Below are 284,580 nucleotides of genomic sequence, written 5' to 3'. Positions count from 1 at the left end.
GCCAGATGCAGAATGCAGGCACAGGGGAAGAGCACTGCCCCCCAGAGAGGTAATTCAGACCAAGCAGCAGTGGAACGATGCTTTCTTTGCATCAGCACAATGCTATGGTTTGCAGGGCTTGCAGCTAGCCTGAAGCTAGAAGGTTTTCGTGGGCCCCTGCTGAACATCCATCTGCTTGTTGGAAAACCAGCTCAGCTCAAGCTGCTGGCTCTCTCTTCTGCCAAAGCAGGGGGTCCACCCTCCTACAAGCTTCTCTTCCTTGACCAGAGTGCTGTAGCAAGAGCAGGGAGAGATTCCTTTCATCTTCTGCCTACTCCCCTGAGCCCACCTGGCTCTACACGTGTCAGCACAGCAAGGATGGGGAAGTGGCTCATGTAGCAGACTGCAGGAAACTCAACAAGCAGAGAGGGGTTGGGCAAACTTAGTGGGACCAATAAGGCAGGCTGTCACCTCCTGTGGACAGCTATGTGACTCCACAGAGTTACAGTGAGGTTAAGATGTGCACTTGGGTGCTATGACATCTTACCTGGGCTCTCACTCAACTCAGCCAGAAATTTCCATTTAAAACCACATTTTTAAGCAGGAATGTACAGTTGGACAGATATCTTCCTCTACCTCAACCTCCACTCTCTCCAAAACCACTTGGTACCAGCAAGCAAAGGAAACATCAGGTTCAGGTTGAATATCAAGAACAGGTTCTGTGCCAGGGGGCAGTGGAGCATGGAAAAGGCTGACCAGGGCAGCAGGCACTGCACCGAGCTGCTGGAGTTCATGAAACATCTTGATAACAACTCTCAGACACAAGGTCTGAGTTTTGGGTGGTTCTATGTTGAGTCAGAAGTTGGTCTTGATGATCCTTATGGATCCCTTCCAACTTGGGATTTTCCACGGTTCTGTGATTCTAAGTGTCCTTGGGCTCAAGCCTACCTACTGTCTTGCTCTGCACCCGTGGGTGAGATGCAAGAAGAGAGGGGAAGGGTTGGTGGGGAAGGCAGAGTGGAACGCTTCCCTTTCCCCAGCACTCCCATCAGCAGCTGAGATGCAGGAGTGAGGCGAGGCCTCATCTGATGATGGATGGCAGAGAACCCAACCTTGGCAAGGCAGAACAGGAGCAGAAGGAAGCATTGCTCCCAGAGGCGAATCTCACACCTCCGTTGGATAGGAAAAAAAAATAAATAAATAAATAAAAATCAACAAGCAGAGGCACCAGCAGCAGAGAAGGGAATGCGTTCACTCTCCTGCACATTGGTATTCAGCTCCCGCCTGTCAGTGGGGCCCACAGTCCAACCACACGTTTGTAGACTCACTGAGCCGTGGGCTCGGCTGCACAGACTCCTGACAGATGCGGATGGCAAAGCCATTTTTCATAAGGTGAGGGAGAAAGGGAAACAGAACAAAAACGGGCTCAGGCATCAGCTGGAAAAGATGCAAGAGGGGATTGAGGCTAATAGAGAACAAGCACCAGATGAAGATCTTGGATCTTGAAGCACACATATAGGTGTCCCCTGCTCGCATTTTCCAGCACAGTCTGGCAGCAGCAGCCACATTCATGCCTTCTTCCATACCCAGCTGGAAGATGAGAGCTGGACGCAGAGCAGCACAAGGGCTTTGCTGAAGTCGCCCCTGAGGACAGCAGGTTGGCACTGGGGCTGCTGAGCATGCCAGACAGTCTCTTCCTGACAGCTCCTGCTTAGAGGAGGCAAGACAGTCCATGGAGAACTTTAACCATCGTCACACATCTGTCCATCTCTCAGATTTAGCTCAGGTTGGGGCCTGATGGCTCACAGGGCTAGCATGATGCTGCTGTAGGACGTTGCCAGTATGGTAAGGGTTTGTTCCCCTTGATGGCAAACACAGCAGCTCTCAACTGCCCTGATTTGTCTCAGTGACACATGTCACCCTCTGGTCACACCCATGCAATCCTTTGTGTTGGAGAGTCAGTGGTGACACAAAGCTGCTCACTGACACAGCACAAAGCAGTGCCCAGTGCTGTGTGTTGGCCCTTGGGCAACACAGATGTTGGCACTTGGAGTCTGAAGTTTGTCATGTAAGCCAGAGGGAAGGCAAAGGAAGAAGTACCCCTATGGAGGGAAAAACATCACCTCTCCCAGTGACATTCAGTTACAGTCACGCCAGCCATAGCATCACCACCACCGCATCAAATCCAAGTTGACAGCAATATTGGAAAGGAGCAAGGAGTGCAGTGCAACCTGAAATCTCCCCTGGCTCCCACCCTTGCACGGAGCACGGCCATCAGCGCCTCAACATGCTAATGAGCATGCAGAACTGCCCTCCTAGAGCTGGGGATAACCTTTCCTTGAGGCCGTCCACTCTCCTAGGCAACTTCGAAGAGGATCTCTGTTGTGCCGTCTGCATTTCCAAAACAAGACACACACCCAAGCCAACAGCTTCATTGTGTCCAAAACGATGCCTGTGTCCATTGCCTGAAGTCATCAAAGGCTTCTTCTGGTGGCAAAACCAGACTCATCTGAAACATCCCAACAATTCAGCCTTCATTCAGAGCACTGAAAGTCTGAAATACCCAGAAAGGGAACAATGGCCAAAGCCAAGGACCCACCCAGTGGCTCTACAGCCCAGTGCATTCCTAGCCGCAGAAGAAGAGCACAGGGCTGGGCAGGAAGGCTTGGGGAAGGCTACTGCCATCCCTGGAGCAACATCATCCCATAGCATACGCCGCAAGGAAGATTCACTCCCAAGCAGCCTCGCTCCACAATAAAAGTGTCAGAGCAGACGACTTGCCTCCCTCCAACCTCATTGCCTCCAGATTTATTCTCTCTCAGGTCTCCTTCCCTCCATAAGCAATAGGCTGGCAATGACACTCAGCCAACCAAAATGGTCAGAGAATAAAAGGGAAAACAAGCCAGGTGAAGGGTTCAGGCTCAGGAGCTGAGTTTTACTTTAATTTCGCTGCTCTCGGCTCATAAAAGGAAGGGGAGGGGGGGGATGCCTCAATGTAGAAACTCTATGTCTGAGCTTCTCACCCCTTCTCTGAGAGCTGTGCCTGGTGGGCATCCCGAGAGCAAGGATGGGGATGAGGCTCTCCAGAACCGCAGCTCCAGGGGCTGGCTTACCTTCACGCAGGGTGTGCTGGCATCAGCACAGCACCGCAGGCAACTGCAGAGCCAGAGCAGTCTTCAGGGAGCTGAGAGAGATGTTAACAGTCCTTCGCAAAGAACTAAAAATACTCCGAATGGCCGGAGTTTCTATTGGCTTTCCTTCTTCTCTTTCTTTTTGCCCACAAAGGGACATGTCACGCTAATTAAAATGATTTCCCTACAACCTGCGAGACAGGAGTAGGCAAGGCATCCTTCAAACCTACACCACCCCAAAGGCAGCCTTGTTACACTGGTAAAACACAACGCAGGGGGCAGAGTTACAGTGCCTCCTGCATCCTGGGACCTTCATGGCCAGGGACATCACAGATCCACAGAATTGTAGGGGTTGGAAAGGACCTCTGGGGATCATGCAGTCCAACCCCATGCTAAGCATGTTCCCTACAGTAGGTCCTTTCCTGACCCATCCCAGGGTGCACATCCAGGCATGTGTCTCCCATCCCAGCACCCATCAGAAGTATGGAGAAAGGTTTTTTGATCCCAATGGCAAGTGCTTTTGATAGGCAGCAAAAAGACCAAAGCCACCCCCACCAGTCTGTAAAAGCCTTGCCGTCCCAGCTGTTTCTCACATCTGGATGCAGACAGTGCTTTGAGCACTGCAGCTGGCATAGCTCCTCAGTTAGCACTTCCCCGTCCTGTTAGCAACAAGCAGGGCAGAGGTCTGGCAGCCGAGGTGAAGGAGCGCTCCATCTCTGTCAGCTCTTCCTCAGATAATGACAGTATTTCTCCACTGTGTGCTCCAGGAGGTCTCTTTCCACCCCAGCCCCCCGTGATGGAAGGCCAATCTCCACTTCTCTTGGCAGAGTGGCAGCCCACAAGGAGGGTGATGCATTGTATTTCCTTTCAATTCAACACTCAACGGTGCTGGTCAAAGGAGGAAAAGTGCCAGATGTTTTCAGGCTGTAAACGAACCCTCCCATGGGGAAACTGAGGCATGAAACACAACCAGCCCTACCCAGCGACCTCAGTCAAAACTGCTACTGAGTATCTGAGAGCTCCTGAGCCTCAGCTGGCTGCTCTCTGCTGTTTCTGTCCTTCCTGGAACAACCTAATTGCCCATCACTGTGCTCTCTGCACCTTCCTGAATGGCTCTGCAGCTTTTTTCAAGCCTTTTGCCCTTCCCCCACCACCTACATTGCTGAAGACACCCAACTCTGTTTGCTTTCCCTTCTCCTCCTCCAGCACTGGATGTGAAGTTCTTGCAGGAACCATGCTAAATGCATCTTCCTACAGATAAACCTAGAGGAGAAGACAAAATAATGCTGGAAAGATGAGACAAAAAAAGCCTTCCAATTACTGGCAATTAGCTCTGCTGAGTGCCTACACACTGCATGCTGTGTCCCAGACACACTCAGGCAGGTGGGCACACTGAGTACCAGCACGCTTGGGTTGCTGCACATAAGCATCTCAATGGAGGCATTCAGCACTGGGGCTTTTTGGAGTCCAGTCAGGCAATGAGTGTGCTTCTCCCACCTTAAGTCCTGAGCAGAGGCAGAAGAACTTGCTCAGAAATGGAATTTTGTGCCACGTGCTCCCACTTGCCTCCCATGTCCAGCTGCGCAGCTATGTGCCTGGTTTGCTCTCCCAGAAGGGACGCCTGAGCTTTTGCTGAGATGCCTTTCCCTCCGCAGGAGGACAAGCACCCAGCACGCTGCACAGTGTGGGAGGCACTCAGCCAGCCACTAATGCTTCCCACTGGCTCGGAGCTATGGGAGAAATCAGCTTTTATTAGCTCTTCGGAAGAGCACATCACTCCTGCCCTCTCTGCCCTGCATCGGGCTCATGCACAGACTCAGCTGTGCTGCAAGTGAAGCAGAACCAACTCACCTCCTGGCCAGCAGCACTAAACTGCTCCTAGGCCTTGTACAGATCTTGGAAATCTTAGCCAGGCTGGGAGCTGGGTAGAGCAGTGCTCCAAAGTGTGCTGCAGGGCCCAAAAGTACTTTGGAAAAAAAAAAAGAATGCCTGGCTTTTCTGCCCCTTCTTGGCACTACATGGACCCCTAGGCGGCACTGGCAGTTGCTCTGTGGGATAGCACTGTGGTTTCCTGCAGAGCCCCCAGCACCCAGCCGCCAGCATGGTGAGGGATTGAGCCGCTCTGCAGAAGCCTCTCTGAAGTCGCTCAGGGGCTTGTTAGTGGGGTGATAAAGGGGATGGATGGCCTCGGAGCAACGCTCTGTCTCCTGCTGCGGTATTCATTATCCTTTAGCCAGGCAATTCTTCACAGCAGCCGGGAGCTCAGGGCTGGCTCGTTTATTGTCCTCAGGGGCCGTTCCCACAGGGGCTGTGCCGCTTGTGATGGTCACCGCAGGAGATGGGAACACCAAGTGCAGCCCATGAGTGTCCCTCAGCATGGCATCTTGTGCAGGATGGCTGCAGGCACAGTGCTTCTCCTGGATGCTCACCTTCGTGAACCCACAAGTTGGAAATCAGAGCTCCTATTGCCCTCAGCTCTGTGCCTGAGTTCTGAAACACATGCATCAGTCCATCCCCTGCCCGCTTGGCAGCAGCTTCTGACACTGAGAACAGATTTCAGCCTGATCTGACAGAGAGGCAGAGGTCTCAGGGACAGTCAGAGTCTATAAATCTCATGGGAACAGACTGTCAAACAGAGGAGAGAGATTATTAGCACCTTGCAAACCGTAGTGCATCATCCACTATTAGACACCAGACAATCTGCGTGGGAGAGCAGGATGCTATAAATATCCCACGAGAGGAGGTGTTCCATTCAGCACGAGCAGCTTACCAGACATTAGAGAACCCTGATCCAAGCCACGTATCCATAGAAGATAAGATGTCATGGATCCCACTGCACACGTTACAAATGGGAGGCATGGCTGGCTGAAGTCAGAGACCCTAATTAAGTCATTCCAGGGTGGAAGCTGGAGTTGTTCCTGACACCAATAAGACCAAATGCAAGGTGTTGCACTTGGCTCACAGCAATCCCAGATGAGTGTCTCAACGCTGGAGGTGCTAAAGAGAGGCTGGATGTGGCCCTGGGCAGCCTAAGCTAGTGGTGGGGGGCAGCCAGCCCACAATAGGGTTGGGGCTGGGTGGGCTTTAAGGTTCCTTCTAATCCAGGTATTCCGTGATTGCTCAGTATTAACTCGCATCATTGGCACTGATCTTCAGTACAGGAAAAACTATTGGAAAGCACACCATGGAGCAAGGCAGCAAAGGTCACTGGAGCCCCCATGCAGGACCAAAGCCCAGTGCTGTTTGGAGACAGGGAGCGCAATCCAAGTGCTCATGTAGGGACTGCTCGGACCTGGGCATTACTACAGTGCCATCTTTGGCCTGAGGCATCCAAGAACAATGGCAAAGTGGGAAACAGCCTTTTTGTGTGTGTCTTTGGCCTAGGTGGCCAGAAGCATTTTTGGGGAATTCTCTTATTTACCTGGTAAAGGTCAAGTCCCAGGAGGTGTTTCCTGTCCTGTAAATCACATACTGCCTGTACCTGCAGGGCTTCATCTCTACTAAGACAGGAGGTGAGTATGTGCTACAGCACATCCTTTATTCCAGAAAAGTATTTACTTCAGGGACGCTGGAATCCCTGCTCTGCCAAACAAAAAGAGTGATGGGGATTGAATCTAAGCTTGAGTTCTTTAAAAAAAAAATAAAAAAATCCAGAAATCCAGTCACTGTATCCTAATTGTTCTGATCCAACCTTTCACAGCACTGCATTGAGCTAAAGGGCTGCACCTGAAAATATGCCAAGAGCGGCATGAAATGTTAATGTTGCAATTTAAACAATATGAATATTGCAGCACCGCTCTGCTGCTCCCCATCCACTGAACAATTCTCATTCAATGGAAGTCAAGTTACATTTCAGGAAATAATGAGGTCTGCTAATTAAGTCTGGCCTAGGAAGACAGCAGTGTTAAAAGGAAAAAAAAAAAATTCAGATCTCCCCAAAATGTGTACATTTGCTGCTTATTACCTGCAAAGGGAAATCATTAATGCTGTGCAATGCCAGGATCACAGGTCAGCACCATTGTCTTATTGCACACATCTAGAGGAAATTATCTTTTTAATGATAATACACGTAAGTCATGACCTGCTTTGTCCCTGGGAGGCAAGCGGGAAATGCCAGGCTGACGCTTTCCATATTCTGCAGGCAGAAATCAGCCACCTGACAGCGAATGCCAAATTCAGGCTGGGCTACAGCGAGACAACGCGGAAGGGCTGAAGGCAGCTGACACAAGATGGATCCCAGCTCGCACATGGGGTGGGCATTCAGTGCCTAGTGCAGCTCCCCAGCCACCAGTGACAGTGACACAGTGACAGAAGACTGAGCTGGTGGGAGCCACGCTGAGACAGTTTGTCCTTGGGAAAGATGGACAGGACAGGGTCTTCACATTTAAAGTCTGATGAGAAGACTCCCTTCCACTCCCTTGGCTACTACCCCACTACACAAGCACATGCTGCAAAGCCACAAGGGCTCTGCCATAGCCTGGAAATGGACATGTCAGCTCCAAGGCTCCCCAAGGAACGACAGCATTGTTTTGAGCTGGAAGGAACTCTTAAAGGCCATGTGGTCCAACCTCCCCACACTGAGCAGGGATACCCACAGCTCCATCAGTGCTCAGAGCCCACCCATCCTAACCATGGCTGTCTGCAGGGACGGGGCTATCCAATATCAAACCAACAGCAAACACACAAAACTCATAGCTTTCTCACCTTCTTCTCTTTCACCATTTTCCCAATTTTATTCTCCATGGCAGTGTCTGGGGCTGTTACTCCATTTCCCCTGTCTCTCCCGTGTTGTCCCCAACCCAAAGAACTGGACAGCAAAGGTCTGGCACTATGCAACTCATGAGAAAAGCAGAAGGTTGGGACAGGCCCATCACACTCTCCTGCTGCCTTTTTTCTCTGTCACAGCAGCACACGGACCCACCCATCCTCCTGCTCTGAACTCTGCCTTCAGCCCCCATCTGATCAGCACAGCGCTGACAGGTCGCTGAGCAGCTTGCTGTGTGAAGAGCAGGCTGCAGAGGGCTGATCCGCTCCTGCTGCCACAGCAACAGCCTTCCTTAACCCACCTCCCAGCTCTCCATAAGAAAATTCATCTGATCAAGAGCCAAGCGAGGCCACTGGGGTCCTGGTTCATTCCTTGACCACTGCCGACATGCTGAACTTTAGCTTGTCTCCAACAGACAGCCATCCTCCTCAGATCCAGACAGAATGAGCCATGCTGACTTGGATTTGCAAAAACAAAGATCCAAATGAGGGCAGGCTCAAACCATTCAAGAGGAAACACTTTGTTTGAAAGAAGAGAGAAATCCAGCTGAAACCATCCATAACAATAAACCTTCCAGCTCCCAGGCGGTCCCAAAATGAGGGAGAATGCGGCACTGAGGAACACGGTTTAGTGGGCATGGTGAGGATGGGCTGATGATCTCAGTGCTTTATTCCAACCTTCATAATCCTATGACTCTAAGAGATTCAAACGCCACTTCCATCCCGAGGTGGCTTGCTGGAGGTTCAGGAGCTGTTTCTGGTCCCCAAGATCCGTTCCCAAGCAGCAGCTCAGTGTCTACGGGGGAGCAGAGGTCTCCTCTGGCCAGCCCACCTCACACTGCACCTCCAGGCACACCAGCAACTCTTCCACCAAGTGTCAGCTCTGCAATAAAGAGCAATAAACATGCCAGAGTAATTAATGTCTTAACAACTTATTACAATCCTCAGATAATTAATCACAAAAGCTAAACATGCTGTCTCACCCTCCTAATGTGTTAATGCTCTAATTATCATGCCTCAATTAAGGGGAAGTCAGCGCTCCTCGCTTAGAAGTGCACGTTTAATAAGGGTGCTCGAATGTAGGCACGTTGAAGTGGGGAGGGAGGGGGCGAAGGGGGTTAAGGAAGACGACACCATTCTTAATGAGGTTGCATGGGTGGCTGTAGGCAAAGAATTGACAGCCCCTCTCTGGGATCTCACACATGAGTGCGCGTGGAACTGGGGGCCATCTGCGGCAGCTCTGCGCTCCGCTTCCCATCCAGCTATTTATAGGAGAGGCAGCATGTGGGGCACAGGGATGGCAGGGCTGGGGATGAGCAGCTCTACTGCAGATCCGGGCAGAGCTACACGGCAGAGCTGGAAGCTTGTGGAGATGGCAGCAACAGGCAGGGGTGGTCTTCTCTACCCACAGCCCACTGCTTGCCCTGCTTCCAGGCACGCAGGCAGTTGCCACCACTCTCATCCCATGTGTGCCTCCATGCCTCTCCAGTGCAGTCTCCCTCTGTGGTTCACCTCCAACAAGCCACCTATGGGACATCCCATGGAGACGTCCTCAAAAGCCAAGATAGCCCTTTAATCTCCCAGTTTCAGCCATTATCTGGATGTTTTCCACAACTCCAGAAAGCTGAGAGTCATACTTCAACAGTAGCAGGTCCCTGCTGCAACCAAGACACAGCTCTGCACTCCTATGCCCCTCACCCTTGGAAAAGGTGTTGGGCACCAAGTATGGCCCAGGCAAAGATGGCATCACCTCCTCCCCAACCTGCACAGCAAAGAGCTCCTGCAGCTACTCCCATCCAAGTGGGTCTCCAAAACCTACAAGGTTCCCCCTGAACCATTCAGGCCTCTGTTCCATCCAAGCTTTTTTTTCAAATTTCTCAGGCAAATGAAACACCAGAAGATTTTTCAGCCTCGGTTAAACTGGAAAAAGATCACACTGCATTTCCTCAAGAAATAACACGCCGTGTAGGTTTGGATGGCTCCCTCTGAGGAATAAGGGAGAAGGAATAAGAAACAAAACAAAACAAAGCAACCCGGAGGGGACATGAATTTTAAAACCCATGAACAGTTTTTGTTTTTCAAATAATCGAAATGAAAAGATATTTCACATAGTCACTTCCATCAAAATATTTTTGGCACCCTGATTCTTCGACGATTTTTACACACACACACACACAAAAAAAAAAAAAAAAAAAAAAGAATGCTCTCCAGCTCTGTCTGCTCCATCTATCTGCTGTTCTTTGCAGTGACTGAGGGACTCAGGACCTCTCTGTGCCTGGCAGGGTGTATGCTACAGAAGGTGGATGTGCTTAGAGATGAGGTGCCTTCCTCAGCTCGTTTCAGACACCGTATCCAAGCTTCTCAGAGACTACTTTCATAGAATCACTAAGATTGGAAAAGACCTCTAATTGGAGGACCTCCAATCGGATCCATCTAGTCTAACTATCCACCCATCACCATTATTGCCCACTAAACCACGTCCCTCAGTGCCACATCTCGACAATCCTTGAACACCTCCAGAGACAGTGACCCTACCACCACCCTGGGCAGCCCATTTCACAGCCTCACCACTCTTTCTTAGAAGTTTTTCCTGATATCTGACCCATTCATGCCTTTCCCTTTCACTACTGCTGTCAAACCAGTGGTCACTTGAAAGCATGGGGTATTACTTCACTTCTGGAGCACAGAAATTCTGCCTTGGTTATACCAGATTCAGCCTACTTTGAAGCATCAAGTCAGCTGAATATCTTGTGCCAAGAGTTGTGGTGAAGGTGACTGGCCTGTGTTAGCATGCTGTGAAGCTGGAGAAAGCTGTCTATTCAGAAGAGAGTCCAGTTCCTGCACTAGGATATAGTCCTTGGGATACTCTGGGCCCTGGTTAGGCTGTACCCACCACCAGATAATGGACAAATCATCAAACCTGAGCCTTCCTCTCTATACCAGTACAGACCTGGTTACACTCTACCAGCACTCTCCCATTCTCAGAGGCAGATAATACAGAGAGGGGAACGGCTCTGCTTCTTTGTGTCTTTTCCAACTAATCGTTGAGTATGGGCTGCTTAGAGATAATCTCTGACCTGACAGCATGAGATGCAGTCCTATACATGCTCATATGATGCTGTCAATCACATGCAGGCAAGTTCCCAGAGTCCCGGAGAAGGACCTGAACTCTGAGGGCAGATTCCAGAAGAAAGCAGGTAAACATGATATGAATAAAATACAAGTCATAAGGAACATCAGACCAAACAGAGACATTGCTTTTCAAAAAAAGGCAGGGCTGGACCAAGGAGCCAATGCTACGAGAATCCAAATGCCCCCAAACTCACACCCTTGACAAGAGCTTTCCAAGCTTGCCTTACACTACACCCTCCCTCTGCCTGCTGCCTTTAAGAAAGCATGCAGCATGACAGCTGGGAAACTCAATCTGGTCCAAATTTTGTTACAGCCCTGCTGGTTTTTATCCTTGATTACCAGCATTAATTTTAATGGCTTTCCTACATTAACTTTGTCCTGAACCAGTTGGAGGAAAATTTTTGCTCACTTGCCTTCTGGAGAACAGTCTGGGTAATTTTCCCCTGTCACGTAACGGCCTGCCACACGGCGTACTTTGTTGGGGGCAATAAACTTCCCAAAGCTGGGGGAAGGAAAGGTGTATATCACAGAATATGTAAATCCATGAACCATCCAACCATGCTTTGCTCAATTTGGGTCTTGGCTTGTGCTGGTCCAGCAGGTGGAAATTCTTTCCTCCTGTTCACCATGGAAGGGAACTACTGAGCGTGCACCTCAAAGATGTGACGCTTCCAGCTGAAATGACACCCTCCCTCAAGTCTGGGCAGCTTTGGACTGGGTTCATCATTGGCCATCTGTCTCTCATTTTCCCCTAGAATCATTAAAAATGTCTGTAAAACAGGTCCCAAAAGAGAAAATAGTGCTAGAACATGCCTAGAAAATGCTTCAGAGAGGCAAGGCAGAAGGGATGCCTTCTCCATACCTACTCTGCCCATGCTAAAAGTGGGCTGCACCCCTCTTGGTGCTATCTCCACACGCTTCTATTCACAGCAGGGAGCAGAGGTGAAGATGATGCAGTGCCTGAGCCGCTTTCTCTCCTTATTCTCACTTGCAGCCACCATCCTGGCTTCCAAAAGGCAACTTCACAGCAGCAGACAGGTTGGGCTCTGTGGCAGAGAGAGAGAGAGACCATCCTTCCCTTTGCTTACCAGTCCCTTTCCTTCCTCCAGCTCTCAGAAAGGTATGACAGCTCAGCCCACGGAAAGGAAAGACTCAACACCTTCCTCTCTTTGTCAAAAAAAACAGGTCAACAGCGTTTGCACTGAAGAAATGTAAGGGTTCAGATCACGTTTTCAACATTTTCTATCTCTGACAGCATAAGGAACATGATTACAAAAAGAGATGTCTTTGATGCATCATGTGATGCCATACTTTAGCGGTACAGATGTTCCCTCCATGCTCCAAGGGGTGATTTGGAAGACAGAAGGCTCAGAAATCCCAACATGCCCAACCACGAGCACCTGGGCTGCTGTAGAGAGACTGTTGCCATGGAAAGATGAGAGAAGCAACAGTCAGCAGAGATGGCTGGATTGTTCCCACCAATTAATGCGAAGAATTTTGACTGTTCTTCTGTGTTTTCTGCAACAGCCTAGCAACCACCTCAAAAGTGTTATTCACACATCTCTAAAGTGTTTGGCAGGGTCACATGCCTACTAAGCCATGCAAGGAGGAAGGGACAGCTCTCCAGTGTAAGCCTCTTGAGCACAGGTCCACCACTAGTGTGTAGTTTGGCCATCACAGACCTTTGCAACAGCTCCACTACACACTAAGTGTGTAAGTGACCTAGGGAGATAGAGATCACAGTATCCTAACTTCTTCCATCCCTTGAAGTAAGGCAAACAACTGCATTCCACGTGCACACCGGTCTAGCTGCTTCCACGAAAGGGGCACTACAGTCTGACAAAGCACATCGTCATCTCATTCATTAAGTTCGTGGCATTAATTGATTTCTTTCCAACCAAGCCATAAAAGCCAAAGCTGCATGCAAACAGCATCCTAAAATATCCTTGTAAATCTCAGCCACCACGTTCATTAATTACAACCCAGTGATAGTTCAGGCCATTAGTTCTGGATGGTAACTTCATTTATTCCCACGTTAATGCTCGATGTCAGTGGTTATCTCATTACCACTCTATTACTTACCTACTTAATCCATCATTACAGGCCAGGCCAGAAGGGAGGAGCAGAGTTTGCCCTGCGTTGTAGGCAGACAATGCATCAAGCACAGAGAATTTCAACCAAAACACGTCTATAATCTGTAGCAGGGTTATATCTATTAAGAGGAAGAAACACAGATGAATGCTGTTAAAAACACAAACACGTTTCAATAGAAAAATTGTGGATACTGAGGTTTCCTCTTAAATCAGAAGTAAAAGCTTTGGCAGGAACGGAAGTGCTTATTAGCAGCTGCACAAAAACAGCCTTACCTCTGTGCCCTGCTCCTCTTTGGACTTTCCTTTCCCCAGGCCCTGGGTCAGGTTCAAACTCTTTCTCTGTCTTCTGCATGCTAAACACTTTGACAAGGCAGGTCAGAGTCTGTGCTCTGGGAGCTGCCACTTGCTGAATGCACCAGAAAACATTCAGGTAGAGCTGCAGATGCTGCCAGGCCTGAGCACTACTGAAAACACACCTAAAAGCCATATGAAGATGCAATAGTTACCCTCATTTCATACACGCTTGGTTGGAGCTGCTCTCTGTTGGCGAGCAGACATTTCCAAGCAGGTGCTTTACCTTACCTGCAGTGCTCCTGCCTGTCCCTCCATGCAATTCAGCTTATTCCATGCACCAATCCAGCCCCCAAGGGTCCAATTTGGGTGTTTCAGCACAGCAAGGCCAGCATCTTTCTTATTTCACTCCCTCTTGCCTCCCTCAAATAGTCTTTGAGACAGCTCTTTCCCTTACACTAAGAGAGCACTACTGCTTGACAGAAAAGAGAAGACCCCTGAGAATGACCAGCCTTGAAACCAATACAGGAGCTGGGGAAAAGTCTCACAGGGATGTGTCTGGAGCAATAAAGCAGGTTCTTTTTAGAGCAAGTACTCCTGCTCTGCCCATGCAATAGGGCAGGGTAAATTTCGTTCTACTGCTTCTAAGTGACATGATATGGAAGAACTACAGTCCTCTAATAGGGAAGAATCTATTGCCATGAAGTCAGAGTAGAGAGAAAAGATACAGCCCCAATGACATCTGGAGTGAAGTACTGCTGTTTTCCTCTGTGATCAGCCCACACAGCCAAAGTGCCTGTGCTGGACCAAGTGGGCTCTACACAGTGCTGTGGTAGAACAACTGACAGAGCAAGGCTGCAGAATGCAGCAATCAGATGTAATTAAAATACCTTAGCAGCCCTGCTTCCAGCCCTTGGCAATTAAGTCTATCCCATGCTGTGGACATAAAATAGTTAAAAAAAAAAAAAAAAAAAAATGGGAAGCTGGGCCATTGACACCAGCGTACATAGACATAGGTTTTGATTAAAGAGCCTTAAACAGATTTAACACAGAGGCCTGGGGGAGACAAGTGCTGCTACGGGGGAAAGCTGCCCCCAGCCAACTGCCAGAGGCTGGATGGGAGCCCCGCATCACGGCTGGGTTCTCCAGGACGCAGTAGGATACCAGCTTCAAGTGCAGCTTTCCCCATAGGCATTCATAACATCTCTTTCTTGTTTCACCTCACACAGATGCTCTTGGACTGATAAGGAATGAACTCTCCCGACAGAGAGGGGCAAAGATAAAGTCTTCCCCTCGCCATCTATTTATATCAAGCCAGTAGGAACTCATTATCTTTCAGATCGCTGGCACGCACAGCTGGAATCAGTCATCAGGCTGGAAAGTTATTAGGGGTGGGCAAGAGAGAGCCAGACACATTAACCCTGTTTTCTCAGGAAAGCAAGCTAAAGATAAGAGGGAAGGGTGGTACAGCTGGGGCTGAGACCTCAGAAAGAGAAGACCCACATAGGAATAGTTGATCAAGGGTAGCCCAGGAGCTCAGAGCACAGCGCGAAGAGACGTACTGCACCCAGAGCTGAGGCTACACACCTGCAGTGGGTACACAGAGGTGCTGCAGGTGTGGGTGCAGGCCATGGAGCTATGCAAACTAACGAGCACTGCTTAACATTACCATGTGGTTCTGGTGAAGAGCTCTGCTGCTGCTGTTACAAATATAGTACAAAACACTCACATGTGTGTACCACACAAAGAGGGACTTTCCCACCATATATTCCTCAGGTTTTGTATATGAGGATAATTGGTAAAACACACCAGATCTGGAAGAAATTATAAATCAGAAAGTATGAGATATTTAGCATTGCCAGCTCTCACAGCAGTGAAGCACCTGCTCCTGGAGTTAGGGCATTTGCACCACATTCATCTCATTCTCGTTCTACTCCAAAGGCTTCAACAAGAAGCTTGAAATATTTAACCTCCACCTTAGCCTGAAAGAAGCCAAGACAAACAGCAAGAACCCCTCTCAAGCACTCACCTTACTGTTTTGCTGTGAGTTGGTGAGTGCCCCATACAAACCCAACACGTGAAAAGCCAACACGTGGAAACCAGCTCTCTGCTTTTAAACACTGAGACTGAGGCAGCTTTTGGTCTCAGCTCTGCACAACGTTCAGAGGCCTGGTTCACAACCACAGTGTAACAGATCTTTAGATCTGCAAATAGCTGAGAGGAAGCCGAGCTCCCTTCTGAGTCATCAGAAATCCAAACCCATGCTAACAAATGAATGGCCCAAGCAGCCGCAGTGAGCACTGCGTCTCTGCCTTCCCTGCAGCAGTTTAGTCTGTGTAGGTATAATCATGTCTGCAACAAGAAGGCAGGTGACTTAAAGATGTGCTCATCAATGCATCTCAATGTTTTAGGCACTGTTTTGCATCCAGTCCAAGTGAAAATACAACTGTGTTTTGGAAAGAGAAAGGAGTGCCCTTGGCTGGGGTACCACTGCCACTTGCAGCCCCCATTTTGGCAGCTGGTAATTTGGGGCAGGTGGGTATGCGGAGAAGCACTTTTATCCTAAGGCTGCCTTAAGCAAAGTCTCTTTTTGAAACAGCACAAGAGGGTCACATTTACTGCTTAGCAGTATCATTTCTCAGCAAGACATCACCCACCACTTTCCAAGGCTATGAGCATGCAGGCACCTCTGAGAGGTGGAAAAGAGTTGGTGCTCCCCTTGCTTCCTTCGTGATTCCTTCAGACGCTGACATTTCAGTACTTTCCCCCCCCCTGCAAACAACATGCATCCACTGAGTGCTCCCGGGGAAGCAGCACGACCAGAGCAAATTCCCAGAAAAAGCCTTGGCAGCGTTCCCCCTGCTCTGCGGCTGTGAGCAAGGCACAGTAACAGAGCACGACACATGGAACAGCAGAAGCTGAGCAACACACGTGTTACTGCAAGGAAAATAAACAGTTTTATGCGGGTGGGAGGCGGGGGGGAAGCGCTCCCTAACAAACACTTATTAAAATACAATCTTATCCTCATCCGACCTGAACTGAAATGAAAGAAAACTGGAAGACTGGCATAGCTGCCGGGGCACTCAGGCGATGCCGCTGACCAGCCATGTATGTAATCACCCAGGAGGGTCCCCAAACAGCCCTGTCGTCTTTCCTCCAGTGCATTTAGATGCGTCAGTTTAAGTCAGCAACGTTTTTAAGGCTGCTCAGCCTCACTCTCCAGGCTCCCAGAGCCTTCTGACACCATTAAAGCATCTTCCAGCCACCCTAGACAGACTCCAGACCAGCCAACGCACCGTGCACTCTGTTCCCCTTGGTCTAAGTAAAGAAGGATGCTCAAATCACAAGTCCTGCAACTCTACTTGAAAACCTTCCACGTTTTTAACAGGGGTCAGCAAGGAAGGTGCTTCCCATGCAAGCAAGCCATCGAGCAAGGCAGCAAGCTCCATCAAAAGAAGAGACAAATGGGTTTCAGGGATTCAAAAGGCAGTCAGATGAAGATCCAAGTGCATCTGCCCTATCAATAGCTACACTGCAGAGGCAAGACTAGATTTTATTGATTTTAAGGGACTGGATACGAAAACTTGGGAAAGCTGGACATGTGCTGAAAGGTTTGACCGATTCATTTAAAAGGCCCAAAAAAGGGCTCAGAGCAGCCTTTCTATCAGTCACTGCCCATGGAGCACAATTGCGTGGCGTAATAACAGTCCCTAAATCCTTTAAAAGGAACAAAGAACTAGGAAAATGAACACTGCAATGGAAGGGAGCGGTAAAGTTCAACTGCTGTAAGAAACCCTAAAGACGATGCACATTTCACATTTTCAGATCTGCAAGAGCTGACTTTCTGTTCCTCAGCTCTAATCACCTCTTTGTAGTGAGATTTGGCACTAGCCTGGGTCCCCGAGCAAGCAGAGGCAGAGGATTTGTCACCCACTTCTCCTGCAAGACTCCCCTGGGGATTTTCTAAGGAGTGAGGCTCTCTTTCTGAACATTCTGCCTTTAAAAGACAAGACCACAGCTGTGAGAAACCCAAGAGCAATTGTCTTTCTGACTCAAACATAGCTTTGAGCCTTGTGTGCACCCACCAGCCCTGCAGCCCTACACCTGTTTCAATAGGGTGTTTGCATCGCTGTTCAATTTGCCATGCGTTTAGCTTCACATCCTTCATTGGATTATTTTTATATTTAATGTCCTCTGCACTCCTGCCCTTCTTTTTATAGAATGGTAATCCAAGTCCCTTGGTAAGGCTGAGTAATCTTCATCAGATTTTAATCAAAGCAAGCCAGATCCTGGGCTGCCAGGACTGATGCATCTGCCTTTAAATATCTGAACTATGGTGATTTACCCCAGCAAGGAGCTAGCCCCACCCTGTATGTGAATTTAAATTCCTTCCTATGCATCAAGCTAAAACAACAATACAGAACAAGCAACCTGCTGCGAAGGGGGTTTAGTTTATAAAACCAATACCCAGGATTTCAGAACTAAATGAAAATCGGAGATAATCCTTCCCTAAATCCAGCCTGGGAAAAACACTCTGGACAGATCAGTATTGAGTAACTTTTTAAACACACTTTTTCCTCTTGTGAAATCTACCATCAAGCTTGAGTCAAAGGGAAGTCACCCACAATGCCTCATTTTTACAAGGCCCAGAGAATTCACTGTTTCCACCTGTATAGAAAATGCATATTGTACCACGCAGACTTCTCCAGGTGGACCTGCTTCTGTGCTTAAAGATACTGCCAAACCCCGGCATTCAAGGTCAGCGCATTAGTTGAAAATAATGAGATTTCTGGGATACAAAACATTGGTTCCACTTTCCTTACCTTTAAAGATGACTTGTGCTGGCTTCCCTCCACAGATAAGAAAGATAAAAAAGTACTTACATGAAAGGGAATCATCTAACTACCTGACTCTGGAGTCTGAAGCAAAAATGGTGGCAGGTCATTGCACATGAGTCTTTGGACTGCAGAGTCTGAGCAAAGCCTGAAGTAGATGACAGCCTAGAAGGCTCTGGTAAAGACAAACCAGGAGGGTTACAATCATTTACTTCCACATTTGGAGCTAAACTCCTGAATAACGTTAGGGTTTTCGTAAGTTCTCTTAGTTCATTTCCAGTGAGACAGAAGGTAAAGCAGGTATCTCCATCTTGCTCTCAAAAACTCCTAAGTCAAGGTGTGCCAAAAGCTGGAGGAACTATAACTGTATCCTTGGAAGAGTTGGACTGCACTTGGATCTTTACAACGTCCTTTGTGCAAGTCCAGTAAAACCAGTGACCCATTCAGCTGAGCCAATAATACATGATTAGATGCTGTCATGCTAGTGACAAAGCCCTGGGAAAGTGCCATTAAGAGGTTATTATTCATTAAGGGGACAAAAGAGGGACTTGGCATTTAAAATAAAAAAAGAAAAAGTCAACTGGTAGTTGTAAGTAGAAAGTACAGAAAAGCAGAGAGCTTAGGATGAGGAAAGAGTGAGAGCTTTGCTTCCTTCCCCACAGCTCTGCAGGTGGAAGAGTTCTCCAGTGGCCATAACCCCACCAATTTCTCCCCATACAGAAGGAACAATAAAAAAGCAGCATAGCCTTGGTGCCATGTGCAGGGCCTGACCTCAAAGCTTGTATGTTGAAACGAATGCCCAGGCACAACCTGTGACACTTCTTCCCACTTGCAGCCAAACCAGAATTGATTTTTAGGAAAACATGAAGTTACTACTGGCCTCTTGTCTGGGAGGAGTCAAAGGGCATCGGTAAGCACAGAGCTAGCAGCACACAGATGGCAGGAGGGAAGCAAGGATAAGGATCCCTTGCCAATTCCCTTAGTCCTAGCCACAGGGAGGTGGGAGATATCAATGTGTTTTCTGCAAGGAGGGTTAAACCCAAGTCATTGGATGCTCTCCCAGGCTCTAGATTTGCCAGACAAGCAGCCCACACTTCATTGATCTGGCTGCAAACAGACAGTTAGAAAAGCTAAGGTAAAGCAGCTAAGATGTGACTCAACACAGGTTTCTTATTAGCAGGCACCACACACATATTAAAGTGCGTCGTAAATAATCTCGTGAAGGAGCTTATATGACAGCATCCACAGAAGGGTTAATGAGCTTTGGTCTCTGCAAGCAGACTACATCTTTTGTCCATTCACATTAACTCATCCAAGCATCCCCCATTCAAGACACTGGTTCCTATGACAGATGGTCATATTAGTGTCCACATGTGGCAACAAGGAGACAACAACGGGTGGCCCAGACAGCAATTGAAACTCTTCACCTTACTTGCCCCAAAAATGGGTTCAAGATCATGCCAAGGGTAACCAGGATGGAAGCAGACAAAGATGTCGGGTACGAGCATCCAAATCATCTCCTCTCATCTTCTGTGCTGTTCAGATCTCAACGGGGTCCAGTTTGGGATGCTGATCTGCAAGCCAGAGTGAATAACTGGAGATGGTCCAAAGCAGACAGACAGCAGTGAGTGGAAATCTATAGGAGATGGCTGGCAAGGAAAGGTGGAAAACATTTGTGATGCTTGGTCTAGAGGAGACGGAGACATGGTTACATTCTGCAGATCAACAAAAAGCAAGTAGGAAAGAAATCCTAGGCTTAATATACAACTAGAGACCTTTCAGTCAAATATCAGGAAAAACTTTGAGAATGTACAGAGTGCAAAAGCACCAGGCAGGTGTCAGATCACTGCTTTCTTCAAGATACCCATTCTTAAATTAAACCCTTTGGGCTGAGCTGCAGAGGACCCCATAACTCAGCCACAAGGCAGTCAAGAGAGTTACGAGCTCAGTCTGCACTGCGACTTGGGAACAGATAGTCCGACACCACCGCAAAAGAAATTAATTTCCAGCTTGTCATAAAAGAAACAAAAAACAAAAAGCCACACAGCAGCTGCTGCTTAGAAAGACCTTTACAAATCCCTCCAGTGTGAAAAGGACAGCAAGGGAGGGATGGGTATGTGCCATTTAAAGGTTGGACCCACTTCCATGGGGAACGCAGCAGCCCCAAACCAACCCAAGTGCTGCAGGAGTGCCAGGGCAAGGCAGGAGCACAGGGATGGGCGATCTCAGCTGCCAGAGCAGAGGGAGCTTTGGGATGTCCATAGTTCTGATGAAAATGGGAGCCTCCAAACTTTCCTGAGCTTTCCTCTGGAACCTTGGCAGGAGACCAGGATTTGCACCATCCTCTTTGAATTTTTCTCTTACCTGCCTGCTGGCCTCTTATGCATGAAAAATAGAGATGTTCTGTTGGCAGCTTCATCTCAGGTCTGTCATATACCATATACATTTGCTGGAGCTAATTTCTGCATCATACCTTCCTATTTGTCCGAGCCAAAATTCCTTATGCTCTGTAAACCAAACCTCCATGGATGTCAGCTCTTCATATATTTTTGGCTGAATCTGGAGCCTGGGGAGCTGAGAGATGCTTGGAGAAACCAACAAGCTGCCTGTTTGCCTCCCTGCCCACGTGAAAACAGTTCAATATATCCATGGTGAAGCCCAGCCACAGGATGGAAAGTCTCCTAGTGACGCAGATACGGCTTGCAGCAAGTTTCACTCCTCAGTTTCAAGCCCAGAAGCATCCCCCTTGAGCTTCTCCTCCCACATGGAATCACGTTTGTATGAAGCTTGGCTCAGACCATCACACTCACTGTCTTTTCAAGGGTGAGTGCAGTCAAAGACATCTCACCCGAGAATGTCTTTGAAGGTCACTTCTCAACCTCTTCCACCACTCCTTTCCCCATCTGCATTAGTGAGACTGTAAGCCATGCCTGCACTGCAGATAACTATTAGATTCTGCCTCTTGCTTTGTTTATAGAGAGTTTGGGGAGATTTGTGGGCCTGCTGATGAATTAGAGGAAGGAACACAAACATATTTTACCATTCTGGGCAAAGAGCGCTGGAATCCCGCGGACATCTAGAGGAATTATTTGCAGAAAATTAACATTGTTTGTCATTTGCATGATGAACTTCTGGATCTCAAGTGAGTGATGGGGAGAAACCGGTGGGAGATGTTCATTATCCCTGATGGAGTGAAGCCCCTTGACACGATGCTAAGGTCGCTGTGATCTATGGCCCCGCTATGACAACGCCGAGTGCTCTGGAATTGAACGCACACCATAACCGGGGGCGTAAGCGATCTGCCACATTAAATGCCGAGGCGTTAATAATTGTTGCTTGCCTCTGATTGCCAAGGTTTGGGATGCACTTGTTTCATATGGCACAAGCATTAACTCCTTCTTGACTGCCCCGTCTCATTGCAAAGGACGCAAAATCCAGCAAGAGACATATGCAGATATCAGGCAACAGCATGAATTAAAAGTTTTCCAGGCTTGCTTGTTTATCTCTTGATGCACCTTTTGGGAACACGTTCTCAGAAGCTCCCTGACACAGCTTCCCACCTCTGGCTCCACAGCAGCTCAAACCCCTGCAAGGGACACAGATTCCCAGCACGGCAGAGAAGCCCTCTAAGCATCCCCAGAACCAATAGCAGAGCAAATCTTGTTCCTGTGTCTGCCAATATTTGCCATTGGGAGCTAGCTTCAGATCCCTTCCCTGCAGCCCTAGCCTGCTCTGATGGCAGGGAGCAGCTCTGCTTGGGAGCTGAGTATACCAACAGCTGCAGGCAGGGTGGCTGGCTGGCACTGGGAAGAATCACACATCTCACTTAGGACGTGGCTTATGGCCTCTCAGCATCTCAGTTTCTCCCTTTAACAATCTGAAATATCCTTAAACCCACTTCTGAATCATCACTCCCAGGTCCCCTGGGTCAGGGTCTGCCAACGTGGGAGGTGAGGTCCCCTCTCCCTGCCAAGAAAAGGGGCATGGAGAGGGAGGTGTGAGCCCTCCCCGCAGAGCAGCACTGCAGCTGTGCCAGCCTTGTTAGAAAGGGAGACCAGAAAAGCAGAGGGCACTTGGGCCCGGATCGAATTCACTCACAAAAGCACTGCCTCAAGTGCTTTTGTAAGCTCCTCTAAATTCATTTTGCCAGTGCTTTCGCTCCCTACCTCTAAGCACGGAGAGCAGCACAGAGGTGCTGGGAAGACATTCACAAGCATTTCTGAGACAACAAAGGAAGAGGGTGGATGGATGCCATCCTCAGTATGCCTGCTGAAAGACAGAAATCACAAACCCAGGTGTTGGCTGCAAACAGCACCAAGGCCATAGACGAAAGAGAAATCCTCTGCTGTGGACCACAGCCTCCCGAGGAGCAAAGATCTGAGGAGAGAGAATTACTCTGAAAGTGTTCTCTGTGCAAAGGTGTAGCAAAAATATGCTGATACCTTTCCTCATACCAAACGAGACTGATTAAAGCAGGCAGAAATCTCAGCCCTTTCCTTCCTGAAACAGTGAGCAAGTGGTTGGGCAATGCCATTGGATTTGGGGAAGTGGAGGACGGGAGCTCCATGCAGATTTAGGGCAGGTGTGAGTGAGCCAGCCCGTACCCACAGCGTGCTGTAAGCCAGTGCAGCCCGGGGAATGGCTCCGGTCCAAGCTCTGTCCCTGCTTATGGGATCGCAGCTGAGACAGTGAAGAAAAATGAGCAACTGGAAGTCGGTAGGAATAAGCTAATGTCGCAGGGCTGTCAGTCATGTGCTAATACCCTTAGCTAAAGAAACATATTGATCCTGATTGCCTGGAATTGCACTTGAAAAGGGCTGGGTGACATTTCCAAGGAGACATGAGCTACTTTCAAGTCAATTAGCGGCATCGGAGGCTTCATGCCGAGGGGACGCACTCACCTCCGAGGAATGCCAGAAGAGAATGAGAATTGAATTAAGCCTTTTCATACGCCGGGAAACAAATCCTTTAATGGCCTGTAACAGCTGACGGGACAGCCAGGGTCGCCAAAAGCATGCTGGCAGTAGCTAGGTGAAGGAGTTTCCTGTGCTGAAGCTGGGAACTGCAGAGGAGCTGAATGCCAAGAACTGAATGCATGGGATAATCCTCCAGATAAGGGTGCAGGGGGAAGCAAAGTTTAAAGCCCAGGTCAGTAACACACATAGCACTATCTGACCTCACCTGAGGCTCAGCAGGAGCACCAGATCCAGCAACAGCTCCCTGTAGACTGAGCAGCTTGTGATCCTCGTGGAATCCTCTGTGGAAGCCCAAGGACCAAGGCACGCACAGGAATTTAAAGCAAGCCTTCTGTCTGCTGCTTTCCCCAGAAATTCCTTCTTTGTATAGATCCCCAAGGCTCCTATGGAGCCTAGGACCCCAAGGAGGTTTGAAACCAGCAGAGCATATCCAAAGACAGAGAAATCAGGGTAGGTTTGCAATCCCTCTACTTTTTATCCACTTGCAGGTGCTCTGACCCATATTCAGTTTCCATGGTTCCTTTTATGTTCCTATAAACACGAGGCTCGTACCTGAATTCAAGGCTTTCTGGACAGCTTTACAAAGGTGATTTCCTGCTCTCTCTCAGCACCCGCGGTGATTCTGTCTCACAAGCTAAGGAGCAGAGCTCTTCAATCCCCCTGCAGAAGGGCAAAGAGTTCCAGGGAAAAGCATTTCAATCCAAGGTGAAAACAATCCCAACAGCTACAGAACAACCGAGAAGCCTCAGTCCTAAAAAAGTCCCAGCAGTGTGCTCCCCTGGCTTTTCCCCTCCCCTCTTCTCCCCACTGCTATGGCTCTGAGCCGAGGAACAGAGACAGCCAGCTCCAGTCCCAAAGGAAATCAAACACAAGTTGTTCCTTTTGACTCTAACGAAGAAGAGAGGCTGCTTTCATAAACCTGCAGACTCTGAGGATAAGTGAATGCCCTAATAGCCTCTGCAGACAGGAGGAGGCTTGGGAATCTGCTTCTCCCCTGGGTGAGCCATAGAGTCCTTCTGTGTATTTGGCCAGCATTTCATGCTGAAGATCCTGCACTGCTGGTGGATATTCTAGAGCCAAAAGTGCTGCAAGCAGATGCACACAGGTGACTTTCCCACAGCTATATAGTAAATCCAAAGCACAGCAGACAAACCCCAGGTCTTCCACACTCTCCCTTTTCTCCCAAACCACAGCACTTTTCTTTCTGCCTGCCGTTGAAAGCCAACTTCAGGATAAGTGTAGCAGCATGGACACACTCAGCATCCAGTCCTCTAGAAAGGAGCCTAAGAGAGAGAATTCACTCTTTGTGCAATAGGAAAAAAGTGGAGGGGAGCAGCAGGGTGCTCCCAGCAAGATGGGAAGGAAAGCAAAGGGGTTTTATTTTTTTGCCTTTGCTGTGAAGGCATGTCTGCATTTCCCTTATTAACAGCAAGGCTCAGCCCTAGCTTGAGAACAGCAGGAGAGGCTAAAATATGGGATCTGTTCAAAGCACCATTTCTCTATAAATACCAAGCATGAGCTGTTGCCCATGGGGGCAACCTATTAAGTTTCTGGGGCGCTCTCATCCATGCAGGAAGTCAACCAAATTGGTTGACTTAATGATCCTTCCAGGGTTTCAAGTCAAGCAACACCACCCTGCTAGCCACCAGCAGCACCCACAGTATCTGAAGGATGCCTGTAGGGCCAGTGGTGGGCCGATGGTGGGCTCCATGCTTGGTCAGTGCGGAGGGAGTGAGTCAGAGTCAGAGGGAGTGAGGAAGGGAATGAGCAAGAGGAGAACCTGCACTCACCTTGCTTGTCATTGTGAATGTCATCTACCCTTGGCACAGATGGCACCAAACCCAACCTTGGGTCTAGCCGGAGCTGGGTTCGGATTATCTTCCTCAGAGCCAGCTTCAATCCTTTTCAAATCCCAGTTCACCCCAGCAATCCCCATTGCAGCAGTAGAGAACATAGTACCAACAAGGCCAGGAATTCACATCCCCACAGAGGAAAATTGCTTAAACACTCAACCCAGGAGGAGATCTTCCCTCTCCCATCTCATATGCAGCCCCAAGGGCTCAGCTGTCTTCTTACATGCATATTTTGACAGAGGTAAGGAAATTAAGTTTTATTGCAATCAGGGCTACGATTCTCTTTGTCACATGATCCCACAACACGGGATTTCAACATGACATGTATCACCAGGAGGGCTGCCAGGAACTTCCAAGAGAGCGTTCTCAGTTCAGGCCAGAGGCACAGCAATGCTGCAAGATGACAAGTGATGGAACATCATGCATTGCTCTCACGTGTGTCCCAGGGTCAGGTGTGGAGCAGGCAGTAATCCAGGGCAGCAGTGAAACAATGCTGAGCATGTTTTCCTTGCCCTGTGCTATTCATACTCGAAAGCTGTTACAGCTGCAGCCAACTACAACCAGAGAGAGTTTAATTCTGCCTAAACCTCTAATCTAAAACCCGCAAATAAAAAGCAGGCTTGGGAAAGGGAACCGGGTCCAACTTTCACCATCCAAGAACTGACTGAGCAATGCTGTGTGTGTGAACAGGAGAGGGATAACAGTACCAGACTGGATACAGTCAATTGTTCTGTAAGTGCTTTCTGAGACCATTAGTTAATTAAGCTGCCAGTGGATGAGTCTGTGCAACTGGTTCTGATCATCTACAGCTTGAAGAGATTAAAGAAGAGAATGGGGTTTTGATGCCTGCCTATCTTAAAAAAAAAAAAAAAAGAAAAAGAAAAAGAAAATCTATTCTTTCCCTGCATACTCTCTACTTGTACAGAGCAGCAAGTGTTAAAAACAAATGCAGGCTCTTCAGCAAAAGCGCAGACACTGTCAAGCTCATGAACATGAGGGAGAAGGTGGGTGCAAAGCCACGGCTTGAAAGCTGCCCAGCTATATTATTCCCTGAAACAGACACCTCAGAGTGCAAAAGTTTGTCAGGAAACACAAGGCACCCAAGATACCTGGGAAGAGCCCCTTACAGGCTCATCTTCCTCTTGGGAGCACCATTTGGAGCAAGGAGCCTGCTTTGGTGGGGGGTTGGACTAGATGATCTAGAGATCCCCTCCAACCCTTACAGTTCTATGATTTTATGACTCCCCCAGCATCACTCATATGCAAGAAACCATGGACCTACCCCATCCATGCTGCACTCACTGGCCTCAGCAGAGCTAAACCCAGGCAGGATCCTTCTGGCTTGTGCCCATCAGAAAGCATTCATCTCCACAAAGCAAACTGGAAAGAAAAAAGGGATTTGGAAGTGCAGGCATGAACAGGAGCAATAAGGTGCTGTATTCAAAAGGCCTTCAGTAATAGGGCATTCTCATGAACACCACGGAGCATCATAATGCTATAACCACGGCACACAGGAAAGCCAAGGACTGCAATTACCCTTACGAATACCCTTAGAGACAGCAGTAATAAGTGCCGTCCCCTAACACAGCCCTTCCAAAAGTGGCGGTTTCCCAGTGTACCTTTAGCTCACAGGTGACCCACAGAGTCCTTGTAACCACATTCCCGTCCTCACATTTAAAGCCTCACTCAGGAGCTGGAGCCAGGAGTTAAGTGGTTGATACACTTGTGCGGAGATGACTAGCATCATTTTCTCCCAGCTCCCCGCATGAATTACAGCCCCCTCTGGGCAGTGCAGGATTGCTTTTGAAGAGCAGAGAGCACTTTCTGAGCAGATAAAAGGAGAGCTGTTGAATCCAGCACATTCTAGGGAAGAGCGAGATCTTGCTTCCCAATGGCTGCTTACAACACAGGCTGGCTGGGATAATATTACCAATCCTCGTGCTCCAGCAAAGCTCCCATCACCCCACACCCATATTTGCCATTGCTCAGAGCAGAACCTGACTCCCCCAGCACCCCTGCAACCATCCTGCTAATCCAAGGCTCCCCTGGAGAGAAGGCAGAGTCAGCCCTGCTTCCCCGGCTGCTACAAGGAAAGGAGAGGAAGGCACTGGCACATCCCAGCCTCCTCTGAAGCACAGAAGCATGATGGGCTCCTGGTGGATGACAGCAGCATGGTAGGGATGCAGAGCAGTGGTCCAGTGGCATCAGGACCCCAGTACATGTCCTCACAGCCCAGAAATCCAACTGTGTCCTGCACTGCATCAAAAGAAATGTGGCCAGCAGGGTGAGGGAGGTGATTCTGCCCCTCTGCTCTGTGCTGATGGGACCTACCTGGAGTACTGTGTGCAGAATTAGAGTCCACACTACAGGAGAGATGTGGAACTGCTGGAATGCAAGCAGAGGAGGGCCACAAAAATGACCTTAGAGATGGAACACCTCCCTACGAGGACAAGCTAAGATCTAGGACTGTTCAGCATGGAAAGAAGGCTCTGTTAACCTGAGAGCAGCCTTCCAGTATGTAAAGAGGTGCTGTAAGAAAGAAGGGGACAGACTCTTTATCGGGATCTGCTGTGACAGAACAAAGGGTTTCAAACCAAGAGAAGAGAGATTTAGTCTTTAGGAAGAAGTTTTTTATGATAAGGGCAGTGAGGCAGTGCCACAGGCTGCCCAGAGAGGTGGTGCCCCATCACTGCAGACATCAACGTCTGGCTGGATGGGCTGTGAACACCGATGCAGCTGTGGGTGTCCCTGCTCAGTGCAGGGAGTGGGAGCAGATGGCTGGTAAGGGTCCCATCCAACTCACATTCTGTGACAGCTGCACCCATAGGCCAGGCATACAACCAGGCATGCATGTTTCATTAGTTTGTTTAAACACTCTTCCATTTAACTTTTTAGCAATGAGTTCCGCAGTTTGCCAGCACGCCGCTGCAAGTGATTTCTCCTTCTAAGGCTTTCATAAAGTAATTTCGCTGCAGATGCAGTGCGAGACCAAAAAATTAGGAGGCAGTCCCGAGGAAAAGAAATAAAAGCAGCACAGCTTTAGGAAAAAGAGCTGGAAAGGAGAGGTTAAATTAACTAGACTCGTTCAGACTGAAAAAAATGAAGAAGAGAAATAAAAAGAGAGAAGACTCTGGCACAGAGGCATAACAATCTTCCAATAGCGAGCAGGTTATTAAGACAGCAGTCGATTGTTCTCTGTGTTCACAGTGGCAGAAGAAGAAGAAATAATTTAACTCGGAGCAAAGAAAGCTTAAGTTTGGACGCACAAAAAAAAAAAAAAAAAAAATCCAACAATGTTCTCACTGCAACAGATATCAGAGAAGTTGCCGATTTTTTTCACTGGAGACATCCACAGAAAGGTTAAGCAAACAGTTGAGAGAAGGGGAAAGGTGTAATTGATCTTGCTTCAACACAACGTAGGAGGAGGTTATCTGCAGATGCTCATTCCAGCCCTCTGCTCTGCAAGATGAACAACAAACTTCCTAAATGCTTCCTTCATACATTTTTAATTGCATTTTAATTTTTATCCTCGTGCAGCCTGAGACAAATATTTTTTAAAAAAATCCAGGTCTAATAAATCAGAAATTATACGTTTCCCATCTCACTCATGTAATAAAAAGATGTGAAAGTTCCAAAGGAGAGCAGATATATGTTAAGCTATACAGTCGTGCCAATAAATATGCATGGGTGTCGCGTCCCATTCTGCTTTGCCAGAAATAGTACCAAATTATGCCAGCCAATGCAAAGCTGCGTTTCATTAGGAAATGAACTTTAAAATACAAGATTAAAACACGTTTTTTTTAAATCAAGGTTTCCTGCTTGTTGATTTAAACCATGATTAAAATGGGTGATTCAAATCAGCCATCCTGAACAAAACATGAGTCTTTCTCAAGTCTTTAGGATGGTGAAGACAGAGGTATCCTGAAGATCAGACAGATTATTCTAGTTTCTACCATTCTGCTTTCTCTCCAACTAAGAAGTTTTACCACGTTCATCTTTTCTGGACAAAGGGAACTTCCATGCCTGAGCCTGGCACCCGCAGTCCTTTTCATCACCCTTCCATCACCCTCATGCCCCGATACTCCTGCCCAAAAAATAGCATTAAAGAATTTCAGATTGCCACCAAATCAATCTCAAACAAACTTCCCTACCACAATTATAATCAGATCCTCCCTTGATGCAAATAACAGCCCCCACCCTTCTGAGCGTGGGCTCCAATCACAGCTTGTGAATAATTATGCCAGCATTTCAAAAGCCACCTTCAAGAACAAGTGGATTGTGGCATCAACATGCCTTCCCTGAAAGCATACAGACGAGGCGGGAGCTGCCAGCCATTGCGAAGCAGAGAGCCCCAAAGGCTTCTTTAGGAGAGGATATTGAAGTTTTCATCCCCCAGTTAGAGCTGCAGCTCCTGTTATGACCATGGCATACCTCTGCCAGACACCAGCATGGGTACCCCATAATTGGATGTGTCCAAAGCCAGGTTGGATGGAGCCCTGGGCAGCCTGATCTGGTGGAGGACAGGCAGCCCACAGCAGAGGTGGGTTTAGGGGCCTTTGGGGTCCTTTCCAACCCAACCATATTGTGATTTTATGATAAGACAGGGAAAGATGTACCTTGAACTGAACAAAGATAACTTTCCAGCAATAACGCAGGAAATGAAGTCAGCTTGGTCAACCCAAGAAACGAGCTCTGGGAGCAACAAAGATCTCAACCCCAATTAGTCCGTCTGGGAAGGAAACACCTCAGAGCCATCTGAGCTGACTTGATGGTGGTAATTTCAGTGGAATGGGAGCAGGAGTGGAGAAAAAAAAAAAAAAAAAAGATGTCAGCAAGGACAGAAGGGAGAGATACAAATAGCACAGGAGATGGACAAGAAAAGCAAAGGCAAATACAAAGAAACAACCAGAGCTCTGTGAGGGAAAGGACAGCCCAGAAGCAGGTGGAAATTTTCTCAGTGCATGTGGAGATTTCATCAGAAACAATACAATTCACCAACTGGCATTTCAGTAGGAACTCAGGAAAATGAGAATTTAGATTTTCCCCCCATCCCATCAAAAATTGTTATTTTCTCTGTTTTGGCTTTTGAAAGTCAGAAATCAAAGGACCAACAAGGTTTTGAATGCTTTTCTTTTTTTTTCTTCTTCTTTCCTTCTTATCCTTGCCGTGAAATGAAACAGAATGAATGACACCTAGGAAGGATTAACCTTCTTCTCCCTTCCTACCTATTCTAACTTGCCAAGACTTTTCTTTTTTTAAACAAAATATAAAGAGTCTGTAAAAGGAAAAGCTAGCTTATGTTGCAAACTATGTTTGCGAAAAGTCAGGGAAGCTTTGAATGCAAGCACAGAATGGAGACAAAAGGCAGCAATATTACTAAAAATAAGTTTTAAGCTTCCCATTAAAAGAAGCCCTTCCCCTGCTCTATACAATGGAACCCCTGGCATTTTTTCTTTAAATCCTCTGCTGTGTTGTTTGTTATTTTTACTGATTTAATGTTGTTTCCTCTCCATGAAGTTGGGGATCATAACAGGGCACTGGGCAAGTCAGGCTTGGGATTTCCAGCTTTGGATCAAAAGCCAAAAGCTGCTCTCGAGCTCTTGGGTAGAACAGTAGAGAGAGAGGCCAGAGAGAGCATTAAAAAAAATAAACTGACACCTTTCACAGAACGAGAGGCATTTCTCTTTCCATCTGTCATCCCAATTCTCCCTACAGCACCAGAAGCAGGCCAGCACCTGAGCATATTCTGCAGATCCTCCTGTGATTTGCAAACTCTACCTGTGATGAGAGAAACCAGCAGCACGTTATTGTGCATCCCCTGCTCTCAGCGAGCAAACCGGCTGCCTGGCCCCGCTTTCTGTCATTAGAGACAGGACTAGTTAAGAATTCATGCCCACTGCCAACGCTGCATTTTTGGAGAGGTCCTGCACTCAGGCAGAACTAATGAGCAGGCAAAGCAAGAGAACGGCAGCTAAAGCAGAAAACACACGCACAAATATCTCCGAAATGAGAATGCAGGCTTATCTGAAGGTCTTCTCCCCTCCAAGGTTCTGCAGAAGCAGCGCATAATGAAGCGTTTGCCCAGGGGAAGGGATGGCTGTCATACCTGTTACATGGATGGGAGACTCAGGGAGGAGAGGCTGACTCCGGCCAGGCACCGGAGGGCTGAGTTAGAATGGGGACTGGAAGTGAAAAGACCGAGCTTGACATATTCATTCAGCTGAGGAGATCACCAGGTGAAGGCCTAGATGGGACTGAAGGCTGTGAATTCTCAGCTGTAAAAATAGGCCAGATAATGCTTGTCTGTTGAGGATTTATCCTTCTGTACTTGCAAAATACTTTGCAGCCATTGGACAAAGGATTCCATCAAAATGCAGCCAGAGGCTGGACAAGATAACTTCCCCCTCTTCCAGCTATTGTAAAAAAAATCCTGCCGGCTTCTGCAAGCAGAAGGCAGTGCTTCATCCTGTATTTCTGCGTGTGAGAGCATCCTGCAGAGTGTGCGCTTACCGCTAATAAGAGCCCTAAGTGCAGCGGGAGAGCAGGGAACTTAATCACATATACGAACAGGGCATGCAGAGAGAGGGCTCTCAGAGGGGCGGGCTCCCTGTGTGCCTGTGGAACAGTTTGCATAAGGAAGGATGCTGTTCTGTGTGTATGTTCTCATGTACAACTCCACCAAATTGTGGCTGCTGGTAGAATCGTAACGAAAGCATTTCTCACCCACATCTGTTTACATTGTAAGCCATAATGTTACAGCAGCATTTATTCCCTCTTCTTTTCCCTCTCTCCTCCCTGCCTGCTTTTTCCCCAAGCATCCCATTTTTCAAGCCTATCACCCTGAAAATGATGAAAATCTCCCATTGGTTTCAATTGGTATTTGTTTAAGGGCGCGATAGCCAAAAGAAAAACTGAATGATCCTTCATTGAAGGGGACAGATGGGGCCAACTGCTGCATATCAGCATGGGCTCGTGGGGCTCCTCAGGGGATGCCCATGCTCAGCCCTCCACAACCAAGTTGAAAAAGACCTATAAGATCATCAAATCCAACTCCAGCTCACCCCCACCATGCCCACATCCCTCAGTGCCACACCTCCATAGTTGCTGAACACCTCCGAGGATGGTGACCCCACCACCTCCCTGGGCAGCTGTGCCACTGCATCACCACTCTTCTGGGTAAGAAATTCTTCTAACAGCCAACCTGAACCTCCTGTAACACAGCTCGAGGCCATTCCCTCCCACCCTATCACTGTTATCTGGGAGCAGAGGCCAATCCCCATTTCACCACAGCCTGCTCTCAGGCCGTTGGAGAGAGTGATGAGGTCTCTCCTGAGTTCTGAGATGGGAAAAGAGGAACATCAGAGCCCAAATCAACCAGGATTTACAGTTGTAGGGTTCGGGGCCTGGATCAACCAAGCCTCTGGGCAGGAATGAGAAGACCAGGCATAAACATAGCCAAAACAGCTGAAGGGTCTTTTTTCCACGTTTTACCTGGTTAGGGACACACGGCAGGAGATAGGCTCGGGAAGCCACAACTATCAGCCTACAGCACTAATCAGTGGGATACACGTGCCCCACAGAGAAGGTCGGGTCTGTAGTTCAGGCCAACCCGCAAAAGGATCCAAACAAGAGGAAGATATCTGGTCAGCATATCTCTTGATTACATGAGGAGTATATAGATATAAATTCACAAATCTTGCTCCAGTTGGTGCGGGAAGATGTTACAGCCGTCAGGCCTGATTTACCCTGACACTGACTGACTGACGACAGCCATACATCCTCTCCACCAAGCACCACCTCCTCCGCTGCCACACAGCCATGGACGGTGGGGAGGGGGGAGCTGGGAGACACATCAAGCCCAATAACTTCTTCCTTCACCCGCCTCCGAGAGGAGACAGGCAGCTTTTGTTCAGGCTGCTCGCGCTGCTGTGTGAGCGCGTTTTAAACAAGGCCGAGCGCCATCTCTTTTGCTTTGCAGCTGTCTGTGTTCATTTTTAGTGATGTGAGAACCCGGAGCACACACGTTGGGCTCAATCTGAACGCTGTCAGCTGTCTTACAGCTCAATTTCATCGGGGTGATTAGCTCCAAAAGGAGAAAGGGAAAAATTAAACACCGAGTGATCCTTGTGCATAACTTCCCAGCACAAAAGGCCGTAAGTAGAGTGCGCTCTGGATGGAATAGCAATAGAAGGTCCCTCCAGGAGGGAAGGAGAAGGGGTGGATGAAAGGAGAGAGGGAAAGATCTAACGGTTGAAGCGGATGCAATCTGGGATACGGTTCTGGCAGATCTCCAGTGGCCGCAGCAGCTCCTGCAGGATGGAGGCTTCCTTTTAAAAATATTAATGGGCTGGGTTGCAGAGCTGCCTGGCTCCTGAGTCTCCCACAGAAACGACTCCTCAAATATCATTAGCAGTGTGCGTGTGTGCTGCTGCTGCTGAGAAAGCCTTCCAAACATGACCTGTGGCCGTGCAAACCGACTGCAGTGATACCTAAATGAGATGGAAAGGATCCACCTCCCCCTGCCCATTGGGTGCGTGCTGTGGCACCATTGCATCCTTCAGTTCTGCCCAGTGACCCTCTGGGATCTGCCTTCCCCACCAGCCTGCTCCCACTTCACATCCACATTGCCCTTCCGGACAGCACAGCAGCCCACGGTGATGAATTATACGTGTAATTATGCACTTCAGGAAAATGTGCTTCCCTTCGTTTGCTCTGAACCTTCTGCTTAATGAGTTCACCAGGTAACCCTCTTGATTCATGGCAAACAACCGTCCGTGCCACCTCTTCTGTTCCACTCTGGACTGCGTGATGCCTTGATCATATCCTCTCCTAGCTGCCTCTTTTCTAAATTGACACATCCCAATCTGCTTAATCTCTCCTCACTCAGAAGTACCCCCCTATACCTTTGATCACAATCTCTACCTTTTTTGATGTTTCCTATATCCTTCCAGAAAGGATAATCGCCACTCCGGCGGTGGCAATTTTAGAGAGAGAACTTCATTTTCTCTCTCCTGGGAGCACTTATTACCTCTGGCTTTGACTACTGCTGAACACGTGAGATATGAGGACCCCACACCAGTGCTAGCAGAGAACTGTCCCTGTGTGCATGGTCACTCCTTGCAACAGCCATCCCAGATACCGCAGGATCACCGACATTTTTCATCTTGTACTTCTAGGAGGTTGCTGCAAGGATACTTTGTCAAATTACTGGAGGGACCAACAAGACATATTCTGGAGCTTCCGGCTACTTGTATTTATTAGCAGAACCACTGCAGAGTTTATATCTTATCTACAAAAACAAACCTAGAAACCTCTCCGTCCCAAGGGGGGAAACGCCATTTGCGCAGTACAATACAGTACAATGCAGCAGCCACACTGGCACTCCAAGCTCCCTTGCAATCTCCCAGCGAAGAAAAAGTTCCAAAAATGTGTGTTGTGCGATAAACAAAAGCAGCCCTGCTGGAACGTTTGTGATATGGAAGCCTGTAGTTATTTATAAACTCTTTTTTCCAATAGTCGGTGGCTTCATAAACCAGAGCAGATCAATACAGCTGAAAAGTTAGAGGCAGATCAGAGGGAATTAGGTGACACTGGTGGATGCATCTTTAGAAATTTAAAGAGAGAAGCTGATCAAAATGTATAGGTCAAAAAAAAAAGCCCCTTTTTTTTTTTTTTTTTTTGGCAAACAAGTATTTTCTTCATTTCCAAATAATTTTCTTGGAAATTGGACATGGAAAAATGCCTATTTTACTCTTTATTCTCAGCCCCCTTAATTCAAGCAGTATTTGATCTTTCTCGCTGAAAAATCCCATGTAATAGAAATCAAACATTGCATGCTTTTGGCAGGGGGGTGAGGAGAAAAAGAGAAGTCTGACATGACTTATTGTATCCTGAGCCTTATTTCAGCTATTTTATTTCTTTTTCTACTCAAACCCAGCCACTGCTTGACTTCTAAGTTGCTCAAGAAAGAGAAGAAAAAACACTCTTCTCCCAGTGGAAGCGCTACAGCCTGTGGATGGACACGTGGTTATTGTTCATGTGTGAAAAACTTACGGGCTCCAGGCTCCTGCCACAGAACGAAGATCACCCCCAGCCATTGAAATGTGAGCACAGTCTCCGGATTTTCATTCTGCGAGGCCAGAAACCAGATCCAAGCCTTCAAGATGCCTCCAAGCCGCTTCCTCGGGCTGTCTGCAATCCAAATCAAATCACATCTGACTTGGAGCCAAGTCCAGAAAACCTGATTGTCTTTCTCCCCCTATCCAATGGGAGATGGCAGGTTGAGGAGAAAAAGAAAGGAGGAGTGAAAAATTAACACGAGCACTTAAGATGTTATGAAACTGCAATATGCATCTCTAGCATGCCCCCTGGCCCTGATGCCTATACATTATTTAACAGAAAAGAAAGCATAAATGAGCCAGAACAATAGCTTGAGGGAAGGAAAGGAATATCTATATATATTTTTTTAATTCTTTAGACCATGCCCATTCGTTTTGTTTCTTATTTAGGATACTGCATTAATCATGCTAATATTTTACAGCCGGGCTGTACACTTTAGCCATTACTTTAATCAAACCCATCAGCGTACCCAAGAACACGCTACCAGGTGGGAATAGCTGCTACCGCTTGCTGTTAATTACTTTGCATTTTACAGCAATCAGCAGCAGGGGCTGAGATCATAATAAATTCATGACTTATGGGTCCATAAAATCATTACCGTAGGAAAATATGTTTTATCAGGCATTCGTCGGGCTGCTGCTCAGAGAGAGATTTCTTGAAGGAAATGACACCCATGAAATTAAACCGATCCTTGCAGTCAGCAGAAATGCTAATGTGGGCACAAACAGAGCCACGGTGCGCACGGAGCTGCGGGAGCAGAGGGAGAGGAACGTGGAGAAACGCTTGGGGGGAGATGGGAGCAGCTGTCCCCTCCAGGGCAGGGGATGGGGCATGTGATGCAAGGATGCTGTAGAGGCTCAGGACAGGGAGGGAAGCAGCAGTGTGGCAGGAGGGAGTTTTGGAGGAGCAGGAGTTGGTAAAGGGAGGTGTTTGCAGCTTGCACCTTCCCACGTTCCCAGCTTCATGGTGCACTTTGCAGCATACAGCTGGGACAGGGCACACTGGCTAGTCCCTGCCTCTGAGAGCAAGAGAATGAAGCCAGGTCTCAGCAGGGACAGGCAGAGCACTGACAGCTCCCAGCCCTGAGAAGCATTGCTCTATGAGATGACCAACGCATATGGGCATATAGGGAAAAGTTCCTCACACCCTCTGCTGGGAGGAATCTTTCCAGCTAAAGATGCATTGATTAGTTAACATGTAGAAGCTTAAGCAGCCCAGGCTATGCTCACACTCCAGTGGCAATTTTCCAGAAGGAAACACACCACACTCATGACTAATCATAGCATCTCCTCGCTGGCACAACACTACACCTGTGTTTCCACACAGAGGTAACATCAGCTCAGCCTGAGCTTCCTACTCCCTAATAGGGCCATCTGAATGTAGCAGCTTTAATTCGATTGCCCAAATCCCCATGCAGATTACGTGAGACGTTGCAGATGGGACCAGTGTGGGACCGAACGCTGCAATGCCATCACAGTAAAATCAAGAGCAACGGTGAAATCAAGCAGTGTCAAATTGACATAAAGCAGCAATAAAGGAGCTTCAAGATTTGAGAAGCAAGAAAGGAGCCTAAATGAACTTGCTGCATATTTCCTAAGCCTTTTCTGCACTCACATACTGTCCCAAGGCACTTCCAGAGTCATTAGCTCTGCCAGCTCCTAAAAAACAAACCAGAAAAAAAAAAACACAGTAAGTTTCCTTTTCTTTTTTTCCCATTTTATTTCAAGTCTAAGACCAACAGAGTTTTCATTGGCAAGAAGCCACCAGCTCTTTAAAGCTCCTGTGTTTCTTGGCCTGTGAAAATGAAGAAGTGGAATTCCAGCTAGAAAATACCTCTGAAGTGCTAAATTGGCCAAGCCCTTGTTTTTTACTGTTTGTTTCAGTTTGAAAATACTAAGGAAGCACAGTCATCGCTGGTTTGTTTGGTTTATTCACCTCTTCCAATTACACTGTGCAAACAGGGAGTATTATTTAGTGCTATTTAAGCATGAAATTATAACAGATCATTTTAAATATCAAGGTCCTAAAAATAAATCTTTGTATCGAGGCACAGCGGGTCTAGACCTACTAGCTTGTTAGCATCCACTGGGGTGGGCAGATGGCAGGAACACTGCTTCAGAGGGCTCTCAGCGGATGGGATTTGTTACTTTCCATCGCAGGGATCATGAGAACTTGCACAGGGCCACCCCTGGGGTCAGCACCTCTAGTTAAAGCCCCCTCAAGTGGGAGAAGTGATCTCACTGCGTCATTTCCCCCCAGCACTCCCCAGATTTTAGAAGGGTAACATACCAACCATAGTGTTTTTCCCAAAAGTGCCATGCTTCAGCCCAGCCTCCTCCACCCTCCAGGACCTCAGCCAAATTACCTGGGCTGGGAACCCCCTTGTGCCCCAAACTCAGACCCCATCTTCTCTCCTCCTGTAGCACGTTCCACATGGGCTGTTACCATTGGGTCCATAAGTAACTTTATCTGACAGGTATAGCAGCCTGGAGACTTCCCCATTACAGCCTTACCCGGCTATAAATATCCTCCTCCTCTTCAGGGAAAGAGCATCTGACCCAAAGTGTATGAAGCTTCCTGACAGGCTAGGAAAAGAAGAGAAAAGGTTTAAATGTCAGCTAAAACAATCTTCATTTTCTTTCCTAAATTTGCAAAGCTCCCCAAGTCACTGGAGTGAGGCATTTGCCTGTTTGAAGTTCAGCCTGAAAATCCTATTGCAAAATATTTGCTGAAACACAATAATGTCGGAATTGGAGGGGATTAAAGCTGCTTCTGTCCTTGCCCCATCCCCCCAAAACCCTTCTTTAAGAGGGTTTTGGTATAGACTTATGTCCCCATGTCTCGAAGGCGCAACACAAAAGAGAGAGGGAAAGAAATAAAAACGTAAAGCTCCTAACATCACTATTATTGAAATGCCGCGCTTGACATTTTGACTGTTTCAATTAGCTAACAAGGAATGCTCCACTTAATCCATCCTCGGATGCCAAAGGAAGCTAAGCTGCTCCCTTCCCCCACCAGCATCCCTCACCCACATATAGCAGCCGGGTGCTCCGGCCCCATGCAGCCAAAGCTTAGGTCCTGGAATCATTAAGGGTGGAAAAGATCTCTCAGTATTATCCACATCCAGTCCAACCATCCACCTACTACTACCAATATTGCCCACTAAACCATGTCTCTAAGTACCATATCTATACATTTCTTGACGCCTACGGCTTGCCCAGTCTCACAGGCACTGAGGAGAACCACTCTCCCAACCCTCATGCCCTCAGGCACAGCAGCATGCCAAGAAGCTTGCCAACAGGCATCCTGAAAAGCCTGCAAACACAGCTTTCTTATACCACTTCAGAAAACACAGCAGCACCGTGGCACTTCCAGACCAGCAAAGAGCCAGTCCCTCATTAGCAGTAATCAACAAGGATCCTTTCTGGGTTGAACTGCAGCAAGCTGAAAAATTACCTGCAGTGATGTGGGAGCCACAAGGGAGGACTAAACACAGCACAAAGGTTCCCCATCTCCCGCACGCGGTCCTGGGTTAATTTCATCAGTTTCCTTTTATTTCTCCAGGATTTACCTGCCACTCTGATTTTACACCAAGGAACCTGAAGTGCTCAGAGCTCTCCTCCACAAAGCATTTCTCTGTGCCCCACGGGCAGCTGTTCTGTGCCACAGGGTGGAGGGAACTTTGTGGGCACCGCAGCACATAAGGGTCGTTCCAGGGAAACACTCCACACTCCATAAAATCTGGGTGATCACCTTCAGCCAAGGAGCTTGTGGTGGATTGATTACTGCACAGGGAGCACTTTGCTTACTGCGGGCACAAAAGCAATTTACTAGTTCTTCCACAGCCAGATTTCCACCAACAGCTCGCAGGGCAACATGATGAGCATTTTCTACCAAGCATGAGGTACAAGAAGGCAGAAGGAAGGAATGGTGCACATGAGGTCATGCAGAAGGGCCCTCACCTGAAGGACTGGGCCCTGGAGGCAGCAGGCTCCTACAGAGCTCACCTGAGAATATCATTCATCATTTGCACATATATGAAGGGCTGAGAACAAGAGGTTCAGGTGTGGAGAACCATCAGGGATTGTTTCTGCTCTAACTTGAAGGACTTGAAAGCCCAGAATTGAATACTTGAAGGTGGTCAGAGTGGAAGGAGCTGCCATCCATTTAACCAGAGCAGGTAACAATCTTAAGTTGTGCCAGGGGAGGATCAGGTTGGGTAGTAGGAAAAAGGATTTCCTCAGAAAGAGTGCTCAAGCATTGGAATGGGCTGCCCAGGCAGGTGGTGGAGTCACCATCTCTGGAGGCACTCAAGAACCGTGGAGATATGGCACTGTGGTGGTCAGTGGGCATGGTGAGGGTGGGCTGGGTTTGGACTTGGTGATTTTAGAGGGCTTTTCCAGCTTAATGACTATGATTCTAAGGTGGAAGCAAGGCATCACTCACACACTTGTGAAAGTTCTATTTTTTCTGTCAGAAGACCAACCTTTCTCCCTTCCTGCCCATATAGAAGTCCTTGCACAAGTGATACAATGGATCACATCCATTTTATACAGACAGCGACCTCAATCTGCTTAACCTGTTCCAGCCAAGATGAGTATGCTTCATAGGGATAGAGCATAACCATGCTCACGTGGAATAGCCTTTTTTTTTTTTGCTACTTCAAAAATTGCCTTATGGCAATAACCCCTGCTTGCCACAGATGTAACTTGCTCTGAGCATGAAAATAAAAACCTATGCAAGCACCTCCAGGATCCCCCTTCCCAGTACAGCCTTCCCCTAGCACAAAGCCAGCTGCTGCTGCAAGATCTGTGCCAGATGCCCCTGGCACCAGCGCTCTTCAACACAAAGTTAACTTCCATCACGTGGCTCCTCGCAGCAAAACACTTCTGCCGTAGTTCAGGAAAACATTCGCATGCCAGGCAGCACTTAACTGAGCATGAGCGTGTGCCAGGAGAACAAACAGCTTACCGAGGTGCAGGAAGGCTTTGCAGGAAACTGACCCTAATCCTCTTCTGAAATATCTTGGCTACCGCTGAGCTCTCAGCCCCATCAAAAGGCACACGGACTGTCATAAATAAGACCAGCAAGAAACCCCATGACCCTGCATCCAGCTTCTGAGCAGAGCTGGAGTCACATCACTAATCACTTCAGCTCAGCTTTGCCTTAAAGCAGGCACAGGGCTTCCTGGCTTCACGACCAGAGGTGGGATCAGAAGCTTTCTGCTCACAAAGGAGACTTCTGTTTGCTGCCAGTCTCCCAGGAAGGGCGTCCAGGCTGGATTTCACCAAGTTAGATAGTGACAGTGCTAACGTACCCCACCAGCCTGGCAGAAACACCTCACTGGGTCTTCCTACAATTCTATTTGCTCTAACATGGGCAGTATCTCATTGTTCTGGTGCCTCATGACCCCAAGATGGGTTATCCCTCCAGGACATTCTCACTCCCTCAGCACAGTGAGGCTGATACAGCCCCATCTGGGCACTGGGAAAACCCAGAACATCAGGGACATGAGCATCTCCCATCTCCTTCCAGAATAGACAGCACCAAGTCTGTGTAGACAGAGTTGACTCACTTCATTTGTGCTCCTTCCACATCCCCACAGAATGGCAGGAGGAAGTGTGGAAAACCTTAATGCCTCAGGCAGGCATCTGAAATCCCAGCAAACAGAGCTGTCCCTTCGTGAATAAAGAACCACTGCACGTGCAGAAGGGAGCACAGAGGTAAATGCCTCCCTCCCAGGCACTTACCAAGATGATCCACAAGCACAAATACCTGGCATGTCCCATCCAGAGGCACCTCTATTAATCACAGTCCTCTGCAGTTAAAGTTATTTAATTCAGAGGTAAGAGAAGCTGCTCTGCTTTTTATGTCCAAGGGTTAAACTTGCCCCAGCCGCACACTAAACACATTTTTTACAATCTGGCAGTGATCTTGCCTATTAAGCATCTCTGGCTTCAGAGAAGAGGTATTGATTTATTTCACTTTTATGGCTGGAGGTATTTATTCCTATTTGCTTTCTCACTTCTTCACCCCAGCCTGGGTGAGGGGGGATGAGGAGGAGAAAAAAAAATTACAACAGCGGTGCAGCCAAGAGGTGATGACTCACAGTCTTCTGATGGAGGGCACAAGGATGGGATGAGAGGTTGGGACCAGCTCCTGGGCTCTGCCAGGCTGTGTCACAGCTTTTATTTCCATGATAGAAAGAGGCACCTGTGTGGCTGGAAGAAAAGGAAATCACATCAAACTTCGGAGGGAAGGCTCCTATCAAAGCTGTGTCCCTATAGGGTGCTTTGTAAGTTAGAGCTTGATTGATTTGTACCAGCTAAGAACCTCAGCTAAATCTCTCCTGTGGGAGGAACATCAACATTTTCCTATATCAGAAAACCAATCTGGAAAGGAAGATAACACCATATTGCCACAAGGAATGCGCCTGGACAAATATCCCCCTCCCACCCCACCACACACCCATTTCCAGGCAAGACACATGGGCAGAGCCCCCGCTTCAGTTTCTAACACTGTATTCCAGTGCTGCTCTTCTGGGAAGGTGGTTGTTCTGCAATGCCAGCGCAAGTGCGGGGTTTGCTTTTGCTCTGTCTTTGCACACTGAAGCTCAATGCCTGAGAACGCTCCAGCTGTCAGGTATCTGCCTGGGGTTGGCCATGCTTCTCTTGGCCTTTCTTCCCATGGCATCTGCCTAGCTCCAAGCACAGGCACAAACACAAAGCAAGCTTCATTCTCTGTCTCATCCCAGCTTGTTTGGCCTCCTAGCCTTGGGCTGGCTTCTCAGAAATGCCCAAAAGTCAATAGAAGATACTAAACGTGCCCATTTGCAGCACCATCCAGTGTCAATGTGACCCCATAAGCTCTACTGGAGGAACATCTCACAATACAGAACGAGCCTTCTTCCCCCTCGCACACCCACCCTTGCAAGTCTACGTTGGCAGCAGGCGAGTTTACAGACAGGTTTCCCTCTGCTCCAGCACGCATATAGCATGTGTGCAACACACAAACCCAGCCTTCAGGGACCACCTTAGGATTCAGGGAAACATCTGGCATCCGGGTGTCTGAAATCCCACAGCACAGAGCATAGAGACAGAAAGCCAACAAGGACCTAGTGGAGGCATTCCGGTGTTGGGAGTGCTATGGGGGGGGGGGGGAAAGAATGGGGATCTGAGCAAGGAGAGACAGCATAGCTCTGATGCAAAAGGGTGAGCTGGAGAGGGTGTGAGGGAGGTGGGACATGCACTGGGAGCAGTGGGGTGAGAGGGGCTGGGGGCTGAGCATCACAATTCCAGCCCCCGCCCTGCCTGTTTGCTTCAAAGCAGAGCCTGCATTTCTGTTCTTCGAACAGCACACAGACAACATGCAAATACCACAAGAATGAAAGCAGTGGGCAGGCTGGTGGCAGATAGCACGGGAGCTGCCACTGCGCACAGCCGCTTCACGCTTCATTAGTATCCTCTCACCAAGCTGCGAGCACAGCCTTCAGCCTGCCTTCACACAGGCAGGGAAGGAGGGGAAGGATGCACATTTTCCATACAGAGCTGATCTCCTTCCTTCCCAAACTCTGCCACCCCCCTCCGAGCCTTTCTTGGGCTCAAAGGTGCACCATCCTGCTCCAACGTCTCCCGCACTTGTTAAATATACCTTCAGGCAAGCATCAGGAGCGAGCCCAGTTTGAAACTTATTGTGTTGTCAAGATGACAAGTGCTCTGCCAGGCTGTTAGTCTCTGCTGCCCTTCCCCTGTCTGCTCCCCCTCCCTTTCTGCTCATTAGAAGCTCCCTTGATAAGGCAAGGCTGTTCCTTTTTTTTTTTTTTTTTAATCATTTAAATGTTTTCTTAACTTCAAAACATCAACAGCTGCAGGACTGAAAGAAGAATAGCAATGACGCTTTCCATTCAATATGGACTCGGTGCACTGTGATGCAGGAAGGCAGGGAGCTGGAGTTCCAGCACATGGTGCTAACATGGCACTAAGCACCACTTCAGCTCCCAACAATCCACATAACAGCCCCAGGTGGGCGAGCTGCTGTCTGCTCACCCCAGCCAGCAAGCCTGGAAAGAGAACATAATTCTGCCAGGGCAGCTTGCCCTTTAGGTGTCATAGAATCATTAAGGTTGGAAGACAGCCCCCCAAGATCACCAAATGCAACCTCAACCCACCCTCACCATGCCCACATCTCTCAGTGCCACATCTCTATGATTCTGTAACACCTCCAGAGATGGTGACTCCACCACCTTCCTGGGCAGCCCATTCCAATAATCTCACCATTCTTTCAGAGAAAAAATGATTCCTAATATCCAACCCAAACCTCCCCTGGCACAACTTAACACCATCACCTCTCATCTTTGTCCCCACACAGCTCTCCCATGCTCACCTCCAACTGGGTTTCTGCTCTTGGTTACAGGTTCTTTTAAGGACATCAGCTAAGGATGGATTTAACTGGCTTTGAGGAGCACAGAGCCAACTCTTGCAAACAAGCCGGCGCACTGACCCTTCCTATGGGCCTTCCCCATTGCATCCTCCTGCGTAAGTTCCTCAAGGCAATAAAATAACAACTTCTTGCTTCATTACATGTGTTGGAAAGCATCTTGACTAGCAGCCCAAGCCCCTGAAAGAGTTGGCTTTAAGCCTTGGCCAAACTGCCGAATCAAAACAGCTTGTGAGAGATGAATTAAGCATTCTCCTCTTTGCCCGGAAACAAAAGCCTGGGGGGGAGCAATGGAAGCCATCTGAAACAGAAGGGACACACAGGACTGTCAGATATGCCTCTCGCCACCATTTAGCCTTCCTGTCAAGCTGTACTCCAGACTGAAAGCTTTCATTTTTTACTTCTACCCCTGCTTCCTTAGAAAAAGATGCCTACGCAGAGGCACAACAAGAAGGACAAGCTCTGAACAGCAGGAGAGAGGTGAAAAGGAAGGATGGATCCATGGATCCTTCCCCCATGTTCAATGCCCATGTCCCCAGACACAGCATGTGCCCCATTGGGAACAGGAAGGGACTGGAAGTGGGCAGCCTCCTGTCCTTCAGGCACACAGCAGCCAACCCAACTCACACCTGTCCACATCCACACTGGGTTCTTTCTGACCCATGCTTCACCCCCACAAGGTAAACCAACCATCAATTCTGATACCTAGGGGCTGGAATGGAAAACACCATGCAGCTCTCATTGCCACGGCAGCATCAGCAGCACCCGGAGCATCTCAGACAGACAGACAGACAGGCAGGCAGAGGTGTGCTGCTCTCTCTCTCTGTCCAGCAGATCTGGAGCAGTGCCTGCCTGCTGTACTCCAGCTCTCTCTGTCCCGATGCAGATAAATTTAGTTTTCTGCTCTCGCTGCCTGGGGAAGAGTAGGGAGGGGGAGCTGACATCTTTCAAACGAGACCTTAAAAATAAGCTGTCTGCACAGCTGGGCACTGAAGAATCTCAAGCAGAGCTTTGTCTGGCTAAAACAGCGCCCATACCAGGTTACACCCTGTAACCCACCCAGAAACAGCTGCACAACAAGCCTTGCTCACAGCCCGACCATCATCTCGCTGTGTCAGGGTGTTCAGGGGGTGCCATCACGCTGCGCACACACACACACTGACAGCTCCTGCTTTGTTTCTGCAGGTCTTCCCAGAGATCTGGAGGACGAGAGGCCAGCGGTGTGGAGCAGACCATTTCCAAAGCCGTGCCCCAGGCCAGAACCACAGCCCGGATCTGTTTTCCATAGCCGTGACCCATTCTAACCGATTCCCAACCAGCAAGACTCTACTTTCCCCGCGGCTGAAAGCTCCTCTGTGAGAGCATTAAGCATTTGATAAAGAAAATAACAGGATGAATAAAACCATGTGTTTGTACAAGAAAGCTTTTGCTCTGATCTTTGGTGCTGCGCTATGTTCTGACCTACTATTGCAAGACTCAGCTACATCTTCCCTCCCTCTGAATGTGACAGAAGGAAAAAGCAGCCGCGACGGATGCTGCAGAGCCCTGCGCTGGGATTCCAGCTGACAAACAGCATCAGCAGAGCTGCCCACACACTTGGATTAAAACCCACACCCTCCACTCTCCCATCACCTGCAGGAAGCACATGCACACATATACACACACATCCATCTGTATGGGGCTCGATTCCTGCTTGGACACGCAGTGTAACAGCAGCAGCCTCCAACAGGTTTGCACACGAGGAGAAGCACACCCACGAGACACACTCCCTAATGAGGGCTGACATTTGCCAGCTACCAGAGATCCGAAACTGCCGGGAATCAAACTTTGAGGCAGAACTGTCCCTGCTTGCTGGCAGGAGGGTGGAGGCTCCAAGGCTCCAGGCAGTCTCGGTGGCAAAGGCTCGGCGTCAATGAGGAGCCAAGCTGGTTTTGTGAGCACATCTGCTCCTGTGCAGCATCCAAGGGAAGTTTCAGTGACTCCAAGTGGCCTTCGTGCAGCCTCTCCAGGCTTTCTGGCCACCACACAGCCCTGCTGGCTTACCAGCTCCATGCTGATATATAGGGAAGAGGGCCACTTAGCACCTCTATCAGAGAGGTACAGAGCAGTGGAGGCCCCCCAAAAGCACCAACAAACTACTGGGAGCTCAAAGGTTTGCTCCAGACAGCTCCAGTGCCAGCTTCTCTTCAGCACAGCCCTGAGCCACACACAAACAGCACATTTTGCTCCTGCTGGACATGCCTCTGCTGATTTACTAGTGCTGCCAAGGAAGGTGGATTTATTCCCAAATTTAACAGCTGCCAAATCAATGGGAAGAGCATTCACATGGGGATTCACCACAAGCTTTTGTGAAGCCAGGGCAGGATTCTCACACTGAAGAGCCCTTCCCTGGAAATGCACTCAGCCCTAACCCATCCCATCACAGCTCGGCTTGCTAACCAGGTACCTGCCCAAACCCTACAGAGATCCTGCTCAGAGCTGGTCACCCACCTGTCCCAGCTGACTCAGTGACAGAAGATAAGCAGCGGATGAGGAAAAGAGGTCAGGATTCCAAATTCTTCTTTCAAGCTCCCACCCTGACTTGGCATGCATGGCACATTGCAGTGGGTTTCTTTTCCAGCGAACAAGTCTCCTTTCCCCCAATCAACTCAGAGGCAATAAGAGGTGGGTTTCAACAAGGCATAAATCTGCTAGCAGCACATCAAGGCTTCTGAATAGCAAGGGCACAGACAATTGTCCAGCGGAAAAGAAAAAAAGGTCAGAGCAGTAACTCTTGCAGTATTTGTTCCACAAACAGAGAAGGTTTACACAGCCTTTCTGGGCAATTATTGGGTAGGAAATAAATCTCAACAGAAACTCATCTCCTTCTCCCGCTTTGCAGCTGAATCTCTTTGCCTCCCGCCCCTAGCAATGTCCCCAAAATGCTTTGCAACAAGATGTCAGTTACACAACCCAAGGCTGTGCCCAAAGAGCCAGCGGAGAACTGTATTAAATTTAATAGCATTGCTCCAGGTAATCTACGACCAGTTATAATCAATTGTCCATGCCCACTGCAGCATGACTATAGCTGTCTTCAGTGCTGCAGGTGCAGGACTGGCAGAAAATGCTTTGCGTGAGCTGGAGGCGAGAGATAGCCTGAGAACAGCCTTGAATTCCTGGGGAGACACAGAGGAAGCCCAGCGCACTGCTGCTGCCCTCCCTCCAGGCCAGGGCTTAGCAGCTCTCAGCAGGTTGGAGAGCCCTGGCATGAGCACACCAAGACTGCTATCGAGGGAGAAAGGAGGAAGGCAGGTGGTCTCTCCCATTCAGTATTAGCTCAGGAAAGCAAGGAGAGGAGCATGGTGTTTTATGCAGAAGCCCCATGCCAGCTGTTAGCACCACACCAGATGACAGGCAGGATCCTGGCCTCTATTTCTGGTCCTCAAAACAGAGATGGCCCTCCCAGGATGAGGATGTAATTGGATTCATAAAACTATGAGGAGCTGTAATACGTGTGAACTGCTTGCCTGATCTCTTACTCAGAGCTCTCTCCAACACAGTGCTGCTGTCTACCCTGCTTTGCTGGGGACCTTGGAGAAGGCTGTGTTTTCTTACCAGCTGTTGTGAGGACAGCAGAGGGAAAAGGATCCCAGCTTACACATCCTTCATCTCACAGCACTCAGAGGCAGGGAGGCATCCTGAGCTCTGAGTCTTCCTCTCCTCCTTCTGAGTGCAAGTGTGTTGAGGGGCCATTGAGCTCCACATCCCTGGGAGCTGCAGCCCAACACCCAGCCCTACTTCTGCAGGACCCTGTAGAGGGCTTTGTGGTGTGAACACGACAGATTTTGCTCAATCTGATTACGTCTGTGGGGTAAGGGAGTGACAGCTGGCTTCTCTCCAGTTAGTTCCCACGCTGCCAGTTATGGACAAGGAAAGCACCTGCTGCTCCAACTTCCCAGAGAGGTAACAAATCCAGGTACAGCATCCAAGCATCCATCCAGTGTCCCTGCATCCCATCGCTCAGGCACTGAGCAGAGCTGTGCGCAGGGAAGACGCAGCACATGGCAGCTCTAAGTGTGAAGAAGTCATCCATCTTCAAGCATTTGATAACACTGACAATGCCAAGCACTCCACCATCAGCATCCAGCAAGGCACTCCCATCGCCTCCAAAAATCTGGGACCTCCCAGACCAACAGGCAGCTCTCAGCACCCTCAGGCCTGAGCCAACATCCTCACGTGGAAGGAAGGAAGGTGGGAAGCTGCCACCCAACCTGCTAAACCACAGTCCCCCGAGGTGACCAAATCCCAGCCATATTCACTGAGGAAGCAGTGAGAGGCAGCAGGGTGTTAAGCTTTCCACTTCAGCCCCGAATAAATCTCAGAGCTTCCCCAAAGCCAGCACAGAAGGGAATTACACAGCTTGCCTGAAAGCAGCTCCAGCCTCCTGAACAGAAACATTGCCATCTAGAGGCCCTCTGCATTGCCTATTGGATTGGCCTGGGAAAATCCTTGGTAGGGTAATACTCAGCCAGCTTTTCTCACTGGGAGAGCTTGATGAGGCCTAAAGGCAACAGTTTACCCTGCTCCAGTGAGCGGGAAGGCTTGCCTTGCTTTTAGAAATCTAACTGGAGAGAAGTGAGCTGGCAAAGCTTCCCCACGCCCATAGGAAGATACCTCCTCCTACAGTGGCTGTGATGTCCAGTGGGGAGGCACCAGCCAGGTCTGACCAAAGAGTCCACCAAAAAGAGGCGTGTATGAAAGCTCAGTTATGGCTCTGAGATGCTTTCCATACCCAAGAAAGTGCTAATGATACAGCAAAGCGCTCTGTAAGCACATGCTCAGATCCCAGCAGATCTCAAGTTGGGCAGAGCCCCTGTTCCAAAACAGAGATGCCCAGAGAGCAGACATTTACATTTGCTCGGGGACAGTCCAGAGACCTTAACAGTTCGCAGCTGAGCTCTGTCCCGGGTGATCTGTCCAGACCCCACTGCCCATAGAAAGAGCCCACAGACACACCAAGGCTCATCTGTGCATAGCGATAAAAATCTCAGAATCATTAAGGTTAGAAGACATCTGAGATCACCAAGTCCATCCCAACACCACTGTGCCCACTAACCATATCCCTCAGTGCCACATCTACCCTTGACCTTGCCCAGTAATTTAACTGGGAACAGCACAAACCTCAGCCCTGGCTATCCCCACAGCTCTCACAGCTGTGGATGGGAACCAGCAGAGGATGGGAACCAGCATCACCTCCAAAAGCAAAATGAAGGATAGCGCCTAACCTGCCAACGAAGTACAGTAAAGTAGATCAGCTTCCCAGCACACAGGAGCACAGCCCAGCTACAACAGGAAAGAATAGAGAAAAGCTCTACAGCTACCACCCTTTCCTATTTAACTCCTGTCACTCCTAGCATTTGTGATAGCTGCTCCAATGAGCACCCAAGAACTACTCTAAGTTGCTCCCTGAAGAGCATCAGCTGTAACTTGGATGTTAATTGCTCATTAGCATGAGTCACCTTTCACATCACCATCTGGGATACCCCTCCCCTCTAGCAAGGCAGGAGAGTTGCAGCTCCCTCATCCAGGGTAATGTGCTGGGGAAGCTCAGTGCTCTCCCAGGGAGGTGCTCTCAGCCTACAAGCTGTGTTTGGATTCTTGGGCTGTGGCACTCAGAGCAGTGGCTCTGGAGGGGCTCAGTGTTCTGGCTGAGGTGGCTCTGAGCCTTTTGCTGCCTTGTGATCACTTGGCTTTAGCAATTCTGCAGCCAAACACTGGTTTTGTGCCATGTGGGACTTTCAAGGACAGCCTTAAGAAGCTTGGCAATATCACTGAGCTGATAATCAATCACCACATTTACCAACTTCCCAGAAATAAAATAAGCAACCAAAATAAGACATTCCTCCCAGCCAGGCCTCCTGACTCCACTCCAAAGAGCCCCAGCTCCTGGCTGCTTCTGCAGGTTGCATATTAGAAAACATTTCTTCACTGAAAGAGCAGTAATGCAGTGGCACAGGCTGCCCGGGGATGTAGTGCAGTCACCATTCCTGGAGGTGCTCAAGAACCATGGAGATGTGGCACTGAGCAACATGGTCAGTGCTGGGGGTGGGTTGGAGTTGGACATGGTGATCTTAAATGCCTTTTCCAACCTTAATGATTCTATGATACGTTGCCATCTGCGGTGCAGCAGAGCCTGAAAGCAATGACAGTGGCTGGGGCCCCATACTGCTAAGCTGGAAGCAGCATCTCTTGCCACCTGAACATTCACAGTTAACTTTGCCCCATGGAGAGCACACTGCCTGTGGCCATCCAGCTGTAGGTGGTGGGGGCACGTCCTGGTGCACCCCACACCCTTTCAGTTGCAGAGCTCACACAGGCTCTGCAACTTCAGGCACATCCTCACATCCTGACCGGTGTTTGTAGGGAAGCTTTTGTCAGCAAAGATTAATTTCTGTCATTTGCAGTTTTCTACCTGAGCTACTTTGGAGCTTGAGCTGTCTGGGGAGAAGAAGAAAAGATGATAAAATTCTCAGTGTGTTGATCAGAAGAAAAGTCTCACTGGGTGTCCCACCATCACATCGCATTTTTTTACACTGGTGAATTCCAGAAGGAAGGTAAGAAACTGGGGGGGGAAAAGAAGAAGAAGAAAAAAAAAGCCACATTCAAATGAGGGTTTTAAAAATAAACCGCTATTTGGTCTTAATTAGTGCTGGTCCAGACCAGGCAGCCATTAGTGTGCTCGCACATGGAGCCGCGGTTAGTGCTTGCTAATGGACGAGACACCCCAGGACGGAGCTCCCGGCGCCTTGGAAGCCTCCAGATGGCTTCTGCTGCCTCTCTTTGTGGTTGGCCCACCGTGATGGATGTCTGAGCCCCAGCCCTGCTCTCCACCACACATCATTCGATTTGCTGCAGACGCGAGGCCGGAGGTCTTGGCGGAGCTCAGCGTGCCAGGAGAGGTCACCGCGTCTTTGAATCACGTCCTCTCGGAGCGCCAAGAAGTGACATCAAGCTTTGCCTCCTGCCACCCCTCAGTGTGGTGGGGACGCTGGGCAGAGAAGGGCTCCGCAGGGTGTATCTCTGGCTGCCATTGCCTGATTTATACCCGCTGTGTCAGACAGACGTTTACATAGGCTGGCATGGCTTTGTGCCTCTTCCCCGTTGGCAGCTGCATGCCAGCGTCCCCATGGAGCAGGGATGGGGGATGGTTGGAGACAGAGGGGAGGATGCTCAGCCCCCACACCACCTCACAGGCCCCTCGGAGCTCATCACCTGCTTGTACATGAGATGTGGGCGTTTCTTAGAACCGCACTGGGGAATAGACCTTATTCAATGAATGGCACGATAGACATGGTCAGGATGCAGACAACGGGACATTTGCCCCCCCAACATCACATACCCAACCCACCCCCCCACCTACAGCACTTTCTTCTGCTCCTGACCCTGCTCTGCTGGGCACAGCTGGTTCATGGATGAGGCAAACAAGCAGTGGCAGGCGGCTTGCAGAGCTCGGAGCAGCCAAAACACATGAGACAGACCTGGCTGCAGGGCAAGCAGCACCAAACAGGAGGCTGTGCACATCAAGGACCCCAGCCATCCTGTGAGGTGCCCTCCCCCCTTCCCAGCATTCTCTTAATGCAACTTAAAACAGTTGCTAACTGGTCATAATAACGCAACCCAGAGCATCTAACCATAGGGCAGGCCCCGTGCTGTGTTTCTCCCCACACCCACCTCTCATAGCCCAGACAGCAGTGCACGTGAACAGCCACCTGCCAAAACCTTTGGGGGCTCTGGAGCCAGCAGTTAATATTTATGGCAGCCTCCCTGCTGACACCTCTATTCAGCAGTGCTGGGTACTGTGGGGCTTGCAGGGCAGCACTGTGAGGCTCTCCATCCGAAATCACATGTTGTCCCATCACAGCTTCTTCACTCCATCACTGCTGCCCTTTGGGACCCTGGGTCAGCTCTGGGATGGGGCTGGCACTGCTCTTACTGTGAGGACTGGTGCATACAGCAATGTAGAAGGGAGGGGAAGGGGGCACGGGGAGAGATGCTCACTTGTCCTTGGCAGAGCAGCGCGCAGAACCAGCGAACACAGCAGCTCTGAGGGCAGAGGAAAGCACTGGCAGCTACAAATTACTAATCAATGTCGGGTAACAACAACAGCAGCTAATAATGAAGGGCTGATCAGCTTACTATGGCAGTAATTATTCCTGACACCAGCTCTCTGAAGGAGCATCCAGGCTTAGCATGCTGTCTACCATGATGATAAACCAAGATAACTAGAGAAATTTCATGCTGGAGAAAAGGAGGGGGAGAGAGAGAAGAGGGAGAAAAACTCAGCAATTAGCTAGACTAGTGGTGCTAATTACACTGTGAACAGTGTGCGGGCTTTGTCAGAGCTAACTTTGAGCCTTCCCCACGATGCTACTGAGGTACGTGAGTGCCAGCATGCCTCTCACACAGCAACGGTGACAAGCAGTTTTGGCAGCTGGTTTGTTTCTGAGAGCAGCAGAGCTGGCTGCTGCCTGCACCCAGCTCCACACCAGCCCTTTGCCACCACTGGTGCTTGGGGACAAGCTTCTCACTGCTGTATCATTTCTCTGGCGCTCCTCTGTATGCACTCCAACAGGTCCTGTCTCTCCTATACTGAGGACTCTACATCTGGATGCAGTGTTCCAGGTGAGGTCTCACCAGTGCAGAGCAGAGGAGCAGGATCACCTACCTCACCCTGCTGGCCATGCTGCTTTGGATACAACCTGGTATTTGGTTGGCTTTCTTAGCTGTGAAGGCACTCTGTTGCCTCATGTGCAGCTGCCATCCACCAGTACCTCCAAGTCCCTTTCATCACAGCTGTGCTCCATCCTTACATCCCCCAGCTTGTACTGATAATGGGGGCTGCCACAACCCAGGTGCAAGACCTTGTGCTTGGATTTATTGAACCTCATGAGGTTCACCTGTGCCCACTGCTCAGCCTGTCAAGGTCCCTCTGGATGGCATCCGGCCCCTCTCATGTGTCAACTGCACCCCACAGCTTGGTGTCATCAGCAAACTTGCTGTGGGTGTTCTCAATCCCACTGTCAGTGTCACTGATGAAGATGTTAAAGAGCACCCACCAGTCCTGGCACTGACTCCCAAGGGACACTGCTCATCACCAATCTCCATCTGAACATTGAGCCATTGACCACCTCTCCCCAGATATGGTCTCATAGCCAGTTTCTCTTCCATAGAACAGTCCACCCATCAAATCCATACCTTTCCCATTTGGATGTTATGGGGGACTTTACCCCTGCCCCTCCATTCCCCATCCCATTCCTCCATCTAGCATTCCCCATTCGATCTCCCTTCATCTCCACCATTTCCATTCCCCACCACTTTCCCCATTCAGAAACAAGAGATTGAAAGCCTTCATTTAATGATGTGACTGATGGGTGTGTGTTCAAAACACACCACCTCCATCCAGCAAGCTGTGGATACCATGTAAAACAGAGACCCCATCATTCCCACCCTCCAGATGAAAACAAGTGCCCACCAACACCCACAGCTTGGCAAAGGAAGACCTCCTAGAGGGACAGTGGTGTGAACATACATGCGCTACCCCCACACGCCGCTAGAACAGGTGAGAAAACCATGTAGCAGCCCCACAAGCGTGCTATCACACCTGCCTCCTTCACCCTCTTCTCACCCAAGCAGCCGTAAATAAAGCGCACAGCTTTCTCACACCCTTCATTCAGGAAGCTGCCAAATTGCTCTCTCAGCCCTATGCTCAGGGCATCCCAAATGTCCTAGCACGTCCCCACATCCACCTCCTACCCCTCTGCCCCCCCAGCACTGCCACGGCGCCCCAAATCCTATTACAGGGCAGTGCCAGGGGGCTGCAGCTCCAGCCCTTGCACAAACAAAATCCTATTACAACAGAGATCCTGATTCCAGCCTTTATTTACAGAAATTATTATTACAAGGGACCCTGAGGGAAATCATGGTTGTGGGCTTTATTCGCTGAATCCGTCATTGCGAGGGAAGAAGCCTCGTAAGACTTTGAGGCAGATAGCGAGATGTGAACTGCCTCTGAGTTACGTGTCAGGGAGCGGGGAGGGGAAGGAAAACACCAACCACAGCCTGAGCTGCTGCAGGAGGAGGCGAAGGGAAAGGCATGCATATTTCTTTTGTCCAGCCCAAGGCAATTTCCATCAGCAAGGTGCACTAAATCCTTTGTACCGCTTGATTAAATTACAGCTGACCTAAGCAGAGGCTCATTCTGCAAAAAGGAGCAGCCAAGCTTCAGCGCAGTCCGCAGGACAAAGGGCTGAACCCCGGCCGGGCAGCGGAGCAGCTCGGGGGGATGCTGGGAAGGGAAGGGTGCGGGGAGAAGCTGCGGAGCAGAGGCAGAGTTTTTGCTGTGGGCGTTGGGTGGATGGCAGAGCGCAAACGGCCGACAGCAGGGGGAATCGATCCCAGTTCTGATCTGGTGAGAGGTGTCGGCACCAGCACTGAATGCCAATGCCGGGCTGGAGCATCTGCCTTTGGGGGGAGAATACAGATGAGCAGGGGAGCAGAGTGCCGAGATGCCATATTTGAATGTGCAGAAATTCGTCGAGGTGTGAAATCCTAGGCACCATCCTGCTTGCAGCCCAGTGCTCAGAGCCCTCACGCACTGCTTTCACAGAATCATAGAATCACAGCATGGTTGGGCTGGAAAGGACACCAAAGCCCCCCCCAGTTCCCCTGCCATGGGCTGGCTGCCAACCAGCTCAGGCTGCCCGGGGCCCACCTGTGGCCTGGGGCACCTCCAGCTCTCTGTGCAACCTGGAACTTGGCTGGTACAGATCTAGGGTGGTTTAACCCAATGCAGGCTATGGATGCTCTGGAAGGTCCCACCAGCACAGCCTGGGGTTTGAAACCAGCAGGTCACCAGAATGTCTCTCCAGGAGATGCCTGGAGAAATGCATGGGGGTAACTTCAGCTGCTCAACTTCTGAAACTGGGGCCGCAGCCAAAACACTGCCTCCACCAGGAAGGCCATCAGCTTCTTCGCTTGGGCACAGTGCAGGGAAACAGGATGCTAGCCGCTGAGAGCTGTTTACCATCATGTCGAGGTGAATCTGGCCATGCAACCTCTTACCTGCATGCTCAGAACAGCTCTGTTCCAGCTTTCCATCTCCAGCCACACACAGTGGCGCAGACACACCAAAACAAATCACATGCAGGACGAAAAGCACCACCCCTGGGAAATCTGCATGCAAGGAAGGCTGAGAGCCTCCCCCCAAAACTTATACAGCACAAGGTTATTCAAATCCCTCTCCTGCCGAGACAGTCTCTTTCAATTTGCTCAGTGGAAGCATTTCACGCCTCACCTGCAGACTGCTTCCTGAAAGAGCAGGAACCATGGAAAAGTTTGAGCACAGCAGAAAGCCAGACCTGGAGCACGCCTCTTGTTTGCTGCTTCTCCCCCACTGAGCTGTGCAAGGAGCTTGCCATTAGCATACGAGCAGCAGAGAGCGGCCCCAAACTAAAGGAACAATGAGGGCTCTTTCTGCAAAGCAGTCGTGCTTTTTCTTCTTTTTACGGCACAATTGGAGGCTAAACTCACACTGAAATAACACTGCTGGGGATGAGTCAGTCTTTGCTTGTTGTCAGCTGGAATGAGGCTGAAATTGCGTCGCTTATCAGCTCTGAGCCAGCAGGGATGTGGCTGCGGGACCTGTGAGCCATGCTGGGGTTTGCTGAGCCCAAAACGGGGACATTCCCACTGCCCCAGTCATTGGCTTCATTCCTCCAGCATTGCTTCAGAACTTAAAACCAAGTTAAGCCACTGCTTGCAGAGACAGCGACTGCCTCTTGTAGCTGCCTATGGAGGAGAAAACTTGTTGGGGGTTCAAAGGCAATTTTAGCACCAAATTGTGACAAGTTCTTAATGTTTTCAAGCTGAGTCCTGCAGGTCAATGGATGTAGACTCACTGATCATAATCCTCTGAATAATCACGCCCAGCTCTTGGCTGGCTGCCTGCCTGACTCCAACCCTGCTTTAAAGTCAAGACCACATCTTACAGCTGCATTTTTTAGGTGGAAAATACTCCCTTACCCCAAAGCGGCAGAGCAGTGAGAGCAGGAGCAGGCACAAGAGCAGAGGGGGTGAATGTTCAAGGAGAGTCCTTTGGGTGAGAGATCATAGAATCATGGAATCGTTAAGGTTGGAGAAGACCTCTCAGATCACCGAGTCCAACTCCAACCCATCCCTACCATGCTCACATTCCTCAGTGCCACATCTCCATCGTTCCTCAGTACCTCCAGGGACAGTCACCCCACTACTTCCCTGGGCAGCCTGTGCCACTGCATTGCCACTTTTTTGGAGAACAAATGTTTCCTAATACTCAGCCTGAGCCTCCCCTGGCACAACTTGAGGCCATCACTTCTCGCCCCTCTCATCTCCCCGCAGCCCTTTGCCTGCAGGAGAGGTGCACGTGCCCCCGTGCCACATTCAGCCCCAACAGGCCATGACTCGACAGCACTTTCCTTCTGTAATTTGGAACGCATCAAGCTGTGTAATGCCAGCTCAGGCTCAGTGACTCACATCGGAGTGGGTATGTGAGAGATCACCTCTTCCCCAAATACATATAATTTCGGCTGACAGCTGTAATGGGCAGTGGAGGCCTGCTCTGTGTGCGAGATGTGGCCAGAGATCACTGCAGCCCCAGTGAGGAGCAGCTCTCTGCCTGGAATGCAAAGGGAACGGTTGGCATAGTGGTCTGTGCTTCAGGGAGCGTGAACCAGGCACAGTGAATCTGATAGAGGAGCTGCAGGTTTGTTTGATGATTTAATCGATACGATAATTATATTAATTCAGTGGTTTGATACAAAGCCACTTCCTTTCTATTTGATTTATTTGGGAGAACTTCATTTCAGAATTTTCATAGCTCTGATGGTCAAATACATTAGATAGAAAATGTGTTGATCCAGGGCTGGGCCACAGGACCAACACACCAAGAGAGAACATAGCAGAGATGCACCTACATCCTTTGGTTCCACCTGGTGATAGAAAGGAGCTGGCGTCAGGCATAGAGCTGTTTCCATTTACAGGGGAAGAAATATTGAAGTGCCTTCCTCCGGGAGGTACATTTTTGAGCTGAGTTGCTTTAACCTTGTTTCCTAAGGAAACCGCAGCCAGAGAAGCCAATTAGCAGCACCACCGCCCTTGCCCAAAGGCGCGATCACATGATGAGCACCATCCTCATTAGCGACAGCTCAGAGTGAGCCACTGCAAGAGGCTGATGTGGTGGTGGGAGCTGGGTTGTGCTGGACTGCAGGGTTCCCTGCCCAGGCAGTGCCAGAGGAGATGTGCTGTGGCAGCCCCATGCCATCCTCCTACCAGTAATCCCACAATGTCCCTGCGGGTCCCTCTGCAAGTAGCACCATCCCTCCTGCAAGGAAGAAAAGATTCCAGGTTAAAAAGATCTGGACAGCAGCTCCCGCTCCCACCCCGATCAATGAAGCTTGCTAATTAAAAGCAGTTGACCTGAGCAAAGAGAGGCTCAGAGGAGATTAGCCTGAGGGAGACGAGATTTAAGAATTAAATTACTTGACTGCTCTGTACCATATTATCCCATAACCCTGGCTCTCCCTCCTCCCACCTGCAGGTAACACACACACGTCTGACTTCCAGGTGACAGCCCAAACACAGCCAAGTGGCACCTCCTTTCTCCAGCATCAACGTAGAATCACAGAATCATTAACACTGGAAAAGACCACTGAGATCTCCAAGTCCAACTACCAAACCATTCCCACCATGCCCATGAACCATTTCTCTCAGTGCCACATCTCCACGTTCTCTGCCATGCCAACCAGCATGCACGCAACCCCATCCAGCACTCAGCAGATGGGCCCTCACTGATTTGTTTCCCCAGGCCTGGCACTACAGCACCCGATTAGCAAAAAGCAAACAGAGGGCTGTGCTCTTTGGAGACCTCTCACATCTTGTTTGCTGAGCAGCTCTGCTCACGTCAGCAGGAGCTGCAGAGCCTCTGGAAACGCTGCTAATAGGAGGGATGTAACGCTGCCTTGCTTCAGGAGAGCTGCCTGCGAACGTGGGGGTTTTTCCATACGAGAAGAAATTGTGGTGGGGATGTGAAACAGTGTCTCCTTCAAGCATAGAGATTTGAAGGCCTCCATCATCAAATGAGTGCACAGGAATTTGCCCAGGACATGTGCTATGTGCACAGAATGGTCCCAGGAGAAAAGAGCAGTTGCCTCACAGAACACTTGGGAGTTGGTGGCTGTTCCCTATATAGTCTTGGCACTCATTTTCTCCTAAAAATCACTGTGTTGGAGTTGAGGGGGCTAAGAGCAAGAAAAGAAGCCATGGCAATCTGCTTTGTGTAACTTATCTATCCGCCGCCCTATTCTCGCCGGCAACCCCTTTTCTCCAACCTTCAGAGCCAACTCAGCCTTCCTTCTATGGTTAGACTCTGCTTCTCACTGCCATGCAGCCTCCACCGACCTGCTGACTGTTTTCCATCCGGCAGGACTTGGACATGCCTGAAACTGCACTGAACATGAGAAAAAAGAAGTTTGTATTCCAACCCCCGAACCATAGTCACGTCCTGTTCCTGCCTCTTGTCCCCTGAAATAAACTGTTTGCAACAAACAGTTGCTCAGGATGCACCAGCAAGAGGTGCTGCTCAGGAATTAGGACTCTAAGACACGACTACCAGGAATAAAAAAGAAGGAAAAAAAAGACACCTACTTGCAAATGTCAACCAAAGAAAAAATAATTCAGGATGAGGAATGTAGGCGCAGCCGAGCTGCATCTCAGCAGGTCAGTAATCCATATCCCTCTTCAGAGGAGAGTGGTGTAGCAGTGCAGTAGCAGGGGTGCATTGCAGAGGTGTCCAAGATGCTGAGAGGCCATACAGCTTGCAAGGCACAGCTGTCCTATGGGGACATCATGTCTTACCCACTTACGTGGCTTAAGCTGCACGAGTAAAGGTGCCTGAGATGTTATCATGTACTGCCGTCAGAGTGTGAGCCCTAATTCCCCTGCTGCCACCCCCCTGTTGCCCCACCACTTTCATTACCGGGAGGGAGCCAATTGCAAAACCAACTACATTTTCTTCTGAAGGGAAGAAATTTCATCAGAAATGCAGAAAAACATCCTCATCTGACTTGTGAAGAAAGAGATTGCTTTAGAGGAAGCTCTTCTCATCAATGACCCCTCCCTCCTGCCCAAAGGCAAGAGAAACACGGGAAGACGTGAAGAGAAGCAGCACTGGGTAGTCCATCAGAGCAGGTTGCTGAGCCATCCCTTCCAGCTACCTGGCTGAAATTCAAATGTGGGATTAGCGTCTCTGGCACACTCTTAATAGGAGGCAAAGGAGAAAAAATGTAATGCTTCCTTCCGGCCTTTCAGATCTATGAACCTCTCCCAGGTAGCAGACGGTCTGGTCCATCAAAAGGAGACTAGAATCAGAAATTAGACCCATTTGTCAGATAAAACTTGCAGGTGGGAAGCACCAGGCTGAATTCCTATCAGGCAGGGATGCTGCAGAACGCCGTAGCAGCTGGGAGCCCCAGTTGGGTGAAGGTCAGGGCTGCTTGGCATTCAGCACAGTCACAGGCATCTCAGAAAACCAAAAAGAGCAAAGGACGAATGCTTGCCCTTGGCAGGCTCACTCCCCTCCAGCTGTGCATGATGGGCTTTGAAGGCTGGGAGCTCAGGGGGCTGGCTTTGGAGAAGCAGGGGGGGGAAATGGAGATAGGGCAGAAGAAAAAGCCAATCTTTAAAAAACAGAAAGTGTTTTCGTTCATCTTCTCTTTGGTCACCAAGGCAGCGCCAGCTGTGCCTCGCGTTCTGGGACTGAAAGAAAACTCTAGCTGGAGCTCCTGAGAATTGGAGGCACTTTCGTGCCTCCTTTACTCTGAATTACAGCTTACATAAAAATGAGGGTGGCAGGCCCTGAAGGTGCCCTTTAGCCATAAAATGGGAAAAGCATTGCAAAAGACAGACCTTGATGAAACACGTCCCCAAACAGGGACGCTCTGAGCATCCTGTGGGATTGGGGACAGCCATGCTGAAGTCATCCCAACAGCTCCGGACACTATGGGCACTGCTTTCAGCCCAGAGCCATCCAACTTGAGTGCGCTAAGGGGCTGGTGCCACTCTCAGATTTGGATACATCCCATCTCAACCATCAGATCCCTGCAAGAGAGGGTCTCTTCCACCTCCCGCATTGGACACGTACATGGACCAGCAGCTGGGAGCCTCTGACCAACCCCAGCACCCAACAAGCTGCCATCTGCACTGCAGCCTTTCTACAGATTTGTTAAGTTTGTGCCCTGATTGCGTGCCTCAGGCAGATGACAGTTGCTTTGTGTGGGACTTGGAGGGGGGAAATTTTACGGCTTGGCTGCTGCCAACGCACAGATGTTACTGGCTGGGTCACGGCAAGGTGCTAAAGGCCTTCAGAACAGTTGCAAAGCATTAATTACGTTCCCACAGCTGTTCTTTAACCCTCACACCCTCCTTTCTTCCAGGGGCTGCCAGAATAACAACTGTGAACGGGAAATCAAAGCAGGAGGTTGTGAAGGCAAGCAAAGCGGAGACGATAAAGGTTATGAGAAACGGCGCTCCGAAAATAGGCCTTTTTTTAAAGCTGTTTGTCCCTGCCATTTTCTCAAACGCCTCCTCCTCCTCTCCCACTTGGTGCAGTGCTCCATTCCAACAGCACCCAAGGAGCAAGGAAATGTGCATGCAAACCCAAAGCATCCCAAGGGAGGTTTCCTGTGGGCTTGGACGTGCTTGGGTTCCCAAGGCCAAAGGGAACGAACGAACGGTCATGGGTTGCTCACCCCTGCACCCACGACAAACTCAGGCACCCCTGGGCATGGCATAAGTGGGATGCAGTGGTGACGCAGCAATTAGCCGCATCCCCAATACCAGGCACCAAAAGAGCTTCTCCATCCCCCTTCTCCCTCCTCCTTCTCCTTGCTCTCAGTCAAATGGAGCAGAACTCCTTTCAAGACTTGCAGATGTTGTGCTTCTGAATCATCTGGTCGCATGGCTTGTGCTGGTGAGAGGAAACATGATTGCTTCTGGAACCCTTTGTGCTGCAGCTCCCTGCACAATGAGCTCCCGCGCATTTTCAGGCTAAATAACTTTTTATGTTAGAAATGAAGTCAGGGGAAGGAAAAAAAAACACAGCCACAACAACGGCAAGCAAACAAGCAGTGACTGAAACGACGTGAGAGCGTGCAGAAAAAGCAACCGTCGTGCCTGCTCATCCTCTCTACTGCAGCATCTTCCAGCACCTTCCAGGTTTACAGAAACAGAAAAGCAGAAGATGACAAGCTCTGCCTGACATCTCCTGGGCTTCGTCAGCAGGAGATGGCAACCACTCAGCACTGTCTCAACCCTGATCTTCTGTTTAATGGGCTCAGACAGCTGCCCATCCCCTCGTCTGCTGCTGGCACCCATTTCAGCTCCACCACAATCTTTGGAGCTATGGTAACTGTACAAGTCTAATGTACAGACCACAGAAAGGGATCTGTGATGGTATTACACACCCTGGGGCCATGGAACACCACCCCAGCCCACCCCTCTTCTCTGTCTGTGCCCTTCACACCGCATAGACACAGCATCCCACCAGGACAGACCCACAGCCAGACAACACCAGGAAGAAGGCTTTCCTGGACCAGACTGCATTAGGCACCTCTGGAAACTCCCATAGTGCTTCAATATCATGGAAAGAGACAACACTTCCATCTGCCTAATAGAATTCTTCAGCCACACGCAGTCACGTAGCCAAAGCCAGTGACTTCAGAGCAATGCTCAGCCAAGACTTTTGTTTTCAGCAGAATAATTTAATACCTCACTCTACAGAGCACTTTCGCCTCCAGATATCCGAACGGTTCAGAAAGACAGGGTCGGCTCTTCCAGCAAAACAAAAACCACAAAACAAATCAGCAGCACAACTCGCATCACCTCTGATCCAGGAGCAGCAGCTCCTACTTGCCCGCACCCACTGTCCCAGCACGGGCGGCTCCTGCAGCAGCTCTCCTCTGATCTCCCTGCTTCTTCTCCCTAGCGCTTTTTTATTTATTTTTTTTTTTTTTAAATCATTTTCTGCCTCCCAGTTGAAGTTTCTTAAATTTCACAGAGGGGCTGACATGTTCTGATGAAGACGATCCCATCAGTGTTATTGTCTGGCTGCCAGCTCCTGGGAAACAGGCGAGGCACGAGGGTGGTTGCTGTTTTTAACCAGAGGCCACGTCTGACTCGAGCATTCGGGAAGCTAATGCACACCGTGCAGTGGGAGGGAGGGATTGGAAAAGCAAACACAAAGCTTTATTTTTATATTTCATTCTTTCTATAAGAAAAATAAGCCAGGGACATGAAGGGGAGTGAGGGGAGTCAGGGGGTTGTTTAAATGCAGGATGAGAGCCTTGGGGCTGGAGCAGCTTGCTGGGCATCCTGGATTGCCCTGGGTCTCCAGGGTTGAGATGGCACGGACTTGCTATTAGAAAGGAGACAGACAGCTTAGCAGGGCCTGTTGTGATAAGACAAGGGGAAATGGGTTCAAAGTAAAGGAAGGAGATTTAGACTGGATAGAAGGAAGAAGCTGTCTAACAATAAGGGCAGTGTGGCACAGGCTGCCCAGAGAGGTGGTGGTGCCCCATCCCTGCAGACAGCCAAGGTCAGGCTGGATGGGCTCTGAGCGCTGATGGAGCTGTGGATGCCCCTGCTCAGTGCAGGCAGCGGGACCAGATGGCCTTTAAGAGTCCCTTTCTACTCAATTCTATGGTTCTACTCCTCTGCACATCCAGGGAGGGTCTATGCAATGGGGTTCCTGCTCCCCAGGCTGCCCACAGCCCTTGGGGTGCACTGCCAGTCACATCTAGAAAAAATGGACAGGATGAGCACATCTGATGCTAATCCCCTTGAAGCAGCAGAGAAAAGGTTAAAAAAGGAGATTTATAGGCATATATCTTTGCCAGAACTACCAGGTGATCATGTGTACACATTTCTCTACTCTAAGACCTAATTTTCCACCATTTCCCTTGATTTGCTGTTCCTTTTCTCCCATTTCCTTGATTTAGGGCCCAATTATTTCTTGTCCTCTTGCCAGTGAAACAAAATATTTCATAAGCACTCCTGCCGCCTCTTCGCACTCTGTTCCTCCTCTGGATGCAGGTCTCAATGCCTGACTCATGCCTCATGTTCTGCAAAATTTAGAGTATTTTAGTGAACACCTAACGATAATTTTACCATTTTTCACAGTGATGCAAATGGGCTTTGGCACCGACCAGCTCAGCGCTGAAATCCAAGCAAGCCCGTGTCTGCCTGCAGCTCTGGCAGGGCTCTGCAAAGCAGTCCTTGGGGATCATCACCTGGGAACAGTTACCTCCAGGTGAAGCCATTTGCATCCCTTGCTGCAGGCAGGCTTGTTGATGTAACTGCTGGTACAGGGAGAAGACAGACAGGTAAACTTTACAGCTCCCCCAGCAGCACTCCTGAGCAGTATGCAAGTCCAAGCGGGACTGCCACCCCAACACGAGTAGGCCCAGGGTATGGTCCTTGTATACAGAGAACAAATTCTACCCTCATTAAAAAGAGTCATAGGGAATAAGGAAAGGACAATGCCTGTCCCCAGCAGGCCCTCAGTCTGCTCTTCCAGGTACAGTCAGATCTGCCAAGTGGTCCATCACTGGCCACACTAGAAGACAGACTGATAGATGCCTGTGCACTGGGCATCAGCCCTTGGGAACAGCTCCAGGCAAACACTCTCTTCTCCCCTTGGAGCAATGGTTTTACAACAGCTTTCCATCCTTCCTCCTCCCCCTGCCTAGGCCCGCACAATCACGGTATATAGCATTTCTATAGCATCCTCCTACCAGTCCCCATAATCATTTCCAAACCTGTCACAATACAGCACAACCATGAAAAAGACAGTTAAAATGCTATTTCAACACCAGCAACCTTTCTCAGGAAGATATATTTGTGAAGTTTTGTGAGCTTGGGGAACGACTGCACAGATCAGAGGTTCCCCAGCCTGTGAGTGAGGAGAAAAAGCTGTTTTCCCTGAATCTAGCATAGCAGGGACTCAAAGCTGAATCTGCTCTATCCTGAACTCATGCCTCATGCCCCAGCTTCAGTCTCTCTCACAGCCAGTGTGTCTTTCATGCAAGCATATCCAGTGAGGGCATCTCCAGGGAATGAGCTGCCCAAGGAGGTGGTGGGATCACCGTCCCTGGAGGTGTTACAGAACTGTGGAGATGTGGCACTGAGGGACGTGAGCATGGTTGTTAGGTTGGACTTGGGGATCTTAGTGGCCTTTCCAACCTCAGTGATTCTGTGATCCTATGAAAGATGCTAAGCAGTTGGAGAAGAGGATATAGGGATGGAATGGGAAGAGTTTCTCCATGGCAAATGCTCCTAGTTATTTCATGCTATGTCTGCTTCTCATCCAAACAGAAAATTGTCACAGCATGGGATTGTTTCCAGAAGAGGTGTTGGAAACTTGGCTCCATGTTTCACCGCCACTGATGGGGTCAAGAGAGACGGACACGCTGAGAGACACACAGCCCTGGCAGTAACCAGACCTTAAAACATAATGGGAAGCCCTGGAAAGACTAAAACCAAATTCTCACCCTCCACAGCAGAGTCTAGCCTTAGCACCCAGCAAGCTGCTGACAGCTCATTCACACCTTGCACACAGCCTGGAAGAGGAGTTAAGCTGGACAATGCTGTTTAGCCACACTACATTTCTTGCTGCTCAGTTATGAGATTGGGTAACCTCTCCAAATAGCTTTGCAAAATATTTGATCACTAAATGCCATGAGAGAGAGATTGCTTGCTCTGTTAACACAAGAAAGGACTGATGTCCCTTTCCAAAACATGGTATGATCAGCTCTGCCAACTGTGTTGGCCTGGCATCCACTAGATTAATGTCAGTTTTAATTTCTCATGTGACTGGCTGGCTGGAAGCATCCCTTGCAGGTGGTGCTGGCTCACCCTAAGCACCCTGCTCTCTGCAGGGCCAGTCTTGTGCAGCAGACCAGCTTTCCTTCAAGGTGCTGTCAGCCTGGCGCAGACTGCATGGTCCCGTAGAGCCAGCATGTGACAGCTCATGTTCCCAGCAAGTACCAGCACAGGGCTCAGCAGCCCTGAGAAGTACTGGAAATGGCAAAAGCTGGCCATCAGGGTAGTTTTATACCAGATGCAGGTATTTGGGGTTGTAAAGTGTATGGAAAGGTAAACATACTTCTTCCCCAGAGGAAAGGAGATAAGTGTGTAGTCAGGTGTTCACAGCCCAAGGCGATGCAAGTGCAATGTCCTCAGTGACAGACAACAGAAGTAGGGACAGCAGAGTGCACGGCTCACAGACAGCACACCTGGCCTGCCAACATGCCATCCTACCCAAACCACCTCTGGCAAGCCCACCGCAGATCCTTTACAGCCTCTCCCAGCAGGCTGTGGGCTGAGATGCTCATTAGAGCCCTGACCCTGAGCAAATGACGACTCGTGGGATAACAAGACTACTACAGGGAAGCTGTGCAGGGGCTCTGCGTGGTTATTCTGCTACTGAAAGAAACCTCCCCCGTCTGATTTGATCATTACTTGAGCCCAGGAAGGAACTGTGTTTGGTCCTTGGAGAGCTCACTAAGTTAGTATTTCGGCAGGAAACGGGTGCCTGTGCACCAGAATCTAAATATAGCTTTGAAAAATAAAACCAAGCTCCACTCCATCTGATCAAGAGAAAAGTCTTCAGAGGGTAAACCAAGACAGGAGTCCTTGTGCAGATTTATGATGCTTCTGAATAACAACTTGGAGAGGTCTGAACCAAATCCATCCCTTGAGTGGTAGTGCAACTACATAACCCCAAAGTCCAGCTATAACTTCCTTTGCTGCCTGCCAAAATTCATGAAGAGGATAGGAAAGGTCCCTTAATGAACTTCACCAGTGACTCAGATGACCAGACACAGCATACTGTGTGTAAGTTCGCAGAAGATACAAGGCGGGGAGGAACGGCCAGCAGAGCAGATGGTTGTGCTGCCCTTTGCAGGGACCTCAGCAGGCTGGAGAGATGGGCAGATGGGAATCTCATGAAGAGAAAGCCCTGAATGTGGGCAAGTGCAACTGCATGCACAGGGAAGAGGGAGCAAAGACAAGGGAGCCAGACCTATCTCAGCAGTCCAAATTAAACACAAGAAATTTTGTTTAAATATATAAGAACTCCTTGAACACTTGATGCCAGAGCAGCACCCATCCTTGGAGGTACTCAAAGTCTCTCTCCCTGAAGACAACCCAATGCTTTTGTGGTCCCAGGCAGCCAGCTCCATCTGACCCAACTGTGAGCAAGAAGGTCAGAAAAGATGAGCTCCCTCCAACCCCAGCTGCTCTGCAATTGGACACAGAATTCATTGTACTCTTTTTATGAGGCAGGTAATGCATTGAGAGCCACAGCACATCTTCTGCCCCCTGTCCCCCCCTCACTGATTTCTAGCAAAGAGCTGGATTCCAAGAGCTCTGGCACTTTTCCAAAAGAAGCTGTTAAAAAGTACTTACAGGCTTCAAACCTTGGGAAAGAAGACGTTAGTCAGATCAGTTTTTCCATTCATCTACGGGATGGGACGAGATCATAAGAGCAGGGACAACAGAAATCCTACAACACGCAGCTCTTCAAATGCTAAAACATCTCTGCAAGACTGAGGAAAAAAAAAATAAAGAAACAACATGAGAGAGAGAGATGAAACTTGGTTTACTGGACCCTCCTAATGGAGCTCTAGTGCCTAGGATCAAAGATTACTTGATTAAAATCCAATTTCAAAGCTTATTAACTTTTGAATGAGAAATGCTGCTATGCGAGCTAACTCGGGCAGGCTATTTCTGGCTTGGTAGAAGTGAATGGTAGAGAAAAACAGCTCTTTGCTTATCAGCATCTAGCTTAGTCCCAGACACAGCAGGAGAACTCAAGATGGCCTTTAAGGTCTCTTCCAACTCCAATGATTCTATGATCCCATTCCCTCATGAGCTGACCCCAGTACTCCCAGCAGAGCCCCCCCAGCCCTTTTGCATCCAACCCCAAATAGCTGCAGGACCACCCACTGGCACAGCAAAGCCATCTGTCCCTAGTTCAACTAGGTGTTTTTTTTTTCTGTAGGTATGAAAAAACGGGGTTTTACCACTTGTAGGGTTGAAAGAGGCAGGAGCAGTACTGACTTCTGGAGGATGAACACTGAGGGGTTCTGTTGGCTGTTGCTGGTCCAGAGCATCCTCCCTGCTCACTGATGGGATCCATTCCATAGGATTCCCGCTGACGAGGCCAGTCCTCAGACTTCTTTACTGTGAGATGGGACAGCAGTGGAACAGGTTGCCCAGAAAGGTGATGGAGTCTTCTTCTCTGGTGACATTCAAGCCCCAACTGGGCGCTTTCCTATGTGACCTACTGTAGGGAACTGCTTTAGCAGCAGGATTGGACTGGAAGATCTCCAGAGGTCCCTTCCAACCCCGTGATTCTGTGGTTCAGAACAAGAAACGTATTATTCCTACATGCAGCACTGTAATGGCTGAGCAAGGACTCAAGGTCTGCATCCCATAGCGCATGGTGCCTCTGGGGAAGGGAGCACCTTGGGCAGCACAACCCAAAATCTATCTCCAGCTCCAGCAAATAGACAGGTGAGAGCAGCCGCCCTCTTCATATAACAACAGAGAGAAAAGGGTAGAGTACAAGCCAAGAGGAAGAAGGCCACAGCCCCATACATTAACACCAAACGCTCGAGTCCTTAATTTGTTTCATCCTGTAGTCACCAGAATGTAAACACCACTCCCAGTCCTACTTCTGCATTTATTTTTACAGCTGCAGGTACTGTAATCACTGTGCTAGCGATGCTTTAGTTGCTATTACAAATACACAAACTCACATCCATGTGCAGGCACGCATACACACACGCTCACTCCCCTCCCTCTTGAGAAATGGGCCCGTTCCGCTTTCTTCTGCTACTGATAAAATATTGATTAGGGAATTTGAAAATTTGAAATGATTTAGGAGTCCCTGGATGGGAAACGTAATGTACTGTGCCGGTCGCATTATGAGCCATCCATCACCTGTCAGCAAGCAGCAAGAAAGTGACAGAATCAATACAAACGTGTCTGAAGATGGGTTTAACTCATTTCCCTTCCCCCTTGGGTAATGACTGGAGCATCCCAGCCCGAGGACAAGGGAGGTTTGGGAAGCAGCACGAGGCCAACCTCCATCCACCTGGAGTGCAAAGAAGTCTGTCCCTAAAGCCTGCCGCTGCTGGTAAACATTGCCAGCTCCTGTTTCTCTCAGCACACGAATGCTGTGCCCTGTGACATCCTCCCAGAGACTCACACAGCACCATTCTGCTGCAGGAGGGAGCAGGCTGGGCAGTGCCAAGGTGTGAAGCCCTGCCTTGCTTCCCTAACCCGTTGCTGCCCATTGCCTCCCTACAGACATCTCAGCATCACCATCCTTCCTGCACAGCTCACCTGCAGGCAGCACTCAGTTCATTACATCATGCAGCTTGTGTCTGCTGTTCTTTCTAGGTTCAAGAACCCCTTAAAATAAAGAAGGGAGTGGGAAAAAAAAAAAAAATATATATATATATATATATATAATCCATCTGTAGGGTGATATATTGTGCTCCTATACTTTGCAGATGGATTCAATTGGCCTGTGATCCTATTTTGCAGATTCTCTCAGAGCACCATAATTCATCCTGCAGGATATTTCAAATAAGACTGGACAAAGAATGGGAGGAATGACAGAAGCAGAGCATCCTGCCATGCGGGCATGGTGACCAGGCAGGCCATTGCTCATGCATTATTAGAGCTAATTATTCAGAGGGCACACCGCAGGAGGTGATAAAGGCACAAGGGCAGCTCAAACGAGCCCAATGGAGCAGCCTGATCTCAGAGAGCCTGCTCTCGAAAGCACTTCTCAGCTCCTGCCTGCTCACCGTGGGCAAAAACAAGTGCTGGCCATGTAGCATGCATGGGCAGCCTGATCTGGTGCCTGAATAAGTGGTTCGTAACCAGCCTGGAGCAGGGAATTGGAGCTGGATGGTCTTTGAGGTCCCTTCCAAGACAGCCATTCTGTGATGCTACAATTCTTTCTGTGAGGGTGAAACTTCAGTCTTCAGCCAGTGCCAAAGCACCAAAATTGCATTAGGTTTAGTCCTCCTAATGTGAGCAGTGGGAGCCAGAATAGTGCAACAGCCTGGCCCTATCATTGCTGCTGGTGCTAAAGCTTCTTACAGAAAAAGAAATCTCATTTATTTTGCCTTTAGTTCCATTATTTAATAGACTGCAAAACCCTTAACATGAGAGTGAGTTACTGCATCTGTGCAATTTACTCCAGATACGTCCCTTCTACCTTACCATCCCTAATAGACTCTATAAATGGCTTCCAAATCCAGCAGAAGTGGTCTATTTGCTGCCTAGTATACCATGTAATCTTTTGCAGAGGTAGTATTGATCTTGTTAAACCTGCAGCCATTGAGTCCTCAAATGCATCTCATCTTTTGCTTTCTACAGCAGAGCTCCTCTTCTGGCCGCATAGCAAGGCTCATGTGAGAGCAGCAGCCTACCTTGACCTGCAGACACGATGGTCACCGGGTTTCTGAAAACAATTTAATCGTCAGTAGAGCCATGGCTGCAAGGGATGCAGTCAGAAGCAATACCCAGTCTTGGGAAGAAATGTCTGAGTCATTTTAACTGTCAGGGATAGAAATTAAGGACTAATTCAGCCCATAACAGGTGCTGAATGCTGAGCCCAGGAGCAGTTTTGCTCGTGGCTAATGGACTTTCATAGTAAGGCTGGCTCATAGCTCACAGCTCTAAGATGCTCACAAGATTCACCTTGCTGTGGCCTTGCCAAACTTTCCTCATTGACAAAAGGAGAAAGTTGTGCTGTTATTTGCACAGTCTCTCCAAACTGCTCTAGGTGAGGCATCTTAGAATCATTGGACTATTGGAAAAGACCTCTCAGATCACCAAGCCCAACCCCAGCCCATCTCCACTCCATGGTTCTTCAACACCTCCAGGAATGGTGACCCCTCCACCTTCCTGGGCAGCATGTGCCAAAACTTGTAACCATCCATCCCAGCATTACTTGCTCCTCAGCAGAACAGAAGATGAAGGGACAGCCCAGGATCCAGTCTAGGATCTTCCCTTCTGGAAAACAAGATAGAGGAGCAGAGTCAAGTCTAGACAGAAAGTTAGCACTGATGCGCTCAGATCCATTACCAGCATCCAGAGGACAGATGGCAGCTCTGCAGTGCAATGTTGGGACCATGACTAGTGTCTTTCTCATAGACAGGGCTCTCATGCTGCCAGCTTCCATCAATAACCAAGGGAGGCGGTGATAAGCAACAGCTGCCTGGCCCAGAGGCGCTGGGGTGCCAAGTGGAAAGAAGAGAGATGTGGTTCTCACCCTCTGACATCCACACTGCCCCAGTTGTGTCAGTGCTGCTCCTCAGCCCATCTGTCATGGGGCTGCTTCCTTCTGGGGTGAGGGACCGGCAAAGGTTGCTGCATACACTGGACAATTTATCTTCTTGGGTTGTTGGGACAACAGGCCTGACAGTCCCATCCGTTATCCCACAAAGCTGAACTCAAACACACACTCAAAGAGAGGGGCAGGGAACAACTGCAGGGACCAGGGAAGCACTATAAGCTGTGTGGTTCCCAGCTCCTGTAGCCTTGGGGAAAGGCAAAGTAGCAACATCACCTGAGCACTGAAATCCCTGCAGGAATTATGGAGGTGTAAGCCCCAGAAACAGAACATTTTGCTCATCACCTGCCATCCTATCTTACCATATCTAGATGGTGCCCACATGTCCTGGATGCAGTGCTTCAGGACCCACAACCCAGAGAAGAACAAGCTTGTACGATGGCTGCTCCAAAAGTGATGCCTTCTATTTTATTTTTCCAGCTCACAATGTCAGAGGCAGATCATAGTGCAACAGCAGTAGAGGTTGAAACATTCCACCAATATCCCACTACATGTTGTTGTGCTCTTCTTATCTACTGTAGTTTCCATGGAAATAAATAGAAGGCATGATCTGGCTACTCACTGTGACCCACAGCTGCCCAGAGCAGGAACTCAGGATGGTGAAGCACTGGAACAGAGACACGGTAGTGCCCCATCCCTACAGACATCAAAGTCAGGGTGGATGGGCTCTGAGCTCTGATGGAGCTGAGTTTCCCTGTTCAGTGCAGGGAGTGGGACCAGATGGCTATTAATGGTCACTTCCAACTCAAACAATGCTGTAACTATGATTCCAGGTACCACCATTCCCAGGAGCCATCTCAGGACACAGCCAGGAGACAGACACCTGTCTGATACAGCCTGTCATAGGTGGGGAGGAGGGGAGACAGCTCTTCAGGCAAATCATTTCATCTGCCTCGAGAAAACAGGCTGTTAAAATGATGGAAAGAGATGGGTTGTTTGAGCAGTCTCAGAGCTGCTTTCAGAGAAGGCTTCCACGTAGGAACATTGATTGCAAATACTTATTAACTGCTCCTTCATTTTCAAAGAGACTTGATGCATATGTTTACATATTTTGATACGTTTTTATTAATCCTACTTACTGTTTAATTCCCTGCCCTGCCCAGAAGAACTGTCACCAAGCAACCCACACGCAGCTGCAACTTCTGCAAGGCAGGCGTGGGTGCAAGAAGAAACGTAAGCGTCTGCACCAAGGAACACTTCTTCAGCTTGAGCTGAAAGGGCTGTTTGGATCACAGCCTCCCAAAAAGAGGGTCTTCCTGCAGAGCATTGGGTCACCCACCTCTTGGGGCTGTGTTCAGGTCCCCTGACAAGAGTTACCTGCCACGACATAATCAAATTCCCTTTTAAAGGCTCATTATATTTCTGGTCTCCTCACATCCTAGGACAACAAGTTGCAACAGCTGAGTTACTTCTCCCAAACACACACAGCTCTGTGATGCAGTTCAATTCAAACCCACATTGCTCCAAACCCGCATGGAGACTGAAGTTTTCAGCAGGCAGCCCCAGCTCCTTGCACTGCAGGAAACAACAAACCATTGCTTCCTAATCACCTCCTCAGCACTGCTTAGAACTGTGTAGGTCTCTCACCACTCCATCTTTTCCAGACTGCTGCATCCTAATCTGGTTCATCCTCATGAGGAAGCTGCAAGGCACCGCAGCAGGATGCAAGCTCTCCTCTTGGAGCCTCTCCTCCCACGACATACCTGAAGGTCTGTTTGTTTTAAGCAGGGCTTTAGGGCAGGGAAGTAAGAAGTAGAGACATGATGCTAAGGATGGAGGAGGATCCCAATCTCTCTTGCATGACTGTTAGGTGCAGTCCCAACCCAACACCCACAGTGCTCACCTTGCCCTACAGCAGATCATCCCAGTGACCAGCAGAGCTCACCCACCCACGCAAAGCTCTCAGTCAGAAGGGCTCTACCACAGAGAAAATAGCAGCAGGCCTTTCTGCATGCACAGAGCTCATCCCTCCCTCATTGCAACCATGCAATCCCAGGGGCCTTAATTAACGGGCATGCCTTCTCACTGGGAGCCACGTTGCCGGAACATTTACATGTTAAACTCCTTTGGACAAGTTCACAGGCGGGCAGCTAATCCTCTCCCTGGTCTCAATGTCACATCAATCTCCTGTTGGAAGCCGAGCTCTCACCATCAGGGGTTTTAAACTAATGAGATGCACTGAGGCCTTCCACTCTGGGAATAGCAGATGCAGTGGGATTCAATTTCACTTGATTTTCATGTGTTTTTCTCTTTGTAATTAACACCAGCCAGCACACAACTTCTCTTCATCTCACCACCAGATACGATCTCTGCTCATGACAGACACATCAAGAAAGGTGATGCTTTTACCCTATGCTGTCAGAGGCTTGTAACTTTTTTTTTGTTTTGCTTTTTTCAGCTCTCCAACAGTAATTCACAGCCTCGGGATGATGTATTCAGTATTTAGGATCTCAAAGAACAGCATAGGTCCCTCAGCATCACGGGTACAAGAGGCACAGCTATAGTTGGTGTGTTGTGCCTGTCCCCACACTGCTGCTCCCAGCCCAGGGCTCCAGGAGAGCCAAAATTGGACTCTGTGATCCTTGTGAGTCCCTTCCAAATTGGAATATTCCATGATTTCCAAGGTGCTTTTCCATAAACAACGTGTATCACCTGATCAACCAGCAGCATCACAAACATCCCCATGCTCCAAAGTCCTGAACGGTGCTTTGGAGCAGAGGTCACGAACACTTGATTACAGCTCCATCACAGAGTTCCCTGCAGAGCAAAGCAGCTCCAAACGAGCCCTCGGTGGCCCACAGTGACAGCCAGCACCACGGGATACCTGAGCTTTGTTAATATTCATGTCCTAGGGACACTCGAGCAAGCAATGAAAGCTTGCTTCATACAGCAGATCAGTAAGTGACCCCAGACAACCAGCTGCATGGCGGGTGGCACCGGGAGCTGAAGGAACAGAGACAAGGTCATCACCCAGCACTTCATCTAATAAATAACAGCTCCAAAAAATCACGGCCCTGCTGAGCCCAGTGGGACACACGCACTGAGTGCAGCTGGGAGGAGGATGCTGGAAGAACAAGCTGAGTGCAGTGGTATCCCCTTGTGCAGTGCCTCAAAGCATCTCATCAGGTATCTAACTCCTAAATACATCGCTGTTCGGGGCACGGTTGGCTCCAGATCCAAGTAATGCCCACAGGCTGCCCCACAAGCAGCCTGATTCTGTGTGACAGGGGAAGAAAGTACACACCCTCCCTAATTAGCAATGAGCTCTGTTAGCCAGTTACCCATCCTGGAGCTTCCACGCGCTGCTGCAAGCTGGGGGTGAGCTTCCAGCAGCTCCGACCCATTCATATTCCCTCCCTTTCCCCCCTCTGATACCCCCACCCCCCAGCTCAGGCTGCCCGGGGCCCCATTCTAACGCGGAGCACCCTTCTAACCGCTCCGTAAATAGTCGCTCCTAGCAGAAGGGGCGGGGCCACCTTCATTACCATATTCCGCAGAGCATGCCGGGTAACTCGCCACAGCCGGAAAGCTTTCGAGAGTTAGAGCTCTATATATATTCCGTTGGAAAGCACGACAGCGTCCGGAGGAAGCTCACCGTCGAGGCCACGCACTGGGTGCCCGTCACCCGCACTCCCCGCCTCGGGGAAGGTCTGAGGGAAGGGCCTGACGCGGCTCCAGCAGAGCCCCGCCCGCGTGGGTGGGTGAGCCACCAGCAAGGGGGGGCGCCGCGCGGGCCGGCCTGGGCAGGAGAAGCCCTAGCGGCTGCGGATTTGATCTGAGCCGGGGCGGATGCTCGTGGCCCCGCGGTGCTTTGAGACAGACTCACGGCCGGCGTACTGAGTCCAATGGGTGAGGTGGGGCAGTGCCGCACAACCTAATTCAGACTACTCTCCGCCGGACAACTTTTTCGTGCTTGAGGTGGGACCGTGAGAGCTGTCCCACCCCCTGCACTGAGCAGGGACAGCCGGAGATCCGCCAGCGCTCACAGCCCATCCAGCCGGAGCTCCACGTCTGCGGGGACGGAGCACCACCCCCTCTCGGGGCAGCCTGTGCCTTGCTGACCTTATGGCCTGTCTCCAATCTATCCAGCCTAATTCCCCCCTCTTCCACTTGGAAACCATTTCCCCTTGTCCTATCACATTTCGCTGCTTTTCACTACCACCCAGCCCAACCTGTGCCTCCTCCCCCTCTCCACCGTTTAAAAAAAAAAAAAAAAAGGCAAACACCATTTTGGATGAAAGCATTCCACAAAGTGCTGTTGTTTTCTCTGAGCATTACACACACACACACACACCGACCCCCACTCACAGTGGGTTGGGGTAGCGGCGCTGCGAGAGCAGTCTGGGTTGGGTGGGCCAGGCAGCAGCAAGCTGGGAAGCACAGAGAGTGGTTCAGAAGTGCTTATACACCAATCACCACCCCTTCTCCAATGTAATGGGCAGCCCCGAGGCACGGCGCTGCCCACCTCACCTGGGAAACCTGCTCAGGGTTGAAAAGCGGAACCATCCCTGGCTGCTGGGAGCTGGGCTGCAATGGGTGAAGGGAGAAGAACCTTAGAGGCGACTGCAGCTCCGCAGCCACCCCAAGCAGAGCATCCCCAGCACGGGCACAGCCACAGCTCTCCTCACCTCATGGCCGTCTGCATCCCACTGGCCCTTCATGTCGATCGACACTGCAGCAACAAAGATATTTCACCCTCCTGTCATTCCGCTCCAAAAAGAAAGGAGAAGCTTCCCAATAGGAGCACTTACCGGGGTTTCTGTAAGGAGATGGGGATGCTGAGGGCTGAGCAGAAGGGACAGCACCGGGTGGGGATGGGGACCTCCGATCCTGAAAATGTATTGACCTGGTTAGAGCATTCCTCGCACAGCAAAGGCACTCTATTTATTTACAGTTATTATCAGTAAAGGATTCACTTCCAGGGCAAAAGGATGGAGAGGAGGGATGAAGGGAGTAATGTGCCACCGTCCCCATGCTGCACCCTGGGTGTCCCCCCTACCTGCAGTCCTGGCATGGGGGAGCCTGAGGTCGTGGCTTTGGGAGAAGTTTCCTTCTGGGGCTTGGACCGAAACCAGCCAAACCATCGGAATCCAGAGCTCTGGCAAGGACAGGTTTCCGTGGTCAAAGCAGTGAGAGGGTGAGGTGAGACCACAGCTCCCCTCAAATCATCAACACCCACACAGACAGATGTCCCCATGTGGCTGTCAATGCCATCCTGCCCAAGGTATGGCTGGGAGAGGGCGGCCAGGCAAGAGACAGCCACATGTCATCTGCCTGCAACCCACTCACCTTGTCCTCTGATGCCCCCTCCAGCTCCTCAGCAGTGCTGTCTGAGGTTGTCTGGCTGCCTTCCTCCAGGGATGCCGTGGAGCTCTCTGAGGCCGAGCGAGCCCTTGTGCTTAATTCCTGCTGGCATTGGAGACGAAGGCTAGAACATGGCACTTGTGGATCAACAAGCATGACCTACCATGCAAATCCCACATCCCAACCCCAAGCACCATGGAGTGACTGCCCCAACTCACCAGCTCTGCCAGCACCGGCTGCTGCACCCTATGGGCATCCTGGGGCTCCTCAGCATCGCCTAGATGAGAGATGGAGAAGGCACGGCCAGGGCTGAGCCCAGTTCACTCCTGCCCCATTTCCACCAGAGGTGGTTTTAGTCCTTTACTGCTTTGGACAAGGTGATTGTGACCTTGAATCTGGGTGAAGCATGATCCAGGGAAGCAAGGTGCTGGTGTGGCAGCAGTAGCATTCACCACGCTTCCCAAGAGACACCACTCATGACTGCTACAGCATGGGGAGATGCACTTGGGCACTTACCTGCCGTTGGCACTGCCTGCAGAGAGGGCTCAGGGCAAAGTTCTTCCTGGGAAGTCAGCCCCATGCCCAACACTGCAACCTCCTGGGGCTGGATGGACACATCCTGGTGGGGATCAGGCACAGGAGGCTGATACCACTGCTCATGCTGGGGGCCATCGCTCTGAGGCTGTTCATGGTCCATCTCTCTGCCTAGAAAAGACACCTGAAGCTCACGGCACCATTTGCAAGTCCATCAGAGCTGGTGCAGAGGGTTTTTCCTTCTCCATTACACATCAGCATGAGCTGCCAGGGTGAACAGGGACCCCAGGGACAACATGGAATGTACTGTACTGCATCTTCTGTCCCACTGCCAAAGGTACCACCAGGCAGGACCCTGACCCAATGCAGGGAGGCCCCAGGTGCAAGGAAAGCAGGTGCACTGCTGAGACCATGGCTTGAAGGAGCCATCCCAAACCACCTGCAATGTTTTTTTTTTTTTTTTTTTTTTTTTTTTTTTTTCCCAGACAGGGATGATCGTAGCCTCAACCCCGATAGCAGCAGGAGGCAATCAGGATTGATGATCCTTTTTACTGCCAGGCAGAGCTCCTCAAAAGAGAATTTGGCAGCAGTGAGGAAAGCTGATCGGAAGAAACGGCTCAGAGAGATTTGTCATTTTTATCCTATCTGCATCAGTTCTCCACCCATCAGTGCTGGCATCTCCAGAAAACCAGACTCAACCAGGCAGCCAGGTGCGCATAAGCACTGCATGGATGGAGGCGGCTATAGCCTCTCTATGGGGCTCTGTGGATGGGCACACAACACCCATGGGGTAACCTGGAGCTCAAGGAATTAGCTGCTAGGCAGGGGCCCTCTGGGCTTTGTTTCCTTACCTGGGGTGGCTGCAGTATCCCAGGGCTCTGGCTGGGTTGGTGCCACCTCTGGAGTGAGGTCATCCTGTACCTGCAGGTAGCCAGAGAGCAAAGAAAGGGGACAGAAAAACGTGGCATGGGGCAAAGAGCAAAGGACACTGCAGCACAAGAAGCACACCACCACCACCACCACCACCACCACCACTTTCTACCCCAGGGCAGGAGGGGAAAGCAGAAGGCAAAGCACGCCCAAAGCTGCTCCTCACCTCGCAGTGTTGGCAGTGGGTGCGGAGCTGCAGCAGCCACTCAGGCTCCAGCGCCAGGTCCTGCTCAGGCATCTCCAGTAGCAGTGGGTCACAGAGCTTCAGTCGCTCAGCCAGCTGTGGTGCAGGGACACAGAGCTGTTCCTGATCTCACTGCAAATTAAGCCTCTCGATCCTTGCTACCTAAAACCAGCCTCCCGCACGCGTTTCCCACAGACCTTTATCACAGCCCCCTGCACCCTTTTCCTCTCCACCTTATCTGACTTGCAGAAAACAACCCTGCGGTCGTTTTTCCCTTCACCTCTTATCACTGAGCTCTTCTCTTCTGCACCAGTCTGGCACTGTCCCTGTGCTGCGCATCCCAAACAGGGCACAGTGCCCCAGCTGAGACCCTCAAGCATGGGGGATTATCACCTCCTTGTCTCACACATGCCATTTGTGCTTTCACAGCCCAGAACAACATGATAACATCACCTTCTTTCTTTTCCCCCCTCTTCCCCCACCACAGCATCCTGCTGTCATGCTGTGCTCTGTATTTTTTCCACGCTCCGCTGTCTCCCCCGTGTCCCTCACTGCAGTACTGCTGCACATTTCACTTCTCCAGCAAGAGACTGGTCTGTATCCACACCCTGGTGGAGCACTGGCATGGGTTGCCCAGAGAGGAGGTGGTGCCCTACCACTGCAGACAGCCAAGGTCAGGCTGGATGGGGCTCTGAGCACTGATGGAGCTGTGGGTGTCCCTGTTCAGTGCAGGGGGTTGGACCAGACGGCCTTTAAGGGACCCTTTCAGCTCAAACGATGCTATGATTCACTGGTGACAGCCAGATGAGACACATGCTGGGGACAGGGACCGGCCAGAGCTGCCCAGCACAGCCGGACCCCTGTGTGTCCCAGCTTTGTGCAAACATGCACTCATCCCAAATCAATGGCAGGAAAGAGGAAATTATAAGCATGATTACTCCTAAACGGGGGGAATGTTTAATCCAAAAGCTAATGTGCACTTTGATCCAATATTAATGAACCAGCACCTGGTTGTATATCGTCCCCGGCTTCAAAAGAGGGGAAGTCTTAATCAAACACTAATGTGTATCATAATTTGTAACACAGTCTAAAACATCAAAGACAAGAGTGTGTATGAATGCACTGGTTTTTCAGATGAAAGTGTTTTCTCCCAGGAGGAGCATTATCCCCAGCAGAACGGCAGATCTGAGAGGCTGTTAGGCAGTAAATAGGTTTCTGTGATGCAGCAGGGGGGCTGCAGTGTGCAGCACCAAGTTTTGGGGCTGGGGGCAGCTCCTGCAGCACAGCAGCATCCAGCTGCCCACACAAAGGTGTTGTCATGGGGGGAGGCATGCAGCCTGGGACATTTGGATGCACAAACATGGGGACAACAAGCACCTGGGGGAGGTGACTTGGGGATATCCAAACCCCAAAGTCCTTTGTCTCCAAACAGCTCCTACCCTTTATGGCACAAAACACACTGATAAGTATAGGCACCCGCGTGAAATCCCCAAACCAGCAGGCCCCCAGCAACATCCCCACGCAGGATCCATATGACAGAGGCACAAAACTCACCTTGGTCAGTTGCTGGGCCAGGACGGGGTGGCTGGTTGGGTCCTGCTGGAGGAGCACAGTAGCGATCTGCTCACAGTAGAGCAGCGCTTGGGCTGGCATCCCATGGTCAGCTAGGCGGGAGGCATAGAGGAGCTTGTACACCTAGGGAGAACAGTGGCCATGAGATGGGAGCAAGGAGATGTTCCTACTCAACACAGAGCCCCAAACCCAGTTCCCTGCCTTGGAGCAGCCCCTTGGCCAACACAGTCCTGCTAGTGTCCCCCAAACCCAACAAGGAGCCAAACTTTGGAGAGCAACCTCCGTCTCAGCTCTATCAGGGCAGAGGATGCTTTTGGGGCGCCTTCAGTTCATTTCGAGCAGCAGCTGTTCTTGCTTGAACCCTATACCTGGAATGGGAGTAGGAAGGATGTGGGGTGCCGCAGCTGCTGGCAGTACTCAAAGATTTCCATGCGCTGAATGGCCTCAGTGGTGGCAAAATGGGTGAATGCCTGGCTGCAGAGCAGAGGAGAGAGATGTTTAGGGCACAGTAGCAAGGCTTTGCATGCCCAAGCTATGCTACAGTGGCAGACCACAGCTGGAAGAGCACAGCTGCCATTATGGGCAGTAAAACACCTAAAGTTTTGTTTTGTTTTTGTTATTTTGCAGAAGAGATCACAGGAATGGAGAAGAGTTGGAGATGTAGCCTTGCAGGGCTGGGCTGACTCACCGGTGGCTGCTGCCCAGCAGAGCCATGCGATCTGCCTTCACCCCAAAGTAACCAAATGGAATATCTGCCATCAGGTAGCAGAAGTGAGCTGCCTCCACTGCTCCCTTGCCAGCTGGGTGGGAGAAAGACACAGAACTTAGCCCTGAGGCTAGAACAGCAACATGTGCTCAGCGTTGCTGTGAAGGCCTCCAAACTCATGGGCGAATTCCAACCCAACCACTCCATTCTCTTTCTCAAGTAGCCTCAGCTCACCCAAGGTGTCTCCCATGGTGACGATGGCCCGGTGGTTCAGCTCCAGGTCTCCCACCTTGTTGGACAGTAGCACAGCCAGGTGGGGCCTCCAGTCTCCCCACCTGGCATCCCCGCAGCTCTGGAGGAGAGGGAAGCGAAGGTGAGGCAGGGTGGTTGTCATGAGGTGGGTGAGGTGGGCAAGGGGGCCAGCCTGCTGCTCACAGACCTGCGCTGCCTGCGGGATCCTTCCTGACATGAGCTGGAAGAAGGTCTGCAGAGGGTCGTTGGTGGCCAACGTGCTGGTGAACCTGTGGAGGTAGGAAAGCGCATCCTAGGGAGCTGTACTTGCTGGGGAAAGGAAGGCAAAAAGGAGAGCAGGCCCCATCAGGCTGGGGATCTGTGCTGCCTCCAGCAGAGTCTCAAGGACAATGCTGGATAAAACCTCCTTAAATGGATTTGAGTTACGCAGGAGAAAATTTTTGCTTAACTCTCCCTGAAGGGATCAATTCAATCCAGACTAAGTACGTTAATTCTGCCAGAAAACACTCGTATGAGTGGAATGAATGACTCAGACTGAATTGGATCCTGGTAAAGACGGCTCTCACCACCCACCCTTTGCCAACCTGCAGCTAAGGGCAAAACCAAGGACTCAACAGAACCATCCCATGACTCTGAGAAACAGCTTTCCTTCTGCCTCCCAACCCCTAGTTTAATTCTTCCCATCCATCAGGAAGCCTGAAGAACTCAACAATGCTCTTCGTCCCCTCTGACTCCTCTAAAAATGTCCAGGTGAAACCAGGGCTCTTTCGGTAGGTGCTAAGAGCACCCAAGGTCATCTGTGCTCAGCAAAGTCACAGAGCACAGTGCTTTAACCTCCCCAGCTTACCCAGTAAGCACCCAACTGTAGGTCCGAGGGTCCATCTTGCTGGACAGGAAGAGAGCATGGCCCCACAGCTGGTTTCTCATGGCCCAAACCAGTGCATCCTGCAGTCAAGGCAGAGGGCTAAGGGGTCTGCACACACTTCAACTCCTTGCCCTGCTCCTCATTTTGGAGAAGAGCCCCAAATCCCGTTGGATTTATGCAGTATTATATACAGTCACAAAGTATATTCACTAAGGCCTCTTTAGCTTTCTACCTTCCACAGTGATAAATGTTGTACAAATGCAACTTGAAGGATGCCACAACCACAAGGCACTTCTAGACCACCCTTACCTTTAAGGATGCCAATGGAGCCAACACAAAAAAATAATCAGCACTATTTGCCAAACCATGCTTACTTTCTTTCTGCCATAGTAGAGGAGCTTGGTGAACTTCTCCACTATCTGTGCCTGTGTCTCCACCACAGGAGGGATTTCTCCTGTGATGAGGTCCAGCGTCCCCAGTTGCCGCCACTCCTCATCCACCAGGCTGACGGGGCCCAACGCCGGCTCCTGCCTCTTGTATCTCTCCTGTTGACTGCGGTCCTGCATCAGCAGCTCCGCCACGTCCGAGCCCACAGTGGACTGTGAAAAGGAAGGGGAGGAGAAAAGCCGATGGAGGCTGCCTCCTTGTGGCACTTCCAGCCCTCACACTGCTCCCAGCAAGACCAGCCTTGGCCACTAGCATGCATTTCTAGGGGGCAAAGTAGCCAGCTCAACTTGTTCTGATGATCTTGTTCACCTGCTCCCAAGGAGCAGCCATAGATTAGATTGGGTAGAATTCATTGGATTAAGGGATTAGTCTGCTTGTAAGTACAAGTGCTGTCTCCTCAATAAAGACAGCACAAGTCTCTCTCAGAGCTGTTGTTGCATTGCGATGTTGGCACTTCACAAGGACGAAAAGCAATCCAGGAGCAGAGGTTTGCTCCAAATACCCAGGCAGAACCAAAGTGATTGATGGTACTTTGGGAATGGGATGACTTCAAGGTACAGCACCCCACCAAACAGCAGCTGGATCAAGAAAGATGTGAGGAGCATATTAACATGCCTCAGCACAAAGATCAAAAGGGTCAGCCCCTCTTGGGGGCACCTACCCCATTCTGTCGGCAGAGGAGGACCAGGAATTTCCAGAGAAGAGCTGAATCTCTGCCTCTCTGTGTTGAGAGATCACAGCTTGAGGCTATCTTTTGCTGGCAAAATGTCATCACATCTACCTTGTGCAGATCTTCCCTACGGCAGCAAAGAAAGGCATCCAAAGGAACCTAAGGGAGAGCAATCTAGGACAAATTAAGAGCCAAAGCATCTCTGAGTTCACTGACAAGGATGACAAAGACTCAAAGAAGTAAAAGACAGAAGAGAGAAGATCCTAAGTAGTCAATGACTACACACTGCATCAGCCACACTAAGCTCAAAGATACTTAAGAAAATTGGTCATTATGAGGACTTTGTAGGTTTCAGAGATTCTGAGACCATCTCACACCCTCTTTCCTCCTACTAACTTGCTCATCAATTAACCTGCAGAGAACCTCCATTTTGCTTAAGTGCAGTGCCATTACAGCCACAAACATCCAAGGCTGTGAGAGGTACACACACAGGCAGTATCTTTTACTTGATTAATTGGAATGGCACAGGGAAAAAGACACTTGTGACCATATAAACCCTCTAGGTCTGAAAGAAAGGCAGAAAACTTCAAGCAATGTGCAAACCAAGCAGCACTATTCCATCTTACAATAAAAAAAAAAAACTGACAATTGGACAGCAAAAGAGGCTGAGAGACACAGGAATATCAGGCAGGAGAGGGATCTCCAGGTCTCCCCAGTCCTTTTGCTCAGTAAATGGCTTTCCTTCTGCACTCTGATGTAATGAAGATGACAGAGAGCCAGCCTGATTCAACATGCTACGATTGATCCCTGGGCTCACTCTGCACAAAGATGCTCAGCAGCCTCAGAGGGCAAAAACTTAGCGAAGCCTAAACCACAGCACATCTCACGATTTTAGAGGGCCAAGGAAATGTCCCATCAATTTGCCAGGGCATGAACACAAAATAAGGTCAGAGATAGAAACCACACAAAACCCACACCCTTTGGATATCCAAAAAAAGCCAATTCCCACAACACAAACTAATCAAAACCACAGAGATGGGATGGGTTCTCTATCTGAACCCAGACATGGCCCTTATACACATCACCTCCCAAAGCCACAGAGGCAGCGATGCCTGCCTCAGGCTCATCTCCTGCAGAAGGAGAGATGCCAGCTGTGCCAGCACAGGACACCGGTCTGCAACCCACCGTGTCCATACCTGGCCAGGGGCCCTGGGAAGGCCTGAAGCTCCTCCTGATCTTTCGTGCCTTGAAGGATTACCTGAAAATCAAGAGCAAATTCAGCAGCTGGACCCCAGCAATGAGGCTAGCACCCACTGGACTAGATGAAAGTTTAGTGTCTTGGCCAAGGGTTTAACTGTGTTGGTGAATTCAATCTCCATGCCATCCTAAGGTTAACCCCCCACAGCACAGACCCTAAACCATTACATAGAATCCAGTGCTAAGGACCAGACTGTTGAGATGGCATCTGCAAGGCAAGGAAGGGAGGCTGTGGTGGGCTCAGGGAATGGATGTGGCTGGCAGAATGAGGCCTAAGAGATCATAGGGCTGGAGGCAAGATGGCAGTGGGGACAGGAAGGTGGCTGAGGGCCCCACTTAGGCAAGGAATGGTATTTGACCCTACTGGGGTGGAAGAAGCAGCTGTAGGGAGGGAACTACAGGCTCTCTGAGGAACCAGGGTTTACCTCTAGGCTGTGCAGCTCAACCAGGGGGAGCTGCCCTTCAGTGGGACGGTGGGGACACACCAGCACCAGTTGCCCTCCAGCTCCCAAGCAGACTGGCACGTGTGGCTGCGGGTACTTGAGGGGTGCCACCACAGCTGACTCCAAGGACCCTCCTAAAGCAGAAGACACATAGATGACAGCTCCTTGCACCCACCATGGCAAAGCCACCAAACCATGCATACACCCCACAGCAGCCCTTGGCTGGACCTCCTCCAGCCAAGGTTCAAGCTATGAGACAGCTGATGCTGGGAGATCTGCTATTTATTTACTTGCTCCCCCCTTGCCAGAGCTTCACCAAGACCCCCACCTGCCCTCACCTCTTTGCACAGGGCTCCAGCTCCCCAAAAACGCAGTGTCCGGTTCAGCTCCATCATGGATGTATTGGCTGAGCTCATAGCCACTAGAGCTGAGTCCTGACTCACGGTACTTCTGGAGCAGGCTGGGCTGGCCCGTGGCATGGCAAGGAAAAAGAGAATAAATCCTTAAAACTCACTTACCTTTCCTCACTATCTCCCAGCTGGAGGGGGTACAGAAATGGCTCCCAAAATCCCTGTGAGAGCCCCAAGCCTTCCTCCATCCCTGCTTGCTTTGGGATTACCTCTTGAGGCTGGCCAGTGGCCTCCCCCAGATTGCTGACCCCAGCCCATGAATGCCTGAAGCCCTCCTTATATGCATCATAGGTCTGGGACCTGTGGAAAGGAGATGATGTGGAAGCTGGACATGAGGAGACTGGCACCAAACCCACTGGTTTTGCAGCAGGTGATGGGATCAGTTGGAAGCGCAGCCCAGGTACCTCCTTACCTATCCTGCCCTGAGGGGCTGGCAGCCAGGTTGGGGTGGTAGCCCTTGTAGTAGTGCTGGTCCCTATAAGCAGTACTCTTGCTGTGAGGCTTAACCCGTGTCACATCTGGAGAGTTAGAAAAGCAAAGCAATGAGTCAGGCACAGACCACAGCTCTATCAGCATCCCCACACTTAGCCTGTACCCTGGGTTGATGCTGATTTTTAGCCATGCAGATCAGGATGCCCTGAGAGAAGCCCTGGAGAACATCCCCCATCCTGGGGAGAGCATCACCACAGGTGGTCCATCCCTGGACCCAGAGGTACCTCTGTCACCCTGCCAGGCTGTGGGCTGCCACTGGCGGCTTTGGTAGGTATAGTTGTCCCTGTAGGCAGCTGCTGGGTATTGCCAGTAGGGGTCTTCATATCCTTGCCTGAAACAGCGTAACACATGGAGCTGAGAGAGGACATCCCACCAGAGCCTGGACTACACCAGGGACAGATCCACAGATGGGATCTCCAGGGCAGGAGGTGATGGAGACCAAAGCAGCCTCCCCACCGAGCTCTGGAGCTCACAGAACACTCATTCCTGAGGCAGGGGGCTCTGTGTTAGCAGCCCTTGGCTCCCACCTGGAGTAGGCCCGGAAGGCATGGCCGCTCTCATAGCTCTCAGCCCGGGACGCCGGCCGGTGCAGGTCCCTGCCAGGGTCCCAGGAGCCAGGACGAGGCAGAGGGCCAGGGAGGATGGGCCTCCAGGGCAGTGGGGTCCCATGGCGGCCTTCTGCCTGCTCACTCCCAGCAGCTCGGCTGTGCCGCATTGGAGGTGGCCGCGATGGGGCCCAGGGCTCCATGCAGCAGATCCAAGAGCTCCGATGGCCTGCAGGCAGCGAGACCCATCCCTGCAGGTTTCAGCTCTCCACTCACCCCAAAACCTCCTCTGAAGCCCATTGCCACCTTCCTCCCACCTCCCAACCCTGGTGCCGCCCTTTGTTCCCAAAACGCCTACAGCGGAAGCAGGGGTAAAACATGCATTTTCCCTTTTGGTTCCACCTGAAGCTTTCCTAAAACACCAGGATGCAACAAGCCATCACTGAACTGCACATCACCCCCTCGCACTCAGATTTTAATGCACTCAGGGGCCATTCTGGGTCTCGATGGACCCAGCAAGTCCTCCCACCCCGGTGCAGGTCCCCTGGATCCCCTATAGGACGGGGTCCCCACCACCCCCACCAGCCGCACACACACCTGCTGCCCCACTTCCTCTCCCCGGCGCCACTGCCAAAGTCCACTGCCACTGCAGAGGACAAAGGGCAGCAGCTCCCAGCCCAGCCCGGGGACCAGTCAAGGCTCTTCCACCTGAGATAGAGCCTGACATGAGCCTCCGAGATAAAAAAAAAAATAAGAAAAATAAGCCAAAGATGTTTTTCCCCTTTTGGGCTGTTGGGTTTTTTTTCTAAGACACAATCCACACTTCTTCTTCCCATCCTAACACTGCTCCCATTTGTCTGAAGAAATAACAAATAAAGCCCATTGAAGCTGTTCAGTTAACTCAAGAAAATATCATCTGCTCTATTGGGCTGAGCATGGGACACAGGGTGGGCAGGCTGCAGGCTCACCCCAGCGATGCCTTAATTCCTTACTCTGCAGCAACACCTTTACCCTATAGGCAACTGCAACTTCTTCCTCATGATCCCCCCCAGAACAGTGAAAATGGAGGGGACAAAGGTAAATTCATAGAATCATAGAATCACCAAGGTTGGAAAAGACCTAAAAGATCACCCAGTCCAACCGTTCACCTATTCCCAATAGCTCCTACTAAACCATGTCCCTCAACACAAAATCCAGCCTTTTGTTGGATGCAATTGCATCAGAATAAAATGGCCTTGGAGGAATTGAAAGCAAAATGGCCTTGGAGGAAGAGCAGAATGCACAGCAATCCCAGCCACACCACCAGGAAAACCCCATTTAAACTGCACATGATAGAGATTTCAGAAAATGACATTCCTACCCCCCTGGGACAGCAAGAAATTTTCCCCAGAGACCCCAAGAAATAAGCACTCACTCTCCACAGAATTTAAGGTTTCAACTGAAAAATAGCATCTCAGCCATGCTGCCAGCCCCAGAGGAACACCAAGCAGGGAAGCACAATCCTTGCACCAGCAAGATGCAAGATGGGATTAAGTCTCTCCTACTGGTTTCACAGCTGCATGGAGATGCTCAGCTCATCAGTGGTTTCTCAAGCTGCTGCCAGCAATGCTTTGTGTTCTGGGTTGCAGGGAAGATGCTCGACCTCCAGGAAAGCAGCAGTCACACTCAGGTGTGGTATGTGGGAAGCACTGTGTGAGAAGGAGATGCAAGAGCATGACCAACAAACAGCTGTGAGCCAAGCCAGCTTAAAACACACAGGTCAATCAATTTAAGAGAAAAAGAAAGCAGGAAAACACGTTAGAAGAGGAGAGCCAGGGAAAGGAGCTGGGATATGAGAAGTGAGGGTAGAAAAGCAGAGATAAAAGGAGAGAGAGGGTGGAAAGAGAGGGGCAGCATTTTGCACCTCCTCTAGCCAATGCATTTCTATTTTAGGAAGATTTCCAGGAAACACTCAGACTTGTGAACGCCATCAAGCATATATTGCAAAGCAGACAGTACACAGCATGGACAGTACTTGCTATATATAAAAAAAACCCTATTTATTTTTTCTTTAAAAGGCTTCCCTGCTATTGTCACCATGTCACAATTAGATGGAAAACATTTTTCTCCATGCCCTGGGGCATGCATAGCATTGCTCACAACCAGCCTGAACCTTGGGCACCAAACCTGATTGCAGAGGATGTATCAGCTTACATCCTTGCACCCCAAGAAGAAACTCAGGTAGCTGCAGTCCCTGGCCATATTTTTAGGTGGTTTATGTTGTTTCTAATCAGTTTTGAGATGAGATCGTTATTTTAAATGGCATCAATAGGAAGCTTTGCTCCTGGCTCCTGGCTGTGAATGCTATATCTTTGCTGCCAGTATTTCCCAGCCCAAATGAAGGCCACGCTGCTGCACATCTCTCTGGGAGATGCCCAAAGGATAACAGGGACTGAGTAGGGAGTTCAGTCGTAGAATCATAGAATTATTTGACTTGGATGGGACCCTTAGATGTCATCTGATCCAACTCCCCTGCACTGAACAGGGACACCTACAGCTCCATCAGGTGCTCGGAGCCACTGCCATCTCACCTTTCCCTGCAGCCCCCTCCTGCCAGTTTTCCCAGCCATAAAATTGCTGTTTATCTCACTTGCTAACTGCCTTGCAGTGATCACTACACATCACAAATTTGGCTGTCTGCTGATAAAAACAAACAGAAACAACCCAGTGCTGTCACACTGCCCGGGTCACGCTGCCACATTGCAACACAGAACAGCTGAAAATGGTCACAGAGAACCAAGAAGCCTGGAAATTGTCACAAGGCAAGCAGGAGGGCTATAAGAAAGAGGGGACAAACAACTTAGGAGGGTCTGCAGTGATGGGAAGGGAAATGGGTTCAAACTAAAGGAGAGGAGATTTAGACTGGGTAGAAGGAAGGAGTTTTGTAACAATAAGGGCAGTGAGGCCCAGGCTGCCCAGAGAGGTGGTAATGCCCCATCCCTGCATACAGGGTCAGGATGGATGGGCTCTGAGCACTGATGGAGCTGTGGGTGTTCCCGCTTAGGGCAGGGGGTTGGAGCAGATGGCCTTTATGGGTCCCTTCCAGCTCAAATGATTCTATGAAAATGCAGAGGAAATGCTCCCACTGCCCCCAGCAAGCATTGCTGTAGCAGCGACCCTTCCCTAGGCCCCCAGCAAGCCTAAGGAAAGCTTGCAATTCCTCAGCCCTGAGACAACCAAGTAAGCTCGTGAAGAGATTGCCATCTGGTGTCTCCTCCGGCACTCAGCATTGGTTACCTCTGCGTTAGAGACCACAGGGCTCATTCAGGAGCTTTACTGCACACAATCAGGGACCATAAAGACCCATGACAGTTACAGATGGCTTCAGTGTGTCCTGTTGTTAGTGCTACCTTGTAAAGTTGGACAGTAATGTTTCCCTCATTTTTTTTCATCTCAATTTACAACTCCTGGGCCATGAAAAGCCACTTACACCCTCCACGGTTACATATACCATATTCCTCAAGGCCAGTAAATCACAGTCTCAAGTCATGTCAAATTTTGGCAAATAAAACTAAATTGTAGTTACCCTCTGAGGCAAGAAGCTGCAGAATTGAGAGGGAACAAGCTGTGTGAAGGCAGATATCCGGCTGGCAACCTCCTCTAGTGAGGTTCTTAAAAATGCCTGATTAGCAGAGACCAGAGGACCCTTCGCTTCACCTCAGTGCACCTGCACAGCTATTTCACTGCTCTAGCATCAAGGGTTGAAATAATAGAATAATTAAGACTCAAAAAGATCTCTAGGATCATCAAGTCCAACCATCAGCCCACCCCCACCATGCTCACTGACCACATCCCTCAGTGCCACATCTCCATTTGTTCTGTAACATCTCCAGGGATGGTGACCCCACCACCTCTTATGGGCAGCCTGTGCCACTGCATCACTGTTTGCTTGGAGAAGAAATATTCCAGACTGGCGCATTTCTGGGCAGACTGAGGAGCCAGAGGGGCACCAGCACACGTAATATTAGATTCAAAACACTGAGCAGCACAAAGGGATGGAGCAGATGAGAATCCAGCACAAAAAAACATACACCGGCCCAAAAGACAGCCCCCACAAGGCCATAACCCTCAGGACAGGTGTTGGTTTGGGTAGCCCTATTTAAAAACTCCCTCCCTGATCAGCATATAGGAACAGCACTTCCATGGAAACAGCCAAATCTGACCCCCAAAAAGGAGGATTATGCTCAGCCACAGCAACAAGAAAACAAGAACAAATGCAAAACATCTTGTGCCAGATCTTTTGCTGATAAAAGCCACGGTGCAGAGCACACAGCCCAGGGCTGGGATGTGCTTACCCACCTCTGAATTTTTAATGTGCACGTACACATTGGTTAATCAGCAGTGCGAGAGACAAAGCGCTCCACACCTCCTCTCCACGTGCCTGGCAATTAGAAGCCTTCTCACTCAGGCACAGAGAGAAAAGGCAAGGGACTTGGGCTACAGAGCATCCATTATTCAAAAGTGTATCCATTATTCAAAGTTTTTCTTAAAATCTTATTGTCAGCTTGAAAGGAAAAAAGGAAAATGAGGTTTTGAAAGCTGTGCTTTACTGTTGCTCCACTCCAATTTTTGCAGATTGCGAGTAGCTAAACTGCAGCTGCTTTGAAGAGCTGGATAAATCCTTCTCAGCCTCAGAGAAGGCAGCACCCTGCAGGTAGTTGCAATTGTTTCCCTACTGCTTTATTACCAAACAGGGATGCAACACACCCTGGCATGCTGCATGCTCCTTTCCTCCATTGCCTTACTACCCCCTCACTCAGGGGTAGGCAATAGCAAGCACTCAGCAAGAGGCAGCAGGTACTCACCACTACGTGTAGGCAGTTCATTGGTACCTATGAGCTCATCTCAAGGCAGATGGATAGAGTTTGGGTGTAATGCAGTACATTCTCACAGCATCTAGGAGGTGCAGTTCAGGTTGGGGTGCCAGGACCAGGATGGAGAGCAAGCCTTCCTCAGTGTTCCATGGCTGCCACATAGAAACCACTAGGATAGTGGATGATCTTCAAGGCCAAGCAGACTTAGTATTAATACCACATATGAGCAGTAAAACTCAAGATATGAGCTAAAGGAGCATCAGAGTGCTGCTGGATTGAGCAAACAAAAGCCTGGTAGAATCCATCCCAGTATGGGAACAAGACAGCCAAGGGTCTTGAAACTTCCCTTATATCGTAGATCCATTCAGGTTGAAAAAGACCTTGAAGATCGTCAAACCCAACCTATCCATCATACCCACTTTCCACAGCCCTCGGCACTACACCTCTACAGTTCTTGAACACTTCCAGGAGTAGAGGCTCTAACACCTCTCTGGCAGTCTGTACCAATACCTCACTGCTCTTTCTAAGAAAGATGTTTTCCTAAGCACACCTGTAGAGGCAAGGCCTGAAATCCAGCAATGAAGTCAGTTCACAACTCAAAAAAACAAAATCAGGTAAACTAAAAAAAATAGTGCACCTACAACACAATTCAAAAAAACACCAAATGATTTCCTGAGCTGAGTTTGTATAGGATCCCAGTCCATGGGTGAGGGCACTCAGGTGAGGCCCATCATGGCCATTAAGGCTAATGAAGGCACTCGGAGGGAGCTGAGGGGTTTATGTATTGAATAGTACAGGATGAGTTTTATTCCAGTGCTGGTTGCTGGTAGTACTTGAGAAAAATAGCTGTAGGAATTGTGTGTTAGGCTGAGAAGTAGTTAGTAAAGCCTAAAAAGTACCACGAAGCTATGAGCTGAACAGCTTATTATTCCATTACCTGGAACTGTTGTTTGGGAACAACAAGTAAAAGGTTTTTCAAGTTGTCTTAATTACTGAAGAGGTAAGGTATGGTGCCCCTGAATGCCTGAAGGTCCTTCTCCCTCAACAGAGGAATATCAAGGTGTGATGGAGGTAAGCAATACTCAAATAATTATGAACGGGTTTTTTTCAGAGCCCCTCATCGTGGAACAATTTTAGCATGATTAAGCATTCTTAAAATCAGTTTATTTACATCTTCTGCATAATTAAGTTGAGGATCCCCTGTGGTGTGACCTGAAGAAACCAGAGTTATTATTTCAGTTAAGCAAATTGATAGAAGGGTGGTGATTAAAAACTAATGAGTGCTGAAGGCTAATGAGTGCACTGACCTTAAATGCTGTGGGAAGCTTAGTAGGTGAATAGGGCAAGGGTCCTCCTCTTCTGTTGTCAGGTACCACTAATTGTAAATGTTATCAGTAACTCCCAGGAGATGGCTCAAGCAGTGCAGGCTGAAGTCACTGTACCATAGCCTCTGCTAGAGCTTTTCCTTTAGGCAGCCCGTTTACCTAAAGTGTGGTGATAGCTCAAGCACTGAAGTGAGCTGGGCATTTCCTACAGCCCAGCTATGGCTCTCAGCTTATTTGGACGAATCCTTCACTGCAGCAGGCAGTTTCCTGCTATTACCAGTGGAATAAGCTTTAAAAAAAACTCTTCTGAAAGGAGAAGCTGCATGTACCATGATGAATTTGCAAGGCTTCTAGAGGATGGATGAGAGTTAAATAATTTCCTCCAGGGTGTGAGGCTCAGCAGCAAGCAGGGGAGTATGGCTGAGCTGGAGTTGCTGCAGTGGAGGCATGCTAGGAAAGCAGGAGGGCTATTGCAGTGCTTCATAATGAGGTGATGCTGTAGTAGTTTGTGGGGCCAGAGCCTACACAACACTGGGAGCTGGAACAGCAGGACACAGTGCAGACAAATTTAAGTATTGTCAGATCAAATGGCTCAACTATTGTGTCTCTGCAGTCCATTAAAGCTCAAGTCCCTCCTGTTAAGCCTCAAAGAGTATAGCCTGCTTGTTACTAGAGTTTCGGGTTGCTTTTGTTTGCCATAATGGGTATGGAGGTAATTGCAACTGTGATCACTCTCCTGGGACTGAGCCAGCTGATGTGGGGTCAGGAGCAGACGCAGGCACCTGGCAGGGCAGGCAGAGGGAGCCGTCACTGCTCTGTGCTTCACACCCAGGTCCTCCCCATTGCTCTTTCTTTCAAATCCAAGTGTTCCATCAAGGTGTTCGTCAGGTGCTTGGCAGGGCACTGTTCCACTGCCTACCCCAGTGGCTCAGAAATGAGCATCATCAGGACTCAAGTTAATTATCTTCTTCTTTGTCCAGCTCAAAATGTATTAAAAAGGGTAGGGAAAAGGCTGGAACTGAGCTGGTTTCCTCTCCTCCCGCAGCCAATGTAGGAAGTTCAGCTGTTCCCAGTGGGAGAAAAGTGGCTCACAGCCTACTGCTGGCCAGAATCCAGCTTACATCCACACCAGCCCCGTGACTCTTTGCCCCCAGAAATGCTGCTGGGTCAGATGTGGAGTGCCATATAAATTTATTGATGATTTTGGAAGGTCAGAGAGCCTTGTGAGAATTAGTGCTCTTATAGACATATGATGATGCAGGACATGCGCAAGGTCGGCTGAGGGTCCTCCAGTCTACCATATGCACAGCCATGCAAGAAATCCCTCACAGCCCTTTTACTTCATGGAGATGATGACCTTTCCAGTGGACTTGCGCTGAAGCACATGGTTGAAGGCTTCATTCACCTGCAAGCACAAAACTCTGAGTGCTTATGGGGATGATCATCAGGGTAGGAGGTGCAGAACATGTGGAAGTAGTCGCTGTACTGCAATGTTTGCAGTGTTATTCACTCAATAAGAGGTTAAGCTAAACCAAGGGTCTGGTTGTATTTATGTGGGCTGTACAATAGGCTGTAACGTTTTGTTTGGTGTGAACAAGGAGCTCGTGTTTTGTATCTGAGCCTGGGCTTTCTGTCCCTGGAATCCAATGCTGGGTTTGAAACAACTCAGAAGCCAACAAGCTCCTGGGTATTCCTCCACATTGCATCCCTGAGTTTGCTGGATGGGGGCTACGTGGGCATTTCTAAGGAGCTGTTATATAAGGCTTGAAAGACCATCATAACGGGGGGAAAAGAAGTGTTTTGAGCACTTTCAGAGGTGCTTGGGGGGAAATGCAAATGAAGGCACATCATAATCCACTAATCCACTTCTAAGATATTATCCCAGCACATTATTCTTTAAGACCACAAACTCTTTGGTGTAGCAGCATGTGTTTTTATGATTTCCCCATTGAACACATTGCAGTTCTGGCCTTGCAGTAACAAACCAGAAGTTAACAACTCTCTGGCTGAAACCCAATGGAAGAAGATTAAAAAGGGTGAGGGAAAATGGGATTTTTTGATTTAATATTTTTTTTAGGACTCCTGCATTTTCTGTGCCAGGGGTCTAACTGCACAGACAAACCTATTTCTGCCCCCATAAAAAGGCCTCGGCTAACAGTTCTGAGTCACGTGTACCTCTTCCAGCTTGAAGACCGCTCCAATGTGTGGATGGATCTTTCTCTCCTGGCAATACTGAAGAAGGGAGGACATGGCAGAGGAGAAAAGGGGGAAGTCCTCCTGCTGGTACCGACCCCAGTACACTCCCATGGCTGACACGTTCTTCAGGAGCAGCAGGTTGGCAGGAATTGAGGGGATTTTCCCTCCAGCAAAACCCATCACCACAATCCTGCCCTCCCAAGCCAGACTGCGAGAAGACAAGTGACAGGTATTTGAAACCTCATCCCAAGGCAATATATGCTACCCTGGCCATGAGAAGCCATGTGGGGTTGAGCAAATGCATCCTCCAGCTTGGATATTAGGAGAAGTTTCTTTTCAGAGTGGTGAGATTTTGACACAGGCTTCCCAGGGAGGTCCCTGGAGGTGTTCAAGAATTGTGGAGGTATAGCACCGAGGGGCATGGTCAGTGGGCATGGTGGGAATGGGCTGGGGTTTAACCAACCCCCCTTTTCCAACCTTAATGGTTCCATGGTCTCTCTTCTATTCTATGATTTCTGCCTCCACCACCAGTTGAGGCAGGTAGAGCTTCACCTTGCTCAAGGCATGCCAATAGCATCGCCTCTTATTTCCACTCACCTCTGCAGGGCAGCCTTGAAGATGTCCCCACCAACAGCATCGATGGCCACGTTGACCCCTCTGCCACCTGTGAGTGCTGTCACCTGCTCCCTGAGACTGTTCTGGCTGTAGTTCACTGCATGGCTTGCCCCATTTGCCAGGACCAGCTGGCACTTGGGGTCACTGCCAGCTGCTGCTATCACCTGAGAGCAGAGGGGAAGCCTGTGCTGCAGCCACTCAGCTTCTAGGTGTGCTTATTTTAATTAGAGAAAATGGAGTTGGAAACCTCACTTTTCTCCTTATGTATATTCAAATATTTTCTCGTGTGCATCAAAAGAAGCACACTGAGGCAACAATTTTCATGGGGCTGGAAACAGGAGTTCCAGAATTCTAACCCCCTTCTGAAATGACGACCCATGGGGCAGATGCAAAGGATCTTTGTGCTGCCCAAGGGGGCAGTGGGGATCTATAATGAAGGTAGAGTAAAGGAGGGAAATGAGACACCAGGGTTGTGGTTCTGGTGTGTGACCCAGCAAATGCCTGATCCTGGTTTTCTGCCACTGTATCACTGTGACTCCAGGCCACCTGCTTGCCAAGGCTGGAGCATATGAGGACAGGTGAAAAGGACAACACCTCCGTACCTTTGCCTGGAACACGCTGACAGCCAGATCAATGATGGCAAGGCCAGTGGCTCCAGCTCCTGCTGTCACTAGCACTGTTTCCCTGGCAGGAAGAGAAAGAATGAGAAAGCACAATAGAAACATGCCCATAATTCCCTCATAGAGCAATATTTCAGCAGTAGGGGGATTGTCCTGCTATCAGGGCATGCTGAGTCCCAGTCACCCTGGGGGCTGTGCTGAACTGAAGTGAAGCTGCTCACCGTGGCTGCAGATGTGCTCGGTGCTGCAGAGCAAGCCAGGCTGTGCCATAAGCAACGGGCAGCACTGCTGCATCCTCACTGGACACGCTGTCAGGGATCTGCCATAGTGCCTGTATGTGGGATTCAATGGGCTGACAGCATCACTGGGGCTCACCATGTGAAAGGACTTGTTTTTAAAGAGGTTTTGCATCTTGTAGATGCATGCTGTTTTGGAAAAGATGCCCCACGCATGCTGTATCCCACTGCAGCTGTGGCAAGGCTGAAGTGCTGATCTCAGAGGGAAACCCAAATGCTTGGTGTTCTCACCTTCTCATCGACAATGCACTCCTCTGCCATAGCGCTGATGCCAGACACACCGATCACCCTGTGACCCTGCAAAAACAGTCACTGTGTGGAGACTGGGAGAGAAATCACAGAATCCTTAAGGTTGAAAAACACCAATAAGATCATCTAGTCCAACCATCAACCCATGCCTGCTGACCATGTCCCTCAGTTCTACAGCTCTTGAGCGCCTCCAGGGATTGTGACTCCATCATGGGGCTCTGGGCTGCCTGTTTGTATGCATTACCAAATGGTGCAGCCCCCTCTTAATTGTGCATTTCATTTTCCTATGTTTTCAGAAGGAACTGTGAACGGCTCAAGCTGTGTCTACCAACAGTGACTGCATTAACTGTATGCTGAGTTTCCCTACATCCCCATGTTGTTCTCACCTCCTTCACAGCACTGACGTTTTCTCCTGTCTCCATTACAGTCCCTGAAAACTCCATTCCTGCAGGATAAGTACATGCACATGGGGCACACATTGACACAACCCGCCTTCACACCCATAATTAGCAGCAACCTCAGTTAACAGAGCCAGGTCATGAGCTCTTGCTTCCAGCACCTGGAATTTGGGAGAAAACCTTCCAGCAACAGGCACTGCTGTGCCCCCAAGCCCTCCAAGCATCAGCTGTAACAACACAATGTGAGGAAATTACCCTGGGCTCTGCTCCAGTGGCTGCTGAGCACCCACCCATGGAGCAGCCCCAGGCCCAGGCCACGCAGAAGCTGCACGTGATGATTTCAAAGGGCTTTTCCAACCTCAGAGATTCTACGATTTGAAGTTCCCAGTAGCAAAGCACCAACTGGGCAGAAGATGGCAGCATCAGCACAAGAGACAGCAAACACCTCTAGTTAAGAATTCCTTGTAATTCAGAATCCCAATGCATTTTTGCAGAAGACAGATGCTGCAGGGGGACAGGAGGTGCCACCAACACAGTGACTGACCCTGTGCAGATGTGGCACAGCTGCCACCTGTGCTTGTGGCAGTCACTGAGCTGCAAGAGCTCTGGGCTCCAGACAGGAAGACCCTGCCTACCCCAAAGCACTGCATGTCTCAGTTTTCTCAGCTTCCAGCAAAGGTGATATCTGCTGTTGCTCTCTCTATATTAGTCCTCTTTGAGAATGCAAAGTATTTCGCACTGGGTATTTTTCAGAGGATGCCAAATGTGATCCTACTGACCCCAGAAGTTGCCTCAAGTCAGCAGCGTCCTCGACCTCGAGGGCAGCTCATTCCCATAGGATGTGACACTTGGTCACCTATGACATCTGGTCACCCACTCACCAGGGGTGAACGGAGGAGTGTGTTTCTCCTGGTATAACCCCTGGCAGGCCAAGATATCAGCAAAATTTAACCCGCAGTAATGGACACGCACACGGACCTGCGAGAGAAGGGGACAAACATTAACTCCTACATTCAGCCAAGAGCAGAGATTTAAAAGAGACACTGCCCCAGCCTGGTGGAGACCACACAACGTGTGTACCACAGCTCAGAGACCCAGAGCCAATCTTCCCTTTGATGCCCAATGGTCCCCACGCACCTGGCATGGCTGCAGCTGAGGTGCCGGGAGATCTTGCACGAGCAGGGGCTGTGCCAGATGCATGCAGAGTGCTGCTCGGTATCCCCGGGCACCATGCTGGGCAGGTAGCCTCAGGGTGAAGAGCCTGGAAGGCAAGTGAAGGGGAACTGTGAAGGGGAGTGCCAACCCCTCACTGCTGCTGGGAGGACAGGTAGGGCAGAAAGGGATGGGGACTGGGAGTGATGAGGATATGGAGAGAGGGATGGGGGAAAGGGTAGAGGAATGGAGTGGGGTGGATAAGGAAAAGGGATGGGAAACAATGGGGTTGGAGGGAACAGTTGAGATGGGGGTAATGAGATTTGGAATGGGCGGAGGTGGAATAGGAAAGATGAGGAATGGGAGGGACAGGGAATGGAGAGGGAGTATAGGGGGTCATAGAGGAACGGACTGGGAATGGAAGGGGGGAAATGGGGACTAGGGGGATAGACGATGAAGAGAGTTTATGGGGAAAGGGAGGAGGCAAGGGGACTCTGAAATGGATGGGTAAGGGCAGGGAACGCGATGTGGACGCGCTCCCGTTCTGCTCCGCCCGGCCGCCCCGCACCGCCGCCCCACCGCCGCCGCCGCCATGCCGCTCCCGCTGCCTTCCGGACCCCGCGTACCGCCCGCCCGGGGAGGGGCCGGGCCGCGCTGGGCAGCGATTGGCACCAGCCACGAGGGAGGTGTCAGCGCCCAGCAGCGCCGTGCCGAGCCCGTGAGCAGCGTGGCCGTACGGGTGCCGGCCGAGGGGACGCGCGGCGCTGCGCTCCCCGCTCGGAGCGATGCAGCCTCCATCCAACGCTCGTGGAGCCCTCTCGGCTCGTGCTGATCTGTCGCACAGATGAGTCTGGCCCGTCGCACGCCGTTTAATTAGAATGGCGGCTCGATCTATTTGCTTTGCCTCATCTTTATTAGCCACCGCTTAGCTCGTAATTAAGGGCAGGATGGGGACTGCGGGAGCGGCCCACGCGCGTCTCCGCACAGCCTTTGTTCGCAGCTAGCCGCCTCCCCAGGGAGCCACAGCGCCGGGCCGGGCACTGGCACATGTCTGTGCTCCCAGTAGCGTGGGCAGGGATCTGCTGCTTTAGGCAACACGGAGCGGAAACGCAGCAGAGAGGCATGGATGAAGCAGTGAGATAGGAGCTAGGAGGAGAAGCCCGTGTTCCTGCAGATGGAAGCAAATCCAGTGGTTATTCGCTTCTCAAAATACTCTCCAAGTCATCCAACAAGAAAAGTAGGGATAAATCCTTTGTTCCTCACAGCCCAAAGACAAACCCTGACCCACATCCACTGCCATCAGCTCAGGCAGCGTGGGGGTAATCAACCTAATGGAGCTGTTCCCATATTATCACTATCACCAAAAAGTCCACTTAAAGACAATATTCTTCAGTGCCAGCCCCATGTCTTTTCACATCAGCTGCAGGGTTTCTCAGATCCGCTTCAGAGCGTCTGACCAGTGGCACAGAGCTCCCAAAATCAGAGGGACAATGCCCATGTGGCTGCAGCGTGCTTTTCCAGCTCCATTTTCCCTTCCACGGGCAGCTGTTGGCAGGAAAGGCTCTCAGAAGCCCTTTTTCGGGGCCACTTGGTGTTTCAGAGGACACTGTCCCACTGCAACAGGACCAGATATTCCTCTCCTCCATTAGAGAAAAATTAGAATTTTGCTGAAGCAGCATAAAGCTCAAGGCGAGGTAGGAACCCAACATCCGCACACGTACCCTGGGGGCAGCTGGCACGAGATGAAGGAGGGACGTTCTTTAATATTTAACTTTCCCCCACGCTGTTTTTGCTCTTTTTCAATCAGCGTGCACACTATCTACCATTCCCATCCAAATGGGCTTTGCCGTGGAGATTCTGGCACCCAGCCCTGGTACAGCAGGTCCAAGGGAACGAAACAGGGCTGAGGTTCCATCCATAAGGAATGTCCAGTGGGATGTGGGTAGCAACCCTGGCTGCTCCAGCTGCAGATGCTTAGGAAAGGATTTCGGAAAGGGAGCACACAAAGCAAGCTTTCCTCCCGGCTTCCGGCACTCGGCGGCGGGGGGACTTCCTGAGCCAGAGGCTGCACGGATCCATCTAATCCTTTCTTTTTTTTTCTTTGAATTCATTTATGCTTTTGGCCTCCATGACATCCTGTGGCAATAAGTTGCAGAATATAATTATGTGCTGCGTGAGAAAGCGCTTCCTTCTGTCCGCTTTGGATGCGGCCGTTCCTCTCCGTGCTGCTTGGCGGAGAACTTTGGGATAAGTTTGAGCAAAGTTCCAGTCCCAGGGCCTCTGTGTTAATGTGAAGGCTATGAGCAGCTTTATGGCTCTGCTTCTCACAGAGGGAATCCTACACATGTGCTTGGGTCACTGTCATGCTCCCTTCACAAATGCCTGCTGCATCACGGGCTGAGAGGACCTCAAGCCAGAACAGCTGCACCAATGAGCCTGTAACTCTGGCATCTTTGTTTCCAGGACATCCTTATTTACAAAATATGTCTATTTTTGCTACTGTCACTCTTCCTATTTTAGTCATCTCTGCTATTTATTATTGCTTATGTTGCCCCAAAACCCACAAATGAAGGCAGAAGAATGGATTTTGTTTCCCAACAGAGCACGAAATTTCAGAGAGTCCACTTTTGGGTTGCACTGGGAGTGGGCCGACCCTACTTGATGAGAACCAGTCGCTGCTGTCCCATGCAGATCCTGTGTAAATTGTCATCCCAGCTCCGTGTGGCAACTCTTAAAAACTCTGCAATTATTCTCTTGGCAGAAGCTCAACAGCCACATCCTTCCCTCGCAATACAAGCAGCTCCGTCCCCACTTCCCCACAGCTGCCCATGCAAGCTCAGGGCAGGCTGAAGGAGAGGAGGGGACTGCAGAGAAAAAACCTCAACTATCAAGTTAATTGGATTATGGCCATTAAAAGATAAACTTGGAGAGTATATTATCAGCAGTAGTGGAACGAGCAGTGGTAAAGAGAACATAGGACAGAGAAATTGGCTGCCCTACTGCTTTGTGGTGTCATTATGGCAATCTGTGCCGATGTTCTCTGCAAAAAGAACAGCCCTGCACACCCTCAGCTCCCAGGCCTTTGGGTAGCACGATGCAAGGCATGGTGTGGGACAGGAAGCAACCAGGAAGTGTTACTGGGTGTCCTGGCTCTCCACAGGCGACAGGTCAGGAGGTGAGGAGCTATGCCATGCTGCAACACACGTGGAAGAATTATCCTTTGCCTGTCACTGGGAGAAAAGGATGAATCCTCAACAGGCTCCTGCCTGGTTTAACTCTTCTTGGATAGCAGGATATGTTTTTAACCCTTATTTCCCAGAAAATTGAAGTTGACAACACAAACAGGATGTCCCCTCTCCCACTGTCCTGTGTTTCATCTCCTACAACTGCAGAAAGTGTTGAGCCTGCTGATCTGTTTCAAACAGAGTAATAAGGGTCCAAGAGATAATTAAATTCCTGTAGGAATAATGAACACTGGAGGTAAGGTAAAGAAAGATTCAACGAGGCTCTGCAAAGCAGACACCCACCCTTTGCCAGATCCCAATGACTCTGCTTTGGGATGTGAACTGGAGGAAAACCAGGTTGCACTGGTTTTGCTGATCACAAAACAACATTTTGAGGAAGGTTTCTTTACTGTCAAAATCAGTTTGGAAATGGCAGTAAGGTGCATCTTCCCATTCTACAACAAAAAAAACTGCACCTCATCCCAATCCAGAAAGCAGAGCCCAATTGCATAGAGAACAACCTAGTTGTAGGGCAAGATTCAGGCCAAGCTCTCAGTCAAGCATGAGACATAAAACCCCAGAAAATAAGGTTTCATCAATTGGTCATAGGGCTGGCAGGACTTCTCCATTTATTTGTCTTCCATCGTGCATCCCACTACACCAGTAGGAGGTACTCAAATCCAGTCAGCTCACTGCCATCGTGTGAGTCCTGCAGCTATGACACTCAGCACAGAAGGCAAACCTTTGGGTTCGAGTGGGCGATCCTGCCACACCACAGAGCTGAGTTACAGCCTCGTCAGAGGGAGGTCACGGCTCTCAGCCAAGGTGCAGTAACTCACTGTGTGGATGCCCTTATTTATTGTAGCTCACAATGAAATAGGACAGCAAGCAGGATGGCTGGAAATGGGAGAGTCGGGTCTGGCTTTATGGCTGGGTAATGACTGTGCCAACGACAGTGCTGTTTAAGTGTCAGAATAAAGGCAAAAATATTTGTATCTTTATATAAAGGCAGAAGTTGTGGACAGAGAAGAGCCGTTAGAGGCAGCCTGTGCTAAGCTTTAGGTCTTAGCATGTTGTTTTGGAGAGATGGTTGCACTGCTACATCATCTCCGCACCATGGAGATAATCACAGCATCTGTGCGCTTGGATGAACTTGCCTGGTTTGTATCGACCAGTGCTAGGCACAGGGCAGGGGAAGGAGCGCAGTGCAAGCCGCATCCCTGCCTGTCCTCCCTGAAAAGTGATGTTTTACTGTTATGATCTGAAACACAGCAGGATCCATGCTGTGTTCGTAGATGTCTTATTCTGGATTGTTACAAGCCATAGAATCATTAAGGTTGGAAAGTCCAACCATCAGCGATGCCAGCGACCGCTCCGATCACACCCCTCAGCCACAGCCACATCTACCCTTGGCTTCCACGTGGGACCCACCACCTCGGTGGGCAGCCTGTGCCACTGTATCGCTGCTCTTGTGGAGGAGAAACGTTCCTCACACCCAACCTGAGCCTCCCCTGGCACAACTTGATGCCATCACCTCTCATCCTATCAGTGTAACCAGAGGCTGACCCACCTCAGCACAGCCTCCTTTTAGGAGCTGTAGAGCAGCGAGGTCTCCCCTGAGTTCCTCCACACTGCCCCACGCCATCCCCTCAGCCACTCCCCATCACACCGTGCCCCACACCCCACACGGCTCCGTGCCCATCTCCACACACACTCCAGAGCCCCAACGCCTTTCTTGCCCAGAACCGCACACAGCACCCGGGCAGAGCTGCGCACAGACGGACGATCGGCCGTCGCTATTCCCCCGGCGCTCCGGCCCCACGCCGCTCCGCGCAGCCCAGCTTAGGCCCGAAGCGCGAGTCCCCTCGCGACGACCCGTCGTCCCGCCGCTCCCCGCCCGGCGCCGGAGCGCGGCCGCCTCCTCCCCCGCCTCCTCCCGTCGCGCTGACGCAGGGGGCGGGCGGCGGCGGCCGAGGGGCGGGATGGAGCCGCGCTGAGGCGAGGCGCGGCCGGGCAGCAACGCGGGCGGCGGCGGCGGTCGTCCCCCGCTCCTCGCCATGGAGGCGGCCCCCGCGGCGGGCGAGCCGGCGGCCTGGGCGGCCGAGGCGCTGGCGGAGCCGGAGCTGGGCTCGGACGAGCTGGAGGCGGCGGGAGGAGCACTGGACCGCGTCCTGCTGGACTCGGTGTGCCAGCAGCAGGGCTGGGTCCGCGTCTACGGTAAGGGGCGCCGGGGGGCGGTGCGGACCGTGGCGGCGGGCTCCATCGCGGCGGGCCCAACTTTTCGCTCAGTTTTTCCGACGCCAGGTGATCCTCGCTCGTGATTTCGGTGATCCTCGGCCGTTCCGCGTTCCCTTCCTCTCGCTCCCTCAGCCCTGGCCGCCGCCCCCTGCTCCCCGCCGGTGCTCTGCTCTCCTTCCTTCCTCCTGATGGAAGTTTGGGGTATTTTTTAGCAGCGTCCGACTTGTGGCTTCCACTTGGGCTAGTGGACCTGAGTGCTGCGATGCTCACAATGCTGACAGTCTAAGATGTAACCTTTTTCTTTACAAAAAAAAAAAAAGACACACACAAAACAACCTAAAACCACCTCTCTGCTGCTTTCGGAAGGTTCAGGAGAATCTGAGTGCCTTTGGGTTATTTGTTTGCACGAAGTGCTTCGCATAAGGTAAAGTGAGAGTGTGCTTTCTTGTACCAGGATGCCTGGCTCTGGCCTATCTGCCTGCTGCCCGGCATCCTGCCTGGGTGTCTGAAGCAGCACTTTGCTCAGAATCAGCCGTGCTGAGGAGCAGTGCTGTTGGTGAGGGCACGCTGTGACAGGTTTGTGGGCTGACACCAACATGTGGATGAATGGAACGGCAGCCGTGTGATGGAGCAACCAACTCTTAGGCTGTAAGAATCAGGGTAGACTTCAAGCATGTAAAATACGTCGCGTAGCCTAAGGACCGTAGCTAATTATTCTCAGTCTGTGTTTAAAAACAACTCTTTATCTCTTTCCCTCATGTAGAATCTGATGTGGTGGTGTCTTCCCTCCCTCCTGCCCTTGAAGCTGCCATCAGGTTATCTAGGATGTGTGTATTTCCTCCTTCCTTGCCTTTTTTTCCTGGATAAGTTTGCAGGCAATGAATCGAACTGAAATTGCACTGTGTTTGTGTGCAACTAAATGTGGGTTACAAACCTGTGAGTGACAAGTGTTATTTATAGGATTAAAAGTAAAGCCTCGCGCAGTTGTTGGAGGAACCACAGCAGCAAAGCTAAAGCAAACAGGAGCAGAAAGCTCAGCCGCATTGTCTGCATTGTCTGATAAACAATGAGAACGCTAACACTAATTATTTCACCATGGATGGCCAGAGGACAGAAGGAATATTTGACATGAAAAGATGAGAGCCGTTTTCTGGCATAGCAAGAAATGCAGCTTTTGATGTCCTTGCATTTCTTTTCCATGTGAGACGTGGACAACTGTGTTATGGAGTTGTTCCATGTGAAAGGTAGTTGCCTGAGAAGCTATGGAAAGGCTCATTTTAGAGGAAAGCAGTTTGGTATCTAAGAGTGACCGCTTGTTTCTGTGCATCTATTCTGCAGCAGTGTACCATCCCACTCCTGTCTGTTTGAGGCAGCAATTACTGGCATGAGGGGAGCTGGTCCTGTTGCAAAGTCTGTAAAACTTCATCTGTAAGCAGAGAGAAGAGCTCGGAGCAGTAAAGTACCATCATTACTGGCCTTTGTGGCTCACCAGCAGCATGACCGTGATGTGAGTACAGCAGGACTTTGCCATGTCTGGGATGTGATTTCAGAGTGACACTGAGGTCTTGTCTGACCTCACTGCAATATCTAAATCGCAGTCCAGCTATTTTTGCATTTCCTGCTGCTGTAGTTAAAGTGTAGCTTTCCCATTCTGCTTTCTGGAGGCCCTGGTTGGGTGAATTAGCAAGAACGTGATCAGACCACAAGAACACGGTTTCCCTCCTGACGGACAGAGCTTGTAACACAGGCAGCTTCCTCTGGCCGGGTGTTTGAGCAGTGAGTGGGAACAGCACATTTGCTTGTCACAGTGAGGGGTTTAGTTACTTATGAAGCACAAATCATGTGAGTGTCACTGGGTGATACTTCCAAGAACTAGTTTTGACACACAACAAATGTTTCTGTAAAATACTTATCAGTGTATTCTGAGTAACAGCTTCCTTCAGGCTGACTGGACAGAGTGGGTGAGAGGGAAGAGGTTGTCTTGCCTGGGTTAATACTATGCTTTTTTCCTCTCTAAAAGGGAAGAGTGACTTTTTAAAGTCTTCACCAGTGTTTTAGGTTGAAATCCGAACGTCTTTTTCTCTGTTCTTTAGAACTGGTTTGGGGATAGACGGAGGAATGAGTGATTTACAGCTTTCTCAGCGCTAACTCTGAAAACAGAGCAATTATATTGCTTGGTACGGCTGACTGAGCACCCATGGATTTTGTAACAATGAATTATAAAGCTACCGTTGCAGCATTGGTGTTAAATGTTGCATGTGATGGGGGCAGAATCAGATTTTGTCAAACTTACAGTCTGCATCTAAACAGGTTGTAAACTTCTCCAGTGGCGGCTGTCAGATCTGCTTCTGGCTCTAAGCTCGCTGCTGGCACTCGTGCACCAAAGTGATTGATTTTGAAGCAGGGGTTGCAAAAATAAGTAGAAAATAGCACGTTCCAGAGACTGTTCTTTCTTTAATGTTCATCCTGGAAGTGGGCAGCGCTGCTCTGTGGCCTTATCTGGGCTAGGAAATGTCTTCCCATTTTAGCACTGGTGCTAAAAGACGATAGTGGCTGTACAAACCGTAGTGCAGATCAGACGTGGGTGTTTTCATCACCTTGTCCTCTAAAGCTGCCAGCAGCTGGGAGCATGCCTTGCTGCCACAGCAGCCCTGCTTACCCCCCTTCCTAGCAGCAGGAGCCTGCTCTTCACATTGATGCTCAAAGGCTGGATATTGACCTCCAGGCAGAGCTTAGCTCCAAATGAAAGCTCTAGACCTGGTATAACCAGACAGAAATGTCTCTCAGCTGCCTGAAACTCAAGTTCGGAGCTTTTAAGCATTGGCTCTCTGAAAATACTGGGCTTGTGCTGAGGGCTGAAGCTCCAGTAATCCACATAATGTCATGTGGAGATTAAAAAAACAGCTGAGACTCAAGCACTGACCAGGAGCATCTCTAATCGTGTGAAATTCAGTCCAAAAACCCCATTTCCACAAGTTACCTGTTCCAGCAATCTGTCATCTACCTTGCTCTGTTTCGTAAATGGCTCTGACTCTGTTCTCAAGAGTTTTGTTTCTTTACAGCCTGCCTCGCTGTGACTTCGTCGGTAGCTTGGTGCATTTAAATATAGATGTGTATATATATTAATTTCTACTGCTCACAGTGATACTTAAAAATGCTGAGGTCATTTCTTTCCCAAGCATTCCTCCCTGGGTGAGCACTGGTGACAGTAAGCATCATCTTACTGTCAGCAGCCCCTGTCCTTCCGGCACTGCTCATGCTGAGCTGTAGAGGCTGGTGAGCCTTCTCGAGGTGATGTCCTCCCCCAAACCCAGCGCCCTGTCCCACGACCCAAGCAGACCCCACCAGGTGGCGGCATTTTCTCGACGGTGGTGCCGGAGCTGCTGAAGATGCCCAAGGCTGCCTGAAATGCACAGCGTCTTCTCTGTGCTTCCAACTTCCAGACCTTAGCGTGCACCTCCAGGAGCTCTGTTCAGAAGTCTGCCTGACGAGGAGGAGGTAGGGAGGATGTGTTTGATGTGAGCAACCAAACAGAAGTTCATTACGCATACAGGGCGATCTGATGGTTGAGGGACAGCTGTTAAACCTTCCTGGACTCTTCTCCTTGAGGTGAACTCAGGTGGCATAGCTGGGCTGTGTTCTGCACAAAGCTGCATTTGTGTGTGTGATTCTTTGCCGTTACAGAGGACTTATTAAGTGGGATAAGCTGAAGGTGTGAATGAGAAGCTGCTGCCAAGGAAAGCTGACAGTCGGCTTATAGCTTGTGGTGTGTCTGTGTAGGCGGCCTTGTTGGGAAGCAGAGGAGGTCGGTGCTTCTGAGTACTGCTTTTCCTTCTGATCAATAGGCTTATTTTTAACTCACACAGCAAGTTGTGGAGAAGTGGGAAGGTAAGGCTTTGGGGATGGAAGTGCTGTTTCCTGTGCATTTGGACTGTCGTGGTATCTGACCTTACGGTGGCCTTTGTGTACCACTGTGGTGTGTTGTTACAGACATTAAATAACATCGAAGCTTTTTTACATCGTGTTAAGGTGATAAATGACAATCATTTCCAGTTGGTTGTCTGCTCTAAAAGACAGAATGTAATAAAAAAAACCACGGGTTTAAGTAACTGTGCTTGCTGCAGGTTAAAGCTGATAAGCATGCTTTGGGCAGAGGCACTGCCTGCCCTTGCCAACCAGCATCACCAACCCATTAAGGTTTGAGGAAAACCTCTGAGATCATCAAATCCAGCCATCCAGCTGTCACCACCATGCCCACTAACCACGTCCCTCGAAGGGGGATGTCCAAGGATGTGACTGACGCACTGCTGCACATGATCTGCTCGTACTGCCATGTGTCAGCTCCTCTGCTACCTCCTTTGTAGTGTGTCCTGCATTTGGCCTATGACTTGGAGAGCAGCTGAGGGCTGCCTGTAGCCTGCTTTCTCCTTTGCTTTACTCCCAGCTTTGCTGCAGTGTTAGCCTGCAGCAAACTGTTTGCCCACTCCCTTTTTTAAGGAAAACTGACTTTAATTTGTGCATAAATCATTGGTGTCTTTTTTTTTTTTTTTTTTTTCTGTTTTGGTAGGAGTTTTTAGCTGGGCCCTTCCAGCTGCCTGTATTGTGCCCAGTGTTGCCTAGGTTACTCATTTATTAAAAGTCACTGAAGTATTTGGAAGTATCAACAATACTGGTGTGTGCTGGGGAAAACGAGGATGACATTATTTTAAAACATCAGCTTCCTGACTCCTGGATTTCGGCCGCACGATTTGTCTCTGGCTGAACATTTTAATGTGGTGCTGTTTCCTATTTTTAAACAATAGGAAAAAAGGGGAAAGATAACGGGAGCATAACTATGACCCGTTGGCTTAATATGAGATCATGGGTTCCTTTCAACTGATATTTATAGATTTAAAAAGGAGGGGGGAAAAAAAAAAAAGCTGAGATTTTAGCGTTTTTCTGGCATTTATGCTTTCATAGCCCCAAGGTCACTGAGTTAAACCCTCATCTGAATTCTTTCAAAGTCCTCTCTAAAGATTCACAGTAATCATGGAAGTAAGATCTGTGTCTGCAAGGAAAGTAACCAAGGGAAGGGAAGAATGACTGTGTTTTGGTTAGTAAACTTCTAACAGTCCTTTGTGTGTTCTGACCCCCCCCCTTCATCTCAGAAAGCCATTACAGAAATGATCAGGAGAGAATAACATTTGTTAATTCCCTTTAATGGGATTTCAAAAGGTCGCAAAACTGTAGAAAGGCTCTTCTCCAAGAATCTGGATTATTTTTAATTATAAAGTTGGAGTAGTGCAAGTAATGAGCTCTTGGAGGTGGAGGGAGGTCTTTGCACTTAAGTAAATGTAAAACCGCATCCTGGATTTAGATTTTGTATTATCTAAAGGATTTTTTTTTTTCCCTACAGCTGGGAATGCCCCATTAAAACTTAGCTCTTACACTGCCAGCACAGGCAGCCACTTAGTTCAACACATTAATTCTGCAAACTGTGGGAAAACGACTCCCATTTCAGCAGATGTGCAATGCGTCTGCTGCGGATTTGCATAAGAATGCATACGCTTCTCTGTTCGGTTCTGGCTTGATTAAAACTTGCAGGCACCTTTTCCTTTCCTGTAGTGCCATGTCTGCATTCTTGGACATTTGTAGTTTAATTGAAAATGCTCTGTTTTCTTCTTTGTTCAGGTTATTCACTGTATTTACACGACGCTGCATTATAGATGTGCGTGGTGTTTTACAGATGGAGGCTGCCTGCCTTTGGACATTGCAGTCTGGACTGGAAAAGAAAGGAAATAACAAAGGTGGCAAACGAATTTGCAAAGAGATGGAGAATTACACAGTAGAGTGTTTTGGGAGGGGGCTGTGTGCCTAGAGATGTGCTCACAAGGAGATGCTGGACTGGGAACCAGAATTGCTGGGGGATGAGAAGAATTTAGAGATTAAAAGTGACCCCCCATCACTCAGGCTTTATTGAATCGTAGGAAAGCTAGAAAAGGCCTTGGAGATCACTGAGTCCATCCACCAAGTCCCTCCCAGCAGTAGGCTTTCTTCTCATGGTCCGAAGACCATGACCATTCAGCAGAACCGTTCAGCTTGCTCCTTTTCCCAGTGTGATTGGCATGAAAAAAGGCATAGAAAGCAATACTGTGTTATCAGTTCTGGAAACTTGCTGTACTCTGGGTAGCAGTAGGATCACGATGCCCAGAATGGGTCCTGGAAAAGAAGGCGACAACTCAGATCACGGTGTGAAGTTTCTTGTGACAAGGAGAAACGAATTAGGAAGCAATGTTTTGCATAGGCTGCTGCATCAAATGCTGGATGCCTGCCGCCCGGATCCAGGCTTTGGGAGAAGAGGCTTTGTGTCTGGGTTGCTTGTAGGGGTTTTTTGGCACGGAGGAACAAAAGACAACAGAGCAGCATTCAAGAGGAAGCTTAATGCTGGAGGAATGCAGCTCTGGAAGGGCACTGCCCTGTCTCTCCTGCTGCATGATGGGGCCCTGGCTGCCAGCAGAGCACTCCAGGGCTGGCGAGCATCAGAGCATTGCATCTCCAAATTAAGTTGCCATTGACTCAGTGGATTGGCTTGCGATAAGCGGAGGTAATTCACACCTGAGCTGAGTCTTTAGTGCACAAATATAGTCTTGACAAGCTCGGGTGCAGATACTGTGCTTGTCAGTGCAATGTGTAGGAACAGGGGCTTCCCATCCCAGGACAGCACGGCCAGGGAGGCTGAAGTGAATGAAACGAAGTGAGAGGAGTGAAACAATGATGGTTTCTTCAGTTTTGTGCGCCGTTTTGTCACAGTAAATGGTGACAGCTTTATTAGCAATCCTCTAGTCTGTTGGGTTTCAATAAAATTAAATCAGTTACACTTATGCCATTCATTGCTTTGCTACGTGAGTGCATCTGAAACATTTCTTTTGAAGAGAGCTGCTGAGATGCAGGAAGGTGAGGAAACCGGGCACAAGTAGGTCAGATAACTCGCCTAAGGACATGCATCAGAAGTCAGATCTCCTGAGACCTCTGCAGTGCTTTGCTTGCATAACTCGACTTACAGTGCCTTGCATTTGGGATACCTTTAAGCCTGCTACTTTGCTTGGATTCTCCTGTGGCTATTAATAATCCTCTCAAATACTGCATTAGCTGTCAGATGTGCAGGTCAGCTGGGCAGGATTCTCCCCAGGGAAGCTTCCATTCAGGTGCCTATGTCTGCTCGCTCCCTTTTTTGGCAGCAACAGAGGTGAAGTTTTGTTGACCTTCAAAATGTAATAAACTTATCTCATTGCAGTGATAGCAGGCTGGGTTGCTGGCACGGAAGGCGTAGGACAGCCAGTACTGATTCTCTCCATTTGTGTACAGGGCCAGGTGTGTGCCTAAATCATTATTTCCAAGGAGATAACTCTTCACTGTAGAGGAAAATGTATCACAGATGGAGACTGGAAAACGACAGAGCGAAGATTATACCACCTGAAGCTCTACCATACTTTCCATGGCATTTGAAATCCTGTGCTACTGAGCAGAACATCTTTGTTTCGTTGGCTTTGTGAGGGGAGCTGAGTGATGTGGATAAGTTTTCCATATTAGTTTGGTATTTCATCTCAATGTGCAGCCCAGGTGCTTTGCAAGAGGAGAAGACAAAAAGCTTCCTGAGAACGATGTTTTATTTATGCTGCAGGTTGTACCTCAGGCTGTGCAGCCTGGCTGCTGCAACCCAAGCACAGTGCTGGGAGAGCATTAGGCTTCCTCATCAAATAGTGCTGAGCAGTTGTTGCTTTGTAGCACTTTTCTGGAATTGTTTCCCATCTTTTTGCTCACGACGGTGAGTAGTTGATGGAGAGGAAAGCAGGGAAAATGGAGTGGTGTCACCAAAGCAAAAATAAAGAGCTCTGACAAAAGGATAGGGAGTAAAAATTCAACGTGGTTTTAATCCTCCTTGGAGGAGATTTATCTTTGAGATAGCATACACTTACAGGATCTCTTCTCCCTTCCAGAAGCTCTCTGACAGTGCTTCTGTAGGATGCTGGTGAGGTATGGTGTGAACAATTGCCTCACTGAGTGGATTTCATGGGCTTCTTCCCTAATCCTTCCTCTGCTAGCTGGGGCCTTGTCCACTGAGCTTCTCCAACAGCCTAAACTCTGTGGAGGGAATGAGTTTTATATCCCATATAGGAAGGTAGCAAAGATTTTTATGGTCTTGCTGTAAATATTTATGTCAGTTGTTTTTCACGTGCCCTCAGCTGAGGACTCCTGTGCTGGGAAAAGCATTGCAGCAAGCAGCCGTTCCCATCCAGCTGTGTGAGCCACGGCCATCTGAAACACGAACTCATTTCTCACTTGAGTAACCATTAAATCAGGGAAAAAATACTCTCAGTACGTTGCTTGTTCTGTGTTTGAAGAAACCCAACACAGCAGAATAGGGTGCAAATGGAAAGCTCTCTGCAAAAATGGCACGACTATCAACACCAAACCTGTGTGTTGTCAGCTCACCTGTGTGTAGTTGGCACACACGTGTGTGAGCCTCTAAGCAGCTGTGAATTATCCTTATCTCCTCAGTCATATATTCTGACTTTACATTATTACTTGTTGTAAACCCTGTCTGTGTGAAGAAGTGCAATAGCTGTTACTATGAAGAGATGTGTTTTCCTTGCAGTTACCTGAGGATGGTTTTGAAATGAGATCAGCTCCATGCATAGAAGGCTCTCTGATGAGAGGTAAGGTAGTTTCCCATATGAGTAGGTAGGTGTTCCTATAAACAAGTGCCAAGAATAAAATTGACCTACTTCTTCTTTGCTGAGAAACTGCTTACTGTGGTTGTAGGTTATGCTAACGTAGACGTGCACTTTTGTCTAAGTTGTTATTGAAAGGATGACTGGCAGCACCCAGTGTTCGTTGTGCTCATGATGACAGTGTGGGTAGCAAGTTCTGTAGGATCAGCTGAGGCTCTGCTGTTTGGGTTGTGAGATCCCTTGATTGTCGCCTGCATCCGGTTGTAGAATATAAGCACCAAATCCATTTATGAATCTGCCTTGTGCCCAGCTGGCTGTAAGGTGATTTTGGGAAGACGGCTGAGTTAAAACTGTTATGAGAGAGGTGTGGAGCTGGATTGAGATCCACTGTTACTGGTGGAGTTCAGGAGGGTTACTGTTTCAGTCAAAACCCCCTAGGGTTATGTACAAAACTACAGTAGCTTTGTAAGAGACTTAAAGGAGAAGCTGTAGTGCATCCTATGCTGTGTGCTTGTGTTTCATCCATGAAATGGCTCACTGCTTGAAGTGATCTAGCTCTACTTTTGATGTCCATTTATAACAACCACTCAATTCCATATTTGACATGGTATCCCTCCTTGTTTTGTTTCCAGACTTCATTGATGTGGCTTCTTTGTGACCTACTTTGTGTTCACCACTTTAAGGTTGCTTCTTTTTTATTCTGTTCCAAAAGGAAGCGTCTCCCATGAGAAACATCTGAAATTTGTTCACCTGTTTTTCGTGCTGGTAGGTGGAAATGTGGACCCAACGGAACGGGCAGCCTTCAGTCACACCAACAATGTGACTCTTAGGTACTTTCCTTCCTAAGCTCTGTTGCTGATTGTTCTGAGATCCCTGAGGGGGGTGTTTGGAGAACTGGGGAAGGAAATGCCTGTGTTTCCTTGGAGCTCCTGTTACTCATTTCTGTGAAGTGTGACTGTGAGGACGTTGCATTTGCCCCTTGTCCTTTCAGGGGGCAGTGATGTGTCATGTGCTTATTACTTGCACAGCTTGGGGAAGAAACATTCCAATTCCTCCTCCTTTTACTCATTCTGGGATATTCTTCTTTTGCATTCTTCCCTGTGGTTTCTTCCTGTAATTTCCACCAGTGGTGATTCAGCTCTAGGCTTAGCTGTATCTCTCTCTTCAATTAGTGGTGCCTTTGCTTTTTATCTGTGGCATGAGGTATGTGCTTGCTTATTCGTGGGGACACTTAAAAACCAGTTAATGTAAAGCAGATGTGCAGTTTTCAGCAGCTGCATAGCATTTAGCTAAGTCTTATGAAGGAATTAATACCTCAAAGTATTACATATCATTGGAAAAGAATAATTTACTTCCATAATTTCACCAAGTGGACATAGCTTTGTGTTTGTAGTCATCATCTCCTAAGACTTGAGGCTTTTATCCTCCTGACACTTCTCTTAGGTGCTGTGTTGATGTAAACACAGGCTAACCCTGAAGAAAAAAAAACCACACCAGCCCTTCTCCCGGAATCTTAATGGCTTTTTGGTTAAGTAGCTTTGGATCCAAATTGCAGCTAGGTCTTGTGTGTTTATTTGCTTGTGCTTTTGATTGTGACTATGAGGTTCTTGCTTGTAACAGCAAAGCCACCAGGAAAGCATGTGTGTATAAATGTAGAGAGGATTTCAGCAGAGGTGACAACCAGCTTTCTTTATAATGTGGAGGTGAGCTTGTTTTTGCTCCATTGGTGCTGTGTGTGCAGTGCTGCACTGCGTTGGGAAAACCCTTAGCAGAGGGTGAATGAAGAACTGAAAGCAGCTGGAGCTGCTCCCAGTGGTATGAGTAGCAGCCCACTGTTATCAGCAGTATTCCTCACTCCCACTCTGCTTGCCTCGTATTACTTTTATTTAGAAGTGATGCGATGGTATCAATGTGAGGTAATCATGTGCTTGTACATAGAGTGCTGGGATGGCTTCAGTAGCCAAAAATGTGGCCTAGAGTAACTGCTTTGGAGTCTTTGCCTCAAAAGCTGAGCACAGGGTGTTGGGCTGAGCCTCTCTAAGACTTTGAGGTTAAATGAACTGGATGTGGTTGGGCAGAAAATGAAGAATTCAGCAAAAGAAGTGGCTGCCAGCTGCAGTGCAGTGTCAAGCTGTGCTCCCCGGTAGGCTGTTGGACACAGCAGCTTTCTGCACATTTCTTGTTAGCAGGATCTGGTCTAAAGGAGAGGCCATTTGTGTTGGAGGTGAGCTGGGTACAGAGGCTGTGCTTGTGTGGAGGCATGGCATGTGAAAGCTTTTAGTGGTTTGCAGATTAATTTTAGGATATTCCTTTTCTCTGCTTGAAATATCCAGTAAGGCAGGTGAAACCCAGGAGGGAAAGCTATTAATTTCAATCCTTCCATTTATTTAGTGTTACTCTTCATCCGAGAACAGAAACCAACGAATGCAAATCTGTTCTCCAACACACGCAGACACGTTTTGTTGCTTGGAAGCTGAACAGGAGCTGTAATGAATTATCAGCACCCGATTCCAGAGCTGTGACAATCTGGCATCGCCTTAATATTCTGAGCCATCGCTGGTATTATTCCTCTGCATTTTTCCCCCTTTGTTTTCTTCAAACCTGTGTTCTAATCTGAATACTGTTGGTTTCCAAGATTGAAAGAGATGCTGGCTGGCTCTGTGCTTCGCTCATTTTTCTTTTTTTTTCCCTCCCCCTTAATAGTACAAATGCATCCCGAATTAGAAGTGACATGGAAAATTGCAGTTTTTTCCAGTTCTGTTCACAATTGTCTCTCTAGAGTGTGACGATACATAACTTATTCATGACAGAGGGAATTACTTAATAAGCAAGGAACTTTTCTTAAGGAATCCCAGGACTTCCGGGGAAAAAGTCTTTTTGCTTCATCAAAACATGGAGCTACTGCGCTCTGGGTTCTCTGGCAGCAGTGACAGCTTATCTTTGGAAATAAGTGCAGATTAATTTACATGTGTCTTTATTTTAAAATATAGCTTGCTTACTCAGATGGCAATTACATTCAATTTAATGGTAATGTAAAACAGCAGGGTCTAGAGTAGTTCTCCAGCCCAAGGGCTGACCGTTTTTACCATCCAGCTGTTTTCCAAGTGATTTATTCCATTCTCCCACTTGGCTTCCCTGCCTCACCCCCTCGGTCTGAGCCTCGATGCTTGCAGCACAGTGTGGGTGGCAAGACGGGAAGAACAGCTGCACTTCACAGCTCCAATAAATGACTTTATTACAATTGTGTCTGAGTTGCACTAATACCAAATGTCTAAGTTCACTAGCACGGATTGCCGTCGTTCCCACCCCACCAGTGTGCAGTGAGGACCGACAGCTCTGCCTCACCCCAGCTATGTTGGGCTGTGCTGTGCTGCTGGGGATGTGCTCAGCCTTTGGCAGCCAGAAGTGCTGCTGCCTTTCTCCTGCTTATTGTGTGTTGGGTGTGATGCGAAGAAGGGAGGATGCGCTCCCACACATTTCAGGAAGAAGCCTGGATGACCTGCAAGAAACAGGATTGCTGTGAGTAGGGAGCTGCCTTCCACTTCCTGGGACGTAGCTCATGTTTTGTATGGCAAGGTTCAAAATAATTTCTTGCTGCTTATCTTCCTTCTTCGCATAGGACTGGGGTCCTGTGCTGGAGAGCTGGACCCTCAGGAGCTCTCCCTCATCCTGGCCGTGCCCTGCTTGGGAACATACCTGAATGCAGCAACCAAAGCACTTCAAGGGGGATTTGACAAATCCACCTGTCAGTGTCACCAGTCGCAGATTTATCATCTTTGACAAGTAGAAAATTGCTTTGACTTGTCTGCAGGACAAGTAAAAATTAGTAATAGTGATGGGGTATTTTAAAAATTGTCGTGATCATGTAAATCCTGTTATCTCTGTAACCTAACGTTAGCAAGCCCTGAGCTGTAAAATGACATTAACTTGCTTGAAAAAACTGTCTAGTGTTAACAGATAACTGGATATTTTCCCCTCTGTTCATTTCTAAATCCTGTTGCTTTTGAAAAGCTGACACTTCTGTTCCTTAGCCCTGTGTCCCCACTAACAGAAAATTAGAGGAGATGCCTTTTAAAGAAAAGGGAGAAAAAAAGCGTGTAGCTACATCACATTGTAAAAATGCAAAGGAAGCAAAGACACCTAATCTGACAAAGCATCAGTGTTTAGGCTATAAGCTCATTATAAGCCTTGTGTAGCAGGAGCTGATTTTTTCAAATTAATTTTGATGTATTACCATAATAAACATTTTAATAATATCCTTTCCTTCCCTTCTGTCAGCAGCTGAATATTTCAGTGAGCTACCCAGGCTGTCATGGCAGCCCTTATCCTCAGCATCTATGCAGGTCTGTTTCCAGGAATGCTTATAGACCCAGGTCCCAGGCCCTGCTGCCTCTGCTCTTGGTGTATTTAAGCCAGCTTTCAGGATATTTCCAGAAGACACTTAGGGCATATTTAGCCCTTCTTTTTTAACTTCTTATTCTATTTGATAGGAAATGCAAAGAAATCTCATCTTACTGTGTTTAAATTTTTCAGGAATTTGGGAAACAACTGGTGGTTAGCATCCAACACCTTGGAAAACAAGGCTTGCTCTGTACAGGGCTTGTTTGGGCTGATTAATGTTGGCCTGTGACAAGAAGCAGAGCCCAGGTAGTGTAACTGAAGGCTTGGCAAGTCCAGAAGTCAGGAGCAGGGTACTTACGCTGCAGGACTGGTAGGGGTTAGGGAGCTGTGCAGAGCCCAGCACTATCTGCAGCTGCTGAATTTCCAGGTTGTCACCCTGCCTGGATTTGATAATGCGGCTTCTTCTCTTGTAGCTGTTCTGCACTCTCACTGTTTGTCAGCAGTTTCCTAGAAAAGGGACCAAAAATACCTCCGTGGTCCAGGCACAGCCTTAGCATGCATCCTCTGGAGTCTGTCCTTTGCATCCAAAAACTGCCTTAGTTACTGGCTCTGTTTCCACAACAGTCTCATCATCACTCCATCTCTTTCAACACCTCTGCTTCCTTGTTTTCCTTCCCATCAGTAGATTTGGATGTTTGTCATCTGGTGCCTTTGTAATGCTGTGTGCTGTCCTGAGCTAATGGGCAGGAGTAGGAAAGTTCTGGAAAGCTGTCTGTGTGAAGGCTGAGAGAAAGCTGGAAGTCAAATCAAAGCCTCCCAGCAAAATACTGGCTTAATCATGAGCTGTAGCATGTGCAACTAGTGCTTCTCGTCTCTTTACCAGCCCTGTCCTTCCGTTGCCCTTCTGTTGCCTGCTGTTGGGTCTTGTTTGGGGATTGAGGGATGGCTTTACAAACTGAGATGCAGCAAGTTCAGTAGCTAAACTGCAGAAGAAGGGTTGAATAATTGTCCAAACATTCTATCAGATCCTCTGTAGTAACAGTAATCATGGATAAAATGTATGACGTTTTCTCAGTGATTACATCCATTAGTGCTGAAGCTAGGCAGTGAAATTTAGATGTGTTTTTTTGCTTTTTTTTTTTCCTATTTCTTTGTGGTATTTTTTCTTGTCAGTGAGAATGATTCTGCCCTCTTCAGGCTTTTCAGCAGCAGCTTGTTAAGAAATTATGCATTCCCAGAACTGCACCAGTTTAAAAACAGAGGGTGGAGGATTGTGTGCAAATGAGGAAGTAAACAAAGAGCCTTTGGAATTTCTGTCTGCTGTGAAGAGGAACAGCTTCAGGAAGAAATTGTTTCTGAGTTCTAAGAAACTTGTGCAAAGCTCAGACAGAAAAACAGCAGCCCTTCAGCTTGTGACCTGGTACACTCTTTAAAAGTGTTTCAACATCAACATGAGTACGAGCAATAGAGATGGAAGATAGGAGTTAAAAGCACTTCTAATGAAAATACTGATAAGGCCAGAAGAATTAAGCTTTACTGTAGAGATGAAATGCTTCTTGCACTTGTGTGTTAAGCAGCCTTACGTTGTTTTAAAAAACGTTTGGGGAAAGCAAAGTGATAGAGACACAGAGATTGCACTAAGAGCTCTGTTATTGCTGGTGTGCCATGCCAACAAGAGCAAGGATGTGTGATGGAACAAGGCCTAGTTTAGAAGGCTGTTTTTGTGGAATTAAGGTTGGAAAAGACCACTAAGATCATCTAGTCCAACCATCAACCCATCCCCACCATGCCCACTGCCCATGTCCCTGAATGTTTTGTTACACTTTCATTACTATTTGTCATTTTATTTTAGTTGCAATTTTTACTTACGTAACTACCGAAGGCATAAATATATAGAACTTTCCTAAGAAAAGAATACTTCTAAGGGCAATTTTCTACCAATCTGAAAGAGTCTTTGTCATGGAGTTTCCTGGAATGAAGGAGCAGTGAAAAAGAGGATGCTGCGAGTACCTGGTAATTCAGCTGCAACATTAGAAATACACCAGGTAATGTCTCCAGGCAGTTGTGTTGGGTGCTGGCTGCTCTTTGCCTCCAGGGGAAATCCTGTGGCTTCGGGGCTTGCCCTGCTCCCTGGGGTTGGTGCAGAGGAGGGCTGCTGCAGCCAAGCCCAGCCCCCAGTGGGCGCCTTGTGCGTGCAGCTGAAGAATGTGCCTTAAAAAGCCACTTTCTGGAATACCACTTCGTTATTTTTTCCTATCTCAAATACTGTGCTGTTGATACTCTCAGTGTTTTTGAGCTGAGTTTCCTGTTGGAAGAGGAGAAGTAGCAGTGGCCAATGTAGGCAAAAGCTGCTTGGATTTGAAAGTGACCTCCAGGAAGCAACGTTTTTGCTTATTTTAAGCCATGCACACACATCATTCTGTGTTTTTTCTGTCCTTACAGAAGCAACTTGTAATATTTCATCCTCCTTCCCATCTGCTCCAAATACATCCAGATATGAAAAAACAGTTTGTGCTGAGTCCTTCCTCCAGCAGTGCTGGTGCTGCTGGGTCTGTGGGCTGCAGCTTAGCTGGGAAGCAAGAAATAGGCACAGTGGAGAGGAATTACTTTGTTACCTTGCATATAGCTTCTTCTCAGGTGGGAAAATAAAATGCCTTGTTAGAAGTGTAACGAGCACACAGTCACCAATATCTGCTCTTAGAGATGCATAGTCAGAGAGCAAACTAACAGCAGTGTGGTGTAAAGAAGATGGATGGGATCAGCTGGCACGCCTGGAGTAGCACAGATTCTGTTCGATAAACTTGGCTGCTCTGGTTAAATGTTAGCACAGTCTGCTTGTCCACTTTAACATTCCAAATAAGTTTTGGCAGCTGCCTGAGTTAATATACATAGAATTGGTTTCTCTTTGTCTTCATTTTTTTTGCCCTACGGCCTTGTTAATCTGATCAGATAGCATCTTTTTAAAAGAAAAAACAGAACTATCAGTATCATTAGAAAAATGCCATTTCTGTGAGGTCTCATTAATACAGCCTGTGTGCTTCTACTTGCTGACCTAACTCAGTGTGCTAACTTGCTCTTTTCTCTGTTCTTTTTCTGCTCTGGTGTGTTACCTGCCGTAATCCCAATAAAGCTGAGTGCAGGGACCCCAGCAGCTTGCTGCCAGGGCTGCAGGCAGTCCCAGTGCCTTATCTGAAGCTGTGCCTGAGTAATGGCTGGGTCAACATTTGCTGAAGTGAATGAATGTGGCTTCCTTGGTCACAGGGCAGCTGGTCTACTTTTCTGTAAACGCCTTGGACTCTTTCTTTGCTGGCTACAAATAAGTAAGTCGTCTTCAGTAACACGTAGCCAAGTTAGAAACAAAGTGAATGTGCTTTAATCCTGGCTTCATTTGGACACTATTTCAACCAGAAGAGATGGAGAGGCTTCAGTGGCCCTGGCTGCATGGTACAGGTGGGCCTCTGCACCGTTCTGGCTCAGTGACCTTGAATGGTGTGTTTGTAGAGCGCTCTTTATGAAGCAAATGCAAATCCACCAGATCCCACATTTCCCAGCAAGAGGCTTTCTGTCATTCTAATTCCCTTATCATAGGCACAGCAACTTCACTTGTCCCTGAATCCTGGTCCATCTGTCCGGGATTTACTAGAATACTGCCGCGGTTTAAATAATGCTCCCTCCATCTGGGGGAGCAAACATTTATTGCTTTATCTGCAGGAGGAATTGATGAATATTAGTGTTTGCGAAGATAAATTGCGCTTTATCTTGGCTGTAAGAAGCGATCCTGCCTGCACCTGCTATGTGAGGCAGAGCATGGAGAATAATGTGTTGACTTACACGGGCTCTGAGGAGTGTGAGCACTGCCCCAGCTCTCTGAAGGACATGGTGATAAACTATTTTTTTTTTTTCAATGTGTGTTTCACTTCCCAGCTTTCTTTTGTGATCAAGTGTTTACCCCAACTCCCTTTTACCCACTTTTCTTAAGAATTTTTTGTTCCTCTTGGGCAAGGGCAGAAGGAATGACAGTGTGATTCAGCTGTTGTGCACACGTGTATTTGAGTGCTGTGCCATTTGATTAGGCATCTTCCATGGAGCAAACCTGCTGCTCTTTTGACCTGGTTAGCAAGGAGCTGAACGTCACTTCAGTTTGGAAGAGATTAAGAGTCTCTGATACTTGTGCTGATTGCACAGGTGATGAAACTTTATGTTCTGGTCTGACACGATGATTTTACAAACAATAAGGGAAAAATCATGCTGCTACATAACTGGCATGAACAGGCATGCAACCTTAGCATGGTACAGCTTTCCAGTATCTTCTATGGATGCAGAGATTGGTTCCCCAAGCCATGGTTCGAGTACAGTTGGTGCTGCTAAGGAAGGGAGCTGCAGAGCAGGGTGAGGACTGTGGTGAACATTGCTGCATTCATCTATTGGCCACTCCCAGCAAAATAGGCAACCTGCCCTAGGATCACCTGCCTTTCAGCCAAAGTTTAGAGGAGTAGAAGGAAAAAGCCGTTAGTGTGTACACTGCCACAGTTGCAGTTAAACATTTAATTGCAGGGCTAGAAACAAAATGATAAGACTGGAAAAGGCAAGCTCAGCTTACACTGGAACACATTATTCCTCCTTAGCTCTCCCTACAGGAGCTTGCTGGCTTTTGGGGTCTCTCCTACTTCACAATTACTTGTTTCTCCTGTTAGAATCCCTGCAGGGAGCAGCCTTCTGCTCCAACCCAAATAAAGCAGCCTAGCACGTGTGCTTGGACCTGGACAGCTTCTAGGTGTGCATGTGGGCTTTGGGAAGCCAAGAGCAGGGCTGTGCTCACCTCACTGCTCTCAGCAGGACAGAAAGTGGGGAGAGGAGCTTTTCTACACGTGTATAACTTGTATTTGTGTTGCTGTGTAGGGCTGCGGTGCAGTTTCGCAGTTCTGGGACTGCCCTCCTTCCAACCCACTGCCCAAAGGCTGCGGACAGCCACAGGACAAGTTTGCCATTCCCTGTTTGTTTGTTGTTGTTTTCTTTGCCTTCAGCTCCCTTTCCTTCCTTTCCCACCAGTTCCTTCTCAGCACTTCTAGGTACTCTAACGTTCCTGCTATAATTAGCTCTGAACAGAGCTGCTGTTATCTTTATGGAGTTTAATTTTTAAAGGACGGTCTGGAGGAAGTAATGCTCATTTGGCTGCGATCCTTTTATTGTTCCAGCCAGCAGCCAGCGTGGGGATCGTGCACAAAACTGACTTTAAAACTTATCAGCTTGCCCTTTCTCGGTCCTTGGTCTGGGTGAGGGACCTTACGTACCTTATGATGTACAACCAGAAGGAAAATTAACCCTCCCTCGCCAGCTCATGAACTGGTTTGCTTGGATTTCATCTGGCCTCGCATCAGCGTCATTTGTCTCTCATTTCTAGGTCACTGATGGAAATAAGCTGGGAATATTCTGACCAGCAACCATCCAGGAGCTATGTAAAGCAGATCTGAGCATGGCTTGTGCCCTGCTGAGCCCAAGTCCCACATCAGCTGTAGTTTGCCAACATGGTGTGGATGCAGCTGGTGACCCTGGGTGCTGCACCCATCACTGCTGCTGCCAGTGGCTGCCCCTTGCCCTGCTGTGCTCCATCATGGCAAGGTTACTTTGCTTTTCAATCTGCTGCTGACACAAAGTAACTGGCTTTTCAGCTCTGTCTCCCATATTTACTACGGAGAGTTTTAATTTTTTAAATGCATTAAACAGGATATAAGGTCGTTAACTTTGACTTCACCTTGCACCATCTTGCAAACAAATCAGCGGCTATCGTCGTGCCCTTCCCAGAACTGGGTGTGGTGGCTGAAATAAACCATCTCAGAGCACAAAGGAACAGAGTCCTATTGTTTCAGGCAGGCAGAAAGATGACTTCTGAAGGCTAAACTGTGCTGTTGCATTTTTTAAGTAGGATATTCGTACTGCTCCTGTCGCTTTTCCTCCGATCTTATTATTTTGTTGATTATCTAAATAAGGTAATCCTACAAGGAGCCTTCGGGGCCAATTTCTATCATTTGAAGCTCGTTTCGAACGATCTGCTCCAATTTAATTGCGGAATTTCAGTGAGTGGCTTTGAAGTGTTCCTTTGCATCGAGATCTCATTAGGGATTTCAGTGGAGCAGAAACTCCCCGGGCAGCTGCCTCTACACCTCACCTCACAGCAGCGCTCTGCTCCTTGCTTTTCCCCTCTCCATCGTTACCCACCCAGCTTATGTCTGGCCCAGATCTTAGTTGTGATGCTACGAATGCAGTGCCAGACAGAATTCTGTCTTGTACATCCAAGCCAGGCTGGATTCGGTGCCTCCATAGCAAATGGGAATGACTGGAAAGCAAGAGGGCCCGAGTTCAGCATTGCAACAGGTCTGAATTGTTCCCCATAAAGTAATATATGCCATATAGCAACACAGGGCTTTGTTAAACCTTTGTTTTTATTTACGAGCTGCATTCCTCAAGGTAGGGAAATGCGAAGGAAAGGTTTCCCTCTAAGGGACAATGGTTAGTGGGCAGAAAGGGGGTGGTTTATGTTGGACTAGATGATCTTAGAGGTCTTTTCCAACCTTAGTGATTCTATGATTCTGTACAGCCTAATGTTACTCCTCCCATACCTATTCTTTCAGATGCATTCTTGTGTGCCTCTTCTATCCTATCTCTGTTTTCTTTTGGAGCAAATCTGATAGAATGACATCGATGTGAGGAGAAAGAAAAAAAAAAAGAGATCTAATAATTCAAGTATCCTATTTCACTGTGAACCTGGTGATAAAAATGCAAGAGCTAACATCTTAACATCTTGTCAGTGATTCTTTCAGGCTGTTTGCATTTCTACCACTGCCGACCAACATTTGATTTTTCAGTCTCCTTTGGAAATGTAAAATTGAAATTTAAAAACTCTCTCTCTACTTCAGATGGAAAGCTGTGACAGTGCAAGCTTTAAGTGTGCCAGAGCAACATGTGCTGGTCAAATGAGATAAATATTTGATATCCTTCAGCCCCGGTAACAAAGGAACTGCAATCTGTACAGTCCCTCCTGCCCCAGTGCTCTGCAAGTTGCTGACTGCTTGCCTATGGCTGTGTGCAGTTTTCTTTGCGTATGAGATATAGGTAAGGCAGTAAGTGAAAGAAGCATGCAAGGTGCATAGATGCCCCCTCCCTGGAGGTGTTTGAGGAGAGCTGGATGGAGCTGTGAGCAACCTGCTGTGATGGGAGGTGTCCCTGCCTATAGCAGGGGGTTGTAACTAGATGATGTTAAAGGTCCACTCCAACCCAAACCGTTCTGTGTTTCCTATGAAAGGAAGTAGCAGGCAACACTGCATGTCTTTTTTACCAGGGTTTCTTTGTGAGTAAGCTGGTCTTGAGGACTGTTTGCCTCACCTTTATTTCTTTATCTCTTTTTCCTTTTGCTCATCCTCAGGAGTGCTGAAGCTTTTGCCTCGAGGAGAATGTAATAACATGGCAGTCTTTCCAAGGAACTGGACAGCCTTCCTCACACTTACTCTTTGACTTTTTGGTGCCTTGTACAGCTGCCTCCTTTTCAAGCAGCTTTCCCTGTGCATTGAATTACCTGTAACATAGATGTAGGAGCTCCTGATTGATTTATTTTTTTTTCTTCTTTTTTTTCTTGTTGTAAGGGGTAGAGGTGAGTAATGGAGAGGTATTTCCTTTCTTCTGAGCAGTTAGAAAAACAGAGCAACCCAGAATGTGTCCAGGCTGCAAGTAGGATTGATGTGTTGAGTTGCAGGGCATTTAAGCAGGAATGGTGGCTGTGCATGAGTTTGACAATATCTACATACCACCTACCCATAAAAAGCAGACACTGTGATATTCTTTGAATAAGTCAGATATTTCCCCAATTATGTTCAGTTCTCCAGAATCACAGTGTGGGACTAAGATAAAGTCAAATTAATCTGAAGTTGTAGAAAACATGCAAATAGCTTCTGTGGCTAATTTGGATAAGCTTGACCTGAGCTGCTAAATTTGGTTTACAGTGTCATTTACCCAAGAAAATGACTGAGAACGTGTGCCTTTGAAGGATGGCTCTCAGGCTGTGGGATAACTTTGCTGGGGCTCTCGGGGTGTCTCAATGATTCCAGCACCTCCCTGCCATGCCAGGAGCTGCCTTCTGGAATCAGAATCATTTCCACTGCAATAACATCGCTACGAATTGCAGCACTGTGTTTTACTTCACTAACAGCAAGGAAATCCATTGATTTCAATGGTATCTGAGAATTTTTATTGTTAATCTGCTGTATGCAAGGCAAATGAGACTTAGCTGCTAGGTTTCTAAATGTGGCCTGAGTGAAATGAAGTTCTTTGCAGTGTAATTTTTATTTTTAACAGCACCATTCATTATTCCATAAGGAGGTGATGTCTCACTGCTGCTTTTCTCACTGCTCTACTCTTTCCTTCTGCAGTTCCAGTTGCTTCCCCAGCCACGTTTGCATTGAAAACACCACTGATGGAGCTGTGGCCCCTGGGGTGGCTGCATTTGGGCCAACTGTCATCACATTGGCTCAGTGCTGTAATTACAGAGCTGCCAGAGTCATCCCTGAAGCCAGGCACATGTCGCTGCTGCACGCCTGCTCTGAGGTGCAAGGTGTACAAGGTGATTTGTAGCTCCCAACAAACATTATAATACATCCTGGCAAGTTCTGTTTATCTGTGAGAAGTTGGGAAAGTATTTTCTGCTCCTATCACGGCTTCAAATGGCACATTTAGCCAGTGTGTTCCACCTGTGCTGCTGCCTGCAGCTTGGGAAGAATGCGACTGCTCCTGCAGCATCCTGGATGGAATCTGCTGCAGAGCTCAGTACAGGGCTGTGCAGGAAGCTGCACTGGGGATTGCATTCATCACAGCTGCTCAGCTGACTGCAGAGAGAGCAGGGAGGATGGACACTGTGGGAAGCAGGATTTTTCTGGGATTTCGGCTGCGTTGCCAGCTTGCTATTCCAGAGGAGGAGGCAGATGGAGTGGAAGGCTTCATATTTTTATTAGCAACAACTGTGCAAGCAAACTTAATTTGGCATTCTTAAGCCTGTTGGTGTTTTTCCAACTTTACCCCTCAGCTGTTGCTAACTGCATTGCAGAGGCCTCACTAATCCTGCAACTTCACATTGTCTCCATCGCTGCTATTTATATGCGAGGATTCAGATTGCATGGCAGATTAACTTAACATTCCCTTTTATTTTTAATTCTAGTATAAATATTTCCTCAAGTCTCTGGAAAAATGTGCCTGGCACCTCCTAACCTGAGGATGCATGCTTGTTAACTGAGGTGAAAAATACCTGTACCATCGTGTCCCTTAGGGTTTCCATAAGAATGAATCAGTTCCGTGCAATTCGTTTGTTGCAATTCCTATGTTTCACCTCTTTCCCCACCCCCAAAACAGCCACACTAGCTTTATTCTTCCTCCTCTCTCATTTCCTTCTTGCTTGGCTCATGGTATATCTCATCCTGTCCCTTTTGTCTGTGGGCTTCCTTTCCTTACAGCTGCCCCATGCCATCTTGCTCATTTCCTATCAAAATAAATATTCTTTTGGCAGTGATGTTCTCTTAGTTGTCCTCTACCTGTGCTCTTTTTCAGTCTGTTGGGGAACAGGAAAGGTTTCCAGCAACTGTCTGTAGAAGGCAGAGCTTTCTCTTATGTCTGCCATGATGACAGCCATTGTCACCCACTGTACTTCCAGATTTGCACTTTATTCAGGGAAATAAGTGCTCGAGGGGGTTTGTGTTTTGCACTCACCCTGCCCCATCTCCCTTAATGCAGTCTTTTTGTGCAAAACTCTGTTGTGTAACTAATTCTTAGCAGGTTATTGACGCGGTGCTGGTGATTTAGTATTTGAAATCATGCTTTGGGGCTCAAAGTGCCTTTCACCTTTAATGAAAATGGCATCCCAGAATGGTTTTGCCCTTCTGGGGAAGGCTCCTCTTAGTAAGTGAACTGTTGGCTGTGTGTTGGTTGTATTCCATCACACAGTGGGCACAGTGGTGTTGAGTGGTCTTTTCCAACCTTAATGATTCTCTAGAATCCTTCTAGGATTCTTAACCCCTCTAGGAAAACCTTGGCAGCTTGTGTGTGCTGCTGGGCTACATCCTGAAGTTTTGCAGCCACTGCTGAATTACAGTCGCAAGAAAGCGGCTACAGCCGTCAGCTCTGCTTCCAAGTAAGTAAATTGGTGCTTGTGCAGAAGTTATTCCTTCTGGAGAAAGAGCAGCTCTTTCAGCAGTGCTGCCCCTGCTTCTTGCTTTTGACAAACTTCTTGTTTCCAGACAAACTTCTGAAGTGGAAGAAAGAGAGGAATGTGGGTGGCATTGGTTTCTTCTTGCTGGGTAGTCACTGAAGTGCAGAAAAGGGGGAAATTCCCTGCCTTTCATTTAGTAACAGAGCTGGAAGTTTATGGGAAGGTGGGATTTACCTTGGGCTGCGGTGTCTTGCGGCTTTCCTCTTCCCACCTACTCCAAAAGACTGCACTGTGGCAGGGGCGTGCATGTGCCTGCTCAGGGCAAAGCAGATTGGGAAAAGTTGTCCAAAACATTTGAAACCGACTGCTTTTCTATTTCACTAAAGGACAAACGATTACTTCCCGAAGCCATGCAGTCAGACTTTCACACAGCCAGCCTAAAAATCCCTGATTTCTCAAAACTGATAGTTTTGATGTGCATGATGACATGGGACTGAAATGCTCGTTTGAGGTTTCCTGAGGAAAAATAAATCCTTTTGCACATGGGTTACCTTTGGTTTCAGGGCTTATTTCGGAGAGCAAATTACAAGGTACTGATGTGGTTCTGAGCTCTTCTGTTTTCATTGCAAATGTGCTCAAGTTCAGGGATTAAGTATGGGTTTTGTGGCAGCTGTCTGCCAACTGCAAGAGCGTGTGGCCTCGTACGGAGTTACAGCAAGGAGAATCTGAAGTTGTTTTTAAAAGGAGAGACGTCAAGTCCCTTTTCCAGCTTATGTACACCTGTCTACCTTGGGCTAGGGACTGCAGAATTCTGCATGAGGACTGGGAGAGTGCAAAGACACGATCTGACTGCACGTTTCTTCCACTCTCTCCACATTTTTTAATATGTTGTAGAAATCATAGCGTTTTAATTTCCCCCTCCTCCCTCTCACTGACTTCCCCTTTCCCTTCTTTCCTCCCTTGCTTTTGAAAGTGTGGCTTGTTTAAGGAGCTAATAAGGATCTCTTTATTGTTCATTTTACTGAAAAGCACCTCAGCCTGCGCAGTGAACCAGGGGCTGTTTCTCATTCTGTCTCCACTAAATTTCCTGTTTGCCCGGATTTTGGGTTATTCACTCGGCAGCTAACGGAGGCAATTAGGCTGCTGAGAACTCCTTGCAGCTGAGGTCTGCCAGGCTGGCAATCAGGGCCGTCTGTCAGCCACAAAGGCTTTCCCCTTTACTGGCAATGACATAATTTGTGCATTTTTCAAAGACAATTCCTCACAGTTCAGATTTCCCATCTTCTGAATTTAGCTTCTTGTCTTTTTTTAAAACGTGTGCACCTCAAATTACAACTCCAAAGCAATCTTGAGCATTGCCTTTCCTTGTGTGTTTGTGTGGGAAATTGTCTCGCAGGACAGAGAGAGAGTGGGAGAGAATCTGCAAGTTCTTCCTTATAGTGGAATGGAAAACCTTACCCTTCTTTACAGACTTTGTGTTTGGTCCTCTTCAAGATACTGGGTTAACTCCAGCCAAGATGTGCTCATCGTGTACATTGTGCCAAGTGTTTCTCATCTCCAGCACAGTGAAGTTTGTATTCTGGGAGGGGGGAATTTTTTTCTTATCCTTCAGCAGACAACTTGTAGCTGCTGGGATGGCCCTGCAGATCCCTTCCCTGAGGACAGACGTGTTGTCCCCTCCTCTGCACGCACTGTACTTGACTTCTGCTTCCCTCTAGCAGAGGATCTGGCCTCTGCTTCCTGGCCTCTGTTTGTTGTTTGTTTGCATTGGGTTAGTTTTTTGTTTTTTTTTTTTGGCAACTTTATTGCAGTACTTTCCTTGTCTTGTTGAAAGTTAATAGCAATGTTTGGTTTTGACCTCTTTGAGGATACAGCTTTGAATACAACTTGCTGTCTTATCAGTGCGTCTCTGAAGCTGTATGTGGTCCTTCTCTTCCTACAGAATCACAGCATGGGTGGGTCAGAAGGGACCCCAAAACCTGCCAGAGCCCCCTGCCATGGGCTGGCTGCCTCCCAGCTGAGGCTGCTCAGGGCCCATCCATGGCCTGGGACACTTCCAGGGATGGGGCACCCACAGCTCTGGGCAGCGGTGCCAGGACCTTATTACCTACAGATGTCTCATAAAGTGTTATCATATCATGTTGTCATATCAAGTTTAGAGTTAGATGAGTTTTTCCACGCTGGACACATTTTGCAGGTGGGAAAGGTGGGGAATTGGTGCGTATCTGTAGAAGTAAACTTTAGAAATGAACGTGTGAATGTGAATATATTTCTTTAATAATCCAGCAAGTCTTTCATCTTTTTTTTTTTTTTTTTTAATTGAATACAGACTATGTAAATACTTTGAGAACGATCAAAACTATTACCGCATCACTGATCTCCTCCATTGACCCATCTGTGAGATGTTTAATCTCTTCTTTTTTGAAAAGTGTGTGTTTCTCAATTTCAAAAGCAGCCATCCACCGCCCAGTGTGTCTCAGGAAGCAGCTCCTGCTGGCTCCTTGTCACTGTGCCACTGTTCTTTCAGGGATGGCTGAACACTCTGGGCTTTTCCTGTCGCTGTGTTGGGGAGCAACCTGTCCCACACCCTGTTATACAGCCACCTGAGCCAATGAAAGGCCAACCCACCAAGAGCTTCATTGCCACCACGAGAACCATCCCAAAGGACCTGCAGCCATCTCCTGGATGCCCCACGTGCTTTCTGTACCTGCTTGCTCCTTGCATACACCAGCAGACATGCAGTGCTATCACTTTGCCATCCTATAATGAGGTTTTCAGTAATCATTCTGATTTCAAGAGTGCATTTTGCTTCTGAAGTGAGAAGTGATCGGTGCTTTTGGGATCTGCATAGGGACAGTAGATGTGGACTTTTAAAGTGACCCGTTCAGCTGAGTGCCTGAGAAACAAAGTGACTCGATTCGCTGCTTATATTTAGTATCATTACCTACTGCATTAGGTTCTGTTTTCTTCTGTTTCTGTTCAGGAAGGTTAACAGGGAAAACGCCCAGCAGAAAGCATTTGTGTGCTTATCAGAAGGCAAACGTGTGGAAAACATTGGGTCAGCATACTGGATGTCAGCTTTTTTTAAAGAGCACATGGAAGGAGGAGTATTCAGGGCTGGAGAGAGGATGTCCTTCCTTTTGGTGAAGCTGGGAGCGTTGGAGGTGCTCATGGATCCTCAGCTTAAACATGACCTGAAATCACAACGCCCTCCTAGTTGCTTAGTTCAGAGCTGTGTATCATAGATATGAGATCCTAAACTTAGCATTTGTAAAAAGGGGGTAGATGCCAGGAGATCCATGAACCTGGGCAGGCTGAGATTGTGAGGGAGCACGGCTCCTTCCATTTCTGGAGCTAGTGAGGAGCTGTGATCAGCTCTCATCACCGAAGTGGAGAACATGCAAATGAATTTGGTGTGAGCCAGGTGAAGTCCCTGACACTGGAGGAGCACAGAAGAAGCTGAAAACAGTTTTGCTGACCTCAATCCTGTGTGCTGCTCTTTGTTCTCCCCATCTCAGCACATTATGGTGTTAGCTGATCCCAAAAACTTCTCCAAGGGGTCAAGCAGCCAGACAGTTCCTTTTATGTGACCTCAGCCGAATATCCTATCCAAGACCATTTCTCTTTTCTTTATGGTGTGTCAGAAGCAGAAGAGCAGCTGTTGTATTTTTCCCTGTATGAAGACAAGAAGGAATTTGACTTCTCAGAGCACAGCTGCTAGAAGCAGCACTTTGCTTCCCCCTGCTCCCAGGCTGTCTCGTCCTGGAGCTTGTTATGGCTACTGCACCTTCAGAACCAGGCTGAGGAGCGCGGGCTGCCTGGGTACCCACAGTGATCGCTCTGTAGGATGTTGCCAGTCTTCATAGAATCTTGTGGTGTCTCCTGAGATTTCCTCTGATAGCAGCATCACTCTGCCGAGGAATCCCTGCTAATATTTGTGTGGTAGTTGTTTCAGCACTTGGCAGGGGTGAGGGCGTTAATGTGAAACCTCCTTTGGCTGGCGCGTCTGCAAGGATGATTTGTGCGTAGTGCTGTCCCAGCATTATCATTATATCTGAACAATGAAATTCTGGATGTCTTTTTGTAGATGTGCACATAAACACTTGTATTAAGGCAGTGAGTTGTATTTGGACTTGTATTTGTATTTGGACTCTGCAAACCTCTCATTTTCTTCTGTACAGATCTCTTTTCCAAACGAGAACAGGCTGTTGTATGGATTTCTTAATGCCAAGTGCTGCTTATCTGCACAGCATTATTGCTGTACACAAGGTGAGCAGCTGGATGTCCTCAAGGACTGCCCAAGAGATCAAAGAAGGTCCTAGAGGGTCCTGGGGTATGCACAGGGCTGTGGAACCAGGCACCCAGGCACTTCCCTCTTGCAAGGTAGGGATCTGCACTGTTGTGGTAGGAGCTCCAAGCCCAAACGTGGCCTCTCATTTCATCGTTGGAGATGTTTTTGAATCCAAATGTTGGAGGTGGAGGTTGACCACAGGACCCACATAAATGACACACAGGAAAGAGCCTTTTTTGACCCTGCTTCTTCAATCCTGCATTCTGTGCCTTTGGGAATAGCAGAATTCAGTCTTACTTTACGTGCATGGCATGATTTGAGAATTGAGTTTGCCATGAAAGACAGAATGGGAAGAGGTGGTCTGTAGGACCTTTCAGTAGGCAGCCTTGCAGGACAATAAGAGAGACATGTGTTGAATAGTCACAGATATTCAGTGTTCCAGCTTTAGCAGAAGAAAACTTTTTATTGCAGTGTTCTCAAATAGGGAAATAAAAATAGCACAAAGCTCTCTGAAAAGACGTGAGGTGGCAGCTCTTTCAGAAAGGCTGGTTTTTTTAAATCATTTTTGAGCAAAGAACTGCCAAGCCATCGGCTTTCTTTTTGCTCAGCCTCTTGCTGGCCATTGTACCGTTTCGTCTGAGAAATCAGATCGCTGTCAGGCATTATTTCATTAGTGTTACCCACGAAGATAGTTGCTGGAGAGCTGGTGCAGTGGTTTTGCTCTTCTGTGCAGAAGAAGTGGGTGCTGTGTGGTGTGGTGTGTGCCAAGAGGTGGGAGCTGCTGCAGGTTAAACATCATTGCAAGCCATCTGAAGGCTGAAGGAGCCTGGAGCTGTGTGGGTGAGCGGATCATCTCTCCAAGCACAAGCGGGCTTCTTTTAAACATCAGAGAGGAGGGCATTGCCTTCTGCCTCATCCCTGCATGCTCCTGCTGCCATCTGCCATCGCTGCTAGAAGCTGGTGGCTGCCGATGGCTGGTTTGGGGTCAGGACTGGAGTTCCAGCCACCAGCTCTTATGTGGATCCAGGCTCAGTATCCCTGCCCCGTGCATGAGTTGGAGACAGTGGTGCTTTCCTGTGGGCTCGTTTTGGCATCTGCCTTTCTCTCTTTGCCTTCAGGACTGATGTGAAGGCTCTCCTACTGCTGCTCCGCTTACAAGGTGCTTTGTGCTGGAAATGAGGAGGCTCTCCAGAGGAGGAAGCAGTGTCTCCTGTTTGCCTTGAGTTATCCTATCATGACAATGGCTTCAGAATTTGCCTAATGTAAAAGCAAGGCTTAATCTGACGGGAAGATGTTTGTGTATTTAAAATAGTTACTTCTAGCCGGGACCACTCCCTGCTTTTGTCCTTCCCTGCCGGACTTTTCAGCTTCGCTTGGCTAACATGAACTGCTTGTTTACACCAGAGATACTGGAGCATGAAGAAGGAAGTCGGTACATTTAGCACTGATTCAGTTCCAAGCTTCCTGTGCGTGTGCACACACGTGTGTGTGTGTGTGTGTGCAGGGAGTTTGCAGCCTCCTCCATCCAGAGCCCGTGCAGCCTCCGCAGAAGCAGCAGCAGGACTGGCGCGGGCAGACGCAGGGGCTGGATGCTGGAGGGTTTTTAAAGCTCTTCCACCCAGTTTGATTCAGAGCAGGTTTAGACAACAACGGGTAAAAATTCTGGTATGGCAAGCCTGGTGAGGAAGATGCTAGTGCAGACAAAGCCATGGAGCGGTGAGTAGGAGAAACCTCTTGCTTGATGGAAAAGATAACTGAGCAGAAAGCATTCTTGTAGATGCCTACAAGCAGGCAGAGAGCTTTTGGGTTTTGTTGTTATATTCGTGTCCCATTTCCAGTGTGAGATGGCTACTTGGAAACGTCAAGAACTTTGTCCATTGGGAATGAGGTGATGAGAGGAGCGTGCCAGCCACTGGGCAGACTTCACTCTTAAGCCCATTCCTCAGCCTTCCCAGGATTTCTGCCTTGGCTTTTGGCTCTGTGACAGCAGCTGTCTGTGGATGTGGGATGGCTTTTTATTTGAGGGTTTTTATTTGTTGCTAACTGGGTTTCAGTAGGTTGTTCTGTTGCGTTGTTACAGAGATGGTGGTGTATTTGGGATTTTAAAATGTTCCAGCCTGTGCCTGGGGTTTTTCATTTATATTTACAGTGTTTGTTCAACTCTTATTTGTGCAAATTAGAATAATTGTAGGGCTTGATTATATGTGGAGCTGGTGAGTGTTTTTAAGAGGCTGGCTTAGGTGTTCATTGTTGGATGTGTGTCTTCTCTGGTGTAGGTGTTCTTTCTTTATGCAGTGCAAAGCAAACATCATAAACTGCCACAGCAGGGAATGATTTTTACCTCCGTGTATCCCAGGGAATCTGTCTGTAATAGAGTAGAAATCTACCCGATGGGATGGAGTGTGGGAGCCAGAATAGCCCCCCAGCAGGGAGCCTGCCCTGTGCAGATGGTAGGAGGTCCCAAGCTGAGCCTGGTGCCATCAGGCTCCAGGTGCATGCAGGTGCCCATGTTCTCAATGTGTGAGCCCCAGCGAACGGTTGTTCTTGGAAAATTGGGCTTCTGTGTGAATTACTCACTGCTGTTATTCTCTCCCCAAGCAGCAGTTTGTTTGGTGTTTATGGAGGGGATGGTGTAGACACAGATGTGAGCAGCATCTCTTGAATAGAAGCGATGGGCTGGATGTGCCAAGCACTGCTTTGGATTTTGCTGAGAAGGAAATTTTGTTGGAAGCTGGGATTCCCTTCTAGCCCAAATCTACTTGTCTCTTTTCATTTACTCACGGCTTCTTAGAAACCATGAATTTTCTGCCTCTAGGAAAAGCAGAGATGTCATCTGAAGCTGAGTAATCTCCTTTGATTACATTTTGACAGACATGGCACCGAATACGGAGAGCTGAAGCGGAGATCTCTTTGATCTCACGATAAATAACCTGGGACTCGGAGTAAATTAACCAACCTTTGCAAAAAGAACCAGAATTAAAATAAATACAGATTTCTTTCCTTGTTTCAGAGAGGAGGAGGCTGCAGTGATGGCAGTTGAAATCTCACTTGGCAAAAAGGCTGTTGAGAATTAATTTAGAGAGCCTTTTCTGTAGAGGAGTCCAGCGGCTATTAAACGAGTAGAGCAAACATTTACCTTGCATGGATTTCTTCAGAGCAGTTGTAGCCCATCAGTGTTTAAAAGTGCTATTCTCTGATGACAGAAATGTGGCAATAGGGAAACATGTAATAAACATCAGCTGGGTAACTTTCTGAATCTTTTCAGAGTCCCTGGAGAGGTTCTTTAGGCTTAAATCTCATTATTTACACTGCGGGAATGTGTGTTAAATGCATTTTTGAAAATAGGCCCAGGATGTTAGGAAGCTGGGGATGCTGGAATTGATATGAAGTGCAGCTGCTTGGAGGCTGGTTCTAGGGGATGTACCTGTGGGACAGCCATTTGGATAGGGCACGTGCATCCAGGCACCCTGTGTGAAGGTGTGTGCTTGGGGCAGTCTGGTTCCTGTATCTGGGGCTACAGGGATAGCTATGGCCTCTGATTATTTCAGCTGCAGCTGTATTCCATTTGCTTCAACTTCTTTTACTGACCCATCTGTGTGAATGTTTGAGGTTGGTTGTGGAAAAGAGCTGGTGGGCTCTTTGTGTGGTGCTGGTGGAACTGAACATCGTAAGGTTTGGATCTTTATTTAACAGAGAGGTTATAAAGAGTGAAGGTCAAAGAAGACAAATGGCATTTTGCCAGCTTAGCAAATGCTGCTGTGTTTCTCCCCCCTCTCCTGAGATCCCTGTTGCTTTTAAAGTGCTGTTTAATTTGGCTATCTGCTAGTCTACCGCTGCAGGAGAAAATGCAAATGACTGATTGGATTTGAGGTGAAACGAAAACAGCCTGAGCTAAAGAGGCATCTAAGTAAACTGAAATTGGCTCTTTGACATCGTTGTTTGCATTGTGAAATATAAAAAGACAAATGGTATGGAACACCCAAAGCATTAAACAACAGCCAACTAACAAAGGCTTGTAGAGAAGCCCTTAGCTTAGCAGTATCCTTTGTTTTCTAACTATGAGCTATATTTCTTTTTAATTAATGCATGAAATGACACCTGTGAGTTCAGCTGCATCACTACAAAGGGTGCTGCCTTATCCTCTGCAGGCTATGTGAGGTGACGTTGGATGCGAGAAGGCGTTCAAGGAGAGTTTAAGTTGTCACATCAAAGCTCTCAAATAGCAAAAAGCAACAGCTTTAATGGCTGCACCATCAGAACGTGACTCCCTGTGGCAGGTGGATAATGACAGTCTCACAGAAATCTCTGCTACTTCACAGGAATTTCCAGGTACAAGGAACGTCTTTTATCTGAGAATGCCAATAGATAATACATGGGGGCCTTACAGTAAGTGGCCATACATGAAATAGTACAGATTTTAAAGGCAGTGTGCACAAAGTTACCATATCAGCCCCGTGACCAGGTGAGCTTCAGCCTTCACTTCATCACCTGAGTGCAGTGACATTTATGCTGCTGCTCAGTTGAGCGTGCTGCTGAGCTTATTGACTAACAGCAGCATCCTGTGCAATGGGAATTCTGCAGTGTGGGTGTCAGGAGTATCCCAAGTCTGATTTGAGTGTATTAACACTGTGATTAACACAACTCTCCAGAAGGGAAAATGGTCATTAGGAAACCTTTTTAATTTCTAATTTCGCTTGTTTCTGAAGATGCCTTCTGTGGCAAGTACAGCTCTGTTCTTTGTGCTATCTGTCTTTGTGTCTATCTGCTCCTTGCTACAAATAACCGCAGGGCTGTGGCAAAGCAGGTATTTCTTTGTTCAGCTTTCTTAATCTCTCAGTGCTCTCGTCTTAAGGTTTGAAGGATGTTTCTAACACCAAGTGTGTTGTGCGGCTCTTTTCCTTTCCCCATAGCAGCTCTCCACTGCTACCACTATGTAAATGAACACCAACTATTGCCAATGGTGCAAAGGCTCTGAGCGTTCAGGTTCCCGTGTCAAGGTTTTTGGTTGTTATCATGATTAAATTTGCAATCCTGAGGGTTGTTATCAGATAACAGCGAGGCAGAGAATTCATTTTCAAAATGAGGTTTCCAATCTTAGTAGGGCCTGAGAGGAGAGAGCAAAAGGGGTGGTAGCTGAGGTAGAAGGAAGAGGAAATTTAAACTTTGAGTTAATACTGAAAGTTGCTTTGGGGCGGAAAGTTATAATTAGGCAAGTCAAAAATACAAACATACGTCAGTGATTAATTTCCTGCTTGTGTCTCTTGTCTTTAAAGCATAAAAGTGCCAATCTGAATCTTTTGACATTGCCAGTTAATTTCTGGGACAGTCGTGGGCAGTGGCAAGGCTCTTCCCCGAGCTGAATTCAGTTTTTTCCTGAGCAAGGGCTCAGAAATAACCACTTGTATGAAATTGCAGCTTTCTAGCTGTCAGATTTCATGAGCTCTACAGAAATGGTCCAATTGGCACAGCCAGGTAATGGTGGTAATGGTAAAGCTGCGGCTGGATGTCCTTGCTGCTCTGTACTGTGCTCAGAATCCCTGCAGTTAGGGGCAGACATAATAAGTACCTCTGCTTATTCCTCCCCTGCTCTTCCCCTTTGTACTGTGTGCCATGTTTCACGGCTCCACAGTTCTGAGCTTTAAATACAAGTTTATGCCCTCATTTTCTTTTGTGAGAAATGGCGTTGCGTGCTGCTAATCTCTTTTGTGTTGCCTCACTTGTTTTTATTCTGCTTAATTTTCCCAGTAGTACAGTTTGTGGCAATTGGCTTCAGATATTTTAGTAGGAATCCTATTGTATCACATTTAATAATAGAAAAGGATGTGAGAGCAGGGTGGTTTTTTCCTTGGCAGAATTACCCTGAAGTTGCCACCTTCTGGTTCATTCAGAAATTCCCTTAACCATGCAAAATGTAGAGACATTAGTGGTAAAGGAGCTGATGCTCTCCTTTTTATACTGCTTTCATTGCTAGCTTTAAAAGGTGTTAAAAAGAGAAGACGTGAATTGGTGTTAGACTGGCTTTGTGTTGTTTTTTTGTTTGTTTGTTTTTTCTTTGTGGTATGTATTGATTTACAGTTCATTTGATAGTCGGCAGCTGTGATCTTAAGGAGGACCTTTAGAAATGGGCTGAAATCAAAGATATGTATATGGATGAATGCTCCCGTTAGTTTCAGCAAAACATAATCTCTCAAATTCCCTATGGATTGGAATGGAATGGGTATGAGCTGTTCAGCCGTGAAAAATGCAGTGAATGCAACAGAAAAGACCCTTTGGTTTGATCCATCTATCGATTGTGTTTGATGGCTGTCAGGTGGGGAGAGCAGAGGGGAGAGGGGGAAAGTAACAGAAAAAAAATCAGTAGGTAGAGGGATAGAGGGCAGATGGGAAACTGGACTTTTCTTCCAGTAGATTTGATAATGGGATTCTGAGTAAGGAATTGATGTGCAATCTGTATCAATCTTGTTCTATTTCTGAAAACCCTTTTTAGGTTTGAAATTCCACTGTAGACTGATTTCATTAACAGAGTCACTTCAAGAGGAATGTGTGCTTTCTCACCGTCAGTTAGCCTTCCTAAATGATGGGTTTGTAAACCTGCGGTCACTGAACTGAAAGGTTTAAAAAGCTCGGAGCACCAAAATGCTCCCACCAAGGCAGCCTTGCAGCCAGAGCTTCTGCAGGGTGCAAAGGCCTGGTGTCAGAAAGGCATTTTGGATCTGAAAATCTGTATTTACTGCAGGGTTGTAAATATAGAGAGCATAATTGGCTGTTCTGAAGCACTTTGGAAGTGGAAATGCTGAGTCAGGCCTTGAAGCAGTAATTGAGCACCTGGTGGAAAGCAGGGCCAACCCAGGGGAACTCAGGTGTATGCAATGAACCTGAGTGACCAGAAGGGTTGGGGCCAGGATCCACCCCTTCCTAGCCCTCATTTAAGAGTGGGCAGTGGAGGTGAGGGTATCTTGTTGGAGATCTCTGCATACCTGAGGCTTTCTGAAGGTAAGTGGCTTTTTTTTTTTTTTTTTTCCTTTGTTTCTGTGCCTGTTGTATTTGAGCAAACCCTTACTTGCTACATCTTAGGGCTTTGCTACTCTGCTCTCTGCTGCACTTTTTATTCTGTTACAATTTTGGCATCAAGAACTTATTGTTGATATTTGATGTTAATGCTGCTTTTTAGGTAGTGGGGTGGAGCAAGGCTGTTAGAGCCTGAGTCCCAGTCTTTGGTAATGAGACCCTTGACTTCATCTGGTGGCCGTGTAGTGTCTGGTAGCTGAATACATTGCTCTTTGTGGAAGTTATGAATGTAACAAGCTGTGACCCAAGTCATCTTAGTAGTGAAATAAGTAGATGTTCTAAAGCTCCTTGTTGAGAAAGCATATTCTTGATACTGGAAACAAACCTGTTCTGAATACATCCTATGCATTTCTGGTGTGCATCAGTTGTAAGGGAGAAGCTGAGAAGAAGGTCCAACAGGTTTGATTAAAACATTAATATGCACATTTAAAGAAAAAAAAAATAAAACAAAATGGCCTGAGCCATGTTAAACTCATAAGGTGATTTGTCTAGGATAATCTTGAGGATTGTCTTATTTTTAATTGCAGGAAATTATGTTCCTTGAGGGGTTTATATTTTAAGAAGATAAGCTCTGATTTATCCCTCATATATATATATATATATATATATATATGTATATATATATTTTTTTCTCTGTCCCACAGTTCATTCCATAGTAATGGCCAGTTTTCTTCTGTTGGGCTTTTTCATTATTATTATTTTTAGACTAGTGACAAAATGAAAGGACCTGGTAGGCTTGATGGTTTTTTGGATGACAAGAACTTGCTTTTGTTTTGGTTTCAGTTGTCCTTATGTCTCTATATGTTTTTGTACAGAAAGGTGATTTTTGGACTGTGTTGGTTGTGCCAATCGCACGATGGTAAAACCATACAACTTCTCCCTGAGCTAGAAGCTGTGTCTTAGTCCAGTGAGGGTCTGGAATGTGATGGGGAGCAGCTGAGGGAATGCAATGGATGAGTGTGGAGAAGAGGGGCTCGGGGGGGGCCTCACTGCTCTACAGCTCCTAAAAGGAGGTTGCTGGGAGGTTTAGGTCGGCCTCTGCTCCCAGGTAACAGTGATAGGATGAGAGGGGTTGGCCTCAAGTTGTGCCAGGAAATGTTCAGGTTGGGTATGAGGAAAAGCTTCTCAGAGCGGTGATGCAGTGGCACAGGCTGCTTGGGGAGCAGTGGGGTCACCGTCCCTGGAGGTGTTCAGGAACTGGAGATGCAACACTGAAGGATGCGGTCAATGCACGTGGTAGGGATGGGTTGAGGTTGGCTTGTGGATCTTAGAGATCTTTTCTAGCCTTTATGATTTTGCTGTCTGTATTCTCCAGGAGTCACTTGTGGCCAGCAAGGTTGCAATTTACGATGCTCCCAAAAGCAGCTCGTGTTTGGTTTGGTGCTCACCCTTTGGTGCTCACCATGCTTTAGGCCATGGCGGTGGCTGCAGGGCCCTCTGTGGAGGTGCCTCACTCACCCTGAGGTCCCAACTGAGTTTTCCTCTGCTTAAAAATAAAAAGAATGAGTTAAACTGGGGTGGGAAGTTGCATGCTGTCCAGGCAGCACAGTCAAGCTTCTGCCAAGCTGATCTAGAACTTCATCTCTATTTGTGGCATTCCTGTGAGATCTGACGTTGGCATTATCCTGCTCCATCCCAGCGCGGAGGGGACAGGAAGCAAAGGCCTTGTATTTAATCTATCGTGGCAGTGGTGGGAATACCAAACTGGGAGGATTTCCTGGATGTTCTTGTTTTTTTGGAAAGGAGAAAACAAAACTTGACAACAAAAAGCCCTTGTTCTCCCAGCCTCTTCCCTTGCTGCTCCATGCCATGTCTGTGCTCATCACCCGCCCGGGCGGGACGTTTCCAGGCTGCTTTTTGAAGATATTTATAAATAAGTTGAGCTCCATCTGTTTTTTTGTGGTTTGTTTTCTTGTTTTCCCTCAAATGATTTCTTCACCGTAAGTCATTGTAGTTGTGCATAATTGATCCACTTGTGGCAACTTGCAGCTAGCAAGGGAAGTCACAGGTGGTTTAGGCTTGTGCTGCATCAGGAATGGAGAAAAGGGGATAGAAGAATGGTCTGACAATAACCTGAGCAATGATTGCTTTGGAGAGAAACTTGTAAAAATTGTATCATAGGATGGCCTGGGTTGAAAAGGACCAAAGTGATCATCTAGTTCAACCCCCTGCTCTGTGTAGGGTCACCAACCAACAGACCAGGCTGCCCAGAGCCACATCCAGCCTGGCCTTGAATGCCTGCAGGGATGGGGCATCCACAGCCTCCTTGAGCAACTTGTTCATGTATCATAATAACATAATTTAGTTTTAACTTGTCCTGAAACAGTAAGAATAAACGTGCTATGTATCTTTCATGAACTGTAATAGAGTATGAAATAGCAGGCAGAGATTTCTCTCTAGCCTTGTTCTGCCCAGCAAAGTCAAGCTTTATTTTTATAAATATCAAGGTCAAGAAGGGGGCAGGTACTTTTTCATATTTTTAGTAAGGAAGAGAAGTACTTCAGTACTGCTCCTTTCCCATATGTTATGGTTATGAACTGCGTACTTCAGTAGGCTTCAAAAAAAGTCAAAGTTTAAGGCTCCATGTCTTCAATTTTTAGGTTTTGCTTCCCAACATGAATGGGATCGGTTCTTGTTGACATTCCTACATGCTTTGGGGAAAGAAGGTGAAATAGGAATACGTGGCTGGATGTGTGCTACAGCCAGGGGCATCTGTGATGGAAAGCTGTCTGTTGCCCATGGCATGGGGAGGGAGTGTGCTCTGACCACAAGATTAGGTTAATGCTGCAGCATGGGCTTAAAAACCTGGAAAAGATAATGCTGCATTAATTTACACAGCTTAATTTCTGCAGCACAATGGCAGAACACAACTAGTAATACTCCAAAAATATAACCCTGACTCAAAGAACTTTCTCCTTTTCCCCTCATTCCCCCTCCTTCCCTCATTTCCTGCTTGGACACCCAAAGTCTGAAACTCAGAAGGGTTTTTGAATGGGATTTTTTTTTTTTTTCCCATGCCTTCATTTTAAAAAAAAAAAAAAAAAAAAAAAATCCACCCTGTTTCTGAGGCTGTGACTCAGTGCTGCGGTGCCTATCTGCCTTGTGTCAGGACTTGGGCTGTCTGTGGGAAGCAGAACACATGCATACCCGAGGCGTGATGCAAGTTTTGAAGTTGCCCCAAGTGCACTGGGAGCATCGCATGTGCAGATCACACTGTGGCTGGCAGCCACAGCCCCCCTGCCTTGCAGGGCCTCCTGCAGCTGCACAGGCATTTGAGTAACGAGGTAAACAGTAAATAGGGGAAGGCTGTCACATTCTAAAATGCCACTGTTGTTGGTTTGAGGGTTCTCTTGTCTTAAAAGCCTATATTTAGATTTGACAATGAGATTTATCGCAATAATCGGGGCATTGTTTAAACAAGGTCACTGATGCGTGTGTGTTTATCTCTGCTGAACCAGATTGCTTATTTGAAGTAGAAATACCTCCAAAAATATTATGCAGAGCTATTGAAAGCTTGCGTACTCCACTCCTGCAGCATGTGGTCTTTATTAGAAAATAGCTGCAATTATTCACGTTCAGTTTTGCAGATTTAAGTCCTGAGAGATTTAAACATAAAACAGCGGAGATTTGATTACATCCTGGTTTTATGTCTGACTGCTATACGAGTGTTTTGTATGTGTAAATCTTTTTATGAAGCACAGGCTGTGATTTGTTACTAAGTGGAGACACATGAATGCCATGCAGTCAGCTGCAATTGGGATGCACGTGCTCATTAGCTTGGTCTAGCTTCAGTGGTTGCTCATGCAGTTATAAAAACCAGCAAAGCTTTGTGTGTTTTATTTACAGCAAATATTTGCTTTTTGAGTGGATGGTTTGAAGCTTCAGGATACAATTTCAGTGTCAGATATGATTGCAGGCAAGGATTCTGATCCACTTGGTAAGGATGGAGCACAGTTTACTGACAATACTGCGTGGTCACTGCAAGCACAGTAGGTAATGACTTGTTTTTAATGACAAAGTGATTAAATACAAGCCCTGAAATATACTCACGTTGTTGTTTGTTTATTTGCACAAGAGTGCGTGGGAGAAGAATGTATTGGTTGAAACTCTCCCATGAACTTGGTTGCTGCTGTGTGCTGGTAGGTGATTTCACTGGCCTGGCAGTAATGTGGGCTGCCAACAATTAATGGCTTCCTTTTGAAACCTCCTTTGCTTGGTGTGATGGCTACAATAGTAGCAGCCTGAAGTGGCGAATATACCCTCAGATAGTTATGTAAGCAAAAAATGTTTCAGAAATATCATCTGGAGAAGCTATGTGAGAGCATAAGGTATAATTTCTCCTATTCTTTCAGTTAAAATTTCCATTTATGTGATGGAAATAATTGAGAATATTGTCAGAGGTTGCTGAGCTCTGCGGAAAGGGCTGGCCTGCAAAAGGGGCAGTTTTCTCATGCATAAGCTGGTGTTCGCACCTAATGAAACAAAACCTACGTCCTTCTGGAACCTAGAAGAGAAGTCATCTCTGGGCAGAAAGCTGCCTCAGAAAGGTGGTTTTAATGGTGGCAGACCTTGCTGGGAATGTGATGGCATGTGTGTTGTGTGATTCTTTCTCACAATATCCAGTTCTTTTCTTTAGTCTCTTACGTGTGTGCATCTGTCACAAATTCGTTCCATAACAAGGTTCTAAGAGACATTTCCTTCCATCCTTCCATCTACTCTTTGTTCTGTCCTTCCATCCTTCGTTCTTCTCTCTTCAAAGCCTGATATTATCCCACATCTACTCTTTTTTAGGAGTGCCTCTTTCATACTCTGCCATCAAACACAATTTCTACAAGGTGCTTCACACTGCTGCTAGTACCAAGGTCCCAGCGCTGATACATACTCATGTCCACGCTTTCATAGGAGAGCCTGGATTGGAAGGAACCACAAGGATCATCAAATTCCAACCCCCTTGCCACAAGCAGGATTGCCAGCCACCAGATCATATTGCCCAGGGCCCATCCAACCTGGCCTTGCTCAGCCCTTGGCTTTTGCACTGCTGTCCTTTTGAGTGGACTGTAGGGAACGTTTCTGGTCAGAAGGCCATTGCCATTGAATAACTGCTCTTTTTCTTTTCTCACTTCTTTTTTTTCTCCTCCTTGTTTATAATATGGTGAAAGTTTAATATGGAACTCATGCACAGCTCTGATTTACTATCAATTGTTGCACTTTAGCTTGCTGATTTTATTATATGATCTGGAAGAGCTGTGATTTGGGTGTTAGGCTAATTCTCCTGCAGCTCAAGGAATTTCACTGCCTAACTTTGGAGCCTGAAATTGATTTGGATTTGTGTGTTCCTCCTGTTGGTTGCACAGCCTACTCTTACTGCCAGTCCTGAGCAAATGCTTCTAATACGTGTGTGTGCAGGTTCAGAGCACTGCTTGTGGTTGGTCTGACAGGTACAAATACTGCTGAATGTCAGGGCTGCGTGAGCCCCTGTGCAGACAGGACACAAAGCTTACCAGAAGCTCACGTGTGGCTTTGGTGATTTTGAAAATTAGATGTGCTTATGTGCTGATGCTTCTTGATGCATGGATTCTATAGAAGTTCATCTTGGGTGCTGAATACTGCGATATGTTTTGGGTTGTGAAAGCTTTTTCACTGACTGAGCTTTTAAGAAGCCTTGCTAGTTTGGCTGTCCTATCATTGTTACCCTGAAGCAGAGGCTCACCTCGCCACAGCCTCCCTTCAGGCAGTTGGAGAGCGATGAGGTCTCCCCTGAGCTCCTCTCCTCCACGCTGCCCCATCACATTCCCTCAGCTGTTCCCCATCTCACTTGTACCCCAGACCCCTCACAGCACTTCTGCCCTTCTCTGGTCACACTCCAGGACCTGAGTGTCTTTCTTGCAATGTTGCTGGAGTTTGTTCCTTGTTTATCCCATAGTAGTGTGCTGATATACAGTGATGCTGGAGGGTAGTGCAGATTACTGGTGGCTATCGCTTGCTGATCGTTGGCTTTCCTGCAGGATTTCCAATATTTGAGAAGCAGTGTTTTAAAATTTACAGGGCTAGCATTGCATGAAGGACTTGATGAAATAAAGGTTGTTTGTTCATTCTAAGGCTGTCTGTTTTAGGGAAGTGAACAAAAAAATGCCAATGGATGTAGGAAGCAGGTAGGAAAAAAAATGTATAGAATGAAATCATGAACCAAGTTCCTAGTTAGTCATCAGAAGAAAGCCTTCTGAAGCATCTTTCTTTTTCTAATTATAAATATGGATGTGTATGAAGATTTACATTCAGCCTTCCGTTCCCCTGGATGCCCAGGGAAGAAGAGGATTGCATGGCTGCTGCTTAGGTGGCTGGGAGCTGTAGGCCTACCTTCTTTTGGGCTGTGAGATGGGCTCTCACGTGGCCTGCTAGCAACGTGCTCACCACTTTTTTTCCTCCCCTTGTCCTCAATCAACCTATATTTGAATGCCAATGCTGATAGGTCCTGGTTTTTTTGGGTTGTTTTTTGTTGGGTTTTTTTTGTTTTTTTTTTTTGTTTTTTTGTTTTTTTGGTTTTTTTTGCAGCAATGTGCACTGAGGATGTGGTCCTTGACAGTTCTATAAAAATAAAGGGTGAAAAGCTTGAATATATACATCTGCTATTTAAGCACAGTTGCCAAGGCCATTGTTGAGATGTTTATGTGTTAGCTTGCCTTAATAGTGTGATTGCTTTTCCTCTTAGCTATGTTAAGGTTGCACTTAGTTTGATTCATGCTGTGGCAGCATTGAGCAATGCTGCGTTCTAGTAAAAAGGTTGCAAGAATAATGCTTCTCTTTTTTTTAATCTTGACAAAAATCTTGAACACTTCAATTCTAAAAAAAATTGGGGGATGGGAAGATAAATTTGCTCATTGAAAAGCAGCACCATTAAAAAGGTGAATCAGTGGGTTGCTTATGATGCTTAAAGGGATGCTTAGCCTGACCTATAGGCTTGAAGAAGTGGATGTTAGAGAATAAGGAGGTTTGGTTTTTGGTTGTTTTTTTTTTTTTTTTTTTTTAATAGTCAAAAGATAGTCCTGCAAAAATTATCAGTGAATTTAGTTAATGATCTTGTCTTCCTTCAGGAGCTGAAATTCAGCATCAGTAATTCAGAAGGATTTCCTCTTCACTCTAAACCCTGTGTGCGTCAGTGGCTTCCTAGCATGGTAAGCCCAGAGGAGCCAGCCCTGCAGGACAGCTGTCACTCACTGCTTCAGGCTTGTCCAGCCCAGAGACTTGTGGCTGCAGCTTTGTAAACTGGAGGCAAGTGCTGCCAGTCAATACCAATGAATCTTTTTGCTGTTCTTTCTGTGCTGCAGAATAGCTGCCAGTATTTGCCTTCAGGTTATATGTTTGTTTATTTGCACCAGCACGTGTTTCCAAAATACGTGGCTGCTTGGGGTGCTGTTGCTCACAGCTGTGTGTGGGCTTGCTGCGCTTCTGAGTGCACTTAGCTGGCGTCTGCAGGTACGTTTTTATGGCCCTCAAATCTTGGCACGAGCCATGTTTTGTCGACAACAAAGAAGATTGCTAGTGAAATTAAAATCTGGCATCGCCGTTCTACAGGTTTGTTCTTGATGTACTGAAATGGGATTTTCTTACTAACTTTTCTTGGTGCTGATCCAGAGCCCAGCGTCTTATAAATCTGTATAATCAGTCTCTGCTCAGTTGTTGGGGCTGTAGCAGCTTCTCACTTGGTTCACAGGAACAGCATGGAAAAAGGAAGGCAGGAAACTTTCAAGTGGGGAATTTCATGGAATCATAGAAGGGCCTGTGTTGAAAAAGGCCATAATGATCACCTAGTTTCAACCACCCTGCTATGTGCAGGGTTGCCAACCAGCAGACCAGGCTCATCCAGCCTGGCCTTGAATGCCTCCAGGGATGGGGCATCCAAGACCTCCTTGGGCAACCTGTTCCAGTGCCTCACCACCTTTTGTGTGGGAAAAACCTCCTCCAAGTCTGTATCAGCAGGGCAATGGCAGAAGTTTTGCCAGGAGGTTAGAGAGCAGATGTATTTAGGACCTTTTCACTACCTTCCTTCAGAAGGCATCCCTCCTGGCCATGCAGGTTTGAGTTGGTGGTTATCCATCTTTTGCTGTAGTGAAGATAGGACTTGGAAATGCAATGTGATGGGGGTACAGCAGTTACAGAGTGCCTCAGCACAGGAGTGTCACAACAGATCATAAAAAATAGGTGCTGTCTGGCATGTAGATGTGCCAGTGTCACTATTTAGCTCATTTGTAGATGCACTGCATTCTCAGCATAGTGCTAGGGAGAGCAACCTGTGTTTTTGGGACAGGTTCTGGGACTGGTGAACTTCCTGTGCAGTCACGGAGGCACATTCCTAGCTCAGAGCTTTGCTCTTGGGGACTCTAATTTGGACTCAGTAAACTATCAGTATTCTAGACATACCAATTCTACTTTCAGCAAGCCTCAGTCTTCAAGTCACTGTGATCCCAAATGCTACAGAGATACCATTTCATTTGTTCTCTGCATAACACAGTGCGCTAAGCATGAAGTAGTCAGGTACATGGGTGCGTGCAATTCCAAGGAGAAGTGATACTCACCTGCAGGAAATGTTGGTGGGGGGGAAACAGATGCGTGTTGGTGATAGGGGATGGGAAGGGGATGTTAAGTCATTAATTACTAAGCCTCGCATAAACAGAACTTAATAGTTTGAAAAGTCTGTAATTTAAAGGGAAGGAAAAATCTTTCATCTTCTGCTGCGCTGTTTAGCTAAGTGTCAAATTGGATCAACTGGAAGAGTTTTGTGATGATGTCTGCTTTATATATTGATTACTTCTCCATGGATGGTGCCAATGTGGTGAGCGTTGGACTGCTGTTGAAGGGGAAAGGCGCTAAAGGGATCCCGGCTGAAAAGTCAGGGGTGGCTGACCAGCCCAATCACTTCTGGTTAGTTGGGGGAGGATGCAGAGTGCAATGTGATTCGCTTCTCCATGCACTGAAGAACCCATTTGTTTAGCTGGTAGCTGCGAATGCAACCTGGAATCTTCTGCGAAGACTTTCTGTACCTCTGTGGTTGTGATTTCAAGAAGAGGACTTGGTCAAAGTCCCAAGTATGGAGAATGAGCCTTCAGGGATGGCGGTAGGGGTTTGGTGCTTTCTTCTTCTTTCATTTCACTCTGCTCTACCCCCACTTCCCCCTCCTGGAAAATATTTTAGAAAATGAGAAGCTGGTAAGTTTGTGCTTGGTCCAAAACTAATTTTAAATGGAGTAGTTCAATCATGGAAGGTTTCAATTCATCTTTTTCTTGGTGTAAGCTGTACTAAAGATGAACCCAAACGTTGCACTTTAGCGCGTGCCTTTATTCAAACACAAGACAGCTTTCCGAGCGAGGCAGTGTTAAAAGTTTTTGTCATCAGAGACACATTCTCCCTCCAGCTGCTTGGCAATGCTGCTTTTGTTTTCTCTGTTGTTATTATTTTTTAATTGGCTGCTGGTATTTATTAAGCAGCAGATAGCGTGAGGGATTTCTGAACTCCATGCAGCAGAGCTGTGTAGGATTTTTGGAAAGCTGAATGGTGGAGAGAGGACTTCCCACACAGGAGTCTGCTGCCAAAGAATTATCTTCGTATGCTCAGTGAGAATGTAATGCTGCTTGTGTCAGTTTTCTGTGAAATGTTGTTATAAATTTAGGCAAGATTGTTTACCCAATGTAATGCTAAAGCTGGAATACAGTTATATTTCAGTCTAGCAAATCTGCATTTTTGGCATAAATTACTTAGATATCTAGGAACAGCGAAATATATGCTGTTAAACATGTCAAATCAGATGATTAAGTGACTTGATTGTTAGGAAGAAAATAGTAATTTTCTGAAAAGGCTTAATGAATGATGTGGCACAATGATCTGCAAGCATACCGAAGCAAAAAAAAAAAAAAAAAAAAAAAAAAAAACACAACACCTTTCTTGAAGAAAATTTGCCAGTCGAGGAGCATGTTTTTATGCAGTAGGTAATAAAAGCAGGAGCATGAGTGAAAATATTCCAGCAAATTGACAAGCTCCTTTCCTCCTGTGCAATTATTTTCCCTGCTGGCGGCCAAGTGGGTGGCTCTGTGTGGTTGGTGACTGTGCGGTGTGCCAGCAGTCACTGGGCAAGGTGACTGCTTTGTGATGGCTGACCGTGCAAATGCTTCCCAAGATAAGCTGCTGCTCTGAAACAACTCGGGCTTTCACATAAGGATCTTGGATGAAGGAGAAAGCGACTCTGTTACATGGATTACATTTTTGCATCTCACTTGGAAACGAGATGCTGAAGCCAAGTGAGGTTTTACCTGGGTGATGTTGGGTGAGGATAGATGAAGGCTTTGTTTGGGCCTTATCCTGTCTGTGTTTGATGTGCAGAAGGAAGAAAGGACTTTGACTTGGAGCCCAAGCTAAAATATTTGAGTTAACAGTTTAAAAGAATTGGCTAGTTTGTAGACTAAGCAAACTTGTGTGTCAGTGGTTTTATATCAATAACGTGCAAGCCTCATGCCTTATTTAGTGCTCCTTTGAGAAAGACCATTTTGTCCCCTGTGTAGCACCCAGGGAGATCCCTGCTCAGTGAAGGCAATCTTTTTCTTTGATCAAGGAACGTGTTCATCTGAGCAATGGTGACAAGAAATCAAAAATGAAATCAAAAGTTGAAAGCAAAGACCTTTCTGACATTATTTGAGCTTAAACTGTGGCTTTGATGTTCTCGAGCTCCTTTTTGAGTGCTTAATGAAGCCTGTGTTTTTGTGTGAGTTCCGTATGGAACTGCTGCCCAAGCCCTGGCCACACTGATAAAAAGGATTTAAAGTGGAAATTCACTCATAAGGGGTTTTGCATGGTGTCTGTAAGTTGGTACCCTCTGGTCTCTGTGTGTTCCCTCTCTGGAGATGGGAGATCTGTGCTCGCAATCTGCGTAACTGTCTTGTCTGAATGTGTATGTTTGGTGGCCCTGCTAGGCAGGGGGGTTGGAACTACATGATCCTTGAGGTCCCTTCCAACCTGGGTGATTCTGTGATTCTGTGTAACAGGGTTGTGAAACAATCTTACTTTTTGGGTTCCCACAGGGTAAGGATGTGAAGGTGACACAGGATCAGAGCAGCTCTGTGAACACCAATGGCTGCATGCCAAGGCCAATGTCCCGCCTTAGCTTTCCTTCTGTCCATGCTGCTGCAAGGCTGAAGTCCTGCATTAGAATAATGTTGCTGTAACTGGTGGTGGACTGTCTGATCTGAGTCACTGATGTTGGTCGTACCCAATCCTCTGATCCAGCACACGTGCTTTAAAGCCCTGTTGCAAAAAACATGCTTTATGTCAGTGCTCAGCTCAGTAGCTGCTACAAAGCATGCTGGAAATCTGAAGCAAGCAGATCCCAGGAAGACTTCAGCTACTACACCAGCTGTCTGTGTTGTCCTCTCCTGCCCTTGTGTGCTCCCAAAAGTTGGTGCACATGTGTTAGTGGAAACCTTGTGCAAGTCTTGCAGGGCTGGCCAGAAACCTACCACACATTCTCAGTTTTCTCTGCTGATTGTGGCTTGTGCCATTAGAATGAACCACAGCGTCGTCTGTCAGATCTACTTACACTTATTTCTAAAGTTCCATAAAGCCTGTTTTACCAGACTGGGTAATTCAAAGCATTTGTTCGAAGCGTTGCTGCTGCTTATGTTACCACAGGCTCTACAAGAAAACCAAGATCCTCTGCTGAAAGAGGTTGGTGACCAAGTAACAGCAGAAACGGTCTTGGTGCTTAATGCTGTCTTTGCTTCAGTCTTCAGCACCACAGGCTCCTGTGTTTCTGTGCTCTGTGAGAGGGAGGAGAAAAGCTATCAGTGGTTGGTAAGGGCCAAGTTGGGAATTATTTATAAGACCTCGACACAAGGGACTGAGTCCATTGGACAAGATGAGCTGCATCACGTTTTCAGCAATGTCTGGGATCAAAAATCAGATAAGTGTTTCCCGGTTTGCTTGGAGAGGAGCAAGCTAAGTTTTTTCCTGGTGAGTTCTCCATCTCATTGTCGTGCTGGAGCACTCAGCCTTGTGCCTCCCCGAGGATCCTTACCCTGTATGGAAACTGCAGCAGAGCTTTTGTTTATGTATGTGTTACCATTGAGGGCTTGTGCATTGAGCAGCACAACTCCAATGAAGGAGAAGAGTCAGCTTCAGTGGTTTTGATGCAGAATTCGTAATGCAGTGTCTCAGCTTCAAGCAGCCTCTGTACAGCTACGCCCTCTTCGATACACATACAGAAGGAAGGAAGTTTTGCATCTGCAGCTGTCAGGAATGTACTTTGGCTGATGAATGCTGTCAGAACTTAAAGACGGGATCCCATAGTGGGTCAGTTAAGCTTTATTGGTCTGCCAGAGCAGATTATCATTTTATTTAACCAGAGAAGTGGTTTTCATTGTCACTTGATTGCCAAGGGTCTGTCAGCATTTCCATTATAAACCTCCTATTTTCAGGGATTTTAGTAGACTTGAGATTTAAGTGTTCTGGTCTAAAACTTGGCAAGCATGCTCTGAGTTCACCAGCAGATATTTTCTTTGTGAGATTTTAAAACAGTCAGCTGTTTCTTAAATTGTAGAGAAGGCGAGGGGATTTTTTTTCCTCTCGATTAAGCAGATAGGACTATTTTTTTTCCACCCTTCTTATTCCAACTAGATATATGAAAATAAAGCCCTTTTCTTTTTATTTTTTCTTTTCTTTTTTTTTTTTTTTTTTTTTTGAGAGGAAGGAAAAAAGAAAAAGACAGAGATGCCCTCTATCATGTTCTGTTGGCTGGAGAATAATGCCTGAAGGCTTTCCCAACCTCTGCTTCAGTGCATGATGGATGAAGTCCCACCCACCCTCTGCTCTTTCTCCTCCCCTTTACTTATTTGCCTTTGGTGTATTTACACTCTCGCTATATTAAGTTACAGCATTCCTTCTCCTTATTCCATTCCTCGCCTTTGCTCTGTGAAGCTTCCAGCGCCCAATTGTGATGACTCTGAGTATTTTACTGCTCTTTAGAAGGAAACTCTGGGGTGATGCAAGGTTCTTGTGGTAAATATAAACTCTAAGGATTGCCTTTATGTTGTCTTGCTCTATTTGATGTACAGTCCTCTTTAACTGAAGAACATAATGTGCATGCTCCTCAGCAGAACATTGCAGTTTTAACACTTTTTGGAGACTGCTGTGGCTCTAGAGCTGTGACTCTACTTTCACATTCTTTTTTTTTTTTTTCCCTTTGTTTAACCAAATCTTTAATGTCTACCAAAAAAAAGTGAAGTGTGATTGGTGCAGATCACCACTGTGGGTTTTCATGGCTGGGTTCTTTTAGTCATTTCCTGCGAGCTCGGTGCAGAGCTGCGACAATGCAGGAAGCAGCAGCAGGCATAGTGAGGCTGAGCGTGGCGTTGGAGAGCAGCTTGCTGTAGGTGCGGGCTTGTCCTCCTTGCTGAGATGTAGGAATTGCTGGGATTGATGCTCAGGCTCTTCAGGAGGAACCTCTGCTGTCCTTTGGTCGCGGCAGCGAAGATGATTTGGGCATCAAAACGCTGAGCCAGGAACTACAGCTATGTGACTTCTGAGTGATGAGAGATGTAAGTTGAAATCTGGAATTCAAGAGCTGGAAGATGAGTGCTTTTAAAAAGTATTACAGTCTCTCTCCCAGGGCCTTTAGGAGGTCATTATCGGAACAAGATGCTGGCACCACTGCCTTGAAGGACTATCATTGGCACCACCGAATGAGAAGCAAGAAAATGAGCAAACAAATGGTTTTGGACCCAGAGAAAGCGCTCGGAGCCTACAGGTGGCAAACTCATCCTCGTCTTCCCTGGAGGATAAGCAAAAGAGCGCGCTCTTGCAGCCTTAGAGGGGAAGGTAACGATTCGAGTCTTGTCAAAAGTTCTGTGAGCATGGATGCTACCAGCACTGAAAATCTCCAGCAAGATTCAACAGAGATGCTTTTCCAGGCAAGGACCAGATCACCGCGGGTTCCCTTCAACCGCTCTCTGTCTGAACCCGTGCCGCAGTCTGCAAGCAGGAATGCCAAGCCCTTTCTGCAGGCGGTGCGCTCTGTGGATTGTGAGCAGCATGGCTATTTTGTCCGTGGCATCTTCTCAACTCTCTCAAGTGGCTTTTCAAAGATAATAAATCGAAGAGGGGAGCAGTCCCCCAGTGAGCTACTGGAGTGGAAAACAGACGATAGTCAAATAGACACATGCACAGGTAATGGACTCTGTTCTGTTATGCTCTATTTGTGTTGCAGGTGTGTATAATTATTTTATGGGTTGTATCATAGTTGTTTGAACTGGTTTTGAACTTGGCTGTTTGTTAACATAAGATTTGCGACCTTCTAAAAAAAAGACTGGGGGGGGGGGAAGGCCTTTCCTGATAAAGAAGTGGTGTGATGGTTTGGCATGCACTTTAAAAACCTGAAGGACCCTTTAAAACAGATGTGTCTGGAGGAAGCAGAAGCATTTCTCTCCAAAATGAACTGTGTGTGGTGCATACAGTCCTGTGAGCACAGCAGCCTCAGAGGAGTTGTTGTGCGCTGATGGATGTATCAAGCCTGCTACTGTAGATGAAGTACTAGGAGGAGAGGGAGAGAAATAAAGCAGTCTTTTATCCAGTATGCAAGGCAGTGGAATGGATCTAGTTCCTCATACCAGATTCACAGTTTTGCAGTCAATCAGTTAAATTGATGTCTGCTCTCTGTTAGATGCCAAGGACAGCAGTGTTACAAAGGTTTAGCCAGCTGGGATTGAGGTCAGCAAGATGCCAGTCTGAGATTCCATTTAAATCTGTCCTGCTGTTAACAACACTCATTAAGCAGGAAAAAAAAAAAAAGGGAGAAATTTGCCTTCTGATCTTTTAGCCTTTTGTGGAACTTTCCAATGGGATACCCAGCCTGATCTGAGTGAGTGAGGAGGCATTCGGGGGAGGGGAGCAAAGTTTAAATTTATGATAAAAACAAACAGAAACCTTCCTTTTCTCCAAAACCTCTGTGCTTTCCAGAGTCCTCCAGATTATCATATTAAAACCTGGTAACATCTGGACCTACTTGAAACTGCTGGAAAAGCCATTCCTATTCAAAAAAAAAAAAAAAAAAAGTAAAAAATCAGCTTGCTGTTATTATTTGTCCCCACAGGTAGTGGGTCTGAGTAATGGTGGATTGTCACTTACAGCCTTACGTTTGCCACTGGGAGCAGTCTCATTGGTTTAAAATGCAAAACAAGCAGCCACAGAGAAGCTTCCCAGGGTTTGTTCAAAGTTGCTAGCTACAGTTCATTGCTTTGTATTCCTCCAAGACCTCAGGTAGAATTTGGCTTGGCAGTACTTGTTAAATTGAGCGAAATATGCGGGGAAAAAATGAAGAGACAGCTACTTTGCTTCTGAACACATCTTGTTAAGTGTTTGGTTTGTCTCCTGCTGTTGTTGAGACCTCCTCAGAAGCTGTTATTACTGCAGGCTGGTCTGTTGCTTTGGACATTTGGTTTGGTCTCTGTCACCCTGTATATGTCAGCAAGCTATTTTGGGAAGGTGTTCTATATGACACAAGCATTTTGGATTAAACATTTGCAATCTTTAAAGGGCAGAGCATGCTGTAGTTCCCTTTTCACACTGTTCTGGCACTCTTTTGGAACGAAAGGTTCTCTAATAATTCCTAAATGCTGTTGGCCAGATAGATCTTGGGGTGCTCATGGAGAGTAGAGGGCAGAAGAAAGTTATCTGTGAGAAGTCACCGCACTGTAAATATGTTGCTCGTGAGATGAGGACGGAGCCTTTTGGCTTCTGGACCCTGAATCCTCTGAGCTAACCCAAATTGGTTTTACAGAGGGACTCTCAGCTCAGGAACTGAGAAACAACAATGGGACTCGAGATTAAAAGTCAGAGTGTCTCAGGGGAGGAAGTCATAACCAGGAAGGTGCTTGGGGAAACAAGGTTGTGCCGTTGTCACCTGCAGAGCTGCTTGAAACAGGCCCTGCTCTGGGAGGGTTAGCTTCTGCTCTTCAAGCAAACAGCAGCTGAGGTTTAAGAGAACTCGTTCACCCCATTAGACATGCTGCTGTGTGGGTTATGTAGTCATGGGACAGCTAATATCCTGTCATGGGATGTATTCTTCCTAAAGGAAGCCCGAGTTAGTTGGGCCTGTGGGCTCAACCTATTGCTGTGTTCTTCACCTGCAGCCTGGGCGCTCAGAAGTGCTGAGCTCTTCTACCAAATACCTCACAGGCCGAGTTCTGTGGGGCTGATTGTCCACAAGAGGTGGTGGTGCTTGGATGGCTGAAGGCATCTTCTCATGCCTGCAGTCCTGTGTACTGCAAAAGGAAAAACGTGAGAAAACTGATGGCTTTCCTGTGCAAGAGGCAGAATTTCAGAGTCCTTGGGCTGACAAAACCTGCGGTCTGCCCAGACTTGTGACTTGCCGACAGATAGTGTGAGACACAGGGCTTCTCCAAAGTATTCAAACAGCTTAGCTTGGAAGAGCTTGGTCAAAGGTCTCCCAGGAAGCACCTGTTTGGACAGAATTTTCCCCCCTTCACATGCTGTTGAATGCCCAGTCCGAGAGGCACGCTTCGGAGTTGAACCAGAAGAACCTGGAGGTGTGCTTTCTTTTGTCAGTCCAAGGAGCCAAACCTTTTAGTTACTTCATTACAAGCATTTCAACTTTGCTCTGAAATAGTTACAGATTATCAGCTCTTCTAAAAAAAATAAAACAACTTCCTTCTGAAGCCTACCTGTCCTCCTGCATTCTGTTTTAGTTCTGTGCCAGAACTGCAAGGGCTGGGACCTCTGCGTGGCTTTGGGTAGCAGCTGCTTTGCTTCTGACCTCTATAAACCTGGGGAAGAGCAGCTCCCTTCTGCAAGGAACGATTACCTCCCAAAAGGGGACCGGTTGCTTTTTTGGCAGCTTGAACAGGGAAGTGGGATTAAAAAAAAAAAAAAAATTGGATACATATTTTCCACTTGGTCTCACAGTCTAGGAAGCGTGTTCAGACACTGCTTCATCTCTTCTTGGCTGCACATTCCCCTCCTGGGGAATGAAAGGATGCTGAACCTGGGGAGAGCTGCTGATCAGAGCTTTGCTGTGGCACAGGGCGCCCTGCTGCCCATCTTGTAGAAACTGTGTAGGGAAGGAGTTATGCAGATAGTTCAGAGCCTGAGGGTTGTCAGTGAGCTACTGCTCTCTTTTATTTCTACGTATATCCAATGACCCTCTAGCAACCCTAAACACTGTTAAGAGTGGATTTGTGAGCAACTTCACAGATAACATTTATTTTGCTGTTCCTTCTTATCTGAATCTCAGGGCAGTGCAAGTTTAATTGGGGATTGATGACAAAATGATTCTTCAGTAGAATCAATTATCTGTATCTCAGCTTGCAGGAGGGAGGGAGTAAACACTGGTTTCTTGTATTTGATGCCCGTTTGGCTTCCGATGGACACTGTACTGTTAAGATTTTTATGACATTTCCTGCAGAATTATTTCCTTCACTTTTTTTTCCACTTGTATGATGATATGTTTCTTCAGTCTTATCACTTTGATATCATGCTTTAATTCATTTTAGAGGAGTTCTTGTGCCTAGAGTCAGAGAGCATAGTCTATATCCTTTTCTAGAATTTTTTTTTTTTTTTTTTAACTCACAAGAGTTACTCAAGCTTGGTGCTCTTCATTAATATCTCTACAGTCTAGAGTCACTAAATTCTATGTTTTTATCTTCCCTTATAAACCGATTTAGAGAGAACCTGTATTTTCCCACTTGGTTTAAAGCCAAGCTGTTCCATTTTGTCAGTGATTCCCAAAATGCAAAACTCTACGAAATGGAAATTCAGTATTTATTGCTCACTGGGGCAGCTTTTCTGTTTTCAAGTTTTTAGAAGCACTTTCTCATTTTAGAAGTGCTTCTACTGACTCATGTTTCTCCACCCCCCAAATGTCATTCTTTATTAAGTAGTTTATTTTGGTGGGGCTTTTATTAGGGAACTTTTACACAATTAAGCTTATGCTCTAATATGTCCACTTAAGTGCCGTGTAAATGTCAGTTTATCTATGTTCCCATGTGTTTTGTTGCATGGCCTAGTCTTAGTGTTTAAAGTCATTAACCTTTAATTGTCAGAACAGATTCAGAACATCACAGAGGGGTGAGGCACACAAGGGAGCATTCCTGGCACTTTGCAGCTTTGAACACTACTTCATCACTGTTCCCAAGTGGCTTTGATCTCAACCTGAGCCTGGTTCATCACAAGCATGGTATCGTTTACTGTGGGTGATAGGCTAATGCTATGCAGATGAATGTTTATGGTCACAACAGAAAATAATTAGCGATATCTGAGGCTAATAAAACTTCTCATCTGGTGCTAATTATGTTTAACAAAGGGTGTCTCTAAGCAGATAGCTGTGCTCATTTCAGCTTTGACTGTTTGATTTTTCATTCTTCTTAATGCCAGACCACTTTTTCTGAAGCCAAAACTTAATGTCCACTGGGACGAATGAGGACATCTGTATTTGTGGGAGCTATTTTCTGACTCCTGAAATCATGATGGGGGAATGGCAGTCTCACATTCCAGGTTGCTTTTTGTTGCTTTTGTGGTTTGTGTCTGTGGTACTGCCAGGATGTCGTAGTTTTTGTGCAGAGCAGGCTGACAGCTGGTGCTTGCAATATTATCTCTGATTACCTTGATAATCAGAAATTATCGCGTGGGAATTAATTATCTATGGAAAGGGTAATTGTGTCCTAGAGACATCTAGTCCTCTGGATTTTCTTTTTGGGGAAGTAGGGCTTGCTTAGAAGCAGTCAAGGAGTGATAGTATGGAGATTAGGAGAGCTCTCAGTGAAGTTAAGGGTTTGGTGGGAGAAGCTTTTCCTTTGATAGCAGGACAGACAGGGCCTCGAGGAAGTGACTGGATGAGGAAGAAGTCTGCTCTTTCCAGAGGAGGAGCTGTACCTGGAGAGCAGTCAGGGCTGGAGTCTTCAGCAAAACTTCATGTTTCACCCACTGATTCTCTGGGAAGAGAAAAGCCAGCCTGGGGTAGGAATAGCTCGCAGGTCAGCCCCAGTCCCAGCAGTCTCTCTTTGCCTTTCCCCCACCCATAATACATAGGGAGCACGCAGAAGACAGTGGAGAGAAACCCTTTTAGGTTTTTCTTCAAGTTCTGTATTTTTCTTGAAGATGGATCTAAAATGCAGCTAAGTGCTCAGAAAGGGGAACTATATCCCGTGGCTCAGCCATCCTGGAAAACTCTAAGGTTCTGCAATCTTAGAAATAGGAACCTTGACTCTCAGAGACATTTGGATTCTATGGCCAGAGGGTAAGTTCTGCTGAGGACGATTTCTCCTCAGGCAAAGCTCCCTGCTTTGCCTTTCCGCAGCTGCTGCCTGTAATGGAGCTTGGTGTGAGATGTGAATTGCTGCTGTGCTTAAACAACCAGAGCTTCCTAGGCACGTTGACCCCTTTTTTTCTTAAAACAACAAACCCAAAAGAAAGTATTCATTTTAGGTCTTTGCTTCATTTTTCCAAATAATGAATGGAGTGCATTTGTAATGCTGACAGCGCCCGATTTAGGATTCAAAGCGATGGCATGTTAGATGTAAACAAACGTGCACAAGATTCTGTGCCCTTACTTATAGCATTACTTGATTGCTTGTTCTAACTAATTAATTTGTTTTATTTACCCTCCTGCTTTCTGTACTGGTACTCCGTGGTAGTTATTCAAAAAGGCTCTTTATGCTCTTCTAAAATAAATACTTTATAGTCCTGTATAACATCACTTGTTTTAGAGGAAGCTGTTTACATAAATAACAAGCAAATGCATGAACCTCTTGACATGTTAGCATTGAAACCAACTGTCCCCCATGTGGTTTTGTTCTTACACGAGGGAGGCTGAAGGTAGACATCTGGTGCTTTGTGGGCAGGAGAGTTCTGTGCTGATGGTTTGAGTGGGATTAAAAAAATACTGTGTACAGAGAAGGTGACAAAAAAATCATTGAAATAATGAGTTTTTCAAAGAAGCTTATGTTTAGAGAGCAGCCATTCGCTGCCATTATTCCCCATGGGGAATCTGCTGTTCATTTTAATGGGTGCATTTGGTGTAGGAGCAAAAACTGCTGTGTGCAAAGTGACACAGAAAGGTTTTGGATTCTTAATAGCATATGAGAACAGGTAGTGAGCAAGTGCATTTTTCCAGCTCAAATGCATGTGAGTGTCTCAGCAGTTACCATACATTGATGCTGTCTGTTGCTTTGAGAAGAAGGCTTCTGTTGGTTTAATGACTCCTTGCTTTGAGTGAGGCCTGAATTCTTATTCTTGAGATTTTGCAAAGCTCGCAGATTCTTCTCTTCCTCCTGTCTTCATTGCGAACGAGTCACTCATTTTAGAAGGTGAAGTACAAAGAGCTGCACTACCAAGTCCAGTGGAAGCAGTGAGCAGGCCTAGTTCCTTAATTTCATGTCTCACTTTAGCTGGTTTTGTATGTCTTAGGAACAGAAGGGCTTTCCAGCATCCCATCCTCAAAGTATTTGCAGGTGTAATCTTAAAATCTTCTGAGATTGTCATGCATAGTTGTGATAATAGTAGGGTCAGACTTGTTCTTGCATCTCCCTCTTCCTCAGCTCAATGACCTTAGGTTGCAGTGTTCTTCCCATTGTGTCCACGATTTATGATCCTTTTTCACAGGAGAAGTGCAAGCCCTTTACGTGTAGTCACTTCTAGGAATGATTCTCCTCTAACAGTCGGTGTGTGACGGGTGCTTTGACATGTGGTTTTGATGAATTTCTGTGGAAACATCTGCCAGCTTTTGATCCTTGCCATGTGTTTCCATCCTCCTCGTGGCTCCCATCAGCTCTGGCTGCACTGGTACCTACGAAATGGTTTTGTCACGACTCTGAATGAGCAGATAAATAGACAGATCTGAGTTGCTCCCAATGATATCTCCATGCAAGCAACCTTCCTTAGGCAGATTTGCTCATGTATACTGGCCGTGTCCTGTGTGAACAGCCTCAGCAGGCAGTTTCCCTTGCATGCTCAATGGGCCGGTGATGGCAGATACAAGTGTCTTCAGGCCAGGGTTGCTGAGCACTGTGTTAGTGCAAGCCTCCTGTCAGCCCAACTGTAGCCTGATTAGAAACACAAGCATGGTTTCAGCCACCAACATCTTGAAATGACAGTCCTTTCCTTTGTGCGGCTTCCTGTTGATCTGCTGAGCCTTCATATAATCAAAACGAGGGGTAAAGTTTTGGAGAAAAATGGTAGAGAACTGCAGTAACTGCCCTGAACCAGCTGCGAAGGAGCTGTGTGGTCTGTCTGCTGGTTTTCACGCTTGTGACCACGACTTCCCCCTCTGTCATGTGCTACTGTCACGTGCAGGGCTGGCTCCTTCTCACCACCCCCTGAGATGAGCAGAGTGAGGAGCCTTCCATCCAGAGAGCTCATGGAATGTGCACGGCATGCAGAGGAGGATTGCTTTCCCATTCTGCTTACCTGAGCTGAGAGGTGTTGTTAAGCATTAGGAAGTTCATGAATCTCTCACAGTTAAAACCTAACCTAAAGGAAATGGTTGAGCTATTTGTCCCAGTACTCCAGAAAAGCAAGTGGGATAGTGCTATATATAACCTACATGGGAAGGGCAAACCAATGGCTGTCAGTAAAATACTGTGCAGTTTTCTTCCTCTTGGTGCCAGAGAGACAAGTCCTGTATGCATCCCACACCAGATGGGTGCCCTGTTTATGAGCTCCATGGGTGCTCGTTAGGTGTTAGTGAGCACAAGTGGGCATCCCTGCCTCCAACTCAGTTCTGCCCTTCTGATCCAGTGCTTGTGACTCCTTTTCCTCCTCCTCATGCAGCTGTGTGACTGCTGCAGCTCTGTTACAGCTGTACCAACAAGGTAATTCCAGCAGCAAGGAGCTCCCTACAGGCAGCCACAGAACCTGCCCAAGGAGCTGTATGAGATGAGAGGTTGTTAGCTTCTGCATGGATATGCTCTAGCTGCAGAAGGGAAGACATTCTTTCTGGGAAATATATATATATATATATATATATATATATATATATATATATATATATATATATATATATATATTTTATATATATATATATATATATATTTTTATTTTTTTTTTTCATTGTAAGGTTTCTTCTGAACTTTCCATGAATGCCACATGTTTATAACCAGAAGTGACCACACTGTGATTTCTCTAATTGAGAAACTGCTGTTTGTGCTGCACCTCCCAAACACTGTCACTGTGTGTGTACATAGTGTTTTGGATGTTGTGAGTGCAACAGCTTAGCTGCATGGTGCAGCCTTTGTGCCCAGACCTCCCCCAGCTTTGTCCTCACGCTGTAGCAGCTGTCATTTCTACCTCCACGCTCGTGTGTCTCCAATATGCTGAGACAAAAAGGAGCAAAGTCTGCAGACAGAAGGCAGCATGAGTCCAGCTGGTGCACTGATGGTATTTGATTCAAATGCTTGTGCTCCATGGGGGATCATGTGTTCACTTAGATGCAGGTGTATTTATTTTAATGGCAGTCCTCTAGGTAGGCGTGCTGCGTGTGAACAGACCTGTCCTCAGAAATGAAAGCTGTAAATGCAAGAGGAGAAAAAAAAGTTGTATTGTGTTATGTATCAAAGGACTTGTCCTTACCAGGTGACATGTTTCTGAATTGTCAAATGCATGGAGGGAAAATGTGACAGCAGAGAGCCTGCCCCCAGCAGCCCGGGCTGAATTAAATACACGCATAGCAATCTCTGCTCCAAATAGCTCCTGCATGGCTGTATAATTTGAAAGAGAAATGCTTTCAGGGTGATGATGGGTTTTGTCTACATCTGTAATGTCTCATTTGTCTGCGGATGCCCAGCAGCCTTCGCTTTGTTTATTCAAAGATGAGCAAACATGAAACTGAATGTTCTTTTCAGTGATCAGTGGAAATCAATGTGAAAAATGTTGGTCCGTATGAGATGTATATGTACACGTATGTATGTTTAGCAAGGTTTGCTGGATGGATTGCTCCTAAACATACAGCTTGACTCCTCTTAAGTGCAGAGAATTTGCAAAGAGGCAGTTGTAGCTCAGGGACAGTGGAGTGTGGTCACTGATGGATAAAATGAAATTCCTGCTACATTTTAGTGGCTTAAATCACATGAGATTTCAGGAAAGAAAAAGTAGGATTATTTTTTCTTTTTCATTATGGTGTCTAGTTGCTCCAGGGCTAGCAAAACTGGGAACAAAATATCATTTTTGTCTTGCTCTGTTATTAGAGAGGATTTTACACAGAAAAGAGAGGTGCATTATCATCGTTAGTCACTGCCAGCAGAACAAACAGTACTGCTCTGTAGATGTGGCGGGGAAAGCAGAGCTCCAAGTTTTTGGCAAACTGAGTAGGAAGGAGGAAATGAGCAAGATGCCATGCATGGTTTTTATCACCAGAGATTTGCAAAAATAAGTTAGACATCCGTCGGGGGCTGGAGGCAGGGTGCCACACGGCTCCAGGGATGTGCAGGCAGCACAGCCTGCCCATAGCAGCCCTAAAATTCACAGCAAAAAGAGAGCTGTGCCCCAACAGGCACTCCTTGGTGCTGCCTCTCCTCTGTTTGTCTGTGGAGGGTGTTCAGATGTGCTGTGAGTGCTCTGACTTTGTGCTGCTTGGGGTCTGCCTGCCTCACCTGTGGGAAAAGTGACGGTGGTTAATGTGCCAAGCTCTTTTATTATATGGAAGAAGATAGAGGTGCTCGGGATTCTGCCCCATATTTTCTTTTGTTATATCACTAAGTGGATGTTTGTGTCTGTTTATGCTCTCATTCCGTGTGTGTTTTGAAATCTCATTGTACTCAGCAGTGGAAAATTGGCTGCCTGGTGAAGGCATGTTAAGGACAGCTATCTACAGTAGCTGGAAGGAAATGCTTCTCAAGGTATTGTCCGAGTTGGTTCTCGCAAAGTCCCTGGGGATGTGAACTTTTCTTACCTTCTCCACCCATCTTCTGGCAGCAGGGAGAATTCCTAGCATTGCTGTTTAAAAAGAAATGAGGAGGATACATCCGTGCTGCCCTGTAATTGTTTCCCAATAGAAGTGCCATGGATTTCAGCAGTAATTCATAAACCACTCTGTTGATCATTCACATCAGGGAATCCCATGAAGCAGTGAAGTGAAACAGGTCTCCGAACTGGATGAAAACTATCACGTTCAAGTAGAAATTCCCTTTGCACTCCCAGTCAGGTCAGATTTGCTGTTACAAAATGCAGTTGCACAGCAGGGCAGCTAATTAGATGTTATCAGGACTGCTTTGGAGAGGTTGTGACCTATAAATTTCTGTTTAGTGTTGCTGTAGGAAAGAACTTTTTGCTCACTCGACCTCCCTCGAGGATTTTGGAGATGAGCAGCAGTGGTTTTATCCTGCTAAAAGGGGATTTGTCGTGGGGGCTTTGGGGTGTCCATGTGGAAAACATTTGGGGAAGTGTGTTTTTGCTTAAGGGATTTGTGGCATTAGTGCTCAGCATCAGAGAAATCAGCAAAGTGAGCAGCAAAAGGTTTAGTCCCTGCCTGCTTGGTGTGCTGCAGGCAATGGGGATGGAAGAGGAGTGATGTGGGTGCTGTGATGGGAGCTTTGGGAGGAGGATGTGGGGTTCCCTTTCTTCAGGGCAGCCCAGCCTGCCTGAGAGAGAAGAAACATGTTACAAAGTGGGAAAACCCAGTATACCTAAGAATACCTGAAATACTGCATCCCAGCTACGGATCCCTTTTAATTAGCTAGACTGTCATCAAAGGATGCATTAATCACACTCGTTTGAGTTTCCAGCAGCACAGTAAACCTGCTTCACCTGCTTTGGTGCTATGTCAGGATCTCTGCTCCCAGCATCACTAAGGTGTCCCACTGAGCTGCCTGCACCAGAACCTCCCCTAGCACTGGGCTCTCCCAGCACTTGCAGCTTCTCTGCTCTGGAGCTGCTGTTTCCCCTGCTGCCTCTTCTCAGCTGCTTTCCTTCAACATGGCCAAGGGGAGACAAGAAGAAAGAAATTGTCCTCCACCAAATTGCTTGTGACTTCCTAATGCTGAGCCAAAGTGGATTTTTATCCCAGAGCCAGCTTTCCCTCCAGAAACAGATTCGGTTCCTGGGTTGATTTATGAGGGGAAGCTGGCCTTATACACCTGTATATAACACACACGTGAAAAGATGAAGAAAGAGGTGGCACGCATCATTCTTTCTCTGTACTGGGTTAAGTGTGGGCTTCACATGATTTGCAATAGATTCAGTGCTGTGCTGACAGGCTGACCGAGCATTCAGAGCTCCTAGGTTTGGAAGAGCATCCTGCTGAGGACTTTGTGATGATTATTTTTTCCCCAGTACTCTTTTCTCCCGTCACAAAAACCACAGCCAGATAGAGGCTGGTTTTGCAGACCACAGAGGCTGTCTTTCTGAAGAAGTGCTATTAAAAGAGAAGGGAATTCAGCAATCCTGATGCTGCTTTGAGAAATCAGTTTTGGGGCTGAGATTGTTCAGATCAGTGGCAATGGGTGAATGGATGCCTTGTTTTTTTTTTTCTGAAGGAAAGCTGAAGGCTGTGTGGCATAACACAATCTGCATGTGGAAGGTGATGAGGCTGTGTTTATTTCCAGTTACACCACTTGAACTTGCGTGGTCGCTTTTTTACCACCTTGTGTGCCCGTGGCTTGTTCTTGTCTTCACAGCAGTGGTCCTCTGCCTTTCTTCTTCCAACCCCACCTCCTCTTTACCTGCCAGAACGAGGCAATAGGGTCTTGAAGCCAGGCAGTGAGTGTCTGCTGGTTGGTGCCTTGCTGGCAAGGGTGGGGAACAAAGCTGTGCTTGCATGTATTTCTAGCTTTGACCACAGGTACGTTATAATCTTGTGCAACCAAAAAAATAAGCAGGAACTGAAAAATCTTTGCTTTTAAATTGGTTATTCTTTCTCAATACTTTGTTTTCTTTTTCCAAAGCTGCCTTGGGCCAAGTCCTTTTGAGGTTCAGGATGCTTCTCCTTAGCCTCCTTCCTGCACTGCTGCGGGCCGGCTGCAAGGAATAAAGATGCAAGAGCAACCAGAGCAGACTGCTTGCTGCTGGAGAGACTGCGAGGTGCAGATTAGGGTGGGTGAGAGTAAGCTTTACAGAGAACAGAACGGGGGAAGGGTGTTGAGCTGGGTGAGAAAAGGATCTTACATTAATTAAGAGTAGAAACTGCAGATTTTTTCTTCCAAGAATAATTAACTTTTCTGCTGTTCTTCATTATCCACTTCCTAAAGCTCTCACGAAAGCTTCTCCTTGCTTTAGGGAGAAGTGTCACTTGAGAATCTTCTCAGAACTTGGCAGCTCGGTAATAAGGGCATGTAATCTTTTATAATCCTCTCTTCAGGTTTGTAATATCCATTTCTGTTTTGAGGTTCCAAAGCGTTTTGTAGGCCAAGTGGGATTTAACCAAGAGAAACACACAGTTAATATTCAGGAGCAAAGACTCCTGGACAAAGAACGAGCACTGAATGAGAAGGAAGGAAAACCTGCTCAGTATTGCAGGCAGGGTCACTGCGATGGCTTTGAGCGGCCACAGGAGGTTTGCAGCCCTGCTGACTAGCCTGGGAACCAAGCTGGTTTTTTCCACGGAGCGGAGCGCAGCTTCGCTGCGGGTGATGTCATGGGATTGCCCAAGCCCTCCCAACAAGGAGCTGTCTGTCTGCAGGCTGGGCTGAGCCAGGAGCTCACCTGTGTGCATTTCATAAGGTTCCCACCAGGATCACATTGTGTTTCCTGGTTCCACCCATCGATGCACATCAATGACTGCGTGCTTTGGGGTCCTGGCATGAATCCATCAGAGAAGATGCTAACTTATCTCAGCACATGCATCTTCCATGCTGTCTCTCACAAATCTGGTTGTGATGTATGAGAAAATGAGCAGAGGAGAGAAGCAAGGCTCAATTACGCTCCGCAAGGTTAGCGATAGGCTGTGCAGAGTGTAAGAGGCTTAGTGCAGCTCAGCAGAGTTCAAGCTAATTGGCAGCTTTAAACTGCTATTAAGAGCTTCCACACCTTTTGCACGGTGACAGCAAACTGGTGCAGCTTTCTGCTTTCTAATCAGACTTACCCTGCCAGACCAATTTTAGCTTTATGCCTAATTTTGCTTTTGCTGCTAGCTCCTTAGCTCTCATTTTTAGGACTTGCAGGAAAGCTTCAAACTGTTGGTGCACTCAGCATCTGCTAGCTGAACAACTTGTAAGATTTTAAGACTTGTGGTTTCTTTTTTTGGAATGTCTCCATGATTTTTTTTTTTTTTTTTTTCCTTCTGAAAAGGAAAATCTCAGTGAAGTCTCAAATCATGTGGCTGCATCCTTGTGGCCAAACTGCATTTGCACTCTAGGATTTGTGCTGAGTCTCTGGTGCTGGGGACGCTGCTATTAGGGGCTGAGGTTAGTGTCATTGGCAGTTTGAGGAAGGTTTGGTTTTGAGTCGTGTCTGTGATGGTGGAACAAGAGTGGAAATCTTGGCTAATCTCGTAACGTACACCCAGCCCCAGTGTGAAAATTACTGAGCTTTTGATAAGCAAAGTGGTGATGTTGCCAGCGTAGGGCAGATGTTCTGACTGGGGAGTGAGAAAATCAACAGGCTGGGAGCTCGACTGGGTGAGCCAGCCTGCTGCATCTCTGCAAACAAGTCACAGTGCAGGAATGGGGGGGTAGGAGCAATGTCAACAAGAGAAGAAGCAGTGAGAACTCATCTTTCTGGAGGATGCTAGATTTATTAAGCTGTACCATCCTGGGGTTTTTCTCTTGTTTGTTGCAAAGGAGGCAGCACTTGTCTGGCTCTCAGCATCATTAGACATTCGCTGATCTGATGCCTTAGCCTCTCCCATGTAAAAATCTTTCCTTACATTTTAATGTAGAACATCTCTAGGACACTGAGGAATCTGGCCTGTTGCTCTGGTCTGCTGGGTAAAACTTTGATGCTCACCCTTCAGCCTTCTAGGGTTAGTCAAATTGTCCCTGTGCTGAGGTGAGGCTGCTGTGCTTGGGGAATTCAGAGCTGGAAGGCAAAGCCTTCCTCTGCCCCACTGCAGATCCCATCACAGCTTTTCAGAAGCTGGAGGGAGAAAGCTCCAAACTCCATGTCTGAACAGTGAGCAGCAACTACCTCCATCATTCTCATCTTGAAGTGTTACGAGATTCCTCCACCCAGAGGTGGTGCACTGGTAGTATGGAAGGGGAAGCTCACACATGGCACATGAATTGCTACTGTGATGCTTTCCGTTAGGGTACGGGGCGTGCAAACTGCACCTGGCTAAACAACCTTTCTAGCAATCTGTGGCTGATGAGATTCTCCAGTGGGATAAAGGAAAAGCAGTTCTTAGGCTTTGCTTGATCAATAAAAGAGTAGCAGAAAGTTAGTGGGATACTACTGCAAGATTGGCCAGTACTAGAAGGATTAATGGTCTTGTAAAGAATTTATGCCAAATGCATTGGAATCTGAGAAAGTCGTGGTGCTGGTCTTAAGTTGTGCCAGGTTCTTAAATACCTTTTTCATCTACATAAACCTTTTACAGCTTTATGCTGCATAGAATGGATTTTCCAGGTAGTGCTTTGGCGTTACCCAGTTGGTGGGAGAGCTTTTGTGATCCTTGAAATCTGGTGGCTTTGCTAGGCTTTCCTTGCCTCCTACCTATTGATACTAGGTTTCACTAGAAGAATTTGGGCAGTGCTACATGCAGCTGCTGGAAGAGAACAACTGCATTGAGCTGAATCAAGGGCTTGCCTGCGTACTGAAGGTTGTTGCATGCAGCTATTAAATATAACAGAGAATTCATACTGGATGTTTCCCTCTAATAACATCCTACACAAACATCTCATCCTAAAGGGTCTGCTCTTGCTTTCTGTACTTAAAATCACACCTCCTTCACTACAGAGGTCTTCCACCTGCTGTGAAAATGTAGGTGCTTCTTCGCTGTGTCAGAGCTGTGCTACAGTGATAGAGATGGGGAAGTGAGTCATGCTCCGTCTCACAGCACCTAAGACATTTCCTAGAAGACCTGCAGCCACTGCCCATGCTGTGATTTCAAATAAATTGACAAAAACAAGTTTCATTTCTCTAATGTGTCCTGGTCATATCTCAGTGTTGTGATTCAGAGAAGCCGTTGGCCTCTAGGAGCTCGATAGCATGTGAGTCTCTGGTTTAGCACACGTAGCATGTGCTGATTTCTTTTGTAGTGCTACCTGGTTAGTTGTGAGTATTGTGTTCCCTGTGAGGACATCGTGGTGGCTTTCTGCTTGGGGATGAGCATCCCTGCCTCTTCCTCCAGATCAGTCTCCATCATTAGATGGAAAGATGCATGCAGTCTCCTTGGGTCACAAGCACAACCAGGAAGCATCACTTCAAACTGGGTTTCGAGCTTAGTGAAATAGGAAATGTAAACAAAAGCTGTAAGTATTTATTTGCATGAGAGAAAGTGGAATTGCCTGGTCATGCCTTCCCTAGCAGCCCTCAGTGCATGCTGTGCACTCACCTGTCCCCTTGCACTGAGTAGGGCTGCTCTGGGGCCTGGCCTTATTCTCAAATTCTCTGCTCTGCTTAGATGTTTAAATCCAGATCCTGCAGACCTTCATCTGAATGCTGTGTGACAGTGTGAAATAGTCACAGATACACACAGCTTTACGTCACGTAACTTTGCTGTTATTTTGATTTGTCTTGGTAACTCCTGCAGAAATCCTGCCTTCCTACGAAGTGTAGGTTTAAGGAACGTGACATGTTGAGACAGGGCACACTTCCCTTCCTGGCATATCTCTCCACTGAATCACTACCTTCATCACCTTCTAGAGACAGGGCAGGTTCAGTTAGAGCCTCTTAATTGCCCCTTGTCTGTCAGGAAGCTTCACATCAGTAGCAACTGAAGCTTCAACTCCTGTTCAGCAGCCTGATAAACATTCCAGCTGATGATTATTCAACCTGAGCTGCCTGCCCATGCAGATTTGTGTGGGTCTGAGTCCTGATCTCAGACAACAGCATTTACCTACAGCTCTGAGTCCGGTCTCTATGGCAAGTACATAAACCATCATCATGGAAACACTGACACCGGGTGGGTAGACCTGTTGTCAGGAGGTGTTAGGGCGCCTTCTAATCTTCTGTGTGTTCAAGCTTGGCCGCTCCGTTAGTTACTTAGCTGCTTGGCAGCTCCGTGCTGGAAACACGAGGAGCAGAATACAGACCCTAATAAAGTCGATGAACATTTGGCAAGTACTTCAGTAAGCCCTCAGTTTCACCACAGGAAGATCTTGGCTCAGAAAAGGGGCTTTGACTCATGCCAGGGGTGCTCTTGTCATCACTGGGATGGAGGTTTGCTTTTCTGTGTTTATTGATAGCAGGGAGAGTGCTTTTTGGCAAAAGAAACCGAAAATGTGAATTATGTCATTTTGCTGCTTTTAATGTAGATTCCTTGGCCCAATTTTTGCAAATTCTGTCTTTCTCACTTCTCCTGAAGAGAAGATGCCCCCCTTCTGGTAGTGGCAGAGCTGCTGGGGGCTCAATGCTGCTGAAACGTTTGACGTCGCTCAGAAACAATTCTCCAATCCTGCCCATTGAATCCTGCATTTTGGAAAGTGTTCTCCACTTGTGAATGCTCTTGCAAGTGTTGTCGTTGCGTAGTTGCAGTGGAAGATTCAGTAACGTTCCCATCTGATAGCACTGGTACTACTCCCTCAACTGCCGTCAGTTTTCATAAATTGCCTTATCCCTCTCTGCAGGATCAGCCTGGCACTGGCTCCATCTTTCCATCTTCCTTCTCCCAGCACCAATCAACACCTCTTTTCGATATGTGGTTGCAGTATGGCTGTTCCTTCCCCCACTATTTTCTTTCTTTATAAGCTCTGTAGTTAATAATAAGGTACAAGTTATCATTTGGCTGAAAGAATGGGAGCTTTGTGGATATTTATAACGTGCCTCGTGGCATTTCAGAGCCCCGAGGAAAAACGGCACAGTTTCAGCTCTTCAGCTGTGTCGGATGTGGCAGGCGGGCAGCGGCGCTGCTCAGTTCAGCAGGGAGCAGGGACAGAGAACGGGGTTTCTTCCAAGCTGGTACTTAATTGATATTAGCATTTGAAGGCACATAAGGCATGACCTCTCATCCTGTGTGTAGTCTGATTCTGCCTTCCTCAATGCCTCATTGTACTGATGCAGAAGGAGAAGGTTTGCATCAGACCAGAGAAATGTATCTCTCAGCAGTGCTTGCATGCCCAGGTGTGTGGCTGCATGAGCCCATCCCACCCAAACACCTGCAGACTCAGAGCTCTCAGTTGCTCCTCCCGCATCTCTTTTAGTACATTCATTAGTGAGTTGCTTTCTAACACCTGAGCTTGTATGAACCAACAGTGCTGTATGAGATGAAAGACAATGATCCCAAGGTGAGAAATGGCAACCTTGATAAAGGAATAAGAATGGTGAGGCAGTGGTACAGGCTGCCCAGAGAGGTGGTGGTGCCCCATCCCTGCAGATAGCCAAGGTCAGGCTGGATGGGCTGTGAGCACTGATGGAGCTGTGGGTGTCCCTGCTTAGTGCAGGGACTGGGACCAGATGGCCTTTAAGAGTCCATTCCAACTCAAACAATTCCATGATTTTCAACCTTTCCCTAAAGCAATACCAGATACATGTGGACTTCTTGTTGTTACCTTCCCTTAGTGATCAGATCAGTGCTGCTAAATCAGTTTTATGGGGCATTAGTGGCAGAGATTGGTAGGTTTTATTGCATTCACGTTGGGGCCAAGAATCTAAAGTGAAAACCAAAGATGAAGAACTCTGGAAAACAAAATGGGCTTTGTGAAGCAACCAAGCATATATGTGATACTGTGCAAAGTCCACAGGAGTTTTCAGTTTGAACTTGTAAAGTATTTCAGAGTAAGGTTTGAAGTTACAGCTGTTGGCAGAGGTTGGCTGCTCGGGTAGAGAAGGACTGAAATAGGGCACGGAGGCTGCTAGGTACGAGTGCATTGAAGCTTGTGGTTGTTGCAGGCAGCTTCCTTATGCATACAGCTCCCTGGTTTGCAAGATGGGCTTCCAGCATCTGGGAGGGGAGAGGACCAGAGGTACCTAATGCTTTGGACAGTCATTTACCACCAGTCACCTCTCTGTTGGGGAGGGCGGCCTCGGTCAGCCTGCAGGGCTGCCAGGCTGTGCTTTGGCATGTGTTTGGAAGGCTGCTAACACACGAGATATTAAAGCTGCAGCATGCTCCAGCAGTGACTGACAGCTGCAGACACCGAGGTGGCACGCTGTGCTGCCAGCAGTCTGCAGAACGCTCCTCCAGCACGGCCAGCCTGCTTGGCAGGGAGCCGAGGCTGGCCTGCTGCACCCAATGACTCATTGAAGTCCGGGAGCTGTTACTGCAGTTGGAAGGAGCCATTCTGTTCTTTAATCCTTCTGTGCAGCCCGTAGATCGATTGGATGGTTCAGTGCCAAAGCTTCTAGTTAGTAGAAGCTATAAAGCAAAAGTTTTCTGAGGCTGGATAAGCTGTGAGTGTAGTAGGCTGTGTGCTGGAGCTGGTGGTTCAGGAGGGTTTTGCAGTGTCATGAGAAAGGCAGCCCCAAAGCAGGTTGCTCACTTACCACACTTCTCCATCCCTTTTTCCCTGATCTTGTGCTTCTCTACCCAAAGGACTGCATCCCAAGATTTGTTGCACGCTCCTGGCTGAGGTTTTCCTCATTCTGTCAGGCTGCTGCTCCTCGCTTGGGCTCCTTCAGCATAGGGAGGCTGCACAGGGACCACGGTGGCTTCCCCAAGCCCTGCTTTTGCCTACGCAGACGTTTGGGTACGCTGGACCTGTGCAGTGCTGCTTGTGGCTGCTGGAAAGCAGGAATTGGTTGGTGTGGTGCAGGGCCTGCCTTCTGAGCATCCCTCTTTCTCCAAATGGTCCTACCTAACAGCAGGGAAACAAAGAGAGATTTCAGTTCAGTTATTCAGTCACCCGTTCTGTGCCTTTTCGTGCTTAAAGGTATTGGATTGCACGCTTCAGGTAATCCTCTGAGCAACCACAAAATCTTAATGCAAAATCCTAACGCAATGTGAGCAGGGAACTGTGTACCGAGAGCTTAATTCTCTAGCTTTCCAAGTGGTCCCTGAGACAAAGCTGCTGTGAGTAGGTGGAGAGCACGGAGATGTCGCAGCTCTGTTAGTAACGAAGTGGGATTTGAAACGTGGGTTCCCTTGCAGGCGGCGGGTGCCTGAGGATTCAGTGGCCTCTAGTGGTGAATGCACGCAGTAGGTATGGCAAGCATTGTCAGCCGTGTGCGAACGCTGTGGAACTCTGAGCAGGATTTATTTCAACACTCGTTTTGCCTTACGGGTTCCTAAAACGTGGGGGCTGCTGGCTTTCTGCAGAGCGAGTGTTAGTTAGAGTACGGTTAGGCTGAGTTAGAGTTAGGCTGCAGTTGGACTTAAGGACCCTTCCAACCTGAGTAATTCTATGATTCTGTGAGTGTGATGGGGCAGCGCTGCTTTCTGCAGCGTTATCCCCCTGGCAGTAGCTCAGCAAGCTGCAGAGCTGGGTCAGAGAGCTGCCCAGGTTGTAGTCAGTTTGCCCAGCTGCCTAGCAGCTCTGGCTCAGGGCTCACCTGCTTGGCAGTGCCACCTGCACAGCTGCCACGCTTCTGTCTGCATTCTCACATCTGGTCCTGGAGGAAAATTCCCATAGTGAGAGGCTCAACGAGGTGTGGAGCTCAAGGCTGAGTCTTGAGGCAAATTGACTTTTCAGTTTTTTGTCACCACAGTGGTTGTGGCTGGATGGAAATGCTGGGAGACTGCTGTCACGATTTAATCTGAAACTTCCCTGCTGAAAGGATGCCAGGAAGCCCTTCGCAATTCAATATCATCCCCCTGAGATTTCCCTCCTTTCTTCGTGCCTCCTGCCTTGCTCTCCTTCTCCCTTTCTGTGTCTCTCTGCCCTCAGTCTCATATAGGTTTATTAAGATGCAGAGGACATCCAGGGTCTACATTTCTCAAAAGGAAGCAGAGTTTGTGTGCAGACTGTCACTCTTTGCTTTTGGTTGGAATGCGAGAGCATTCATATTCTTCTCAGGTATTGCTATTTTCATAAGCTGTGCTGTAGATATGTATAAGTATTCATGGTGTGCCTCATACTGCCTTCCACAGTGCCTCCCAAGATGAGCAGTTTGTCTTTTAACGTGCTGATGCTAAGTACAGCTCACTGGTCTGCTGCAGAGTTACAGAGCTGAAGGAGGGCGGCTAATGAGACAGGCTAATGATGCTAGGATCCCCATTCTGTGTTCACAGATGTAAAAGGACCACCTACACACAGGCTGTCCTGCGGCCAGTCCCCCTACACCGAAACAACGACATGGGAGAGGAAGTACTGCATCCTGACTGACAGCCAGCTGGTGCTGCTCAACAGGGAGAAGGAGGTGAGAGAACACACGTCGGCCTTCTGTGGTAACACAGGAAGGCAGCTTTCTTCACCTCTCTTTTTTTTTTTTTTCTTCTTTTCTTTAGTTGCTCACAAGTCGAATCAAGTGTGTGAATGGGAGAGCTAACCAGTTCTGTGCATATAGCTGGCATGGCATGCAGAGATCCAAAGCAGCTGGCCCAGGTGTTGCACAGAACAAAATGCATCCACTGTGCATCCACTGCTCCCTGCTTGAATTTTAGGCCCAGCATTTCAGCCTGCCACTGCATTTCTCTGTGCTAGCTCTGCTTTTAATGGTAGCTGAAGCCACCATGGCTACCTAAACTTCACATCAATGTAGACGTAAGCTTGTAAAAGTGTGCTGTTGGTGCCTATGTTTTGGAGTGCAGAGCAGAGGAAGTATGCAACCTTCGTGCTCTGCTGTCAGAAGGTAAATTGTTTGAGATAAGGGTTTGCCTTCTGTCCTGCTAAATCTAGCAAACAGGATTGAGTGGCCCTTGGTGTGGAATACTCAAAGCTATTGCAACCTTTGCTTTAATTATAAGATTACTGTGTGTATGTGTATATAGCATGTAGGACTTGGCATTGTGCCTTGGTATGAAGGTCATGTCAATATGGTTAAAGAATAGGCATATTTTAGTTGTCTGAAGCATTGTGAGCAAACAAATGGTGATAAGTCCTTTCTCAAGCATGCATCTCGGTATGGTTTTTCTTGTTGTATTTAATGTCTACAGGCTCTCGCAAATACAGGAGCTTGAGAAGTTGATAATGTTCCTGGGTTTGTTTGCTTAATTACTCTGCTATAGATTTGCTGTTTAAATATTTCAGGAAGAGCTACAAAGTAGGAACGATTTCAGATTATTGAAATAGACTTTATTGTATATAAACGTCTATGAATTTGAATCTAATACCGTGATTTCCTGCATTTGGAAGTGGCCTGGATTCTTTGAAAGCTGAGAGCATGAGACCCGTTCCTGGTGTAGCACTAAGCATTATCCATCTTGAGCTTTGATTAGGTGTGCTTACAAGGGCTGAAGCATTTCCCTGCATGGGGAGAGTGGGAGGAAAAGGTTTAGAGGACGACTTGTGTTATTAGAATGGAACAGCACCAATGCTAATTTGTAGGAGAGGTAATCAAACGCAGGGAAAATTGAAGACCCATATCATAATATTTGTTTACTACATAATTCTTTTTCTAGTCTGACAGGAATGTCACCTAAGGAATTAAGGTATCTCCTGAAGAAACTTAAGGACGCGAGAACTATTCCTAAAGCTGTGCTATACCAGCACAGCTGGGCTAAAAGGATGCATCTCATTAAGAGATGCATTAAGGAGCATAATTGAAAAAAAACACTGGCTCATATCAGCAATAATTATCTGAAGGTGGTAACCATGCTCTTAAGGGTTGTTAATTTTCCTTACCACTTACAGTTAAAACATTTTGCCAGGAGTCAGATGAGCCTCTTGCTTAGATCCTGAGGAGTAAATATGGGAACTCTGAAGCATCGCTGATGTGAAGTCATTACATGTGGTATTTAAATGCACTTTGTTTTTGCCTGTTTTCTCCTAGAAGCTGGAGAAATACCGCGTTGGGGCATATGCAGCGTGGGTTTTAAGTATAGTAAAGGAAACCTTTGTAACGTGCTTTCAAAGGAGTCTGCCAGCAATATCACAATGAGAAATAACTTGTTTTGGAGAATGCTGTGTGCAGATGAGCCAGGCAGACATGCCTTTGGTGCAGGTGTGACTCCACATGCTGATAATATGATTTGTTTCAGAAGTTGGAGACAGATTGGCTGTTCTGATTTCAAAGTAATTTGGGACTGTTCTAAGTGAAGGGAAAAAGGGAACTTCTAGCAGGCACAAGTGCTTGTGGGAAAATAAAAGGTTGTTTTAATCTAGAAATCTGTACGTACAGCAGTGTACATGCAAGCCCTTAAAGAAATATAACAGCTACACTGGTAGAAATGCTGGTTGAGGCATGGAACTGATGCTCTGCATTTGCAGCTTTAATGCCTCCCAAGCAGAGGCATCCTTTACGGCTTTCCTGGAGAAGGGCAGCAGCGTAGTGCCTTATAATGGTGAGTCAGTGGGAGGGAAAAGGCCCTGTGGCATGGGGTCTCTAGACAGGACAGGACAGAGAGCTGTGAGGTTGGGAAGAACTGAATGATGAAGTGTGCAGGAGAATGGGAAAGAGCCCCTGGGTGGAATTCCAGATACCACCTTCCTAAGCAAGGGAAGGGGTTAAAGGTGTGAGGAAAGGGGTGGGGGTGAGGGGAAGCACAAAATGCAGAAAACAGATTCTTAGAGTAAAATGATATTTAGAGTGAAATTGTTGGAAGGGTTATCCTGGAGAATGGTTTTTGTTAACCTAAAGTGAGGCAAGAGGAAGATGGAGAGGTTCCTGCTCTGAATGTGAAAACTGCTGATAGAGCAGGTTGGTCAGATTTTCTTTGGACTGTTGACGAGGATCTTAGAAACAGTGTGAGGAACAGAATGATACACATCAGTAAGGGGATGGGTGGGAGGGAAGAAGGAAGAGATGCTAACAGCAGTGCCCTCCCAGCTGCACAGAGCACTTGTGTCATCTCAAAGCCAGCATAATGTGAACATGGTGTGGGGCATCTGAGGCCTCATATTTTCTGTGCATCTGCTTTGTTCTTTCACAGAACAGGAATCTAAGAAGCTCAGCTCATGTGGAATTGAAAGGGAACAGGAATGTTTGATGTTTATGGTACTTAGTAGAATCATTATACGAGCATGTATGGAAAGCCAAAAGGTAGGAAAACATGTACAGCATGTGAAGAGGTAAAGAAAGGATGTCTTAATTGCTTCGGATAACTGCTAAAATGGTTTCCTTTCAGTTAAAATGCAGCATCATGCATTGTGCAGTCTTTTATTTTAAGGCTGAGAGAACAGAAAGTAAACCAGGGAGTAAGAAACCTTTTTTCTTGTAGCACACTCTCTGCTCACTCCCACATAGATTTATTGACAAGGCTGTTTGGACAGTGTGTGCAGACAGACTGGCACTGTGCAAGCACATCAGTAGGTTGGGAAACAGTGAAATTTGGTCCAACTTGGTCCAAAAATATCTGTAATTGCTTAGACAAAAATAGGCTGAGAGTATCACTGTGTGCAGCATAGGTAAATATTAATTACTTGTCAGTTCATCAACTTCATAAAATGAAATAGGTGAGATTGCAGAATGAAGATTATTAATGAAGGGAAGAGACTGAGACCTAAAAAGTAGAAAGAAAATGAGCACCTGTAGGGGCGTGAGGGACGACTTAGCAAATAAGGAGGCTTGAGTGACAGACATGCAATTACTAGAACATCTTGTGGTGTGGCAACACCTAGCAGCATCTTCCAAGACTAGGAGAACAGGTCTAGGCTGATTCTCACAAATCAGTGTTTCTTTTTTATATGAGGAGGACGATTTCCCACTGTCAGGAGTGTGGATGTTTTCAGTGTTGGTGAAACCTGTTCCATAGGCAAGAGCTGTGAGCACCCACTTCTAAAGAAGGCACCATACAGAGTGCCTGCAAAAACAGAGGCATTGAAACAGGAAAAGGGAATGAGTCAGTATCTCTGATCAGCAGTTTCTGATAGATAACCCATTGCACAGCACTTTCGTGAGAGATGTGACAAATGAGTACATCTGGGTTTGGGCTGCTTTTGGGTTAGTCACAGTCTGTAACTTGGCTGCTGTCCTGCAGAATCCTTCAGTTTTGCATTCAGCTGCAAATGCAAATCTCTTATCACTGTGATAGGCTCTTCCCTTTTCTCCCCCACACCCCAGGCCTCACCTTTTTAGTACTGCAAATCCGATATGCCCGTAAATATGAGTTTGTCGAAGCTCAACTCAGGCATAAGATTTGTTTCAATTACCAAATGAGTTTAATTACTTGTCTCCCAAGGTCCCCAAGAAATGCTTATCAACATTTTTAAAGTGGATTCTTAAGTTGGGATTTTAGCCAGCTTCTAACTTTCTCATGGAAGGCAAAAACTAAAGCGAAGAGCTTTATCATTAAGTAACTGTCGATGTGATTCCAAACTTCCTCATTATTAATTCAGAAGAGGCTGTGAATTTTCAAGTTTTTTGGTCTTTCCAAGTCTGAAAAAAAATCTGTCTGCAATGGAGAAGCTCTTTTCTGTCTACTTCTGTTCTTTTTTTAAAGCTCCCAGCTTACTTTAAGTGGTATTAAACGCTTGTGATGCTGTTCCTCTGTTTCATCTGAAATCTCTCCATCATCAGACTAGAAATCCCAGGAACAAGGTTTATACTTAAGAAGCGTGTTCAGCAGCAGGTGAGCTATGATGCTATTTGAGAGATGAAAGCCTGAGCTGTGAACCTGCCCTTGTTACATTTTGGAAATCACCGGTGAAACATGGTCAGGGTTGTCAGGATTGTCAGCAAGCCAGAGCAGGGCTGGGCCATTCGGTGTTGCTGAAGGCTCAGCAGGTCAAAGAGCAGGCAGCAAAGCTACACAAAAACCTGCTGGCAGCCTGAAGTGCTGCTCGAGCCCTGACTTAGTAATGCATAGTGGTTCTCCTCAGTCCTGGTGCAGTATTGCTCCTGACACAGCTTGCAGAATTCCCTAGTGAAATAATAGTATCAGGTGTTTCTCAAGGCACTTTAACAAAAGCAATCTTTTCCTGGTGAGGACTGTTCTGCACCAGATGAGTGTTACTGCACCAATGCCCCTCCTTTGGTGTGAAACGCAGCCAGGTTTTCCTGTTCCAGGCGGCTGGTGAGTACAAGAAGGTGCTGTGGCTTAGGGGCAGGACCTCAACCCTCAGACACTCTTCCTGCTAATGGCTCAGGTCCTTTCTGAAGATAAATCCTATCTCTGGTATGCAGTGGTTGGTTTGCTTCTGGCACCGGCTGCAGTGCACTGCGGCCTGTTTGCTTTTCCCAAGGACGCAAAAAACAGCATGGGCTGAGCCACCAACCTCCTCCTTGACACTGGCAGCAAGCTGTTCCCTGCCCCAGGCTATCCTACCGGCCACTGTCACTCTTCTTACACATTGCTAGCAGGGTGCTTCAAGCCAGCCCTTCACCTCACTGGATTAAAGGAATGTTTCTGTCATCCTGTGCCAGAAAGAGAGCAAAGGTACTGAAGGAGGGCACTTAAAAGAAAAGGGACTGCATGAATTTCTCTGTTAAAAGTTGGATGGTGGAGAAGTCTACCCCGCAGGAGCTGTGTAAGTGTGGGCATAGCGTAGGTTCAACAAGTTCCCTGAGCAAGGTGCAGCACCTCAGTGCTTCTAGGGTGTGCTGCATCCCTCCAAAAACATGCTCTGAAGAACAGAGAGTGTGCCAAAGGGAGAGGCACCAAGTGGTGTCTCTAGATGCAACCTGAAAAATCTAACCTGTGACCTTCATTGAATGAGTGTAGCATAAACTTAACAACTCTGAGCTCAGATCGTTTAGCAAAGGAGCTGCTGTAAATATGTACCAACAAAGAGAGTGGCCACAGCAGAGTTAACCGCTGGGGATTTGGGAAACATGTTTTTAAAAATGAGCACTGTTTGAAGGAGACAAATAGGCTGGCAATAGTGACAAACAGCATTCTCTTAAGGTCATTTTTAATGCTAAGTGCATGAAAGTCAGGAAATGCCAGAACCAGTTTGTGAGAGGCAGTGTAGTTTCTAAAATAGTGCAGCGTCTCATGCATCTTTTACAGCCTTCAGTACAAATATGCTGTGGGTGGCAGCCCTGCCTGCAGCAGGCAGCTGGAGCTAGGTGAGCTTCAAGGTCCCTTCCAACCCAAACCGTTCTGCGATTCCAGATGAATGCTCATTTTTATTTGCTACTAATACTCTGCTTGGAAAATGATGCTCTCAGTGGGGTTGCAGGCTAACAGCTGTCTGCTTTTTCCCTTAGGTGCCCACCGAGGGGTTGCAGGAACCTCAGGATGCCACCAAAGGCCGCTGCCTGCGCCGCACGGTGAGCGTGCCCTCCGAGGGCCAGTTCCCTGAGTACCCACCAGATGGGGCCTCCAAGCTGGGTAAGTGAACCGCAGCGGATGGGCTTTAATTTCTCGCCACGTGCTTCCCAGGCAGCATCTCCGTGCAGCAGCCCGCAGAGGTCGGCACTTTGCAGCCAGGTGCTGTCTGTGCCTGCCTGCCTGCAAAGGGATTTGCACAGCAGGGGTAATGTCACTGAGGCTGTGTGGGGTGCTGGAGAAGCTAGGCTGCTGTGGGACATGTGGAGGCTTGTAACTGTGTATGTGAGGGTACTGATAGTGCTGGGGCAGTGCAACAGGAATACATCTTCTGCTCGTAGCTGAAGGTGTTTTTGCTGTGACATTAGCTTCCCAAGTCCAGTCCAGGGCTTTTCTCCCTTCCTTATTCCAGACCGTATCTGGCTGCATAAAGCATCGTTGCAGCCCTTGCCAAGGCACTGAGTTAGGGGAGGCAGCAGCCGCCACACGCAGAGGAATTCTTATTTTTGTTCCCCATTCATGCAAAAAATTGCCTAGGCATAAGCTGTGAGCTACTGATAGGAGCTAGGAGTGATCCTTCTTTAGTTCATCTCTGAAATATCAATCCTTAGAGAGGCGGAGCTGTAACAAAAACTATTTGTACGCCTTTAAACAGTACACCAGCTGTGATTACATTGTTATCAGAGGTGAAGAGCGGGTAAGGTATTTTTCATTTCATAGGCTCATGTGTGTTTTATGCCAAAGAATTTTATTTTCTAAGTATATAACACTCAAGTCATTAGAAGAGAAACTACTGTGAAGCTAAGCATAGAGAATCCCACTCTTCTGGATAGTTAATTAACAGATTGCAAGTGTAGCACTTATTTGTTCAAACTTGCTTGTTGCACTACCTAACCCTTCCTTATCTGGGGGAGGAAGATAGGGGTGTTTTTTGTTTTGTTTTGTTTGACTCACGGATTAGGAGTCTGAGAAGAAAGAGGCAGGTCAGTGATTTAGGGAGGGAAATTGCAAAATACTTGGGAATGAGAGAGGTAAACATAGCTCCTATTGGATTTGTTTGTGGCATTTCAAATGCAGTGCAAAATGATCATCTTGTTTTGTTGTATGAACAAATATTCATTCTTGTTTGGAAGTGAAAGCAGCATTAAGCACATTTACATTGTGCTCCAGGCAAAGTACCTGCTCCAGGTGTGTGGCTGGTGGGATGGCAGGGGAATCACATCTAGCACAGCTGTGCTAGGCAACAAGCATTGTTTACAGCTTTGCAAGTTGGACATAACTCTAAAATCCAGGGGATTCCAGTGCTTACTTTTTCTGTACCGTGTGCAAAAAATACGGAGAAGAATTTATAGGCTTCACTGAGCATCTGAATAGATTAAGATTCAAGTGTAATATTTTAGCACGTAACCTCTCAGCCTTCATTTTTCTTCAGGTGCTGTAGGGATTAGGTGGCTGTGCTGTTTGGGGACGTGCATTACAGTGTATTTTGTGACTATTTTAGATGCGTGCCGCATCTTGTAGTGTGCTATTCAGTGAATGCCTGGCAGGAATCTATTAAAAGCACAAGGGAAACCCATATCCACATCATCTTTTCCATATGAGAACATTAGCAAATGGAAACATCAACAAAGCATGTAACTAAAGGAAGGGGACATGCAGTGGGTGGGGAGGAAGAAAGTCACGAGCTGAGAAAAATGCAGTGATGTCCTGTCTGTGAGAAGGGATAGGAGTAAGTGGGAGGGATGGCCACGCATAATTTGATAGCAGCACCCTAACTGAGGTTCCTTTGTCTTCACATCCTCGTTACAGGTGCCTCATACCATGATTACACCTTGCTAATAAAGAATGTGGGCTGGCAGGGAGAGCACTGGGGGTAGTTTTGTATCAAGATGTGAAGGCAGAGGGCAGACCAGTGCGGGAAACCACTGGACATCTTTATAGAGTAAGAAGGAGATAGTGGCAGCCAGGATGTATCACCAGCAGTACAGATGACAACAGGGTTAAAATAGCTTTGAAATGTACACCAAAACCTGAAAGCACAGCAGAGGCTGATAAAATACCTAGCAGAGAAAATGCTAAGCAGAGCTGATAAGAGTATCTCGCGTGTCCTAGGAAGGCATGTGCATGACACGGCAAGAGCAGGTTGTGCATCTTATAGTGATATCAGGAACTACTACCAGCAGATGAGATTCTAGGGGCTGGCACTAATGCAGAGGTTAACACATAGCAATGACGCTTGGTTGTTTTTTTTTCTCCCTGTAAGGTTCCTGTACCTCTTGCCATTAAAAATAAAAAAAAATTAGGTGACGTATTTTATTTTCTTTATCTGTAGCACCTTTATAAAACGTGAAGAGTATCATTATCAGATCAATCAATTTTTTTTAATGGAGCCTTTGGAACAGGGTGTGGCAGTGCTTAATTAATTAACAGCATTCTTTTATACCATGTGCACACATCCTTGCAGCACCATTCTTAGGAAGTGTGTGGGAGAGGAACTACCCACGTTACAGCAGAGGTTGAAGCAAGAGATGTGTAACTCACCAGAGGTCAACACTAAGTCAAGTGTGCCTTACCCAAGGGCTGCTGGAGTCATTCCTGCCATCTCTTTCATTGCTACCCTTGCTGCAGGGTTGGCTCAGCTGTTTGTGTGGCAGCTGCTGACCCATCATGGTTTGCAGTCCTGCATACTAAGATAGGCACCAATTTCTACATACTTCAATGCAGTAAGCTGTAATTTGTGATGGTTCAGCAGCTGCTGGAGGAGCAGCTGAGCCATCCCTTCTGTGCAGGCAGAAACCACTGTAGTCACCCCTGCACGAGAGCCAGAGGGACGGACACACAGATTACATACGAGATAGAAAGTGACTTGTTTCAACAGCAAAAACTTGCAAGATCATTCTAAAAAATGTAGCTCTGGAGGATGCTCACTGCCTACTAGCATAAGAGCTTGCCCTCTGCTCATAGGAAGCAAAGGGATTGTTTCCAGTGTTGAAACTCTTAATTCTCATCTGGAAGGGACGTTGTATGCACAGCTGTACAATCCAGCCCTTTTAAATATATGCTATGAAGTTTCCTTGGTAAGTAATCTCTATCATTGCAGTAATACCTATCTGAGGGTGAATAGGCACACTCTTAACTATCTCATTTTCTTGCTAGGGTTTTGTCTTGGCAGCTCTTACTGTCAGAAGTGCTTCCATTCAGGGAAGCTAAAAATGGAGCTGTAATTTATCCCAGACTCCAGCTTGACAGCCTCTTTCCTTTTTCTTTCAAGCATTGCTTTCAGTGGGCTCTTTTTTTTTTTTTATGAAGTGTGTTATGGGCCCTAGAGACCAGAACCTGAGTGTTGGAGGAAGGGTTAACACAAAACTCAAGTGAATGCATCCGTCGTGCTTGCCACCACGTCTGATTCAGATCCTGCTCTTTTTCAACAGGTGTATGGTTTTTGTTAGGGAGATTGCAGTCTTGAGATGCAGAGGGAGAGGATCACTGTTTATAATAGCATATTGAAATTAACCATTCATACAGTAAAAGCATGATTCAGATTTCCACCATTCATGCTATTTAATAGAGTAGTAGCACAGTTATTGCTTCCTTACCCAAAATAGTGTTCTTCCTTCTTGCTCCACTTCCTTCTCACCACCTGCTCATACTAAATGAGAGCTGCTAAAGAGAATACATAGTGAAAGTTTGACTCCGGCATCTGTGCCCATCTTTGTGGCACGGGGAAGGGATTTTTTGCCTGCATGTGTGGAAATAGCAGGAGGGATTGCAAGCGAGGAAATAGATGTTTTTAATTATTTTAAAATTATTAGGAGACAGCGTCATAGGGGAGAGTTTTTTGAGATTCTCTTATGCCAATGTTGATGCAAATGGATTGCAGAGGGCTAATGATGTACAGAGATGATGTTGATGCAAATGGATTTTCTGTTCATATTTGGAGACAGAGACATCTGAGAAGAAAATGAAGACTTCCACTTGTTGGAGCAAGTTAACCCTGTGCTTTCTCAGTCACATCTCACATGAAGGTTTTTGATAAAAGACTGTGAGTGCTAAATGAAAGCAGGTCAAAGACAACGATGCTCTGTGCACATCCTTCTTCTGTCCTCAGCATGAGTCACCGGTGCTGAGAATTTTTGTTTTCTCTCCAGTTGCTGGGTCTAAAAACATGGGAAAATACAGTATGTACCCTCCATACATGTTAAATGCTAGTGTGCTGGTTCTTGCCTTCACTCATCTAATTGCTGTAAACAAAATTAATTTGGAGTACAGACGAGGAGCTCTGGCATAGAGGAGCACTGATCTGACTGACACTGTACTTGGCAGCAACACTGATTTAGACTTTCCATCTTCCTTCCCCCGTGCCAGTGAGTAAGTTCGTCTCCCTGCACTGTGCAGTCATTTATTTCTGCAGCTATTTTTTAATCCAAGTCACTGCCCTGCCTTGTAGATGACCATACCAGCACAACTTGGGGAATGGTTCTGCAAGAGCAACGTGCAGCCAAATGTGAGAGGAGAGGAGAGGAGGCAGGGGCTCCTTCAGCTAGTTTTGTTGCTGACAAGTGTCTGGAAACACCAATTCAAAGTGGTTTTTTTCTGGAATTTCTTGGCTGGAGGGAGGTAGAATTGTCACCAAAGCTGAGGATGGTCTGGGTAGGCAAGCTGTGAGTGCCTTGTTGGAGATTCTGTACAGACAGCACTGTATACCCAGTGTCTGCTCCCCTTGCACCATGCCCTGGCTCATCTTCCAAGCTTTTGGGCTATGGATACACCTTCTTTTGCCAGAGAATCAGAAGGCTTTCAGTGCCTCAGCTCTGTCTGTGTTGTTTAATAGCTGATTCCTGTCACTGCTCTGCAGCTCCTATCCCCATCCTTTCCAGCCTGCTGTCAGCATCTGCTCTTCCTGCTTGGGTGTATCTGTGCCCTCAAGTTGCTGTTCTCTGAGCATCGCTGTAGAAATTGTCTTTGCAACCAGGAGTGTGACAATAGAAGACCAGTTGTGCTGATTTCCTGACCTCAGCACTACCAACATACTGGGAATACTGAGTCCAGTTTCAGGCCTGCCAGCTTAAGAAGAGTGTTAAGTACCTGGAGGCAGTCCAGCATGTCAAGAATATATAGGGAGCAAGACTAGAGTGCTTTTGATGTGTTGCAATGTGCTCCACTTGGGAGATCAGCAGTAGAATGCAAATAGCTAGGAAATTGGGCACCCTGACTTAGAACCATATTGTAGAGTTCAGTTTGAGCTGAAAGGGACCCTTAAAGGCCATATGGTCCAACTCCCTGCACTGAACAGGGACACCCACAGCTCCATCAGGTGAGCCTCATCTAATCTGATTTTGAGTCTCTGCAGGGACAAGGCACCCGCACCTGTCTGTTCAACCTTTGCCAGTGCCTCACTGCCCTTTTCATAAAAACTTTTTTCCTTATATCTCATCTACATCTCCTCTCCTTTAGTTTGAAGCAATTTCCCCTTGTCCTGTCAGAACAGACCCTGCTGAAGAGTCTGTCCCCTTCTTTCCTACAGGATCCCTTCAGATACTGACTTCCTTGATCATATAAATGCTTTGTATGTATAGAAAGGCTTTATGAAGATATAAAAATATAAGGAGATATTTACATGCACATGGTAAATATAGCAGCCACCTCCTTGCTGCACTATGGTGTACTACACGTACAGTTTTGAAATTTAGCAAAGATGAAATTTTGAGGTTCAAAAATTGCATTTAACTTCTTGATCTTTGGATTTAGGTGAGTAGTTGATGGATTTTATCTCAATGATCACCCCCACTGCACTTACTCAAGCTCATTTTTTCAGTATCAATTCTGCTGAGTTCAGAAAATCCTCTGATCAGGCAAACAAGGGCAGAAGTGATAAAAACGAAGCACCAATCTGTTTTGGCTCTGGATCCATGCTGCATAGCTATCAGGTGACCGGTAAGCTGTGCAGAAATGCTGTCTCGGTGATGTTGTAAAAGGTGATATGTCCAGAGACCTGGAGATGGAGTGAGCAACAGCAGATCGGTTCAATCACATCTAGCTTCCTTGCTGCCTGCCATGTGCAGGTAGTTCTGCAAGCTGCTGCTGAGCCCTCCTACGTGGGATGATTGCACCGAGAAAGCACACAGCCCATGCTCTTCCTTCAGGTAAAAACTTGGCAGGAGAGAACAGACGTTAGCTAAAAAGATTTCTGGGGTTATTTCAGTAACTGCTGCTTCTAAGACATAAGGTTGTTTGCAGCTAAATCAAAGCTGAGCCTTGCTTTCTGCATATTCCAGTTGGAATGAGTACTTTGTGATGAAAGAATAAATAAGACTTATTCCGTGCACACCATGTAATTACAGTCCTGGTGCGCCGAGGTGTGGGATGAATGCCTGAAAAGGGTGACTGCTTGGGAGGGGAAGGGGGGAGACGGTCTGCTTTGGAAGAAGAGAGATTGTTTGTGACCTGGTCAAAGAAAAAATCTGCAATGCACCAAACCTTTCGTATTCAGGAAAGATTTAAGAAATGTGCAGGATTTTGAAATAATACCTTTCCTGCAACTTCTAACAAAACTGTGCTGGAAAGAGGGCTCTCTTCCATCACTCAGCCTTGCCTGTAAAGTGTATCTGTTAGATAGGGAGGTTGGAGAAATGCAGTTAACATCTCCCAGTATCTCAGCCTTACAGATTTGTGACGTGTTTTGATGAAAGAATTTTCCCCACAGCGCTGTCTGCTCTTTCACTGTGTTGCAACGTGCAAATTACCTATCTCCTGTCAACTCTCCTGCACGGCTGGGATGCAGAGTAGGGGCTCTGGGGGAGGGGAGTGGTTGTGTGTGTTGTATGCCCCCTCACAACACTATCCCTGGCAGGAAGATGGATACAGATGTGTTGACTTCACTTGTTTGCAGCTCTTTGGATTTGCTTGATTTGGGCTTGCATGGGCGTGTTTGTATATAGGGGCATAAACATACATGAGAGAGATTCACATCCTCCTTTATATAGACCTGGGGATCCAAAGGATCAGGTGTATCTTTTAAATCAGTATCCTCTGTGTTGCTGCTTTTGTTTTTTCTTTTACCTGCAAGTCTTTTATATCAAAATTCTACCTTGAAAGGCACCCAGCAGCTGGAAGATGACTGGAAGCAACATAGCAAGCGCTGCTCTGTACTTGTGTTGTTCATCGCAGCTCCGTGCTGTGTTTGTGTAAGTCTCCTGTAAAATACAGCTGCCTTTGAGTATTGTTAAATTACTGCAGAGCTACATAGAGAAGCACCTACTTCTCTATGGTTAGAAAATTTTGGGAAAAGCCCCAAAGTAATCTGAAATTTGGACTATGCACAGTGCAATTTGCCTGCCTTGGAAAGATGAGAGGAATTGAGAAAGCTCTGCTTGAAATTAAAACAGGCTCTGGGGAGGCTGGGTATAACCCGGATGCCTATGTCTCAGTGACATTCCCTCTGGGCAATTGCAGTTATTTGTATACAGAAAATTGCCAAGCTGCTGTCTTTTCCTTCTTGTCTAACCCAAGCAAAGCCAGAGGATTTTGTTTTGTTCTGAACGCTGCTGAAACTTTATTCCCTTGGCTGCAGATCATCTGTGCCGAGAGCCAAGTTTCGTCATGAAGCGAATGTTATCTGCTTAGATCTTAAACCTTTTTAGAGCAGAAATTAACAAGGGTATGAACACATAGTCTGAACTCTCTCGGATGGCCACGTGCTCCGTTAGGGTTTGTTTCTTGGAAACGTTGTTCTGCATCCCTGCCCGCTGCTTCCAGCCTGCTCAACAGTTTGCTTCAGAAGACTCGAAGATTTTGTTATGTGAGCCTGAGTATATATGGTAGCTCTTTGGCCGTTTGGAAGATGTGTTGGCTATGTTCTAATTGAACCCCAGTTCAGTAGAAAGGAAGCTATCGTTTTCCTTAGCTTCCACATCTTAAAAAAAAAAAAAAAAAAAAAGTATTTATGAAATTCTTTAGGGAAATCTACCTTAAGTCGTGCATGAACTTACCGAGTGCATTGTTAAATGTTGTAGGCTTTCTTTTATAGCTGTTTGATCTTGTGGCAAAAAGTAATTACACTCCACCCAACCGTGTATGCGCTCCTTTTTTCCTTCAGTAACAACTGACTTAACACTTAATGGAAAATTAACCTATCTTCCTACAGCCTGAATTTCCTTATCTGAAGGCTTCTATGCAGTTAATTTGAACGTTGAGCTAAATTAAAAAAAAGAAGAGGTTGATGTAATTAAATCTGTTTCAGACTCCTAGTTCCAGTACTCATTGCTGACCGGTTTATTGCTTTAGCATGAACTGATAGATGCCAATGCAAATATTTATGGTATCAGATTAGGTGCATCTCGCTTCAAGTTGGTATGAAATTAAACATACTAAATTTTGCCCGCTGCACACATGTGCGCATGCTCCTGTCTCCCTGCTTTGCCACCAATCAGTGAATTGGTTAGATTTCATGCAGTGAAATCATGCATATGTTCACATACATATTGTTTTTATAGGATCATAGAGTGGTTTGGGTTGGAAGGAATCTTCAAGATGATCTAGTTCCAACCCCCTGCTATAGGTAGGGATTCCTCCCACTAGACCAAGTTGGTCACAGCCCATAGGTTTCAGTACGTGTGCTGAGCAGACTATTAAAAGCATCATGTTTTTTTATCTTAATGAGTCTTGGAACATGGGACTGCCACTCGAGTTTTTATTTCCCATGGTTGTGGGTTGTTTCTGGGAAGCCTGAACCTATCTTTTCCTGTACCTCCCCCTCTTCTCAGCATGTGCTCTGCACACAGCTATACTTTGGAGTTTCTTGTGACAAACCAAAGTGGACAGGTAGTGTTGGCTGGAAATGCACCATAGTAATCAATGAGCTGCCCTGCATCTTCTCTCTAGAGTGCTAAAAACTGAATCCTTATATTTTTGTTTTGCACTGCGTTATGAAGGTAAGGATTGCTGTTGTGGCCCATGGCAGGTCTCCTTCTGTGCTTCTGATCCATTTAGGAGATTTTCTTCCAAATAATTAGCTCTGGCTGAGAATGCAGAACTTGGCTAAGAGAGCTACAGTGAGGCAAAAAATCTACTGTCTGTTATACATAGCTTGCTCCAGAAGTAATGCCTCCAATTTCTTTCCATGGAAGCTACTACAGATACAGATGACCCTCTTTCACCATCTGTCTCGCAGCAACAAAAAGGAATGGAATGTTGGTGGGAAGGTTCAACCTCTACTGTCATCCCACCAACGTCCTCCTCTTACATCACAAGCCAACAATAAAATTACTTTTCAGGCAGCCCTTGTATATTGGGTTTTTTCATGTAGGGCCTCAGGAGATTTGTTTTCCATCAGGCAGTAATTGTACTTACTTACATAGCACTTTATATCTTGAAAATGGCCTATGAAGATGAGCTAATTAATCTGCACAATGCCTCTGGGAAGCATGCAAGTCAAGCTTTTAAAAAATAAATTAAAAAAGCAAATTTTACAGTGCTTCCTGTGCCATCCTGTGATATTTACACTTCAGTGGGGCAGTGACATATCTCCTGTGGGCAAACTGCTATAATAGCTACACCAAAAAAGAAAAAGCATAATGTGTATGGTGGCTTAGTTATTAAATGAGACATATTCAGGTGTATACTGGATATTGTACTAACCTGCTGCTCCTTTTGTAATTGATTGCTCTACCACAGCAGAAGAAGAAAAGAATTAGAACTGTGATTTTATCTTCAAAAGAGACAAAAATGTTTCAGCAGCACGACAGAGGGATAATTCACTTAAAAGAAAAAGTAATAATGCCACAAAGGAAAAGTGGGCTATTGAACTCTACTGGAGTTCATCATCAGCTCTTCTAGCAGGCACCTCTGTGTCGCAGGCAAATCCCTGATTCCCTGAAGAAGCCCTGGAGATGGAGAGGGCTGTAAGTTCTAGTGGTGATTAGTGCCCATTAAGATTCAACTCGGTGTCCAGTAAGTGCTTCTGGCTACAAGCTAATAATTCCTGATGTATGGTTGAGATTGCTTTATCTTGTGTATTATCCAGCAAAGAACTGATGCTTTTTTTTCTGTTGTGGTTTTTTGTTTTGTTTTGTTTTCCTGGGTTTTCTTTGTCTTTCCATTTCAACTGCAATGGTTTGCTTGACTAGCAACCTCTCTTTTTCCAAGGGAGCTACGTGTAGATTTGGTAAGGGTCTGACCAGTGAGATCACTGAAAAACTGAGTCACTGAGCTCCTCTTCACAGATGGACTTTCCCCACTTTTTGTTGATGTGTAGCAGGAAAGTCTAAAGCAGCGATCACCAACTTTGCTGACCCCAGGGTATCAGCGTGATGCAAGTAATGAGTGCTTTGCTTTTTCACCCAACTTCATTACCCACTGACTGTAGCAGGCACTGGAGAGGACTTCCCGTGGGCTGAATGGTGGGAGCTGCCAGTCTAAAGGCTGGGAAAACCCAAAGGAAGCATCTAGAGGCTGGTCTGTAGGGGTTCAGCATTGGATTAGTGCTCTGGTCTTCCTTGGACCATGAGGGTGATGCGTTAACCATTCTGCCCAGGACTGGGTGGGAAGGACTGCAGTGGTGCTTTCTGTTGGGTTGTAAAGACTGTGAGTTTTGGAAGGGGCGTTGCATTCCTTGCATTGGTAATGCAGGGTGTGGTGGGCTGACCTGGGCACCCAGCTACTCAACAAGACAAGAGGAGAAAATAAGGTTGAAAAGCTGGAATGACATGATGAAGGTTGCAGTCTTCTGGAAGTAACATCTAGTCCTAGACTTCCAAAATTGCATTTCAAATACCTGAAACTGAGCAATTTCTGGAATACTTCAAAGTATCAGTTAGTAGCTTTGGGTTTTTCCTTTTTTTTTTTTTTTTTTTTTTTTTCCCCCCATGAAAGCGTTAGAACCCTTTGAAGAGACACACAAACCCAACTGCAGCATTACCAGTCCTTAATTTTTCCATCTCTTCTATCATGCTTTGTGGTATACATGAATTGTCTGATGTTGCTCCACCCTCAGCAGAGATGCTTTTCTGTGGTGCTGTGAATGTAGTTGGTTAAAAAAAAAAAAAAACAAAACAAAAAAAAACGCTGTGGAATGAAATGTTCTATATAATTACTGCAGTATTTGTTGGTTGTTTTTTTTTTTTGTTTTGTTTTGGTGAGGGAGAGGAGATTGCAATCATTCACAAGCGGTTACTGGTTTTTGCCTGAATCTCGATCAGCTGAGGTCATGAGGCTGTTTTGCCCTCCCAGTTCCAGCAACTGGACATTTCTAAGCAGCTGGTCAAACAGATCTGAGTGTTTATGTTGCTGTACTGCTGTCACTGACAGGTTTGGGAGGTCCTTTTTTGGTTTTCCTTTGAGTTTTGAGTTGCAGTTCCATTCTAGTGCTTATCTTTGCGCTACGGTTCAGCATTTCGCTTTAGAGAGCAAGGGAGCAGTTAGATGTTTCTATTCTTTAGTTAGCATTCAGCGTTGTTTAAGTAGGCCTTCAGAAATCTCTTTTTCAAGGTCTGTGCTGTGCCCCACTTGCAGATTTCTCACGTGAGCTTTGATGAAGTAGGGTGACCAAAGGTGCTGTTTCTTCCAGGGAATGGCTGCAACAGTGATATTCCCAAAGGAAGTACCCACGTGGGAACTGAAAGAGAAGGAGCAGTACTACTACGTTACAAAGTTGGAGTAAACCAGTTCAAATTGCTCTCCTGCCTGCACCCAGCACACCGAAAGCTGCTGGTCTCGGCTCTTCACAAGCAGTTTTAGCCAGTTCAGCAACAGGCTGGGCAGCTTTGCATTCCTCCTGCATGCGTGCTTGCCTGCTCCAGTCCCCGCCTGGCAGGTGGGATCTGCTGGGAATCCAGCCCTGGGCTTTTACACTGATCCCACTTGACACACTGCTCTCAGCAGGGGCTTTTCAATGTAGGAGACATCATGACGGCAGCGGTAATCAAAATGTCCAAGTTTCTGCTTCTGCATCTTTAAGAGCAGCTTTTGTGTTTTTCTCGAGAGCAACGTTACACCTGGAAGTTCAGCTCTTGGCCCTTGTAAAATAAACAAGGAAAGAGCTCTGAAAAAGCTTAACCATTTCCAGCTTAACCAACAGACTCAACCAGAGCCGTAAATCACAGTAGGAATTAACAGAAACAACAACAAAGGCAGCTCAGGATGCAGAGAAAAGAAAAGTTTGTCTTCTTTCTTTTTAAGTGCATCTCAGGGCTTTGTGAGTACTGCATACTTCCTGGCTGTAGAATGGTTGAAGTGGGGCAGTGTCTGCAAGCAAAGTTGGGGTTCAGTGAGGCACATTTGGAGTCACAGCTACTCGTTCATCTGACAAAGCTGTGTTTTCATCTTGACTTCTTGCAGTCGGGAATGGCTTTCAATGCTACCAGCCTCTTAAGTTTCCCTGCTGCTGCTTTTAGGCTTGGAGTCAGCTGCTCCAAACCCCTGAGTTTTCTCAGCATCGGGCGTGTTTTTGCTTCAGAGCCGTCTCCTCCTGCCCACACCCCCTCCCACTCCACCCCAAGTGCTGGCGCTGGCTCTGCGCTCCCCCAGCCACCCCCGGGACAGGGAAAATGAAGCGTCTCCCCATCCTGTGGCTGCGTGTGAGGGGAGGCGAGCCACCAAGGGCAGCTATTGTTCCACTACAGCCAAGGAGCTGAATAGAGCTGCTCGTGCTCCACAGGCTTCAGCTCTGGCTTTTCTGCATTCCAAACCGTCTGCGGCAGAGAAAACAGAGCAGGAGGGAAGCATGCAGAGGCTGTGCTGACTTTCTGCTTGGCGCGGTGGTGGGACCATGGTGGAGGGAGGAGGACTGGAGCGGAATGCAGCTCGCAGGTGAGATCCTTCCTGACATCACCGTGCAGATGGGGATGGGGCTGCTGCTGCTGTCCAGTCAGGCAGGATGGGGCTCATTAGTGTTATGCTGGAAATTTGAAGTGACTAGCTTGAATGTAACTAGAAACTTCAAGGGTTCTGAGCTTTTCCTCGCTGCTTGTCCGTATCCACCTTTTCCATTTCAGTTTCATGCATAGTGTTTTTTAAAGGCATACTTGCATGCGTTTAAGTAGTTGACAGAGAGAAAATGGATTACTGGTACTTTTCTGCTGGCTGGCATGGAATTGAGGTGTGTTAGTATTCAACCGTCACACAGATGAGAAGGAAGTTTGTGTGGTGGATTCCAAAGTTCAGAACGTGGCTTATTGCTCCTTACGTTGTTGGGTTGATAGTCTCTCCCTCTCCCTGAAAGGCTTTCCTTACCTCCCATACATCACTACATGCATGCTGTTGTATGATGTCAGGTCTCTGGATGAGGCCAGACATCCCTCTTGATGGTCAGCTATGGGAAGATCTCTCAGGGTTTACCTGCTGCTGGCACTGTGTGATGTTTCCAGCATGTGATATTGCCAACCTTGCTTCCTGTCCTCCAGTGAGCTCTGGTAAATCAAAGCAGTTCAAGCAATCCTACAGGTTGCTCATAAATACATGAGGATTTGTTTTCTGTACAGTAGAGCTGTGTGCTTTTCTAACAGCCTTTGCCTTAAGATGTTAAATTATAGCAAGCTGGAAAGCACTTTATTTTCATGCCTTTTGATCTAGTTAAGATATTTTTCAGAGACTGCATAAGCAGTAAGTGATACCTACCAAAACCAAGAATGGAAACTTCACAGTTAATTTTTTTTCTGCCTTAGAAACAGCTTTTAATAGGCACTGATTATGAAGTCCTTCTTTTCCTTCTCTCCTGTAGACCAGGGAGAATACTAATTTGCTGACTCGGAGGGACTGTTTTTGTTAGCCTGAACCAATGAAGTTGTGCTGCAGCTGCTTTTGAATTTCATGATTAGAAAATGAAAACCTTCTGCCTGAGCCTTTTTGGGGCAAATGTGTATCTTCCCAAACCAAGCTTTCAGCAAAGTTTAGAAGGATTCCTGGCAACACAGTCCTGGGCCCTTTCAGGTTTAATTCAGGTGATCTCAGGGGATTGCCAGGAAGTATCCTTTAGAGTTTCCAATCTGTGGCTCTGGGCAGCCTGGTCTGGTGGATGGTGACCCTGCTCATGGCAGGGGGGTTGTAACTAGATGTTGTGCTTTTCAACTCAGGCCGCTTTATGATGATTCTATGATATGGAATTGAAATCACTGGGGATCTCTTGAAGGAGATGTGAGTAGCAGCGCTTCAGATTGTTCATGTTGTGCCTGGTTTAAATGGTACTCTGAGGGTGCTCTTGCACTGTCTGTCTCTAAAATGTGTGAAGGGGAAAGATGCATAATTCTGATGAATGCTTGAGGTAACTTCTTTCATAGAGATCCTTTATGGCTCTTTAAAGTCAATGGGAACAAATCAGCCTCGTCTGCATGTAGGTGGGAGGAAGGGGCATTCCGGTACACTGAGGCTTGACCTGCTCACTGCTGTTCTCTGATAGCTGGGGGTAAGCATAACATGAGCTGTAGAGTATAGAAGTCAGAAAATTACGTGATGCAGGAGAATACAGTGAGTGGATGGTGTTAGTAAATGGCTTGTTGGCATCGAGATACACATCCATTTTCTAGCCTGTAGAGATACGTACCTTTTCAAAGCTTTAATTCTCCACAAAGGGAATACTTCCTTTTATCTTTTATTCAGATTTCTCGACTAATTGGTATCAAGCAGCACAAATGTTTTTTAGGAGAGCTAATAATGGGGGGATTTGAAGCTGGGACAATGGCAGAACAGAGACCTAATGATCCCATTCCACTTAATTTTCTGTGCGTTTGGGTGACTGCTTATAGTAAGAGAGAGAGAAGGAGATCTGCACAAGGAATCAACAAGCAGACAATGCAACTATAGTTTCTGCATACAGTATCAGCAGTATTCCGAAAGTTAACTGTTCAGTGGACTTCCAATATATGAATTTAATGGGAAACGGTGCTGGAATTGTCATGGTAAACCTAGCTGTAAAATGTGGACTTCTGTAATAGCTGATTATCTGAGCAGATAATGGCATCTACAAATAGCTGTGTCGAGCCTACATAGAGTTTCCTTACATAGCTGAACAGTGCTGCTCCTTACGCAGTGGATCTATTGTTATGCCACACAACATTGCATTTTTCTCCTCCTGCACCTGCAGCGAGCTCAGCAGGGTCTGAGGAGGGCAATGTTGTGACGTGGATGCCTGCCAGAGAAGTGAAACAGCTCCATGGTGCATTTGCCTGGAGTAGACCTCTGGGCACCCTTCAAGTGTTGCCAACCACAGGCGTTCCAGTCTGGCATAGGAAAGAGGAGATTGAAGATACTCTTGTGTTCGTTTTCATGCTGGTTCTGATCCGTTTTAGAGTATGCTTCAGTCAGATTTTCAGCTCAGTTGCACTCTGTCTGTGAAGACTAGGTCCTTTTTCTGGAGTGGAGGCTGTAATTGTCTATACCCACTTGCTTGATTCCAGGAATAATCGGCTACAGGGATAATGCCAAATGCTGCAAAATACAGCATGATTCCAGTGCCAGCTTTTTACAGCATTCATGTTCCTAAAGCCGTGCCCTGTTAAGTCATGAGGTCACTCTGAAAAGTCAGATGCATTCTCTAGGGAAGCTTTTGCCGGGGTGTTGAGGAAGGCTCTTTAAGGTACAGCAGCTGGAAATTAAGCCTGTGTCCACAAGATGGAGGGCTTGGTGTTGGTACACCCTCATAAAAATTTGCTAATCTGTACTGTCTCTTGTTGTGTTCCCTTCTTTCACCACTAAATTTGGTCCCTAATTTGGAAACAGATTAGGGATTGCAAACAAACAAAAATATACTGCCCTTCTGGTGCTTATCTTTAATGTTTGGAAAGACCTTAGGCTTTGGCTGTTGCATTATTTTGATGCTTGCATAGAGATTAAGACAGTATTCTTATAAACACAGGTGGAACTGAGTTTTAAGAGGGAGGGAGGCTGCATGATTCATAGGCAGGGTAGGAAGCCATATAGCTGGCCTTAACTACTCATTCTCCAGAATGCTCCAGCTTCTTTGCTGCATACCTGGTAAGTGCAACTGCATGCTTTTGGGCTACTAGACACTGACAATTTCTGGCTGGTGGTTTTCTGTCTTGTTTCCTGGTGCTGGAAGTGCAGGTTGTTGTGAATTAGACTTTTTTTTTTTTTTTTTTCTGTCTGTGCAAATCAAGAAGAATTCACCTCCTACCTGACAATGTTGGTAAGACTGTGGTTTCTCACCATACAAAAGGAGCAAGCGGTGACCTCAGGGTGGAATAGAGTTCCTTATTGGCACAGCAACCTCAACCCTGCTCTGCAAGAATCACTGGTATTTAGTTTGTTCTGAAAACAAGCAAGTTGAACTTCTTGTGGGAGTGCTACGTAGAGCTAGCATTACCATACACTAAAGCTTGCAGGAAGAGGGGAAGCAATCTGCAAGCCATTGGGGCGGTGTGGCAATTCCTGCATGATCCCAGCAGGAGTTTAAAAAGTTATATGGTCAAGTGGGGATCGTGTATTGGTTTTTTGTTTGTTGGAGGTACTGTACAGTGAGTTTGTAATCTCGGTGAGGAAAAGGTCTCCTAGCTGTTTCCCTGCTCTTGTTGAAGTCTGCCCAAGGATGGGCATTAGGTCTGAAAGTAAGAGTGCAGGGCAGCATGAATGAAGCTAGTATTCCAACAAAACTGCCTGTGTTATTTTCACTCGTTTGTTTCTGAATTTGGGCAAAATAAGCACTCAAAGCATTTGGCCTGCACAGTGAGCAAGAAAAGTTGTTTTCGTTTTCCATACTTGACTGCTACATTGGTGGGGAAGTGCTTTGCTATCCAAACAGCAGCCTAAGGGGCAGTTCACTGCAAGACTTCCTTTTTCCCTGAAAACCCTGCTTCCTTGTTTCCTGTTGTTTTTTGTTTTTTTTTGTAGGAAGTCAGCATCTCAAAGTGGAGACAGGGCAGGGAGAAGTGGATGCTTCAGCTCACGGTCTGCATGCAGTTTGTTTTCCTTGGCAGTTACTTCTTTTCAGATTATTTCCTCCTCCTTTGCAATACCTGCTAGTCATGGAAATACAGCCAGCAGAGCTACAGCTGAGTCTTCATTGCCTGGGAAGGTTGACTTTTCTTAGACAACCACAGAGATGCAAGTCTGATGGACATACGGAAGGGAGGAAGCTGTGCTGTTGGAGTTTTTTTATTTGCCTTTCTGTTTGCTTTCACAGCAAGTATTTGTAGTTGTTTTTAGCTTTATCTAATACAGAAAAGTGCTGTAATGCACTGGCAATTACAATCCTCCTGGTATCAGGGTTCAAAAATTACTCCCCACTTTCTTTCATGCTGCTTTAAAAATGGAAGCTCTCGAGTGTTTGGGCTGGATCTTCAGGTTTGTGAAGCAGGGGATATTTCTGGTCTCAGTGGATGGAGGATCAAGCCGTACATCTCGATCTCTTTCTGTTGTCATCCATTTCTGAAGGTTTGGTATCTCTTGGGTGTGTTTCTTCTTTCTAGCTAATATGCTAGCTCAGAAATCCCCATCTGAAGTGCTTAAAATTCAATCCATTTCAAGCTGCCACTTATATTGCTTCCGTGTCAATCTTTGGAAAATCTGGAAACATGTATTTTGGTGGGGGTTTTTAATTGATTTTTGGTATATTTGTTCTTTTGTTGTTGTTGTTTTAAAGACAGCTCCATGTTCTAGAAACATTTTGAGTCTGTACTTCCTTTTGAACACCCGTTTTTCTGGTCAGGGAGAGAAAATATTTGAAGGTGTTCTTTGTAAACACATTCTTGGGGAGAAAAAATCATCACTTGAAGACCAGCAACAGATACTAAGTAGTCTTTACATAATGTATGTTAAGTATACAGCTGGATGTATTCATACTTTAATAGAAGTCCTTGGTTTACATAAGACATGTGGTCACAGTTTGGATAAGCACTATGGAGTGCATGACTTTGTAAATAATGTCTTCGCCCTAATTTGGAATTAAATTAGCTTAATGCTTTTAGAGTAGTCATTAATAGATGCTTACAAACTACCACAGTACTAGCAGTATAACTTAGCTAAATCCCTTGGCAATACTGAAGCTACCTAACTTGGATTGGGGACAAAAATGTAATTAAGGTGGTATGGAAAGGCAAGTGGAGGGGAGGAACAGCACACAGCCCCATAGTTACCTCATCAGTGAAGTTCTGAAAATGCAGCAGTCTCCGTAGCAGAGATAGCTGTGTCAGAGCTCCTTACTGCTGCTTCTTGGGTGGCTGTTTTCTAACAAAGGCAGAGCACTTTTCCATGGCAAAGAGGGCAAAGGGTGCTTTGACTTACCATGGCAAAGCTTCCATGTTGCTAGGCCTGACTTTGGGAACTGGCATCTTTAGTTGATATGCCTAACAACCAAAATCACAATAATTCACTTAGCCTTCAAATTACTGTTGTTATTTTGTTTAAGATTATTTCAGGCTGTGTGATGGTTCCTTCAGTGCCTACTGTCTCAGCTCTAGGTAATCCAAGTTTCTTCTCTTACCTAGTGCTAGACATGCTAGTGATGTGGCTGTGAGAATGGATCTCACTCAGCTTTGATCTTCAGCTAGTGGTTTGTCTCCTTGTCTCTTTTCCTACTACTCTCAAGCATCCTCTTGTTAAGATATGCCTTAAAAGCAGTTTACAATTCAGCTCCTTAGCAGGAAGCTTTATAGGGGTAGTGACTTGCTGCTCAGTTGCTGTAAAGGCAAGGTATGAGCAGCCAGGGGTGGTTTGCCTGGGGGTGGCTGCCTGGGCATGGAAGAGCTTGATAGAGGCCAGGACCTCGCCGTTCTATTTAAATTTCCATTTGGGTTGCTAACCTGCTTGCCTCCAACCCCCTCTCAAAATTAAGTGTGGAAAAAGCTTCGTGACATTATTTAAAATGTCACTTACACAAGAGAGCTCTTGCCTGTGTTATTATGTGCTAGAGAACTTGAAGGTTTGTTGTGCTGCTCACCTTCATTTTTTGCCTTCCTGTCCCCGTTTATCCTCACAGGCTGTCAGTGGGCCCAGCTCCTGCTGCCCTTCTGTTCCCTACTGCTCCAGCAAGTAGCATTTGGGAAGTCCTGTACCCTGCTACCCCTGAGCTCCTGTGGGGTCAATGTCTGTGAGCTCAGCTGGGTTTTGAAGGATGTACTCTGGAACACATCCTCATATTTTACCAGTGTAAACATCAGCACGGTGGCACGTAGAAGTTGTCATCTTCTCCTTGCTGTGAGTGCTGAGAATCCCTGGTTATGCTAAAATCACATCATTAAGCAATCTGAATGATTAAATAGTAGATGGTAACATGCGTGTGTGGGCTAGCATGCTTTGCTTTCAACAGCAGAACAGACTGACTCGGAGACCTGGGTGCCCATCACTCCTACAGGAGGGGCCTCCTGGTTGCTCTGCCCTGCTCCTGTGGAGCTCACCTGAAAAGTGAGTCTGCTCAGCTGCTCGTAGCTTGTCGTGGTGGTACAGCCTGGTTTGCTTATGTGGCTTAAGCTGGAAAGTTATCTGTGTCACAAAATAGTTGTGCATCCTTCCGTGGGGATTCCGTAACGCAAAATGGTTTGCTTGCCTTTATCTGACCACATTGCTCTTGAACCAGATTACAGCGTGCTTAGAGGCTGTTAGGTTGTACTACTGCTTCTCCAAACAATATGATATTCCTTACAGATAGGCATTAAAAATGATTTAATGCAGAAAACAGCACCTTTTGTGTCTAGAACTGGCATTTTTAGGTACCTGGGAAGGTTGCTTTAAAGCTGGCTCGCTTGTGCTGTCCTGTGGCATTGAGTCGGATTGAGAAGTTATTACTGCTTGGCATTTTTGTGGGGAAAATGACAGAAATAACTTCTAAAGGACAAGTGCAGAGGTGAGCCTTGTTGTCTGGTACGTATGACATTGATCCAGGAGTTGGAAAAGCGGATATTTATTGCATCTTGTGGTTTAACAAGTGCTGCAACCTCAGGCAAGCTTTTATACATCTCCTCCTGCCTGCTTTTGGGGAAAAGAGCATTAATATTGCCTCTCCCTACTCACCGTGCCCCCAAGCTGAAGGGAGAACTTCGTTTTTCAAGTGCATAAGCAGCCTGTCTTCCTTCCCTCCTAAACTGCCTGCATAAGATTTCAATAAGAATGACTTGGGTGTGCATTCTCTAATGTATATTGCTGTGAAGAAATCACCAACTGACTATAGCAATATCCATCAATCAGCCCATCAGTCTGTCCCTAGTGCAAGCAAGATCCATTTTTCCCTTCCTTGTAAGTGCCTCCTGCAGAGAGCATTAATACATGATGATTTATAATACCACTGCTACTTTGTGCTTACAAAGCATCCGCATCAGAAGGCATCTGTGCTCTATTATTTGCATATATTATGAATGATCGTTTTCTAAAATTCACATAGAAAAAAATGAGTACTCGTGTTTCTGTGTCGTTTCACTTATCAAGAATGCTAATTTTTAAATCCATGGGATGGCAAAGCTGCTTAGCATCATGGGTTTCAAAATCAGAACTGTAGGAGGGTGACATTTCTGACAACTGCAAGAAGGAGCAGAAGCCCATTCACTGGTGGTAATTTAAGGAATTACCAGTTGGGGATGTGCATAGGTTTTAAGTTGTTAGTTTTATATAAGAGGTTCAAAAATGTAAAAGCTTGCTTTAAATTTCAACCTTGTGGGCTCGTCTGCCTTAGGGCCTCAGGGGTGAAGGAGGTGAACCCCAACTTTTTAATGACAGAATCTGCTGTTCTGTAGGCTGCTTTTGGAGAACACCAGCCTCTTGAAGCAAAGTTAGCTGCTGCTTCTCCCTGGTTGTTTTATCATCACTTTGCAGGTCTCTCCCACTTTTCTGTACCTTTAGGCATCAGTGAAGGATGCTTTTACATTTTGCATGCTTCCCCTCTGGTTGGTAAGGCAATTTTTATCTGTATTTGCATCAGTTCTACAAACTTTTTTCCAGCGTAGGTAGTTGTCACAGCATGGAAACATAAGGTATGTTTTGAATATTCCCCCTGTGCTTATTTGCAGCTGCTCTCAAAACCCAGCAACTCTGGCAAATTTGGACAGGTCTTTTTGAAGGCTTTTGGTAAGCTCTAGAGTTCACAACACCTGCTTTAAGGTGGAGAAAGAGAAATTGAAGAAGCAATTCAGTGCTGCTTCTGCCTGTGGCAAGCTTTAATGGGAGACCAATACTACTCCCCTTCTCCAGTCCCACAGCAAGTTTCATCTTCCTTGTTTTCCCTACAGCAAAAGGCTTCAAAATTAAAATCAATGCTACATTTTTTGAAGTGATTGTTTGAAACCAGACACTGTGTAAACAGGGGGAAAACTACTGATACCAGAGTTTGATAATGGGGAATATTAGAGCATAGAAACATCAAGCGGTGCCCAGTGGTTAAGAGATGAGTCCGGATACATTCATTCCTGGGGATCTGGGAGCACATTGTTAACCACACGTGCAGCTCACCATTGGAACAGTGTGCCAAGGGAGCGGGCGATGCTGATGCTTTGTCTTTGCGGTGTCCGTTGAAATCAGATGTCCTTTTTTCTGATGTGCTTCTGTTCAACTGGAAATAATGCAGCAAATGGAGGAGAGCCCCTGGGTGATGTCCTTGAGGTATTTCAAGTCGGTCAGGTTGGATGATGGTAATCATGACGTGATCCCCACACGTTGCCTCAGGAATGCAAATGTCACTGCGTGCATGGGAATGGCTTGGGTGCCTTCTCAGTTCCTATTTATGTGTGCCTGGCTGAAATCTTTGCTGCTCCTGCCTCCATTTTCTTGCCCTGTTTTCCACGCTCTCGTATTTTCAAGTACTCCAATAAGCATTTTCATATTTGATAGTTAATATACTTACCCTCTTGACTTGAGCACTTGTGATGAGTTGAAAGGGATGCATAAAGCTAAATCATGATACAAGGTAAGGCAGTTGTGGAGGAAAGCGTGTGCCCAATCTGCACTCTTAGAAAGGACAGAAAATTCATGGGAGTGAGAAGCATTCATGGGAAATCAATACTCTTAACTTTGTTTTCCCTACAACCTATTTATGATAATGATAGGTAACATGGCAAACTAAACCAGCTTTTTGTGGAAGGGCTGTCAGCATTTTGGGGCTCCGCACTTATTTCACAGAAAACTAGAAGGGAAGAGGTAAAATTCTTTCATATTGACCAACTGGGTAGAGAAAAACAGCCACCTAATCCTCGCTCTGAGAGCTGCATTTAATTCCATTCTTATCACTAGGAGATCAACGTCATCAGTTTGCACATCCGTAACTCAAAGAAGATTCTGCTTGTGGAAGTTGGACAAAATGTCATCCTCCTCCACACACAGGGAAAATGTGTTGGAAAAGCTTGCTGTCAAAACAAAAAGGCTGGGTTTTGCATTGGTGGGAAAGCATGTTTAGAATCATAGCATTACTTAGGTTGGAAAAGACCCTGAGGATCATCTAGTTCATCCATTGACCCATCCCTGCCATGCCCACGACCTCAGAGCCACATTCACATCGCTCTTAAATACCTCCAGGGATGGGGGCTTAAGTACCTCCCCAAGCAGCCTGGTTTTCAATCTATTAGATTACATAGGCAGTATTTCTGTTTTTTTAAACCCTCTGTCCACATTCAGGGTTGGATGTGCACTCTTCCAGGGTGACCACAGGGACTGCTCAGCTGAGCATCTTGCTCCTGCACTGTCAGTCCCCCATTCCCTCATTAATTGTGCATTCTGTGCAGCATCTGCCCTGCTTGGCAGGTGTGTTATGAAAATATCTGTCCTGCGCAAACAACGCTTTGCTACAGTTTGTCTAAGTAATTGGAATTCTCCTCCCTGCTGGGACTTCACAGCTCTTTATTCTTTTTTCCCCTTCCTCGGTTGGTTAGTAACTAATTCTCCACCTTGCTGATCTAATACTTTTGTTGTTGTTTTGGCTCGGGTTTTCGGCAGGGTCAGCACGTGTCCTACTTTGCAATAGGGGATGGCAATGATACGAATTCTTTAAAATAAAGGCAGTTTCAGAAGCTGATGCACAAAAGGCACTGTCTCTTTAAAGAGCGCAGTTTGATCTGAGCATCAGCTCCATCCCCTGAGGACAAAGGCAATTTTGATTTGTGGGGCCCGGGAGTCCCTCACTTACCAGGATTCGTGTCTGCTTCTGCATGTGGAAACCTGTAAAACGCTCTTTTGTGTGGAATAAATCATACACTATAAATCCCATGCAATTAAAAGTGCCCTCCGTGAAGTCACGATGGCAATTGCTCAGTGCAGGTCTGTGCAGGGCAAACTTGCTGTCTAGACAGAGCAAGATTATTTTCCATTTCTTTCTTTAAAATTTAAAAAAAAAAAAAAAAAAAAAAAAAAAAAAGATAAAGGAGGGAATGGACTGTTAGCTCTGCTGCTTAGGAGCTGCTGTGGGCAGTGCCCCCTCCCCACCACCTTCACAGCCCAGAGAGGAGCGATTCCCCGCGCTGTGCTGCCGGGCGGAGGCAGATGCCATTATTGCCGATCAATGCCGCCATGCAGGAGGAGGGGAGAGGGAGGGGTGGGAGCTTCCTCTTCCCAGATTGATCAACCTGCCATTGCATGAACAAATGCATTGTAAGAGAGGCTGGGATGCTGGTATAGTAGCTGGAGCACGGAGGGGCTTGTGAGCAGGGGAATGCCGGCTCATCTGTAGTTGGGGGGGGGGGGATTGGAATCATTTTTTCTTTTAGCATAAAGCATAAAGCCTGAGCCTACAAACAAAGCCAACACTGGAGGGGGATGGCAGGGATACAGTACACTTAGCTGAGGAGCTGTCTTGCTTACTTGTTTGAGCTTTGTCAGCTCTGAAATCTATTTTTTTTTATTTAAACCGATTCCATCATAACCTGCGACCTCCTTTGGATTTTCAAACCTCGGTTTCCCCGCTCCCCTTTTTTTGCCTTCATTTCTGTTCCTGCCTGAGCTGAAAGCTGACACAAAGAGACAACAAGTGCAGATCCCCCCATGCCTGCCCCAGCACTATGGGCCATCAGGTGCGGGGCTGAGCGCGCGGGGCAGGACTGCACTCGCGTGTTGTCAGTGTAGGCAACAACTGGAGCACTGGAATCCCGAGACCACCCGCTCCTCCCCGCCCTGCCTACCCTGCTCCGTTCACTCGCTGTTGTCTGTATGGAAAAGTTTTCTGGCTGGAGAATGAGTCTCCTTTCTCCCGGCGATGTGGCCGAGTGGCTGGATAGCAGCACAGAAGATGAGAAAAGCCTTCTGTCGTTTCTCGGTACGGTAGGGTGCTGATTGTTCTTGTGTTGTTTACATTTGACTGGCAAGCCATTACTGCTTTCAGTGGCATTAATTTCTTCACTCCTTCAATTACCAGATGTTAATTCTTTGTAAAAGCTTTTAAATGATATGCAATTATTAATTAAACCGGCTTAGAATCTGCTTAAAATAGTTGTGTGCACACCGGGCAAAGGTCAAGCTGTAACTGGGCAGTGACATCTTAGTTCAGCACAAGGCTTTTTTTGGACTCTAAAGTGTTTCTTAACGATGGGTTTTTATCTCTCTGTGCCATCTGACCACTTTATCCCTGCCTTCGGTCCACTTTATCCATTGCTGTCAGCTTGCCTGCAACTTCGCGATGCTCGGACGGTAAATCAAAGAGGAGACTTTGCTGAAAGTTTTTCCTCCAAAGAGAAATGCCTCGATGCATTTGGAATAAAGATCTCAGCCAAAGGATCAGATGCTGCTCTACTCTAGAAATTAGATCTAGGGAGTGCAATCAAACAATCGTGTGCTCTGTTTCTGCGTTCATACACATCAATTTAACTTTATTCAAGGAGGAAATTGAAACTGCGCTTTTATTTGTAGTCCAACATAAATACCAGCAAGAAGCTGAAACTGCTTTCGCACAAAGAAGCTGATTATTGTTTTTTTTCCCTTTCAGCTGTTGGTATTTCAGGCTGTTGGCATTTGTTTATGTTCTTTCCATCTCATCTCTGCACATCATTCCACCTCTCTTCCATGTTTCGTCGTTCTCAGGATGCATTCTGCTTCTAATCTGCTTTAATAATGCTCTGATATAAAGCCTCATACGCATCCCTCTTTCCCTCTTAAAGGACAACTTAAAGTAATTTATTTGCTGTATGTTTTTATTTACTTTTGCCATGATACAGTAGTTACCATTATGTATCTTTCGGTTGAGGAGGCAACAGCCCATCTAGGTGTACTTTTTCCCTAACTTTTGTTGTCTCCATCCAGATTGCATAGTACTGGTGGTGTTGTCCTCTTTCCAAAAAGCTGGACTTACAGTATTCCCTCTATGTCAGCAGTTTCAGAGAGGTACAGAAGGTGGGAGGACAGTAAGTGCTCCTGGAGTCTCTCCATGTTTGCTAATTACTGTGTGCTGAGGCTTCTTTGGGAATACTGTATTGAATGTGAGCTGGGACAGGAGCATGCATGGACTGGATGCCAGTGCTGTTCTTCAGGGCCTGCTGTTCCACACCAGGAGGCCCTTGAATTGTGTTCTAAGCCTCATCACAGAAATATTTATTAACATGGAGTTTGGAGAGTGTCACAAAGCTGAGCTATTCAAGGTGGCTTTTTTTTTTTAAAAGGAGATAACAGTTCCCAAACACCGCCTTTAAGTCCAGAGCCCCGTTAAAGGTTCATTGACATCCCTCAGATATCTGCTGTACATGGAGATCTTCCTGTTTGTGTGTCCATGAGAATAACTCTTATTGCTGAAAGGTGAAATGCTGCCAGAGTGAGCAAGAGCTGTGGTCGCTCCAAGCCTGCTTCTGTCCCACTGAGGGGAATGGGGAATAGCTGCAGAGCCTTGATGCCCCCAGGAGCCAGCCTGTGTGAGAGCATCCCAATAACCAGAGCAAAGGCTTGCTGCTTAGAGAACACCTTGATTCACAGCCCTTTCACAGAGAGAGAGAAAGGATTGCTTCTGTAAGATGTGGCTCAAGGCTGTTGCTTAATAACGAGGATAATAAATATTGAAATCATACTAATGCGTGTCTAAGTCATAAGCCTCTCAACAAATTACGCTGCGGGAACGAGTTGCCATGCATCAGCTGATCTGTGTTAATTGTCTGTGTGCAATCTCTCTGCAGCAAACACAAGGTAATTTAAATTAGCAGGGGCAGTCCAAGATCGTTAGGAGCTAACGAGGACATCAGCATCTCTAGGTCGTGCGTGGTGTGCTCCTTGTGTCTGGTTATGCCTTGGCACAGTAGTCCTGGCAATTTATATTGCTGTGCATGGAGTCAGTTGGTGAAGGAGATTTTGAGGCTGATGAAGGTTAAAGAAAAGAAAAAGGGCAGCCGTTCCAGATTTCACACAGAGGACACTTTGGACAGCTAGGGACACACATGTTTCATTTCTGACTTGCATTTGTAGAGCTAGAGGATTTTTCCACCACCTCAAAGTGAGCGCATCAATCTGATAACAGCTGATGATGTACTCATGAAATGCCACGTTCAGTGTCTGCAGAACATTCTCCATAAAGGGATTGTGATAGTCAGTGCTTGAAAGCCAATTTTTTTTTATCTTCCGTGATATTCTTGCCCTTTCTTCCAACTTCATCTGTGCGTTCATCTGCTCTGCTTGTTATGTCTTGTCTTTCAGACTGAACTCCTTAGGAACCAATGACTTAACATGTTGTAAGTGACCCAAATTGTCACTTGTGTTGCTTGCTATGCACCTTCTGAATTGGGCTCTAATTCAGTTTCATTTTTTTAGATCCCAAAGCAGTGCAGGTGTCTAAGCAACAGAATTACCTGCGTGCACGTTAAAAATCACCTGGATGTTTACCTGGATCGTCTTACAGGACTTGTCCAATCTACTCGATCCTCAGTGATGCACAGTCTCTTCTAATGGTCTGGAAGAGGTTTTGATCATAATGGGTACCCAGTAGTTGTTTGATGGTGGAGTTCTATAGCAAGTGAGCTTCGCTGGGCTTCCTTTGTATTTCCCTTTTCCATCCTTGGTGGCTTTTGTGCAATTCAGTATGTTGTAACTGTGGCTTTGTTGTATTTTCTCAGACATATCTTCTCGTGGCTTTTTTCTTCCTATCTAGTTATCTCAATAAATGGGGAAGAGCTATCTCTGCAAATTTCACTTTCCTCCTTTAAGTTATACCTGCTAGAATTTACATAATGTGTTTAGAGCACAGGACCTCAGGACTGAATACAGATCATACTTTGTGTTTGCTTTGAGCCTGGGTTTTTACCCAGGCGTTTAATTAATTGTTATATAACGGCCTGTGAGTTGGGCCCCAGTCTGATTGTTTTCCCCAAGTGAGTAAAACAAGGTAGAAAACGTACTTCAAGATAAAACATGAATGGCTTTATTTATTTTTATATGAGGCTTGCTGTTTCATTAGGCAGTGCTCATCTGAAGTATGTGCTTGGGCTGCACATATCTCCCGATGCTTGCTTGCTTTCTGCTTTTTATTGCTACCTGTAATTTTGCTGGCTCGTAGGCATTTTCACTATGGTAGAAGAAATGGTAAGTAAATACCAACTGCACCCGACGAGATCTCCTTCTCATTAGAGCTGTCATTTGAGCGCTCTGAAACAACCCTAAGGGGCCAAGGAGATAAAAATAACCTCTTCTGTTTTGATGAAGTTGTGGATGCCGTGATGTTACGCTCCATTAATATGCTGCATGCGCTGCGTGTGCGCGTGCGTGGAGAGAGGCAGGTGTGTGAGGAGAGCCAACCACCAGGGCTGAACAAGCACCTGCATTACTTCTGCCCTGTGTAGGTGCAGCTCGCCATGAAAATGGCTAATAAAAATGTCGTAGAGCAGAAAGGCTGCATCTCTGCTCGGCTTCTTGTTTGGCTGTGCAGCGAGCTCAACTTCCAGCGTGCTGCCTTTGTAAAGCAAGAGACCAGCTCTGTGGTTCCTGTTGTCTGTGAGACGAATATTGAATCCCAGTGGCTTGTCTCTGTAGTGAACCACTCCGCTGGTGGTTGCCTACATGAGTAACGTCTTCAAAAACGTGCTCCAGCAGCCAGCCCCTAAGTGCTCCAACTCTTCCAAGCAGAACTTGGAACCCCTTGTTTCTCAAAGTGTGTTTGTGAAAGAAATCATGAGTCACAATAAGTGAAGTGCTGCAGGGTTTTATTGTGTGTTTGCATTGTAGCTAGTCTGTATGACTAATTGGCCTTTTGACAGAGGAGAAAATAGTGCTGGAGATGGCCTTGAAATCCTTTAAGTGTGTTCTGGTCCATGGCTATGGCTGCAGTAGGGCAGCCTGGTAAGAGGCCTCTAGGCATTATTGTATTTAAAAATGTAAAGGAAACTGTCTGTGCAGACAGGTTTTGAAAACAGCATGGCTATTTTCACCCTTAAGGTGAATAAAAAGAATAATCAATTACCAGTTTCTCACAGGTAGCTATGGAAAGGAGGTGAAAATATTGGGGTGGGTGCTTCTTTGGTCTGTGTCAGCTGGGGACGTTTGAATGCCATTGCACCTGAGAGGCAATCTTTGCCTATAGCTAAGTAATTGGTGGCATTGAACTGGTTTTGTATTTTTCAGATGCTTGTAATTAAGCTAGACTCGAGAGGCGGAATGAATTGATTCTTTTTTATGAATCACATTCTCTATTCCCTCCAGTCACAGACCAAAGCGCTGTCACATCAGGATGTGCACAGATGAAAAAAGGAAGCCCCAGTCCCTGGGATCCTGCTGTATCTGCCTTTTATTCCCCTAACCAGGAGCTCACACATCAGCAGTCTGCCCCTTCCCAGCAAAGGCAGCACAAAGATTTCAGAGAAAGATACCTGCAGGATGAACACAGGCACAGATTTTCTTGTTTGCTGGACAGTATCTTTATCTTGGGACTTGCTGCCATGGCAGGGATGGGATGCTCTGATGTTTGCCATGACAGAGACCACAACCAGCCCCTTATGAGTAATGACATATAGGAGTTGTGCTTGCCAACATGCTCACCCCTTCTTGGCATCCCTGGGTGGGTGCCTGAGGTTCCTGCCAGCCCTGGCGCGTGGCAGGGTCCTGCTGTGACCCATGGCACTGTCTTTGGGGTCAGCGGGACCCCTGCAGGCTTTGTTTCCATGACCTCATTTACAAGGTCACCGACCTCATTCTTCCCACTCTAACCCCTGAGGATGTTCTTTTGTTCCTGATTGTTTTCCTTGCCCTTCTCCAATCTGTTTCTAATTCAGAAAAATAGAGATGGAGTAGCAAGCACCATCCCGCAAAGCAGGGAGATTTATTTCAGCTTTCTTTCTGCAAACCTGAGAAAAAGCTCTTTACAGTAGAATACAGATTCCCAAAGCATTGTAGGTTTGGGTTTCAAGTGACCAGAGCACGGAGTGGTGGGAAATTCAGGGGGAGCCGAAGAGCCACGTCCTGGCTGGAGGTCAGGGAGGCAAAGCGCAGCTGAGCAAAGCAAGCTGGAGCATGGCATGGGAAGAGCAGTGCAGTGCAAATGGGTGCAGAGAGCACTACCTGCCTGTGTCCCTGAGCACTGCCCTGCAGCCATCCTGGCCTAACTGACTCCTGGGACTAGTGCAGCACCAAGATATTTATTTGCATGAATGTTTATTTGCATAAATAATACTTCAGATCACCAATAAGCCAGGTGATAAATGAAAACTGTCCCGTAGGGATGTCTGCAATTCATTGGTTTGATGGAGTTTTCTATTTGAGGGTGAAAAGGGGAAAAGCTGTCTGCTTCTTTTTTCTCCCCCAGAGATTGAGAGTGGATGAGGAGAGTTTCAGACTGTTTATCCATAGAAACGGTGTGATTTAGCTGTGGTCCTAGTCCCTGAGAGCAAGCAATGCAGAGAGCAATTGTGATTTAATACTGAGCCTAGGAGAGGTGCATTGATTTTTACAGCAGGTGAGGATTATGCAAGAGCAGCCTCCAGCGCTGCCTGTGCAGTCAGGGAGGGAACCATCTCATTTTTTGCCTGCTAGTGACAGTATAGATTTGTATTTACTTTTTACACAGCTCAGCAAAAATACTGCTCTATGGGCATCACAGCAGATTGCCGTTGGTTGGTGATTTTGAGTTAACCTGTCTTGACAATTCTGCTGTATCTGGATCCTGTTTTGTCCCAGGGACTGAGCACGTTGTCAGTTTGCTCTTGCTTTTTGGTGGAGAAGGGAAGGTAGTTGCATTTTTAGGTTGTTACAGGCACCTTGTGAGCATCTCCCACTCTTAGAGCGGCAGAAACTCATTGTGTTGATGGAGCCTTGTTTCATTGGCTGAGAACCTGCATTGCTTCAGGATGTGCGTGGAGGGAGGAGGGAGGTGAGGAGAGCCAGCAGGTCCCTGCTGTCACTTCTCAGCTCCTTCTGCTTTGAACACCGACTTTTTGCTGAGCTCCCCCCACCCTGAGCGACCACCTCTTGTTGAAAACAGGAGAGCTCGGGCTCCGGCTTTCGTTTATGACTCAGCAAAGCTAACAGGCTGTGTTAAATTACTGAAGAGGCTTTGATGTGATTTCCTGTGGGTGAGGAGTGGAGCAAGCCAAGCCTATTACGTTTCTCATTACTAGTTGTTCTAAAAGGAAAGGTGCTCGCCTTGCTCCCCAGCTCCAACTGCATACATCACTCTTGTTTGCTTTCATTACATTTACAATGGGAGCAGCAGAAGCCGTCGTTAAATCCTACATAACGCAGCTCCCTTTGGGAGCACAGAACTTACAGGAGAAGGTGTGCTTAGGGAAAGGGGGGTGGCAAGGAGGAGCACATCTGGGATAAATCCAGCAGCCTTCCTTGGGCCCGGGCTGCTGCTGCTCGCCAGCATTGACTCCGCTCCAGATATTCTGTTCCCTACGGTGCCCAAGGGGAATCAGCCACCCTCCAGCAGCGGGATGGGCAGTGCTCAAAGCTCAGCACCGAGGGAGAAATTGCCCCAACACTGCTGTGTTGAGTGGGATGCAGCAGAGTTCCTGCCCCATCCCTGCAGCCAGCAGCTCGGCTCTGCTCTGCCCGTTCTCCGGGGGCAGCTGTGCCATGCTCAGCCGTGTGCTCAGCAGCTCGGTCCCTGCTGGTGGTTCTGAGCTGAGTGCCAGAGGTCTTGTTGGTTTAGAGAGAAATATCTCAGGGTGAGCCACTGCTACTGCAGGGTCTGGCTGTCCTCGCCTCTTAGAATGCTCCATTTTGTTGGTCTCCGAGCATCCAAGGGAGACGCGTGTCATAATGCTGCTAACAGTCGGCTGTTCGGAAGCATCACGAGCAGTTGTGTCGCCGAAGGAGGCTTCTCTCTTCTTTTCTTCACTGATTTTGCCACTCAGCTCCCGTGGCACCGGCTGGCTGCCCGTCTCCGCACAGCTTCCTTGCTGCTCTCAATCGGGAGACGCAGGGAAATTTTCTGTAACGGAGGGAAGCCGGCAGTTGGGCGTCTGTTAATAGCCTGAAAGTAACTAATGAGGATGTGCAGTCGGAGCGATTGATTGAATAGCTGCAGTCCTTGTGCTCCCTTTTCACTCGCTCTCTCCCTGCTTGCCGTGGCAGGGAGGGGGAGCGGAGCCCCGGCGTTCTGCTGGGTGGAAGTAGCACGGATCCCCAGGGCCGGGCAGCCAGAAATGGAAGTTTAAACCGTATCTCTCTCCTGGAAGGAAAACAGCAGGAGAAAGACCGCCGCTGTCTGGAGTCACGCTTTATTCCTCTTCGCTAAGACTCGGCATTTAACAATGGACTTTCTGCTAGGAAGTAATTTTCTCCCTCCCCTCGCTAGGATGGTTTGTGGAGCTGTGTTCCTTTAAGTCTGGTGATCGAGCCGGAGATGGGCAGCACTTGTGACAAAGGTATCTGTGTGTGTCTGTGTGCATCTCGCTGTATAGAACCCACAGACGTATGGTGCGTGTGCCTTTGTGTGTGACATTTTGTCAGTAGTGTGTATACTTTGTGAGTCAATAACAAGCCAACAAGCGTATTTTTTTAATGAATATTTGTGCTCATCAGACCAGCCTGCGTGGATTTAGGATGCTGAAGTCGTATCTTAGTAAGGTCATATTGCCAGAATGAGAAGTTGACCTATTTCTTTATATCTGCAGAGATATATGCTGTATTGCCCGGGCAGCTATGCGTCTTCTGGTGGTTGTGTGGCCCTGGCAAGTTGTGTGATCACAGGAGCCCAAACTTTGACCTTTGTCAAAGCTGTGACTAACACTGAATTTTCTGGTGTCTCGATTTCAGTTATCAGTTAATGACTGCATCGCTTATATAAAAAAGAGGAATTTTGTCTTTTCTGGTTAGCATCTCAGAAACAGTGATATATGTGTGGGTATTGATCTTCACCAGCGTTTTTATTGCCTCTTGCCTCCAATCAAGTCAGATTCACAACCTTGAATCTGTCAGTGGAAATGCCATTGTAATTTAGGGGGTAAATAAGACATAAAAACCAGGTGAGTGTAATTCAGCAGCCCAGTGTGCACTTGAAACTTTGCTGAGGCACAAAATCTGACTGATCCCCACCCCCTGCACCCATTCACCACCTTTTTCTGTTCTTCCTTAGAGGTCCCAGCAGAGAGATCTCCTCGCAGACGGAGCATCTCCGGGACCAGCACATCTGAGAAAACCAACTCCATGGATGCTGCAAATACCTCTCCTTTCAAAGTATCGGTAAGTGTGCCCTTCCTGCAAAGGGGGAATCATGCTCACGAATAGAAGGAGATTCAAATATCAACAGTGTAGAACTAGGATTTGAAAAATGAGTAATTAGTTGTTATTTTCAGTAGAGCAAGAAGTGTTGGCGAATCTTGTGAAGTACGGTGCACTGTCAGTGAGATTTCTGGTAGACATATAGCTTCTTTTTGTTGCACTGATCGAACGTTGGAAATACAGAACACCAATCTCAGCGTGGGCAGCAGGCTATGTAAATACCTGTGTAGCTGCTGCCAGGAATTGTGCTGCATATTTGACTAGGCAAAAAGTTCCTTTGGGTAGGTAATAGTGTGTTGTTTTGCCCTCAAATCAATGAGCTACATAGAAAACCAAAGCGGCTTTATAGTTGACTTGGGAGCAGGTGAAATCTCTGCAGGTGTCTTAATTGCTCTTTATCTCTTCAGCTTTTGTTACAAGTTCAGTTGGCTGAGAGTCTGCATGAAACGTTTTCAGCTGTGTGGATGTTCTTGCCAGTGTCAGCCTGTGGTCAGTTTAGCCAACAGCACAAAAGCTTTTTTATTATCAGACCGAGGGCAAATGCCTCAAGTTAAAATGAGAGGCTCAGTAAGCTTTAACAATAGGTTCTCATGATTTAAACATCTAACTTGAATATTATCTACATTTTTATTCTTTCTTTTTCTTTTCTTTTTTTTGCAAGAAATTTGTCTCTTTTAAAACCTGTGGCAATAAGTTACCTAGAGAACTTTATTTTTTCTTATATTCTCTATCGACACGGGTACCATTTCTGTGCCTCAGTGTATGCATTCTTGTCTTGTTTTAGATAACACTCGTCCACATTAAGCTCATTTCTTAGCCTGCCTTATATATTAATGTTGAGTTTTGATTAAATTGTATGTTGTATCATCTTTAAAAATGAAAATGGGAATTAAAAAATCAGCTATGAATTTGATGAGGGCTGTTTAAATTATGAAAAGGGTTAAATCTGATCAGAGCGTATAGAATATATGTCAGGATTTATTGGAATTAAGAAAGGTTATAGAGCAAAGGGCTGTTTCACAGCTCTTCCTGACTTCTGTGAACGGGTGGTGAATGTGCTGGATATCCACGTTGGTTCCTTTTTAGAGCCATTGAATAATATTGATTGGAAAGGACTTCTGGAACCCTCAGATCCAACCCCCTCCCCACAGCTAGACTAACTGACATCAGGTTGCTGAGGATGTTTTCCACGCTGGTTTCGAAAGCCACCAAGGATGTAGGTTGGATGCCTTGCTGGGCAGCCTGCTCCAATGTTTGGTTTCTTATTGTGAGGGATATTTCTTTTGTAGAGGCTTTCTTGTTGGATTGTAATTGGAATTTCCAATATCTATTGAAAGACTAAGCATCACATTTTAATCTAGCAAGAAAAATAACTGAATTAACAGATGAAACAGAACATATTGCTTAGCTTAGGGGAGAGAAGATCAGGGAGGGATAGGGGGGAATCTTCACAATGTGTACAGGTACCTGATGGCAGGGGGTAAAGGAAATGGACCCAGGCTCTTCAGAGAACGGATTAAGAGTACAGTGTGAAATACAAGGAGTTCCACTTAATTGTAAGAAAAATCTTTTTTTTACTGTGAGGGTGATCAGACACTGTAACAGGTTGTCCAGTGAGGTTCTGAAGTCTCCTTCCTTGAAGGTGTATTCAGAACCTAACTGAACACACAGTGCTCTTGCTCGAGTTGAGCTCTGAGATGGGGGGTTGGACTAGACAGACTGCAGAGGTGCCTTCCCACTTCAGCTGTTCTGAGATGCTAAAAACTATCCATCTCTTCAGTGATCTGTTCTCTGGGTAGTGCTTCTCGAGGCAGAAAGGGCCTTGGTGTAGTTACATGTGAAGCTATCACAAGAACAGTCTGTTATGTCAGGTTCTGAGAAATTTATTCTGAACCCATGGTCCATACAGCCCAGGAGGACTTCTGAACTTGGCTGTTCCCTTCCTTGTTTATAAGAAATTCTGTCCTCTTTGTCTTCCTGTATAAGTCATTGCCTTGGCCTGTAGGTGTACCCACGTGCTATTGGTTGGACTCTTCACCTGACTGCAAGCTGTGTTACAGGAGTGTTTGGTTGCTATCTATGTTGTTGCTCTCTCACTTTTTTTCTTTGTTCTCATTTTTTGCTTATTTTTTTTAATATTAATCCTATATTTAAGTAATGTTTTTTAGTTCCCACTTCCTGTCAAAATAAGAACTTTGTGGAATGTTGCTCATTTCCCCATCAGTTGATTGTGCAATCTAGGACTCTGGCAAAGGGGTGAGGTAGTGGCACATGGCTGCATTTCTTGGGCACGAACCAGGAGACATCTAGAAGCTATTTGTGCCACGTGTAGCTGCTGTGTCTGTCTGGCCACCTGTATACCCAGAAGCATAATGCACCCTCCTGTCTTTCTCACAGGGACAGAGCTTCTGACTTTGTAGGTTTTGTTCTGAATAGTCCATTTACGTGTTGTTACTCCTTGGCAGGTTGTGGTGCAGGTGGGGGCTGAGATCACCCACTTTTAAAACACGCCAACTCCGGATCTGCTTAAAAGAGCAAGCTGCAATTAGCAGTCAGGTTGCTTAAGAATACAGATGAGCTCAAATCAGAACTACAGACATAATATACCCATTAACCCTGTGGAGTGGTGCCTATCTGTTGAGTGGATGACAGGACAGGGGAGGAGGACTCGTGTTTCTTGGGTTGCTGCCTTCCGAACTCCCCAGCTCTCAGAAGCAGGGAGGGCATTTGAACGCCTTGTGGAAGTCTCAGATCAGTGGTCTGGGAAGAGCTTCGAGTGAAGGATGGAAGTGGGACCTGTAATGGCTTTAAAGGGGTTTGTGCAAGGTGTCATCTGTGTTTGGCAGGGGTTTGTCATGTGCGGAAAGGAAATGAATAACACCAGAAGCTGCGGTTTTGTTTGTCCAATTGCTGACACCTGGTCCATGGGTTGGAGGGCTGCAAGCAGCTGCAGGGAAGTGCTTTTCGATTCTGTCTGTGGACCTGACTCTGTGCCATACCTCTTCTTCTCCCTGCTTCCACTTCCTCATGGAAAGTAGCTTAAGGCAGGGGACAGCTTAACCTTCATCCATACTGATGAAGAATTATGCTGAGACTTCCATAATAAGTTGCTTTTACAGCTTTTTAAGTTTGCATATCAGTAAAGCTATTTAAAAACTGTCTTCTCAGTCGGGCAGTGGCTTCCAGCATGCTCTGTGCCATTTTTTCCCTTCAAACATCAGGCTGTGATACTCCCTCAGAACGAGGCATCTGTTTTTTTAATACTGCTAATTGGCATTTGTTTGGCATCTGGAATTTGGATTCATAACAGCATAATGGCCTTTAAGCGAACGTTTCCTTGACGAGACATTTTTTGTAATGTCTTCAGTGGCAGTGGTCAATGAAGGATTTATTTCAAGGAGCTGACGTGTGAAGCTCAGGAAATTTGCCTTCCAACCTCATGCACTGGAGGAAAAGAGATATATTTACACTTGGTATCCTCACTTCAGGACCAACCACTCGTGGATCAACATAAGAATGGGCTTCTTCTGGTTCCGTTCCACTTAGGGATGCACGGTGGGCCCTGCTGACAGTATGCAAGACATGCAGAGATGGGAGCTCCCATTGCTTGTCCTTTTTCTTTCTTCCCTACTTCCCCAAACATCATCCCCTGCAGTGACATCAGTCTCTATCTGGGTTCACTTGTGCTAAGTGCCACATGACAGTTTCTACTGTGTCTGTGCGGTGTACTGGTAGAGGAGGGAATGCCATGAAAGGCAGGAAAATGGAGAGGGGAAGTGTGTACACGTGCTCTCTCACGTTCAGACAGCTGTGTGCTGTTTATAGAGTTTCATATATAGGAAAACTCATATTTTTAATAATGGATATTACTAGATTGAGCAAATAGGAAGACAGACGGATCTGGCTCAAAGTAGGCGCTGTGACGCATAGGTGGGCGAGAAACCAGCTTTTCCCTTCCCACGCACGCTATGTCCTGGCAGTGTCTCAGTCTCAGAGCATCCCGTTCCCTACTGCTGCGCTGCCGGGCTGTGTTCTCACATTGCTCTGCCACTGTGCTGGAGCTAGGGATGGTTTCAGACCTCCTGGCATGGCAGGGTGGAGGGCTGTCAGTGAACCACTCTTCAGGCTCTTGGCACACTCTCCAGTTTTGGATAGAGTTGTTAGTGAATTGTTACTGCAAACGATATTTATGGTTATTAGTAAAAAAAAAAAAAAAAGAAAGAGACAAAAAATCGCCATCTTTGAAGTAAATAAAATGATTTTTATAGGAATCCTACGTCAGTATGATGGGAAGACTGATCCTTACTGCTTGCCTTCCTTGGTTTGCTTTCGGTCGAGAATATAATCGGATCTATAGGAATACAGCCTCTTTGCTCTTTAAGAGTACTGCTAAATGGAACAGAAGACAATGCAGCCAGCCTAAGTGAAGGTCAAAGCCTGATGAGATCTCGCGGCTGCCCAGCCTCATCTTTTATGCAGTCAGCAAGATTGTTGCTTCTCCCAAGCGCTGCTCCGCTGCCGTCATGCTGCCAGGTTAAGACGAGCGATCTTCCCCGGCCATGTGACTTGATGGCCTACAAGTGCATATTTTTAATTCTGCGACAGCTCCAATGCAGAGATGGGGCTGTTGATTTACATTAATGTGAGGCATCGCCGCATCCTTCATGAAAAAGCCGCTCAGAGCTGTCCTCCCTGTTGTAAGATTAACATTTCTCCTTCCTCCGCTCGCTCTGTCTTTCCTCACAATAACACGTTTGTTTAAAGCTGCTTTAATCTTCTGCCTGATATGATGCTTCAGGTTTGTTGGCCGTTATTCCACAGGTCTGTGTCTTCAGGGGAAAAAATGGAAGTTTGGCTTTCTTGCCTGGTTCTCATCTGTGCCTTTATTCTGGGATAAAGGCCTTTCAGAGGCTCTGCAGCCTTCACAACAGGTTTCTGCCCGAGTGGATTTGTTCGTATCATCAGACTGTTCAGGGCTGACTCTTAACAGTGGCAGATCCAGTCTGGGGCACTGTCTGGTGGACCTCAGCGCAGGATCATTGGCTGTAAACTGAACTTCATCCAATTTCCCTGCAATTAGTGCAGGGGCCCTATGAAAGTGGTACCTTTCACACCTGCTAACATCCCAGTCTGTCCTTGGTTTAACTCTGCTTGAATGTGTACCAGCTCATTCATTCTATTCTTTACCTCTAAATCGTGGCTTAGCCAAGTTACACACATTTTAACGAACGCATTCTCTACAAATCAGTCTTTCTGGCCCTTTTATCGCTTTTCTTGCTGTTTTTCCATTTTAAATTCCCTCCAGTTGACTCACGTAGTTCTTCAGCTGAAGTTCACAGGGATGTGCGTTATCAGCTTCTAATTGCTCACAACCCTTTGTGTTATTTCTGTGTCCTTGCTGGCCCTTGCTTCACCTCCTAATTTAATACAACTCAGCATAATTAATGTGCTGTTTAACTTTTCTTCCAGATCATTAACAAAGATGTTAAACAGAAGCAATGTGCTGCTATCCCCACCACATCCCATCGGAGTGTTCCTTCCACCTTGATACCTTATCGCTTGTCATAATTACTCTTTGTAGATATTCCTGCAGCCAGCTCTCAGGTTTGTGTTACTAGCTTTGACCAAGCTCACTTCCATTAATTTTCCTAATTGCTACGGCTGCTGTGTTATCTAAAGGTTTTCTGGCTGCTCACAGACAGGATGCCAAGCGAGAAGAGCCCAGCTCACAGGAATTATTGCCTCCTTCCTGCATAAGGACTACAAAATGCTGCAGCCCCTTGCTTCCTGCTGGGGCAGGCTGGGGTATTCCTTCCTTCACTGGATATTGGTTTCTAGGGGTGATCTTCTCCCATGCTGGTGTTGTGTGTCTGAAGGCTGCGCCATGTGGGATGCCTGCCTGGATTGCAGGCTGCTGCAGCTCTGCCCAACTATGTGGCAGCTCTTGTTTCTTCATGAATTTTTCAGCGTGATCCCCAGCGCTTGGAAATGTGATTCCTTCAGTACTTTTGACTGCATATCATGCAGACCACATGGAATCTCCTGATGCACATCATTAAAAGATACGTTATCGAGGTATCCCTGTTGATGTGCTGTTTCCATTTCTTTGCTTTTCTCTCGACTGTCTCATCCTGTTCTGCATCCCTCCTGTGGCAGGAGGCAGTTTTTCATTGGAGAGCTGGAAGTGTTATCTGGCCAAATCTGCAGTGCTGTCCCATCAGGGGAAAAATATCTTCCTGATCCTTGCTGTTGATCAGCTTGTGTCCTGGAGCATGATAATTGCTCACTCCTGTTATTTTTAAACCTGACTAATGCAGCTACATATGTTGTTCTTCCTTATATAAACACGTAATCCTTTTTTAATCTTGCTCAAAAATTTGTCTCTATAATATCTTGTGGAAGAGAATTCTGCCAGCTGATTTATGGATAGCATTAGGAAAGGTCTCCTGACAGACACCAACATTTGCTGCCTCTCGTATGGAGATGCCCCTCGGTTTTGTTATGTAACGGACTGCACAAGGGACTTACTTAATTTCCATTCTATTTGTTTTATACATCTCTAATCCCTTCTTGCTTTTATTTCGAAAATGAATAATCGGTCTTTAAAATATATCTTTGGTAAATCCTCCTCTTGTCTGCCTGCAATCAGTTTTCACTTCTGGAGTTCAGTTTTGTTCCGGTTTTGCTGCGGAGATGAGAAGATCAGAGAAGAACGATGCATTAGTGTGAAAGCAGTGGCAGATTTACGTAATACCACTTCATTCTTATTGTGCTTTGTTTATCCTTCATACATCCCCGCACAATTTTCATCGTCCTCTGCAGGAAGGACCTCTTCAGAGTGTGCTTTCAGCTGGTGGATGGATTTTGGAGTGTCCCAAGCCACCACCTTGCCCTTTATATTACCACACAGGTGGACATGCAGTGGGTTCCATCTGCTTTCCTACCTCAGGAGTAGCCCAGAGCTTTTTCAGAGGTGCTGATAAACGGGTTCATAAGCAAGCATGTACCTCTTTGTTACACGTTTCTTTGTTCTGCAGGAGGTAGGAAGTAAGCTTCATCAGCATCACATTTGCTCCTAATCCTTGGAGCACCCTGCTAGCTGTGTGTGCCCATTTTATGATCTGGCACTCTTCCCCCACCTGTCAGAGCCTTGCAGCATCCCTGGCACCTGAGAGAATTTTCATTTGGCTCTATTTTTTTTTTCTTGCTTGCTGCTTGTGAGCAACTTTAAGAAATGAGATGCTTCATAACAAGCAGCAGTTGGGAGGCAGTTCTGCTGCCGTCCGGAGCCATCAGAGTGTTATCTTTGTAACTCATCCAAACCTTCCCCTCTGAGAGGACAAGTCTTGCTGCTCTGGAAATGAAGTTGCCCACCTGCTGTTATTAATAATGCATTAGTGCTCCTCATCGGGAATCATAAATGTTCAAGACACATCGCAAGCTTCCAAAAGACAATGTGTTTGCCTCCAGAACTGCACAGCGTAGGTAGCGGTGCTCGCAGCACGGGGTGTAGGGCGTTCCTTAGCATCACCCATTTCACTCTGGCTCCCGTGCTTTTGAAAGTTCTGCTAATATAACGTTGCATTTTATCGATTGATAATTCCTATTATAGTTATCTTTATTTTCTGTTGGTTCCTGGGTGAATTAACCTTTGACTTCTGTAACGATGAAGAGATCCATTATTTATTATGCATGGTCTGCTCTCTCTGAATTGGAGAACCAGTGCTTTTCTTCGGTGTCCCTTTTCCATCCCTCTTCCCCCAAACCCACAGCTCTGGGAGGGATTTGTTCTGAGCTTTGTCCTGTTAGATGACAACCATCACATCTCTTTCTTCGGGCATCTTTGCATTGAGGTATAAGAACCAAGCAGCACTATTTGGTGTTGAAATAAGCATTTAAGACATATCTAGTCAGTAGGATAGGAAGTAAGGTGTTGTTACTGCATTGTGTTTTAACAGTATGAGCTGTATGAATGTTGGCAGAAAGAAAAGAAAAATAAACTTAAGTTAGACTGTGCTTGTTACGGATTTGTTTTTCATCTCTGCATACCTTTCATAGCTGTAGTCAGCATTTAAAAGGATTTCCTTTGGCAAATGGAAGCCGAAAAGCTCTGCTCAGATCTGGCATGTGAATTACTCTTGCTGCTCCCAGGTTGACCATATGTAAGCACTGCCAGCAAGGTGCAGAGAACAGGTATTCCAAGTGATGAGGCTCTCCACTAGGAGAGTCCACTCTTTGTTTGATGAGTTCTTATTATTAAGTATGTTCTTACCCTTTTTTTTTTTTTTTTTTTTTTTTTCCAGTGCTCTGGATAGCCTTATTCAACCAGAGATAAGGAGTAATCTCCTAAGGAATAGATGATGTTCAATTAAGCCCAGAACATGTTTCACTAATGTAAAAGCAATGCCAATTTAAAGTTGTGCGTGCACACAGAAATGATTCTTCACAGTCCCTCTCTGGGCGGGATTTGGAGTGATTCAATACCAATACTTTTTCACCCCCGCTGAATGGGGTCAGCTTTGTCTTATTTGTCCTTAAGGGGAGAAAACCATTTTATTTCGTGTTTGCAATCCGAGTAGCATAAGAGGTACTGGAATGAAGCCAGAGTCCACCAGATCTGAATCCCTGTAGCTGGATTTGTTACCTTTTGTGCTGAGAGGTCAGAATATATGAAAGTGCCTTTGAAAGTGCTTTACATCTTCTACTTGAATTCCAGCAATGGCCCCAAGAGAAGCACAAGAGCATCTATTGATTACAGGGTTTTTTCAAAGGCACTTTTCAATTCCAGGACCAAGAAAAGTGCAGGAACATGGGTACGGTTTGAGTAGCATACTTAGCCAATAACACTTTTCTGACAGTGCCTTCTCTCCCAGCAGGCTGGGTTGGTTTTTGTTGTGGGAATTTTTATTTTAGGGTTTTTTTTGAGTGGCTTGGTCTTGTTTTTTTTCCTGTAGGGGTATCTTGGTATCTTTTCTTTTACACTTTATTTTCTGTTTCAGTAGAAATAGCAGCTTTCATCCCTCAGGAGCCTGCTGGCTGGCAAGCCTCAGCAACTGAAGGGCAGCCTTAGATGTAGCAGTATGTCTAGATGCAGAAAACACATTCCTTCTTCCCTTGTCCCATGTGGCATCATCCCATAGGCCACATGGCATCCATATTCCTCTGAGCTGCCCCTGGGCTGTGGTGTGAGGGAGCAGGTTGTTGCCTACACAATATTTAGGAGAGGATGATCTGTGTGTGCTTGGTATCCAGCCAGCTTTAGGTATGGATAAGATTTTAGTAATATATCGCCCTCCAAATCCAGTGAAGCAGTTAAGGAGTGCAAGGAGATGGAGAACTCGTGCAACTTGTGCATCAGCCTCTATGGAGGGCACAGCTGTATGGTTTGGGGAAGGATTTGGTTATAGGTGTGGAAGAAGGGAAAACTGTAAAAGGACCACGTGTAACAGAATGAGGAAAGGCGGTGGGGGTTGAGGAAGGATGCGCGTGTTTAAAACAAAAAGGATTTATGTATGTATGTATTTATTTATTTATTTACTGAAAGAAGTACTGAAAGCTTGGGGAGATCATGGCAAAAACAACTGGGAAATCGATTTGGAGCTGCTTGTAGATGAACCTGGACAAATGCTGGCTTTGCCATTTGGAACAACTTCATCCTCCAGCAGGTCTGATGAGAACAGAGTGTTAGCCCTCTCCTTTGTATACCATCAATAAACCTCATTTTCTTCCTGAAGAGGTGAAAGTGATACAAGATTTTTCAGACTAAAAGATTGCAGATAATGTTTTCTTGTGTTGTGTTGGCCTAATTTGTACTAGTCTGTAAAATGAACAAGTTGGATGCTTCCATCTGGTCGAGTCACCTGCAGCCAATAAAACACTCTTGCTTTGTCGGTGTTTTCTGAGTAGGGAGGAACAGAAGACCTTGTCTGTCTCCAGTTTGCTGAGCTCTGTATTACAGCAGGCAGCTGTGGGCAACATCTGTCACCCGCCCCAAATGCAGCTGAAGGGTTTGCCTTACAAATTGTGTTCAAAAGTGGCTGTACTCGATTTCTAGCTCAGAGAAACATCGAGGATGGGATGAAGGGCTAGCCCCAGCTGGCTGTTGCTGTCACTAGACCTTTATAAGGCTGGAGATCTGCTAGGTCAATCCACCCAAAGAAAACTCATTTTGAGCAAATTCTGTCAACTGGCCTTATAAGGTTCTTAACAAACATGGTTTCACTTGCATGTATCTCCTGACAGCAGCACTCTGTGAAGGAGCAGGATGGATTCAGCCAGAAAAATGCTGCTTAATCCTATGGACTTTAATATTTGCTTTGATCGTGCCAAAGAATGTATATGCATGCATGCTTGCAGCCCCTGGAAATATTTTGATAGGATATGTCTTTGCACGTTGCATAAAGTAATTCAGGGAGATACAGCAGCCTTTTGATCTTTTGTATAGTAGTTGTAATTCACTGAAACACACCTGCAGCATGAGAAGTGCTAGTTATTGCAATTTGAAGCTGTCACATACTGGAACTGTCATTAACAACGTAGTCCTGCCTTTCTTCCTGTCCAGAGGAATCCCAATACAGCACATTCCCCACAATCAGCAGGAGTCACTGCCGAGTTCGGACTTGGTGACGTGGGCTGATTGATTTATGACTGGCATCTCACTTGTATGACTTCTCATTTCAGGGCTTCTTCAGTAAACGTCTGAAAGGGTCCATCAAGAGGACAAAGAGTCAGTCAAAGCTGGACAGGAACACAAGTTTCCGCCTCCCATCACTCCGCAATGCTGATGACAGGTAAGGGTCAGTGCATCTCCCAAAGCAACCCTGCCTTATCCAGAGGCACTTTGTGAAATCTACGTGCAGCGTGCATTTCAACTTGTAAAGGGAGAGAAAGGAAGGGTTGTGGTTTTTTCGTTAAGCTGGCAGATGGATGGTTTTGGAGCTGAATGGTATGTTAGAGGTTGTTTTTCTGATTTACTATACATTGTATCTATGGTCCTATGATGCATCATTGATGTAGGACTGAAAACTTTTACTGCAGTTAACAGCTGACAAAAAACAAAGTTCAGTTTAAGCATCTAGACTCAAATACTTCACCTGCATCTGTCCCAAATAAAGTGCAGACTTGAAATTTCATGATACAGTACCATCGGATTGATTGGCTCTTACAGAACCTTGCCTCAGTGCATGCAGCTGATCTGCAGATCAGTGCAGTGGCCAACGTGAGGATTGTGCTGGTGCAAGCAGATCAGTTCAGCTAGCACAGGCAGAGCCCAGGGATGTGCAGTGCAGTTCAGGTACATTAAAAGTCCTTGCTAATGTCAGGAGATGCTATAGCTGCTGCAGTGCGGAGTCCTGCAAGGAACAGATGGTCTGTTATGCAGAAAACTGGAAAACTCGGTAACTCCTGTCCATCTTGGTACATTCTGCTTGTTTTGCTTCTTTCTGCTGGTTCAGGCTTGAGTGAATTGTATGTGAGGCAAGCAAATGCTCATCTTACACGTTTTTTTCCTAACTACTTATAAAGTGTCCTGATTGTCTTCATTAAACGCTGCTGTGTGTAATATTCCACAGCAACCCAGCAGGAGAACTAGAATGAGTGCAAAATAAGTTGCCCTGCACTTAGGGCTGTGACAGGCTTCTCCGATTTTACACCGTTTAGTGCATTTTCCCTTCTTCTGTAGCTGAGCTGAATTCATTAGTTGCATCTGTCATGCTGTGCTGCTTCAATCAATGGCCCTATCTTCCCCAGCTGAAAGGCAGCACCATAAAATCATGGAGAGTGTTAAGGGTCTTGTTAATTCCGTGAGTTACAGAACAGGCTGTTGTTGCTTCTCCGTCATGGCGACGTCCACCTCTTGTGTTTGAAGTCTGGTTTGTGGTGGGTGGTTTTTTGGTTTGTTGTATAACTGCCTATTTTCAGGGAGTTGCAACTTTGCTATAAAAAGCAACTTAGTGAACAAAAGCACATGAAATAATGCCACCCAGTGATAAAGTACCTGTTATTTTTACTGTTGTTGGCTTGATGTTTTGTAATGCAGAAATGTTTTTGCCATAAATGACGCATTTATCTTTCCCTCGCTTGGTTCTCACACTAAACATGGACTGATGATGCTTTCTGTTGTACTGTAAGGGAAATGCTATCACTTTGGGTAAGCCAATAAATTTAGCTATAATTAATACCTACGACTTTAAGAAATAAACACAACAAACCTTCTCTTTCAAACCAGTTCACTCATTCCTCCTTGCTGTTGTGGACATGAGTTGTGTCACCTGGACCCCAACAACACGTGGATTTTTCTCTGGCTGTTTCAATAGAATAACATCACAGAATCACAGGTTGGAAGGGACCTCTGGAGGTCATGCCCTGCATGGTGATGGCGTTAGGCATAGTCAGTCCTCTCAAGTCTCTAGGTATGGATTTAACAAGGAGGAGCCAAGAGAACTGAGTTCAAGTGGCAGAGTCCATGCACAATTTTGGGTGACAGAAAATTGGAATTGGAAAACCTCAGGATGTAGGAGAGGGACAAGCTAGGGGTTGCATTTTCCATCCTGCCATGGTTCTGTCTGACCTCTTACATTGAGCAGCATCCCAGTGCTGGAGATGGAAGTCCATCTGTGTTCTGGATATTCAGTGCCTTGATACCATTACTTGCTACTAATGGAAGTAAGCATTTTTGATAATGAGTCCACACAGTCCTCCTCCTTTCAGAAGTACATGGGCTGAAGTGAAGGGAGTGCAGAGCTTGGAGGCAAAGGGGGTCATCAGAGAATTGCCAAGCTATGTAGAAAGCAAGCTGAGATGAAGTTTATTTGGAGATGAGCTTTGCACAAATGATGGTGGCTGTTCCACAGCATGTTTGTATTTGTGATGCAGGTGAGGTTCATGAACTGCTGATAAGTTGTTCTTGGAAAATGCCACAGCACCAATCAGTCTTGTGGCTTCCTGTGGTTGAAAAGATTGAGAGCCTTATGGAGTTCTCTTTGCATTTGTGGTCTAATCAGTGCACAAATGGAACATAGCAACTTTGGAAGAACGTGGCTGGAGCTTTTCTAATGTTATTTCTAATTTTGCAAATCAAATCTTCACAAATAAAGGAAAATCGTTTCCAAGTGAAACTTGGCAATGGTTTCTCCATTCCCTCATATACCTTTCACTGTGTTAGCTACAGGTGCCTGAAAAATGCAATTGGTGAACAGACCAGCAGGAAAAACGATTCAAAAACCCCCTAAGATGAGGAACAGATTAGTATACTGGGAAGAGATGAGCTGGAGGGAAGAAGGAAGCTAAAAAAGATTGATTAACCTTTAGAATTATGCTCTTATTTGGGATCTTTTCAAAGGAACAAGTCAGCTACACCTGTGTGCCCATGAAAGAAGGTAGCACACAGCAGCTGGCTCTGAACTCACAAGAGGGAATTGCCGTTTTCCCACCTCCTGCTCTGCTTGCTTTCTGTATGAGGCTTGATCTGTTGCTCTGCAAATGTCCCATAGCTGCCCCAGTGAGTCAGCCCTTTCCCACCTGGAGCCGGCAGTGCTGGGTGATGTCATGGTGCCATGCTGGCTTTCAGGGCCAGATGGACTGATAGCATCTACCTTTTCTTGCTGTGACAAATACAGGCTTCAAAGAAATTATTATGTAGCTTTATAAATTAAAACGCTGAAAGGTTGGAAGGGAGTAGAGGCTGCTGGCACGTTGTTTTTCTCATTCTTTTGAGGTGTTTGAGTCCTGCTAAGAAGCAGGAGATGCTTAGAGATGAGTACCTGCAGAAAGCTGAAATAAGGAAGATTGTGGTGCACATTAAGGCTTGGGATAGTGTAACAGTGCACGCCACTCCAGATGGTGACAGAGGATGGACGCTGTCTGTTCAGAGTCAATTTAAAATAGATAGGATTCAGGAATGCTGTAAGGGAGTGCTGGAGATAACTTGCAGATATTTTCATAATCAGATTTGGCGTTCCAGCAGAAAGCAGTTGGCCAAGCTACTTTGTTTTTCTGGGTTTTAAACTTCAACTGGCTTAGTGGGGGGGGGAGAGGGGGGAAGAAAAAACTGGTGTCCCTGCAGAATTGAGCCCACTGTGGCCGGTAGCTGAGTGTTGTGCATGAATCCACAGCCTCTGTAACACCACTTCTATTACTCCACAGTCTGGGTCTGCCTGGTGAAAACTCGTGTTTAGCCTTCACAGGCCACTAGCATAAGGACTCTGCTTGGTTGTGGCATTGCCAGATTGGCACGAAGCTCTCAGGCATGTGGTGGCACAGCATCTCAGTGGGCTATCAGCAGCTGTTGCCACAAGTCTCTCTGGCACCACAAATCACCCTTCACTGCCTTTCTAGCCTGGCTCCCACCACGTTCTTTGGGCTCTCCAACCCAGGCATTTCTCTCATAGGTTATTTCTGTCAGTAATACATAGAAAAGCATGAGGAGAAGTAAAATTGTGAGGAAGGACCACGAATGTCTTCAGCTGGGGCAACTGGAGAATGTGTGCAGGAGGACCCCCAGCTCTCACCTCCATCTGATGCCTGGAGAGGAAGCCGAGATTGCTGAGACCGGCTGCATGTGGTCTCAGCGACTGCGGCAAAGCTGTGCAGACAGCTGGGAGGGTTTTGCCCTGTTGGGATTTAGTGCCACGTGGGAACCCTCCTGATGCACTAAAAGTCATTTTATGGCATTATCCGATGGTGGTGGCCGAGCGCAGGTCCAGCTCCGTGCTCCCTCAGGATGGGCTGTGGTGGGCAGCAGGGCAGCGGGTAGCCATGGCTCTGGGCTTCATGGTGAAGCGGCACCGCTGCTCCAACGACGGCTTCTTCTACTTTCGGTGAGTTGTGCTCCTCCCTCCTCGCTTCTTCGCCTCCTATTCCTGCGTTCTCATATTTGGTTGTTGTAATTTAATCCTCCTTTTCAAAAAGAAAAAAAGGTGGGTGATTTCTGTTCCGCTTGAGACTCGAGGATAAAATCTGTATTATGCAATGCATTATTAAGGCTCGACTCAGTCAGAGCTTGTATTCATTCAGCATATCTTTTTCTGTCTGCTCGGGGAAAAGGGAGGAGTGGCTTGTTTCAAGAGAGACATCTCCTGTTTGGAGTGAGACGTGTTTCTTTCAGCCGGTTTTTTTGGTTCCTCGTGCAGCTTCCAAGTGAAAACTGAGCAACATCCCAAGGGCAGCTCGTCTGTTGGAAGCCATCGCCCTGTCCTGCTGCAGGCTCCACCAGCCCCTCGGTACAAGCACACCCCAGGCTCCTCCAATATAAATTGCTGGCGTCTGGCTTAAAAAACAACGATAATGATGAAACTGGTTGGACTTGTAGAATTGTTGACCAAGTCGTAGGGTGTTTTGCTAATAGGCAGCTGGATAATGAAGCAGGGTGTGGTGTGCTAGCAGAATGAATGCCTGCACGGGGAGCCCACTGCTGCTGCCCTGCCGTCCTGTTGCAGACCATGCTGCCGACATCGGGGTGCGGTGCAGCAGAGCTGGGATCCCAAGAGCAGTGCTGAGCAGAGCAGAGAGCTGCTGCTGTGGCTTTGCGAGTGGTTAAGTACTGAATTCAGGTGTGGGTCTTTGGGCTGAGCAAAAAACTCGCTTTAGAATTCTTTGCCTTCACGCCAGTTTGTGTTGGTAAAGGAAACATAGACTGTGGGACTCTATTCCTTGGGAGCTCCTTTCTCTATCTCTATGCGTTCTTCTGTTTTTTAATTTCTATCTTCTGGATTATTGATGACCACGCGTTTGTTTTCCAGGCAATACAGTGCTCTCCCTGGAAAGCTCGGTAATTGGAAGTCTTTTGTGCTTTTTTGTTTGGCTTTTTAAATAGGTCAGAATCAGCAGGAGAGCTTCATAACCAGAGAGCAATTAGGGTTTAACCCTTTATCCTGCGTGTCTTATAGACAGTAGAATGCAGTCTGTTAAAAGGCTGACACCAAAACCTGGAGGAGCTGAGCTCCCTGCTTACAAGCTTCCTGCAGCAGCAAAAGTGAATTTGTGTGCAAGGAGAGAGTGTCAGCCAGGGCTGTGTGGTGCTGCCATTGGAGGGACCTTTTGCTGCTGCTCGGTCAGCGCTTCAGGGCAACATGGGCTCTGACTTAGGAGGAATTTGCTCAGCTCTTACGATTGCTGCTTCAAAATATGAAGCGAGGAGCTCAGAGCAGTCCTTGAAAATCATCTCTTCCACCTGCTTTTCCCATTGGAAAGGAGTTGTGGAAAGCAGCTATGTGAGAAGTGTCAGTGCTGTCAGTAACTCTTTGCTTTTGAACTCATGCATCATCTTTGGTGATCCTTTGCTGTGTGCAACAGTGAACAGAAAAAGCAGTGCAGGAAATTTGTCACCTGAGGTTAATTGTACTGTAAATCAGGATTTGGGTTGTTAATGGAGCTGTTTAGCAGAAACAGATTTGGACAAACAACCCTTCCCCCACCTCGTGCATGCGTGATCTTCCTGTTTACAGTAATCTGCTTCCCTGGGATTACCTCTCTTAGCAGAGACTCCGAGCAGCACTCCTGTTACCAGCAGCTCCCTAACTAATATGGGAAAAGACCCTGTTAATCCTGCCCCTTTGCTGGGCACTGGGAAACAAGTCGATGACTTTGACTTATTAACTCTGCCCCTGAGCAAAAGGGAAGCCTGCAAGCAATTCTCCTTCACTCTTACTGATGGCTTCAGAACATCAGATGTGGCTTTTAAGAAGCAGAGAACTATTATTTCCCTGTAATTATTGCCTTTATTGATTGGGACGCTTCTGATTTAGGCACATATAAATGATTTGCATTGCAGATCTATCAATAGGTGAAATATACATTGTGGGGATTACAAGTGTGTATATTTGTGTTCCTAAATGCGTGTGGTTGCCTCTAACCAACAGCTTTCCAGCACTGCTGCGGTGTTTATGGAAGACAAAGTGCCAATTTTAAGCCACTTAATCAGTTTAATGAGCTATTTAAGTACGGTAGCTTCAAGGAGCTGCTCGAACAGATCAGCATTCCTCCACCGCTGCCTCCTGAGCCAACACAACCAACCTTCTGCAGCTGGTCTGCACCAAAGCGCATGTTCAAAGCTAACAAGTTGAGCAGAATGGATGCTCCTGGAAGGTGTAACTCTCAAGATGAGATGTGCAGGCACTTTGTACAGCTTGTCATGTAACCCCCTCAGCCACCACCCCGGCCCCAGAGGCTGCGTGGAGGTGTTTTTGGAAGATGCCTCACTCTTTCTGCTGTCCTTCATTGTCTGGGTCTCTTTAAACTCATTGTAGGAAAGGAAGAGGACAGACTTTGTCCTTTCTGGAAAAGTCACCTTCACCACATCAGCAGAGCAGGCTCCCCGAGCCTCCCCTAATCTCCTTACAGAGCTGTGCCATGGCAACACGTGCGAGGAGCCTCTTCGTGGCACCCCTGGGACAGTGCGCAGTGAGGGCAGTGCTTACAGTGCCAAGGCAGCTCTCCATACCCCAGCACGTCCTCCTGGCACAGTGCTCCTCAGAAATCCGGGACCTGAGGCTTGAGGAACAGCTCCTCCTGGATTTTGGGCCTCCCTTCCTCTACCAGCAGGATTCGTTGTGTGAGATGTAGCCCACAGAACTGGGCTCGAAACGGAGGACTCTGACATGTGGCACCGCTATGCTTTGGGGATGTACTGCTAAGTGGCTGTACAGTTGTTTCATGTAGGTGGGCTTGATTTGTCTTCCTCCAAATGCAGCCTCTGCTGAGTAGGGATTTGCAAAATTTGTCCTTTATTTGGTGCTCTTGTTGTCTTCTTTTCCCTCTCCCCTCCTCTTTGTGACCACTGCATACTTTCCTTCTGTCCAAGGAGCTGAGGCTATTGGTAGCTGCAGGCTCTCAGCCAGCTCCCCTCCATCATGCACCAAAGTACTCGACTAGGGCTGGAATTGCTGAGAGTTTGGGGCAGGGATAGAAGCCAAGTGACCTCAGCAGTGCTTTCTTGAGAGGAGAAATTAGAGAGAATTTTGCAGTGATGGTATTAAAGTGGTGTATTGTGGTGTGTTTATTTTAGACTTGCCCTACCTTAACTGCAGCAAATGTTCAATTATACATGGCTGAGGTTTTGGGTTTGCGTTGGTACAGCTGCTGCTGGAACCTGTTGTAACAAAGCATGCACAGTGCAGCCAAAGCATTTGTACCAGTGCTGCTGTTTTGCATTTGAAATCAGTGTCTTTGTAATGTCCCACTGGTGAAAGCTTTTTGCTGCCTGCGTTTAGGTCATTTAATATATTAAATGGGAACAAAGTTCTCCTTCCGTGTTCAATACATCTTCTTGTACGTGAATCTGCTGGAATACCTTCAGCACTTCATTTTGCACAAAAGAGCATTCAGCTGAACTCTGCTTGTTGCTTTTTGTGACTCCTTCATGATACTCATGTTCTTGTTAAACTGCCACAGGCTGCCCAGAGAGTGGTGGGGTCAGCATCCATGGAGGTGTTACAGAATGTTACAGAACCGTGGGGACGTGGCACTGAAGGAGGTGCGCGTAGTGGGGATGGGTTGGGGTTGGACATGGGGATCTGAGAGGTTTTCTCCAGCCTTAATGATTCTGTGATTCTGCACCTTCAGAGATGAACAGATGTAGGTACCAATGTGAGCTTGAGCATCTTACAAATCAGACCTGCCAGGTAAACAGCTCCTCTTCTGCTAAGCTGGGACAGGTGCTCTCCCTCATTGCTTTGACTGAGTTTCAGCTGGAGGAAAAACGTGTATGCGCATCATGTTTAAAAGTAGAAATGCTGGTTGTGCCTGAAGCGTGCTGTGACTTTACTGCAGAAGGTTGTGACACTACTGTCACCTCTAAAATCAGCATCTTCTAGAGGGGCTTGCCACTGCTGGGCAGCGGGAGCAATGGTCGGGTGGGTGGGAACAGAGTTGTGCCCAGGATGCTTCCTTAGGAGTCAGGGCTTACTGGACTGACGTTACTTGTCGCCAGGCTTACAGGCTAACTGTGGTAGTTGCTGTGAATAAACAACTGGCAGCTTTCTCTGAGATCTTGCCAAGTCTGCTGGTAATTGTGAGAAAACGGCTGTTTCCTCTCCCCTTGCTCTGCAGATCACGTGGGCTGCCGAAGCTGAAGGAGTCCCGCTCCCATGAGTCCCTGCTGAGCCCCGGCAGCGCAGTGGAGGCCCTGGACCTTGGGGCAGAAGAAAAGGTCTTTGTAAAGCCCCTGCACAGCAGTATCCTTGGACAGGACTTCTGCTTTGAGGTAAAGATCGCTCTCCGAATAGAAGCGGCGCAGTCGGTCTGAAGCCTGGCAGGGCACTGTTCTCTTTGTAATAGGAGAAGGGGTCTGCAGCCAAACCTTCCTGGGGGTTTGGGTGGGGGCTGGCGGAGTCCTTGGGGCCGAGCCATCAGTGCAGGGAAATCTACAGCTGCTGCGTCTTCAAAGTGGAAAACGCTCGTTATCTTAGAAAGTATCCAAGCATCTGTAGTTTGGATGCGAATGCATGGTTGAAAGATACTATTGCTCCGAAGTTGCGCGTTCGTTCTCCCCAGATTTACTTAGAATTAAATGTACAAATTATGCTATAACTGAGATATGTGATTTCCAGTCTGAACCTGCTTCTGTCAGCCCAGCCTGTTCCCTGGCTGCTGCAGGAGGGGTTCTGGTGACGGTGGGCATGTTGCTGCACCGTGCAGCGGGAGCCTCTTGCTGTTGGTGTGAGCACAGTGCTTACCTTACAGCATATCCATGTGTGCTGTTTGGCTGTATCTAAACCCGCCGTAATCTGGCAGCAGGGGTGATAGGCAGCTGGTCCTGTCTGTCTGCTGCGGGGTTGCTCAGATGTGTACCTTCTGGGGCAGAGATCTATCTGCAACCTGGGAAACTGCGCTGCAGAAAACCAGCATATCAGGCTCTTCTCCCTCGGGGTGGATCCAGGAGCTGCTCCTGTTTGCTTCAGCCTCGTATTCCTTCGGTTGGAAGCATTTTCCAGCTTGCTTAGGTTTGAGGTGTGCTGTGAAAATACTGGCAGCATCAGAGCTCTGGGGCTGTTGCCTCAAACTGCTTTCTAATTGTGTGTACAGATGAATGGGAAGGGTAAATTAGGCTTTTCAGGCCAGGTACATGTGAAAGAGCCAAGGTGGCTCACGCCTGCATGAAGCAGGATTGTGGATGGCATTGGGTGCAGGGGCTGGTTCAGAGCACAGCTCCTTTGGTTTGTGTTTCATTGTCAGAAACATTTTGTGTTTCCTGAAGACACCATTTGCGCTGTGTTCTAACTTGTATTAATACAATGTTCTGTGTGCCTTCAGCCTGTTAGTAACCAAATCATCTGTCTGAGAGCTAGCAGGGGAAACTACAAGAGTTTAAGAGCTATGGATCAATTAAGAAGCGTTAAAAAAAAAATTAACTGCTTGATTAAAGCCTCGTTTAAAAGCCTTTAAGAGGAGCCTTTGGTGCTCCTCATATGTAACTTTAATTTGAACTGACATTTTTTTTTTCTCTCTGCATTTTTTTGGGGGCCTTTTAACTTCTCTGCCTTGCAGGCTCCTCTGTTGTTTTCCTGCCTTTTTCATGTTTACTTAGTTGCTCAAGCATTGCTTCTTGCAGCCCCTTACACGTCTCCTAGGCTTGCCTGAACTCAGCCTGTCATTTCCATGTTCCAGGTAACCTACTCCAGCGGCAGTAAATGCTTCAGCTGTTCCTCTGCTGCAGAGAGGGATAAGTGGATGGAAAACCTACGCAGAACCGTGCAGCCAAATAAGGTGATAGAAACTACAGAAGTGAGATTACTGGGGCAACACAGGTGATTTGATTGGGTTTTAGTCTGGTGTAACAGGGCTTTCCACAGACACCTGCTCAATTAATTTAGTCCGGGGAAAAGTCCACTCAGAAGTGTATCAAAAGCTGCTGTGCTCTTTTCCATTCGGTGCAGTAGGTTAAAGCTTTGATTAATAAATCATGTCACGTTGCTTCCTGATCTCCCCATGCCTGATTATGATGTTTCAAACTGGATTTCTGGTGCCTCGGAAGGAAGGGATGCAGAGCTTCAAGGTTTAATGTGGAGGCACATCTGTGCAAATTCTGCTTCCGTCCCTACCTCTGATGCAAAGGGCAGCCTTTTGCTGCTTCTCTGTAAGACAACACGCTTGATATTTTAGAGATTTCGAATCAAAACTGAGTTCCTTCTTCTGTGCAGGACAACTGCCGCCGAGCTGAAAATGTGCTCCGTCTCTGGATCATTGAGGCAAAGGACCTGGCCCCCAAGAAGAAATACTTCTGTGAGCTGTGCCTTGATGACACTCTCTTTGCCCGCACCACCAGCAAAACGAAAGCAGATAACATTTTCTGGGGAGAGCACTTTGAGTTCTACGGTCTCCCAGCTCTTCACAGCATCACGGTTCACATCTACAAGGATGTGGAGAAGAAAAAGAAAAAGGACAAAAACAATTACGTCGGCTTGGTCAACATTCCCATGGCCACTGTAACGGGTCGCCAGTTTGTGGAAAAATGGTACCCAGTCAGCACACCTACACCCAACAAAGGGAAATCAGGAGGACCTTCCATTCGCATCAAGTCGCGTTATCAGACCATCACCATCTTACCCATGGAGCAATACAAGGAGTTTGCAGAGTTTGTTACCAGCAACTACACGATGCTGTGCTCCGTGCTGGAGCCAGTCATCAGTGTAAGGAATAAGGAAGAGATGGCTTGTGCAATGGTGCATATTCTTCAGAGCACGGGGAGAGCTAAGGTAAGAGTGGGAGGCCACTGTCAAAATGGCTCCTGTCTCCTGGTGATAGGTGATACCTTCTCAACTATCGGCCTGTAGAAAATAGGATTCCTGGACTGGTGTGACCACAAGCAGCCACACAAGGTGCCTGATGGGCTAAGGCTGAGAAGAGGGCCTCAAAAGTGTTTTTAAAGACTTGGCGATTACATCTGCCAGGAAGGCATGCAAATAGGTACCACACCACCACAGATTAAGTACCTGAGTTGATAGGAAGGTTAAAGATACTGTGTACAAAGTGTAAGTGGGAGGACTGAAAAATGAGTCTGCACTTAAGTATTCAGGAACCTTTTCTGTGTTTCTAGAATTGTGATGCTAGATAAAGAGATAAGTAAGCAACAGTTAAATAGACTGGAGAGTAACTTCCATAGATACATCTCCAATACAGCCAGCAGCAGCATGCCATTGTTGATTCAGTGCTAAGTCAGCTAATCAACATGAACATCGATTTGGTCAGCAATTGAACAGCCATTTGGGGAATCCATACTCAGTTAATGGTGATCCCAGCTGCCCGAAGAATGGTATTAGGACTTCTAGGTGCACACTGGTGGTTCTCTGTAATGCAGTAATTGTGAGCCCTGGTTTCTTTGAACAGATTGTGGGTGAATATCCTGCAGGTTTCCAGAAATTCTGAGAGGCATTAACAAGCATTGATTCATGCAGGTGTTGTATAGGAGTAGTACCAAGCTGTAGCCAGCTCCTTCTAGTAATGCCAGCTAGAGCAAGTTAAGCACCTCTGAGCACAGGCTAGAGTTGGAGGTGTGGGAAAATGACCACAAAAGCAGTCCAGGGACAGCTTACATTAGCTGCTCTGAGAAGATCCCACTGCAACTCCCAAGTGTCCCACTCTCTACTGTTCCCCCATTGCTTGATGTAGATCTCAGGAAGGCTGGTGCTCTGTGGCACTGCGTGATTCCCTTGGTTGCTTACCAGCTGTTCGTCTGACCTAGAGAGGTTGGTAGCTGGGGCAGCTCCTGTAGAGCTGTGTTGAAATCCTCCTGGAAAGCAGGCTCTGGTTTATCTGCCTCCAGCAAGTAGAGAAGTTACTGTTATACTGTTGCTCTCCTAGTGCCTGTAAGTTTGGAGCTCTCTTTGCTGGAAGCATCGAGTTCCTTAGGCTGCCATAGCCTTAATCTGCAAAGAAGGTTTCCATGTCACAGCGTGGTGGTGCAGCTGATGTTTGCACCAGGTGAAAATGAAGAGTTTTCTTAAAAGAAGCAATAAGGGGTTGAAAAACAACAGGACTGCATGTGTTTTTCGTATGTTCCTATTATATCTCATTTGTTCTGGTTTTTTTTTTTGCATTTATATGCCAGCACCACGTCTTGGTTTGTGTCCTTAATGGGTTATAAATCCTTACTGTAGTGCTCTTCAAACTGCTGTCACTCAGCCTTAATTGATGTCACATTATTATGGGTTTTTTTTGTTTGTTTTGTTTTTGGTTTTTTTCCTTGGTTGCTTGGTTTTTGGGTGGGAGGGTTGGAAGAGTTTTAAGAGAGAGTGGTGATGAGGAGGAATGGCAGTTCCTCTCCTGGAGGACTTTGCAGGGGCTGACCTGGGCTGTAGTGAAACAGGAGTGTTTGTTGTGAAATGCTGCATGTCCTTACTCAGGTGTGACTGTAGAACTGGACCCTGCATCAAGAGAGAATTCACTGTATCAAAACTCACTGATTGTTCCTGTCTGTGCCTTTGAGTACAGAACAAGTTAAGCCATACACAGCATCCCATCAGTTTTTCTTCCCAAATCCTGAATCACTTTTCTTTTCTGAGTCAAATTGTTGTAAGCATATGTTGTAGGCATACATGAAAGTTTGTGCAGCACTTCCATTTTGGATTTTTAAATCCAAGGTTGTATGTAATATTCAATATTAAAACACAAACATAAAATCACGGTTAATTTCAGCAGTTATAAGCAAACTGATGAGGATTTCTGTTCAGGATCTAAACTGAAACACAAGCTTGGCGTAAAGGTTTTCTTTGTTTTTCCCTTTATAAATTATGATTTATAATCTCTTTAAATATAATAAATACAAGAGGAGCTCTGGCTGTTCAGGTAGCATATGGATCCCTTCTGCTAAGCTGGGCAGTTATTTCAGTAATTCTCTGTCTCTTCTGCTTTTCCTTCCTTCTGGGCTTCTGCAGTTAGTCTGGTGTGAGTCTGGTTAAACTAACCTGCTGTCTTACCTTTTCCTTCAGGACTTCTTAACGGATCTGGTGATGTCTGAGGTAGATCGCTGTGGGGAGCACGACGTCTTGATCTTCAGGGAGAACACACTTGCTACCAAAGCTATTGAGGAATACCTGAAGTTGGTAGGGCAGAAGTATCTCCACGATGCGTTAGGTAGGAATGTACCTCTTTGTCAGCTGTTTGTATTGCTTGATCCTGGTGCAGAGAACCAGTCAAGCATGGGCCTTGTGCTGAGACACAGGAGGTGATTGACCCAAGAGCTGCTCTAGTGATGCAGTTGGAATGGCCCTTCCACACCCAGCATTTCTCCATAACATTATCCCTTTTTCCCACGCTGCATTGCCCCACGTTTCTCAAGGTGTGTGAAGAGCCCTCACCACATGGATTGGTGACAGGAGAGTCACAGCGTGTGTTCTGAGTTCTGCAGTGTGACTGAAGCTCTGTGCACCTCGCTACATTTAGCAGTGTGTGAGCAGCTATCCAGGCAGCAGAACACATGCTCTCTGTTCTTGATGCCTTTCCTCTCTGCAGAGGAAGATGTTCATTGGTGCTTGTAGGAGTAGCAGCCAAAGAAGGGCTAACTTGATTTGATACAGCTGCGTCCTCAGCATGTTTACATCATGACGCTGCTTTTCTGGGTAACCTTTTGTATGGCTGGTGTTGGAGGGGTATAGCAGCACAGTTACTTTGTGAGCAATGGTGATTGTTCCACCTCTTCTATGACCAGGTTTAAAAAAGGGTTTGTAACCGTGGGAATGGAGTACTTTGTGTGTCAGGAGTGAATCTGCTATCAGGTGCAATCCAGTTAGGTGGAAATTCCAGGCAGAGGTATGAAGTATGCACTCCTTGAGTTGAAAAAGCTTCTGCAATGACTTCAGGACGGTGCCACTGCCTTGGGAATTATTGTGTACACGACTGATAACTCCAGAAAGAGGGCTAGAAGGCATGTGCCCCTCTCTGGTTAGCAGTTACCACCTTCCCACCATCTCTATTACCCAAGATTGCACAGTGAGCCTCCCATCCCATTGTTGTTTCTCGGATGAAGAAAGCTTTGGAAACTGATACAAGAGGAACAAGCTGAGGGCAAAGCCAAGTTCCACGCCACATCCTTTCATAAAATAAAACACCAGCTTGCTTTCCCAGCAATCTTGCTTGTTGTCGGCAATCTCAGATGCTGGCAAGTCATCAAGGCAATAACTGGCTAAGTTAGTGCTGCAAGGGTCAGTATAGCTGGCTCTGTGGTTGTGTGTGTTTTGGCTGTCCTGGTATCTTATTCTCATGATGGAACCACTGAGCACCATCCCAGTCCTGAGCTCTCAGTGTGGACAGGCGAGCAGAGGACTGCTTTGTGCTGTAAGGTTGGAAGCCGTAGGCACAAGAGATGGAAAATCCCTGGAGGCCATCCAGCCTGTCTGTATCCCAGGGCAAGGTTGTTCACAGCAGTACTAATTCTTAGTCAAGTTTTCAGTGCGCCCAGTCGGTTTGCTCAGATGCCACATTCTTTGAGATAATTAACAACGCTGTGCTCAGTGTTAGCTCTGCTGCATTCATAAGTGCTTTTTAATATGTGATAAAGGCAGGGCCTTGTGGACCACAAAGAGTAAATTTCAAATGTGGTTAAGCAAAAAAATATACCCAGCAAACAAGAGATGAAACAGAGTTGGCTCACACAGAAATGATGCCGAAAGGTTGGCGATTAAGTGATGTAGATGCCCTCAGCAGAAATGTTTTGGATCCCAACAAAAAAGCTTAAGATGTGCCACCTGCTTTGGTTGCGAGAACACTGCTGGCTTCAGGTGGGGGGGAAGCACTGAGGGTTTGTGTGAAAACAAAGCAAGAAGAAACAAAGGCCCCTTGCACAAACAAGCCTCTTGGTGTTAGCTTGCAGCCAGCAAGATCATCTGAGGGGATGAACTCAGAAGGCATTGAATAACTAAAGGAATGAATTAAGGGGTTTGCCTTGTGATTGGCATGCTACCATAGATAAGAAAAGCAGTAAGTAGCTCATTCCAGCTCATTAAGGGAACTTCACCTGTTTCTGTGTCCAGTTTCCATTGTGACACTGTAAGAGAGGGATTTTGAAGGATGAGGGTTATGAAAATGCTGTGAGATGCTGACGGAATACTGGTAGTACTTACCTAGTCCTCTTACTGAAGTGCAAGGTGACACTCTTCAAAATTCAGAAAATAGTAAATTTAGAATGAAGAAAAATAAATAACATTGTCAAATATATTTCCTGAAGAAATTCTGAAGATAAATAGCAAAGGTTCATTTCTGAGGCTGTGGATAATCATATGATTGATAATACAGTCGGAGTACAGAGTCGAATCCTGTTCTCCAGGCTATAAATGCAGCGTCTGCCGGGGCTACGGCAAAGCCGTCCTGTTATTGTGCCTGGGTGTGGGGGCAGTGAGGGCACGGCAGGCTGAGGCATTAGAGCAGCAGTCGTCTGATCTGCCAGAGCAAATGCTGGCCTGAAAGAGCTGGGAGGAGCTGTGTCCCTAACAGCTGGTGTCTGGAGACTATTGCAGACACGGAGAGGAGAAGAGGCAGTTGCCAAGGAAAGGCATAAACAGGATTTAAAGGTGTGTCAAGGAGGCTTCTCGTGTAATTACCCCGGTTTGTCATCCTCTTCCTTTTGTCCAGGGGAGTTTATCAAGGCTTTGTATGAGTCAGATGAAAACTGTGAAGTGGATCCCAGCAAATGTTCATCCAGTGAATTAACAGACCATCAGAGCAACCTGAAAATGTGTTGTGAGCTGGCCTTCTGCAAGATTATCAATTCCTACTGGTGAGGCATCTCCCCTCCCCTTCTCCCCTGTTAGGTCATTTGCTCAGGAGGTGCCCCTTCCTCCTCTACAGGTGGGAGAACAGTTGTACAGGGAAACAGCATAGACCTTCCAGTAGATCTTCCAATCCTGCCCTTGTTTGTTGTCACTGTCTTACTGTGTGAGGAAGTACCGCAGGTGGAACTCAGCCCCAGGCCAGGGTGCTGCAGTGCAGTATGCCATACCTACTGCAGCTTCTGCTGGCATGCTGTGCCGAGGGAACTGCAGCTGGGAGAGAATCCGGTGAGAGCACTGCAGCTGAGTTTAGGCTTGGGATAAAAAGCTGAAAGTTCAGATATTCAGGGAAAAGCTCTCAGCCCCTTCAGATCTGTAAAAATGAGCAGGAAAACACAAGGATGGAGGAAACGTTGCCCGAGAGCTTTCTGTTAATCTCTGTTTCTGAGTGCCATTGCAAGAAGGGCCTTTCTGCTTCGAGGGGAGCACGTGTGGAGCACTGAGCGAGGTTAACAAGCCAGATAACAGTTGTAGTCATGGAGTTCAGTTTGGTTCAGTTTGTTTTTCATATTCTAACACCGTGTTTGCTCCCAAGTGGCAATGGATAGGTAGTTCTTAGCTTGTAAGTCAGCATCTGAAAAGGGCTTCGTCTAATAGATATTAAAAAGGATGCTTTAAAGAGTACTTAAGTATCACCAGATTAAGTGAGCATCCAAGAATAGATGCCTAATGACATTTCCTAGCCTAGGGGAGACAAGAGACAATAAATAAAGCCGATTACAATTTCTCACAGATAATTGTTTCAGGTGATTGATCATCAGTTCAATTTGCTATATCTCATTGCCCGTGCAATTTTACGTCCCGGTTTATTCTTTTTCAGCGTGTTCCCTCGTGAGCTGAAGGAGGTGTTTGCATCTTGGAAGCAGCAGTGCCTGAGCAGGGGCAAGCAGGACATCAGCGAGCGGCTGATCAGTGCCTCCCTGTTCCTCCGCTTCCTGTGCCCCGCCATCATGTCCCCCAGCCTCTTCAGCCTCATGCAGGAGTACCCCGACGACCGGACATCGCGAACGCTCACACTTATTGCTAAAGTCATTCAGAATCTCGCCAATTTTGCTAAGTAGGTGGTGACAGTAAAACTGAAGTCTGTGCCCCTAGGGCTGCAAGCGACTGGGGGGGTGCAGGGGAGTGAGGAGAGCAGGGCTTGGTAGTTGTGTCTGCACACAGCAGGTCAAAGTCAGCTTTAGAAATGGAAGAAAGTTCTCGCTTAGATGTGAAGCCTGTGCCCCTCGGGACACCTCTTCACACGCAGATTTGGGCTGTGTTGAATTGTAGAGAGGGACACCGTATAAACCCAAGAAGAGAGTTGTGCATAAACATGTCAGTGTGTATTCTGTTTCTGAAGAAGAAAGACTGTTCCCACTGAGGAACTTGACTTTCCCTCTCTCCTCCTCCAAAATTCCCAGCTGAATGGTAACAAGGGCATGTCTCTTGCAGGGGAGGGAGTGCAGAGAAGGGGAGGAGCAAACAGATTGCTGTGGGAGGGAGAGATGGGCTGAGCCCCTCGTTCGTATCACAACCAGTGAGTTACTGGTGTTTAAACATGGTCAAAAGCAGTGAATCTCTTAAATGGTGTTCCCCACTCTCTTTTTCCTCCCAGATCCGATCTTTAGAAAGGGAGATCTGAAGTTAAGTGTGTAAATAACTGTCTGCAAGCTCTCATGCTGTATATTTTGTACAGAAGATGTTGACTGGATGTTCCCCCACTCTCCTTTCTTGCAGGTTTGGTAACAAGGAAGAGTACATGGCTTTCATGAACGACTTTCTGGAACATGAATGGGGGGGAATGAAGCGATTTCTCCTGGAGATCTCTAATCCAGATACCATCTCAAACATGCCTGGATTTGAGGGCTATATCGACCTGGGCAGAGAGCTCTCAGTTTTGCATTCCCTCTTGTGGGAGGTTGTGTCCCAACTTGATAAGGTAAAGCAGGCTGGAGGCCTGGGAGGGTGAATCCGGTGATTGTATCATAGCAACTGTAAACACTGGGAAACATCAAGGGAGCAGCTGAAGCCTGCACTGGGGATAACTTATTCAACAGCTTCAGAGAGGAATGTGTGATAGTGGTGTTTCACAACTGTTCTTTCCCTGATTCTTCATCAGTGAAGTGGTTGGCTCCAGCAGTAGTGCAAACATTTTGCAGAGCCTGAAGTAAGGCTGGATGTTAAAAGTGGAGAAGGCAGCACTTAAAAATGGGCCTGGAATTCTCTGAGCAGCCAGGTTCCTTATAAGTGATCTGGGAAAAAGGGAGGGAGGAGGGCGTTATGGGCAGAAAGTGAAAATCTTGTAGCCCTTGTCGATGCTCCTCTGGTGCAAGAATGTGCTGGCCAGGCAGAACACGTTCGTGTTCAACTCCTGATCCAAAGCCAGCTGAGATGGTCTCATTTCTGCAGTCTTCAGATTAGGTTTTAGTAGATAAGAGGGTGCCATGTAAAGAGCTGGTTCGACTCTCAGCTTTATCCTGTAACAAAGGCAGGGTGCTTTCTGCCTCTGCATCACGCTGGGATCAGATGCCTTTTCCAGACTCCGTTCTGCTGATCACAATAGATGCTCATTGCCAGCAGGAAGCATCGTTTCCATTTAGCTATAGAGAAAGAAGAGGCGTTTGTTTGCTGTGTGGCTTTCCATGATCCCAAATCATTAAAACCTTGATAACAAAGGTAATTGATAAGGATCAAAAAAGCCAAGCTGTCCTTCATTTTCTTTTTTTTTCCATGGAACTGTTCCATATTTTAACTTCAGAGCTGCATTATTTTGTCCGTATTCCACTTATATCATTGTTTCTTTTGAAACTGGAGAGATGAGGTGAGGCAGTGCGCTCTTCCTATTTTATTACTCTCAGGCTTGCCAAAACAGTGATTTGTTGGGTATCTCTTTCTTCACAGTACATTCTTTAAAAGAAAAGTGAAAAAATCTGAGCTTGTTGCATCAGAGTGAACAGAAATGTCCTTGTCTTGAAAAGACAATGCGTATTAATTGTCATTGGCTAACAATTTATGGCCTTGTTTGCCCCTTTAGTTCACACATAGGCACAGCGTACGTTCAGAATGTCACAGGCAGTAAGGTCTGCTCTAAAGGCAGCTCAGCAGCTTTAGGAAAACAAGCAAAGGGAGCATTCAAAAGACCATTTCCTCCATTTCTCTGGGCTGTGCTGAACTTATGAGCACGAGTCAGGTGTCAGGTCGCGAGAAACCCAGCTGCAGTCTTTAGAACTGCAAATGGATCCTTGCGTTCAGTTCCTGTGAGCTGCTCTTGCAATGCAGAGAAGAGGGAGGAGCCACACCTGGCTGGGCCGTCAAAGCAGATCTGCTTTGCCCTTTCTGTGGGTTAGATGCATAGATCTGTCCTAACAGTGGTTTGCTAAAAGAAGAATTAAGGGGTGAAGTTATGTTGCAGTGCAGGTAAGGACTGGGAAATGATGTGAGGTCAGCTCTGAGATTTTAAATAGGCACAGAAGTAGTGCTGGGTGTTAGTGTCTGTAAAGGTACCTCTCCTTGGAGTCAAGCTGACTGAATATCTGCCTGCAGGAGAAATACGGATGTCTTTGAAGGGAGCTGTTCTGGTGGCAGGGCTTTACCTAATGATAAACCTCCAGCATTTCCCCTTCTTCCTTCAGAGCCACGAGCCTGAAGATGCCCTGCAGGTGGTATAGCCAGTGACCCAAAGGGAAAGAGAGGCAGCCTGAATGAGCAGCCTTCCAGGGTCGGCTGCCCTCCCCTAAGCCCAGCCAGCACTGAGCAAAGGGTGTGTACACCTTTAATCCCAGGCTGATGTGATAACGTGGGGATGAGGATCGCTGATGCTTTCATGAAGTTACTCTTAAGTAGGGAAGAACGCCTTAGTTTTTGATAACAAGTTGCTACGGAAGTTGGCATCGGTGCAGGATGCCAAAAGGCAAATGAAAACTTTCCCTTTTCCCATCTCCCCCAACCCTTGCAGCCCTGCCATGATCCCCGTGAATGCCGCACACCCCTTTGTCTGTTGGCATGCATTTCCTTCACCACATGACACCTTTTGCCTGGAAAGTTCCCCCACCAGCTGAATCTGTAGTTCTGCGAATGCCCTTTAATGAATAGATACCATAGTTTTCACTTTGACCTCACCCAGCCTGGACATAGTTCGCTTTGCATGAGAGTTTTGCATTGGAATGGCCATAGTTTTGTTTTGTTGAGCATGATTTTTTTTTAATTTTTGGAGGTCAATCCTAATTTCTTTTCTATTTCCTTTTCTTTCCTCAATGTCTGCTGCACCCCGTTTCGTCTCCTCCATCCATCTCGTCGCCGTGGTCACCCTGCTCCGTAACACTGCCTTACGGTCCTGGCACACCCACACACAACCACCCACCTTCCTTCCTTCCACCTCCACCCCTCCGCCTCTGTGCATCGTTATCAAAAACTGGCGGATGTCGCGGTGCTTGTTGTCCAATTAGGGTGAAAATTCCTTCCTACAGGCGACCGTGGCAAAACTGGGACCTCTTCCTCGTATTCTTGCTGACATCACCAAATCAATGACCAACCCTACGCCAATACAGCAGCAGCTGAGGCGTTTCACTGAGCACAGCTCTAGTCCAAACGTCAGTGGCAGTCTCTCCTCAGGGCTTCAGAAGATATTCGAGGACCCCACTGATGGGTAGGTAACAGCCCGAGCCTGAGGGGAGACTGGGGGCACGGGGAGCTGATAGGGACCGGCTCACAGCTACGTCTATGGGAGCTTCACACAGCTCCTGTTGGGTTCTGAGATGTGCGAAGCTTTTGTGCAGGGTTAAAGGGCAACAGGAACCTCTCTGAAGTCTTGCTGGAAAGGGAGGGGTGTAAGGGGGGGATTTGGTGGGAATAGTTTGTGTTCCACCTGTGAAAAATAAAGATTGAAGCGCTCTTGAATTGAGCTTAATTTTCAAAGATGCAAGCGGTAATTAAGGAAGGCTGTGTTCTGACTTGAACGCAGAGAGCTCATAAAAGGAAATCCGGTTCCTTGAAGCTTTTGGAGTAGAGGGGAGGTTCGATTGAGGTAAAGAGGTTTCTCTGGGACAGATCTGTGAGGGTCTTGGCTGCTTAAAAATTAACCAAACTCCTTTCCGCTCCGCAGTGACTTACATAAACTGAAGTCTCCAACCCAGGAAAACATAGATGGATATTTCAGGGGCAAGACCTTGCTGTTGGTTCAGCAGGCGTCCACCCAGAGCATGACTTACTCAGATAAGGACGAAAGAGAGAGCATCTTGCCCAACGGACGTAGCATCTCCCTCATGGACCTGCAGGATCCCCACACCGCTCACAGCGACCACGCTTCCATGATGCACGACGTGCCTTTGCGCTTGGCCGGCAGCCAGCTCTCCATCACCCAAGTGGCAAACATCAAGCAGCTGTGGGAGACTCAGAGCACGCCCCAAAGCGCTCCCCAGGTGAGGAGGCCGCTGCACCCAGCTTTGAACCAGCAGGGCAGCCTCCAGCCTCTGTCATTCCAGAACCCGGTGTACCACCTCAACAACCCACCCGCGCCCATGCCCAAGGCCTCCGTGGACTCCAGCTTGGAGAACCTGAGCACCGCCAGCTCCCGGAGCCGAAGCAACAGCGAAGACTTCAAGCTCAGCGGGCCCAGCAACAGCAGCATGGAGGACTTCACCAAGCGCAGCACGCAGAGCGAGGACTTCTCTAGGCGGCACGCGGTGCCAGATAAGCACGTCCCCATCGCCTTGCCCCGCCAGAACAGCAGCAGCCAGGCGCAGATCCGCAAAATGGACCAGGCTGGCTTAGGGGCCAGGGCCAAAGCGCCGCAGTCGCTGCCGCACAGCGCGTCCCTGCGCAGCACGGGCAGCATGTCGGCCGTGTCGGGGGCTGTGGTGACTGAGCCCGTCCAGAACGGCAGCCGCTCCCGGCAGCAGTCCTCGTCCTCTAGGGAGAGCCCTGTCCCGAAGGTGAGGGCCATTCAGAGGCAGCAAACGCAGCAGGTAAGGAAAGTCTCTGCCCAGGCGTTTCGTGCTCTGGTATTCAACTGATCGCTGTGTTGAACGTCAAAGCTTTTTGGTGCGGCGCTGCTGCCCAGAGCCGTGGGAGCCCCATCCCTGGAGGTGCCCCAGGCCGTGGATGGGCCCTGGGCAGCCTGAACTGGGGAGCAGCCAGCCCACAGGGTGATCTTTGAGATCCCTTCCAACCTAAGCTATTCTGTGATCTAAATTACCTGAGTCGTACTGGCTGACGGTGGCACTTAGCCTTGCTACTGGCCACAAATTGCCGACTTGTTACCATTACAAACCCAGCAGACCTAGTTTACCTTTTATTTTGGATGCTTTTGTACAGAAGCTTAACAAAAATGTTTTTCATTTACTAAGGCAGCAGCATGCCTGCTGAAAGAAACAGAACTTGAACATTTTCCTAAATAATAAAGTAGCAGAAACTTTGTTCTAAGTCATAGTTAAGGTTGCCGGGAGTGAATGCATTTGCCCTGTGGTGCTAACTTAAAAGCAAAGCTACCTAAAAACAGAGGAATAAATGAAGACTAAATATCCTGGAATAAAGTGCTGCCAAAATAATAAATAATTAGAGGTGTCTTAAGTGTGGAGAGACCTGCGTTTCGCCATGATCCACCAACCTACCACTGGCCCCAAATAAGTACTGCTTTTTCATTAATCATCCCAAACTGTGAGTAATGCAAACACTTTCTGGAAAGGAGTTTACATGTACCAATTCCTAATGCGTTTTATCAGTTGCTGGTAGGCAGCTGTAAATCACGATTTTCCTGTCAGAAAGCCAGCATTCCCTTAACCTTAAAAAAAAAAATAATCCTGTTTTGATTTGCTGTGAATGAAAAGCATTTGCCAAATCAGTGCAATATTAAAGAGAAAAAGAAGTATCTAAATGCTTGACACTACAGAGAGTGTAGGAAGCGTCTTGACTGTGGGTCAGAGGGAAGGTGGTTGGTGTTAGTAATGTCCTATAGCCTATGGCTAGGCAGGGAGAGGCTCCCCAAGGCAACACCTGTGCAGTTCCTTGGGTTGAATATATTCTTCTGTGGTCACTGCAGGAGTGGGGCTTTGATTTACCTGACCTGCTTTTGAAGACCTTCTATGAAGGATGCTGCTCTGCACACAGGCACGAGGGAGGGGTTCAGCTCCAGAAAGTCACAGTCACTGAGGCTGCACTGTGCTGCCTATGCAGCTACATCCCTGCTGGAGCAGAAGCACTGCTGCAGGCATGGTTGTGCAGGGGAAGCTTTGGGCTTGTAAGGCAAAGCTGGCAGAGGAATTCTTTTGCCAGCACAAGCTCCTGGAGGCTTTGCTGCTGTCCCTGCTGGCATAGCTGTCTTGGCAAACTCCCCTGAATGGTGCAGTTTAAAGGAATACAGTCTAACTGGTGCCTGGGAACCAAGAGCAACCAGGGCTCCAGAACTGGGGTACGAGATCAGAAGCACTGAATCACAAAGCAAAGGCTGCTATGCCAAGTTGCTCATACCAGAAACGTAATTACTCACTGTTTGAAGTACTTGCATTTGCGTCCTCCTTTTGAGTGTGTATTTCACATTCAGGCATGGATGGGGTGACAGGTTAAGTACATTGAGTACAACTGAGCCTAGTGCAGATATGGTAGGAAATGTGCAGGCCAGGAATGACTTCCCTCTGTCCTAAATAAATCCATTACCTGTCCTTGTTTAGCATCAAAGCAGTGTGTCTGCAGATATCTATATGCTCTGTAGCTGCATCGATACCTGCAGCTGTGCCTGGCTTTGGGGCAGGCTCCTCCCCATCCCTTGTAGCATCTGCTTATTCTCCCACTCTCCTTCCCGTGCTAATTGTTGGCACTGGGTGCACAGGAGTACTTGCTCCTACTTCAGAGAAATCAATTTGTTCTTTCCTTCCCCACACCCCTGCGAAGTGCCTTGAAGTGTGCCAAAATGAGAGGCCAACATTTATTTTTTTTTAAATGCAAATTCCACTGCATTCTTTTAATTGCAAATTGTGTTGTGGAATTCTGTTCTTGTTTAATAAAAGAAAGAGCAAAAAGAGACGTTGGGCATGTTCTTTCCAGGCATAGCTTTGTGGGCGTTATAATTATTAGACTCTGTTCTCCACAAGTCCCATTTGTTTCTGAATGCAGAGCGAGGCCCTTTGTTTGCTGGGAGAGGTCAGCTTTTGCCTTCCATTTCCATTTAGTAGGTAGGTGGGAACAGAAATGTCAGCGTGTTCCTCTGGGAGGGAGCAAGAAGGGGAATTGGTTCCTAGCAGGCATTTCTTTTTTTCTCCTGTAAATCATAAACCTTTAGCATCTCAAGTGCTCACCAACCTCCTGCCCTTCATAAGGTCTCTGAATGTGGCTGCTGGAAGCGCACAGCTCCTCACTGAGACACTGACCTCTAAATGGCCACGCCATGGAGCAGCCCTCACTTTGTGCAACTGGAGGCGGCCTGCTCGGGCACAGAGTGAAGCCACGGATGGGGAAAAACTTGGTCTATCGCGTTTCTCAAAACCCAGAGACAGCGTTGCTCTTTCAGGGGTAGTTATGCTAATTTCTGGGCTTATGAACTTGTCTTTGTCTGCGAGAACTGCATGGAATTTTGACCAAGCTTCCCCCAGCCTGATGGAGTTTGGGATTTCTTTTTGCAGCTTCCTTTCCAGACTCTTTTAGACAGCCGTCCTGGTAAGCACTGCTGGCCCTGGGTCCCTTTCATGGCTGTGGCTGGGTGCGATGCTGCAATAACCCTTGGAAATCTGATAGGCATCCCCATGTTAATGGCACACCTCTTGGCACTTCTGAGTACCACCACGCTGTCTCCCATCCAGATTTCTGCCTGCAGCTCTGCAGCCCTTTGCCAGCCCCTGCCTGTCTGATCTGAGCCAGCTGCACATGGGGTTCATTGCTCCATTTTCTGCAAGAGGGAAACCTCACATTGAGAAGATCCTGTTGAAAGTCTAGCAAAGGGAAGAAACGGATGTGAATGGGATCTGGAAATGAGATTTTTTTTCCAGAGAAGCTCACCTAGACAAAGAATATGTTTTCTCAAGTGTGCTGGTTTTAGGGAGATTTCAGGGAGGATGAAGTATCTCTGCAAGAGGGGTTTTGGGGCTGTGGAGGCTGACAGATCCATGGGCGTTTTTCTCCTCCAAATAAACTGTGTTAGAGCTGATTTGGGTGTGGTTTCTTTGAAAAATGCTTACAGGTGTCTCTGCTGCAGGTCCAGTCGCCTGTGGACTCGGCCACAATGTCACCAGTGGAAAGGACAGCAGCGTGGGTCCTCAATAACGGGCAGTACGAGGAAGTGGAGGAGGACACAGAGCAGAACCCAGATGAAGCCAAGCATGCCGAGAAGGTACCTTTCGTTCTGTGTGGGCAGATGCAAGGGCTGCCAGCAGGTGCTGCCCATCCCACAGCTGGGTGCAGAGCAGCTGACAGGTGCAGCCATGCCAGTCATACCTTCAGAACCAACCAGGCTGTGTGGGCATGGCTTCATGCTGCACGTGCTGTCACAGTGAGGCACAGTGCCGTGCTGTGGATGAGCACACTTCCAGGCTGCAGCATATCAGGTGGCTGCACGTGGACGTAGCTCAGGGCTCATAGATGACAGGCCCGTATTCAACGTTTGCTTGCATCATGAGTCACGCTGCGTAAGTGCATTTTAGATCCTGCTGAAGTTATTATTTTGATGACAACATCGTAGCTGCATTATTCTGTTGCTTTTTTGTGCTTGCGAAGTCTTTTAGTCATCGTGACATTCCATTTGAAAAAGAAACAACAACATGATTGTTAATTCTAACTGAGTATAGTTCAGGATTTGCAAAGTGATTGTGCAAGTCTCAGTTAAGTGCAGTCCTCCAGTAGGTTCAGATTCACCAGCACTCACATTTTGTCCTGGGCTCCTCCTGAGGTGGACACCTGTCGTTGACATGGCACAGTATTTCTGTACTAATGCAGAAATGGTTATCCAGTATTAAGTGGAAGGACAAAATTTCAGCCTTGTGAGCAATATGAGCTGCCTTCAGCCTGGAACAAGTGGTTTCATGCCTTGGTCCTGAGGAATGCACTGTTGGGGTGCTGCAGTAGCCCAGTGTTTGATATTTCTGCTGTTAGCAGCGTCTGTCTGGGAACTCCTTGGGTCTGGAGTGACTGGGGATGTTACCAGCCCGGACTGAGGAGCCACGTCAGAGCCATCTGATGCTTAGTTTGTGCATGAAATCCTGCAGAGTGGCAATAGCATCATGCTGAATGGGAGCTTCCACGCTCCTTTGTCAGCGATTGGCCGCAGCTGTACGCTTGTCATTTACTTCCATGGCTGTGTTCTTAATGAAAAAAGCGTCGGCCCTAAACAGCAGCAGAAAAGTATAACAATCTGATCTCTTCGTTTCCCCTTTTTTGCTGATTCTTCCCTTCTTTCTGCCTGCCTGCAGTACGAACAAGAGATAGCAAAGCTGAAGGAACGCTTGAAAGTGTCGAGCCGCCGGCTGGAGGAGTACGAGCGGCGGCTCCTGGTGCAGGAGCAGCAAATGCAGAAGCTGCTGATGGAGTACAAGTCCAGGCTGGAGGACAGCGAGGAGAGACTGCGCAGGCAACAGGAGGAGAAGGACAGCCAGATGAAAAGCATTATCAGCAGGTGAGGCTTGGGAGAGTTTGGAACTGTGTAGGGCAAGCAGCTGCCCTGCTCCTTATGCTCTCTTTGGCACTAAGGAAGGTAGAGCTGCATGGGTGGTTTGACATCTCTGCAGTGGTGCTGCCCTGCCTTGGAAGTGAAAAAACTGAGATATGGATATGGAAACTCGCCTCAGGTTGCCAAGAGAGTGGAGGAATAGGTGCAGGAATTTGTAAGGCTAGTCTTTGCTGTACTTAGAACTGGTCTCTTTGCTTTGTTTGGAATCAATACTGAGGCTACATTCTCCAGAACAGCGGTGTGTTTGGCTGTGTCCATTTTGCAAGTACCAGGGTTAGCCAGTTGGGAGCATGAGATGGATAAGTAACCTTCCTGGAGTGCAGCAGAATTCTGTTCCTGCAGACCAGGACAATCAGAAGTCAAACCAAGAGGCCAGAGTACCTCAAACACTCTGGAATAATGCTGAACTGTCCTAATTTATAATTCTTTTTGTACATCAGGCTCATGGCAGTTGAAGAGGAACTGAAGAAAGATCATGCAGAGATGCAAGCTGTCATCGATGCGAAGCAGAAAATTATTGATGCACAGGTAAGGAGCTCAGAATCCCCAAGAACTAAGTGTTCTGTGCATAGAACCCAATATTTTCTCCTATCGTCTTGCCCCGACATTGCTATCTAGCTCCCAAGCCAGTATTGGCTCATGGTGTTGCACATGTGACCTACTGCCTTCTAGGAGAGTTGTGTTTTTTAATTAATGCAGACTGCACTGTCTGACTCTGGCTTTTGAGAAAGCCTGGCAACAAATCACAGGACTGACTGCTTCTCCAAAATCTTTTCTGTCTTTATGAGATCCCAGGGGTGCAAAGGAATAGTGGTGCATTGTGTAGACATCGTTCCAAGTGTGGGCCTGGGAACTCTGGAGAAGCTGTGCTTCATACCAGCACAGTTGGACTGCCACGTGCATGCATCTCAGCTATGCGAGCTAAAAGCACGGCTTTGAATGTTCCTGTGAAGACAAGAGAATGCTTGCCATGGAGCGTTGCCCAACGTAACCCCATATGTGGCATTTCACCCCATCCGACTGTCTGCGTCAGTCTTGGAGAAATGCCCCCTCTGCCACAAACTGCAGTGCTTGTCTCAGTCGACACGAGGTAGCTTTGGGACCTCGTGGGCAATGCATGTGGGTGTATCGTGTGGGATCATGTCAGCTTTTCTTCTGTGTCTGTGCTGATCCCAGAGAGCAAAGCTTGTCCAATGGAACCCGAGACTGGTTTGGTATCTGCCTGCCACCCTGTGTTTGGAGGATGTCTTTCCTGCTCCTGGGTTTTTCAGTAGTTTCAACTATAAACTTGATGAATAGATAATCTCTCAAAATTGCCTTATTTCAGGAATAACCCCAATTGTTCCAGGAAGTTGTTTCCCTCGGTTGAACGCTGTTAAAGCTAGATTCAGAGCAGGTCCACCAGAGGAGCCCACGTGTTTGCTGAGTAGCATAGCAATCCATCTAAGTCACATCTGGAAGATTTTTTCATAGCCTGTGATTCCCTTGGTACGGGGATCTAGCAGGGATTAGACAAGAAGAGTTCTTTATCATGTGCAGTTTGTGGAATGGAGTTGGAACCTGGCTTATCACATCTGTTTGAAGAGAGGTTGCTGCAAGGAAACCTGGGTTTTTCATGCTTAATGCCATGACCACAAGATGCCTTTCAGGATTTAGCTCTTTAGTGTCCAGGTGCAGCACCCAACACAACCCAGAGCACAAGGGCAGCCCTGTCCTCAGCACTGTTCACACCAGCTCTGGGCAGTGCCTGCTGTGCACAGCAGTGCCAGAGGTCCTCCAGGCTGACTGAGGGCCCCCACTGAGCAGAGGTGTGGCAGCACTCTCCTTGGAGCTGCAAAGGGTACTAGCCCAGTTGCTATTGCAAGTGACATCTTCGCTGTGTTGAATTACAGGTCATTAATGGGAATGAGATAATTCAAACAGGCAAGTAAACCCAATCAGTTCTCTAGCTGAGCAGCACCCAGTCCTGGCCCAGTGCACTGACCTCCTACCCATTCCAGCTCCTCCCACTCCCTGTGCCCAATTCCTGCGTGTTAGATGTGTCGAATAGGTTGTGTTTTCCTTCGAGTGAGAAGATGCCTTTTCTCACTGAGCTCATTTTCCAAACGTAGGTTGCCTGCAGGCTGGTACAGAGCACTCACCAGTGCCAGAAAATCACCAGCCTTTTACTTTCAACAATGTGTAAAGACACTCCTGAGGAAGAAATTTTAATTTTGAAGTACGTATTCCAAGTGCTTACTGGAATAATGTACATATTGGAAATTTAGTCCAAGGAGGAGGAGTTTTAACTTGCTGAAGAGCACATTTCTGCAAAGGCAGTTGTTTTTTTCACTGGATTTATTTTGGCACCAGGGAAAGGTTAAGGCCCTCATCTCCTCCATGGCCAGCGCTCACAGCTTAGGGGAAGCAGCAGGGTGCTGGGGTGGGCTGCAGCCTGCCTTCCTGTTTATTGACTTCTGCCTTCTCCTCCATTTGCTCTGCAGTACAGAGATTGGTCTCTCCAGGGCTGCAGTGTAAGCAGTAGTTACGTTCTGCTTTGTTTTTGCACCCAACCATTTACCCCTGTGGGGAGGCCCCTTGAGGAAAGCAGGCACGATTACAGCAGTACCACGCAGCCACTGTGCTGGGATGACAATCTCAAGGGGCTGTTTGTAGACCTACATCTCCTCAGCAGTTTGCCTGAACTGTCCCCTAATGTTTGTGCCTCCTATACATCATTTTCCTTCCATTTTGTTTCTTAAATGGGCTGGACGGAGAAGAGTTCCTACATGCTACTTTTTTCATTCAAGTAAGTTAGTCATTTTTCCTTCTCACAGTGAAAAACACAGTTGGCTGGTAGCATGGACAGCGTGTGGGCCTGCTGCCATTTCTGCTGTTGCTCTATGTGGCTGCATTTTTTAATTTATTTTTTTAGAGAAGATGAAAACTGCCATTTCTAATTGCACCAGCAGCTCTTTAGCTTGACCCTTCAGTGCCGTGTCCCACTGCATCTAATCTAGTTGTTATGAGGCTGGGTTTTGCTGATGGGTTTTCAGGGTTTCTTATGATAAATTCAGTATATATCCGTTAGCTCTGTGACTCCTCTTGCTAAAAGCAGAGGCTGGAAGAACCAAAACTGGGATGTGGGAACCCAGGATTGAGTAGAGCCCGGGAGCCGCTCCGAGCTGGAATGGGTCTAGGAGCAGTGTGTGTTCAGTGTTTGTTCTTTGTGTTCTGTCCATGGCATCTCCCCCTCCACCCACATCGCCCTCTTTCTCCTTCACCTTGAGTAACCCCTTAGTTGTAGCTTTTGGCTGCTTCTCTGTGTTGCTATTGCACCCTCACTCCTGCTGGTGACTGCAGGCTGCCATCATTTGCTTTTTTTTTTTCTTCCATTTAATTTCAAACATACCATCGGTTTATTCTGAGCACACTCCATCCCAACTGCAGAGACGATGGCCATTAGATACCACCTGCACTTTTCTCTGCCAGATGAAACCGCCACTTTTATTTTCTGCTGCCTGTTTCTGTTTTTTCTAACGCATTAAAAGGAAATATTGGCTATTGTTATTAACGCCAGCACCCGTGCCCCCCTTCTCCCCCTTCCATGGCAAAACGCTGCATTTCCATCTGCCTCGGCTGGAGGCTGTCTGGAGAGAGCTCACCACGTAACCCCGACTCACCATCACTTCCATCATGCCTAAGGCCAGGAGGGCCCGACGGGCACAGCCCGCGAGGCCACGCCAGCCCAAGAAAACAGAAAGAGGCAGACATCCCATCATACCACAGAATGTTAGCTGAGCTGCCTCGGCCTGGGAATCATCCGGAGACGCTGTCTCGGCCCCAGGTCCTGGAAAGGCCCGTAAGGCAGGTTGTGGGGCAAAGGCTGTTTGTTCGCGAAGGAGCGCTGACGCTGTGGGCTGTTTGTTGCAGGAGAAGCGGATCGTGTCCCTGGACTCTGCCAACACGCGGCTGATGAGTGCCCTGACGCAGGTGAAGGAGCGCTACAGCATGCAAGTCCGCAATGGCATCTCCCCCACCAACCCCACCAAGCTTTCCATCACGGAGAATGGTGAATTCAAAAACAGCAGCTGCTAACTGGGCAGACGCTGCCGGCCATCTTCCCAGGAGAAGGGCAGGAGGGAGCGGACTCGAGAAACTCCACCGACGGCCCCTCTTCCCCGCCAGGTTTACATGTTGCTGCTAATAAAAAGAAAATAAGAACGAACTCTGAACGGTGGGCTTTAATTCCCCACTCGAGGCCAGGAGAATCGGGCTCCCGAGAACAAGTCCTTCCATATCACTGTGTAAATAGGGGGAGCTCTGGGTCATGTACAGAAAACGCCAATGTAAAATACCAAAAGGAAGTGAATACTGTAGATTTTTTTTAATTATTGCTATTTTTATTTTTTTTTTTTTCCCTCTCGTTGAAAGCACTGCAGTCCTTGGAGAAGGAAGAGGGGAGTGTGAGTGCATGTGTGTTGTGGGTGAGAGAGCTGAGCTGTGGGTTACATTAGATAGCAGCTGTATATATCAGGCTGACTGATGCAAGTGCATGAATGGAGTGAAATAGCAGTGAAATGAATTCTGTAACAAAACTCATCCTCTGATTTTATCCCTCTCTTCTCTAGTTGTCCTTCATCCGAATGCCAACTCAATAGCAAATGTTTTAGCAAGAAAATTGGCTCTTGCTGGCTCCTGTACCTGCTTTTGGTGGGGTTCCAGCAAAAACCAAAATTCTGAACAAGGTAAAATCTAGGGGCAGTGATGTTGTCTCCTTGCATTTGTACAGTCAAGCTTCCCAGCAAACAGACAGAGGGAATCTGCAGTTTTCAAGGTAGGATTCTTTTTACCCTCGTTGTAATGCAATTTGTATTTTCTGTTCTGGGAATTCACAGACCTGTAAATACTTTTTTTTTTTTTTTTTTTTTTTTTTAAATTTCAATCCAGTCTTTACTTTGTGCACCATGCAGCGACACCCTGAGTTATTCCCTGCACTCCATCAGGAGCAATCAGGTCAATGTTCTGAGGAAAGGGCTAACCAAAGGGCGCCCGTGCCCAGCCAGTAGAGTTCTGTCTGCAAAACTTCAGTTTTCCTGGCAGATCTCTTCAACTCTGTCCTGTTCACTTTCACTGTTTCAGCCACCAGCTTAGTCAGTTTAGTTCCAGTTAAAGGCAAGAGCTTCCATTTCCACTGAAATTTGCCTTTCTCTGGATATTTTTAAGGGTTTTGTTTCGAAGTTCTTTACACTCTTATTTTTCTTAAGGAATTTTGACTTAGCTTTCATCTCTAATTATTTTCAGTTGCATTTCGTAGAAGCATATTTACAGGCTGTATGTCAGTGTGTGTATCATTACAAGTACAAGGTGACCTTCTCGTGGCAGATTGTCAGCTGGTAAGAGATAAACAACAAATGGCACAGTATTGTCAGTTCTCATGATTTCACGCCCCCATACTTACTTTGAGGTCCTCCTAGAAGACTGAAATCAAGAGGTGTGTGACTCCTCGCTTCCACTTATTGGTGCACATTTGTAGCCCCTAATCTCTAAAGGTGAACACCTTTTTTTCAACAGCAATCTTTGAATTAGATGGGTATGCTAATAACAAGTGTGATTCACCATTCAAACAAGTTAGGGGAATTGGAAAAGTTGATGTTGGAACCCCACAAGGGTGCCCTGGGTTATGTCTAGCAAAAAGGAACAAGCCAGTGAGATGAATGTGGGGGTACCTGCCTGAAATTGTGTAGCCTGGGCCAAGGAGGAGGTCAGAGCTGATTATCCTTCCTGGCCTCAGTTTATGATTCTCTAGAATTGCACTACATTAAAAATGTAGAGGTTTCTAAGTCAGTTCCATAACTGCTTGAAATGGGCCCGCGTTGCCTTGAACATGAAGGACTGGCAATACAGAGGCTTCAAATTCAGTGTCTGTTGTGGAGTTTGTTTGTTGTTTGCAAATAAATTAATCTCTGTGGGCAAACTTCAGTTTGTAACACAGAACGTTAACTGTTCTACCTTGGTTATGGTGAGTTGAGATGCTTAAGTTAAACACTGTCATACAAGTATGTTACATTTCTAACCATAGGTACATAGAGACCCCATGCCCTGCACTGTAAGAAGGAAAATGCTTTCACTTACAGAGACCTGTCTGCAGTGAGTTGGGGTTTATCCTCAGTGCTCAGCTCTTTCCAATTGAAGCCTCTCTCTGCCTGCCAAATGTGACTTGGTCCTATAGGCCCAATAGCATCCTTGTCCACTTCTTGGTGCTCAGTAGTGATTTCTTTTCAGTACTTTCAGGATTGTCTTCCTTCTCTGGGTCACCACTGACTCTGATTTGATCCTCCCAGTGTGCCCTTCCATTCTCTCTCCTTTCCTTCCTCCTCTGTGCATCACAGCCATAGGCACTCTGTCCAGTGTCTTGTGAGTAGCTCTTTTACAAGAGCAACCCCTTTTTCAGTTGAGTATTTGTGTGTGATTTGCATCTCCCCTTTGCTGTGTGCTGTAATTTCACAGCTGTGTCCTGGGAAGTTTGTTCCCAAAAGTAGCCTTTGCAGGTGGACATGCGTATTGCTCATTTAACATGCAGTGCAGACCATAGGGGTGCTCTGTCACTGAGACACAAGAGCAAGAAGTCATGTGAATGCATTGACTAGAGCAAGGCAGAAGCAGGTATGTTATTCTGAGAGCATTTGTCTAACATGAATTTGAGAAATCCATTGCAGCAGAACTCCCCAGCTTTCCAGTCTTCCATCAGACATTGCTGCCTGAACTGTACGGTTCAGTGCTGTAGACTCCAAGGAATCCACTTTGGTTTCTGCAGAAAAATGCAATAGTGGCAACATTTTAGTCCTGGTTTCTATGGAGGGGAAATAATACCTGTTGATACATGAGCTATTTGGGGTGTATCATTCTGAATAATGTACCTTCTTGTGTGCATTTCTTAAGCTTATGGACTGGGAAGAGCTGCTGTTCTGAAAGAATGTGACCCATGCTATCATCCTCGCAGCTTGTTGCTATTCAATTCTATTTCTTTTAATTGCTATTAATTCAATTTCTACCCCAAAGTGCAAAATGTACTCCTCTGTCTCCTTGTACAGAGGAGAAGCTGCCCGTTGGGCCGAAAGGGGGTGAAGGCTGTGGACTCACAATGCTGCAAACTAAAATTGATGAGCTACAGTACAAAATGTTGTGTTCCTGAGTTCTGCAGGAAGCTGTCTCTCCTAATTTGTCACCAAACAGCTTTCTAGAGAAATTTTAAGCTACTTTAAGCTGACAGTATGTGAAAATGCCAGCTTCTGTTCTGTCCAGTCTGATAAAATTCAAGTGGTACTGAACCACGTGGCAGACAAAAAGCTCTGCCTCTTTTGGAACAAGAACCCTACCTGGGCCCCATCTCATTCTTTCTGTGACTAACAGCCAGTGGGTCTCTGCAGCAATGAGTGAGAAGGTAAACAGTGGAGAAATGTGATGATAAGCATTATAGACTGTGGTTCATACATCCAGCAAATTGATCAGGCTTTGCTAATGCTATTGCGAGCAACTGCTGCTGTCATTTAGAAACAGCTAAATAATAAAATGTAATAAGCTGTCACAGTAATACTCCTGTATTTCTAGGTGTGGGGCAGGAATGCTCCCCATCTCAGTCCTTGTTGGCCGTCACTCATTGCTGTTCTAGGACACTTCCCAGACCACAGAGCCACTCACAGCGGAGCAAGCACAGCCATGTCCTGTGAATGCCCGTTCTTTGCAGCTCAAGGAGTTCTCACCTTTTTGTAAGGGAAATAGGCTGAGTTCACATCCAGAAGCCAGTTGTGATATCCCTGGTGCGTTGGAAATGGGCAGCTACGTGTCAAAGCACAGATTCACACAGCTCCACTTCTTACAGCTTTCATTTGCAGTGGAATAAATTTAAGCAGGAGATCCAGAGCAGCATGGAAAGGGATGTGTATGCTTTCCAGTTAGAGAATATGAAGGGTGACAGTCAAATTCTGTGTCCATCCATCAGAGAAATGGATTTTACTCTCTGTTCTTGCAGTTGCTTTGGGTTGGCTTAGGCTTTTTTTTTTTTTTTCACCATATATTAATTTCATGTTTTAATGCTTTCTTTAACCACCAGCTTTTAACTTCATCTGCAAACTCAATGATTGAAGTCAGTCGGTTTTACAGCAGTGCCTGTGGAGTGTGCCAGCAGTGTCTGTGTGCTCAGATTGCCGTGTGTGTATGAATTCTGCTTGTGTTCTGCAAAATGTCTGTGTCGTTTCTGGAGAACAAGTCCTGTCCGAGTTGAACCATTCAGTGTAAATAGTAATAAAATCTTGCATTAGCGTGGTCAGCCACAGGTATCCAGCTGAGCATGACAGAGCAAAAGGGTTAAATTTAGGCTGATGCTCTTGGGTGTTTCCTTCTCTACAGTCAGCTGGCTCCCAGGAGAGAGAGCTTATCATTGCAGGTCATGGCTGCCAGGAATCCTACCTGTAAAAATAGATTTTCTGTCTCAAGGGCCTTAATAAGAATGTTATTACACAGAACTGTTTTGCAATGATAGCTCTAAATAATTTATTTTTTATTTTGACAAAGTACACCTTAAGAAGTAATAAACTTGTTTTTTCAAGCCGTATTTTTATGCTAGTAGCACTGGACTGTTTGGTCTCTGAGATCCATTTCTGCATTTCATTGCCTGGGTTTGTTCTAAAGAAGATTTATTTTTGTTCTGTGAATAATTTTTGAAGGTTCTTGTAATATGTACAGATATAGATACATTTGAGGTCTTTTATTGATATTCCTACAAAGAATACAAATAAACTTTAACTTTAAACAGTTTGGACTCAGTAAACATGTGCTGCTTTCAAGTTCTGCTCTTCGTGTGCCACCCACTGCCAGGAAGCAGCTGGTGCTGCAGAGGGAGAGAGCGACAGGCTGTGGAGACATGGAGAATCGCTCTGCTTCTCTGGGGCACAGGGTTTTTGTGTGCAATAGGAAGCAGTGAAAAGAGTTACCTGGAATTAATTAATGTGTTTCTGCCTCTCCGACTGGCAATGTGAATGTGATCAGCCCTACTTCTTTTCTTGCTCAATCCCTGTTTTCCAGGTGGCTGTGCACCAGCCCAAAGCTGCGGGCATACAGAGGAACGTTTAGTCACAGGTTTCATGTCAGGTGCTGGATTTATCCTTTCATTTGTATGTGAAATTTTGTTATAGTAGGAGAAAAAAAGACCATTATTGAATGTAAAATCTGCGAATCTATTACTGCTAGTAATTTTAATGGTGTTTTTTACACACTGCTGTTTTTCCATAGCTTTGCAGCCTGTGAAACACACACAGACAACTTCTATCTGCTCCTGTCTACCTCCACCCTGGCCCTGCACTTTGTTCCGTTTGAGTCCCCTACATGTTCTGCCTTGTTTGTGCTTAGGCTGTAAGTTTTTCATGGCAAGGGTTGTCTCCTGCATGTTGGTACAGAACCCAAGCATGCTTCTGGGCATGAGGGCAGCACAAACAACATCGCTGAAGAAGATGCATCTGTAAATTCCCACACCCCTGTCCTGTCCATGTTGTCAGCATTCACCCAGGAGTTTCCTGCTTTCCTGTGGCCATTCCAAGCAGTGCCCCACAAGGGAAGGCAGGTCCAGCTGCCAAGATGTGGACAGACAAACAGAGGCCCGTGAGGCAAGGGGTATGATGGGATGTAGACTTGGTGTGGGGCTGTCATTCAGTATTGTGCTTTCTGTTGTGGTTTTGGGATGGGGGAGCTGAAAATCTAACCGGGAGGGGGATGAGCAGGGAAAGGCAGGGCTAGGAGGAGGGAGGAGGCAGCATGAGGGTGTGCTGGATGAAGCAGGGGAAGGAAGCTGAAGGAGAGCAGGAGCACTGTACAAAGAGTTGGGATGGCACTAGGAAAACACAACCAAAGCTATAGGAAATCCAGGCTTTTCTGTGTCTGTCCCAACGTAATTGAGAGAAGTGTTGCATCCTTCTTTGTGTGTTTGATTCTGATTTGCCTTGGATGTACTCCATACTTCCACTGTGCAAATCTCCTTTATGTAATTGTGCAAATTCTTCACTCATTTCCAGATGTTCTGGACAACACGTGTGGGGTTCTGCAGCACTCCTGTAGTTCACCTGCTCCAGTTGGGAGATTCTTCTGAAGAAACTCCCCCCCAAGCTTCCTCCTGCCTGAAGGATGCAAGTGTGAAACCTTTGATGATGATTTCCTGTGTGCAAGAATGTGTGCTGCTGCTTTAAGTAAGCAGCAGCTGCTGTTTAAATCCATTAGCAGGTGGAATACCAATTTGCTTACGCTGAGATAATTAGTCTCATGAGAAGAGAGTCCTTGCTCTTACTACAACCCATCTCGCATTGCCACCCTTCACCTTTCTCATAGTCCCACAGATTAAATGTCCTCATGTCTCCAGAAGGTGTATTAAATTCCTGCTTTTTGCTCTTCGAGGTGGATCAAATAGCTTGCTTGTAGACATGAAGCCTGGCTCCCCTCAGTTCTTCTTGCAGGAGAATGAATACCTTGTCTGTACTGAGCTCCATGGGAACATGTAATCTGCTGATGCAACTGGAAATGTGAGTTCTGTGGACCTGAATCCACTTTCCAGTATACTGAGTCAGCCCAGCTCAACAGCAGAGCAGCTTTGGCTGAAGGAGAGAAATTACTATCAATACTGCAGGCTCCAGTGTAGCTGGCAGGAGCAGGGCCCTCAGTACAGAGGTTCTCCACACCTCTAGGTTCTTCTAGCTTTGTTGTATGACCTTAAGGGCAGTCACCTTAATAACAGGGAGAAAGGGATCTAGAGGGACAAATGCCTGGTGTTGGCACTGCCAGTGAAGAATGATGACGACAGAAGCTAATGCAGAATGAAACACGAGCTGTACAGAGATGAATAGTGCTTATCGTTCCTCCTCTCTGCTCTCCAGGCATCTGCTTGCAGCAAGATACAGATGTTGAAAGCAGTTCTTATTTGCTTGGCAAGCAAGAAGTCCTGCTTGCAGTGAAGGAGGAAGAGCTACAGCTAAGTGATAGCTGCATTTATTCATCCTGGACCCTACCTGAAAACAGTTCATGCACTGTTACTGTAGGAGTGGCTGTTAGGTTGATGGGAGGGATGTTTTGCCTCCCTAAGCCCACTACTCTTTTATATTCTCCCAGTTTTTAGAATCACCTGGGATAAAATCAATTTTTGGAATTATGAACTCACTGTATCTGCAAACAGGTAACACCAAGGCATGTAATCAAACAATTGCTGAGTGTCACACAGCTCATGACATCTCCTGATCTGGAACATAGTGCTAGGGGAAGGAGGGGAGATTCGCTGGTTGCTGTTTTCTCTTTCTTAGAGGGTGAGCTTTCCTGCTGGAGCCCCAGGCACTGCTCCCCTGCTTGGCAGCTGGCTGGGCTGACACCCTGTGCGCATTCAGCAGCTGACTGCTGTGCATAAAGTCAATTTGCAGAGCCAGCGTTGTCTCTGTAAGGAAGAATTGTCCTTAAAGGGACAGTAGCCAGGAATGTCCGGTAAAAAGCTGCTTTGTAAAGGCTTTTTAAAGGTGATGGGTGGATTTCAGTTCTCTTTTGTCGGGGAATTCTGCTTCCAACTTCACTGGAATACCTGGGAGCACCAGCAGCATCCCCTTTGGGCCCACAGTGCACACAAACTTGTACCTCCGAACATGCGTGCCTTTTTCCCTTTATCTCACGTGTGGTTAAACAGTCCGTGTTCACTGTTCAAAGCTTTGCTCTCCAGTAGAATCTCAGCATGTGCTGGTTCCTTTAGCACTTTCAAAGGCCTCTCTTCAGGACTCCCCTGAAGGGAAAGGCAGTGAAAGACGAGAACTGATATCCTTTCTCCTGTTGGCACCAGAAACCACCACAAACTGCTGTTTCATGTGGCTGGATGTCTTTCAGGCTCAGGAATCATTGAAGAACTCGGATCAGATCAGAACTCTTATAACTGGGATTAAGTGGAGGGCTCTCTTTCAGATTTTTCTCCATCACTGGGAAACTGTGAACGGTAGTTCCCTGCTATGCCAAGATCTGTGCTTTATAGGGCTGTGTTTAAAAAGTCATTGCTACAGCAACCAATAAAGCTAGAAAATCTTACAAAGCATGCAGCATCTCTTTTGGGATTGATTGAAGGGCAGAGAAATTGCTGCTCCCTCAATAACATGGGTGGCTTTTTGTGGGCTTTTTATTTTCTTGAAAGAAATCCATTCCCTGTGGGCAGATTCCAGATCGTGGCTTTGGCAAAATACGGAGCTGAAAAAGGAAAGTCCATCTGCCCCAACTGCTGACTTGACAACTGTGATGCTGGAGTAAGCTGCCTTCCTAAAATGGAGAGAGAGAAGGAGGCAATGTGCTGGGTCCCTTTTGCTGTTCAATACTGCATGCACAGGAATGCTCTGTTCAATCACGGCTGACGTGTTTTTAGGAGACTTCTGCCAATGCGTTGGTGGTCTAACAGCTGCCAGGAAATTTTCCTGAAGGGCTAGATTGTGTTTTTTTGCCATAATGACTGTCCCCTAGAGAGTTAGCATAATATCACAAACATTAATGCTCCCACCTGTATGCAAAGCATTTCCTGTTCTGGTTAGTGACAGAAGCTGAGCGTTAGCATAGCTCCTGCGTTTGCTGCTAGCATGTATCAGTGTGAGGAGCGAGCATCAGTTATCCCAGAGATGAGAAATCCTGGGTTAAAAGCCATTTAAGGTTACATTGCTGGCATTGGTTTTTCAAGTGCAGTTAGAAACTACTAAAGTTATCTCATTAGCCACTAATTGCTGGGACCCCAAGTGTAAATTACAGTGATTCCTACAAGGAGCTGGGTGGCAATCCCAGCTCCAGGCATGGCTTTGCCTGTGGGTAACAAACAGGATTTTCAAAGGCAAGAATAGAAAATCAGACTGCACCCAGAGGAGCCATTGTGTTACTATGCTGGTACAGATTTATTCTCTCTAACTGGGACAAGCCTGTGGGATATATGTCATTCTCTCATATGTAACCTTCTGCTTTGGGTTTTTTTTTTTCCCCCTTTTTAGCCTTTTTCTTACCCTAAACAATTACAATGGCTTTTGCTTCAGTTATGTGATTTGTAATTTGGCATAAAGGTAGTAGGGCTGGCTGTGGGATTATCAGGCTGTCAGCAAATCTCTACTTCGGGTTGTGACCCCACCAACGCAAAGCGGGATGCAATGAAATAGTTTGAAATTTTACATTGACAGTGAAGATTTTACACCGTCCAGGACGGTTGCAGATGTCTGTGGTCACGTGCAGGATGGGCTTGGTGATAAGGGCAGCTCTGGTGGACTCATCCAAATGGCAGCTTGGAGGTCTCAGATCAGCTGATCGTGAATGTGGAGGAGTCCAACGATGTTACATCTGCTCTACTTACAGCCGGCCCAGTGCAGTTCATGGCAAGCTGGCTGCCCTTTCTTGGGGAAAGGTCACCCCAGCATCTGGAGGGAGGAAATCTTGGACCTATGATTTCAGCCTAGCTGTGGTTCCTCCTTGGGAAAGTTGGCATTATCGTCACTAAGACTGCACACAGCTTCCACAATATTTCATTTAATTTTGGTCTCTAAATACTTAAATAATGACTGACTGTTTGAGTACACACTGTACTGGTACCAGGCTACGTGGCCATTCTTCTCTGATTTTTCCAGGTTCCAACTGCATTTTTTGGCTTAGAAGAGCCACATCTATCCAAAGGGCTCCTCCTAGAATGAGTTTTGAATGAATTTGATAAATGAATCCTACACATGACAGGAACATGCTCATTGCTACCGGTGTTTCTTTAACCACTGCTCCCTTATCAGCAAGAAAAACAGGTATGTTGAGTATCTTGGGTAAATACACTTGTGCAGAAGCTACAGGAGTACAAGTGTTATCAGCAAGCTGGTTCAGGGAAAACATTTGCAGTGCAGTATGCTAGGAATTGCTGTCAGTAATGCTCATCTTTCCTGAAAGCCTCGGGCCATTTCTGCTAATTTACTCCCATCCTCTCTTTGACAATATTGAGATATGTCATTGTGACAAAGTCCACACAGACTTCCCACACAAGTTGTCCACTAATTTATGTCTCACTGAAGTGCTGGGAACACAGGAAGCAGACAAAGCAGATGCTGACGTGCTAAACAGCAAACCTCTCACTCGGCTAGTCTCAAATGCTTTTATCTGATAGAATTGATATTTATTAGAGAAAATAGTTAGTGATTAATAGCTATACAGTAGTATACTGATGTTGTAAATAAATAGCTTAAAATGAAGAGTGCATGCACAGCAACAGTAACCAGCTTTCCTCATTTCAACATGGGTGAGTCCTAAGCTGGACAAACCATGCTGGGATTTTCAGTCCTTGCTCACATGGAGAGCAAAGTAAGCCCGTAGCAGCAGAAAGTTTTTGTTGAAAAGTCCATCTAGTAGGAACTATGATGAAGGATAGAAGGACAGTTAGGCTGTCAAACAACTGCCATATAGTGCCCTGCTTTTCATTCGTTCTGAATTTGGGCAGGACTCAGACAGGCTCGCTGGGAATCAACACATACCTGATGCCCAAACTGACCTCCTTTCTTGTATCCTTTCCTCCAACCTGAAATCTGCTCCCAAGCTCTCTAATGATGTTTGAGGAGATATCCTCCGAATAAGAACAATGGAAGATGGTGAACTGTTAGGGAAAAGATGCAAAGAAATGTAGATCTTAAGTGATACATTTCAAAATGAACAAATTAAAAAAAAATTGTTAGTGGATCTTCACAAAAAGAGGAAGGCAGAGCAGGAAAAAGCCAGAGTAGGTATCTAATGAAGAAGAAAAATTTTCTTGCTCTTTGGAGGCGAAGGAAAGTGACAGCCACAGAAGATCACATTCCCAGTCCTGAAGTTCAGACAGAACTGAGGTGTAATAAAACACTGCACTGCTGCAGGCAGCAAGGAGAGCATCAGGAATCTTTAATCTCTGCTTCATATCAGCAAGGAAGGATTCTGAGCTGAAAACTGGGAAAATGGATGAAATAGCTGCTCTGTGGCACAGGCACGCTTGCTGGGCTGGAGAGTTGACTAACAAATGTAACAGCATTTGTCCCAGGAGTGCAACCTACCTCCTTGTACTGGGCCTTTGGAACTCAGGAAAAAAGAGTTTTCAAGACTTGAGAGGTAGAATAGATGGTAATACTTGAGTCTGTAGCCTCCAGGCACTGTATTTCTGAGGGTTGATTGTGTTCTTTTGCACGTATCCTCATTTCCTGTGGCACGTTTCCAACCCAACAAACGAGTTACGGATCGAACATTGAGACTCTCAGTAAAAACTGTATTTCTGTGGACAGGGAGTGGCTACATCTCGTTAGGAAGGTGGGGTCTTTCTATGTAATGAGATGCAGTAGATCTATCTAGCAGAGTTTTGGACAAATATGGGATAGCCTGGAATGCTATTCCTAAAAACAAAGATCAGAAGATTCTCCCAGATTGCAAGGTAAGAGTCTGTCTGAAAAGGGAAGTAGTTGATTGTGCTGAAACGTGATCTGCAGTTCTGCAATCTTGTTTGATGTTTCTTTTGACCTCAGTACAAACAGCATATGTGCTAATTTGGGAGCCATCTTCAAACACAGGAGGCCCAGAATATCCTGCAAAGTTAACTGAGTGACTTTAAAGTCTGGGATGAAAAGAACAATGGCTCAAGTGGGGAAAAGGAAGGAAACCATTAAAAACAGACAAGGAAAAAAGAATCTAATTGGGCTTGCATGGTGTAATTCACTGCATAGAAATGCTTGATGGAATCTGCCTTGGCCTCTCAGGTAGACAAACAGTGGGCTTAGCAATCAGTGTTGTTCTGTTTGCAACCATGCAAACCATTCTGGAGCCATGTGAACACTGAGCAATTTGCATCTCCTTTGCAGGGATGGAAGTAATTTGTAACCCGTATCAGGTATTTTAGCTTATCCCACATGACTAAAGTACACAGAAATGCTAAGAAGAATGGAGCTGTGTCGTCACGTGGGCTGAGTTATTTGCTCACCGGAAACAAGGCTGGAATGGAGATTGTTTTTGTGCCACCTTGGCAATATCTTGGAGAGTGCTAATTGTCTGGGGAATGATCATCAGCTTATTTCAGTGAGTTACAGTGCACCATCCTGCGAAGACTGCCTTTGCAGCTCCATTCAAAGTGTGTGCTGGGCAAGCATCTCAACAACATTCCTGAATTAAGTTTATCTGCATCTGAAGATTTCAAAAGTGTGTTCCCAGCAGAGACTTTGTGGGGCTTACTGTTATGCTGAGCTACGACTAAGGCCTTTCTCATAGGACTCGGCTACATTCCCTGTCTCTCTCCTGATGTACCTACTTTGCCAGGAACAGAAAATCAGCGCAGTAGCAAAACTTGCTCATGAATGCATTCTGCAAACTGCAGAGGTGAGAAATTAGGCAAGATGTGCACTTTCCTGATTCCCAGCCTTTCCTACTAGCCTCTTTCCTGATGTGCACATCTCTGGAGTCAGAAGAGCCCCCTGCAGAGATGAATGCCAATGACAATAGTGCTATCAAATCCCCGGAGCTGAGCTCTGACTGAAGCATTAGTGGCTTTAAAGCACAAAATTACCATAGTCATCAGAGCATGAAGATTTCTGAGATGATGTGGATAAATCCAAAGGTTCCTTGCAGTCTGGCACAGAGCTTCAGCCATAATGAGCTGAAGTCCCAGTTACATTTAATTCAGTAGAAAGTTAGAGAAAGCTGTAATGTTCTCTCTAAAACAATAAAAGCATTTCTGCCTATGTAGTCTTCCCATTTTCTCAGCAAAGTATTCACTGCTAAGTGAAGCTTTAACAGGCTTCATTGCTCTGTTTTACAGTGCGAGAAACTGAGTCAAGGAGGCAATATGACCTGCCCAGTGCTGCACAGCAAGTCCCTGACTCCTTCATTGGCTCTGTGCCTCGTCCGTGTTCCCAAACATCCCAGCTACAACCTAATGTCCTTCTGTGATAGAAGCTGTGGCCTGATCCAAGGCTTATTTCCAGAAGTGGTGCTCTGATTGTGATGGGCATCACACTGAGTAATGCAGTGATCCGGAAACAACAGCCATTGTCCCATCTTCTTTCCATGCCATATTTTTAGAGTGCATAGTCTCAGCCTCTGTACTTTAGAGATAATTCAGGCAGAATATAGAGAGCCTGTAACCATGGAAGATTTTGAATGATTACCTCTTGTTTGCTCTTAATTCACGAATCCACAAAATAGGGCAAAAAATCTTGAAAAGTCTGAGACGTTTATTCCTTTTACCCAAGGCAAAATGTAAATGTTCAACTTCCCAGTGTAAATCTAGCTTAATAACTTTTCCAGATAATAAAATGGTTTCAAATTTACAAGATCTTAGTGGGGACTGTATTGGTTTTATGCTCAGCTTATGATTTGGTATTGGCTGTCTTCAAAGATTACTGTTTGTGCAATGTCAAGCAAGTCACCATCACCTCTACTGGTATGTGGAAAGTGGGAAAATCTCCTGTCAGTAACAGCTCCTCCATCCCCTAAAGCTACACTTTTAATGCTTTGACCTGTATCCCATTATCTCTGCACAGATACTACTTTTGTTTACTTGCCACGTTCTTGCCCTGCAGGCCAGTTTTACCGCAATGCTCCTCAACAGTGCAGCCTTCAAGTGCAATTTCAGTGCACTGTAGTAATTATGTTTGAAGGTTAATGTTTCATGAAAATATCTCAAAAGCATTTCTGCCCCTCAGCTTTACTGCTAACTTTGGTAACAGCCTGCTTTTCTTTCTTGCTTGTTTGTTGTGACCTAATAGTAACGTGCCTGACAGCTTAATGCCTGTTTTATCCAGGGCTTAATCGACCTGGTGGAACTTAAGTGAAATATGAACTGTAGTTTTGGTCATCGTTGGAAGGTGACAGGCTATGAATTTCTTTTTCTCCCTGAAAAAAATATCTGAGTATTACAGGAGTGTTTGGAGCTGTGTCATCAGGCTGCATTTGGCCAAGATTTGGCCAAGATCCCCCAGCCCAAGGAGGACATGGAGCTGTTGGTGCAAGTCCAGAGGGCCACAAAGATGCTCAGAGGGCTGGGGCATCTTCCCGACTGGGATAGGCTGAGAGAGCTGGGGTTCTTCAGCCTGGAGAACAGGAGGCTCCAAGGAGACCTTATAGCAACCTTCCAGCACCTGAAGGAGCCTACAGTAAAGCTGGGAGGGACATTTTATAAGGGCGGGTAGCGATAGAACAAGAGAAGTGGTTTTAAGCTGAAAGAGGGTAGAGTTAGACTAGATATTAGGATGAAAGTCTTCACTGTGAACGCAGTGAGACATGGAACAGGTTGCCAGTGAGGTTGTGGATGCTTCTTCCCTGGAAGCATTCAAGACCAGGCTGGATGGGGCTGTGAACAACCTGGTCTGGTGGGAGGTGTCCCTGTCTACAGTAGGGGGGGGTGAAACTAGATGGTCTTAAAGGTTCCTTCCAACTCAAACCATTCTATGGTTTAATCAAAGCCCAGAAATAAGGGGCCTGGACTACAGACAAGAGCAGAAGACAAAATATTTGTCATCTTCTGGCTTTGCTTTATGCTTATAGGAAAGGAAAATCGGGGGGGGGGGGAGGAGGGGAAAGGCAGAAAAGATCATCTGGCTGTAAAAACAACCCCTTTCTTAGAAATTTTCCTGTCATATTTCTAATAGGTTTTGCTTTCCCTAGGCCCACCCTGGAGATGGGCCCAAATTGAGAGAGAATGGGGTCACACTTGGTCAGAGCTGCTGCTGGCTTTGCTCACAGTATGCTCTGGACATTTGATTAAGGTGCAGAAAATGCTCTCGTGTTTTCTTTCTCTCAGAACTGATGGGCAGTTCACTACATATGCAGAGAAAGGTTAGGGTTAAGGCCGTTTAAAAAAATGCTGTGTCTCTAAGTTACACAGAAGAGGGAAGAATGGGTGACATGGAACACATTCAGCTCCCCTGGGCCATATTCTGGTTGCTTCTTGCCCAGCCACATGTCTGGTGCAGGGTGTCACTGGGGACTGAATCACCCAGTAAAGGTACTTTTAGTATTTTTAAGCCGATTCTCTTGACTTTGTTGCATATGTAAATGTTAGCTGTGAGAAATGAAAGATGCTTGTCTAGCAGTATGTCCTGTCTGCACAAGGGTGGAAGACGTTCTTGGCAGCATAGCGTTGCTCAGCAGGGCCTCAGATTCCAAGTGTAAGAGCTGAAAACCCAGGCTGCATAGGCAGCAAGACAGATTTCTTTCAGGACTGAGTGTTATTTCAAAGCACAGGGTTCCCAGACTCCCTTAGCATCACAGACGTGTGCTAGCAAGGTGTCACACTTTGAGGTGTTTTGGTGAGATGCCTGCTGAATTCAAAGTAAAGCAATTTCGCCCCTTCCCTGCGGCGTTGCTGGTGGCAGAAGCAGTGTGGGATGGGAGCTCTGTGGCTACAGCCAGAGCACAAAATTCTTTGCTAGGTTCCCTCAGGAAGTCTCATTTTGCCTGTCCTGCACAGCAGCCCTTTCCTCCATGTTCTGCCCCTTAACAGACTGATGTTATTATCTGGGCAATAGAGCTGCTTCCCTTTCTCCTGCAAGTAAAACCGTAATGATGCCTTACTCAGTGCATTGTGCCCATTGTCATTCTGCATGTACAAAACTAGCTTTATCTGGTTTTGTCGCTGATGAGCTGAAAAATGAAATAGCTGCTATAAAGCTGTGTGAAATACTGGTTTTGTAAATTAGATTTTGCATAGGAGAAAAAGGATGGCTTTTTTTTTTTTAATGTTAGTTGTGTATCATTTTCTAAACCTTAATTACTGAAAGTGATATAGTTTGATAGCTAAAAATATCATACCACTTTTGTGGTGGAAAATACTATTAAAATGAAAACAAATATAGGCAGATGTACATAGGGGAGAGATAAAGAGAAGGCAGAACGGATGAGGCGAATAGGTTTGGAAATGTCAGACAGGAAAAAAATGACAGTTTTGCTTACATGCAGCGCGCATTCATTTAAACTATATCTCAGATTTTACACGTTTTGAACTATTCAGATAAAAAAAGAAGCACTGCGTCTATTTAGGATCTCAAAATCCATGGATAAACTCCCCACATTGAAATGTAAATATGACCACTGTAACAATTCTTACATGGAAGTAATAAAAAGGTAAATGTGAGACACATCATTCAAAAGGTTAATAGAGAGCACCTGGGGCAAGTTAATTTGGTCAGATGTTGTGAGCTATTTAATTATTGATCACCTAAAAGAGCAGGAACTGGCTTTAAATTTCTTGAGATCCCTGTCATTCAACGTCTAAGGCTAATTTAGAGAGCTATTTTGTCTTTGAAAACTCACACCTTCCATAAGAATATCCCCAAGTCTAAAAGTAGTTCCAAGAGTTATGTCAGAAAGTAGTGCTTTGTTAGGAAAAAAACAAACAAACAAACAAACCTAACTAAGATGTAGGTGTGGGAGATAGAGAAGTTTCACACCATCAACGTTCCCCACATTGCTGCTGACAAGAGATCTAGATGGGGTCATAGAATCATAGAATGGCCTGGGTTGAAAAGGACCACAATGATCATCTCATTTCAACCCCCTGCTATGTGCAAGGTCACCATCCAGCAGACCAGGCTGCCCAGAGCCACATCCAGCCTGGCCTTGGATGCCTGCAGGGATGGAGCATCCATTCACAACTTCTCTGGGTACATTATTTGGAAGGCAGCTTAGTGAAATGTTCAGTCTTTGCAAATACCAAAAAAGGAATAGTGACGGCTGATACGGAGTAAAGATTAACCCCCATCTTTTAGAGGCACAGGCAGCTAAGGCAACATCAGTGTTCAGCCCCATAACAACAGCTCACGCTGTAGCAGCGGCACATGCCCAAGCGACCTGGCAGGCGCTGGGGGGAAGAGGGACGGCGTGAAAAGCTCCTTGTTACCACTGGGTGGAGCTGAAGCCCTTTTTGTTCAAGCTGCTCCTTTCATAACTTCCTCCTCTTTCGTAGAGAAAAAATGTGAATCAGGCTGTTTACAGATCGATGTGGAGAGCTCATTATACCGGTGACCTCATTCTTCTGGAAGGGGAGGTCAGTAAATGAATTTCATGGGGGCTGGGGGAGGGTTCTCCAACAGTATGCTTGGTTGTTTGGACTTAAATGTCAGACACGAGCGGGACTTGTGATGAATTCGTAACAGTTAGTCATATAACGTCGTCGTTGTCTTTAAATGTCTGTGATAAACCAGCCAGACCTGAATGAGTTAAAGGAAATTTATCAGCGTGTGTTAAACAAGAAGTTTTCTTTGTTTCTCAACTCAGCGTTTCTTTTGTTAATGATTTTGAGTGACAGCACCAGATCCACAATATGCGAATTTGGATCAGGACAGGAATCGGGAAAACAGAGCTTATTTTGAAAACAAATTCCAAGCAGATGGGCAGGGCAGCAGGAGGGCGAAAGCAGTTGTCCAGATTGCTTGGTACTCATTAGTTGTTCTTTGTCCCATCTCTTAGCTGGGCTCCAGCTCCCTGTTTTCCACCTGCAACCAGACTCCCCATATCTCATCCTGATTTATCTTCTTAGTGTTTTGCTAAATGCCTGATTTTCCCACAGCTGGCTCGGTCTAGAGCCTATCTCTTGAAGGTCAGCCATGTATGCAGTCGTAATTTAGGAGGTTTCTGCCCTGACTTGTCTTTTTGCCTCTCTCCCAGAGGATGGCTGATGCAGAGCAAAGACAGCAGGTGGGTTGTTTCTCACCCTCTGGATGAGCACCTTATGAAATCAGTGAGCTGAGCTTCGTGAGATGTGCATTCTGGTAGTGAGGAGCTCCATTTAACAATTTCTGTTGAATTTAGTTACGGTGGCTGAACCCTTCTATACCTCACAGCTCTGGGAGCAAAAACATCTCTAGCAGATAGAGCTCAATCCAGCAGGGGCTGTGATCTCAAGCTTTGGTACTACAAAGGTCTGCTGAAAGCTGTGTCAGAAAAAGTTACAAGTGTAGATGCACCACTATTGACCAGCAGGTGCTTTTGTTACCTCGATTGATATTGATCAGGCCATGCCAAGACTTTCATATTGCCAATAGTTGTGACTTTAGTGTCCACTTGTGGCTTTTTACTGCTTTTGTTATGGAGGCTGCAACCCTCTTTATTTGCAGGCAGAAGATACTGTGCCCTAGCACATTTGAGGCAAGGTCCAGTGGAGTGACATAAAGTGCTTATGGAAGCGTTTAGAAGCTTTGTTCAAAGCAAATGAGAACACTCACAGGATTTGCTTTGTGTGCCCAGCTGTGTAACTCACAGCTGGCAGATGCTGATGGACAACTGTGAGTCAGAACTTTTTCAGCCCACTCAGCCAGAAGGGTAGATGAGGATGTCTGGCATTGGACTTGGGAGACAGGACAGCAGAAAAGCTGTTCATGTTGGTTGTACTGCTAATAGGAAACCCTGCTGACACAGCTTTGCTGGTACAAGTACAGCTGTAAAGATGCTGTGACGTGGAAACATCCCCCATTCACTTAAGAAATAATTCTGAACATTTAGAAGATGCATTAAGTTTTTCCATTCCTCCGTAGTTCCCTTACACTCCCCATAACCAGTCTCACTTCTTCTCCACGCATCTCATTTCTTCTTTCTAAACCCACATCAGGATTGGTACACAAAGGGCACCCCACGCATTGAAGCCTTCTGGCTCCACCTGACAATGCTCTTGAATGCACTAAACAAATCACAGAACCTCCTGGGTTGGAAAAGACCTTACAGATCACTGAGTCCAACCATCAACCTAATGTACTGCGTCCCATCACTAACCCATGTGCCTTAGTGCCATGTTTACACATCTCCTGAATGCCTTCAGGGATTGGGCCTCCCCACTGACGTGGGCAGCCTGTTCCAGTGCTTGGTTTCCCTCTTCATGAAGAAATTCTTCTGAACCTCCCCTGGCACAACTTGAGGCCTTTTCCTCATGTCCTATCACTTGTCACTTGAGGAAAAGAGCTACGGTGGCTATCATGACAGATATCCTAGATTTTGGTCCATGTTTTCCAAATATGTACCAAATTTTGTGCTCTACCCTGGATCTCTGCTGACACAATTATGTTAGATCAGCTTAACATATTGTTAGTTCATAACATAAAATGTATCTTTGTAATACAGCATACTAATTAACAATGGCAAAGGGATCTTCTGATATTGTAAACATGCTCAGATATGAGGGTGGTGATGTGATTGCACTCTTTGCATCTATCAGCTGTACCGTGTAATGATAAAAAGGGATAATTATTACATCCTATTAATAATTTAGAAAGATAAGCAACAGCACCTGGAAATTAGGTGTCAATTTTACAAGATTTCCATGGAATGAATAAGGACGAAAAATAGGTCAGGCAAAGTTCTGTCATTTTGGAGAGGGGAAGGATGTATTTTTAGCAATAAGAAAATACTGTCTGTCCCTAGCTATGCAGCACAGGTAGGTACCTGTAACAGATGAGCCTTATTACACGTGACTGCTCCAGGCCTGACAGATCACTGATGCTTTCCACACTCTGCTGAAGTGTCTGTTGGTCTGTGTGCAGTGTTGGTAGCTTAGCTGCATGAAGGGTTATCTTTCCCCATTTGCCCGAGGGATGCTGTAATGCCACAGGGCTGTGTTCTGGCAAGGATTTGTTTTGTCTCTGATAGTAATTTTCCAGAGCAAGCATTCTATAACATTGTTTTTCAGAGTTTATTTTTTCTGCGCTTTTGGTACAGAACTGTGTGAGACTCTCACATGTACATTCATAGTTTGTGACACACAAAGGATGTGTTTGCTGTACATAAAGTTTGTGCTGATATGCAGTTGAATAGGCTGTGACACGATGCAGCTTTAGAGTTGAAATGCTGCACTCCATTTATTGTCTGCTCTGCTGTAGCTTTTATTACTGAAATATTTCTCTCTTTCAGTTTTTAATTTCCCCATCTTCCTTTAGGCAGACAGTGTGGACCATAGATCTTTAAAACTGCTTTCAGTGGAGCATTATTATTATTTATATTTAAGAATACAGTTTTAAAACTCGAGGCCAAGTTGAAGAGTTGCAATGTAGGGTGCATATGTTTAGCACCTCTCAATGGGAATAACATTAAAAAAACAGAACTTCCATTTATAAAATTGCCATTATAATTCCAACTGAAGCTTTTAAAGCTGAACACCTATGTTCTTTAGCTGCTCAATTCCTATTCAGCATATAGCAGTAGAATACATATATAGCAACCACTTAATTGTTCTGCCTAATGTGATATTTATTTTCCTGACTTTTTCTTTCTGAGGACTTGCACTACTGTTTCTTTTGAGCTTTGTGCCCAGTGGGGCTGCTCTGGTGTGAAAAATGAACCACACATTACAGAACCACTTATTACCAAAATAGAACTGCGTGCTTTCCTCACTCTGCATTCATCTCCACAAGAGCAGCACGTCTCTCTGCAAAAGCAGACTGGGAGCTCCCCACAGGACACAGAAGAGTCATACTTTGATCATCTGGATCAGTTTTATGGAGATGAAGGGTTGACAAGTCACGTATTTCATCACAAAGCATCCCAGCAACGTGAAGTTTGTATGTACACTGGGTGAATAATTAGCTAAACAATTCTGGTGTTGGGAGTGGTACTGGTGTAGTAAGATGTTATTCTTTAAATAAAAAGGGGATGGCATGGTGGCTGTAACTAGTTAGAGCTCAAATGCAAGTGGAATGTGCAGACAGACCATATTAAGCAGGTAGGCCAATTCCCATTATTCTGTCTTTCCCTTAGAGTGGAGGAGACACCTTTCCTGGGGTAGAAGAACAATCATGGAAGGTCATTTTGTGTGTGTTTGTTTGTTTTACTTCTATCTCCTTACCTGTAACAATGTAATCCAGAACTTCATTAGGAGTTATTTTCCCATGCTCTGATGTGCTTCGGCCGTTTTATATTTCATGCTTGAGTTTGTCATATTGCTTCATGTTCTGGAAAGATATAATAGTATTGAGTCATTTTTCTAAAAACCTATTTTCCTGCAACTTTTGGATTTTACTATGGGGAAGCATAAGGCACCAGAAGCTCCTGTGTTACACAGCTGATACATGCTTTTGCAGCCTCTTGATGGTTTTTCTGAACAGTAGGAAGTGTTCTACATTGTAGAAACCTCATTTTTTTAGGTAGGTGCTAGGCAGCATGGAATCCTGCAAGATGGTACCCAACACCTGTGTGCTTGCACTGATGGAGCTCTTAGGGCTTTCTTTTCTAGACCGTAACGTTTTTTCAGTTCTACTGTAATATAATTTTGAAATGCCCTATTTAAATGACTAGAAAGTAAACTGTGGGTACAGATTTTATAGGTTTCAGTCTACAAGGGTGTTCCAGAATGACTCTTATCATCTACAACCTATACAAGTCTTCTCAATTGCCCTCAGAATCTAACAGAATCGGGTGGCTTTGTTATTGTGGAACTGTGTATGTTTTATGACATGAATCAGATGGTGAATTTATCCAGTGAATATCAAGATCACCTCAATAACATCTCATGTTAGCATTTAGTCAACTTGTTTAAGTTAATTTCCTATGCTAACAGTGTTTACATAATACATAAATACTCTGATACCTGTATTAATGTAATGTATTACCTCCTGAATGCATTGTAGGCTCTTAAGCACTTAATCAAATTCCTTGGGATTATCTTCTGCATCCTCTTTTGTAGGCAAGTTTGTAGACCAGTTTGACCATTTCTATCTGGGGAGTGCTGTTTAACCTGAGCACATATGGGACTCTTTGTTCTGCTATTACAAATCCAGTGAAGGTACATCTGCTCTTAGGAGTGTGATTGCCGCATGCTCACATCTGAAAGAGCATTAGGTCTTTTTTTTGAAGTAGGCATCCCCTGTAATATTTTATCCTTTATTTATATCCTTGATACAAGTGCTCCGTGTTCTATTTCGATAGTTATATTTCAGTTCATTCCTGTTCATTTATTTACATGGTTAAAAAGTAATTTCTTTTTGCTCTTCTACTTTGTAAACATTTTTAAATGCCTGACACAAATGTTATCTACCATAAATAGAGCATTTCCCAGCTGTATGTTCATGCATTTATTTTGGTCTTAAATTCCTTTCCAATTTGTAGTGAGTGCAATACATTACTGCAAATTGCTTATTTTTGGCAGGCGTTACACTGAGCCCCTTGTACTGATTCCTTTCCTTGTGTTAGGATTTTTTTTACGTCTACAGCAAGTAAAACTTTTCCCTCTATTTAGCTATTCTTGCCTTTGTGTATGTGTTTTTAACTAGAAACACTTTAGTTCTCCTAGTTCTTGTCCATCGTTGGTGCCTTTTAGGATATGTGGTACTTTAAACATCCCTAGCAACTTGAACTTGTGATAAGAAAGGTGAAAAGGTGAGTATGTATAAGATATTAATGTATAAGGAGCATAAATTATGCTTTTAAAATAGCGATATTAAGAAATGCACAGTAAATAAGAATTTTTTTCTGAAGTGTTATTCATCTGAAAGCCTCATCATTTCATCATTTCCTCTCTCACCTCTCCTGGGCTATTCCTCTGGTTGTCAGACACCTATTTCTCACACAGAGGGCACACAGCCAGCAGTGAGACCTCTTATATAGGGAGGTGCCTTCTGCCACTGTCGCACATTGGATAAACAAGTCTGCTCTGTTCAAGTGTTTTAACGTGTGAGAAGTCCAGCAAAAACTTAATGATGAATTGTTTGTTTCACTTCTCATCGTTTGAACACATAATTTCTCTGTACAAACACAGATGTCTTTTAGGTTATGCAGCTTTTATATGAAATTACATTTACCTTCTGTAAGCAATGAGTCCAGAATAGAGTGCGTAGCAAGCGTAGAACTGGCCAAACAAAAATCCCTCTTTACAAGTCAAAAATCCAGTTCGTTCCTTGAACCTCTGCACATCTTCTGAGGCTATTTGCAATTGCATTTGCACAGCAGAATTAAAAAGGGACTAATAGGATACAGTAGGTTAAAACCCTTGTGTTACTATACAGCTTTAAGATCATCTGAAGGCCTGGTCTTGCTGTATTATGATTCCGTATTCCCTTCTTCATTGTTTATCTAATTTTTGTTTAAAGTATTTATAGTTTATTTTTCTGAAAAGGCTTATGCACTTAAGCAATCCTTGTGCTTCTTTTACTTAAAGATTACCCACTGTTAGAAGCTGTCAGACCCACCACCTGCCATGGTCTGAGATCCAGGGAAGACCACTGCAGGATCATGCTCAGGGTGGGTTTTTTTTCCATCTTTACAGATCTGAACCTGATTTTTTTCAAGCTTTTATTTAGATTTTAAAATATAGGAGAAAAGAAAGAGCAACGTTTTTGTTACTGTTATTCATGAACTGCACTTACTTTTCTCTGTAATAAGCAAGCAATCATTGAAATCTGGGTTAATCCAAACCGGGAAACTCATGGGAGTGACCCACATAGTATAAAATCCACTCTGTTCTCTTCTTACTGAGTGAAACATGGTGTAGTCCCAATTGTCTGAATACTTTAACAACTGAATGGATCCCAGGAAATCTCTAAAAGTCAGCTATATCTGAAACCTGAGTTAGATGAAACACGTTAGCCAATATGAGGAAGAAGAAGATGTGGGAAATTCCTTCTAAATTTGAGCTATTAGCCATAATAAGAATTGGAGTAGGCAGGGACACAGACATTTCAAATGTGCTCAGTAAACCAGCCAGGGTCTTTTCTGTTGCATACCTTAAGGGTATTGCATTCCTCTTTCCTGATATTTTAGGGAGATCTTGGAAAATTTTACAGCTTTACAAAACAAAAGAGGGAGTCAAAGACACATTCTGCCCTTTTCCTATAGGTGACACTAAAATAAGAAGCCAGTAGTCATCAACTGTTTTTACGGGGTTGGTTTTGTTGTTGTTGTTGTTGTTGGTTTATTTGTTTGTTTGTTTGTTTGTTTTTGTAGTTTTAATGGCCACAGCCTGACCCTGCTGAAGTCACGTAGCTGGGCTTACCCTCTTCTAACACAGGTCTGGACATGCATTTAAGCCCAGACTCGCCACCAAAGCTTGGTGTTTACACATTAGCCTGTGCTCAGGAATAAAGCTTTGTCTGATCTCTTACCCACTAGCACAGCACTTCATCACAGGCTGGTGCTGTCATTCCTGTGCCACTCATAAGTAGAGTCACATTGCTTTCCAGACCACAGCAGATATTCCAGCCTTGATTCTTTGTCATCATGAGTACATGTTTTCCATTTCCAGCCAAGCCACATGGAAAGGTGTGATGTGGAAACGAGCTCAGCAGGAAAAGCCCAGAGACCCAGAGCTGCAGGACATCACCAAGCAGTCCTAAAACTGTGTGGCTCTAAAAGGATTTTCCAGGTGTCAAGAGAGCCCTGGAAAAAAGTACAGATGTGTAGACAGCTGGGAATTACCCTCATTTCTCCTCCGGTGTAGTAAAGAGCAAGCAGTGAAAAGGCTGGAATGTTGTCACATCCTGCAGATCCCCTGGGGTTGCTGCAGCTAAAACAACTGTGATGTGCTCCTTGGGTCCAATCTGCTGCCTGCTGCAAAAGGAATAAGTCATTGCTGGCAAGTCTGTTTGCCCTCAGGGGAACGTGGCATGTTCTGGAGATGAGCCCAGTGTATCTAGGACAAGCACAGAGGCTGCCACTGGACTTTGAATCATAGAATCATTACAGTTGGGAAAGGCCTGTAAGATCCCCATGTCCAACCATCAACCCACCCCCACCATGCCCACTAACCACTTCCCTCAGTGCCACATCTCCATGCTTCTTGAACACCTCCAGGGACAGGGACTCCACCACCTCCCTGGGCAGCTGTGCCAGAGCCTGACCAGTGTTGTGCTCTCATCCTGCTTAGCAGCAAGTCACTGCCATGACCAGGTGTTCCCAGGCAGAAAATCCTCCTCAATGCCCTGCTTGTCTGAGCAAGGAGGAAGAGAGACTGAAGAGATGGCATGATGAGTTACCCATGGAAATGCTGGGTCAAACCTGAGTCACATCAACTTGGATTGGCCTGTTCAACAAACAGGCTCAAAAAACCCTAGCTTTTATGGCACTGGAAAATTAACTGGGTCAGCAAAATGATGATGATTGATCCGTGACATAGTTCTGCTTAAAGCCCAAGTAGTCTCTGCGTTTATTTTCTGGCAAATAATTATATATTTTTCTATATAATTCTTCAAGAATGTTGACCTCCCTTATCTGAATCACTCCATCCCTACTTGAAAATAATGCTGATAAAAAATTACATGTTGGTGACAGCCTACAGAGTGTACTGCAAGTGGTGATGTGTGCGTGTCTGCATGTGTCTGCCAGGAGTGCCACAGCACATAGCATGCAAGTGCTATTTATATGAATGTACGTAGGGTGTAGTGAGAGAAAGATGCAGTGATTAGCATTAGTCTTTGTCTAGACATATTGCAATAAAAAAGTCAGGTAGGTAACTGAGTGTTAAATGTGACATGCTCCAAAGACTGAAAAACATGCACTACTACGTTTGCTATATTTTCTAGTCAAGGTTAAGCATAAGAATCACATTTCCTGCATCTGTGCAAATGCTTTTAACACGCTCCAGGATAAGTAGGTTTCAGGAAAGTGATGTAGAAGATAGAGTTTACAGAGCTGCTAATGTGCCAAGCACATAAAATGCTGTAAGGTATGCACTTCTGTTTTGGTTCTTACTGAAACCTTCCTAGGGCAAATGAAGAGGCTTGCTGATAAAAATAACATTGTTGCAAGTTTCTTCCTTGCTTAAAATGAGAGTTCTTTTATATCCTGTTTGTTTATCAGAAGATAATAGTGTCGCTCTCCTAAAAGAATTAGGGCACTGATTTCTGGAGTTACACTCACAAGGGTCCTGTTAGTATTTATTTGTTTTGTAACAGTTCCCAATCCTCAGCTGAGACGTAATCAGCCAAGTGTACACATTTGCCTTGTTACATCCTTAAATGCAATGGGTCGCATCAAACCATCTTCACTGACTGACTTGCTTTATCGTCTGATTGATACAAAAATTAGAATGATTGTTTTTTTCCCTATGGAAAATCTACTTGTGTACATGGCGTTCAGGAGAATTATTATATTATATAGAGCATACTGAAGAGAAAAAATGTATATGTGCAACTTGGTCTGGAGGGAGGTGTCCCTCCTTATAGCAGGAACTATATATATAGAGAGTTGGAACTAGATGGTCTATAAGGTCCCTTCCAACCCAAACCATTCTATAATTCTATGATTCCAAAAGCACTATGATGCCTTCTAGTTAGGATTCTGTGGATCTGGGGCTTCTAAAGAATTATCTGGCTTTTTATGCCCATTGTATTATGCAATATATTAGGTACAATGGAAACACTTATTTCAGAGAATCTTCTGCCTGTGATGCACAGGATTTGTCTCTTGGACAGGGATATTTGATGCCTTGATGACTAATGACACTGCTCCAGACGCACAAAGTAACAGAAGCATAAAAGAGAGTCGCTGAGAATGCTTTCATGTGCTCTTTGGGAGGAGCTTTAATTTTTTAGCAATGACAAATTTTTAGTGATTACTGCTCACAGCTGAGAGTTCTGCACAGAGCTTTGTGGGCATTAACTAAACCAGTTTGCCTGCTCTGCTCAGCTGTCCGCTATGTGTGTGGAGCCAGTTGCGCTGTAACAGCAAAAGGGCTCTGTTTGTGATGGAGGTGATCAGCAGGGTGGCTTCAGTGACTGCTAGGCTCTGCTATGAACAGACTCACCTCCTGTGACTGCTCTACCTGTGTAATCATGTATGGGTTTTATCTCTGTTTTGCTTTATTCTGTCAGTCACATCAAACTGGAGATTTTGTTTTCCATTTTTCAGATGCAATAATGTCCCTAGCTACACTGACTGCATTAAGGCGTGCATTTTTGAAAGGTTCTCTGCATTTGTATGTTAGTGTGTAGGCAATTTAAAAGGTGTGCGAGCTGAGACAATTCCATGCTGCATATGTACACAAAATCCACAAGCTTGGAGTAATTTTCTTGATTTTCATGTCTTACGAAAGAGGCAGTGAGAGAAGACCTCTATTTTACTTGGTGTGCTTTTTACTTAAGTCATCTCTTCAGTATTGTATTATAGATTGTGGTTCAAAACCCTTGACCTACGTAAAAAAGCATTAGTGGCTTGTGGAAAAAAAGCCTTAAAATCTCATTGAAATACTTGTGGGAATCCAAGGCCCTACTACAGCTGTGTTACAAACAGCACAGGGAGTTTTTCAAAGTCCTTCACCTGTAAAATCAGCATTCTTGTGACCTCTGAGATCTGGCTGGTTTTTAGTGAGTTTAAGTCGTAGAATCAAAGTCAAGAGTTTTTTATGTCTATGTCTATGTCTAAAGGGTTTTTCGATGATACAGGATTGTGCTCCCCAGTTTTGTTCCTCCTGTTCCTCTAAATAACAGCAGAAGCTTTGGAGGACAGACTGCCCTGGGAGGGGGAAGTCACCTGCAAGATGACAATCAGTAGCACATGGCAGTCATCTGAGGGCCCAAATCCCCTGTGTGTCTTGCTGTCACTGAGGGGGCTAAAACCTCTGATTTTCTACCTGGGAAATAAAGTCTAAATGCTATTCACCTCACTTAATCACCAAGTCACACTACCAAGCTACTGTTGCATGGGTAAAGCAAAGTTTATACATTTGGCTGTTGTTGTTGTTTTCCTAGTTTAAAGATTATAGTTTTATTTCACAGAAAATCACCAACTGGTTGTGAGCAATACATTTTAAAATGCTTTCTGACATTTCAAGGAGCCTCATGTTCATGCTGCACCAATGCTGAGTTTCTCCTTAATGTAAAATCCTGTGTCAATACATTGTGACTTCGGTGGCGTAGTAAATCTGCTACTTAGATAAGCCATTATATTGCTGTTCCTATTGGTGTCATTAGCTGAGCGCACTGGGCCAGCCAACACAGCTCAGTATCTCCCAAGTGAGGAACCTGATGTAACATGTTGTTAGCGAGTGAGACAGCATCAAGGCGAGCATTAAGCAATGAGACATGACAGTGTATGTAGTGCCAGGGTATTCCGATGCAGTGTGAGTTGCTAGGCAGTGAGCTGACAGCCTGCTATCGCAAGCTGCTGACAAACGGCATGTTTCTTGACATGTTTCCTTAGGATGTGAAAAAAAGCTTCAGTGTAAATAGACAGGGACAGAAGGTTTTTTTCAGAAAGTTACTGTGTGATTTGATTTTCCACATCCCTTCACGTTTCAGTAAATTCCAGGTTTGACTCTTCTTTTGACCGAACAGAACAGTACAAGGGAGCAAAAGCAATAATTAAAAATGCTGTGAAAAATACCTTAAGATTCTAAGTGGAGAAGAAGGGTGATTATTAGCTCTCTCCCAGTATTAAAATTCCCCCAGAAATCTTCCTTTGCAGATTCAGGTACTTGGGAGCGCTGCAGATGTTGTGAGGAACAGGGAGGAAAGCAGTAATGCTGCCTAGCATGATTCTTTTGCACCTTTTGCTCGCCAGATGTAACCTAGACAGCAGACAGCTGCTCAGTGAGGCATTTCTTCTACATCTATAGATTCTCCCCTCTTTGCATGGATGTGTGGGAGAGGGGATTAGTGCATAGCCGTATGGGAGGGAGCTAACAGCAGTACAGTTTCTTAGCAAGCCATGCTGCAGGAGCAGTAGAGAAAGCAGAGGGAGCAGGAAATGATGGAGGAGGGGAGAGGACTCCAATGACACTGGATGGAAATGATGCAGAATTCCCTTGAGAGCTGAGGGGCTGAGAATATGAGGGCTCTGACCCTTCTGCATGCCTTGCAGACCCCAACTGGAGAGGCACGTTTAAGTAATTTATCAATGCAAACTCCAGACTGTTCTTTCCTGCTTCGTGGGATTTTCTGCTCGACAACAAGGATGTACATTGCTTAATGGGGATCTGAAAAGGAAATAGACTGTTATTTCTTCTGTAATTCAGCAGGTTGGATCATAGCTTTCCATTCATAATATATTAAAGTGGAAGAAGATCATCTCCTAAAGAATCCTCCTTCCTTCTTGAGTACTGAGAGCTTGGACGTTCCTAAAACAAAGGCTAGGGGAGGGACATGTAGTAGGGAAAGGAGTGGGTTGTGTGCCCAGCACTTCATGATGTCCTTGGCTCCCTTTTCCAAGATCATATCCTCTTCTACAATATTTCTGAGGCAGCTGATACAGCTGATACTAGGCCTGATGACCTAGTATGCAAGCAGTGACCTATCATTGCTTCTTAGTTTAAGAAAGCTGTCATTACATCAGCATTCGTGCTTCTGCCCAGAACTTACACTGTATGTAAAACCCCTGACACCCACATCAGCTCCTGCTTTTCAACTATAGAAGGAAATCTCAGTGACAGAGTTCTTCAGATCGCCTCAGATCAACAAGAAAGAGATGTCCCACTGAAATCTGGAATATCCTCTGGGATCCGTGGGAGTCAAGGACAGTTTTCCCCAGCAGGCTGCTTTTCCTGTCAGCTCCCTAGCTGCATGGTCTTTCTCTGAGACACTACATGGGAACTATGCAGAAGAGATAACACAGTCCTCTGCCAATTAATTTTCCTGGCCCGTTTCCATGGGCCTGAAGAGCAGAAAACATGTGCAGATGTAGGAGGCAAGGTCTGGCCCTGTGTGTTTTCCTGAAAAGCTAACTCTGTATCGCTTCAGTAGTGCTTTCCCTTTATATTTTACTTAACAAAACAGAAATGGAAAATTATATTTTTCTTAAGAATGTTTTGTGAGCTGTTATGCATGCCCTGATGGTGTTTTACAAGTGTTGCCTGCTTTATCACGCACTGGCATTTTTATTCCCTTTATTCTTACAGGTCAGTAAACCAGCTAGCAAGTCTAATTGCCCTAATTCTGTTCTGCTGCTTTCGATAGATAAGAGCTGCAAACGGGGCAATATCCTGTCAGTCTCCTTTGAACCTCCTGCCTTATAAGCATCCATTTAACTGCTGCCTTTTCTCATGGTTCATTGTGCAGCAATTAGTTTAAATACCTGCCTCTAGTTACTTAATAGAATAGAAGGAAACCATCAGAAGGAATAGATTAAATTGAAACGGAAAGGTCTTGAAAGATGTTTCCCACCTGTGTGAATCCAAACCAAAAACATTTAACTCAGACAGGATTCAGAAATAGAAGGGAGAAACAGAGTAACTTTTCCTTAAGGCTCATTTTCCAAATACACACTGGCATAAATCTCACATACGCACATTTGTTCTGTCTCAAAACAAAATCTGCACAGTCTGACTTTTTAATAATATGCTATAAATAACTGGTAATAAAAAACAAGGAACAGAACCAAGGGCTGTTATTCTTGAGGATCTTCTCTATCTCTAGCAGTAGCCCATATTTAATGCTACAGAGAAGGCAGTCTACCGGAACTCTATGCAAAATATATAAAGGAGAGAAATTTCTCCTGTCAGTGATCAGTTTATGCTGTGAAGCATCACTGGCTCTAATTCTTGTAGTTGTTCTCCCTGTCAGCATGTTGTTACTATGCATGTACTAATTCTATACTTCATGTGTCTAATCTGTACACAAATATTCAAAGCTATTTGTTTCATCTGCTCAACACTCGTCCTATAGCACAGAGCTTCTTGAGCCAAAGATGAGGCACACTGCAGTAACGTGGCACATCACTGGATGGTGATAATGCAGATAGGATAGTTGTGTGTCATTCTCACCTGTAGATCAAAGCACACTGATATACCAGTTTTCATTTCTCTTGTTTTATGGTTTTCTCTTACTGTGTTGTTCTTGTAGTTCTTTTAGATTCTTCTTTCCAATCCTCATTTATTATTTTATCAAGCCAGAAGCCAAAATGCAAAGTAGTATTTAAGCTAAGAATCCATTACTGAAAATACTATTGTATTTTCTGTTAGCTTTTTTTCCCCATATGTTTTGTTTAGCTCTGTAGTGCTTGTACAGTATTCAGTTTTTATTGGACTGTGCCCATAACTGAAGTCAACCTCATGCTTGATTTTAAGTCCATCTTCTGAAAGCTCCCTCCTAAAATTCTGCATTGTGTCGTGTTTCTCTTATCTCCAGAAAAGTCACCTGAGATGCTCTTGATTTAGACTTCCCAAATTCAGATTGCTTGGATAGCATGTTGAAGTCGTGATTGTCCAGTATGAGAAACTGTTGTATTTTCCCCCATGCAAAGACATCTCGTAGAATCACAGAATCATAGAATGGCCTGGGTTGAAAAGGATCCCAATGATCATCTAGTTTCAACCCCCTGCTCTGTGCAGGGTCATCAACCAGAAGACCAGGCTGCCCAGAGCCACATCCAGCCTGGCCTTGAATGCCTGCAGGAATGGGGCATCCACAACCTCCTTGGGCAACTTTTTCATTCCTCTATCATTATACAAGCACACTCACAAAAATAGTACGTGTGTCTTGCCTGTTCTGTGTGACCTCTTTTTGTGCTCAGCATGATGTCTTGACTTCTATGGACAGCCCCAAAGCTCTTCCCTTTACCCAGCTATTTTTAGTGCCATTGGCTAATTGGTATCCAAAAGCTATCCAAGGTTCATGAATTATTAATTGTATGTGGATAATAACTATTTGCGAATCCCAAGTACTACTTGCAGTCAGTTCTGGCAACCTTCTCCCTGTCAGGGAGATTTGGACCGTAGCTTGTAAATTATCAGACAGAGAGAATGGGAGCTATTACATATGACAAGCAACAGTGTAATGAATGGTAGCTCTGAAATGCCAACCATTAAAAAAAAAAAAAGGATGCAACATGAATGGAGTGAGTAATGAGAAGTACATCAAACTTTCTCTGCATTGCCTTACTGCAGAATATTGCATCATTAAAATATTATATTAAAAGTGTTCATTCTGAGCTGAAGTTACTCAGTGATCTAAGCTCGGTATTTTTCTATGAGAACATCAAATCTGGAAGCAAAATTTACCATGCTCATTAGCCACAAAGGAGCTTTCTGCCATAGATGGTACAGGTATGTGTTTATATAAATTTAATCTATGCAGAAGAGAGGGGAAGGACAAGGTGAGTCCTTAGAAAGAATTCCTGTGTGAATTAAAGACCATTATGAAACTTGCTAATTTCTCACTACGCTTTATCTTCACTGGTGAAAACTAAAAGCATCTGCAGCTGTATCTAAAAGACAAAGAGTAACAAAACAAGCTACCTTATTTACAGCTCTTCTCTAGGGAAAGAACAAGACAATAAATCTGTCAAATTTTAGTTGTTTGTAACATGCTGAGAAGGGTTCAGTCAGTGTGTTGGCAAAGGCAATGTGATGAGCTGCAGTACAGAATAAAATACTCAAATTCACCATCACTTTAGAATGATTGTTGTCAAACTATTTCCACATGCAACTCTCAAAGGCTGATTTAAAATGGATGTGCAATTTTTGTGAGATGTAACACTCCTCTGATTCTCAGGCATGTGTTTTTTTTCTGACATTGTGTGGCATAGAGCAGTAGTTGAGGTGAACACTTGCTCAGAAACACCCATTGTATTTGTTGAATTTGCTTGCTGAGTGTCCTTTGAAGCCTTTCCAGAGTATACAGGAAGAATCTCTTCGAAATTTCAAAAGTTCAGCAGCTGTCTCCAGCTGAGACACATTTATAAACATTAGACCTTCCAGTGCAAGTGCTACATGTCAGATGATTTTTCTCATGAAACAAGCCTTGCCTCCATAGAGACTGACTTTTTATTTACTTTAAGAATATATTTTGAAGTGATTCTCAGCAGTGATGTTATAGGGCAGTGACAGTGGCATGATTCTTCTTTTTTTTTGGTTTAAAGTGAAAGTTTGAAATGTCTCTACATTCCCCATAGTATTTATACTGGTATGGAAATTGTTTCATGGTTTAACAGAGAATTCAGACCTACAATTGAGGTTTCCAGACAGCTCTAGTAAAGAACATTGAAACCTTCAGGTCTTTTACTAAATGTTGATTCATCTTTTTCTTTTACTGCAAATGATCTCGAATGGTGTTTACTAAGTCCCAACCTTCAGCATTGCCTGCATGCCCTGCCTCCGTAACTAAACCCGTTCATACTGATAATGCCTGAAGCACAGCAAAAAATGGGAGAACCTGGAAAACAAGGGAGTGTCTGAGACATTACCTCTTTTTTTTCACCTGCAAATGAGAATCTAAAACTGTATTACAACCCAGCTTTCTAATTTTCATATAAGAGAGTATCATCAGTGTCCTGTACAACACCAAACTTCAGCTCCTGAGAAGCCACTTTACGTGCAATAACCTTCTCAAAGAAATATTACAGCATTATCAAATGTTGTTAAGGGGATTACCAGCATATAAGTCCTACCAGCACAAGACTACAAAACATGATGTCTTGCCCTTTTGCTCATCCCAAAAGCATTCCCTGGAATGTTTATATAAGTAATTCTGAAAATACTGCCTATAAAACAATCTATTCTACTCGCTCAAACTAACTGAAGCAGTGGTACTTATGAAATATAAAGCTGAACGGGTGAGCCATCCACAGCCCCACTGAGATGCTCTTTACTAACAAATGACTAGGCCTTCAGTGGATCTTCAGCTACTTAGGCTACTAGACGTAATACCCTTTTCAGACAAGGATTATTAGATTTGGATTAAAAAGGGACATTTTAGATTTTGCTTTTTATTATTTCTGAAAAGACATTTGCATTGTTTCACAGTGAAAAAAAAAAAAAAACAAAAAAACAAAACAAAAAAAAAACTTATTTATTTCCCCATGTTTGTAAGCAGTAACAATTAGAACAGCAGAGGTTATCAGAAGAACAGCAAACCAGCCAAGAGAGCAAAGGCTAAGAAACATAAATATGGAGTCTGGTTACCTTCTGTGAAGCTCAAGGGAATAAGGAGGTGAAATCCATGATGTC

At 46.6% G+C, this 284,580-nt stretch overlaps 4 protein-coding genes and 3 long non-coding RNA genes across 27 annotated transcripts; 2 read left to right on the top strand and 5 right to left on the bottom strand.

The window, feature by feature from the left end:
* Positions 1-8,379: 8,379 nt before the first annotated feature.
* Positions 8,380-23,955, bottom strand: LOC128072546 (uncharacterized). 3 transcript variants are annotated; one of them, XR_008202334.1, is made up of 3 exons: positions 23,402-23,955; positions 13,089-13,218; positions 8,380-8,757 (listed from the first exon to the last, which is right to left on the bottom strand). It is a non-coding gene; the product is annotated as an uncharacterized LOC128072546 (long non-coding RNA). The 3 variants fall into 3 exon arrangements; XR_008202335.1 differs by having other exon boundaries at positions 23,407-23,955; XR_008202336.1 differs by lacking the exon at positions 23,402-23,955 and adding an exon at positions 15,420-15,557.
* A 10,352-nt stretch (positions 23,956-34,307) lies between these two features.
* LOC128072547 (uncharacterized) lies at positions 34,308-48,918 on the bottom strand. 3 transcript variants are annotated; one of them, XR_008202337.1, is made up of 7 exons: positions 48,874-48,918; positions 46,100-46,319; positions 37,687-37,750; positions 36,788-36,831; positions 35,772-35,920; positions 35,108-35,312; positions 34,308-34,605 (listed from the first exon to the last, which is right to left on the bottom strand). It is a non-coding gene; the product is annotated as an uncharacterized LOC128072547 (long non-coding RNA). The 3 variants fall into 3 exon arrangements; XR_008202338.1 differs by lacking the exon at positions 35,772-35,920 and having other exon boundaries at positions 35,108-35,245; XR_008202339.1 differs by lacking the exons at positions 37,687-37,750; positions 46,100-46,319; positions 48,874-48,918 and adding an exon at positions 37,463-37,491.
* Positions 48,919-53,555: 4,637 nt separating this feature from the next.
* Positions 53,556-68,124, bottom strand: LOC128072548 (uncharacterized). Its single transcript, XR_008202340.1, has 3 exons — positions 66,763-68,124; positions 66,146-66,285; positions 53,556-57,005 (listed from the first exon to the last, which is right to left on the bottom strand). It is a non-coding gene; the product is annotated as an uncharacterized LOC128072548 (long non-coding RNA).
* A 6,219-nt stretch (positions 68,125-74,343) lies between these two features.
* Positions 74,344-85,468, bottom strand: SEC16B (SEC16 homolog B, endoplasmic reticulum export factor). 4 transcript variants are annotated; one of them, XM_052666439.1, is made up of 26 exons: positions 85,324-85,385; positions 84,709-84,955; positions 84,406-84,512; positions 84,102-84,207; positions 83,899-83,989; positions 83,618-83,744; positions 83,262-83,413; positions 82,776-82,837; positions 81,571-81,706; positions 80,837-81,061; positions 80,445-80,542; positions 79,785-79,866; positions 79,580-79,697; positions 79,328-79,439; positions 79,008-79,113; positions 78,622-78,762; positions 77,050-77,163; positions 76,805-76,874; positions 75,936-76,124; positions 75,638-75,696; positions 75,405-75,524; positions 75,115-75,213; positions 74,867-74,945; positions 74,744-74,787; positions 74,586-74,642; positions 74,344-74,485 (listed from the first exon to the last, which is right to left on the bottom strand). In XM_052666439.1, the coding sequence occupies exons 2-26, from the start codon at positions 84,927-84,929 to the stop codon at positions 74,420-74,422; spliced, it is 2,781 nt and encodes a 926-aa protein (XP_052522399.1). In that variant the 5' UTR covers positions 84,930-84,955; positions 85,324-85,385; the 3' UTR covers positions 74,344-74,419. The 4 variants fall into 4 exon arrangements, with proteins under 4 accessions (XP_052522399.1, XP_052522400.1, XP_052522401.1 ...); XM_052666440.1 differs by having other exon boundaries at positions 75,405-75,521; XM_052666441.1 differs by lacking the exon at positions 84,406-84,512 and having other exon boundaries at positions 85,324-85,362.
* Positions 85,469-92,078: 6,610 nt separating this feature from the next.
* On the bottom strand, positions 92,079-97,068 carry LOC128072635 (quinone oxidoreductase-like protein 2). Of its 3 annotated transcripts, none has more exons than XM_052666637.1 (10): positions 96,999-97,068; positions 96,416-96,539; positions 96,160-96,256; positions 95,267-95,325; positions 94,863-94,928; positions 94,557-94,687; positions 94,318-94,399; positions 93,698-93,879; positions 93,080-93,308; positions 92,079-92,309 (listed from the first exon to the last, which is right to left on the bottom strand). In XM_052666637.1, exons 1-10 carry the CDS (start codon positions 97,022-97,024, stop codon positions 92,241-92,243), a joined length of 1,065 nt encoding a protein of 354 aa, XP_052522597.1. In that variant the 5' UTR covers positions 97,025-97,068; the 3' UTR covers positions 92,079-92,240. The 3 variants fall into 3 exon arrangements, with proteins under 3 accessions (XP_052522597.1, XP_052522599.1, XP_052522598.1); XM_052666639.1 differs by having other exon boundaries at positions 93,080-93,223; XM_052666638.1 differs by having other exon boundaries at positions 94,557-94,666.
* A 4,637-nt stretch (positions 97,069-101,705) lies between these two features.
* On the top strand, positions 101,706-255,527 carry RASAL2 (RAS protein activator like 2). Of its 11 annotated transcripts, none has more exons than XM_052665756.1 (19): positions 101,706-101,871; positions 170,733-170,860; positions 176,750-176,873; positions 209,203-209,309; positions 220,029-220,138; positions 228,393-228,546; positions 229,950-230,048; positions 230,483-231,037; positions 233,270-233,414; positions 235,908-236,052; positions 236,925-237,161; positions 237,824-238,025; positions 240,532-240,731; positions 241,188-242,049; positions 245,268-245,402; positions 246,478-246,680; positions 247,175-247,262; positions 248,627-248,657; positions 250,647-255,527. In XM_052665756.1, the coding sequence occupies exons 1-19, from the start codon at positions 101,712-101,714 to the stop codon at positions 250,787-250,789; spliced, it is 3,828 nt and encodes a 1,275-aa protein (XP_052521716.1). In that variant the 5' UTR covers positions 101,706-101,711; the 3' UTR covers positions 250,790-255,527. The 11 variants fall into 11 exon arrangements, with proteins under 11 accessions (XP_052521716.1, XP_052521719.1, XP_052521718.1 ...); XM_052665761.1 differs by lacking the exon at positions 101,706-101,871 and adding an exon at positions 110,477-110,588; XM_052665760.1 differs by lacking the exon at positions 101,706-101,871 and adding an exon at positions 130,866-131,137.
* LOC128072220 (uncharacterized) lies at positions 131,144-149,159 on the top strand. 2 transcript variants are annotated; one of them, XM_052665765.1, is made up of 3 exons: positions 131,144-136,414; positions 147,556-147,648; positions 147,684-149,159. In XM_052665765.1, the coding sequence occupies exon 3, from the start codon at positions 147,731-147,733 to the stop codon at positions 148,658-148,660; it is 930 nt and encodes a 309-aa protein (XP_052521725.1). In that variant the 5' UTR covers positions 131,144-136,414; positions 147,556-147,648; positions 147,684-147,730; the 3' UTR covers positions 148,661-149,159. The 2 variants fall into 2 exon arrangements, with proteins under 2 accessions (XP_052521725.1, XP_052521724.1); XM_052665764.1 differs by having other exon boundaries at positions 147,556-149,159.
* Positions 255,528-284,580: the final 29,053 nt, after the last annotated feature.

The sequence above is a fragment of the Tympanuchus pallidicinctus genome, unplaced genomic scaffold, assembly GCF_026119805.1.
Source record: "Tympanuchus pallidicinctus isolate F22 unplaced genomic scaffold, pur_lepc_1.0 scaffold7, whole genome shotgun sequence".
Taxonomy (NCBI): Eukaryota; Metazoa; Chordata; class Aves; order Galliformes; family Phasianidae; genus Tympanuchus; species Tympanuchus pallidicinctus.
Note: the sequence above shows the minus strand (reverse complement) of the source record. Positions and strands in the feature narration are given on the sequence as shown.

Coding starts and splice junctions, on each gene's coding strand:
- SEC16B (XM_052666439.1), bottom strand. CDS start 84,929: ATGGAGCCCTGGGCCCCATCGCGGCCACCTCCAATGCGGCACAGCCGA. Junction 83,990..84,101: donor AGCCCCTCAGGGCAGGATAG/GTAAGGAGGTAC, acceptor TCCTTTCCACAG/GTCCCAGACCTATGATGCAT. Junction 79,114..79,327: donor CTGCTGGGCAGCAGCCACCG/GTGAGTCAGCCC, acceptor TCTGCTCTGCAG/CCAGGCATTCACCCATTTTG.
- LOC128072635 (XM_052666637.1), bottom strand. CDS start 97,024: ATGGCGGCGGCGGCGGTGGGGCGGCG. Junction 96,257..96,415: donor CTCAGCTGCAGCCATGCCAG/GTGCGTGGGGAC, acceptor CTTCTCTCGCAG/GTCCGTGTGCGTGTCCATTA. Junction 94,400..94,556: donor CGAGCACATCTGCAGCCACG/GTGAGCAGCTTC, acceptor TCTTCCTGCCAG/GGAAACAGTGCTAGTGACAG.
- LOC128072220 (XM_052665765.1), top strand. CDS start 147,731: ATGTTGGTCGTACCCAATCCTCTGATCCAGCACACGTGCTTTAAAGCC.
- RASAL2 (XM_052665752.1), top strand. CDS start 150,100: ATGAGTGCTTTTAAAAAGTATTACAGTCTCTCTCCCAGGGCCTTTAGG. Junction 176,874..209,202: donor AGATGGGGCCTCCAAGCTGG/GTAAGTGAACCG, acceptor GTTCTTCCTTAG/AGGTCCCAGCAGAGAGATCT. Junction 231,038..233,269: donor AGAGCACGGGGAGAGCTAAG/GTAAGAGTGGGA, acceptor CTTTTCCTTCAG/GACTTCTTAACGGATCTGGT.